Below are 210978 nucleotides of genomic sequence, written 5' to 3' on the forward strand. Positions count from 1 at the left end.
CCCTGCACATATGTACCCATTTGTTGTGGTTTGGGCAGGACTGGCCTCTGAGACAAGTGACAGATGCTCCACCCCACTCCTCCCCACAGCTGCGACCCTTCGACATTTTTGGCTTCTGACCCTCCAATGGGGCAAACAAGAAAGTGAGCTGACCTTGGTTGTTACAGCAATAAGTATAAGCAAGAGCCTCTCTGCATACCATTCCTTGGCATAGATTAGAAACAATCATTCTTGTCAGTCTCTGGAAACAGTATCCGGACAATATGCCTTTAATTTCAGAAAGTCCAGTAAGTCAGAAGAGGCTTAAAAGTAAAAAGAGCTGAAGAGTAAAACCACTGCCCCAATTCCCAGGCACATGTATACCCCATTGCACAGGTGTTATGGTTTAGGCACGGAAGGTCCCATGGAAGATCATCTTTGGAGATCACCTCCTCCAACAGCCCTGCCAGAGCAGCTTCACCTGGAACAGGTTGCACAGGAATCCATCCAGGCAGGTTTTCAGTATTTCCAGACAAGGAGAGTCCACCGCCTCTCTCTGGCCAGCCTGTCCCAGTGCTCTGTCACCCTCAAAGTAAAGAAGTTTTTCCTCACGTTGACAACGAATTTCCTGTGTTATAGCTTGTGCCTGTTGCTCCTTGTCCCGTCGCTGGACACCACGGAAAAGTCTGGCCCTATCCTCTTGACACCCGCTCCTTAGATACTGATAAGCATTGAAGAGATCGCCTCTCGGTCTCCTCCAGGCTAAACAGACCCAGGTCTCTCAGCCTTTCCTCCTAAGAGAGGTGCTCCAGAGCCCTCCTGTCTTGCCTTCCCTGGCTGCTTCCAGCTGCCAGCAGACACCACGCCACAGTTCCTGGGTCTGTGCCCTCACTCCCCTGAAGGCTGCTCCCAGCCCATCGCACACTGCAGAGGCCTTCACAGGCCTGTGCCCTTCCACAGGGCCCCCACGGCTGGGCTGGAGCCTCAGGGCTGCCATCTCCCTGTCAGGCCAGAGGGCTGGGCCTGGGGATGCCCCATGGCTGCGGGGTGTAGGGGGAAAGCTGAGCCAGGATCCCCCCGGGGTTCTGGCTGCTCCTCGGGACAGGGTCCAACGTGGGGCTGCCACACCAGCACCCACACCCCAGGTGCCTGGCGAACGCTGCCCTGGGCCGGTCACAGCCGGCTCCAGCTTCCCCGGCAGCGGGCACAGCCGGCCCACCACGCCAGGCAGAGCCAATCCCGCGCCGCTGAACCCAGCGGAGCAGCCTCTCCCGGGCTGTGCAGGGAATCCCTCCCGAGCCCTGGGCGGCACAACCCCGGGCCAGGTCTCCACACTCCACACTCTCACATCCACCCAGGTTCCCCGCTGCACCATGTGGCCTTTGAGAGGTCCTGTGAAACCACCTCGCTATGCTTCAGACTAACAGCCACATGCCTCTGCTCGGGGGGGTTTTTTTGGTTTGTCATTTTTTATTTGGACAGCAGAAGGTCTCCTTGTGCCTGGCCGATGGCAGCGGTCCTGTTATCCTCCCATGAACCTGCACTCGATAAATGCAGGCATAGCCAGACTGTCCCCAGTTGCTCTGCACGAGAAGACGGATAAACTGAAAGGCTCTGGGAAGCTTATTCTGCAGAGAAAACATGGCAAAACGACACGTGTGAGGAGCGGCAGCAGGCCCTGCACATCTTCCTCCGGGCTGGGCCACTGTGAAGCTCTGAGGCTTGCTGGCCAGGGAAATGGAGCCCGGGGAAAGTCCTGCTGCTGGGGCAGGGTGTCCTCCCTGCCACCGCCGCCTGCCTGTGGCTCGGTACCTGTCCCACCACTGCTTCCCTCTGCGGCAGCCCCGGTGCTGGCGGAGTGGCCAGGGAGTGCTCCTGGGCATGGGCTGTGGCAGCACCCAGCAGCTCCTCCTCCCGCCTCCCCAGCAGAGCCCAGGCCCGGGGAGGCCAGCCACCCTGCAACTGGGTGCAGGGCTGCCCCGTGGTGCTGCCTGCTGGCTGTCGCCACCCAACACTTGCGTGCGGTTCAGGGCAGCGCACAGCACACGTGGAGTGGCACGGCCATGGTGGGCTCTGCCAGAAGCAGCAGGCATAGGCAGGGAGCTCTGTGGCCCTGCATGATGATGGGGCCAACCTGGCTCTCACTCTACTTTTGCTGACCTTGCTGGGTGCTGGTCAGCTCTCCAAACCCTGCCCCATCTCCCTCAGCCAAGGTGGTGACCCTCCCCTGCAAAGGACCGTCCACACTCCTTCTCCCGCTGACTTGCTGCCAAACCTGCATTTTTGCCCTGGCCTCTTGCCCACACACACTCCCTGTACCTGCAGAGGGAAGGTCTGAGTTGGCTCCCTCTCGATGTCGAACCTGAACGTCCCAAGCAGAGTTTCCTCTTCTCCTTCCACATCCACTCCCTTGGAGATAAAGCAGAGGGGAGCAGCTCAGGCTTGACTCAGCCATGAGGAAACAGGTATGCCAGATTTGGATCTGGGCCTGCAACCCACACCCTCTCCCCCAGATCCAGCTCAGTCTGGCTCAGGATGCAGTGGAGCTGAGCTGTTAGGCCAAAAGGCACTGAGCAAGACTTAAGATGGGATGACACCACCTTCTGCATCCCCTGAAATGTCCCCTCAGGGCACAGCAGTCTTGGGAGAGACCAGCACGTATATCTCAGAAGATGCGCAGGGACTAGCAAGTTCCCCTTACAGCTTTTCCCCAGCATCAGGTCCCAGTCCCAAGTGCCTGGCAGAGACTTACAAAGACAGTGAAATCTTGGGGGGCGCTGCTGATGTCCCCGAGTGCAGAGGACTTTTTCAAGGGGTGCTGCACAGTGATTGCAGTTGGTCGGACTTGTGCGGGTAACTGAATGTCCACCTGGCTCCGAGATGCTTGGAAAGGCCAGCAGTATCCCGGGGAAATGTTCCGCTGAAAGCAGAGTGCAAGGGCAACAGTTGCTAAAGGCACAACGTGCTGCTACCAGTGCATCCAGAAGCAGTGGCAGCACTGTATTTGTGCCTGCAATTAGCAGCGTGTTGGGAAATCCCAGGGATGGTGACTCAGCCGCTTCCCTGGGCAGCCTGTTCCAATGCTCGACAACCGTTTTGGTGAAGAAATTATTCCTAATATCCATCCTAAACCTCCCATCGTGCAACTTGAGGCTGTTTCCTTTCGTCCTACCACCCACCTGGCTGCAGCCTCCTTTCAGGTAGCTGTAGAAAACAGTAAGATCTCCCTTCAGCCTTTTTTTCCTCTGGACTAAACAAGCCCAGTTCTCTCAACTGCTTCCAACAGGACTTGTTCTCTAGACCCTTCACCAGCATCATTGCTCCTCTTTGGATGCACTCCAGCACCTCAATGTCTATCTTGGAGTGAGGGGTCCAGAACTGAACACAGTATTTGAGGTGGGGTCTTACCAGTGCTGAATACAGGGGGATGATCACTTCCCTAGTCCTCTTGCTCACACTGTGTCTGATACAAGCCAGGATGCTATTGGAACCAAGTGCAGGACCCGGCACTTTGCCTTGTTAAACCTCATACCATTGGCCCGTTGATCCAGCCTGTCCAGATCCCTCTCTAAAGCCTTCCTACCCTCAAGCAGATCAACACTCCTGCCCAACTTGGTGTCATCTGCAAACTTACTGACAGTGCACTCACTCCCCTCATCCAGATTACCAGAGAAGATCCTTCACCCAGCAGTGACAAGGGACCACAGAATCATGGAATTGTCAGAGTTGGAAGGGACCTCTAGAGATCATCTAGTCCAACTCCCCTGCTAAAGCAGCATTGCCTACAGCACGTTACTCCAGACTGCATCCAGGCGGGTCTTGAAAATCTCCAGAGAAGGGGACTCCATGACCTCCCTGGGCAGCCTGTTCCAGTGCTCGGTCACCCTCCCTGTAAAGAAGTTCTTCCTCATATTTGAATGGAACTTCCTATGTTCCAGCTTGTGCCCGTTGCGCCTCATCCTGTCACTGGACACCACTGAACAGAGTCTGGCTCCCTCCTCCTTCAACCCACCCTTTAGGTACTTGTAAGCATTAATAAGGTCTTCCCTCAGCCTTCTCTTCTCCAGGCTAAAGAGTCCCAGCTCTTCTCAGCCTTTCCTCATAAGGGAGATGCTCCAATCCCTTCATCATCTTTGTTGCCCTACGCTGGACTCTCCCCAGTAGTTCCCCGTCTCTCTTGAACTGGGGAGCTCAGAACTGGACGCAGTATTCCAGTTGTGGCCTCACCAGTGCGGAGTAGAGGGGGAGAATGACCTCCCTCGACCTACTGGCCACACTCTTCCCTATGCAGCCCAGGATTCCATTGGCCCTCTTGGCAACAAGGGCACATTGCTGGCTCATGGATAATTTACTATCCACCAGGACCCCCAGATCCTTCTCCTCAGAAGTGCTTTCCAGCAGGTCCACCCCTAACCTATATTTGTGCCTGGCATTCTTCCTCCCCAGGTGCAGGACCTTGTTGAACAAGGTCCTTGTTGAACAACTTGCCCTTGTTGAACCTCATTAGGTTCTTCTCTGCCCAGCTCTCCAGCCTGTCCAGGTCACACTGGATGGCAGCACAGCCCTCTGGAGTGCCAGCCAGCCTTCCCCGTTTGGTATCATCAGCAAACTTGCTGAGGATACACTCTGTCCCCTCTTCCAGGTCATTGATGAATATGTTGAACAAGACTGACCAAGTATTGACCCTTGGGGGACACCACTGGTTACAGGCCTCTAACTCAACCCTGCTCCATTAATCACAACCCGCCGAGTTCTGTCACACAGCTGGTTCTCAATCCACCTCACTGCCCCCTCATCTAGCCCACACTTGCTCAGTTTCCTTATGAGGATGTTATGGGAGACAGTGTCAAAAACCTTGCTGAAGTCAAGGTAGATGACATCTGCTGCTCTCCCCTCATCCAGCCATCCAGTTATAACATCATAAAAGGCTATCAGATTGGTCAAGCATGATTTATCCTTGGTAAATCCATGTTGACCACTTCCAATAACTTTCTGTTCTTCAACGCATTTGGAGATGACATCCAGAACAAGTTGCTCCATTACCTTCCCAGTGACAGAGGTGAGACTAACTAGTCTGTAGTTCCCTGGGTCCTCCTTCTTGCCCTTTTTGAAGACTGGAGTGATATTGCCCTTCCTCCAGTCCTCAGGCACCTCTCCTGTTTTCCATGACCTTTCAAAGATGATAGAGAGTGGCCCAGCAATAACATCTGCCAGTTAAATCGTGGTGCAGGATGCAGCAGCTCAGCTCAGTTCCTTCCTGGGGGAAGCCACTGGTTTCTAGCAAGCCCAGCCCCGTGTGAGACCTCAGGTGTCTGGCACCTAACCAGCACGCGGGCTTCAGCAATACCACTGGCCTGAGGGTAGACGTCCCAGGGCTTGCCTTCAACCTTACCAGAGGAACAAAAACCAGCACTGGTGATTTCTGCTACCCTATGGGGTAGATGCACCCATCCCAAGATAACCCTGACAAAAAGCTGATGAAGACCTAACAAAGACCCAGCAAAAGCCTGTGAAAAAACTTCCTGACACAGCTCTTGTTACACCCACACGGGGATAGTCAGCACATCTGCATTTCAGGCCAAAGGTGAGGAAGTTGGGCTTTTCAGCCACTGGGGGGCTACATGACCATGTATGACCACGGATCAGATTCGAGTAGAATATAAACAGGGCCCCACAAAAAAGCCATTTTAAGATGGTCCTCCTCAGAGCAGCGGTCTGCAGTCCAGGACTCTCCCCATGGGCTGGTTCCATGGTTCATCTCCTGTACAGGGTGACAGCCCTTGTCTTATAGGTGAGTGATTATGTGCATTTTGGATCATCATTTCGAAAGCTTACAAATTCTGAAGTAGGGCAGTATTAATTTCCTTCTACCTTCTGAACCCGTGGTTTACTAATGCTGTCAGAGTGTTGAACAATTTTAATTTACCTCATTTCCATTTGGTTCTCTGATGAACAGGTTTTGGTTGGAAAGAAGTTTATTTTATCACCTGTCTAAATTTGATTTTGTGAGCCTCCATGACACCATACCTGCACAAAAGTGTCCAGACAGTTCAGATCATAAAGGAACCAGAACATGCTGCAGGGCCATGTGTAGTTCCTGGGTGATCTCTCCAGGTTGATGGTGACCCCTGAACGGAGAAGAGACAAGCTGACTGTCAGAGGCCCCAATGGCTGTAAAGTGTTTCTAAGGCTGCCTGCCAGTCCCGCGCCCAGCCCTGTGCCCTCGGAGGTGACGCTGGCAAGAAGGGGATCCCCATGCCCAGTGACAGCATCTCTCTCACAGTTGCACAAAGAGAAGCTCTGCAGGCACCGTGAGACTGCAAGCCCCCGTGGGAAGGGCAGGGGGTCCAAGCTGATGCCCTGCTGCATGGAGAGTGAAGGACGACCCAACCACTTTCAGGCTGCAGGAAAGCTCAGTGGAGAGGGAGAGTGTAGAAATGCTGGCAGAGGCATGCCAGGGGCACCTGGCCTGAGGGGCCCAAGGACAGGACTGGAGTGAGCCCAAGGGAGCCAGTGTGCCACAGCCCTGTGATTTCATCTCTCCCTGCCTCAGAGGGCAGAGGCTGCTGCGCTGCCTCCTTTTGGGAGTGCGAAGCAGGAGTCAAGCGCAACGAGACCTGGCTGCCCGCATCCATACCTGCACTTTTCAGAACCCAGGCAGACATCTGGATATTCTCTTCCACAGGAATCACAGACATTGCCATTCTCATGTCCTGAAGTTCCTGGGAAAGAGAGAAATGGACATAGGTATGCAAGACAACCTTTGTCCAAACAGCTGCCAGGCTCCAAGCCTTTAGATGAGGAGAGCGTGGGCTCAGCAAGAGCGTTTGTGTCTGGAGGCATGGGTCTGGGCCCTACAGCTTCATCTCCACCTCCATGCTGCCCAGCTGAGCCTGGAGATGGGCTCAGCACTGCCAGGGCCAGATGCTCCTGGGAAGGCACTTGCGTCTCACTGCTTTCTGGGGCCAAGCCAGAACTACCAGAGGCCCCAGCACACAGGGAGAAGCATTTTAGTACTCCTCCACTGCCAGACATAGCCCAGTTAAACTTGGCCAGAGGAAGGGGCTTTATAGCAGAGAAGCTCAACCACCTACCCCTGGTAAGGGATGGGTGGGTGAAGTGAGGAGGAAAACCCCACCAGCAGCCCGAGGAAAGCATCCTCTGCGGGGCCCTGCTTATCCCAGCCCCCTTTCCCAAAGCACAGGATCACCTTCTTCACACAGCTCCTCTTTGCAGCCAGGAGTGACACCACCTTCCTCAGGTGTTGGATGTCCCGGGCTTGTTCCCCCTGCAGAGCGACTGATTTCCTGCAGATGCTGGGAAAGCAGATCTTGTCAGGGAGCTGCTCGGCCTCTCCCAGAGCCTCCAAGCTCGTAGATGAGCAGAGACATAGGCGTTCAAGCCCCATTTTCTATCCCTGCTTCCTTTCAGCTTGAGCTTTAGCAAAAGGCAAAAAGACAGAGGGAAAGGCACTGGGCCCTAAACACGGGAGTGCAAACAGCATGGCACTGGCTCCCACTACCCCACCAAATGAGCTGTGGGGCAGGAGAGGGCTCTTACCGCACAGGCTGCAGCTCCCCCACAGGTTGATCCAGCTGCACCTGAAAGGGAAAGGCTCTGCACTTGAGTCCCAGAGCTGCCAGGGCTTTCCAGAGCCAGCAGCTCTAGGATGGCACTGCGGAAGCTGCTGCTGCTTTTTCTTTGGGTCATGGATACAGATGCTTTGGCAAATAACCCAACGACCGTCAGCCATGCTCCTCTGTGGGACTTTCCAGTCCCACAACAACAGTCACTGACCTGTAGCGCCTCCTTTGCCCACAGCTTCCATATGGGCCATGAGGTTCCGCAGTAGGCACCAGCTGTAATTCACATCACCGAAAGAGTTATTTTACTAGCATTTCTAATGATCCCCACAGTCACACTGTCATACCAGGGTGGCAAGAGGGTTGCTGAGAGGTTCGCCCCCTGCTGCAGCGAGCACCAACGCCTCACTCCATGCACAAACTGCGCAAGAGCCACCTCTCCATCCCTCCCTCTGCACGGCACTGCCGAGGAGTCCCACTTCAGCTGGGCTCCACTCCCCACGCGATGCCCAGCTCTGGCCCTGGCTTTTGCCATCTCTGCTTCCTCCAGCACACCTCTGAGCAGGGGCTACCAGAGCAGCAGCTGCACAGCAGCGCAGGAGTTGGGCCTGTCCCCAGGATGGGCTTGCAACATGGCACTTGTTTCTGTCAAGAAAGACCTTCTCCAACCTCCCCTTCACAGCTACACAGGCTGTTCCCTCCCGCTGCCTGTGCCTATTTGCCTTTCCCTCGCACACGCCCCGATCATGCCAGCCAGGCTGGAAGTACATACAGCCTCCCCTCACAGGCTTGCAGGCTAAGCAAGTGATTCCCTTGTGCTGTAGCAGCCTGTCCACAAAGGAAAGCTGGACAAGAACAGGGGCCTCTGTCTGCAAAGGACCTACTGGCTGCGCTTCCTAAAGCTGTGTGGGTCTGCAGCAGCCCTCTGGCACGCTGGGATCTGCGTGTGGGCAGCTCCCTGAGCTGCAGAAGCGGGAGGTCAGAAGGTCCCCACCAGTGTTCCAGCGCCTCTCCCTCACTGAAGTTTGCACCCTGCTGGTCCCTTCTACTGCAAGCAGTGGGTAAATACTCACCAAAAGCAGCTATCAAGATGAGGCACAGGATCATAAGGAGCCTGCTCCTTTTCTGGGTGGTGTCTTTCCTGAAAAAGAGGGAGTCCCAGCATTACCAGTACTCAGGGTCTGGGGCAGAGCCCTGTATGAGCACATGTTCACTTGCAGGCTGAGAAGCACCAATTCTGCAGGTCAGCTTATGACAGACAGCAGACAGACCAGCCCCTTTTAAAAGGACCATGGTTTCTGTCTGGACCCTTCAATACTGTAGGCAGAACTTGAAAAAAAAAAAGGGTTCTGAGATCACCTTCAGACAGAGAGTTAAAATGATCTGGGGAAGTAAGCAGAGCTAGCAAAGGAAAGCCACTCTTTGGCAGTCTCTGCTGTGTGCTTATTTTCCCTTTTGCTAAGGCAGCAGACCTGCTTGCAGTTGAGATGAACCACCTCTTCTATCAGGGTGTTTCCACAGCACTGGGCGGAGCAGCAGGTATTTACTGCTCCTCTCCCACCACCCCTACGGATCCACCCCCTCTCCCCGCAGCCCTGACCCTGAGCACTCCGATGGCAGGCAAGGTACATCCCTGTGTGGTGGTGTGCTCTCCCTGTTTTTCCTCCTCTTCCCCCCCGGCCCCGGCTCCTGCTCCTGCTTGGGCTGTGGCCGCCATGGCCATCACAACAGTTGCAGTTAGTTGCACCTGGACTTTGGGGGATGGCTGGCAACACAGCCAAAACACTGTCTGGAGTGGTGACCTAGATATTTTGTTCCCATAAGAAAATGACTATACGTCAATTATCTTACTCTATGAACAGTGGACAGGCCAAGAGCCCTTTGAGCTCTCCTGTATGGCAGTGGGCTGCACGCCAGGATCTCCCCTTTTGTGAGGACTCTTGCTTAAGGTTCTACTCCTTGACGTTGAGAGATTCCTTGCCACAACAGATTCTTGGTAAGTGACTAATAGCATGCTAAACTTTGAAATCTTACCTAAGTAATATAAAGGATTGATTGCATATATATATAATCCTTTAGACATAAACCGTTGACCAAGTCTGGGACTAGGACCGGATCCAGCTGCACCTAAACTCCCCTCTCAGGAGGAGTTTAGAAAGCAAGGGGGTCCTTTCTGAACGTCGTGACTCAACAGGAGGGTCTCCCTGACCGCCTGTCTGACCCTGTCCTCTATGCAGTAAATAATCAAGTGTACCTTGCCATTGAATCTCGTAAAACACTGTCGCATTCACTACTAATTTTGTTAAATCACTGTTTCACCTTAATAAATATTTCACTACTTCTCTCTTATGAGTGAAGTTAATCACTCCGCCTGCGATGCCCTGTTGACCAAGGTGTCTCTCCTGGTCTAGACCACCCCCAGACCCACTGGCACTCCATCCATGTCCACATTGGACACACACCGTACTCACACAGTGGATAAGCGGGTGACGACATTTTCCTCCAGGCATACCTCCAGGGCCAGGTCCTCACTGTCAGAAACAATCAAGACCAAGCCTGGCAAAAAGAACAGAGAAAACCCTTTATTAGAACACCTGTTGGGACACAGGACAGACCCTGCAGGGAGGTGGTTCCATGCACTCCCACCCCAGGGAAGTGGCAAGAGCAGGGCCAGGGTTTTTGCCCTGGGGAGGGTGCACTCTGGGAGAGAAGGACTGAGGAACAGGCAGGGTCCCCTTGTGGGCATGGCACTGAGGGCTCGTCCAGGGAAGGAGGGCGGCTTGAGGCTTTGGCCTCAGGTCTCCCACCATATGGATGCACCCCCTGGTTGCTAGAAGATCCCTACAAAGACATGGAAATGGTAGCTAGCTCTGTCACCATGGCGTAGCTGAGACGGCCCCAGGCTTTTCTCAGAGTGGGATGGTGCTGGCTCTGCAGGGCTGTTGGGCCTGGCCCCAAACGTGGGGTGACAGGCACCCTCTGCTCCTCACCCCTCACTGCGTCATTTGACAGCCCAGGGGAGGCAGAAGGGATCAGGAGGATCTCAAGCATCTTTCCTGAGCAAGCTGTCTGCCCTGTGGTCAGGTGCTAGCAGCCTGGGAGCGCTTGCCCTCCCCTTTTGACTCAAGCTCCTGGAAAACACTTGCTGGGCAGAGTCACGGCCAGAGCAGTGCAGCCTGCAGTCCCCTGCAGTACAGGCCAGCTGGCATCCTCTCCTCCAGCTGTGGTGCAAAGGAGCTCTCTGCATGCATCCCAGAGGACTTTGGATAGCAAAGACGCATTGAACCTACTCTCATTTTCTTCAGAGCTCTCCCTTTGCTGGGTTGCGCCCTGGGCCGCCTGAGCGTGGGTGAGCCTGAAGGAGGAAAAAGACAAGAGGCCTCTTGTGCACTGTCTCCATGCCATGCAATCCGAGGCAGGTGGGAGCTGCCATTGTAGAGGCCCCAGCCAGAGGATAGGCCTTGGGAAGGCTCCCAGGAGACGGCCCCGCTGCGGCGGGATCGGGAAGCAGCAGGAAGGCAGCACAGTCACTTCCACCCTACCCACCAGGCCCTGCTGCACCAGCCTGCCCTTGGGCAGCCATCCCAGCCGCCCTGTGTCGTTGGGGAGAGGGCACCGGCTGCCCGCCTCCAAAGCCTCCCACCTCCTCCCCAGGGCCCTGCAGCAAGAGGGACAGAGCGCTCCTCAAAACTCCCTGCAGCACTGCAGGGGTTGGTCCCCAGGGGTCAGAGGGGCTTTCGGTGACTTTCCCAAGCCCCACGGCTGCTGCTCTGCATATAGCCCTTGTCAGCTTCCCCGCTGTGTCCCTCACCAGCCCCACACGAGGCTCTGCCTATGCTACCCGCCAGCTGAGGCCCCCCCGAAGGGACAAACCCCACACATGCACACCCATTCTACCTGTTCCTGGCTGCTCTCCTTCTCAAGGGGCCTCTCCGTGCTCCTTGTGATCTTTGGGGAGCCCTTCTTTGAGACATGTTGGGGACTGGCAGTCTACGGCTCCTCTGTCAGCCCAGGGAGCTTCGAGTGCCCAGGGTACGGCCACTCAGCAAGGCCCTGAGCTCGCGGAGGCCTGTGTGGGGCCCGCACGGTGTGAGGTGACGCCTGTGACATCACAGATGGGGCCACGGGGGGGGGGTGGGGGTGGGGGATGGGCAGAGAGCCTGCACTTTTCCCGGCGCAGCCCATCCGCAGCCACCCCAGGCCCTGCCCGCGGAGTGCTGGGGAGCGGCTGAGGGGCACCACCGGCTCCCCTGGCAGCTCCCCCGGGAGCCAGTGCATCCCAGCCCCCGGGCCTCGTTGGGCCCTGTGCCAGGCACCGCACCTTGTGTCCCCTGGGCAGGGCTCAGCACTCCCGGGGAGCCCCGGGACACGGAACAGGGGGCGGTCGGACGTTTGTGCTCTCACCTGATCCGACAGCTGCTTCAGGCCGTGTTTCTGCTCTTTCAATCTATCTTCTCTTCTGCAGAGCAGAAGGGAGACTACGCGTTCCCTGGTGCTGTCAGAGGTGGAATGGTGGCTCTGTGGAAGGCAGAGGGTCTTTTCCCCAGCCTTGATGACCCTGCTGTAACATCCATCCCCTCTCTACTAGGTCTGGCTGCGTGGAGTTGACTTTCCTCCTAGCAGCCCGTACGGGTCCATGTTTTGCATTTGTGTCTTAAGAGAGCGTTGATGACACACCATTGCTTCAGCAGGATTACAGAGCATCAAGCTGTTTCTCCCTCTGGCCCCTCGCGAAGAGGCTGGGGCTGGGCAGGAGCTTGGGAGGGGAGATGGAGCCAGGACAGCCAACCCAAATTGACCAAAGGGCTGTTCCATGCCTTGTATCGTCACGCTCAGTCCCATAAAGACTGGGGCTCTGCCCTTTGCAAAGCCGCTGTTGCTCAGAGACTGGCTGGGCACCAGCCAGCCTGGGGAAGGTGGCGAGTGGCCTTGGGTTTTTCCCTCTTCCCTTCACTTACTAAAGTGTTTTTATCCCAACGCACAAGTTTTCTCCTCTGTTTCACTCACTATTTAGTTCCACGGAATAGGTTCTGTTCCTGTTGGAGCATATTACTGGCTATTGTAGACATATTATAAGGGGCCTTCGTTTTCAGTGAACACTATCTTAAGCAACGTAGGACAAGATAACTGCTCCCATAACCCTCTAAATTTAGCAAGCTCTCATGAAGAGTAGAGAATCATACAAAGAATAACTTACTCCTTACTAAGGCTTCTCCTTCCCTCTTTTGAACAGTTTTGTGGAGCTTGGGAATATGTTATCTACTGAGCCCCTGTACCTAAAAAATAAATCAGCACTACCTGCTGTGATGTCTCTTAACTTGGCATCTGAACCTTCTAAGGCAGCGTAAGCATACTGTTTGCATGACCAGCCCCTGATCATCAGAAGTTAAGTGTCTGTAGGTAACTGCGTGGTTGCCCCAGCTATTTTAGCTTTTTAATAACAAGTTACCCCAAACATATCAAATTGAACTAGGGCAAACAGTGCCCATGCGCCGGTCAGAATGGGTTAGTGCAGGTTTAATAGTACAGCTAGAACCACTCCACATGGATGGATAAGACTAAGAAATTTATATTGTTCTTTGACTACAAAATGTGCTATAAAGATGAATACCTTATTCAGCTGTAAATGATTAAAAGATTAATTTAGCTCATATACTACAATTTCATTCACAATCAGTATTACAGTCTGCATGGTGTTAAGATCTAAGTAGCCATGTGACCTCCCCAAATCAGCACACCGTTTCCTGGCATCCTGTTGACCTGTCCCAATCCAAGTAACTGTTTTATTTTACGCTAATTCACTGAAACCATCTGTTCAAACCCTGCACATATGTACCCATTTGTTGTGGTTTGGGCAGGACTGGCCTCTGAGACAAGTGACAGATGCTCCACCCCACTCCTCCCCACAGCTGCGACCCTTCGACATTTTTGGCTTCTGACCCTCCAATGGGGCAAACAAGAAAGTGAGCTGACCTTGGTTGTTACAGCAATAAGTATAAGCAAGAGCCTCTCTGCATACCATTCCTTGGCATAGATTAGAAACAATCATTCTTGTCAGTCTCTGGAAACAGTATCCGGACAATATGCCTTTAATTTCAGAAAGTCCAGTAAGTCAGAAGAGGCTTAAAAGTAAAAAGAGCTGAAGAGTAAAACCACTGCCCCAATTCCCAGGCACATGTATACCCCATTGCACAGGTGTTATGGTTTAGGCACGGAAGGGTCCCATGGAAGATCATCTTTGGAGATCACCTCCTCCAACAGCCCTGCCAGAGCAGCTTCACCTGGAACAGGTTGCACAGGAATCCATCCAGGCAGGTTTTCAGTATTTCCAGACAAGGAGAGTCCACCGCCTCTCTCTGGCCAGCCTGTCCCAGTGCTCTGTCACCCTCAAAGTAAAGAAGTTTTTCCTCACGTTGACAACGAATTTCCTGTGTTATAGCTTGTGCCTGTTGCTCCTTGTCCCGTCGCTGGACACCACGGAAAAGTCTGGCCCTATCCTCTTGACACCCGCTCCTTAGATACTGATAAGCATTGAAGAGATCGCCTCTCGGTCTCCTCCAGGCTAAACAGACCCAGGTCTCTCAGCCTTTCCTCCTAAGAGAGGTGCTCCAGAGCCCTCCTGTCTTGCCTTCCCTGGCTGCTTCCAGCTGCCAGCAGACACCACGCCACAGTTCCTGGGTCTGTGCCCTCACTCCCCTGAAGGCTGCTCCCAGCCCATCGCACACTGCAGAGGCCTTCACAGGCCTGTGCCCTTCCACAGGGCCCCCACGGCTGGGCTGGAGCCTCAGGGCTGCCATCTCCCTGTCAGGCCAGAGGGCTGGGCCTGGGGATGCCCCATGGCTGCGGGGTGTAGGGGGAAAGCTGAGCCAGGATCCCCCCGGGGTTCTGGCTGCTCCTCGGGACAGGGTCCAACGTGGGGCTGCCACACCAGCACCCACACCCCAGGTGCCTGGCGAACGCTGCCCTGGGCCGGTCACAGCCGGCTCCAGCTTCCCCGGCAGCGGGCACAGCCGGCCCACCACGCCAGGCAGAGCCAATCCCGCGCCGCTGAACCCAGCGGAGCAGCCTCTCCCGGGCTGTGCAGGGAATCCCTCCCGAGCCCTGGGCGGCACAACCCCGGGCCAGGTCTCCACACTCCACACTCTCACATCCACCCAGGTTCCCCGCTGCACCATGTGGCCTTTGAGAGGTCCTGTGAAACCACCTCGCTATGCTTCAGACTAACAGCCACATGCCTCTGCTCGGGGGGGTTTTTTTGGTTTGTCATTTTTTATTTGGACAGCAGAAGGTCTCCTTGTGCCTGGCCGATGGCAGCGGTCCTGTTATCCTCCCATGAACCTGCACTCGATAAATGCAGGCATAGCCAGACTGTCCCCAGTTGCTCTGCACGAGAAGACGGATAAACTGAAAGGCTCTGGGAAGCTTATTCTGCAGAGAAAACATGGCAAAACGACACGTGTGAGGAGCGGCAGCAGGCCCTGCACATCTTCCTCCGGGCTGGGCCACTGTGAAGCTCTGAGGCTTGCTGGCCAGGGAAATGGAGCCCGGGGAAAGTCCTGCTGCTGGGGCAGGGTGTCCTCCCTGCCACCGCCGCCTGCCTGTGGCTCGGTACCTGTCCCACCACTGCTTCCCTCTGCGGCAGCCCCGGTGCTGGCGGAGTGGCCAGGGAGTGCTCCTGGGCATGGGCTGTGGCAGCACCCAGCAGCTCCTCCTCCCGCCTCCCCAGCAGAGCCCAGGCCCGGGGAGGCCAGCCACCCTGCAACTGGGTGCAGGGCTGCCCCGTGGTGCTGCCTGCTGGCTGTCGCCACCCAACACTTGCGTGCGGTTCAGGGCAGCGCACAGCACACGTGGAGTGGCACGGCCATGGTGGGCTCTGCCAGAAGCAGCAGGCATAGGCAGGGAGCTCTGTGGCCCTGCATGATGACGGGGCCAACCTGGCTCTCACTCTACTTTTGCTGACCTTGCTGGGTGCTGGTCAGCTCTCCAAACCCTGCCCCATCTCCCTCAGCCAAGGTGGTGACCCTCCCCTGCAAAGGACCGTCCACACTCCTTCTCCCGCTGACTTGCTGCCAAACCTGCATTTTTGCCCTGGCCTCTTGCCCACACACACTCCCTGTACCTGCAGAGGGAAGGTCTGAGTTGGCTCCCTCTCGATGTCGAACCTGAACGTCCCAAGCAGAGTTTCCTCTTCTCCTTCCACATCCACTCCCTTGGAGATAAAGCAGAGGGGAGCAGCTCAGGCTTGACTCAGCCATGAGGAAACAGGTATGCCAGATTTGGATCTGGGCCTGCAACCCACACCCTCTCCCCCAGATCCAGCTCAGTCTGGCTCAGGATGCAGTGGAGCTGAGCTGTTAGGCCAAAAGGCACTGAGCAAGACTTAAGATGGGATGACACCACCTTCTGCATCCCCTGAAATGTCCCCTCAGGGCACAGCAGTCTTGGGAGAGACCAGCACGTATATCTCAGAAGATGCGCAGGGACTAGCAAGTTCCCCTTACAGCTTTTCCCCAGCATCAGGTCCCAGTCCCAAGTGCCTGGCAGAGACTTACAAAGACAGTGAAATCTTGGGGGGCGCTGCTGATGTCCCCGAGTGCAGAGGACTTTTTCAAGGGGTGCTGCACAGTGATTGCAGTTGGTCGGACTTGTGCGGGTAACTGAATGTCCACCTGGCTCCGAGATGCTTGGAAAGGCCAGCAGTATCCCGGGGAAATGTTCCGCTGAAAGCAGAGTGCAAGGGCAACAGTTGCTAAAGGCACAACGTGCTGCTACCAGTGCATCCAGAAGCAGTGGCAGCACTGTATTTGTGCCTGCAATTAGCAGCGTGTTGGGAAATCCCAGGGATGGTGACTCAGCCGCTTCCCTGGGCAGCCTGTTCCAATGCTCGACAACCGTTTTGGTGAAGAAATTATTCCTAATATCCATCCTAAACCTCCCATCGTGCAACTTGAGGCTGTTTCCTTTCGTCCTACCACCCACCTGGCTGCAGCCTCCTTTCAGGTAGCTGTAGAAAACAGTAAGATCTCCCTTCAGCCTTTTTTTCCTCTGGACTAAACAAGCCCAGTTCTCTCAACTGCTTCCAACAGGACTTGTTCTCTAGACCCTTCACCAGCATCATTGCTCCTCTTTGGATGCACTCCAGCACCTCAATGTCTATCTTGGAGTGAGGGGTCCAGAACTGAACACAGTATTTGAGGTGGGGTCTTACCAGTGCTGAATACAGGGGGATGATCACTTCCCTAGTCCTCTTGCTCACACTGTGTCTGATACAAGCCAGGATGCTATTGGAACCAAGTGCAGGACCCGGCACTTTGCCTTGTTAAACCTCATACCATTGGCCCGTTGATCCAGCCTGTCCAGATCCCTCTCTAAAGCCTTCCTACCCTCAAGCAGATCAACACTCCTGCCCAACTTGGTGTCATCTGCAAACTTACTGACAGTGCACTCACTCCCCTCATCCAGATTACCAGAGAAGATCCTTCACCCAGCAGTGACAAGGGACCACAGAATCATGGAATTGTCAGAGTTGGAAGGGACCTCTAGAGATCATCTAGTCCAACTCCCCTGCTAAAGCAGCATTGCCTACAGCACGTTACTCCAGACTGCATCCAGGCGGGTCTTGAAAATCTCCAGAGAAGGGGACTCCATGACCTCCCTGGGCAGCCTGTTCCAGTGCTCGGTCACCCTCCCTGTAAAGAAGTTCTTCCTCATATTTGAATGGAACTTCCTATGTTCCAGCTTGTGCCCGTTGCGCCTCATCCTGTCACTGGACACCACTGAACAGAGTCTGGCTCCCTCCTCCTTCAACCCACCCTTTAGGTACTTGTAAGCATTAATAAGGTCTTCCCTCAGCCTTCTCTTCTCCAGGCTAAAGAGTCCCAGCTCTTCTCAGCCTTTCCTCATAAGGGAGATGCTCCAATCCCTTAATCATCTTTGTTGCCCTACGCTGGACTCTCCCCAGTAGTTCCCCGTCTCTCTTGAACTGGGGAGCTCAGAACTGGACGCAGTATTCCAGTTGTGGCCTCACCAGTGCGGAGTAGAGGGGGAGAATGACCTCCCTCGACCTACTGGCCACACTCTTCCCTATGCAGCCCAGGATTCCATTGGCCCTCTTGGCAACAAGGGCACATTGCTGGCTCATGGATAATTTACTATCCACCAGGACCCCCAGATCCTTCTCCTCAGAAGTGCTTTCCAGCAGGTCCACCCCTAACCTATATTTGTGCCTGGCATTCTTCCTCCCCAGGTGCAGGACCTTGTTGAACAAGGTCCTTGTTGAACAACTTGCCCTTGTTGAACCTCATTAGGTTCTTCTCTGCCCAGCTCTCCAGCCTGTCCAGGTCACACTGGATGGCAGCACAGCCCTCTGGAGTGCCAGCCAGCCTTCCCCGTTTGGTATCATCAGCAAACTTGCTGAGGATACACTCTGTCCCCTCTTCCAGGTCATTGATGAATATGTTGAACAAGACTGACCAAGTATTGACCCTTGGGGGACACCACTGGTTACAGGCCTCTAACTCAACCCTGCTCCATTAATCACAACCCGCCGAGTTCTGTCACACAGCTGGTTCTCAATCCACCTCACTGCCCCCTCATCTAGCCCACACTTGCTCAGTTTCCTTATGAGGATGTTATGGGAGACAGTGTCAAAAACCTTGCTGAAGTCAAGGTAGATGACATCTGCTGCTCTCCCCTCATCCAGCCATCCAGTTATAACATCATAAAAGGCTATCAGATTGGTCAAGCATGATTTATCCTTGGTAAATCCATGTTGACCACTTCCAATAACTTTCTGTTCTTCAACGCATTTGGAGATGACATCCAGAACAAGTTGCTCCATTACCTTCCCAGTGACAGAGGTGAGACTAACTAGTCTGTAGTTCCCTGGGTCCTCCTTCTTGCCCTTTTTGAAGACTGGAGTGATATTGCCCTTCCTCCAGTCCTCAGGCACCTCTCCTGTTTTCCATGACCTTTCAAAGATGATAGAGAGTGGCCCAGCAATAACATCTGCCAGTTAAATCGTGGTGCAGGATGCAGCAGCTCAGCTCAGTTCCTTCCTGGGGGAAGCCACTGGTTTCTAGCAAGCCCAGCCCCGTGTGAGACCTCAGGTGTCTGGCACCTAACCAGCACGCGGGCTTCAGCAATACCACTGGCCTGAGGGTAGACGTCCCAGGGCTTGCCTTCAACCTTACCAGAGGAACAAAAACCAGCACTGGTGATTTCTGCTACCCTATGGGGTAGATGCACCCATCCCAAGATAACCCTAACAAAAAGCTGATGAAGACCTAACAAAGACCCAGCAAAAGCCTGTGAAAAAACTTCCTGACACAGCTCTTGTTACACCCACACGGGGATAGTCAGCACATCTGCATTTCAGGCCAAAGGTGAGGAAGTTGGGCTTTTCAGCCACTGGGGGGCTACATGACCATGTATGACCACGGATCAGATTCGAGTAGAATATAAACAGGGCCCCACAAAAAAGCCATTTTAAGATGGTCCTCCTCAGAGCAGCGGTCTGCAGTCCAGGACTCTCCCCATGGGCTGGTTCCATGGTTCATCTCCTGTACAGGGTGACAGCCCTTGTCTTATAGGTGAGTGATTATGTGCATTTTGGATCATCATTTCGAAAGCTTACAAATTCTGAAGTAGGGCAGTATTAATTTCCTTCTACCTTCTGAACCCGTGGTTTACTAATGCTGTCAGAGTGTTGAACAATTTTAATTTACCTCATTTCCATTTGGTTCTCTGATGAACAGGTTTTGGTTGGAAAGAAGTTTATTTTATCACCTGTCTAAATTTGATTTTGTGAGCCTCCATGACACCATACCTGCACAAAAGTGTCCAGACAGTTCAGATCATAAAGGAACCAGAACATGCTGCAGGGCCATGTGTAGTTCCTGGGTGATCTCTCCAGGTTGATGGTGACCCCTGAACGGAGAAGAGACAAGCTGACTGTCAGAGGCCCCAATGGCTGTAAAGTGTTTCTAAGGCTGCCTGCCAGTCCCGCGCCCAGCCCTGTGCCCTCGGAGGTGACGCTGGCAAGAAGGGGATCCCCATGCCCAGTGACAGCATCTCTCTCACAGTTGCACAAAGAGAAGCTCTGCAGGCACCGTGAGACTGCAAGCCCCCGTGGGAAGGGCAGGGGGTCCAAGCTGATGCCCTGCTGCATGGAGAGTGAAGGACGACCCAACCACTTTCAGGCTGCAGGAAAGCTCAGTGGAGAGGGAGAGTGTAGAAATGCTGGCAGAGGCATGCCAGGGGCACCTGGCCTGAGGGGCCCAAGGACAGGACTGGAGTGAGCCCAAGGGAGCCAGTGTGCCACAGCCCTGTGATTTCATCTCTCCCTGCCTCAGAGGGCAGAGGCTGCTGCGCTGCCTCCTTTTGGGAGTGCGAAGCAGGAGTCAAGCGCAACGAGACCTGGCTGCCCGCATCCATACCTGCACTTTTCAGAACCCAGGCAGACATCTGGATATTCTCTTCCACAGGAATCACAGACATTGCCATTCTCATGTCCTGAAGTTCCTGGGAAAGAGAGAAATGGACATAGGTATGCAAGACAACCTTTGTCCAAACAGCTGCCAGGCTCCAAGCCTTTAGATGAGGAGAGCGTGGGCTCAGCAAGAGCGTTTGTGTCTGGAGGCATGGGTCTGGGCCCTACAGCTTCATCTCCACCTCCATGCTGCCCAGCTGAGCCTGGAGATGGGCTCAGCACTGCCAGGGCCAGATGCTCCTGGGAAGGCACTTGCGTCTCACTGCTTTCTGGGGCCAAGCCAGAACTACCAGAGGCCCCAGCACACAGGGAGAAGCATTTTAGTACTCCTCCACTGCCAGACATAGCCCAGTTAAACTTGGCCAGAGGAAGGGGCTTTATAGCAGAGAAGCTCAACCACCTACCCCTGGTAAGGGATGGGTGGGTGAAGTGAGGAGGAAAACCCCACCAGCAGCCCGAGGAAAGCGTCCTCTGCGGGGCCCTGCTTATCCCAGCCCCCTTTCCCAAAGCACAGGATCACCTTCTTCACACAGCTCCTCTTTGCAGCCAGGAGTGACACCACCTTCCTCAGGTGTTGGATGTCCCGGGCTTGTTCCCCCTGCAGAGCGACTGATTTCCTGCAGATGCTGGGAAAGCAGATCTTGTCAGGGAGCTGCTCGGCCTCTCCCAGAGCCTCCAAGCTCGTAGATGAGCAGAGACATAGGCGTTCAAGCCCCATTTTCTATCCCTGCTTCCTTTCAGCTTGAGCTTTAGCAAAAGGCAAAAAGACAGAGGGAAAGGCACTGGGCCCTAAACACGGGAGTGCAAACAGCATGGCACTGGCTCCCACTACCCCACCAAATGAGCTGTGGGGCAGGAGAGGGCTCTTACCGCACAGGCTGCAGCTCCCCCACAGGTTGATCCAGCTGCACCTGAAAGGGAAAGGCTCTGCACTTGAGTCCCAGAGCTGCCAGGGCTTTCCAGAGCCAGCAGCTCTAGGATGGCACTGCGGAAGCTGCTGCTGCTTTTTCTTTGGGTCATGGATACAGATGCTTTGGCAAATAACCCAACTACCGTCAGCCATGCTCCTCTGTGGGACTTTCCAGTCCCACAACAACAGTCACTGACCTGTAGCGCCTCCTTTGCCCACAGCTTCCATATGGGCCATGAGGTTCCGCAGTAGGCACCAGCTGTAATTCACATCACCGAAAGAGTTATTTTACTAGCATTTCTAATGATCCCCACAGTCACACTGTCATACCAGGGTGGCAAGAGGGTTGCTGAGAGGTTCGCCCCCTGCTGCAGTGAGCACCAACGCCTCACTCCATGCACAAACTGCGCAAGAGCCACCTCTCCATCCCTCCCTCTGCACGGCACTGCCGAGGAGTCCCACTTCAGCTGGGCTCCACTCCCCATGCGATGCCCAGCTCTGGCCCTGGCTTTTGCCATCTCTGCTTCCTCCAGCACACCTCTGAGCAGGGGCTACCAGAGCAGCAGCTGCACAGCAGCGCAGGAGTTGGGCCTGTCCCCAGGATGGGCTTGCAACATGGCACTTGTTTCTGTCAAGAAAGACCTTCTCCAACCTCCCCTTCACAGCTACACAGGCTGTTCCCTCCCGCTGCCTGTGCCTATTTGCCTTTCCCTCGCACACGCCCCGATCATGCCAGCCAGGCTGGAAGTACATACAGCCTCCCCTCACAGGCTTGCAGGCTAAGCAAGTGATTCCCTTGTGCTGTAGCAGCCTGTCCACAAAGGAAAGCTGGACAAGAACAGGGGCCTCTGTCTGCAAAGGACCTACTGGCTGCGCTTCCTAAAGCTGTGTGGGTCTGCAGCAGCCCTCTGGCACGCTGGGATCTGCGTGTGGGCAGCTCCCTGAGCTGCAGAAGCGGGAGGTCAGAAGGTCCCCACCAGTGTTCCAGCGCCTCTCCCTCACTGAAGTTTGCACCCTGCTGGTCCCTTCTACTGCAAGCAGTGGGTAAATACTCACCAAAAGCAGCTATCAAGATGAGGCACAGGATCATAAGGAGCCTGCTCCTTTTCTGGGTGGTGTCTTTCCTGAAAAAGAGGGAGTCCCAGCATTACCAGTACTCAGGGTCTGGGGCAGAGCCCTGTATGAGCACATGTTCACTTGCAGGCTGAGAAGCACCAATTCTGCAGGTCAGCTTATGACAGACAGCAGACAGACCAGCCCCTTTTAAAAGGACCATGGTTTCTGTCTGGACCCTTCAATACTGTAGGCAGAACTTGAAAAAAAAAAAGGGTTCTGAGATCACCTTCAGACAGAGAGTTAAAATGATCTGGGGAAGTAAGCAGAGCTAGCAAAGGAAAGCCACTCTTTGGCAGTCTCTGCTGTGTGCTTATTTTCCCTTTTGCTAAGGCAGCAGACCTGCTTGCAGTTGAGATGAACCACCTCTTCTATCAGGGTGTTTCCACAGCACTGGGCGGAGCAGCAGGTATTTACTGCTCCTCTCCCACCACCCCTACGGATCCACCCCCTCTCCCCGCAGCCCTGACCCTGAGCACTCCGATGGCAGGCAAGGTACATCCCTGTGTGGTGGTGTGCTCTCCCTGTTTTTCCTCCTCTTCCCCCCCGGCCCCGGCTCCTGCTCCTGCTTGGGCTGTGGCCGCCATGGCCATCACAACAGTTGCAGTTACTTGCACCTGGACTTTGGGGGATGGCTGGCAACACAGCCAAAACACTGTCTGGAGTGGTGACCTAGATATTTTGTTCCCATAAGAAAATGACTATACGTCAATTATCTTACTCTATGAACAGTGGACAGGCCAAGAGCCCTTTGAGCTCTCCTGTATGGCAGTGGGCTGCACGCCAGGATCTCCCCTTTTGTGAGGACTCTTGCTTAAGGTTCTACTCCTTGACGTTGAGAGATTCCTTGCCACAACAGATTCTTGGTAAGTGACTAATAGCATGCTAAACTTTGAAATCTTACCTAAGTAATATAAAGGATTGATTGCATATATATATAATCCTTTAGACATAAACCGTTGACCAAGTCTGGGACTAGGACCGGATCCAGCTGCACCTAAACTCCCCTCTCAGGAGGAGTTTAGAAAGCAAGGGGGTCCTTTCTGAACGTCGTGACTCAACAGGAGGGTCTCCCTGACCGCCTGTCTGACCCTGTCCTCTATGCAGTAAATAATCAAGTGTACCTTGCCATTGAATCTCGTAAAACACTGTCGCATTCACTACTAATTTTGTTAAATCACTGTTTCACCTTAATAAATATTTCACTACTTCTCTCATATGAGTGAAGTTAATCACTCCGCCTGCGATGCCCTGTTGACCAAGGTGTCTCTCCTGGTCTAGACCACCCCCAGACCCACTGGCACTCCATCCATGTCCACATTGGACACACACCGTACTCACACAGTGGATAAGCGGGTGACGACATTTTCCTCCAGGCATACCTCCAGGGCCAGGTCCTCACTGTCAGAAACAATCAAGACCAAGCCTGGCAAAAAGAACAGAGAAAACCCTTTATTAGAACACCTGTTGGGACACAGGACAGACCCTGCAGGGAGGTGGTTCCATGCACTCCCACCCCAGGGAAGTGGCAAGAGCAGGGCCAGGGTTTTTGCCCTGGGGAGGGTGCACTCTGGGAGAGAAGGACTGAGGAACAGGCAGGGTCCCCTTGTGGGCATGGCACTGAGGGCTCGTCCAGGGAAGGAGGGCGGCTTGAGGCTTTGGCCTCAGGTCTCCCACCATATGGATGCACCCCCTGGTTGCTAGAAGATCCCTACAAAGACATGGAAATGGTAGCTAGCTCTGTCACCATGGCGTAGCTGAGACGGCCCCAGGCTTTTCTCAGAGTGGGATGGTGCTGGCTCTGCAGGGCTGTTGGGCCTGGCCCCAAACGTGGGGTGACAGGCACCCTCTGCTCCTCACCCCTCACTGCGTCATTTGACAGCCCAGGGGAGGCAGAAGGGATCAGGAGGATCTCAAGCATCTTTCCTGAGCAAGCTGTCTGCCCTGTGGTCAGGTGCTAGCAGCCTGGGAGCGCTTGCCCTCCCCTTTTGACTCAAGCTCCTGGAAAACACTTGCTGGGCAGAGTCACGGCCAGAGCAGTGCAGCCTGCAGTCCCCTGCAGTACAGGCCAGCTGGCATCCTCTCCTCCAGCTGTGGTGCAAAGGAGCTCTCTGCATGCATCCCAGAGGACTTTGGATAGCAAAGACGCATTGAACCTACTCTCATTTTCTTCAGAGCTCTCCCTTTGCTGGGTTGCGCCCTGGGCCGCCTGAGCGTGGGTGAGCCTGAAGGAGGAAAAAGACAAGAGGCCTCTTGTGCACTGTCTCCATGCCATGCAATCCGAGGCAGGTGGGAGCTGCCATTGTAGAGGCCCCAGCCAGAGGATAGGCCTTGGGAAGGCTCCCAGGAGACGGCCCCGCTGCGGCGGGATCGGGAAGCAGCAGGAAGGCAGCACAGTCACTTCCACCCTACCCACCAGGCCCTGCTGCACCAGCCTGCCCTTGGGCAGCCATCCCAGCCGCCCTGTGTCGTTGGGGAGAGGGCACCGGCTGCCCGCCTCCAAAGCCTCCCACCTCCTCCCCAGGGCCCTGCAGCAAGAGGGACAGAGCGCTCCTCAAAACTCCCTGCAGCACTGCAGGGGTTGGTCCCCAGGGGTCAGAGGGGCTTTCGGTGACTTTCCCAAGCCCCACGGCTGCTGCTCTGCATATAGCCCTTGTCAGCTTCCCCGCTGTGTCCCTCACCAGCCCCACACGAGGCTCTGCCTACGCTACCCGCCAGCTGAGGCCCCCCCGAAGGGACAAACCCCACACATGCACACCCATTCTACCTGTTCCTGGCTGCTCTCCTTCTCAAGGGGCCTCTCCGTGCTCCTTGTGATCTTTGGGGAGCCCTTCTTTGAGACATGTTGGGGACTGGCAGTCTACGGCTCCTCTGTCAGCCCAGGGAGCTTCGAGTGCCCAGGGTACGGCCACTCAGCAAGGCCCTGAGCTCGCGGAGGCCTGTGTGGGGCCCGCACGGTGTGAGGTGACGCCTGTGACATCACAGATGGGGCCACGGGGGGGGGGGGGTGGGGGTGGGGGATGGGCAGAGAGCCTGCACTTTTCCCGGCGCAGCCCATCCGCAGCCACCCCAGGCCCTGCCCGCGGAGTGCTGGGGAGCGGCTGAGGGGCACCACCGGCTCCCCTGGCAGCTCCCCCGGGAGCCAGTGCATCCCAGCCCCCAGGCCTCGTTGGGCCCTGTGCCAGGCACCGCACCTTGTGTCCCCTGGGCAGGGCTCAGCACTCCCGGGGAGCCCCGGGACACGGAACAGGGGGCGGTCGGACGTTTGTGCTCTCACCTGATCCGACAGCTGCTTCAGGCCGTGTTTCTGCTCTTTCAATCTATCTTCTCTTCTGCAGAGCAGAAGGGAGACTACGCGTTCCCTGGTGCTGTCAGAGGTGGAATGGTGGCTCTGTGGAAGGCAGAGGGTCTTTTCCCCAGCCTTGATGACCCTGCTGTAACATCCATCCCCTCTCTACTAGGTCTGGCTGCGTGGAGTTGACTTTCCTCCTAGCAGCCCGTACGGGTCCATGTTTTGCATTTGTGTCTTAAGAGAGCGTTGATGACACACCATTGCTTCAGCAGGATTACAGAGCATCAAGCTGTTTCTCCCTCTGGCCCCTCGCGAAGAGGCTGGGGCTGGGCAGGAGCTTGGGAGGGGAGATGGAGCCAGGACAGCCAACCCAAATTGACCAAAGGGCTGTTCCATGCCTTGTATCGTCACGCTCAGTCCCATAAAGACTGGGGCTCTGCCCTTTGCAAAGCCGCTGTTGCTCAGAGACTGGCTGGGCACCAGCCAGCCTGGGGAAGGTGGCGAGTGGCCTTGGGTTTTTCCCTCTTCCCTTCACTTACTAAAGTGTTTTTATCCCAACGCACAAGTTTTCTCCTCTGTTTCACTCACTATTTAGTTCCACGGAATAGGTTCTGTTCCTGTTGGAGCATATTACTGGCTATTGTAGACATATTATAAGGGGCCTTCGTTTTCAGTGAACACTATCTTAAGCAACGTAGGACAAGATAACTGCTCCCATAACCCTCTAAATTTAGCAAGCTCTCATGAAGAGTAGAGAATCATACAAAGAATAACTTACTCCTTACTAAGGCTTCTCCTTCCCTCTTTTGAACAGTTTTGTGGAGCTTGGGAATATGTTATCTACTGAGCCCCTGTACCTAAAAAATAAATCAGCACTACCTGCTGTGATGTCTCTTAACTTGGCATCTGAACCTTCTAAGGCAGCGTAAGCATACTGTTTGCATGACCAGCCCCTGATCATCAGAAGTTAAGTGTCTGTAGGTAACTGCGTGGTTGCCCCAGCTATTTTAGCTTTTTAATAACAAGTTACCCCAAACATATCAAATTGAACTAGGGCAAACAGTGCCCATGCGCCGGTCAGAATGGGTTAGTGCAGGTTTAATAGTACAGCTAGAACCACTCCACATGGATGGATAAGACTAAGAAATTTATATTGTTCTTTGACTACAAAATGTGCTATAAAGATGAATACCTTATTCAGCTGTAAATGATTAAAAGATTAATTTAGCTCATATACTACAATTTCATTCACAATCAGTATTACAGTCTGCATGGTGTTAAGATCTAAGTAGCCATGTGACCTCCCCAAATCAGCACACCGTTTCCTGGCATCCTGTTGACCTGTCCCAATCCAAGTAACTGTTTTATTTTACGCTAATTCACTGAAACCATCTGTTCAAACCCTGCACATATGTACCCATTTGTTGTGGTTTGGGCAGGACTGGCCTCTGAGACAAGTGACAGATGCTCCACCCCACTCCTCCCCACAGCTGCGACCCTTCGACATTTTTGGCTTCTGACCCTCCAATGGGGCAAACAAGAAAGTGAGCTGACCTTGGTTGTTACAGCAATAAGTATAAGCAAGAGCCTCTCTGCATACCATTCCTTGGCATAGATTAGAAACAATCATTCTTGTCAGTCTCTGGAAACAGTATCCGGACAATATGCCTTTAATTTCAGAAAGTCCAGTAAGTCAGAAGAGGCTTAAAAGTAAAAAGAGCTGAAGAGTAAAACCACTGCCCCAATTCCCAGGCACATGTATACCCCATTGCACAGGTGTTATGGTTTAGGCACGGAAGGGTCCCATGGAAGATCATCTTTGGAGATCACCTCCTCCAACAGCCCTGCCAGAGCAGCTTCACCTGGAACAGGTTGCACAGGAATCCATCCAGGCAGGTTTTCAGTATTTCCAGACAAGGAGAGTCCACCGCCTCTCTCTGGCCAGCCTGTCCCAGTGCTCTGTCACCCTCAAAGTAAAGAAGTTTTTCCTCACGTTGACAACGAATTTCCTGTGTTATAGCTTGTGCCTGTTGCTCCTTGTCCCGTCGCTGGACACCACGGAAAAGTCTGGCCCTATCCTCTTGACACCCGCTCCTTAGATACTGATAAGCATTGAAGAGATCGCCTCTCGGTCTCCTCCAGGCTAAACAGACCCAGGTCTCTCAGCCTTTCCTCCTAAGAGAGGTGCTCCAGAGCCCTCCTGTCTTGCCTTCCCTGGCTGCTTCCAGCTGCCAGCAGACACCACGCCACAGTTCCTGGGTCTGTGCCCTCACTCCCCTGAAGGCTGCTCCCAGCCCATCGCACACTGCAGAGGCCTTCACAGGCCTGTGCCCTTCCACAGGGCCCCCACGGCTGGGCTGGAGCCTCAGGGCTGCCATCTCCCTGTCAGGCCAGAGGGCTGGGCCTGGGGATGCCCCATGGCTGCGGGGTGTAGGGGGAAAGCTGAGCCAGGATCCCCCCGGGGTTCTGGCTGCTCCTCGGGACAGGGTCCAACGTGGGGCTGCCACACCAGCACCCACACCCCAGGTGCCTGGCGAACGCTGCCCTGGGCCGGTCACAGCCGGCTCCAGCTTCCCCGGCAGCGGGCACAGCCGGCCCACCACACCAGACAGAGCCAATCCCGCGCCGCTGAACCCAGCGGAGCAGCCTCTCCCGGGCTGTGCAGGGAATCCCTCCCGAGCCCTGGGCGGCACAACCCCGGGCCAGGTCTCCACACTCCACACTCTCACATCCACCCAGGTTCCCCGCTGCACCATGTGGCCTTTGAGAGGTCCTGTGAAACCACCTCGCTATGCTTCAGACTAACAGCCACATGCCTCTGCTCGGGGGGGTTTTTTTGGTTTGTCATTTTTTATTTGGACAGCAGAAGGTCTCCTTGTGCCTGGCCGATGGCAGCGGTCCTGTTATCCTCCCATGAACCTGCACTCGATAAATGCAGGCATAGCCAGACTGTCCCCAGTTGCTCTGCACGAGAAGACGGATAAACTGAAAGGCTCTGGGAAGCTTATTCTGCAGAGAAAACATGGCAAAACGACACGTGTGAGGAGCGGCAGCAGGCCCTGCACATCTTCCTCCGGGCTGGGCCACTGTGAAGCTCTGAGGCTTGCTGGCCAGGGAAATGGAGCCCGGGGAAAGTCCTGCTGCTGGGGCAGGGTGTCCTCCCTGCCACCGCCGCCTGCCTGTGGCTCGGTACCTGTCCCACCACTGCTTCCCTCTGCGGCAGCCCCGGTGCTGGCGGAGTGGCCAGGGAGTGCTCCTGGGCATGGGCTGTGGCAGCACCCAGCAGCTCCTCCTCCCGCCTCCCCAGCAGAGCCCAGGCCCGGGGAGGCCAGCCACCCTGCAACTGGGTGCAGGGCTGCCCCGTGGTGCTGCCTGCTGGCTGTCGCCACCCAACACTTGCGTGCGGTTCAGGGCAGCGCACAGCACACGTGGAGTGGCACGGCCATGGTGGGCTCTGCCAGAAGCAGCAGGCATAGGCAGGGAGCTCTGTGGCCCTGCATGATGACGGGGCCAACCTGGCTCTCACTCTACTTTTGCTGACCTTGCTGGGTGCTGGTCAGCTCTCCAAACCCTGCCCCATCTCCCTCAGCCAAGGTGGTGACCCTCCCCTGCAAAGGACCGTCCACACTCCTTCTCCCGCTGACTTGCTGCCAAACCTGCATTTTTGCCCTGGCCTCTTGCCCACACACACTCCCTGTACCTGCAGAGGGAAGGTCTGAGTTGGCTCCCTCTCGATGTCGAACCTGAACGTCCCAAGCAGAGTTTCCTCTTCTCCTTCCACATCCACTCCCTTGGAGATAAAGCAGAGGGGAGCAGCTCAGGCTTGACTCAGCCATGAGGAAACAGGTATGCCAGATTTGGATCTGGGCCTGCAACGCACACCCTCTCCCCCAGATCCAGCTCAGTCTGGCTCAGGATGCAGTGGAGCTGAGCTGTTAGGCCAAAAGGCACTGAGCAAGACTTAAGATGGGATGACACCACCTTCTGCATCCCCTGAAATGTCCCCTCAGGGCACAGCAGTCTTGGGAGAGACCAGCACGTATATCTCAGAAGATGCGCAGGGACTAGCAAGTTCCCCTTACAGCTTTTCCCCAGCATCAGGTCCCAGTCCCAAGTGCCTGGCAGAGACTTACAAAGACAGTGAAATCTTGGGGGGCGCTGCTGATGTCCCCGAGTGCAGAGGACTTTTTCAAGGGGTGCTGCACAGTGATTGCAGTTGGTCGGACTTGTGCGGGTAACTGAATGTCCACCTGGCTCCGAGATGCTTGGAAAGGCCAGCAGTATCCCGGGGAAATGTTCCGCTGAAAGCAGAGTGCAAGGGCAACAGTTGCTAAAGGCACAACGTGCTGCTACCAGTGCATCCAGAAGCAGTGGCAGCACTGTATTTGTGCCTGCAATTAGCAGCGTGTTGGGAAATCCCAGGGATGGTGACTCAGCCGCTTCCCTGGGCAGCCTGTTCCAATGCTCGACAACCGTTTTGGTGAAGAAATTATTCCTAATATCCATCCTAAACCTCCCATCGTGCAACTTGAGGCTGTTTCCTTTCGTCCTACCACCCACCTGGCTGCAGCCTCCTTTCAGGTAGCTGTAGAAAACAGTAAGATCTCCCTTCAGCCTTTTTTTCCTCTGGACTAAACAAGCCCGGTTCTCTCAACTGCTTCCAACAGGACTTGTTCTCTAGACCCTTCACCAGCATCATTGCTCCTCTTTGGATGCACTCCAGCACCTCAATGTCTATCTTGGAGTGAGGGGTCCAGAACTGAACACAGTATTTGAGGTGGGGTCTTACCAGTGCTGAATACAGGGGGATGATCACTTCCCTAGTCCTCTTGCTCACACTGTGTCTGATACAAGCCAGGATGCTATTGGAACCAAGTGCAGGACCCGGCACTTTGCCTTGTTAAACCTCATACCATTGGCCCGTTGATCCAGCCTGTCCAGATCCCTCTCTAAAGCCTTCCTACCCTCAAGCAGATCAACACTCCTGCCCAACTTGGTGTCATCTGCAAACTTACTGACAGTGCACTCACTCCCCTCATCCAGATTACCAGAGAAGATCCTTCACCCAGCAGTGACAAGGGACCACAGAATCATGGAATTGTCAGAGTTGGAAGGGACCTCTAGAGATCATCTAGTCCAACTCCCCTGCTAAAGCAGCATTGCCTACAGCACGTTACTCCAGACTGCATCCAGGCGGGTCTTGAAAATCTCCAGAGAAGGGGACTCCATGACCTCCCTGGGCAGCCTGTTCCAGTGCTCGGTCACCCTCCCTGTAAAGAAGTTCTTCCTCATATTTGAATGGAACTTCCTATGTTCCAGCTTGTGCCCGTTGCGCCTCATCCTGTCACTGGACACCACTGAACAGAGTCTGGCTCCCTCCTCCTTCAACCCACCCTTTAGGTACTTGTAAGCATTAATAAGGTCTTCCCTCAGCCTTCTCTTCTCCAGGCTAAAGAGTCCCAGCTCTTCTCAGCCTTTCCTCATAAGGGAGATGCTCCAATCCCTTCATCATCTTTGTTGCCCTACGCTGGACTCTCCCCAGTAGTTCCCCGTCTCTCTTGAACTGGGGAGCTCAGAACTGGACGCAGTATTCCAGTTGTGGCCTCACCAGTGCGGAGTAGAGGGGGAGAATGACCTCCCTCGACCTACTGGCCACACTCTTCCCTATGCAGCCCAGGATTCCATTGGCCCTCTTGGCAACAAGGGCACATTGCTGGCTCATGGATAATTTACTATCCACCAGGACCCCCAGATCCTTCTCCTCAGAAGTGCTTTCCAGCAGGTCCACCCCTAACCTATATTTGTGCCTGGCATTCTTCCTCCCCAGGTGCAGGACCTTGTTGAACAAGGTCCTTGTTGAACAACTTGCCCTTGTTGAACCTCATTAGGTTCTTCTCTGCCCAGCTCTCCAGCCTGTCCAGGTCACACTGGATGGCAGCACAGCCCTCTGGAGTGCCAGCCAGCCTTCCCCGTTTGGTATCATCAGCAAACTTGCTGAGGATACACTCTGTCCCCTCTTCCAGGTCATTGATGAATATGTTGAACAAGACTGACCAAGTATTGACCCTTGGGGGACACCACTGGTTACAGGCCTCTAACTCAACCCTGCTCCATTAATCACAACCCGCCGAGTTCTGTCACACAGCTGGTTCTCAATCCACCTCACTGCCCCCTCATCTAGCCCACACTTGCTCAGTTTCCTTATGAGGATGTTATGGGAGACAGTGTCAAAAACCTTGCTGAAGTCAAGGTAGATGACATCTGCTGCTCTCCCCTCATCCAGCCATCCAGTTATAACATCATAAAAGGCTATCAGATTGGTCAAGCATGATTTATCCTTGGTAAATCCATGTTGACCACTTCCAATAACTTTCTGTTCTTCAACGCATTTGGAGATGACATCCAGAACAAGTTGCTCCATTACCTTCCCAGTGACAGAGGTGAGACTAACTAGTCTGTAGTTCCCTGGGTCCTCCTTCTTGCCCTTTTTGAAGACTGGAGTGATATTGCCCTTCCTCCAGTCCTCAGGCACCTCTCCTGTTTTCCATGACCTTTCAAAGATGATAGAGAGTGGCCCAGCAATAACATCTGCCAGTTAAATCGTGGTGCAGGATGCAGCAGCTCAGCTCAGTTCCTTCCTGGGGGAAGCCACTGGTTTCTAGCAAGCCCAGCCCCGTGTGAGACCTCAGGTGTCTGGCACCTAACCAGCACGCGGGCTTCAGCAATACCACTGGCCTGAGGGTAGACGTCCCAGGGCTTGCCTTCAACCTTACCAGAGGAACAAAAACCAGCACTGGTGATTTCTGCTACCCTATGGGGTAGATGCACCCATCCCAAGATAACCCTGACAAAAAGCTGATGAAGACCTAACAAAGACCCAGCAAAAGCCTGTGAAAAAACTTCCTGACACAGCTCTTGTTACACCCACACGGGGATAGTCAGCACATCTGCATTTCAGGCCAAAGGTGAGGAAGTTGGGCTTTTCAGCCACTGGGGGGCTACATGACCATGTATGACCACGGATCAGATTCGAGTAGAATATAAACAGGGCCCCACAAAAAAGCCATTTTAAGATGGTCCTCCTCAGAGCAGCGGTCTGCAGTCCAGGACTCTCCCCATGGGCTGGTTCCATGGTTCATCTCCTGTACAGGGTGACAGCCCTTGTCTTATAGGTGAGTGATTATGTGCATTTTGGATCATCATTTCGAAAGCTTACAAATTCTGAAGTAGGGCAGTATTAATTTCCTTCTACCTTCTGAACCCGTGGTTTACTAATGCTGTCAGAGTGTTGAACAATTTTAATTTACCTCATTTCCATTTGGTTCTCTGATGAACAGGTTTTGGTTGGAAAGAAGTTTATTTTATCACCTGTCTAAATTTGATTTTGTGAGCCTCCATGACACCATACCTGCACAAAAGTGTCCAGACAGTTCAGATCATAAAGGAACCAGAACATGCTGCAGGGCCATGTGTAGTTCCTGGGTGATCTCTCCAGGTTGATGGTGACCCCTGAACGGAGAAGAGACAAGCTGACTGTCAGAGGCCCCAATGGCTGTAAAGTGTTTCTAAGGCTGCCTGCCAGTCCCGCGCCCAGCCCTGTGCCCTCGGAGGTGACGCTGGCAAGAAGGGGATCCCCATGCCCAGTGACAGCATCTCTCTCACAGTTGCACAAAGAGAAGCTCTGCAGGCACCGTGAGACTGCAAGCTCCCGTGGGAAGGGCAGGGGGTCCAAGCTGATGCCCTGCTGCATGGAGAGTGAAGGACGACCCAACCACTTTCAGGCTGCAGGAAAGCTCAGTGGAGAGGGAGAGTGTAGAAATGCTGGCAGAGGCATGCCAGGGGCACCTGGCCTGAGGGGCCCAAGGACAGGACTGGAGTGAGCCCAAGGGAGCCAGTGTGCCACAGCCCTGTGATTTCATCTCTCCCTGCCTCAGAGGGCAGAGGCTGCTGCGCTGCCTCCTTTTGGGAGTGCGAAGCAGGAGTCAAGCGCAACGAGACCTGGCTGCCCGCATCCATACCTGCACTTTTCAGAACCCAGGCAGACATCTGGATATTCTCTTCCACAGGAATCACAGACATTGCCATTCTCATGTCCTGAAGTTCCTGGGAAAGAGAGAAATGGACATAGGTATGCAAGACAACCTTTGTCCAAACAGCTGCCAGGCTCCAAGCCTTTAGATGAGGAGAGCGTGGGCTCAGCAAGAGCGTTTGTGTCTGGAGGCATGGGTCTGGGCCCTACAGCTTCATCTCCACCTCCATGCTGCCCAGCTGAGCCTGGAGATGGGCTCAGCACTGCCAGGGCCAGATGCTCCTGGGAAGGCACTTGCGTCTCACTGCTTTCTGGGGCCAAGCCAGAACTACCAGAGGCCCCAGCACACAGGGAGAAGCATTTTAGTACTCCTCCACTGCCAGACATAGCCCAGTTAAACTTGGCCAGAGGAAGGGGCTTTATAGCAGAGAAGCTCAACCACCTACCCCTGGTAAGGGATGGGTGGGTGAAGTGAGGAGGAAAACCCCACCAGCAGCCCGAGGAAAGCGTCCTCTGCGGGGCCCTGCTTATCCCAGCCCCCTTTCCCAAAGCACAGGATCACCTTCTTCACACAGCTCCTCTTTGCAGCCAGGAGTGACACCACCTTCCTCAGGTGTTGGATGTCCCGGGCTTGTTCCCCCTGCAGAGCGACTGATTTCCTGCAGATGCTGGGAAAGCAGATCTTGTCAGGGAGCTGCTCGGCCTCTCCCAGAGCCTCCAAGCTCGTAGATGAGCAGAGACATAGGCGTTCAAGCCCCATTTTCTATCCCTGCTTCCTTTCAGCTTGAGCTTTAGCAAAAGGCAAAAAGACAGAGGGAAAGGCACTGGGCCCTAAACACGGGAGTGCAAACAGCATGGCACTGGCTCCCACTACCCCACCAAATGAGCTGTGGGGCAGGAGAGGGCTCTTACCGCACAGGCTGCAGCTCCCCCACAGGTTGATCCAGCTGCACCTGAAAGGGAAAGGCTCTGCACTTGAGTCCCAGAGCTGCCAGGGCTTTCCAGAGCCAGCAGCTCTAGGATGGCACTGCGGAAGCTGCTGCTGCTTTTTCTTTGGGTCATGGATACAGATGCTTTGGCAAATAACCCAACTACCGTCAGCCATGCTCCTCTGTGGGACTTTCCAGTCCCACAACAACAGTCACTGACCTGTAGCGCCTCCTTTGCCCACAGCTTCCATATGGGCCATGAGGTTCCGCAGTAGGCACCAGCTGTAATTCACATCACCGAAAGAGTTATTTTACTAGCATTTCTAATGATCCCCACAGTCACACTGTCATACCAGGGTGGCAAGAGGGTTGCTGAGAGGTTCGCCCCCTGCTGCAGTGAGCACCAACGCCTCACTCCATGCACAAACTGCGCAAGAGCCACCTCTCCATCCCTCCCTCTGCATGGCACTGCCGAGGAGTCCCACTTCAGCTGGGCTCCACTCCCCACGCGATGCCCAGCTCTGGCCCTGGCTTTTGCCATCTCTGCTTCCTCCAGCACACCTCTGAGCAGGGGCTACCAGAGCAGCAGCTGCACAGCAGCGCAGGAGTTGGGCCTGTCCCCAGGATGGGCTTGCAACATGGCACTTGTTTCTGTCAAGAAAGACCTTCTCCAACCTCCCCTTCACAGCTACACAGGCTGTTCCCTCCCGCTGCCTGTGCCTATTTGCCTTTCCCTCGCACACGCCCCGATCATGCCAGCCAGGCTGGAAGTACATACAGCCTCCCCTCACAGGCTTGCAGGCTAAGCAAGTGATTCCCTTGTGCTGTAGCAGCCTGTCCACAAAGGAAAGCTGGACAAGAACAGGGGCCTCTGTCTGCAAAGGACCTACTGGCTGCGCTTCCTAAAGCTGTGTGGGTCTGCAGCAGCCCTCTGGCACGCTGGGATCTGCGTGTGGGCAGCTCCCTGAGCTGCAGAAGCGGGAGGTCAGAAGGTCCCCACCAGTGTTCCAGCGCCTCTCCCTCACTGAAGTTTGCACCCTGCTGGTCCCTTCTACTGCAAGCAGTGGGTAAATACTCACCAAAAGCAGCTATCAAGATGAGGCACAGGATCATAAGGAGCCTGCTCCTTTTCTGGGTGGTGTCTTTCCTGAAAAAGAGGGAGTCCCAGCATTACCAGTACTCAGGGTCTGGGGCAGAGCCCTGTATGAGCACATGTTCACTTGCAGGCTGAGAAGCACCAATTCTGCAGGTCAGCTTATGACAGACAGCAGACAGACCAGCCCCTTTTAAAAGGACCATGGTTTCTGTCTGGACCCTTCAATACTGTAGGCAGAACTTGAAAAAAAAAAAGGGTTCTGAGATCACCTTCAGACAGAGAGTTAAAATGATCTGGGGAAGTAAGCAGAGCTAGCAAAGGAAAGCCACTCTTTGGCAGTCTCTGCTGTGTGCTTATTTTCCCTTTTGCTAAGGCAGCAGACCTGCTTGCAGTTGAGATGAACCACCTCTTCTATCAGGGTGTTTCCACAGCACTGGGCGGAGCAGCAGGTATTTACTGCTCCTCTCCCACCACCCCTACGGATCCACCCCCTCTCCCCGCAGCCCTGACCCTGAGCACTCCGATGGCAGGCAAGGTACATCCCTGTGTGGTGGTGTGCTCTCCCTGTTTTTCCTCCTCTTCCCCCCCGGCCCCGGCTCCTGCTCCTGCTTGGGCTGTGGCCGCCATGGCCATCACAACAGTTGCAGTTAGTTGCACCTGGACTTTGGGGGATGGCTGGCAACACAGCCAAAACACTGTCTGGAGTGGTGACCTAGATATTTTGTTCCCATAAGAAAATGACTATACGTCAATTATCTTACTCTATGAACAGTGGACAGGCCAAGAGCCCTTTGAGCTCTCCTGTATGGCAGTGGGCTGCACGCCAGGATCTCCCCTTTTGTGAGGACTCTTGCTTAAGGTTCTACTCCTTGACGTTGAGAGATTCCTTGCCACAACAGATTCTTGGTAAGTGACTAATAGCATGCTAAACTTTGAAATCTTACCTAAGTAATATAAAGGATTGATTGCATATATATATAATCCTTTAGACATAAACCGTTGACCAAGTCTGGGACTAGGACCGGATCCAGCTGCACCTAAACTCCCCTCTCAGGAGGAGTTTAGAAAGCAAGGGGGTCCTTTCTGAACGTCGTGACTCAACAGGAGGGTCTCCCTGACCGCCTGTCTGACCCTGTCCTCTATGCAGTAAATAATCAAGTGTACCTTGCCATTGAATCTCGTAAAACACTGTCGCATTCACTACTAATTTTGTTAAATCACTGTTTCACCTTAATAAATATTTCACTACTTCTCTCTTATGAGTGAAGTTAATCACTCCGCCTGCGATGCCCTGTTGACCAAGGTGTCTCTCCTGGTCTAGACCACCCCCAGACCCACTGGCACTCCATCCATGTCCACATTGGACACACACCGTACTCACACAGTGGATAAGCGGGTGACGACATTTTCCTCCAGGCATACCTCCAGGGCCAGGTCCTCACTGTCAGAAACAATCAAGACCAAGCCTGGCAAAAAGAACAGAGAAAACCCTTTATTAGAACACCTGTTGGGACACAGGACAGACCCTGCAGGGAGGTGGTTCCATGCACTCCCACCCCAGGGAAGTGGCAAGAGCAGGGCCAGGGTTTTTGCCCTGGGGAGGGTGCACTCTGGGAGAGAAGGACTGAGGAACAGGCAGGGTCCCCTTGTGGGCATGGCACTGAGGGCTCGTCCAGGGAAGGAGGGCGGCTTGAGGCTTTGGCCTCAGGTCTCCCACCATATGGATGCACCCCCTGGTTGCTAGAAGATCCCTACAAAGACATGGAAATGGTAGCTAGCTCTGTCACCATGGCGTAGCTGAGACGGCCCCAGGCTTTTCTCAGAGTGGGATGGTGCTGGCTCTGCAGGGCTGTTGGGCCTGGCCCCAAACGTGGGGTGACAGGCACCCTCTGCTCCTCACCCCTCACTGCGTCATTTGACAGCCCAGGGGAGGCAGAAGGGATCAGGAGGATCTCAAGCATCTTTCCTGAGCAAGCTGTCTGCCCTGTGGTCAGGTGCTAGCAGCCTGGGAGCGCTTGCCCTCCCCTTTTGACTCAAGCTCCTGGAAAACACTTGCTGGGCAGAGTCATGGCCAGAGCAGTGCAGCCTGCAGTCCCCTGCAGTACAGGCCAGCTGGCATCCTCTCCTCCAGCTGTGGTGCAAAGGAGCTCTCTGCATGCATCCCAGAGGACTGTGGATAGCAAAGACGCATTGAACCTACTCTCATTTTCTTCAGAGCTCTCCCTTTGCTGGGTTGCGCCCTGGGCCGCCTGAGCGTGGGTGAGCCTGAAGGAGGAAAAAGACAAGAGGCCTCTTGTGCACTGTCTCCATGCCATGCAATCCGAGGCAGGTGGGAGCTGCCATTGTAGAGGCCCCAGCCAGAGGATAGGCCTTGGGAAGGCTCCCAGGAGACGGCCCCGCTGCGGCGGGATCGGGAAGCAGCAGGAAGGCAGCACAGTCACTTCCACCCTACCCACCAGGCCCTGCTGCACCAGCCTGCCCTTGGGCAGCCATCCCAGCCGCCCTGTGTCGTTGGGGAGAGGGCACCGGCTGCCCGCCTCCAAAGCCTCCCACCTCCTCCCCAGGGCCCTGCAGCAAGAGGGACAGAGCGCTCCTCAAAACTCCCTGCAGCACTGCAGGGGTTGGTCCCCAGGGGTCAGAGGGGCTTTCGGTGACTTTCCCAAGCCCCACGGCTGCTGCTCTGCATATAGCCCTTGTCAGCTTCCCCGCTGTGTCCCTCACCAGCCCCACACGAGGCTCTGCCTACGCTACCCGCCAGCTGAGGCCCCCCCGAAGGGACAAACCCCACACATGCACACCCATTCTACCTGTTCCTGGCTGCTCTCCTTCTCAAGGGGCCTCTCCGTGCTCCTTGTGATCTTTGGGGAGCCCTTCTTTGAGACATGTTGGGGACTGGCAGTCTACGGCTCCTCTGTCAGCCCAGGGAGCTTCGAGTGCCCAGGGTACGGCCACTCAGCAAGGCCCTGAGCTCGCGGAGGCCTGTGTGGGGCCCGCACGGTGTGAGGTGACGCCTGTGACATCACAGATGGGGCCACGGGGGGGGGGGGGTGGGGGTGGGGGATGGGCAGAGAGCCTGCACTTTTCCCGGCGCAGCCCATCCGCAGCCACCCCAGGCCCTGCCCGCGGAGTGCTGGGGAGCGGCTGAGGGGCACCACCGGCTCCCCTGGCAGCTCCCCCGGGAGCCAGTGCATCCCAGCCCCCGGGCCTCGTTGGGCCCTGTGCCAGGCACCGCACCTTGTGTCCCCTGGGCAGGGCTCAGCACTCCCGGGGAGCCCCGGGACACGGAACAGGGGGCGGTCGGACGTTTGTGCTCTCACCTGATCCGACAGCTGCTTCAGGCCGTGTTTCTGCTCTTTCAATCTATCTTCTCTTCTGCAGAGCAGAAGGGAGACTACGCGTTCCCTGGTGCTGTCAGAGGTGGAATGGTGGCTCTGTGGAAGGCAGAGGGTCTTTTCCCCAGCCTTGATGACCCTGCTGTAACATCCATCCCCTCTCTACTAGGTCTGGCTGCGTGGAGTTGACTTTCCTCCTAGCAGCCCGTACGGGTCCATGTTTTGCATTTGTGTCTTAAGAGAGCGTTGATGACACACCATTGCTTCAGCAGGATTACAGAGCATCAAGCTGTTTCTCCCTCTGGCCCCTCGCAAAGAGGCTGGGGCTGGGCAGGAGCTTGGGAGGGGAGATGGAGCCAGGACAGCCAACCCAAATTGACCAAAGGGCTGTTCCATGCCTTGTATCGTCACGCTCAGTCCCATAAAGACTGGGGCTCTGCCCTTTGCAAAGCCGCTGTTGCTCAGAGACTGGCTGGGCACCAGCCAGCCTGGGGAAGGTGGCGAGTGGCCTTGGGTTTTTCCCTCTTCCCTTCACTTACTAAAGTGTTTTTATCCCAACGCACAAGTTTTCTCCTCTGTTTCACTCACTATTTAGTTCCACGGAATAGGTTCTGTTCCTGTTGGAGCATATTACTGGCTATTGTAGACATATTATAAGGGGCCTTCGTTTTCAGTGAACACTATCTTAAGCAACGTAGGACAAGATAACTGCTCCCATAACCCTCTAAATTTAGCAAGCTCTCATGAAGAGTAGAGAATCATACAAAGAATAACTTACTCCTTACTAAGGCTTCTCCTTCCCTCTTTTGAACAGTTTTGTGGAGCTTGGGAATATGTTATCTACTGAGCCCCTGTACCTAAAAAATAAATCAGCACTACCTGCTGTGATGTCTCTTTAACTTGGCATCTGAACCTTCTAAGGCAGCGTAAGCATACTGTTTGCATGACCAGCCCCTGATCATCAGAAGTTAAGTGTCTGTAGGTAACTGCGTGGTTGCCCCAGCTATTTTAGCTTTTTAATAACAAGTTACCCCAAACATATCAAATTGAACTAGGGCAAACTTAGTTTTTGTTTTCCTGTAACAATGCCATATCAGATAAATATTATTTTGTTTTTAACACTAAAAGCCCACATCCCTCTTTTTAATTAATGAGAGAAGCCCAAGGAAATCTAGTGTCTTAATTTTTTCTGCAAAATGCTATGAACAGTTACTAAAATAAAATCCAATTTAAATAAACATTCCACTGTCTTGAAAAGTAGGTGGAGTTTTTGTTTTACCTACAAGTTTTAGTATCTTTGAGACAGCAGAGGCCTTTGGAAGTCAGCTCCTATAGTGACTTCAGATTATTTATGACTTCTTGATCTGTTTGGCTAGCCCAGGTAAATGAGTTGTATACTGAGGAGCTCCAGAAAGATCTGGAAAAAGATTTACTGGGGGAGATCACACAGCTAGAATACAGTCTTTTAGATGAGCAATCTAAAGAGCAAGATTGATTCATTTTTTGAAGCCACAAAAAGTATCAGTGCACGTATAAAATGCTGCTGACACATGCCTAGAACAAGTACGTGTGGTTAGACTCATGGCAAAAAACCCCAACCAAACAAAATCAATCCAAGAACTTGCTTGATGAAAAATCCCTGCATCCACACAGTTTCTATTTCTGCTTCTGACTACTCTTCATGATAGTTAGCTCAGGAGACAACACGATCTTCTACTGGCAGTAGCTGCGGGTAAGCAATGACAGAATACACAAATATGCAAGTGTTAAATTACATAGGAAGAAGGAACATTTAAGAATGCCAGCAATCAGATAACCTAACTAGTAGAGAGGTGGATAGAGTCAAGAGTTGTAACAAAACAAAATCAAGTCTCCCTAAAGTCACTGGCTTCATACCTTGAAGGATTTACCATGTTCTAGCTCATCACCTGACCTTCCTCATGCCTTTTATTTTGATGAATTTCTGATATTTTAGAGCAACTGATAAGATAAAAGTGTCCTTGAAAATAAGTATGTATACTCTGAAAGAGCTTAGATTTTCCAGGTTAGATTTTTAACACAGCAAAGTATAGTAAAGATAGACAGAATTTAAATACATGAGTACAAGACTCTTGTAGTCTGAGGCCCATAATAATATTCACCACAATATTTCACTTGTGAAAATGCTACTGCTTTTCCCAAACTGGGTGTACTTGGGCTGACGGACTTGGCAGCAGCTTATGCTTCTGCACTAAATTCTATACCCTAGAATTAAACAAGGTTGAAATCCCCTGGTAAAATTACTGCCTACAAACATGTTCAAGGGGACCTAAGCAAAGCAAATTCAGTGCTGGTTAAAGAACTGCAATTCCATTGTTTTTTGTGAACTACTTAAACATATCAAACAGCACTCGCACAGGGCAGGCTCATAAAAAGTGTCTGACTGTCAAACGTTAAGTCGCAAAGTGTTAACTGTTAACTAGTACAAAAGCCAATAAAATAGGACTCTAAAAAAGACCTATTTTGCCTTCAGCATTACGTGGGGGAGGAGAGAAAGCTGGTTGTTTCAAGACCAAAGCTGATGCTGTGCATGCTGAGATTGAAGCTTCTCTTGGGACTTCGAGGGAAAGGAGGATGTATTAGCACCATTGTGCAGACTTGCAGCACCCTACAGAACACTGAAACATTCTTGCAGAGTTCAGACACCGTGACAGCGTAATGAGAGTGAAAGATGAACTGTTCGTGTAATAAATGAGTCAAGGATCTTGGATTGTGGTGGGGAAAATCACACGGAAGAACTGATGATCGTGATGCTTATTTTAGCTTTGATATTACAGAATCAAACTATAAACTATGTTCTAGCCTGGGGAGAAGGAGGCTGAGGGGAGGCCTTACTGCTCTCTACAACTACCTCAAAGGAGGTTGTAGCCAGGTGGGTGGCAGTCTCTTCTCCCAATTAACAAATGACAGGAAATTAACAAGAGGAAATGGCATCAAGTTGCGCCAGGGGAGGTTTAGATTGGATATTAGGAAAAATTTCTTCACCAAAATGGTTGTCAAGTGTTGGAACAGGCTACCCAGGGAAGTGGCTGAGCGACCATCTCTGGAGGTATTTAAAAGACGGGTAGATGTGGCATGCAGGGACATGGTTTAGTGGTGGACTTAGCTGGACTTGATGATCCTACAGGTCTTTTCCAACCTCAATGATTCTATTCCACAATTCTAATCTATGGTGAGCAGCACAAATTTCCTCATCTGAGATGCATCTATTCCTTTGCTTCAACAAGAAAATTTTACCTTTTTTGTTTTAAGCGTGCATTAGAAAACCATGTTTTCTATCACATGAGCAAAAACAAACTTCTCTATGACCCTTTCAAGAATTTTTACTCTATATAGCAGAATTAAGGACATAGAGCAGGAACGGGGAGGCAGAAGATAATACTCTAATAGGTAAGCCTGTTGCAGCAAGTCCATATTTCTGCATCAGTTTCATTTTAAATCACAACGAATTTTAAAATTATCTTCAGAACACTGGGAAGCAACAGTGATGTGTCCCAGTTACTTTAACAGCAGAAGATGAGACCCTGACCTGAACAGTGTACTGCTGTTAAGTATACTCATGACAGTCAGAGACTCTAGAAGTCTAATACTGTTCAAAAGAAAAAAAAGATACACAAAGTTTGTCTAGAATATATCCTTTATTATTTTAAGTCTGTGTAAATTTTAATACATGATTGAATTTCTACATCATTTTCTCTGTTTAAGCACATCCTGGTATTTTCCAACAACCCAGTCAATTGCACCTTTATTATGTACAGTCAGTATTTATGAAATATTGCATTTTTATCTATGAACTTAGAAAAATAAGATGCGAGGGAAATTGTTACCATGATTACTGATAAAAAAAAAAAAAGATAGGTAAAACAGTCAATCCCCTTTTAGTGTGTTATGGCTTTGCACCAAGTATCAGATGTCAAAACAAACAGTTTAATATACTTCTTGTTAAAGGCACTTACTGTTCTTCAAATACACTTTCAAATTTAGTCCTATTGCATTAAGAAGTGTATCTCTAGGATCATACTTCTGTAACACAGAACAGTCCAAAAAGGCAGCATTAATGAAAAGGAAAAAAGGGTTTTTATGTTAAAATATGAAAATACCAAGAATTAACACAAACTTTCAGGATTTGGTCCTTATAAAACAGGCAACAGCATTCAGGCAATAGTGATTTCTTTTCTTAAATGCTAACAAAATAATATCCCCAAAAATGAACTCTTCCAGTTCCAGCGTACAGATATATCTAAGTTCAGTAGTGTATGTACCCTCTAACAGCGTCCCCAGTAAAAATACATCTTTTCAAGACTAACTACTGCTCCACTTTGGCTGGGAAGGAAGAAAACTCCAAAGAGCATTATGCACATACTAGCAAGCCTACAGTTCTGTGTCCCTGTATCTGGATGGCTGTCCATAATACCCCTTCTTAGAGTGGTCCGATAGCTGCCGACGGTAGTCCTCCTCTTCCTCTGCATCACTGCCGTAACTGCCACGGTTATCTAGGTAAGGTCTAATAGGAGGTTTCTGGGGTTCTGGAGGTCTGGAGCTAACACAGCAAGACAGGGAAAGAGAGATAATGTTTACTCCTATTCTGAAAAGCCGAAAAATAATTATACTTAGTATTGGCTTTATGGCCATATACAACCTAGAAAGGCACATGGAGCAAATGAAACCCCTTCTAGTCCATAAACAATTGCATTCCCACAGTACGCCTATGTGGAGAGGCACCTTATTTCCGTGTTCAGATTTGAATCTACTCAACCTACCTGGAAAAACGCCAAATTTAAAATTATTAAAGACCCTCCACCCCCACATCAAGAGCTTTATGGCACTTTACTCCCTGAGCACAGAGGTTTTCAGCCATTGCTGCTACCCCAACTGACATTTTCCTCGATTATTTTTGCACCAGATTCTTTCCATGTCTGCTTCTTCTTTTGCATCACCAGTTTCCTGTCTCAAAGTCTGAAGACGTCCTATGTGACACTTCTAAAATTGATAGCCTTCTCTCCTCACTCAAGGATCTTACTAGGGCTCTTATCCTTAAAAGTGGGCAGGAATATCCCAGTTTTTATATGTTGTGGTGCTACCCATCTAATGTGGCGTTAAGCAAATACACAGAAATAAATTCTGCCAAGGGCAGACATTTCCTCAGTTTCAAACGCCAGACATTATCCTCCTTCCAATTGCCCCAGTGCTTAAACATTAGCTCTAGGCAAATCATTAACATTCTTGTAAAAAGGCGACAGCACTGATTTCTCTATGTAAGCAAACATTCTGCATATGTCGTTAAAGATTACTTTTCACTACATCTAAAAAGCTTCCAAGGCTATATAAAAGAAGTATGCTTTTCTGAACCCACCAAGAAAACCTGGAAATAATCACTTATGTGATTATGATAAAATAATGTTTTCCATTCTTCCATTTTACATTATATGCTATGACATCAAAGAATTTGATTTACTGGGAAAAAAAGTCCCATTTCTATTGCTATTACTAAGAGTCAAGAAAACCTTCAAATCCTAAAGAGCAGAAAACAAACTCCATCACACAGTGTCTTAGCTCTTGCATAGGTGACTGATCAAGTCATAGAAATATGCAGTGTGTAGGGTAAGATGACACAATGGTCAACCAGTCCAGAAGTCGCTGAATTTTAACAAAAGACTGCTACTTTCATGAGACTTGACAGGTGACCTCAGGCAAGCTCATCCTCAGCTTCCCTACCCACACAATACATCTGTGACAGAATAAGCATGTAAGCAATTAAGTGTTATTAAATAATTAAAACAGCAGTTACTGTTAGGGTAGACTAACAGTCATCAAGTGTCTAGCACAGAAAAAATGGACATCAAAAGACATGAATGTAGAAGAGCTTCCAAGTAATACAGATTGGGGCAAAAACCTGGCTCTGCAAGTATTTCAGCGGAAGAATATAGCGATTCTTCCTGGGTGACTCAAATAATACGAATGAAGTAAAAGAAGAAAATATCCTGAAAAACAAGAAGAGTTCCTGGAATTTTGCCCCACCCTTACACTAATCTTTGAAGCACAACAAGAAGGAAGGATTACTTGTATGAATAAAATCCAGCAAGATCACTTTTCCTCCTGCTGGTGAAGTAAACAATGAATACAGGATGCTTTAACCTGGATACACCTTACCTCATAGGCTGGGGCCAGCTCTGTTCAGATTTCTGTGTTTTGACAGGGACAGCATAAATATCCGGGTGCTTCTGGGCTATTTCAAGCTTTAAAAGAAAGTAGGAGAAAATAATGGTTCTTTTTAAGTCTATCCATTAGAGATCCTATAGACTATAGATCTAGCAGGTCACAGCTACATCTGAAACAATTAAAGTACAAAAGGGTAACTATCTTATTCATATTCCTACAATTATATAATCTTTTGCTAGAGTAGTAATTCAAAGTGCACACGAAAACAAGGCATTGCCAAAAGCAACAGAAATCAGCTTTCTATAGTTACAATAGGAAGCCTTAAAATACATCCTCTTTTTACACCCAAATCCACACAATGGTATATCTGTACGTGTGGTTTCCCAAACTTCTCCCTCCAGAAGCAACACAATGCAAGGTCATGATTTTCATTGTCAGGATGCAGGCTGTTCTATACGCTGGAAAGCGCAGCAGTGGAAGAATGCATCTCTTCATACCCTGGCATTCTGGGCCTCTTGTAGCTCTTGCATTCTTTGCAACCTTGCCTTATGATCCATCTCCTCAAATATTTTGACTTTCCTCAATACAGATTTTGGAGTATTTTCTTGTTCGCTTCCTTCCTCTTCCAGCTTTGACTCTTCCTCCTCCTCTGCAGGTGGGACTGCTGGCTGAGAGTTTCTCAGGATGGGACGCCCAAAGGCAGGTTTCACAGAAACAGGTGGTGGTGCTGCTTTAGCTGACACAGTTGAAGTCTCACTGCTGACAGCAACATTACTTGATTTGGAGTCATAGTTCTTGGGGAAGTCATATAGATCCTCTTTGTTTTGTAACTTTCCCTGGAAGTATAAAACACACAAAGTTTAAATCGGCAACTTCATAACTTTCATTTCAAACAAAGGCCTTAATCTGTAATTAATCATTTTTCCTAGGTATTTAACCGTGTCAGTCTTCATCCAAGCAGCACTGGAAAGGTATTTGAACTGCTGCAACATTTTGGCCATACGCTCATACACTACACATTAACCTATAGAAGACTAGCTGGTTTCGTGCTTCATGATAATAGCCATCAGATACGCTTTTCCTGATGGTTATCCTGTGTTTGCTCTTGCTGAGCTAAAGAAGTGCCTTTCAATTTGTTAGCAGACACAAAAAGAAGTCTACTTTCTTGTTCCCCATAAAGATCACACATACTTGGAGAGAACTGAACTGTTATCCTTTGAGTTTTCCCTCTGCTTGATCCTGCAACACCTTCAGTCATTCCTTCTCTCTCCACACTTACAATGTTTTCTAGTCTCTGATCATTCCTATTACTCTTCCTTCCTGGAGAGTTCTCCAGAAAGAGGAACTCTGTATTCAGATTTGTTTCTACAAGTTTACCTTGGGTGGTTCAGGCTTGAATGCTGGAGGTGGACTCGGTTCTCTAAGGATCTCTCTGCTACCAGCTTTTCTCAACTGAGTCCTTGGTTCTGGACTAAATTTTTTTAAACTCTGTGAAAGAAAATAAGAGATAAAATCACTGCAGTATTCAGTAATTCAGTCATTTTTCTCTCTCTCTAGTTTATTATTCTGGGAACAGTAAGCAGGAGTCAAATGACTGCCAGCAACCTGACCACAATCACTGCAGATGTAATTGCGAAGTTCAAGATGAGACAGCATGAGGAGACCTATAGAGTCAGGCAGTAAAGCAGCGCTATTATTATTTTTGCTCTACACAATGTAGCTCTAAAACACTATCAGAGGTAAGATAAAGCTGCAGTTTAAAAAAATCTCATTTGTAAACCATGCATACAGGGCTTTCAGAAAGACCAAAGTACAGTCGTGTTGAAAATCCAGTCATCTCACCTCCTCATGATGCACAGGTTCAGAGGACCGGCTAACAGATGAAATCCTTGGCTCGTCCAAGGGCTCGTCAAGTTCATTGTCAGTGTATGCACCTCCTTCTCCATCTGTATCCTCTAGGTCACTGATCAGCCGACTGTCACAACTCAAATAATCAGCACCCATTGCAGTAAGGTAAGACATACGATCGTCTGCATCATCTTCCATGCCGTCCATCTAGAGAAAAGTCAGTAAGAATTAAGTGAAGAAAATTAAATATATAAGAATTAGTCTAGTTAGGTCTCAACAACAACTCCTTAAGAATGACTTAAGACTAATGCAGAATCATAAAGGAAAGAGTCCTGTAAGAGCTTATCCCTCCTCACCATTCTCCCTTAGCTATAGCATTAGTGATGAAAGCTCCAAAGTATGACAGAAAGAACAATAATAAGTAATTTTTTGTTACCGAGAAAGTAATCAACTGACTACCTGTCTAACCTATTCATCATTGGAAAAAAAAAATTTCAGTAATTTTTATTGGCAAGAGATACCTTGAGACATCCTTATACCTTAGTATGGTATGGACTGACGGCTTACCTTTCCTTCTGATACCCATACTGCTTCTCCTTGCTGTTGTTGAATTGTGTCTTTCAGACTACCGTACCAGCTGTCGTTGGCTGAATTCAAATTGATGGTGGCTACAAAAATTGAAGGAAAAAGTATATATACACAGCAAGTGCAGTGTGATCCTGTATCCAGTCTTCGCTGTTTAACACTTTTTGGTTTAGTTATGTGAGAATGTTAAACAGCCATTTCATTTAGATTATTGACAGAAGCATGGTATTTTTATATTATTGTTTGTCCACTCTTCAAGCTTATTAAATCACTTATCCTTTAATGACACGATGCCGATTCACCATTTCTTTTGTATTAGAACTTGGTGGAACAAGGAACTTTGAAAAAAAGTCAAGGAAGGGATCACTCATGACCATACTTTCACACTTTTCTTAGTTACAGCCTGCAGAAGTTAATATGCAGAGTGGTAAGTAGATATTTCAAGGCTCACACAATCACATTCACTACTCTCTTGTTAAGCAGGTTAGACACACATTCTTCCTTACCTGTAAAGAGGTGGGAACAAGTTTTCTTCAGCTTGTTTGCTTGCTCATAAAGTTTTCTTGAGCTCTTGTTTGATGTGGAACATAGCCTTTGCCTCATGGTTTTCACACCCTGCTTACTGTCTGGGTTAAAGAAGACCACAATTGGAAACCACTGGGTGTAATTTAGCAGGTCCACTGCTTTAGGAGTCACATCCAACAGAGCATGTTTATCCTGTTAACAAGAAAGCCCAGTCAGTGTGTTGCTTGTCAGGTACAAGAGGAGGTGGTTGGAACGTGGTATCCTAGGAAAACCAGGACATTTTTGTCCAAATAAGACCACAACTTATTGGATTTTTGCCCCCACAGTAGTATCACAAACACAAGCCACAACAGGTAACCTTTTTCTTTCACCTCCATTTTTCTGAACAGCTTTTGGCTGGATGTCCACATTCTTATGTTAACTAACTCTCTTGTTAAGTAAAATGCACTGATTCCACTTTTTTTTTTTTTAAAGAGGTAGTGAAAGTTAACCAGCTTTTCTCTCTACCTGCCACAGGTATTCTGGGTGCTATCTGTGAGCTTTTATTTACTTTTACTAGCTGAGGCAAATTTCACTTTTTTCATTTAATATTTTTTCTTAGCTGCTTCTAGTGCAAAGGTGAACGGGATTTTCAAATGCATGCTTCAGTGATGCCTGAGCTCTGAACAGGGTTCTGTGTGACACTAACTCTTTTGGCATTGATTTTATTGGGCTCAGGGCAATAGGCAAAAAGAACATACTCCACAGTTTAAGTTTTTTAAGCTTCTTGATTACCACCTATTTACTTGATCTCTAACCAGTATTATGAAAAGACTCAATGCAGTCTCAGTAGATGCTCCTTAGCTATCATAGTCACTTCTCTTCAGTTCAATAGTAGTAACTCTGAAGCTAAAACGTTAAGTTTCTGATGACAGTATGAGCAAGTAGAGCACTGCGTGACAGAAAAGCCTCCATGGCAATTTCAGAAAGCATACAGTAAAACACAGATGCCCCTCTGTTCAAATTTAGAAAGGACACAGGAAAGAGAATGTAGTTTCTAATATCAGGTTCACCCTCCCACGTGGAGGACAGCTATCAAAATTATAAAGATTGTTGTTGAACAAGCCCTATCATTAAGCCATGTCTGCTTACTGCAGAAATAGATGCCGTGAAGAGTTAAGGACTCTGCAAGTTTTAGAAGCAAACAAATCAAACAACATGCCTTTGAGTGTAAGCAATTTTCACAGAGAAATACTCTACCTGCTCAATGATTTGCCTCACAGTGTTCAAGCGCACTACCCCAGTTGACTTCTCTGAACCTGCATCTCTGGGTTCCGTCTCTGCAAAGACAACATTTTAGCTTTTAGTGGCTGGGCAGCTGTGATTATTAAGTTATCCATTCTCGCAGTTAAGGATAATAAGGAAACTAGGAGGACAACTTACTTGCTGTCTGGTACAGGTGAGGCAAATCATTTGACAACTTGTCCATAGCGACATCTGCAATAGGGCCAAATATCACCACGGGTCTCTTAAAGCCAGCTGAAATAAAAATATTTGGAGAAAAGATAAGTCTGAGAAAACTGATTTTATATGTAAGTGAAGTGGCACACACAAGATCCTCAATTACTATGCAAGGTTATGAGTAAGTTGAAGATATTAAAAAATATATTTTAAAATTTTTATTTCTCTAAAGTTTGTGCAACAGCATAACTCGTACAGAAAGCTATTTTTATCAGCCGAGACAGCAAAAGAGATTGTTTTAATTTAACAGCTTCCTTATTCTTTCTAATTAAGATGTACGGAGAGGATTCTATATTCTGAAAACATATAGCAGATCTTTAGTAATCTTTCCATCTAGCAAAATAGCATGAACCCTGACCCAGAGGGTTTTGTGTGAATAAAGGTAAGAATGTTAAATCAGCTGCAGGGCAGCTTGAAGAAGCAACAAAATGCAAAATTCTGTTATGCTTCTGTCAAAACAAGTGCAAACACAGACCTCGGAAGTTAATGGGGGAATGCCATCCTATTGCTACGTCTTCATCTTGACATCTGGGAGCTGCTTTAAAATACTTTTTACTATTTGTTTTGTTCCACAGTATTATCGTGTGTGAATACCTAGAAAATTATCTTGATTTGCTCCACATCACTAGTAACATAGCTAGTTTATAGTCATGGAGATGGACCACATCAACCTCAATTACATTTGGACAATCTGTTGGAGATACTTGGGTTTTATTTGCTGTCAAGGTAATGTTAAAATGGTATTTATGAGCAAGCTGAAGATTGTGATCGATCTCAGGCATATGGATTGTACTTTCAGAGCTAGCCAAGGGGAAGCTAAGGAAACAAGAAAACCCTGCTTGTTTCTTCCTTTTTTAATTTTAAACCTTGAAATTGGCACATGCAATTTGGAGGCAACAGAGAACAGCAGCAGTTTAAAACATAAAAACCTTTTTTCTTAGAGTAGTTAACAGCATCCAGAAATTTGCATTCTGAGAAAAATGTCATCATCCCTTTCTGTTGCTCAAATTTTACATTGAACTTACTTAGCTGACCAAACATTTGGATGCTAAACCAGCCGACAATAAATGGGCAGCTGGCTCACAGCAGTCTCACTTACCCTCACGCAACTGAACTCGCTCATACGCTGGGAATTTTGTGCTCACAGACACAATAGCTGTCAAGTCTTCACGACTCTTCCTCAGATTCTTCTTTGCTCCAGATCGCTGGCCACGTGTTCTCCAGAAGTCTGCCCTATCGCTTGAGCCATCTTTTTGGGCATTTTGAACACTGGCCATCTGCTCAGCTCTGACAGAGAAAGCACAGAATTCATTTGTACAGAGTCAAAGAGGGCAAAGGCACTTTCACTGAAGAACAATGGATTTTCAATTTACAACAGGTAATTTGCCAGACAGCCATGAGTGGAGGAAAGAATAGAGAAGTCCAGGTTCTTTTGCCTTGGAGTAAACAGCGTCAGAACGATGCTCTGACTCACCATTGCTGGGCAGGAAAGTGATAACTCACACAAACATAGAAAAAAACCAAAACACAACTGCGAAGAGGTGGTGAGGAGCACAACTCAGAAATGAAAGACTAAGAAATTGCTGTCACTATTCTCATTAGGCCTTGTAAGTTAAGTCACTATGGTGTAGAAACAAAGGCTGGTTTGGTCAGATCAATTAACAAGAGAGGAGAGGATGTGCTAAACAGGAAAGGGGCAAGGGAGTCAGCAAAGCAGCATATTTCAGGAACTTCTCTACAATGCAATTGTGAGCTTTTTTTCCTCAATCATAAAATTACAACAACACGCAAGAACTTAAAAGCTACAGCCTAAAAATACCCTGATTTTTTTGCTAATGAATTTTAATACTTTTAATCATTATGCACATTTAAACACTTATTATCTCACATGAATTTTGACTAGGAAAGCATACTTAAGCATAAAACATTGCTGTGGTTCACTTGGTATTTCACAAAAAAATAAGGACTATGGCTACCAAGAAATACTAGCCTTGGAATAAATTCTTGAAACATTTTCTGTAGGGATATACAAAATAAATTCAAGCACTGAAGTTCTTTTAAAAGACTCATCAGAGTACTCTTGCACACATGATTATAGAATAGTTGGTGTTGGGACATTTGAAGGTCATGTAGTCCAACTCCCTTGCAACGAGCAGGGACGTCTTCAAATACATCACGTTGCTCAGAGCCCCATCCAACCTGATGGTGAATGTTTCCAGGGATGGGGCATCTACCACCTCTCTGGGCAACCTGCTCCGGTGTTTCACCACCCTCAGCATAAAAAATTTCTTCCCGATATATCTAGTCTAAATCTACCCTCTTTTAGTTTAAAACCATTACCCCTTGTCCTATTGCAACAGGCCCTGCTAAAACATTTGTCTTCATCTTTCTTATAAGCCCCTTTAAGTACTAAAAGGCTGGTAATAAGATCTCCCTGGAGCCTGTTCTTCTCCAGGCTGAACAACCTCAAGTCTCTCAGCCTTTCTTCACAGGTGTTCCATACCCCCTCATTTTTGTGGCCCTCCTCCGAAACCACTCCAACAGGTCCCAGTATGGACCCCTGAGGGACACCACTTGTCACCGACCTCCATCTGGGCATTGAGTTGTTGACTGCTACCTTCTGGATGCAATTCTCCAACCACCTCCTCATCCACTGAACAGTCCACCCATCATACCCACATCTCTCCAATTTAGGGAGAAGGATGTTGTGGGGGACCCAAGTCAAAGGTCCTGCAAAAGTCCAGACAGATGACATCTGTAGCTCTTCCCTTGTCCGCTGATATAGTCACTCCATCATAGAAAGCTACTGGGTTGGTCAGGCAGGACTTGCCCTTGGTCATAAGCTTCCTAAGGTGTAGGGTTTTTTTTTTGATTGGGTTTGGTTTGATTTGGGATAGGTGGGAAGAGGGGAGAAGAAGGGGTGGAAAAGGTAAAAAAATAAATAATCAAAAACAGAACCTTCCACCCATTTTCTAGAAGAGGAACTGAAGCAGCTAGTGTCAAAGTTTGGTTGAATTCTGGAACAGGAATTCTGGGTCTGCGCTGCAAATACCTGATCTAGTATGTTGGTAACACCATCCTCTCTCATCCTCTTCTCACATAATCCCATGGTTCTAAAATCTACAGTTTTACAGGCACAATTGTTATGAAAGCGAAGACAAGACAAATTTATTAATTCTTCAAAGGTGGAGAAAAAAGAAGGAATAAAGATATGACATAGGAAGAACAAAAAGCATTTGGGAAAAAAAAAAATAATCTTACTTCTAACAATGGGTAGGAAGACAGGATGCCACCTTACCTGCTCTTATTTGGAATGAGGCCCTTTTCCAGTTCGTTTCCAATTCTCACAGCCAGCCAGCTTCCCAGTTTGCCATCATACAGTGTATCAACTACCCTAAAGATCTCGCCTCTGGTGAATGCTAAGCTCTGCGGTGACTCTTTTTCACACTCAAAGTGGCTCCTGATGAAGAATGAATCTCCTCTGCCACAGGCCATGATGTCTCTGTAAACTAAAACAGGAACTCCCCTTTAGTTTGTATTATTTTACACTTGAAAGGAAGATTAAGCTGTCATTCTAGAGAATAGTTTTGAAATTCTTCCCCTCCACTCAAAAAGATGCAAAAAACCAGAATTTACATCCGTTGTACACATACATTATCAAGAGTGTTCTATACTTGTACACATACAGCCTTTACAGCTCTGATGGAAGGAGGTACTTGTACCTTCCACCTTGTCGTGGTTTCAGCTGGGGTAGAGTTAACTTTTTTACTAGCAACTGGGATAGTGCTGGTTTGGATCTGGGATGAGAAATATTTTTGATAGTGTACTGGTGGTTTTTTTAGTTATTGCTAAGCTCTCAAAGCCTTTTCTGCTCCTTACACTACCCTGCCAGTGAGGGCTGGGAGGAGACACAGCCCAGAGCTGACCCCAACAGACTAAGGGGCTATTCCATGCTATGTGGCATCATGCTCAGTATGTAAAGCCGGGGGAAAGAAGGAGGAAGAGGAGGACATTTGGAGTTACGGTGTTTGTCTTCCCAAGTAACTGTTAACACACAATGGAGCCCTGCTTTCCAGGCTGAGCACCTGCCTGCCGTTGGGAAGCAGTGGATGAATTCCTTGTTCTGCTTTGTTTTGCTTTTTTTGATTTGCTTTGCTTGCATCTGTGGCTTTTGTTTTACCTATGAAACTATCTTTATCTCAACCCAGGAGTTTTTTCTCACTCTTCTAATTCTCTCCCCAATCCAAACTGGGGGAAGTGAGTGAGCGGCTGAGTGGTCCCACCTGCCGGCTGGGGTTAAACCATCACACACCTTCCCAAAGCAAAACGCAGCTGTGGTACGTCAATATTACACCAGGCTGTGTCTCCAAGAGGAAAGCAAGAGGCTTCGCTTGCTCCTGAACTGTTCATCAATAAAACTGTCCATTTGCTGCTATCTGACTGAATCCCTTATGACTGCCAAGGCACAGCAGAAGAGGAGTACTAACAGCAGATTTTGGGCCAGCTGCTACAGACAGAAAAGCCGAAGGAACAAGAAGTACGTTGCCACTCTTCAGGATTAAGAAGAGATGCTATTTGCTAATAATGAAAGAGATGGAGAAGTGCTCTGAAAAACACATCACACATGCACATCTGTATGACCCTTGTGGTATGGAATACAGCTACCTTCTAAGCTACTGAAAAGGAGGGTAACTAAAAAGCTATCAAGAATAAGCACAAGAGAGATTAACTGTGGTTTCACTGACAGAACAGAGCTTAAAAGCTTCAAGAATATACACAGATTGTGTTGAAAGCACCTACCTTCATATTTGCTTTGAGCCAAAATTGTCACTGTTTCACCTTTGGGAATTTCTAAGAGATACAAAACAGCATCTTCCCGAACAATGCCTCTGAAGTCTTGAGTGTTTACCTATGTACCAAAAAAAAAAAAGTCAACACCTGAAAAAACCACCAATAAAAGAAATAACCAAAAATTTTTGTTTCATCTAAAAAAATCTTAAATATTCTCTTTCCTTATTATACTTTTTTTTTTTATTTTAAAGTCAATATGGATGTCTGTTGCCATAAGGATTATTTTATTCCAGCCATTAGCATTAATCTTTCTGAAATAACAAGGTCTTGGACATGCACTGCTGGATTCTTTCTTCTACTTTAACCGACTTCAAGAGGCTTTGAAAATCAAGGTTATCACAAGAGAAAACAGGCAAAAGAGAAAATTACATTAGCCTCCTATTCAAATTTTCAGAAAAAAGGGAGAATGTAAGAAGACAAAATGGCATAGATTATATAATTCAGTAACTGGAAAAATAAATAACTGTTACACAAGGAAACTGGAAAAAGGAGGAGGAAGAAAAACATACTGGCCTCAACTTTTTTCCTCCTTCAAGACTAGTGTTGTACAGAAAGTTTATTCTCCCATCTTGGTTCATTTTTCTTGATTAACATTTCTCCTACCTAGCTCTTCCACGGAATCTTAAATAAAATGAAGCTTGATATACAATTCTCCTTCAAAAACTCATTTTGGTAAGATCCCCTCCACCACACACACACACACACTTCCAAAGCAATAACTTGACTTCCTACGATGATCATGTCTTCGATACTTCCACTAAGAAGTAAACCGAAAAATACAAAGGTGATTTGCATTTCAGGGGCATATACTTATACCTTAAGAATCTGATCTCCTTCCTGCAGTCCCTCCTGATCAGCTGAGGTGCCTTCTTGAATTCCAGCAATAAATATCCCTACATCATTTCCACCAGCCAGTCGTAGACCCACGCTGTCCCCCTTCTTGAATCTCACCATTTTTGTATTAGGACTACAAGATTTACAGGTAGAAAAAAGAAGGCCGGAGGTTAGGCATATGATAAAAACAGGTTGTCAAGAAAAAAAAATTGCAACCCTTTTAACAAAATCATATTAATAATATTCTTAGCCCCCTTCTTTCGAAATATAGGCTATATTTACCCAGGTAACTCTTCAGTGAGGAAGGAAGCAGAGAATTTACGTTTTTCAGAGTGGAAACTGAAATAGGAAGAGCAACTAAGCGGCATACACAGACTTGACAGAGCAGGAGAACAACTCCCTATGTTCTTGAAGTCCTAAAATAGTTGCCTACTATTGGATCCTCTCTCAGATGAGCAGCTAGGTTTTTTTTGTGAAAACAGCCTTAGTTATAAGTAATCATACCCATTGTTTTTTCCCCTGTATGCTTGAGAACTGTGATACGCATTGATTTTATACCTATTTTCTCTGCAGTTTAACATGTTTGTTAGACAGAAATCTCCAAGTTTTGTAATGAGAAATACTGGTATGTTAACAATCAGTCCTTTCATACTGCAGTGGGAGAGGCCACTGGACTAGGTTCAGCTTTTTTGCTGTCAGAAAAGCTGTATGCTTGAGTGACCTTCCAAACACAGAGGACAGTACTTATCTGTCAGCCTTTCTCAGTAATACCCTAAGCCTGTATTATAAATTCCCCTTCACCAAAACAATCAGTTGATTAATTTGCACATCAATGACAACATATGCAGGGTCCAACCCAGAAAAGAAATGAGAATCCATTTGAGAAAACATTCCAAGCTACAGAGTATCTTCAAAACCTTATCTTTAGGCTTCTCCTTACAATCTCATTGCTCCTCTCTGTTCAGTTTCTGTATTTGGAAACTCTCAAAAGAAAACATGTCAGTTGATTTCCTATTAATACAGTTTGCAATTTACAGTATCTTAATTGTTAAAGACTCAACAATACCAGATTCCATTTGACCACTTAGAAAAATCACCAAACACTCCCCCCCAAATAAACTTTGGAAGCAGTATTTTGTTCATTTCCAAGCAGAGACTGCAATATGGACTGCACAGGCTTGGATTCGAAAAAAAGACACCAATTTCTGTACAGAAGTTTCCAGCTTGTTCAGAAACACACGTATGTTTGGCCTTGTCTTGCAACTAGCTTGTTTACAAATGAAAGAGAGGACATTCTCTTTGCATCTTAATATTGCAGGGAAGAGGAGGGTTGTCTTTTGTGTGCATACAAAATGACAGAAGAGGTGTAAAATACATTTCCATAGAATTGCACAGGTTAGAACAGCCCTCTGCTCAAAGCAGGTTGTTCAAGGGCGCCTTGACCAGTTATGTTTTTGAGTATCTCTGGCGGTGGAGATACCACAGTCTACAAGGGAAAGCTGTTACAGTGGTTAACCATCTTCATAATAAAAAGTTTCCTTCTATATATCAAGTCAGAATTTGCTATGTTCCAGCTTATGCCCCTCACTCTTCGTCCTACTACTCTACCCCTCTGAGAGGAGTACAGCTCTGTTTTTGCTACGCCCACTACCCATCAGGTTGTTGCAGAGGGCAATAAAATGTCCCTTCAGTCCTCTCTTCTCCAGGCTTAACAAATGACATTTTCTCGGTTTTTTCTTGTATGTCATGTGCTGTAGCCACCAATTCCCTAGACTTGCTCTAGTGTGTTACTGCCTTTCTTGTCCTGGGGGGCCCCCAAATGGACACAGTAGTCCAAATACTGTATTAAAGTGCCAAACAGAGCAGAATAAAAATATAAAAACATACCATTGTGTACATTAGCATGTAAGCCCAGAAGCACAGGGTGTTCTACACCGTCCAGGTAGAAGGCAAGTCTGTATCTTACAGGCACATACTTCTAGAACTAAGTTTAACTCAAATATGGCCAGTTAGAAGCCACGTCATCTCTTCTTGGCACTAAGCTATAAAGGGAGTATCACTCCAAATGGACAAAAAAACCCAAACCCCATACAACCAAGAACCAGGTGCAGGTCACTGGAAGAACACTGAGTGCAAAAGAACATGGCAAGTGCCAACTTACCCATATATTGCTTCATCTTCTGGGCTGGGTTTAAGAATCGTTCTGGGAACTGCTTTTGGTTGAGACACTGTATGTAAAAAAGCCAATAGAAGTTACTGAGCTATTAAAATATAAATGGCAGCGATTTCTAGCTATCAATATAGAAATCAAACCCCTCCATGCCAAAGACTAGTACAGCTTTAAATGTCAAGCATCTTTGACTAGAATTGATTTACTTCCCTTTTTTTTTTTTTTTAATTTCTTGAAAAAGAGCCAAAAGATCAAGGGAGGGATATGCAACTCTTTCAGCCAAGTAAGATCAGGAATAGCTTCATTTGGCTGCTTAAGGCAACAGGCTACAGCAGATGCTCCAGGAGAGCACTTGCTTTTTGAGATGGTAATTCTAATAAGCAACTGCCTTCAAATAATCTCAGGTGTTTCTTCTCTTTGCACCACAAAGCAAAGACAGCCATCTTCTCTGTGTGTCAGGATGGGGTTGACACGAAGAATATACTAGATATGTCAACATGACTGGGGGAGTAGACATTCTGGGCCCAGGGAAAAAAAAGCAACCAAAAACTTCAAACTCTGACCTGCCGGGTCATCTTGATACTTCAGTTCTTTGTTTGTGTCTACAACTGTAACAGCAGGAGTAGCAATGTCACTAGTTGATTTGAATGGTGTAGGCATTGCTCCTATCCTGGACATCCTACTGGATGGATCATCTTTCACGCTAAAAGAAAGGAAAAAAGTATAGTGAAATCAGATAAGAATGCCATGGATTTTAAGAATTTCTTTGACAAGCATTAGAAAAATGGAGTAGAAAAGACCATTTCTTACTTTGGTTTCTCTTTCAGCTTTTCATTGGATGAATGCGAATCTAGGTCAGAATGATGTAATCTGTCATCTTGAGGGGACAGTGATCTGTTTGACTCTATTTCAGAAATGTCTGTGAAGAGAGCAGCAAATCAAGAAATGCAGGATTTTTTTAAATTATCTGCACATCCGATCACCATATTTACAAAGCTCTGACATAAAAGATATACTGAACCTTTAAGACTACTCCCAAGTTGGATTTCACTAGGGTTCAAAAAGTGCTGTATGCCTTTTAGGGCTTTCACCTCCCTATCCCTCCAAAAATATTTCAGAAAGGTTTCACACAATCATTAGGTAATACACTCACATCACACAACTACTTTGAGCATACCACAGACTCATTAACTAGTGTTAGCAGCATCTTATTTGAGGTCTCATGGAGGTTCCCAAACAAGACCACCTTCACATTAACAGTCCTCACATTGTTGCTTTTCAGTGACAAAAGAAACAGAGTAGCCCTCAGCCTTAAACCGTATCTCAGTCTCCACAGTAAAACCTACAAAAAGTTGCACCCAGTATTCTGACTTCAGAGAAGGAAATACCTGGCACTAAATAAGGTAACGTCTTACTTCCTTAAACATCCTGAGCCCTCCCCAAAGCAAGATCGTGTTGAGAAACACAGTTTATACACTGTAAGGGATGATTTGTATGGAACAGGCAGTGGAAATAGAAACCAGTTGTCCAGGGGGACTTAAATTCCTCGTCTTGACATTTTTTCCCTCCCGTTGAATGCTGTCGTGAATATTAATGCCCTCAGAAGGAGAGACCAATTCACTTGTTTTTAAAACTGAAGTCTTTTATTAAAGCAACTGACTTGTTTGTTCTGAGAAGTAAGGTTGATTTTGCCAGACCAACATTGCTTTTCTCTGTCCCTGCACGAAATAGATACGATTACTCCAAAATTCTTCTTTCACCTAAAGGAAGTGGGCTTGATGCTTACTTGGCTATTACTTTGGTTTGGTTTTTTTTTTGGTTTTTGTTTGGTTGGTTGGGGTTTTTTTATTTGTTTTTGTTGTTGTTGTTTGTTGTTGTTTTTTAAAGAACCTAGTTACCAAAGCAAAACACTACAAGCTCCTTTCTGCCCCTGCACAGGGTCCAGAACTTTTTATCCACATTAAGCCTCACCATCCATTTCTGAGTCACTGTCGTTCAATGAAGGAATGTTGAGCAGTGTCTGTTTTCTGTCCCTGAGGACAACCAGCTGGAGCTTCCCCCGTGACTTCTCAATCAATTTTCGGGCATCAGCTAAAGACATGTTCTCTGTCACTGTCCCATTGATCTGGACATAAAAAGCCAACAATAACACTCTAAGTAAACAAACAATTGTGCTCAAGTTTAATAGCGAACTTGACTATAACATGACTTACTCCAGAGTAACCACTATAACAAATGCACGCTAAACTGCTAGACACGCTAACACGCTAAACACACAGAACAGACCTTGAGAATGATATCCCCTTCATGAAGGTTGCCATCTTTGGTTGCTAGGCCAGTACACGTCATTTCTTTTATGAAGATCTGACTTCCAAGCCGAAGACCGTATTCTGGAATCAGGGAAATAATCCACTATATCTTAGAAGATGAGCAAGGATGCATTTTTTTTTTAAACTACACAGTGTACATGCAGCACACTCCATTACAACATGATAGAAAAAAAAAGCATACCTAGTAAACCCACTTAACCCTAGGCTAACTCTCCTATTTCTGTGCTGTCAGAACAGTAAGAACAAACAGCAGCCCAAAACCAAAGATGGATGATTACTCTGCCCCTTCAACAGTAAAACAATGCTTTCATTCTGGAGGTGTTTATTAACATGCTGGACTAGATTCTCTCTCTGTATCATATTTTGCATGGCGTAAAAAGGGAAGGAAAAGCGTCAAAAAGTGCTAATAGAAGAGGTGTTTTTTTTCACTAGTTGCTGCATGCTAACTCTGTCCTATCTGTACCCCAGTATATGTCTCGGTTGTTTCAGATTTTTTTTTCCTTCCCTCCACTGCCTTTTTCCCTTTGACCCAAGTTACTTGGATCAGTATATTTGCTACTTAAAGGCAAGGCTCTTAAAGCACGCACATCCTAGAACAGAATAGGAAAGAAACAGTTATCTGCTTTTAAAAATCACTACATTTGAGTGAGTATGCAGAGTATCCACATGAATGGCAAAAGTTACTACAAAATTACTAGCTACATATAAAACTTAACAAAGACACCTTAAATTTCTTCTTATTTATATATTATTTGTATACCTATCTGCATTATCTTGACAAATGGAAACATTATATGCAGGGGAAGAAGGAGAAGGAGGGAAAGGGATCCTTACCAGAGTCAATGAAAAAAGAGGTTAGCTCCTGCGTACAAAGCTTACACAAGCAGAAAATTCTTACAAATCACAACAGATTAGAAAAAAACAACCACCCACAAAACCCGCACAAGCCAATCAACACACCCCCCCCAAAAAACCCAAACAGAAAATAGTGCACAACTAATCTCGGATGTGCTTTATAACATAAGTCTTTACTTCACAGCACATGAAAGATCAGGCTTTTGGGTTTCATTTACACACGCCAATACTCAGCAAGGAAAGGCTGTTTCAGCTGTTGCTATTTCAGTATTCTTTAACTATATTATTAAGTATTCAGAACCAAACAATCCTTGGAACTAATTTAATTATACTGAAGGGAAGAAGTAAGTGCACTATAAAAGGCAGAGTCTACTCTTCACCTTTTGTAGCTGACCCTTTTGTAGATGTGCCAAGTGTAATCTGAATCATGATCAGATCCATGTTTCCTACCAGAACCAGAAGAATAGGGCAGCGAAAATGGAAAACTAAAATGACACAGCAGCTTGAAAACACTGAAGCAATGCAAGTTAACAGTTGTGTTCAAAGGTAAAGTTCAGAGTGCTGGGGGAAAAAGCACCCTAAACTAGCCAGGAAGAATGAAAGAACAATTTAAGCAATCAGTCAGAAAACTCAACATTTAACCTGTAAAAGCAGAGAATATTCAGTTCCTCTCACTCCCCCACTAAAATAACATGCTGTATTAAAAGTCGATTCTTCTCCTCTCCTACTATACCTACCTTCATTACGTCTGCCTTTTGTTAAGAGAACACTGATCGGTCCATTCTGATCCTGCGGTCCTAGGTACTCATGCTGATGGTGTACTTCAGGCGAAGGACTTCGGGAACGAAGCCTGTCCCGACTTCGACTCCTCACTTCCCTCCCGTATCTAGGATCAGCTTGAGATCCATGACTGTAACTGGGTGGGCTGTAATCTCCTCTGTAGTCCAGCTCATAGCCGCCATCCCTATCAATGCTCCTTCCCCTGCTGCGATCTCTTCTATAGTCTCGATCCAAGCTCCTGTCAATGCTCCTACCACGACTTCGATCACGGTTGTAGCTGTATTCCCCATCACGGTCTCTGCTTCGGTTACGCCCTCTGTCTTGTTCATCTCTATAGCTCTGATCCAGGCTGTTTCCCCAGCTTTGGCTGCGACCTCCATTACCACTATGCCAGCTTCTCTCGCTATAGCCACTTCGAGCACTTTTGCCATCAAATTCTGCATGGTCATCCATTACATCTAAAGCTCTGTCCTCATAGTCAAGGGAGGGGCTTCTCCTCAGCGCAGCAGCCTGCACTTTCCTTGGTCTTTTCACCACCTGTTCAGTACAATATGAAATAAACAAACAAAAAAACCCGCCAATGGTCAGAATGTGAAATTCAACAGATTAAATAGTCTTCGCACTTCAAATGGTGGTGGTGGGGAGAACAATGTTCTATTTATAGAACAATCAGTTAATTAGATTATTTAGATGTGCAGAAGAAATATTTATTAATTAGGAGGATAAAGAAGAGTAAGAGAATTTTAAAAAAAAATCAGATCAGAAACCACATTCTTTTACCTCTGCAACAGTGTGAGTAATTAATATTCTTTTTCTTTTTCTAGACGACTTATAAAAAATGTGACAAGCCCCCGGAAGAGAGTTCTAGGTGCCCCTCTCAACTAACACAAGCCGATCTGGACTGCAAATTCTTGGACAAGGTCTGTATAAGCAGGACATCATTTCCCTCGCATAACTTTTGCTTTTTCCAACTACCACTCACTATTCAATAAAATTAAAGGCTAAGGACACACATTTTATTCCCAGGCTTTCAACAGGATAACTTTGTGACACTGTTGTTTAATATCCATTTGTTTCACCTGTAGAAATTATCTCTTTGCTGCATTTACTTTGTACATTCTATTGGGCAAAGGCTTGCTTTACTTTACGTATTTATAGTACACTTCATAGAAGAAAAGATCCTGACTGGTTACACAGGTGCATACCACTGTAGAGTGAATACATTTTTAATGTACTTACAATGGTGGCCACTTTTCCACTTTTCCTAAGCTGTTGGACTGCAAAAGAATGTGGAACATTTTCCATTGGGGTCCCATTAACGATGACCACCCGGTCATTTTCTCTGGAAGAAAGCAGAGGGAAAAAACCAAAGAAAAAAGGATTGAAGAGGAGATCGAAGAGGAGTCTTCATGAAAACACTGGAACAAAATTTCCTTCTTTTTTTTCTCGGGGGCACCTACACAATTCATCCACTTTAACAGGGAGTTTTGCTTAAAAGCTGCATTTGTTATACAAACACTACAATATCCGAATACTAGAAGAAGCTTTCAGTATGTTTAAAAATTAGACTTTGGGTAGCAGTGCGTATCTTTGTACATGTATTATGCCCAACTTAAGACCTTACCATAATGTCAAAGAAGACTTTGTTTTTTAAGGAATATTTGTGATGACCAGTAAAACTTTTTTTTTTTTTAGTTCTTTCAGAACTTGTAGTCTTTCACACCTAGTGCTAGATTTTTTTTCCCACCAACATAAGAATTTCAAGACAGCTTCAAATTGCTGCAGCCATAGCAGTATTCAGACAAATCCTGACAAGTCACACTCTAATATACTTTTCTGAAAGACTAGTATTAAGGCCCCATCTACTCTGAAGAAAGATGATTGGGCGGAAAAAAACCCCAACCAAACTATAATATACAAGAAGTCCACCCTGCCCTAAAACACAGGCCAAAAGAAATTACGAAGTTGTCTATTCAGACCTCCTGCATGTCGAATAGACCATTAAGACTTAACTCAGTCTACCCCAGGAGACAGCACCATAACATATGATTAATTAAAAATATAATTTCCAGAGATGCATTTCAGTGAAGAAAGTGCAAGAGATGGAGAAAAAAAAAATAAAAAATCTACCACCCCTCACATTAGTTTATTCTGGTGACTACTCAGTTACTAACCTTACAGTCACAGCATTAGCTCAACCAATTACTGGCTACTGTGTTGTTTTTTGCTAGATAAAAAAAAATTTTAGTAACCATTATTTTCTCTTCGCTGTAATCAAGTCACACCACAATCTTCTTTTTAAATAAGAAGATTACATACTTTAAGCCCCTCTTTGTAAGGCACTTTAACTCCTGAATGATTTTTGTGCCTCTTCATACCCTTCCAATTCCTTTTGCTGAATGAGTATGCCAGAACAGCGTGCTATATTCCAGTATCAGATTCATCTGGGCTTTATGTGAGAGTTAAAATAGCTCTCTTCACAGTCCATACATTCAAAGTTGGTATCAAACTTAATGTTGTAGCACTACATCAACAGCTTCCATCTATTTATGCTAAGTCTACCCTAAAAAGGATTGCAGGAATGTAATTCCCCCACACTCTGAAGGTTAGGCCTATTTTCCTTGGTTTGTTGGAGGAATGACTTTGCATTCAGTTTTCTTCAGAACGTTTTTTGTCTGAATGTGCCCAAATTGCTTTGTATTGCCTTGTCATCATCAATTTACCTAGAATCTTACTTAATTTGTGGACACAATTTTATTCCCAAATCATAGGTGATTATGGAACACAATGGATGATAGTGGTGTTGTCCAGGGATCACTGCCATAAAACGAAGTTTTAGTATGTTTATGTTGAAAATGATTTGTTATCTGCTTCACAATAATCCTTTTATCCAGTCCTTCAATGGCTACTCCCGTATCAACCTTTTCATTACCTCACCAATAATTAATGTTTGGCAAAATGGCCAGAATCTACTCTTTGAACTACTATTACTGCACAACTTTGGCACTCTTCCAAATTGCCTACTCCTCATCAGGTATTCCAGCTCAAAGGATGAAACACTCAGCAGTGGGCCAGAAATCGTTTATCTCAGCCTTCAGATTTAAAATTACTTGTCCATGATAGATGTTGCCTCACCTGATTCACCTGATAAGGATGATGTTACCAGGAGGACTAGAGAAACACTTTATTTCCATATTTTTTTCCTTCAAATATGAAATAAATACTAGCAAACACTTCTGTTTCTCTTCCTTCCCCCATTATTGCTCCTAACACTTTAGGAGCGAAGACCCTTCTTTGGGCTAACTTAAGCCAATCTCTTGAAAACTAATGATTGATCACTAAATGTGTTTCCTGGAGGCAGAACAGGGAGAATGATTTAAGATACTAAGTATTTCTACTGTTCCTTTAAAAGGAATGCAATCTTAAGAGAAACATACTTAACTATAAAAACTTTCAACACCACTGAAGTTTAATTTCTTACAAAACAGCAAAGAAAACCAGCTCCAGGTGGAGTTTGTTTTGTTGTCTGTTTCTTTTTAAAATTTAAAAAAGACATCTGAGTTTTCAAGAGGGCATCAGATCTTGAGTGGATTAAATCTCCAGGACTTCAACCAAGTCTTTCTGAAGGTTTTATGCATTCTACAGCCATGCTCCCCAAAATATGCCAGACAGAAAAATAAGAAATTGCTTACTGAAGTAATCCATCTGCGGGACCACCAGGGAGAACATCTGAAATGACAATCGATGTTTCACCATTTTCGAAATGAGGGTTATCTCTGCCGCCAGAAACTGCAATCCCAAATCCTCGTTTGGAATCCTTTACAACAAAACCGAATACAAAAAAATTCAATTCCATCCATAGGAATTTTGATAGGGAGAAAGAAGAGTAATGTGAATGTTCCTGTGATGGCCTCTATCCTCTACCAAGATATTATTTAAAAAGGAATGGGTTTACAAATCCACGTAACAAGATCACATGTTCCCATGTTCCAAAACCTCAGTCTACAGCCTTGTGATGGTTAGTCAATCAAGCAAAGGACTCACTAACTCAGCCTGCATTTTGCTTCTGTCCCGGTTTGAAGTAAAACCAAACCAATTTTCTGTTCTGTAACTTTACATCCTAGCTAGGCCTCCTCTAACTCTCTGAAATTAACGGCATATTGTTGAGAAAACTGCTCGTTCTCAGAGTGATAAGACCAATGTTTGTGCTCCATGCCAAGGAACGGTATGCAGGGAGGCCCTTGCTTATACTTATTGCTATAACAACCAAGGTCAGCCAATTTCGTTATTTGCCCCCTTAGAGGGTCGGAAACGGAAAAAACGTAGAGGGGTCACATCGGTGGGGAGGAGCGGACAGGACAGGTGACCCAAACCTGACCAACTGGGGTATTCCATCCCATCTGCCCCATGCTCAGTATAAAGGCTGAGGGATCAAAGGGTCAGTCCCCTTCCTGCGATGGCCGACGTCCGGAGAGGACTCTGTCTGTTCATCTGCCTTTGATCCCGATCCGTGTGTTCCTGACTCCAGAGCTGGAGTCCAGTTCCCATTCGTCGCTGAGTCTAGCCTGGGACTTCCCCAGTGCCTGCCGGTGATGTAACTGACATCCTGGGAGCTTGATACGGTTTTGTATATATTGTATCTATTTCATTATTTTCCTCTTTATTTTTATTTTAATATTAATTTTTCATTAAAGTAGTTTAGTTCATTCTAAACTTCTGAATCTCCTTATCTCTTTCTCCTCCTCTCTCCTCTTTTGGGGGGGGGGAAGGGGGGGGGGGAAGGGCCATCTGCCGGTCCGGTTTTGGTAAATTCAGCCAAAACTGCGACAGATTTATTGGCGCCCAACGTGGGGCTCGACGACTGTGGTCTGTTAAGATTGCCTGAATAGTTTGAATTCCAGTTTGCTTTCACCATGTTGTACCTACAGGATATGGTATATGATATTTTTAGAGACTTTTTTATGAAGTTGATTGATTTAGTGGTGCTTAACTGGGTGGACATATTGACTTGTTGTATTGAGGTAGGTTTATATTTGTTCTGTGTTTGGATGCGGTGGTATAGGCGTGCTATGTTGGTGTGGGCTGGTGCTCAGGTGTATAATCTGAGATTTGCATTTGGTAGGGTATCTTCATGTTTCGGGCATCGCATAATAGATTCTGCCGCTAATTACACTTTTGATTTTGCCTGGGGAAAGTTTACTTTGCCTGTTCATGATTATTTAAAAATGTTACCAATTGAACTAAGGGGTGGAAAACCTACGGGCTGGACAGAGAAAGATTGTTATGATTGTCTCTGTCATGTGGGCCTGATTTTGATACTTATGACACTGAATGTGCTGCAGGCGTTAGATCTTATTAGACTTGAGGAGTATCAGAATGAGCATCGTGTGATAGGCAACCTCGCTACTCAAACAACAGAGACACAAACAGTTGCTCCCCCAGCCCCAGCGACAATCGTAGCAGGAACACAAACAGTTGCCCCTCCAGCCCCAGCGAGAGTCACAGCAGGGACGCAAACAGTTACTTCCCCAGCCCCAGCGACAGTCACAGCAGGGACGCAGACAGTTGCTGCCCCAGCGAGAGTCTCAGTGCAGACACAAACAGAACCAGCCCAAGCCCCGGCCCCGGCCCAAGCCAAGCCAGCGGCACCGGCCAAGGCCACGCCGACACCGGCGCCAACGGCATCGGCTGCTCCCCCACAGCCACCGGCACAAGCCAAAACCACGACAGCTTCATCATCCCATTGGTTATTTGTACCAAATTTGTTGTAAGATAAATCTATTTTGTTAGTGGTGTTTGGAAAATTAGACCAGCTTTCCCAGGATCTTATCTTTATTATGACTGCTATCTAGTTTGTAATAGCTACTTACTCCTTGATGAGACTAAACAAGATCATGCCCAATTACAAAAAGCAAGCAGTGAACTTATTCTCTCTCAGAATCAACTATTTTAAATGTGCGATTCATGTCAAACCTGTTGTCATAGAAATATCAGATCCATAAAAGCCCTACGATGGCATTCATAAAATCACAGAAATACTTAATAGGGTGTGAAGGAAGCATGTCTATAACACTACACCAGAGAGCTGTTAGTGTAACTAAACTGCAAACAAGAATGTGTACACAAAACCATACATTTTGTTAAACACACAGTTTTAATTTTATCAGCTGTTTAACATAGACCTTCTATTACTATGAAATACAAATGATGCCACATTTAAACAAAATGTTTTAATACATTGGCAAAGTAATATACCAAATTAAAGTGGTGCTTTTTCCCCAACTCACACTCAGCGTGTATAGTTCATCACATGCCAGCTTGTGTTCTATTAACATTAAGTGGTTATTTCGTTGAAGAAGAAAAAGGCAACTTGTGTCTTCAGTAGTACAAGCCTGTGTCTCTGAGGCGAAGAAGTAATGCTCATTTACAAGACATTCAAGATCTGAAAAGTTGGAAACTACAGGAACTAAGGTCTGCTTCTGCTATGTTTCTTCTGTCTACCTGTGTTATCTGAAAAACAATCCTTTCTCAAGAATTCTGCACATCAAACAGGCTCTGTAGGAAAGACCACTAATTTTCCTTGGTTCATCAAGTTGAGTTCATTGCAGAACATGTGAAAAAACGTAAGTAGCACAGTACAGGCTGCTCACTGAACCCAGATCATCAGAACAGCTGGGAAGATCACCACCACTGCCACCAAAGCGCACATTCTGTACAGTGATGTGGCAGCCTAGCCATGAGAGAACTCAGAAGGAAGTGGTCTACTTTCTTTAACTCAAAAGGACTCTATATAATGAGATACTTCCTCTTTTCTTAGAAGAATTATTAAAAAGTGACATCTATAGCCCATGTATTTTAGAAATTTTGATGTCAGTAATTTTCCACTAGATTCTACTAGATTAAAGTATTAAAAAAATAAAATCAGTAGAGTCATGTTCAGTGCTTATTATAAAGCTTGGACATTAACCATAACTCCTTGATAGAACCATCTGCTTTGTTTTTAAGGTTATTCAATGATGAATTTAGCTATGTGGCAGGCACGTGGTATACCATACTGTCATTACAAAGACCAAACAGTAGCAAATGCAGCACTTAAACTGTAAATTTAATTTACTCTTATCATTAAAGAGTCATGTTATTGTATAAGTAACTAGCAATTAAGCTTTAAAATGAAAACCATCTGATTTGGACAACAAATTAATCCTATTCTAGACTTAGACGTGCTAATAACATCTATCGTAAAACATATTTAGGCTAAACCAGTGCTTGAATATTTGAAAACTAAAAATATAACAGGCACTCACCTTTTGTAAGGTCACAGTGTACTGTTCCCATATCAGCTCTTCCATGCCTGGGGCCTGTTGCACACAGAAACCAATTAGTTGCATGCTTTGTGTTCTACTATCTAAATTAAAATGGGAAATACCCCATTACAACACAGGTATAAAAATTGTATGCATATTCTAACTATGTGGCAGAATTAGTATGAAATATATGTATTTCAATTAATGATGTTTTTTCTTTAAAAAGGCAAAAAATATCAATAGGTTCGGGGTGGTAGAATCCCTTCATATTTCACTGATTTTTCATTCTGATTTTCTGGATAAGTCTCATTCAGCAAAAGCATTTAATTCAGATCACACAAGCATTATATAGCCCCAATTCCAATAACACAAAATACTTAAGGAAGACCCCTCCATTCCAGTATGCAATAAGATTAGCACTTCAAACCGAGGTTTTCAAAATGAACTAGCCTTCAGATCTTTCACTCCTTGTTCATGTAGATTTAACAAAACATTTCATCCACTATGAATTATGTAACGGAGTATTTAGTTCCCCTCAAGAAATTAAATTTCACAGAAATTTACAGCAGAAAACACAGCATATCAGAACATACCACTGATATACCCATTTCTGTGACACTTCTCAGAAACATTTTTTTTCCACATTTCCAGTTAAAACGGATCCTGAACTGATCAGTTTCTCTTACATGATATAACCTGAAATCTTTCCAACTTCACAGCTTAAAACATAACACAGAATAATCACCCAACTGTGATGCAACATACAGTACACAGCCAGCCCCTTTAGTGCCTGACCTGCAGAACGAGGAGAAAAACGAGTCACAGTATTTGATGCACTGAAAACATTTCAAAAGGCAAAGCATCCATCGCAGAAGAAAAATCCATGCAGTGCATGAGTACATGAATGCACATACTCAAGCCAGAGGTTTATTTGTTTTTACTGCTAAAAGTGGTCGTCTTTCTTGGGAAGCTAAAATTTTGCTCGGAAACCTGAAGTTCAGGCAGAAGCTCAGTTTTGACTTAATGGTCTTTTTAAAGGCATTACTCACAACTGAAGTCCAAAACAATAAACAGAAAAGTGACACAAGAAGGCTATGCCTGTACTTTAAAGTCTCCCGCATACTTCCAGAGTAAAAGTCTTCTGGCAGTACGTAACTGTTTAGGAAGCTATGGATGCTGTTTCTCAAACACAAAGAACCCCATGATGTTTTCTTCTAGTGGATCCTAAGCACCTCAAAGAGGTCTTAGCTTTACATTTTCCATTGCACATTCAATGTAGTGAAAAACAAACTTAAAATTTAAGTCCTGCTCAGAGTTCCTCAGGGAACACGTAAAATATTCAGAGTTCTTACCAGGAATTTTACAACACTGAACAGTGTCAAATTTCCACTGTTCTCCCACAAAATGAAAAACGCTTTCCAGTTTCCGGGACCTTTTGGGTCTAATTTAAAAATCCATTTAAAATAGTTGGAGGAGAGGATGGCTTGTATTAAAAATAATACAAGTAAGTATTTCTAAATTTCTAATTGTCTAGATCAGACAAGAACTATTGCCATTTTTAACAGTGTTAAAACATACGTGTCTTGGGTCAATGAATTACTCTGCTGAAGCACATGGTGAAATTATCTGCTATTTCCATGTAACCAGCTGACATGTCTAACTCTTCAACTAGCTGACGCTGAACTTTCTCGCTACATATATTCCCTTACACAGAAAATCTTCCATAAGTAAAAAATTTCTCCTTAGCTAAGCGCTTTTTCTGAGCTGCTGTGATGCTGTGGTAAAATGGAAGTGACTAGGCTTGCTTGTCTGGCGTGTATGAAAATGTATAAACAGTTTACCTACCACTGACCCTTGGCTACGGTATGACTGTCCTGCTTTTCCAGATGATATTTTTAAGCTCTGCAGAAAACCAATCCATGCTAAAGAAGGGCCTCAGTGTCATTTAAATTCCAGCTGATTTCATTGAAGAAGGTCTTAGAAACGAAAGACAGTATCAAATGACTGGTAAAATTTGGAGGACAAGCAGGTGGGTAGAGATTTTGTAGAAGCAGGGGAGATGGAAAATCTTGCCCAACCTTCTCACTCTATTAAAGCCTCAACAACTTAGACGTGTAAGAAGAACACCACTTAAATTCAGTTAGCACTCCATGCAGTTCTTACCAACGCTACCTCCCAGCCCAGGCAAAACAGCAAGGCAGGCAGGATGCAATCAACGAGAGTTTACTATCCATGGAGACACAGAGCAGCACAGTTGCCTTACTCTTCCAGAAACTCTTAACACCATGTCTTTGAATACACTATCTACTAAAGGAAGGCCTGAGAAATGACTGCTTATTCAGCACCACACTGCAGAAAGAGGAAAGCACAGTGAAGATACTGGATTTATGGGTGTGAAACAGGTAAGCTTTCAGAAATTTCCTTCCAGAAAATTAGCCCTCCCACGAGCAGTGGCACAAATAAAACCTTGTGCACAATTGGTGAGACGCATTGTGTAGTAAATCAAAGCATCATAAGCTAACAGGTTCAAATTTACTTTGCTCTGACAAGTAAGTGTCATCGTATCTGATGACAAAATAAAAGTAGTAAGAATGGAAGAGAAACTACTGCCTACAGACACTACAATTAAGCTCTTGCAAGATTTTGAGCGCATAGTATCATCTCTCAACTAGAAAAAGTTCCTCATAGTATCAGTGACTGTCTCAGGTACTTTCTGTGTAAATTTTTGGGGTTTATTTTTAGCTTGAAACTGTTACTGAACATTAAACAAAAGCTAATAGTTCACTTTTAAATTCATAAGTATTTGTTGAAGTAATATATTTTTAGAAACTGCTTCTTGGGAAAGTGTCTCCCATTTTCTGTATGACATTTTAGCAAAGGAAAATACACGATGTACTTGCAAAGCTAATTTTGTGTAACCTAATTACCAAGACAACAGGACGAGTTCTGCCATACTGATAAAGCTGCGCAGGCCCTGTAATACAGTTCAGAGAACTGAATGGTCACCTTGGAAGCCCATAAGGCACAAAACACATCTGTACTCCCTCAAATCTGTAAGCAATAATCTCTTTATCATTATAAAACGTACTGCTGCTTGCCATCGCCACGATGATAACCCATACTGACAGATTACTGGAGAAGAGAAGATTGAGAGGGAGGAAGAGACTACAAATGTTATAAATCATCAGTGGACGACTTGATCAAAACTAAGATTGAAGTCTCCACCACAATCACACAAAATTCCTATATTTCAATCTAATAATATGACTCCCCTCTGAACACATCAAGTGATGGATTACAAAAAGCCTCCATCACCTTGCCAATTACTTCATACTTCATCTGTAAGGAAACACAAAGGGATCCTGAGCAGCCTGCACATCCTTTGCAGGATTGCAGTTTCACTGCAAGATCACATGCCAAAACACTGGAGAAAGGTAGGCAAAATGGTTAAGAACCCCACCTCCAGTTACTAATATTTACTATTTTTGCAAGTCTACCCACCTTTCACACAGCAGGCTACCTGCTACAGCAAATGCAAATTACTGTAATTAGCTAGTCTAAATTCATTAAGTGACTAGACTCAGTCCATTTTTAATTAGAAAACTGTAGTCAGGATTTGCTTAAATCTGCCTAATGCTCATATACCAAAATGACAGGTGCTTTCTACATACCCAAAATAGACTGCTTAACAGAATCTTTGGCAGGAAACTAGTCAAAGTGCTAAAATCATCTGTGTGCTACAAACGGGCAGCTGTTGCAACTCTCACTGACAGTCATCAGAGATTTATGCAATTACTTGCTCCTGAGAGATCACTGAAGACAACTTCACTCACGCTGAAAGAACAAAACCAGAAGACCTGCCACAACAGTTATCTGGCTATAAAAGTGAGTTGGAGAAGGGAGGAATACACGAGGGGGGGTGGGGGGAGAGGGAAGAAAAGACTCGGAGAAAGATGCAACAAAAAGCAACTCACGTGCCCTTTCAAAATCCCCAACTTTTTGACTGCATGTGACCACATTCTCTGCAGAGCTTGAGCTGTCTTCATTGTTGCAGGGTATAATCTGTGAGGGGACGCCGTACATCCCCGTCTTTTCATCTGTTTCCACCACTCAACGGGGTTATGTAATTCTAATACAATAGTGGCCTACATACCCACACAAATCCTGCCGCCAGTTTCACACAGAAATACATCAAAACCACAGCAGGGAAATCTACCAGGAGTTCAACTAACTCTCGCTTTAAGAGACCCCAGGAAAAAAGCAGTACTGTCATCTTAGGTTTGTTTTTTTTTTTTTTTTTAAACAAAAAATTAAGTGTCAGAAACAGATCAATATGTAGCAAGTTACTCTTCTTCCAAGCACATATGGGTTCATCCTACCAGGAACCTACTTGAAACTTTAAAGAAAAATTGCTTAAGAAGCACAGTGCAGATTATTTGAAAATTCATACTCTGACTGTAATACTTTGTAGTAAAAATTACCACTTGACCCATTACCTTAAGTAACGCTGTGGTTTAGCGGCCTCTATTGAGTCTTAACAATTTAATTGCTGAATCCAGGAAGTCCTTATGCAGAAATAACTGTATACATGTGAGTAATCCCTTCAAGTGCAAATACAACATTACATATAAACACTTGCAGCAGCGTGGACTTGGCTCCAACAAGCGAAAAGGGAAAGAGAAACAAAATTTTGATAGCTGCAAATAACAGACACTCCCTCTGCCCTCCAACACTTAGTAAGATATTTGTTGAGAATGATAAGCTAATCATGCAGCCAGACAGATGACTTTATTGGAAAATAGGTCAAGCTATCAGTTCCATCTATGCCGCATGAATGCTGTGAAATTTAAGCCTTAAGCGAACTTTCCCCCTAGACTTTACGTAAGTTTCACAGGCAGTGAACAGACAGGAACACATGTCAAGTTCAGTACACAATGCTAACCAAAACCTCCATCCACAGATTGCATTTTTCATTAGCGGTAGTGGAACAATTTTAACTGCTGAAAGAATTCAGACAACAGTGCAAAATGTGGAGGCTTCTTTGTGTTTGTTTTTAGGGTTTTTTTTTTTTTTTTTTTTAGGTTTTTCCATTTAAAAACCAAGACGGAATTAAACGTCCTGTGTTTCAATGATGACCCCATCCCTGAACTAGCCAGCAGAACCAGGATGAACACAGGCTTGCAGTGTCAGGGCTGAGCTGCCGAGGGTGAACATCATTCAGCCTGCACCCAGGGGGGCTGGGAGAGGCACACTGACACCAGCTTCTGACCGGGGCTTCCCACTTCCACATCACACATATGGATGGAAGTACTTTAAGACCATTGTTGAGACTTTTGCCAGAATAATTTAGAATCTCCGTCAACATTTCTAAAGACTAAATGCACTCCTCCGAAGAGACTCCCATTCGCAGCTTCCAGACCCACCTTTTAAATTTATTTATTTTTACAAAAAGAGCAGGAAGCAGAAACAAATGTAAGAATGTATGTGAGACCACTCTAGCCTTGTCTTAGCTCTCCTGCTCCCCTCCTCCTTGCCTTCACAAAGCTTCAATAGCACTCCAAATAGAGAAATATCAGCAAAAAAAGACACTGATGACATGGAGAACAAAAACAGCAAAACATTGTCCATGAGCTGTAGTGGTTATAACAGCAAAGACTCTTCTTCCTTGGTTTTGGACTGTCTTTAAGGAAAAATGAGAGACAGGTGCATTGACTCCACCAAATTTTAAAAGGAACCTGAAAAGAAATTTAAAAAAATAATCGGGAAGTCTGGGAACGTTACTGCAAGTTTTCTTGCATAATCAGAACAGAAGCTGTGACGAGACTGATGAGTTAACAGAAAGATGAAGGCTTTTGCATTTGGATATTTCATTTTGGAGGAAAAACGTTTCTCCAGGACAGGAATTCCTCTATTCAGTTGTTTAAATGAGATGGAAAGAAAATAAATATATATTTTTTTTAAACTAAGAACGAACCACTGTCCCAGATACTGCCTTTTGACCTTACCTGCATGCTGCTTCACAAAGAGTAAAGGCCTAACTCCCCCCCAGGCACAAGAGTAAAGATACAATTAAAAGCCTTTCACGTTTCACACCTATTTGACATCTATTATCCACAGACATTTAAAACTGAAACTCTTTTTGAAAGCAAGCTCAACTCCAATGACAGACATACACTTTGGTTCTTTGAGGGAGTCTATCCAGACAATAAAATGTTTGTGAATCATGTGGGGAAAAATAAATTGAGAACTAAGTGACCTCAGAATGTCACAACAAAGCCTTACAGCAGAAGGCTGCATCTCTCCGCTCACCCAGGTGAAGAGCGAGCTTCCTTACTTTGACGTGATCTGCCCAACAGAAAAGCTAACTGCAAGTACTGTCTGTTGATCTCTTCCTCTCTAGCCAGTGACAAAAAAGGGCGTTTCCTCATAATTAATCTAGACAAGGCTGTGTAAATAAGCAGAAGGGAAACCTGAAATGGTCTTGTTGGCTCTGTTATGGAAGGGGGACACAAAAAAAAGAGGTTCTTTCCCACCTCCACCCCCTTCACGGGCTACCATGGACTTTAGGGAAAACCTGGGCTCACCTTCCAGGGTTTTTATCCTTAAGACAGACTCCTATACTGAAGATGATGAAAAACTTCTCAAGTTTAACAGAAAGCCACCCACCTGTAAAGGATGGGGACAGAGGCTCCTCTAGGCACCGATATAAACAGCCAAGTGCAGGGACTCCAGAGCTGCATCAAGATGTTGGCAGCGTACCTGCTCTCAAAGATGGGATATATTACCAGAAGATTCAGAAACTGCCCTCACGTGTCACCTGCCTGCATGAAGGCAATTATGGCAGACTAAACTGGATGGCCCTAGATTCACAGGCATTCAAAGATGTCGATCCACTTAAGTTTCTGGAGAATCTCCAAGAGATTCCCTGAATAGAAAGTGGAGGCTGAGTGAAATGAGAAGCAATCTGTAAATCAGCATGTGGTGTGAAGGTCCACATCTCTTTTTCAGCTGTAGGCCATAGCCTAGTAGGCTACTATAGATGACTATTAAGAGACGATCACATAAAACAAGCTGCATACCCAGAGCCTGTCAAATATTCCTAATTAATGTAGTGAAAAATGAAAAGGAACAGGATCTTTACCAGGCTTTTCCTCTGCAGTAAGGAAGGACGCTCAAGCCACTTTGAAGATGGCTTTAACTAAAGTGTTTTCATGAAGTATCTGCACATGGTAAGGCAAATTTTTGATTAGGATCTACAAAGACAAGAAAAACTACTTATCCACGGATCTTCTACAATACAGCCAACATCTCACAAAAAAGGAGGTACTTCGTTTTCTATCAATAAATGCTCCAATTCAGAGAAGCATTTCCTACTTTTTGTGTAGGCTCCTGCACCAATCCAGAAACCCCCAGAGGAACAACAGATCATCCCAAAGAAAAAAGAGTCCCAGAATGATGAATGTCTCAGATTAAGGTAGAGAAGTGATACAAAATGGTTTGTAAAAGATATCCACTAGGAGTAACATGCAATTGCTCTTCAACAAGGCAGAAATTAATATTTTTTTTCCCCTCCAGGCGTCATGAAGGCAAAACACACATAAGGAACAACATGTTAAGAGATCATCAGTTTTGCTTTCACGTTTGAGTAAAATGAAGATCATTGTTAACATCAAGATGGTTATATTATCAGGATGCAGGAAGTTTGCCAAAAAAAAAAAAAAGGTCATATATTGTACAAGTAAGCATACTTCTGCACTGGAATGTCAAATTTTGAAGGAGAAAAAAAAAATTCATGTAGAAATGATCTGTGCAGACAATCCTTTCTTCCCCTTCCCTCCAGTGGAGAATTATCAGTTACATACAGCCTTTGCTTCCTCTCAGATTAACTGACAAGAACAAATACCTTGCTAACAGAGCAAAGGTTTTAGTTGTTTTTTTTTTTCTTTTTGTAACAAGCACATTCATCAAGTATTATCAGACTTTGTGTGAAAAATGAATCATTTTTTTCCAAAATGCATTTAGAAGGAGTAATCTCAAGACAAGGGTTGTCTAAAAAGACTTGTTAAAAGAAAACAAACTGAGCATAACGTTTCTAATAATTTGTTCTTCACAGATTTGATAAATTGAATGCTGTGACACGGAAGCACAAACAGAACTGTTTTTAATGCCAATGAAGTGACGATGTAAAAAACTTTTCTTAATCATATTTCACTTAAAAGTTACACTATTCACTTGCTATAATGTTTAAATTCTATCTACAACAGCATTAGCAAATGCTACAGAAGTACAATATGCCTACTCCAGGCATTCAAAGACCAAGTTTTACTTCTTAAATTGCATGAAAACTTTTTAAACCATCAAATGAGAACTGTTTACTAGACAATAATCTATGGGTTTTTTTGTTTTAGTTCTCTCAGGAACAGTTTGAATCCAGCATGACAACAATGCCCACAGTCATTACTTGACATTGTGCTCAGCACTATTTCACTACGAATTTTGCTTCCAGTTAGCAAAACTACTCCTTCTTAAAAAATATGCAGTGCCAAAGCTGTCAGCAGCAGAGCCAGGAGCATACTTCAAGTCAAGTAGCCTATCCATTGAAATGTGTTGTGCAAGGAAGCGAACACAGAGCTTTCCTCTACTTCTTTTAAACAGAAGTCTCATTCCAGAACAGCTTCTGTAATAGTAAAACAGGGGTCAACGTCTCCCATTGTGAGAGTTTTAGCCAGCTAGCAGATAAGGAAAAATTCCAGGGTGGCAGAACTTGCATTCATTTCTACCTCTCTTTGCACTACGACACTCCAAAGGCATTCCAGGCTGCAAACTGAACTAGAATCCAGTCCCATGCAGAACTGAGGAGATGAAGGACAACAGCACTGTTCACCAGACTACTGAGAATATTAGTTGACAAACGTATCTAGGTCTTATTTGCATTGTAGCCCTGTTACTAACATTCACACCATAATGCCCCAGATTTTCTACTGCACAAAAATTGTTTAAAAAATAAGATAAAGGAGATGGTAAAGAAGTTGCATACATACAGAAGACCTCCTCTGATCTGGAGCTTTGAGAAAGTGTGTGCTTTTTAATTCAAAATATATCACTTAATCCAGCTCACATCATGTCAATGACAAATGGTGCTTAAATGTAATGAAAGATATCACACAATCTGCCCACAACAGCAGTCTCTACATTAGCATCCTTCAAATGGTTCACAGCAATGAAATAGCATCCCTAGCTGAAAGAACTTTTGCAGAAATTGGCACAAGCACAGGGGAAAAAAATACATCAAAATAGGGGCACAGGATTTGACTTTTGCAAATATTTAATTATCCTGCAATTTCAAAAAATAAAGGGAATAACAAGTAACCTGGACACTGAAAAGAAGCCAGTAAAGAATGTGGCATTAGGCATCCTTTTGCTGGATTACTGGGTAAAGCACATAATCTCTGAATAGTTTTATTTGTTTCAACTCTGTATTAAAGAAACACTTAAGTAAAACTGGGGAGGCTGCATGTGTAAATATCTGAGTAATGCATAAATAGTCTCTTGGGGGGCAGGTATTGGAATCAACTGCTTTTCTGGGAATTTTTTATCTGTCCATACCGGTAAGGTATTACCTAGGAAAACTGTTTCCTATGTATTTAAAGCCAAATATTTACCAATTACATTGAAGACTTTCAGAAAGCAGAACAAGCAGTTTGAAAGGAAGAAAGGGGAGAATCAGGATTTTCATAAAAACAGTTTGAGTTTGTCACAATTCACCTTAGAAATAGCTAATAAAAATCCAAGGGGGTTTTTTGTGGGTTTGTTTTTTTTTTTTTTTGTCTGTTTGCTTGCTTTGTAGATGCTTTCCTCTTCTCAGGCTCCTTAAGGTTTCCTTGTCTCTATAAACAAGCATCTTTGGAAGGTTCACAGAAGACCAATACCCCTTTTCATCTTTGGCAACGGACACTTCTCTTCCCAAATACGTCTACCTCATAGGCTGGGTATGGTTTCATAAGATACGAAGTAAACAACAACTTCCTTTTGACCATAGCAATTTCCAGCCTCCTCCTGCTCATTTACATGCAGGCCCCTTGACTCACTCTGTGAATTCTGCTGTTTGGCTCTTCAAAGTAAGCAAAGCCAGCTTCCTAAAGCATCTAAAAGCTGCTCATCTTTTCCCAGTGGATTACTCTATTACCATTTCTGTAAGCTGAACTGGCTTTCCAAAGAACAGCTGAATATCAGGAATGAAGCAGAAGCAGTATCAGAACTCAGCACCTAAGATCAACTCAGCCATAAGATAAAACTTCACTTTCAAGAATGCACCAGGGTAGGAAAGCTAGAGTTTATTAAAGAGACAGATTAAGTATATAATAATAGAATCATTTAGGTTAGAAAAGACCCTTAAGATCATTGAGTTCAACCGTAAACCCAACACTCCCAAGGCCACCACCAAACCATGTCCCTCAGCACCACATCTACAGGCCTTTTAAATGTTTCCAGGGATGGTCGCTCAGCCACTTCCCTGGGCAGCCTGTTCCAACGCTTGACAACATGTTTGGTGAGTAAAGTTTTCCTACTGTCCTATATAAACCTTCCCTGGTGCAGCTTCAGGCAGTTTCCTCTTGTCCTATCACTTGTTACTTGGGAAAAGAGACAGGCACCCACCTGGCTACAACCTCCTTTCAGGTAGCTGTAGAGAGCCATAAGATCTCCCCTCCTTTACTCCAGGCCAAACAACACCAGTTCCCTCAGCTGCTCCTCAAAGGACCTGTTCTCTAGACCCTTCACCAGCTTCGTTGCTCTTCTCTGGACACGCTCCAGCACCTCAATGTCCTTCTTGGAGTGAGGGGCCCAAAACTGAACACAGTGCCCAGTACAGGGGGATGATCATTTCCCTAGTCCTGCTGGCCACACTGTTCCTGACTCAGGCCAGGATGGTGTTGGCCTTCTTGGCCACCTGGGCACACTGCTGGCTTATATTCAGCCGGCTGTCAACCAACACCCCCAGGTCCTTTTCTGCCAGGCAGCTCTCCAGCCACTCTTACCCAAGCCTGTAGCGCTGCATGGGGTTGTTGTGACCCAAGTGCAGGACCCGGCACTTGGCCTTGTTGAACCTCATACCATTGGCCTCAGCCCATCCATCCAGCCTGTCCAGATCCCTCTGCAGAGCCTTCCTACCCTCAAGCAGATCAACACTCCCCCCAACTTAGTGCCCTCTGCAAACTTAATGAGGGTGCACTTGGTCCCCTCATCCAGATCATTGGTAACGATATTAAATAGAACTAGGCCAAATATTGAGCCCTTGGGAACATCACCTGTCACCAGCCACCAACCGGATTTAACAATTCAATGCAACTGTTTGGGCCCTGTCATCTAGCCAGGAGCAAGGAAATAAAAGTAACACAGAAAAGAAACCCAAAACCTTTTAATGGAAAAGCTGGGAAAAAAGTTCCTGAGTGCCTTTAAGGGTACTTAAGACTATGAGAAAAATATATCATCTCTTGTTTTTTAATCCATCTTTGATAATACAACAGATTACTACCCTCTTGCATATACTTTACCCTAGCTTATCCTGATAGCCACTAACAGGTTGTGTATCTTGTCTGTTCGCCCATATTCTAGAAGAAACATTTATGAAGGCTTTGCAGGTATTAATGCAATAGGATGTAATCTGATATATGTAATATATTGAGATATATTAATAAAAATATATTTCTATATACATAAACACACTAAGTATATCTGCCCCTGTAGCACAGATTAATAGAAAGAAACCCTGCTTCTTTTTACTCCTCATGCTGCATGTTAAAAAGGCATACAAGCACCAGGAGCCGTATTTCCATCTCCTGAGTGAATGTGCAGGGCACTTAGTCTAGAGTCTAGACCAGCAAAACAAATAGGCAACCTCATATTTCAGAAGAAACCCAGCATATTTTTGACAAATTATTTTTGCACGATGCCAATGCAAGCCAGCAAAACTCAGAACCAACATTCAGGGTGTACAACTCACAACTAACCCAGAGAGACACTAGGTGGTGCAGTGATGCTGCAACTGAGACACACACAGCTTCCCAGCCCCATAAAAAGGTATTAAATACAGCATTTCTTTCAAGTTTTAGAAATACAACTTCAGGCTATTGCTTTGGCACACAGCATGGTATTCTTGCTCTGAAGAACTAGACTCAGTATTACACAATAACTTCATTTATTTATTTCTTAAAGCAGTTGGCATTTAACTAACTGATTTTCATACATATAATAATCTGAGACAGGCTTAATGTCTTTTTAGGCCAAAATCCTATTTCAAACCTTTCTTTTCACACTAAAAATTACAGGAAATGTGATATTAAAACAAGGTGTTAGGTGTTTTCTGTTCTGTTTCTTTTAATCTCAAGCACATAACCTACCATCAAACAGGCTGCTTTTTTTTTTTTTTTTTTAAAATTTTAATTTCAGCTTTATAAAGTTTAAGTGCCTTCCCACCACAATTATTTCAAGAATTAACTGCACTGTTTATACAAAGGAAATAAATATGTTCCCCAAGTAGTTTTAGGTTCTGAAAAAAGAGAAACATCTGGTATTGCAAAGATAAACCATGAAAACTACTCATCAATCCGATCAAGCCACCATGGAAATGGATAGCTGAAAAATTCTAAATGACATTTTGAACCAATACTACATGACAGTTGTATCTAAAGTTAGAAATGCTACATTTTAGCACTAACAATAAGAACAGTTATAGTTACATTTTTGGAGTGAAGCTTTTTCTTCCAGGCTACTTTTAACCTGAACATTAGAAGTTTACACTTGCAAGAAGGTCCTGATTCTGCTGACATGAAGGCATAATTTCCTCATTACACCAGAAAAGTTAAGCAACACACACACACACACTGGAATTTTCTAAAATTCATTCTCTTGTATTTCACAGTACTTGTGATCTCTGCCAGTAAGAAAAACAGTTAATAATTTCAATTCAGTACCCAGAATTTAGGATTGTGTGGTGCCCTTATCAAACTATGATGCTTACTGAACAACTATCTTTTTAACAACTGCCTGTTCCCTCTCTAACTATTGGGAGAGGGTAAATGCAAAAATCAGCCACTTGAACTACTCTGATGGCATGCTATGATAAGCAGGTCCTCATTTACCATTATCAGGGTGGGAGGAGAATGGTGAGAAGGGCAAAGCAGCAGTATTTTACCCAGCAGAGCATAACAAATTCTGAACATTAAACTGAACATCAATTTAAAACCTTCACATGCTACACAAATTAAAAGTATACATGCAAAGCTTCTAAACTTTTCTGGGATGGGGTGGAAGACACAAGAGAAGTCACTTCATGTTTGTTACAAATGAATTCTACTGAGCTTAGATGCATACATGCATACATATGCATCATCAAAAAACAGTACAATATCTCATTACAAACTAAACAAAAGCCTATTCAAGATGGGGAGAAAAAAAAAGAAACTGATTGTATCCAAAACACAGCTGCAAGATACACAGGTCTTACCTACTGAAAACCTAAGACTCATAAAAATATAGATTAATCTATTTCAGGAGCAAGTTCCCTCCACTACATTTTGCCCAACCACAGTTCTCTGTCATTACCCTAGTGAAATTACACTGCGATTGTTTCAGTGCTTCCCCCAACAGGAAGCAACCAATTGTTCAAAATTTCTGAGGGAACAGCTTCAACTGAAATACAAAATTGCCATTTTGGAGAAGCAAACACATCCCATTTCCCTCCCTCCAGAAAAAAAGGAAAAATGCTTTAAGTTATTTTATTTTTTACAAAACAATTTCTGCCTCTTGAGAAGTGACACTCTGGGAACTAACCTTTTTTTCATCAAAGTTTTCTTCCTTTTCACACATTGCTTCACAGAGTAAAGTCAGAAGCTGTTTTTCGCAAGTGCTCTGGCATGTGCAGCACCAGTTCAGCAGGGGAGCCTTGGAAACGCTAATTTACTCTCCCACAGGTGTTGAAAAGAACAAACCTCACCCCTTAGGGCACTGCATGTGCTTTATCTTGCAATAAAGTGGATTCCCCCCACCCCCCTTTTCAAAAATAGAGCAAGGCTTCAGGAGATAAAAACCTAGAAGCCAAGCAATTTTAGTGGAAGATCAAATTTAATCTCGGTAAAAGGCTGACAGGTCAATTACACTTCTGTATGCAGCATATGTATATACACACCGGAAAGTGACAGAGTTTATTTGCCATTTAGTTTTCTGAACCGTTTTCCTGGACTTTGACCTTGTCACGCAGTGTAGACTAAGGTGCTGATCAGTTTTTTTTGTATTCGCTACAAGAACATAACGTTACTGAAGGGACACTAAACTTTCAGTCCACCTAATCAACATCAGCTTAAAAGGCTGTCTCTGACTTAACCACCCCTATTCACTTTAGTTGTAAAACTGAATGCATTTCTTTCCAGTCACACTATTTCTGTACCTTCTGCTCCTTAAGATGCCCACGCAAATGAAGTCCGAGAATCAAAGTGCTTGATTAGTTTGCACATAAGCTAAGTTCAAGAGGACCACTTTTTGCTTGGCATCATGAAAAGAATGTATGTTCTAAGGTACTTGGAGTATCAGGATTTGATAGGGAGGTAAATCAAACTCACTAGGTATGCATAATCAATTTCATGATGCTAGATAAACTTAAGTTAACAGTGAAAAAGATAAGTGCAGCTGCCATTCCTTAAACTTCTCATTTCAGTTATTCTCTGCAGCCAAAGCATAGCTTTTACTCCTGCAGCACCTTAAAATAAAAAATTGAAAGAAAAAAACAAAGCACCATATGCATTGCTTGGTCCAAAGCACTGATTACAATTTTATTCAACTTCAGCAATACACCCTCTGCTACTGTTTTTGAATACTTCGGCTTCCTGCCCCCATATTCAAATAGCGAACCAAGCAGCAGAAGTGATCGACTCGAGCATCAAGTGACTACTGGTGAGAAAGTGCATTTCTGCCATTCCATGGTCCTTACAGACTCTGTGATTGCATAAACTTTGTTACTCAACAACTACAGCTTCCAAATCTGAGAAAAACAAGCTCGGTACCTGTCTACTGCTTCCTGTAACTGGTTTTTAAAAGGCCAGTTCATTGCTGGGATACAATCCAATCAGGTCAGCATTTATATTTAATCATCCAGTTGTAATGCAGGACAATTCAAACAATGGTACGATTGTTAGTTTCTAAGCTTAGTTACAAACCAAACTAGATTTTCATTCCCTGTTAAGGTTTCTAGTATCTTTTGTTCTAACTCTGTAATAGAAGAATGATATGCCGTATTCTTAGAAGTATTTTACTTCTGTGTGAGCATTCCTGTGGCAGCAAGATTACATACTGTCACATTAGCTTTCTTTCCTTGGCCGATGGAAATAAACCTGAATACAGTTCTCTATAATGTATAAATTTTAATGGTACACTTCACCACATATAAGACTAAAACCCCTCAAACTTCACACAATACATTGCACACAACTATCAATCACAGAATTTTAGGGGTTGGAAGGGACCAGATCAATGCCTATCACAAACCTCACAAACCATAAACGTCAAACAGAAGGTCACTGATACACACTGTAGACAAATAAAAGCTTCAAATGCATTTAAATGTCTGTAACAGTAAGAAACTAATTCAAATTTATGTTAAAAAATGTTAAAAATTGACAATTCAAAAGATATTAAAACTCTACAAAATTAAGCTTTTCTGAGCCTAGAGTCATATATTCAGCATCATTCACATACCTGCCACAACAAACAGCTTGATTTATTAAGCCAACTCTTAGCTGTTTTCTATTCACACTAGTCATACCTCTCTGCATTCCTTTCCTTCTACCTCCATACTCCTGCTTTCAAGGCCTTAAGCAACTCACCTCTCCCTCTCGAGATGTCTCAACAGCCTACTCAGTCATGCCAGAAAGCATTGCTGAAGTTCACCCCTAAACTTTAACCCGTCTTGCTCCTACCCAAAATGAAAGCAAAATCTGTTGCAAAAGCGAGTTCAATATTTTTTCTGTCATCCATACAGTGGGATGCATGGATGCAAGCGCAAATCTGGGATTGCATTTGAAGGGTTTAAGTCAGTAAATCTTACACTGATGCTCATCCCAGTACATTTGGAAGAGGAGGAAACAAGCAAACAAAACCACCAAACAACAACAACAACAACAACAACAAAATCACCAAGGCCTTCCCAACATCTCACTTACCGTGAGACAGTGGATTAAGCCAGCTGCACCTGCCTCAGTAAAACACACTCCAAATCCCTTTGCTTACAGCAAAGTTTCCTCCTCAGGGCCTCCAAAGGAGCGTAATTGCTTTTTCAAGCAATAAAACTAAGCGCGAATGCTCCCCACAGCCCTGAATTTTTCTGGGACAGCATCACCAGCAACCTATCATCCAATATAAAGTTGTGTTACACTGAAACTCACCACATACCTGATGACATTGATAAGACACTTTGAGGTAAGAAAGCAACAGAACAGCAGGTGAGTGCAGTAAAATTCAAGTATTTTTCATTCCTTCTCCTCAATGCTTCTCAAAGGTTGCATGTGAAGCTGAAGGATACTATGCAGTTAGGTACTAGTGTATGACTTCGCTAACATCCGAACATGTTGTTATAAAAACCATTTCAAATAGCCCCCAACTTACATAAAAAATATTCCTGTCAGTAGTGTTAATGACAGCAATCTACCAATAACCAATGAATCAACACAAGGGGTTAGAGGGTGAAGTAAGCTGCCCCTGCTCTTCAGTATCAGGATAATAACTTTCACTCAGCTGATTCATTCCCAAAGCGCTAATCCGAGTTTATCTGCAGCCATTCTTGCTTCACTTGAAAGGATGCCAGCAGAATAATTTCAAACTGGCACCCTCTATGCAATCTTTCTACCAAGCCAACACTTCACATGCATGTAACGTCAATGTAAGGAACTTCAGGGTTTGCTCCAACCATTAAGTGAAACTAAACTGACACATGCCTACAAAATAGTGCCATTTCCACTGAACTGCAAACTGAAGTACACAAAGGATAAACTGACTGGAACAAGATCAGTGAGTGACAGAACAGATTCAATTTCTCCTTTTGTGACTACTAGTCACTTCCATAAACCACATGAGGCTTTGAAAAGAACTGGGTAAGAAAAACAAGGGAATCCTTTTGCATATGTGGCTAAAAAGAAACTAAATGTCTCAGAATTATTAAGGCTGAGAAACGCTTCCATTAAGTTACCACCCAGAGCAAAGCTTACTTTGGTAGCAACTGAAAGTTCATTCTCAACTGAGGTTTCAGAACAGAAACTTTTCTTCTTGTGGTCTGAGCCACATAAAAGAGCATTACACACTTCAAGGACCTTCTAACCCACAAAGCAGAAGCAAACCATGATGAAGTGTTCTGCTTTTTTCCCCATCTGAGAGAAAAGAAAGTTATGTACCTGCCTATAGCCAAACAAGCCTTACAAAAAGGTAAGAAAAATGTAATCCCCTTTCAAATCATTGCGATCTATGAGATTTAGTCCATCCTTACTGCTGCAGAAGACATTAGGAACACATCTACTAGCTTCTACAAGGTAAAGCAGGAAAAAGAAGCTTGGAAAAGAACAGAAAGTTTAGTCAAATTATTACAACAGGCAGAGAAGTTAATGGATGAAATATAATGAATAAAATTCTAGTTTAACACCATAGCAACATTAAAATTCAGAAGGTATCATAATAACCTGTCAAACAAAAAGCCATACAGAAAATGACTAAACATACCCAAGGTATCCCCACGTCAGATTAGATTGTAAGCATTTCACAAACACCAAAGGGACAGCAAAGACCGGTGTACCAACAGTATCAGGGCTTTTCACATTCCACCAATAGCTTGACAAGTGTGTCTCAGGCCCACGACTGCAGATCTCCCCACCTTCTTCCTCCATCTTAACCTATCCTTAAACCTTGTAGGTGCCCCCGGCACTGTACACAAATAGCTAGGGAAGCACGATTGCCGAAGGGGAACCAAGTGCATAGCAGCTACTGGAAATGCCAGTAGGCAGCCATCTGCAATCAACACTATGTCTTTAAAAGTCTGACCCCAGGGTTTTTGCAACCTGACCTACTGTAACACATGATATGGAGGTAAAGCACACACAAGTATTTGTCAACTGTCAGCAACCGAAAAGGAGTTCCTGCCAAATTACTGGGTCAGGAACAACACCCCTACTTCGGCATTAAACTGCAAGACTTTCAGGAAACTTTAAGTACTAGAAAGTAAAAATTTATAGCCAAACTGAAAACATTATGTAGTCCACAGACAAAACAACACAAGTACGGTTCTACACAGAAACAGGAGTTCTAAGGGCATCATCTAAGGAGCATGCACACACATCCTACCAACCAGCTATGCTACTGTCACTTCAATTGCTTTAGAAATGTATCGACTCAACCCTGTGAGCTAAAGAACCAAACCCACTTTTTATTTCTGGAATAAAAATTACTTAGGAAAACAAACTAGTCAAAAATGTAAATTGTTCTTCATCCTGTTCTGCAACTCCTCAAAAAGCTTCTGACACTGTTCTGACTGGAGAGAAGAATCCTCAGCCCTGGCCACTAGAAGAAACCCACATTTATCCAGCAGATCTTTGCAGTGCTGGAACATAGAAAGAAGAGCAATCAGTGCCAAGCGCTGACCCTGGCAGCAAGCTGCTCAGTTCAGTCAAAGGCCAACAATTTGCCTCTCACAGCTTTGTTTGCGGAGCCTGGAATGACAGTCTAGCTGGACATCCCGCATTCTCTGCGAAAAGCTCATACTGACTAAGAATGATAAGGAGTGAGGGCCCAAAATGCTTTCCCATCACAGAATAGACATGCACGTAGAAGGGAAAGACATGCCATACATTAAGCAATAAATAGATAAATAAATAATGGATAGGTAGACTGTTTCTTGTAGCTGTACAAGGAAGCTGTTAAATCACAGCTGTTTTATTGCAGGGTTTTTTGGTTTTTTTGTTTTTTCTTTTTTTTATTTCTGATAGTTTTTGGATAGTTTCTTTTTAACAAGAATCAAAATTCAGTTGTGAAACACTAATGCAGTATTGTTAATCAGATGTAGAAAATCCAGCAGCAGAATATGTAAAAAAATACTGCTCTCTGATCATGTAATAGGGCACGACACAATGCACAAACACCTGGAAAGCTGCTGACAATCATCTGCCTGCTTAGCTAACTGCTACCACTGTGTGCCTTGAAGAGCATTTTCATCTTTATTGTATTTTTGAGTTGCCTGGAGGGTTCATGAAGGCATGTCTCCTGCTGTTTAGTAAGTTAGATTATGTTTTATTCTTACATAGCATCAAGAATAATAATTGCATGTATATATTAGTTTCCACTGTACGTTCCAGCTAAGATGCATTCGGGAACATAATTCTGCCTTAAGGCTGGTATTTGCAGTGCATGTCTGTCTTATCAGCGTGGATCATACAAAATTCTTGGCAAGTTCTTCATTTTGATGGTAAGAAAAACATTCCAAATACGGTTTTAAAATACAAAGTGATTTTAAGTTCATTTGCAATTTTAACACAGTCATGAATTACGCTATACTATTTGGCTCATAAACTGTATACAGTTCGGGTCACTCAAAAGAAGAGATTCCTGCAGCGTTAATGATTCCAGCTCCCTAAGAAAATAATGCAACTTACCACTTTCTGTTACACAAAAGACTCAAAAAATGTTTCCAATGTCAGTTGGATCCTCATTTGTCTTATAACTCTAATAATCACAAGCTGTGAAAAATGGAATTCCTAGTATAGTCATAAATTTTATATTGTTTACATAGCTTCACTAAGAAAAATAAAGGGGAAACTAGAAATCATAGCTGTAGTATCTCTCCAGATTAATTTTCTGTCTTTTTCTACAAAATAATGAAGAAATTGTTGTCTTTATAAAAGAAACAGAACTGCGGTCTTATTAATAAACTGTAGTATAAAGAATATAACCAATGCAGGCGCCATGCTGGCAATTTCTCCCTACTTAAGTTCGGTACGCATAAGAAACACGAGCTTTCTCACAGTTTCAAACATTAGGCAAGAGGAAAGATCAGCTCGTTCTGCCAACAGAGAAGATGCCACTGAATTCATAGACACTACAGCCTACTTCAATACTGCATGGACTCACACCTGCGCAACAAAAAGAAGCTGCATCCAAACATTTTAATTTCTATTTCTGTATATAAAAGGCAGACCGTAAAAAGTTTGAAGAGACCCCGTACGCTCAGTAGAGACCTGACAACCCACACTTTTTATCAGGCCAACAGAAGTGTAGTCATTAACTTCAAAAGGGCAATGATTCCACCAATATTGATAAAAGCAGGTCCAAAAAACATTCCAAACTCATTATCATTTTGTTTAAATTAAGTATTTAAGCAATAGCCATATAAAGTGTACATCTAAAGAGTACATCTATAAATACAGGCTCTGTAACTGCTATAGCTTACACGTGCAGAGGCAGGCTTTCCATCCATCTCAGGTCAACACATTTAAACCTCATTCCCAAGAGACCCCTGCAAGGCAAGTCACCAACACATTGTCATGGGTATTTATGTTTCTCTCACCAGAACCACCAGTAAAAGCTACCACCTACTTACTAAATGTACTTAAGCAACAGAAGTGTGTCAAAGAGCTTACAAGACGGATTCAGAAGACAAGAAACAGACAAGTACAGGAGATGAAGAAGATAACAGAAGAAGAAGGGTGCAGTAAGAGCAGAACAATTACGCAGATCAACTGCACAACCTTTGCGACTTATTGAAAACAAAAAAAACCCCCAAACAAACAAAAAACCCCAAACCACCAAACAAAAGGAAAACCAATCCAAAACACATGCTCTGGAAATAATCACATAAAAAAACGTATCACCTGGTAGTTCACTGACGACCAATAAATACCTGCAAACCACAGGCAATATGGGATACTGCCTAAAACGTGTACACAGACTCCATACACGAAAAGGATACTTACAGTACCAATTACTCCACAAGCCACAAAACACACTACGAGGCATAAATACCTTCTGTTGATGGCTTCCGCCCACGTTTTAGCGGGGTTGGGGGGGATGACTATGGATAAATTCAGTTCCCTGCGCACCTGCCAGGCGCACCACACTGCCTCTCCAGCCCCGACGGGCGCTGCTTGCTACTCCGAGGTGCTCCATAGCTATACTGACTGCTGCAATCCAGCAACAGGTGCAGGAAAACACGTTTCCCCATAAAATTTGAACAGTCTTTAAAAAACAAACCAACCAACCAACCCACCCAAAACCAAAACCCCCAAAGCAGGGACCAGAGAGAAGGAGGATTTCCCGCCCCCCCCCCAAACTTGGGAGTTTGTTTCTCCACAGAAACACGGGTATTCTCGGTTAAAACGCTGACCTGCATCCTGAGCACCACCAGTATTTAAAATACAAAATTATGTCTCGTCTCCTGGCGTTCAAGGCAGGGGGCCGGCATTACCGAGCGGCGAGTCCGGGCACCCCAACGACCTCCTCCTGCCCCTGCCCGCCGGCCGGCAGCTCCCCGCTCCGCCGTAACCGCAGGAACACGGGCTGACCACCGCCCTCCGGCTCCAGCAGTGTCACCGGCCAGCCCAGGGAGGGGAGGCGGCGGGGACGAACGGCGCAAACCTGCCGCAGCCCCGCACCAAGCGGGCCCTCCCCCCTCACAGGGGCGGCCTCCCCCGCTTGAAAGGGCGGGTGGTCCCGGCCTGGCTGGGAGGCGGCGGACACAGGTAAAGTTTAAAACACACGCTCGCTCCTGTTAAGTACGCGTTACAGACAGCCGCAGCCTCCTCTCACGGTGCCAGAGACCCCCGCCTAGCCCCCAGCCCACCTCACAGCCCCGGTGCGGCCCCCGCCCGCCCTGGGGGTCCCGGGCCAGGGGGACACTACCACGGCCCGGGGCGCGGGGGAGAGGGGAGGGGTGCCGGGGTTAGCGCGGTGGGCGAGAGGGAGGCTACCGACCTGCTCCGCCCCCGCCACGGGCTCCCGTGGTTCGCTCCCGGCGGAGCCCTGCGTCGCTCCCATGGTAACATCGCCGGCCCCGCCGCCCGCCGGCACGGGCGCTAGCGGTCAGGTCCGCCCGCCCGGGCATGCGGCTCCCCCGCCTCGGCACCGCTGCCCGGCAAGGGCCGGAGGAATCCGGTCCGGCCGCTGGCCGGCGGGGGCGGCAGGAGCCCGCCGGAGACAAAGGCGGCAGTGAGAAGCCCGCCACAGAGCGACTTTGTACCGCCGGGGCCTGGCCGGCCTCCGCTGCCAGCCAATCAAGCCTGCAAACGCCTCGGGGAGGCGAAGAAACGTTTTCATTCTCCCCGGGAAGAAAAGAATTGTTATTCTCCGTTTACAAAAATATTTCTTGTATTCTCGCCCTTGGCAGCAGCCAGGAGCTGACGCCTGTCACAGGGCAACGGGGAGAGATGGGCCCCACGGTCCAAGCCCAGGCAGCACTTCTGAGGCCAGGCTTTCATACGGTACCCACAGCCCTGCTGTGTCAGGCAAACTCACCACCCATTTCTGCCTTTTCTGTTGGTAGGTTTTTGTAGGAGGACACGGATTTGAAAGCCTTGATCCACTTGATGGCATCCCCAAGTCCGCAGCCTCGGTTGGATTTCCTTCCCACCAGTCCCACCTTCCACATCAGTCTCAAAGTCAACACTGCTGCTATTCATTCAGAGTCTGAATTGCTTGGTTTTGAGGCGGTAATTGCATGTTTTTAAAAAGCATGTTCTTGAGGTAACAGTATTCTCGAGAGCTTGCAGAAATGACTCGTCACTAACGGCACTAAGGAGGAAAAGACGGGCAGAAGTTCAACCACACTTGCCTACAGAAATAAAGATTTCTTTCCCAGTGCTACTGTCTTCCTGGAGTTACATTATTTTGGGTGGATGAGTCAATACTTGAATCAAGCCTTGGAAGGAAGAAATTAAGAATGAGGACAAACTGTAAGAGAAAAGCTTTCTTAAGCCAATGCTTTAAAAAAAGAATGCAAACAGCATGTTACTGTGTATGGCTTACCCTCAAATTTGGAAAAAAAAAAGGCAGAAAATTGACAAAGCATGAACTTTGCTCTTCTTTCATCTGGTCCCTCCTCTCAGTTTTACAAGTCAGCAATACCATCCAACTTTTGTTGCAACACCAGCAGTCTGGTATACGACCAAAGTCAAGACCACTTGGAAAAATGAAGCGCTGGGGGACAGGCTTCTCACGCACATGGGGTTCTGTGGTAGCATCTGGCATCAAGAATTTCTCCATGCAGCACACAGCAGGGCAAGGCAGAACAGCTGCCACTCTCTACTGCTGAGCGCATCTGCACATCTCTGCAATCTGGAGGCAACTTTCCAAAGAGCTAGCACTGGCTGTCAGCATCAACGTAAGATATTACGCCACAGCGTCAGCAGAGAAAGCCACGGTACAATACTTACCTCCTTGAAAGGACAAGACAAAATGAAAACAACATGAGCTGGTTTTTGCTTATGATAGGATACGGTAAGATTTTGCTGCCGGTGACTATAAGTAGTTTTAGATGCAAGATCAATTTTTGGTTTTAGCCAGATGGCAATATACTTTTTCAGAAGAGAGCAGTTGTCAGACTTAAGGTGGGACAGGAAAAGGAGAAGCCACTTAGAACCCTGTGACTGCAGTCTCTTAACACACATACCAAGTTCGTGGCAGCAGAAAGCAGAGCACCAACCTCCCACAGCCACGTCCCTCCACCCAGGCTCTGGCAGAAGATGAAGAGCTAGCACTCCCGATTTCCCCACCAGACACAAGCTGCTGGCAAGTGCTGGCAGTGCCAGTCAGAGCAATGTTAAGGGTCCGCCTATCCTTGTCCAAGGCCAAGGAGGATTACTTGTTCTAGCCAAAAAGCTGCGGCTTGGCCTAAAGGCTCTTTTTGGCACGTTCTGTGACTTTATCAAAGCCACACGGTGTTATCAGGCTATACTTCCAGGAGCTGTAGGGCAGCAACCGCAGTTAACAAGCTTAGTTAGCCTAAGGTAAGCACAACACAGATTGCAGGAACCAGCCACAGTTATGCAAGCAAAATAGGCTAGTTTTCAATCCCTTACCACAAATCATCACCCGGGAAGGGCCTATCAGTTTGTCTCCATTCAGTTTCCTGCAATAACAGATGGGAAACAAACCATTTGGGCTTATCAAAGTATTTCCCATGTTTTTTCCATAAAATTTCTCACTTGTACAAGTACAGAGGGCACGTATCTTTCCCTGCTTTCTTGTTTCTTTTCTCAAACCAAACAGCTACTCTGCCACAACAGGCAGATAAATCACCCCATACCAGCCTGCAAATGTGAACAGTAAGTGACCTCTAGTGCTCATGCTCACGCTAGAGCTTGGTCAAGTGGCCAGATGCCTACACTGATGGCATGGACTGATGTAACTATTGACAGGAATCACAATTTACACGTTACTTATCCTGCAATTCAGCCACAAAGAACAGACTTTCAGGCCTTCCTGGGTACTTCCTGCCCTTTGACCAAGCTATCCTCCCAAGGTGGATACATATGCAGGTCTTATAAGGGGTGAACGATGCCACCTAAACCAAAAATGCACAGGTAACAAGATAGCAGTGTAACCAGTGACAAGAGCTGCAGGAGCTCCTCCGGCACCACAAGTTCCTGCCTGCTGTGACAGGAAAAGGGAGAAGAGGTACTCAAAGCACCCAATTCACCTAACAGGTGATTTGACCTCCACTGGAGAACAGCATCCCCGTTCTCTTCCCTTGTAAACCGAAGCAAAATAAATCCAAATCCCTGAACTGCAGCTCAAAGCAGCATGTCTTTAAATGATACTACTTTGTGACTTTGATACTACTTCTCCTCCTGAGTAAGCTTCTCTTAAACGCTACAAGACCCTGCATTGTGGATCATGAGCGACTACACAGAAGACCTACAAACTAGCCAAAACTAACCTGGGACAGCAGGAGACAGAATAGTTGGTTCTGTCTATGCAGGTTTCTGCGCACTTTGGAGTGGAGGCATGGCTGCATGCACTTTTCACTCCTTGTCTCCCTTTGAAACAGGAGGTGCGGGTACAGCTGTAGTCAGTCCTGGAAAGGATACCACATCATGAAAAGCAAAGGTGGGTACCAGCACCATGTCAAAATTACATGAATTGGGCTATAAATGTGTGGCTCCTCTGCAGTGTTTAGGACCAGCTGTTCTACACGTGCCGTAACTGTTCAAAACAGAATCATGAGCTGGGGATTTCATGAAACGTTACATAGGTGTGTAGAGATTTTAAAATTAACTTCCATGGAAAGATTAATAGGTATTAACTCTACCAGAAACATACAAGTAACTTCTAGTGATCACATTGAGATTTTCAGTTTAAGTAATCAAGGCAGGCATTGTTTGCCTACAATCAGATTAAATCTATGGTCTGTGTAGCACTAATTTAGACAGATCACTTGCTGTAGCTTGAGTCATGCAAAACCTAGGACGTATTCCATAAATTATCTAATACTACTGTGAATTAAGCAGTTGTGCTGCTTCCAGCATCAGCAAAGGGAACACCCATTTAACACTACACTATAGGATGCAAATTTACAACAAGCAGCTGCCTCTCAGTTACTCCTACCAATCAAGTAAGGCTATTCAGCAACTTGCCTGCAGCAACCAAGATTGGTTACCATGTTGTGATTCAGGTTTTCTCCACCACCTCCCCACCATCAAGCCTTTTAACTGGCCCCTCTGACAAACAGTTATTTTTCTTTTTCTTTTTTTTCCCTCAAATAATTAAAATTCAACACTTGGTAGTGCTACTAGACAGCATGGCAAACAGGCAACCCTCCTGAAGAAATGGGAACCGATTTCAGCAAGAGAGACGGGAAATGTAGGCTGCTAGCCCAGTTGTTGAACTATCTGAACAGAGATGTCAGTTTTGCTTTTGTTTTTAAGCAAGTGTTCATGATCTTCTGATGAAAGGCACTGTAGAAGTTTCTAAAAATACCATGTTGTCAAACAGCCTTTCCCTCTTCCCTTCCAGGCAATCTCTTTAGACTGCTGTTTGTCATCAGCCTGCAAAATCACACAAATCAGTCAGCCCAGTCCTACTTAAATGATTCATAAATCCAATTACGCCCTATTCTTTATATAGTAAGCTGGGACCTAACAGATTCAACCTTCAGGATTAAAGGATGCGTAGGTAGCTGACCTCTGACTCTCAAACTGTTCAGGAGCTACATATGGTTCAAACATGCAGCTCTACACTGGGGTTACGTCACAGGTATGGCACAGTAATCTTAATCTCTACCTTGAGGGGTCTGGAGAAGAGAAGCCATGAATGCTATCTTAGCATGTTACCATGTGTAGAAGTCAATCCAATGGAGGGCCACCAACCAAGACAGTGGGGGCTGAAGCACTGGCCCTGCAAGAAGAGGCTGTGGCAGCTGGGCTTGTTCAGCCTGGAGGAAGGATGGCTTTGGGACGCCTAACAGCAGCCCACTGGTGCTAACTGGGGGAGACTGAGGAGATGCAGCCAGCTTCTTAACAGTGGTGCATGTTGGGAGGACAGGAGACAACGGGCAAAAGTTCAAATGAGAGGTTCAGATGAATATAAGGTGAAAAAATTTGCCCCGTGAGGGCAGCCAAGCCATGGACCCAGCGCACAGACAGGTTCTACCATTTCTGTCCTTGGAGGTTTTCAAACCCCAGTTGGGTAAAGCCCCAAGCAGCCTGTTCTGACCTCACAGCTGACCCTGTTTTGGGCAAGAGGTTGGGCTAGAAACCACCTGAGGTCCCCTTGCACTGGAATTAGCCTATCATTCCTGGGTCACTGCATGACTCAAGTGCCCACTTAAAGTGGCATGACCTGTTCATTATCCTGCCCCTTGTCTCCACTTCCCAAGTACAGCTTGTAATTACGTAGCATAAAGATTTTGGCATGCAGCTTTCAAGGTCCAGTACACTGGCCATCTCTGGTCTAGCATAAGGACGCACAGCTATACACACTTCCCAGGTTTCAAAGCAGCAATTCTAAGGCTGTTATTTTAGAAAGCACGGATGTCCCTGGAATAAACACAAAGCCCAACATAAACAGCATCCCACATTTCATACGTACTTTTCCTGGGGTAATCAACAGTATGAAATCCTCTGTGGCTCACCTGGCTGCCTATTTTGACCTTCTCATAGTAAGGATTTTTTTAACTTTTTCTTTTTTTTTTTTTTTAACCTAGATATGCAGATTTTCCTAGATGTTTCAAATCCATGGAATTCAAAACAGAGAGAAAGATTTAGAGCAACAAGCAGCACTATTCTACGACAATTATAAACTTAATTTCGAGTGCACAAAAAATGGAAAGAAAAATGTGCTGTCACAAACACTGTTATACGCTGAACAACTAGTACCAGCACTAGAGATATTAACAGTATGAAATACAGTAATATAGTATATTTTTCTCAACAGTTTTGAAATATTAGTCATCAGTTCTACTAGATCTCACATATCACAGGTTTTTTCTGCTAAAACCAGCCCAAGTCTGCTTGTTTGATTTGTTGCTACATCTTTGCAAAGAATATGTGAATTAGAAAATATAGGTGTATAGCACGTTTCACAGGATACATAAAAAAGCAGCATGAGAATACAGTTTTTTGACTATTATCAAATACCTCTGTATAGTGGGAAGAATGAAGAAATACAGTCTATTTATTCTAAATATATTTGCACCTGTGCAATGTTTTGAACTACACTGGAAATTACAGTGCTAAGTAAGGCAAGCAAATGAAACAGTGTGACCTATTGCTAGAGAGTGAAACAGAGACTTAACAGTGACTCTACCCGAACAACATCCCCCCTCCTTCCTCTATGGACTACGCAAATTGCAGCGACTTTCTTTGGCATAAGCACTCTATTAATTTAAGAAGCTACAAAAGCTAGTACTGTTATCCCAAAGAACGAAACAACAAAGTAGTTTAAACAGATCCAAACCACACAAGTGTGTACTGTTTTTCTCCTCAAACACCATACAAAAGTGCATATCAATGCTTGAAAGGAAATCTTTTCCCCGCCCCCAACTTGTTCATCTTAAACAGAAGGCACCACATTGAGCACATTCTGTTTGAACATTCATTTTGTTTACATCTTATTTCCTTCCTCTCTTCTCCATGCTTCTTGACTACTCCTTGCAAGGCTGTGAAACAATCCTCTGCTTTTAGCAATTTATTTGCCTTCCCTCAGTAGAAGTCAAGCCCTACAACATCAAAACCTTTACCATGGTAATAAACTGTTAAACGTCAAATTAATTAAGACAACGCAGTAAAGAAAACAAAGATCCCATTCTCATGGAGATCATTATACTTATTAAGAACAAGCAAAAGAATATGCAGAATGCATAAGAAGTAACATACACAAAACTTTGTTAATTATTTTTTGCTGATACAGAGGTTAATTTAAGAAACAAAGCTCCAGACAGCAGTTCTTCAGCCAAGATAGTCCTTTAGAGCGCTAAAACTATGCTTCAAAGCTCCGCCTCTCCCCATCCTATTTATACTGGCAAACCTCCTGCTGACGAGCTCATTAAGAAACAAAGCAGTTCTGCAGCCCAATTCACTAACAGCTAGGTCCCAGCTAGGGTACTGTGCTCACTTTTGGGTGCTGTTTTTCAGGAAGGAATGAAATGAGCTTGTGACAGTTCAAGGGAGAATAGTGACAACAATCATCAGGGAGAAAGCAGATGGACACAGCTATCTGTCATTCACTTGCCAGTTCCACAGCTCCTGGCAGCTACAGGCAAGGTGGCTGGATGCAGCTGCTGAGGCATCTTTCTGTAGTGGATCCACCGTTGTAGAGTTTTTTTTCAGCTAGAAGTTGGGCTTGCAAGTATCCACATTCCCCAGTGTAAGGTTTGCATACCATACCATATCCGTGGAAGTTTTTTATTTTGAGGAAAATGCTACAGTCTGCTGGAGATCTCAACTGGGACATTCCCACCTAGCTACACTTCACTGATTCTATCTTATTTTCCTCCACACAGTGCCCTAAGTGAACAGAGTGAACAGGGCTTGCTTGTTTCTTGTTTTATATAATTCCAACTTTTCTTTTTTCTTTTTTTTTCTATCATATCTTTAGAGTCTTATTAACTAGCATCCTCTCCCCTCACTTCCAAAACACTAAACTAACAGATGAGTGGCTTTGGTCAAGTATGCCACAAATTAGAAATTAGTATACCACAGAACAACTGATACCCACATTTCCAACTAAATTACTAAAGCAGCAACAGCTATTCATCTCTCAAGAATAAAAGATAAGTGAATTACAGTTTTGTGACACAGCATATAAACCTTCTGCTCTCTTAAAATTGTCATGTTAACGACTTACAAAAATAAGCCAAGCGCGTTTGATCAACACATAAAACTAAGGACACATTTTATAGTCTCTCTGGAAGCACTTGAGAAAAGGTTTCAAAAGCAAGGTTAAGATGCCAAAAGGATTATATTTACCTTAATGATGTACTATAAGAAAATATGCAGCAAAACAACTTTCCCTGTGTGCAGCTATTCTGTTTCCCAGGACTCTACTGAGTCACTAAGCAATTCCCATTACCCTCTGTCCTTAAAGTAATTTATTTATCCCCGAACCCATGCTAAATATTTATATTTGCTGAAGACATCACCATAGATTAAATCCATTCTTTACCAATGTTTAGCTAAGAGATGAACTAGCACAGGCCTGTGCATTATTATTTGCGTAACTTCAGCAGAATATTGAGTTCATTGCAGAAGTCTCTCCTCTTCAGAGGCCTGTTGTACATTATCAACCTTTCAGCAAATGTGCGTGTGTTCATTCTAAGTTGCTTTGAAGTTTGCTAAGAACTAGTTCTGATTTTAACATGCTCTGTTAAATACAGTTTCTCAAAACCATTTAAAAACATAGCTAAAAGAATGAACATTATAGGTAGCACATGGCAAGAATCTGTCATTTTGAACTAACTACTTGACAAATACCTTGTGAGCAGTGATGGTTTTTGAGTGTCTCTGTCTACTTGCTGTGAGATGCTTTGGGCTTGATGTGTAGCTGTGCTCCCAGTCCCACTCACAAGGAGATGGCAGTGCAGTAGTTTGCTCCCTGAAAAACAAAGCTTCATTTAAGTCACGTATAATCATAGAAGAGCAACTGTGAAGACTGGGACACTGAAGTCCTAGATATAAAGAGGATATAAAAAATATTTTCCTGATTAGTTTGGCATGCTTTAGCTTCCCTGGCAATCAAGTGGAAACAGTGCTTGAATAAAGGAGATACTCAGCCATATTTACACTTGCAGCAACACTGCAAACTTCAATTCAAGCGCTGTCCCTCATCAGGCATCCACACCAGCCTGCACATAAGGCAACAAAGCATTTTTGCCAACTAAACAGGGTACAGACAGGAAACATGCTTATATTCCCTTTGTTGCACTGGTCCTCTCCACAAGGCATTTGAGCTTTTGGTTTGATTTAGTCTTAGTCTGATAGCTTAGTTTGCACAAGACTGTACAAATTTAAGCTAGTAAGAGCATTCTATCTTGAGCATAACCTCAGTAAGAACAATCAGATACATGCACTCCAGTGATTCCAATTGGTAACTTAATAACTCCAGTTGCCAAATTATAAGAAACAATTCCCAATGTCATTTTCCGTTCCTTCCCCTGCTCAACAGGCCTCAGCTACTGCTCTTCTTCACTAGCAGTATGTTAGCTTTCATTCAGCAGCCCTGTCAAAAGGGCTTCTCCTCTCTCCCACTCCTTGTCCTAGCCCTTGATTACCCTGTGTAGGAAAACAGAAAATGAATGGTTTAACTAAAACAAAGGAGGAACTTTTGACAGAAATAGAAACAGAAGCCAGTGGTTAGGGTTTGTTGGTTGAGTTGTTTTTAGAAGAAAACCAATCCATATCTTGATCATCTTAATTTGTCTCAAAGAGCATCTTTCCAAAGTGTTCCATCTTAAATGAAGGATAGAACCAGACTTCCATAGAAGAGTATTGTATCCTTACTTGTAACAGGTTTGGGTTTGTTTGGGGTTTTTTTCTCCAATGTATATTTTTTTTTATTAATTGTGGTTAATATTCCATTAGCCATTTCTAGATAGCAGCAGAGCCATATGAAAGAGATACTGAAAGAATCAGGCTGAGAGAGTTGGGGTTGTTCTGCTGGAAGAGAACGCTCCAGGGAGACTTCAATACTTAAAGGGGGCCTACAGGAGAGATGGGGAGGGACTCTTTACCAGGGAGTGGAGTGATAGGACAAGGGGTAACAGTTTTAAAGTGCAAGAGGCGAGATTTAGATTAGCTACTAGGAAGAAATTTTTCACTATGAGGGTGGTGAGGCACTGGAACAGGTTGCCCAAAGAAGCTGTGAATGCTCCATCCATAGAGGTGTTCAAGGCCAGGCTGGACGGAGCTTTGAGCACCCTGGTCTAGTGGAAGGTGTCACTCCCCATGGCAGGGGTCTGAAACTAGATGACCTTTAAGGTCCCTTCCAACTCTAACCGTGCTATGATTCTCTGAATTCAGTAGAACTTTCCCAGTTATCTACAAGTCTACCCCACATTTTATGGATATAGTGTGGTACACACTTCTTCCTGGGTACAATCATAATGAGGTCTGGGGTTCTAAAAAAGCAAACTTTAAACTTCTAAGATATTTTAAAAAATACATTTGGTCTCAGATAAACTTCTTAGAAACTTAAAAAATGCATGCACCTGCCAGACATCACATTGTGAAACTACAAGGTCCTTTTCCTCTCTGCTGTTTCTTCCAGCACAAAACCATCTTTCTAGAAGTGAAGAACTGTTTTAAATCAAGACATGATTCCAGAAATCACAGAACATACGGATGCTTAATATGAGTTTCTGCGATCACCAAAGAGCAGCAAGAGCTATGCTGTGCATTATGAACAAAAATCAGCTTTATTGTTCCAGGCTGTGCACAGAATACTATTCTGGAGGATGCAGGGAAGTTACACAAGCAAGCTAAACCCAAATTAGCACTGCTGTAATCATTTTGCCCCTGTGTGAAGATGCCAAAGTTATACAAATCGATCTGCCAGAAAAATCACACAACTATTCCAAAAATGGAGGTAGAACAACATATTCTGCAATGCCTTTGATATGGAAATATAAAAATGCCTTAGCAAAATAAAGGATCTGCCTTCCCTGCCTTTTTTTTTTTTTGCCTCCACACGTTAATCTGGGTTTTTAATCAGGATTTTCACAACTTCCAAGTGATGGCACTGGAGCTGGCATCACACCCTAATGCTATGTTTTTATTTTAGGAGATGATTAAGAGAAATAAAGGAAATATTTGAGATGAGCATGCACCTGAATTTGTGCAGTGAGGAGATGACCTCTGTATCTTACATTCGGTATTAGGTTTTGGAAACTGTCTCATTATGTATTTTTTTTTCTCCTGTGAACACATACTCTTATATGAAAGTGACAGGGTACGTCTAGAAGTTGAGTGAGAAGCTGATGTTAGAAAAGAGAGTTATTAATTTGCTTATTCCTGTTTTATAGAATAAGCAGTCTGCAGCTACAAAAAGAACAGCGCTTTTTTTCTTCAACTCACAGTTCACTTTGCTGCAATTGCTTGTTATCAAACTCTAGTTCCCTGGAAGTTTTAATGAAAACATAAAAGGGATCCCTATTACAGGCCAATGACAACAGCTTTTCTGCTTTTGTGAAACTGTAGGAATGGCAAATCCAAACATAATTCAAACACATCTTAGCCAGTTTGGAATTTCAAGTGTGTAGAACAATCGCATCAACTAAACCTCTCCCTGAAAGGAGGGAGATGCCCGATTAAGAACGCTGGAAATCAAAACAAGTATTAACACTCAGGAGTAGATGAAAGCCAAGCAGTCCCAGTTACAAAACAAAAAATAATGGATACTAAAGTTAGCAACTTTCATTTTTAGATAGCTTGTCTCAAGCTGTAACTCTGGCCAAACAAACCTACTTGAAAACAAAGAGGAATTTTTGCAAGAATGCAGCATTACTTTCCAACCCAGCTCCCCAAAGTATCAAGGGCAATCATGTCTGTTTTACAGACATGTAAAGAGTGGTTGCAAAATTCAAAAAGACTGGCACGTAGATAACTTACGTGAAACAATCAAGGGAAGTCACAGTCTAGGACACTCTGCTGTCCTGTGTAAAAATACATTGTACTAAGAACCCCTTTTAATGGGCAGATTTTTAACAAAAAGCCCTACAAGCACTCATTAACATGATACCAGAAACTTAAGACCAACTTGAAGAATACTTTTGTTGATAAGAGGCTGGAAACTCTTGGCATTAGTGTGTTTTCTAGACTAGTTTTCATGGGTTTGGTGATGCAACCAAAAAAAAAAAAAAAAATCATACGGTGCACTGTATTTTAATTGCTTTTTCTGTTGCTACCACCATTAGAGGAAGTGCTCTTGTGGAAAAATTACAGGACAAGCCTGAGTTCAGCAATAGCCAAAGTCACAGTTTTACGCCAAGCTTTTCTTTGAAGTCTTGCTTACAAGAAACTGTTCCAACCCAGCAGAAACATATTAATTGCTCTTGAAGAAAAGCCTCTCACGTTGTACTCCTCTGCAATGTCTGAAAGAAGGTGACAGCGTTCTAATGTACAACAACAATAGGAGAGACCAGAAGGGCCGTGAAGACACCCATCCATTGATGCTACTCATATAGGGGAAGGTGGGAGAGAACGACGACACCATCCTCTGTAATTTTTTGAGGGAAAGAGGTATGAACAGAAAGAATTTTCTGAAGCCTAATTCACCAGTGGTGTGGTACAAGAAAGCACTCGGGATTGTTTTTAACAAAACCAGAATGCTCAGTATTTCACATTTTGAACATTAATAGCCTTAATTGACTTCTCTTTTAATAACTAAAACTTTCCCTCAGGGGAACAGTATTCCTAAGTATAATGAACTCTTGCCTCCTAGCAGGGAAGGAAAGTTGCACACACAGAGAAAAGTGTTTTTCTTTTCCACCATTAGAAGCTGCTGGTTCTCTCATGGATAAAATTAAAATATGTATGTTTTTAGATATGAGGGAGGGGGAACGCAAACATACACATATCAGGTTAGTAGTAAGCAATAAACACAAAACAATCATTTCATTTTCATTCTGGTGAGTAGACACCTGTTTACGTTTTCTGATGTTTTCCGTTATTCAGAAATAACACCACCTCCTACTTACTCTACTAGCCAAGGACAAGAAGTACACAGAAATCTCTAATGACACCACAAAGTTTAACTACAACTGCATAAGATAGATCATTTGGAAAGTACAAAAGAAAGATCACCTGTTTTACGGATTACTCTCCTCTTTTCTGGTAACAAATTTTAATATTGCATGATTCAAGGTGAGCACAGCTTTTCCCATAGTTACTCACAGATTGCTTTTTAACACTTACCCTGGATGTTGCCACAGATTTGCATGTCTACCCTCAGGAAGCAGCTCCCTCTTGTTAAGGGGAGTAATACCTATCGCTGCTTCTAAAATAGTTATATATTTCTTGTACCGCATCCTCAAGAGTTCCACCACGCTAAGTGATCATCCAAACGCAGATGCTGCAACTGAAGTCATGCCTCTTTGCTTATCTGAACTGCCGCTTTTCAAAACACGCTGCAAGTTTGAAGCATAAAAATAATGCTTTTTCCCTTCTCCCAGGCTTGGAGAGTTAGCAGGAGAGAGAAACCAAAGAAAAACTCCTACCAGATTCCCCTGAAACGTCAATGTTACATAATTCGATCTTTGAATAAGACACTAATGAAAATGATTGAAGAGACAATCACGGTTCTAAGCCTGGCCGGATAATGCACACTCTCCAATTGACTAATCCTTTGCTAAATCTCTGCTGTCTATAATCTTTCAAGTACTAATGGAGCACTAGGTAACTTCTCTGTCAAATCCATCCAGGGAATAAGAGAGATCTGCACAGAAAACTTGAGAATGCTTTAAACACTGTGACAGACAAAACACCCTTTGCTTCAACTTTTCTTCTCAGGACCAGGAAGCTCCTTACATTGGAAGTGTTATAAGGGATTTATCTGATCTGTTCAGAAAAGGCATGGAGAAACAATTCCTTACGTGACTTGTATGGAATTAAGCAAGCTAAAGTCTCCCATTATGATACCTTCTAGTCATTCAAATGTGCCTCACACGATGCCAGGAGCCACCTTCCATGTCAAAATTGTTCTAGCCATGAGGTAAGTAACCGTGCGTGCCAAAGACCTCAGGTGCTAACTACAAAGGTGGAGACAGATGTACCTGTTGAAGTAACAATGACATTTTGGAAATGCTGCAGCACTATCAAATTGCAGTATTAAGAGAGATGTACTTGATTGCAAAACAACTAAGGAAATGTTGTTGTAATGCGACTTAGATATTAAGATAGTAAGATACGAATGCTTTATATATAATTATATGTATTATATCAATATTATGTATTTATGCAGTAATATAGGTAAAAATGTAAAAAAGAACAGATGGGAGGAAAAGACTGAAGATTTCAGCCACAACTCCTTTTGTAAACTGTGCATTTTAGTTATTCCCTGGCATTAGTAGACACGGCTATATTTCTGTTGGGGTGACGTCATACTGCACGCTACTTATTTAGAAACTGCTAAGATGAAAACCACAGGTTTTCATTACTTAGGGTGTAAGATACTCAGCTTTTAACAACAAGATTTGTATAATCATTGCCAGGCCCTATATTACTTACAGTCCTGTGTTACCTGTATTTGGTGTTTAATATTCAGCCAAATTTGTAGGTTATGTTAACACATGCACACACTGAACTCTCTCAAGTCATTATTGAATAGTAATCTGTGGGACTGATCTTAGAAAAGGAGAATAAAATTAAGCATTTTTTAGATTCGAGGACTCCGACTGCAAACAATGTCAGAGGGAAAAATTTAGTTTTCACCTTCCTAGTTGCATGCTGATATGTGAGGAACACGCAGTCTGAAAATTCATGATGTATTAAGAAAGTTAATTAACATATTAAAAACACAGAAATTAAATTAAGCAAAGAATTACTTCTCCAGGTCTTAACTACAACTTCAAACATCTGTATATAAAGTATTAAAAATCTTAGGAAAGTGTAGTACTACTAGAAGTCTGCAAGCACTTCTAACTCATTACGCCTGCATACAGCTTGACTTCTGCTTTGCTTGAGCTGCTTTGGTAGCTCTATTGCAAAGGCAGCATAGACTAGAAAAAGACAAGATAAGAACTCGGCAGTTTTTTGACCATTCCAGTTTTTAAGAACCTTTCAACTGTAGCAGTCAATAACAATATTCAATTTTTATTTAAACACAGAAACATTTTGATAACCAGTCTTTCTTCAAAGTCGGTTTTGTTAGCAACATCAGTATTACCACAATTTCTTCTAAGAAGTTTTGATACTTCTTTCTGGGTCCCCCTTAACAATTTTTTTTAAACCCTAAATTTTCCCCTTATAGATCTAAGAAACAGCTCTTACAAAAACTTCCCAAAAGTGCTTCTTAAAGCCAGACTCCTATGCAAAGTCCAAAATAAAAAATTTAGCATAGCTCTAGTCCATCTTTTGTCTCTTTGGGCAAAGCCAATTAATTCTGACTAGAACAGATGCTCCACACTAGCCTTGTGCACAGAGAAGCCAGCTCACAAAATAAACACAAGTTACTCCCAAGTACTGCTTTTGGCCAAATGGTTCATGAAATCTCTGTGTATCTAGAGGTAGTAAGACTGAGTCATAGTTTATCAACTTCCTTTATTTGAAAACAGAAACTCAAAGCTGCTAGCACATCCATTGTTAGTGAAGGATGGCTTTTGTAGAGCAAACAAAAGGTCTAAAACATACCTTCATCCATTGTTTCCTGTTGGGGAGTTATCACCCACTCCCCTTCTTCTGTCTTTGTATTTTTTCAGGAAGAATGAGCACCAAGTTTTATTGGAAAGAACACAGCACATTTTTCCTAACCGGGAATGCACAAGTGAACAAGCATAACTAAGAATTAAGATGTTAAGAAAAATATTTGTGTCATCTGCAGGAATTGGTGTTCCTCAGCCATATCCAAAAAGATAACAGCAAAAAACCACCTCACAGCTCAGCTAAAAAGATTCTTTGCTTATTCACTGTATTTGCATTCTCTGCTAACCTTCTCCCTGTGGATCTCTCACATTAATTACTAATCAGTTTACAAAACAAAGAAAATCCAGTAACACACATTTCCATCAAACCGATATGCTGCATTGTGGCCATGTACCAAAAGGCTTGGAGCACTTGTCATAGCATTACCAACCTACGCTGGCTTTAAGGAAAGAGCACTCCATGAAAACTGCTAGCTTTTCTTCATCTGTTTGAAGTCCTCTACTCTTTTCTGTGCTTTCTTAGCTGAAACTTTAGGGGGAAGTTTCAGTCTTGGGGCAGCGATTTCCACCCGGCTGAAATTCTACAGATGACTTGTACAAAAGCAGTTCTTAAATTTGCTTATTTTCATTCACACTGTAAAAATTGTAGACTCAATTGCAGTGGATGGTTTGGAAAGTAAGACATATTTCAGGGAACGGGGAAAGAATGACAGAAGTTCTTTTCTGCATTAAAGAAACATTTATGACATCAAAGCAAAAGCTTCCTTTTGCTTTAATCCTTGACAGATGAAGAGTCATACTCCCTTAATTAGATGTAGAGCATACTTCACGTAAAAACTGATGACAGAAGCATGATCACAACTTCGGTCACTTCAGATCCAACTACAAAGGAGGAAGCCATTGCCCAATGTAGCCACAAATTACTTTCCATCTTTGGAAAGAGACAAAATTATTTTTTCTCATCTCTCAACAAAAGTCACTGTAACACCTACAGACCAAAGAATTCTCTCATGCAGAGAGCAAAGAAACAAAGGTCTTTTCCTACATGCTTTTTCTCTGATGACAAGAATAACTACGACATACAATTGTTAACTTCCACAACATACATCTATTTTGTTTGGGCCATATACCTAATAAACGGCTTGAAAAAACAATCAATGTATCTGTAAAGCTTGACCCGTTGAAACAATCTTGAGGCAAAGGAGCATCAAGGATCAGACTGGGGGTGGGAATGGTTTCACGGGGAGGAAGAGGAGGACCTGGAAACTTCTTTCACACAGCTTCACTGATTGCAGTCGCTTTTGGCTCCTCCTTAGAGATCGTCCCTTGCCTGAACAGTCCATATGTTCCTGGAGATTCTCAGAATCAGCTTATACAAAGTTGTGCTAAGGAGGCTAGAGACACCAGCAGTCAAATCTGCTGGCTATTAAGCAGAGCTAGATGATGAAGCAGATGTTAGAAGAGAGAGAGCAAACCAGACTGCAGACAGCCTTGCTGTTAACAGTGCATGCAGGAAAGATTCATGGGTTTTCTCTGATGTCTCAATCTTCCCCCCCCCAAAAAACCCCAAAACCCACAACAAAAACCAAAACCCCAAACCCAAAACTAACAGGGGCAAAGCAAATAATAAATAGCTTGAACAAATAGGTGAAACCTTGGTGTAGGACCAAGCCAAACATTGTTGAGTTCAGGCTCAGTTTATCAATACAATGCGGGCTGATGTTAAAGAATTAGTTTGTCGTGGTAGAGTAAGTGCAAAATGCGTTTGGAAGGGGTATTATTGAGCCAATCTGAAGAAAAATCCAAACTGGTCCAAAACATCTGAACTCATGCCTAGCTTAAAGAAAACATATCCACACCTAACCCACCATCCTAAATCTGACATTTCACATGCATATAGACCGCAGCCAAGATAACCAGCATACCTTTAAGAAATAAAAAGAAGTTTCTCAAAAGCAGTTCTGGGTTGCTGGTGCAAAACAGAAGCAAAGACAACAGCACAGAAAGGGAGCAGGCATTGGGAAAAATCAGAACAAAAGGGGGCGTACAGTTTTCCTTGCACGCTTCTTGTTGGCCCTACTATTACACCACACAGTATTTTTATCTTGTCATTTTCCCTCTTAATGTGAAAATACAGCTCTAATGACTTTCATTTTTTCCCTAGATTAGGAACCATGGTTTTCTGAGGTTCCAACACTCAGATACACAATGATGGTGCTGACCTAAATTCAGGAAGGCTTGGGTAGCTCATGTTTCCTAAAAACAAAGCCTGCAGCTGATGAATACACACCAAGGTAGATGCTGTACAAGATACCAGAGAGAGCTCCCACAGTTCATTCTGTCATTACTAGGCTTGGGCCACAAACAGCCTAAATACATTCACAACTGCAAGGGGCATCTAATGCAGGGCAGAAAGGAGTTGCCCCAGTCTGCACTCTCATTTGAAACAGAAATCTACAATATTCCCTAGCAACATACACTTTCAAAAAGCAATTACCTGTTTTAAAAGAAAACAAAAACCAACAATAACAAAACAACTGAAAAAGAACCCAAACGTTAATGATTTTAAGTCGTGAAATGACCTGGAGTGGTCTTTACTGCTGCAGGAAGCTGTTTAATTCCCATACTGCAGTCAGTACCTGCGTTAGTTACGTAATACTTAAGTAAAAAAACCTCTCAGCCCTCTATTGTTAAATGCAGGCCTAGCACTGGTAAAGAGACCATTAAAGGGCAACAGAAGGCACCAAAGACTCTGGGGACAAGAAGTAAGCACACTCTACAAGGGAGCAGACATAAGGATCTAAACCAGTGCTGCTCTTCCTGAGGAAGAGTACAAAAATAATTGAGAAAAAGCACCCTGTGGTTGAACAGCTCTATTTTGACAAAAGCATCTGGGAGAGAAATCTGTGCAGAAATTAAGCCCGAATAATTCTCTGGGGATTCCCAAACAATGTGGAGCACTTGGTCACAGGGACTGAAACTAAACCTTTAACTGTGAAAGACGGTGTGCACTGGTGTGCGTATGTCAGCATGGCCACGCAAAACCAGTTGTACTTCGGTGCTGCAATCTTTGTTTGTAACTCACCGTTTGCAAACACTCTTCACTACAGCAAGGTCCATATATAAGAAGACAGGCCTAAAAATTACACCCTATATCCTTATTGCCATAAATGTTTGTTTTGCGAATAGATTAGAAGAACTCCTAAAAAATGAGACAAAGTTCACAGAAATTCACTGCAATTTGGGATTAAGATTCACAGGCCTTATGCATCTGATGTCAAGGATCAACTGTCAGATTTAATAAATTCATTTTTTTGTGAGCAATGAGCATTTTCATACCCGTTTGAAAATAAACCAGACTTGAAAAACCTGTAACCTCACCAAACCATAGCTATGTACCATGCCAGCGCTTTCCTTCCCCTGTTAATAGAATGGCTGGTTCCAGGATTACTAAAATAGGACGAAACTGGTGCAGCCAAGCCACGAAAAAAGTTACACCGTCCTTGAGAAGGTAAATACTGTTATGTCAGCAATTAAGAGAGAACAGTCTTGTAACAAGAGATTTCCTTTACCCTACATGGAAGTTCTGGCGACAGACAATGTTGGTAACTGTTAAAACATATACACACACACACACAAATGCTATCATCTAAATTTGCCCTAAGTTAAAAGCAGCTTTGAAGTAGTTCTGGGATATTAGGCCAGTCCCCAGTTGAGGATTACTATGATCCAGGAACTTTCTGAAGCTTTTAAGCATCTAGGTTTTATAAAGGTACAACACATCCCATTTTGTGAACCATGTCAGTGCTTAAACATTATTTTAATCACTAAGAAAGATTTCCTGGTTGTCCTTAGAAGACACTGAACCAGGAAAGGGAGGATTAAGCAATCAAAAAAGTATCAGACACTTAATTACTTTGATGCTTCATTCTGAAGAGCTCTGTTGAGATTATAGTTCATGCAAAGTATTGGGATCATCCTAACCCCACACTGCATAATTCGCAATACTCATCTTTAGTTTCACAAAACCCCAACGGAGGGGCACTAAGCACAGTTGCGGTGACTGATACTGTGATACAGGGCAAGGCAGAAAGCAGCGGAAGTTTGACGCCGCTTACCCAATCCACAGTCCCTTCCCTGGGCAGAAGGAAGGGCAGTCGCTGCCGCTACTTGAATGCCATGTTCAGTGCATAAGAAGCTGTTTGCATATAACAGTCTGGAAGCAATTATAACAGTAAACTCGCCTAAAAGTCAAATACATGCAGAAAGGTTCCTCAGAAGCCTGATGAAAGCCCTCATAAGCAGTAGGTTATACTAAATATAAATCTTACTGACCACGTCTGAATGGCACACACGTGCTTACTACACGCAAAGCATTTCAAAGTCTCTTCAAGCGGCCTGATGAGCTATCAGTGAATATTAATTGCCGCAAGCAAACTTCCCATGCTTTCCAGCACCTCTCAGGGATCCTGACAAAGGTCATTGCTTACAGATGGATCCTTAGTCTAGGAATGCTCCAGAAACAAAAGAAGTGATTTTATCAGTCATAGCACACGTTTGTTTTCATTTTCTTTTCTCTGAACCACAGCTGAATTACAGTCCTAAACCTTTACAATAAAATCTTGCGGAGCAAAAGAAAAGCTAAGTCATTTTAATTTGTTTCAAACCACATTGCTTTGATAATTATGACATCCAAAGGTTAAAGCAGCACAGATTTCTGGTGGCCTCTGCTGGAACGCAGCTGTGGGGGCCGAGAGCTCTCAGATACGACCCTAGCTGTTGGACTCGACACCAGTTCAGCAATCGAAGCCAAGGAGCAGATTATTCAGAGATTCCAGCTGTTCTAAGTGAGTAGCCATTAGAAAGCAACAGTGGAGCTACGAAAAGTTTTCAGATAACCAACGTGAAAGAAGAGTGCAGGACTTTCACCCAAGTGTGTTCAGACAGCGCGTACTTTTTTCATCTTGGAAAAACACACAGAGGAAACAGGTTTCAAGCAGGGGGAAGGTACGGGCAGAGCTGCCTGATAAAGCAAGGCCAGCATGCCACTGGTAGCTCAACCCTGACGCCCCACGGTGCGGACCCACCGTACCTGGGCTCCAGCGCCACAAACAAGGCCGATGCCAAGGCGCTTTAAGAGGGCAATCGAGCCTCCGGCTCCTGGAGCCGCCTGTTCCTTTGTTTTACGGTTCCCTGCTAACTTGAAACTTCCCCTGACCCAGTTAGCCAAAGCCCGAGGCACGGCTGGAATCCACTCGGGATGTGCCAACATAAAGATGTCAGGAATTCTGCCCTGTAACAAAGGCAGCCCGAAACCCCCCGCCGCCGGGAGAGCCGCCTCTCCCACCGGGAAAAAAAGCGGGTAAACAAGCCCCTCGTTCACCGGTGACATCTCCCCCGCTTCCCACGCAGTATCGCGCTCTCCCGCAAAGTGCTTAGCGCGGAAAAAGTCACCGAGAGCCGCCTAATCCCGTTAGGGAAAAGCCGATCCCCGACCCGAGGCAGGCTCGCCCCAGGTGCGCGGCGGCGGCGGGAGCGGAGCCGCAGGGCTCCCCGCGGGGGGGGGGGCGCGCAGCTCCCGCCGGCAGAGGCGGCAAAGTGCGCCCGAGGAACGAAGCGGGGAGGGGGGTGGAAAAGCCCCAAGCACACAAAGGAGGGAGAGGGAGAAGTCGCGCAGCTCTTCCCCGCGGCGCGGCCCCGGGGAGCGGAGCCAGCGGCAGCGCCGGGCGGGGGGCGGCGAGGGCCGCACCTGCCCGAGGAGTGTGTGTGGGGGGAGCCGGGGCCAGCCCAGCCCGCCCCCCGCGGGGATACTCGCCTGCTCAGGGAGGTAGCGCCGGTGCGGCGGCGTCCGGCGGTGTGCGCGGAGGTGCCGGGAGGCGGCCCGGCGCTGGGGCTGCGCGCCCTGCCCTACCCTCAGCCCTGCCCTGCCACGGCGAGTCCCGAGCGCGGGGCCGGGTCCGCTCCACGCCGAGTCGGGCGATTTCCTGCGGGCGGGGGCGGCTCCCGCCGCAGGTGCCGGCCTCGCCCCCAGGTGGGGCGGCGGAGGGGAGGGCCGGCAGGAGGACGGAGCGGGGAGCGGGCAGAGCCCCCCCCTCCCCCTCACAGCAGCGGCTCCCCCAGCGGCTGCTGCTCGCCCCCCCCCAAGTTCAGGGGTGACTTCGCCCCGCTCCCCCCGGCCCCCCCCCCCCCGCGCGGCGGCGGGCGGGGGAACAGGAAATACCGGTTGCAGCCCGGTTACTCTGCGCCGCTGAGTCACCGCGGCGGGGCCGCCCCGGCCCCCGGCTTTTCTCAGCCCGTCCCGTCTCCCGGGAGGGGGGGGGGGGGGAACCGGCTCTGCCCCCCCCCGGCCCTGCCTTCCCCGCCTGGCGATGCCCGAAGGGGGGAGCCGATGTGCCGCCGCCTGAGCCCTCGGTGTGCGCTGCCACCCCGGCCCCCATTTGCGCGGTTTTTTTCCCCTTTACTTCAACGGAATTTGGGATTATTGCCCGTCCAAGGTTTTCTAGCTGGAAGACCTCTGGAACAGCTTTGAAAAACCGCGGTGCGGCTTTCCACCTACGCCTCGGAATCTGCTTCCCCCCCCCCGCCTTTTATCACGGAAAAGCTACGCCCGAGCTCACTGGGCTTTACTGGTGTGCTCCGGGGGCGCTGGGCAGCCGGGACCCACGGCTGAAACACCCAAGATTAGCAGGAGGCAGATCCGCCCCACGTCCAGGCCAGAAGACGCAGCCTCGCTCTGCAAGCCCTACCGATGCTGTCCCCAAAACCTCAACTTGCCCAAAGGGGAAGGAACTGCGCTTCAGGCTGGTGGCATTCCACAGGTATCAGCTTTCCAGCATCACTGGTGTCCTGCAGCCCAGATGAGACAGGCAAGGCCAAACAGCCCCGGCAGGATTCTTTGGAGTCATGTTTCTTCTGCATTGTGAAGTGCCCTATGTCACCAGCAATTCCTTATCCGCTCTCTCGGGCGGGCGGGCGGTTAAACCCCATCCAAGCCCCTCCACAATTAAGCGGTACGCTCCCCCCACGTCAGGCCTGTGAAACAAAATCTACTTACAAGTTTGCTGTTGGTTGCCGGTTGAGAAAGGGCAGATGATTCTTCTCAACAGATGCTAAGTGTTCTGCATTCCCACAGCGCGCCCCAGTCAGGTTGGCTTCTTCCTTCGTTAGGCGCAGATGATGTTTGTGCAGTGTGCCTCATACAGAAATTAAGATAAAGAAGGCAAACAGTGTTCCTCATGAAGGCGCTGGACTTTGGAAGGAGGCACCGAAAGAGCCTATTTTATTGACGGCAAATACGAAACTGCATGCACACGTTGTACTGAAAAAAACCTGCTCGCAGCTGCAGTTAATAATTAACACTCGTGTGCATACAGTAGTTTTCGAGTGACCGTTGCAGCCTAAGAGCCCCAAACAGCAGAACCGACCAAAAAAAACCCAAAAAAATGACTGATTCAGTAACTTGATGTTTTCTGTCAGCTATAGGCAGGCTCAGCGACCAGAACATGAAACACTATTGCGTTTAGGCAGAATCAAGGCACTGAAGAGGAGTGGAAATTTAGTCTTACTTCCAGGTATGCGTCAGATTATTTGGTTTACACCGTGCTGGGTGCCTGTTTCCTTAATGGATGTTTAAAAACCTCATCTGTTAGCTGTCTGAATATTTTCCTTTCTTTCTGAAGCTACTTGTGTAATAGTGGCCTTATGATGCTTGGTTAATGGTTCTAACATGCTGTGAAGAGGAGTAATACTATTGACGTGTTTAATGTATTCCTGTTTTGTTTTGGTTTTTTCTTTTTTTTTTTTTTTTTTTTTTCAGTAGCACAGTAGAGAACATCGATGGCTAGCAGAAGACCATACAACTGGAAACTAACAATCCTTATAAAATTACTCAATTGTAATACGGATCACTTAGCGTAATTACCATGACACAAACAATTTTAAAAACAATTCAGCAAATTGGAGAGGGCAATAGCACTATATGGCTTCTTTTAAGCATCTATTGTTTCCTTATCTAAACTGGACTGTTTTTCCTTAATTTGAACTCCAAAAAAAGTTTGTAATTAATAGGAGTTTAAATAAACCAAACACTTTCTTACTTGTTCATAGCTCTGTTTATTCTGCCCTCAGCGGAACAGCCTCTGCTGGCCATCTCCTTTGAGAGAGGTCATGAATCTTGTCTCTGTTCTAGGACTGCCAACAGTACAATTTACACAAAAGACAATTTGGGACAGAGGGGGACACAACTCCAAACAACTTTTTCTTATCTTTAAACAGCAGTTAAATAAAATGAAAATAATCTCAATAGCAAAATGGACTGGAACATGTTTGATTGGTTACAGTTACAAGTAGTGGTGTGCAGTAAATTTAAAATACCATCCCCTAAGGGGCCACACCACGATGCGGCTTGCCCCTAGTCTTTCCTTGCCCTTCCAACGACATCAGCCGTTGGGCAAAGTTAATCTCTTCCTGATAGCCTTTGCTTCTGCCCCTCCCGTGCTTCCTTTTCTATTTTGAATGTTCTTCCAGGTATTCTGGAAAGCCTCCGCCTTCCTTCTCGGGACTCCCACACATTCCAGAGCTGGTGAGCACAATCAGAGAGTTCAACCATTAACCAGAAGCTGAAAGTAATCAAACACAAACATCCCTGCTAATCCCCCCTCCCTTATTTGGCTACCACCTCTTCAGGACAGGTCTTTACCCCACTTACTGAAGCTGCTAAAAGACTTTGGGGATTTTAAGGAAACAAGATGGGACAATTTTATCACATGGAACAGTCTTTCAGGGAAGAGGAAAATTATCACAAGGAAAAGGAAAACAAGCCAACAGACACCTGACAAGCATTTAGGCGCACAACCCCTGTCAAACAAAGGTAGTGTTTTGTGACCAACGCAGACTGCTGTAAGCTTAGCTTGACGGCGTGAATCAATCGAGACTTCCACAGAACTCGCTGGCACACAGGGAACAATGAATTTTAGCAAGGTTAGACATGCTAGGCCAGAAGCAGAAACATACAATCATCAGAAAGAGTGATTAGCTGGTGAAGACTCTGGCATGCCTAAAAAAACCCAACACACACCGCTCTCTCTGCCAAGTCTGACCATCCAGCACAGCTACAAATGCTAATAATCCTCTTTCAGGAGTAGTCTGTGTGTTTTCCTTCACTGAAGATGGAGCAACTGTCTCGTGAGATAAATGCTGCCAGTAACGTGACGGTTCTTATCGATACCAACTGTCCGTGGTGTTTACCAAAGGATTTTCCTTCGGCCATTTCTTTTGGGAGAGGTGAAGCAAGAAACTATTGACACGACGCCAGGTGTGTAACCACAGAACACTCTGCTTATTCAAGTAAGTTACGGAAGTGAAAAAAAGCCAGCATGGAGGAGTTATTTGTTTGGGGGCAATATGCAAAGTCTGACATTAGGATCAGAGCTTGTCCTGTGCCTCCGCTGTACGAGCACGACGGCTGATGGAGTCCTTGCCCTTACTTAGAATTCGATGTGTGTATTAGGGCAAGAAAATGAGTCACGTCCTATGATTCATTTTGTACACTCAGATAAAAGTCATTCCAACTTGCTGACATGCTTTATCTTCGCGAGTAAGACTGAATCCATTTGTTACTCAAGATACCTAAAACCAGGAAACTGTTTGCATAAATAGCAGTAGCATTATGGATAAAGGGCAAGGCACGTCAAGTGTGAAAACTGAAGTGCTCTTACAAAATCCACCCCGATTGGCCAAATTTTGAACAGAGTCTTTCTGGTAAGTGTTTTAAGGAACACAACTCAAAACAACACGCATGTCTGCAGTCTTTAGCTTTATCATCATGGCCTGAAATCACACCTTTACATAATGAATGAAGAATCCCACAGGCAACTCGGTATAAACATTTGCACCAGATGCAAGAGAATGGAGAGTGAGCCTTCGAACATGAACCAGATGCATGTTAGCGAATATGCTGCATGCAAACTACTTAAGAAAATAATTTTTGGAAAAGTCAAGTCAGAAAAATAATTACACAAGCTGTATGTGATCAGGCAAAGGAAGAACCAGGAGTAAGTATCCTTGATTTAAATATTAAGTCATTTAACATCTATACAAATATGTTTAAGTAGCTATTTGAACTACTAGGAGATTGAGCTAAATACTATCATTTTCCATATGCTGTAAATTATTTTCAGTGTTCTAAATTCAAAACAGTAAAAAGATGTTCTACTTTTAGCTTTCCTTTGTTAAAGAAAAAAAGCATCTTTTACTCTTGTACTCATGAGAGTTGGCAGTCATTGTATTTACCTCATCCAGTAGAGTTGAAATTTCAGTAATATTTTTTGATTGAAAAACATGCAAAAAGCCTGCACAATTAACCAAGAGCAGCTTCCAGTGTAATGTTACTCTCTAAGGGTGGGAAACAGCAGGTAACAATGCTGATACTTTAAATGCAAATACTGGGCAACAATACTATATAGCTATTGTTTTTCAGTCACAAAATTAATCACATCTGTAATAATTCTAGCTAGCCAGAGAATCATGCCAAACTAACCACAAATGTCAGAGGAACCAAGAAGAAAAATAGTTTGCACTGTGTATATTTTCATATACTGATAAACTATTTAAAAGAGCTGTTTCCTTAAGAATTAGTCAACAACTTTGTGCTCCCATTCTATAGCCAATTAAGAAACACCACTGGTAGTAATACAACAGTGCAAGGGTTGAAGTGTTCTTCTTGCAGATCATGATTTCTTTTAAAGCTTTTTGGTTTAAAATCTCTGGATTTTTTATATAATTTATTTCATTCTCTTTTTTTAATAGCGTAAAAAACACAGCTGCACCAGCCTAAGTACCATACCCAATTCAAAGAAGCAAAAAGGCAAAAGTTTCTGCATCAGCACAGTACTAAGGCCAGCCTTATTGTATCATGGTGAAAAAAAGATAATCTAAGCCCACTCAAGAAATGCAGCGGAATAAAACTAGTGCAAATTTTTGCTACCATGAGAGGATATTAATTTTGCTCAACTAAAAAAAAAAAAAGGTCAATAAAGTCAATAAATTATGTATTTTTACCCTTTGAAGAACAAAAGGGAACAGAAAGAGAAATCCACAATAATAGAATGAAGTGTTTGCAAAGACACTGCTGCACAGCTTAAACATTGCATACAAGCCTTTCCAGTTCCATATGATGCTTACAGCCACACAGGCCTCTAAGTAATTTAAAGTTTAGCTCAAAAAAAAAAAAATCCTAATGTGAAAGAAAACAGATTTTAGAATTTAGAATTTGGAGGAAAGAGCAAGTTCTGCAATACTGAGAGAAAGACTCTTATTACATGCATTGCACAAAATGAAAAGTTTCTACCTGCCACAGTCATTTCATTTATGATGTATTGTATTTGACTGCGATACATTATTCACTTGCAATATCCACAAATTTCAATGCAATGCACTCGCAGTACCACAACTTAGGTCCATGCGATTCACAGGCATTTCCTGGTTTGCATGAATGTCTCATCAAAAGAAGTTTAGTGTTTGTGCACTGGTCAGAAGTCACCAGGTGGGTCAATCGTTACATCCAAACAAGACTACAGACAGCAAGAATCCATGACTGACTTCTGCAGTAAGAAAGTAAGAAATGCAGGAACAGGAAGGGCAAACGCGACTACCTGTACTACATGGACACAGATTCAAGCAGTGATACAGAAACCCAAAGACTGAGCACTAGAGAAAAATATATTATTTTCATTTTTGTTGCAGAACGTACTGAAGTCTAGAAAAAACAACAAGAGAATTAAGCTCAGGTACTTCAGAAAGCAAGGAAGGGCTTGGCTTGTGGTTAGAGTCTTTAAACTTCCATGAGGTAGCACATCATCAAGTATCTTCTTTCCCAGAATATATTAAGCAGGACAAATCCAATTTAGTTTTTAACGCTGTTGAAAATTCTTTTGATAGTAGTTCATGAAGGGATACTCTGTCATGAGAATACACCCAGTTCCGTCCAGTCCAGTCATAGCGCTTGGGCCCACTAGAAAACAAAACACACACCGTGTAAGTACAGATTATTCATGGGGAGCTGCTGGAAGCTTGTATTTTTAATGTACCCCAGAGAGCGCCCAGGAAAAGGAACAGACAGCGTGGAGGAGGACTGGTGGGCAGTCTGGGGAAGTGGAGCAGAAAAGGCCAGATCTGCCAGGAACTGCCAAGCCATCCAATAGATATATCTGAAAGGTGACAAGATGTATCAGTCACTCCCAGCGGACACGAGCTCCTTCCCCATCTTGCTTTTGGCACTGATTTCCCCAGTTTGTTCCGTTACTCCCTTTCTTCCCTCCCCCGTGTTATTTTCTTTGACACAAATATTACATGGGATATTTTTATAATGCTGAATTAATGGTATTGATTAGTTCTTGCAGCAGTCACGTGCAGATATTCTAAGCACAGCAGAACACAGATCATCATTCTCACTTGCTTTTTAGATGCAACAAAAGAATTTACCAGCTGAAAGCAAATTATACTGGCATGTGGGAGATTTCTATTTAAAATGCTCTTTTCCTCTGTGCTATTGTATAGTCGTTGGCTTGATTTTTCAGGCCTCCATTAAGAATGAAGAAAGAAACCTGAACACCCAGGTTCTATTCCAGACCTTTCTATCCACCCAATTCTCATCGGAAACAGGAGAATGATTGAAAGGCACTCACTGCTGTTAATGTCAGCTAGAGAAACTAAGCAAAGAGAAAGGAATGAAACGGTCGTCTGGGATAAACAGACAAACCATCAGTCTTATGCTTGAACTCGGAGGACAAAATGCTTGGAAGTCAGACAATCCATGCGCAAGGTCTGCTAGAAAACAGACTATCCTATATATACACAAGAGCAATCTGCAGGTTCTCTACAAACATAAACACTAATCTGAACCTTGAATATCCTGTATTACTCGCAACATTCAAACGAAGAACTTTCCAACCACTAAAACTATGAGAAGCCACAAATGCAAACACAAATCAAAGTCACTTCCACTGAACCCTCACTTGCTGTACGTGAACTGGTAACTATTTGGAATCGACATTACGTGCTCCAGTTACTTTACTATGCATTTCTCACTCCTTTGTCTTTGCACCACAAGCATATGTTTATCCTGTCCTGCACCTAGAGAATGACAGAATGGGATGCAGCCATTCACCGAAATCAGGCTAAGACAGGCCATTTAATCACCAATGACAAAGAAACACGCAAGTTACTTGAACTGTTTTTAAATGCTACACAGTAAATATCAGCGATATGTTTAGCATATGAATCACGTCCACAGTTCTCCGAATCTCCAAAATACTGTACAAATGTGATCTTTTTTCATTTAAATTAATAATTTAAACAAGGATCTTGTGAATTCTATAAAATACCCACAAAGTAAAATACAAACTAAATATATTTCTCATGGAAAGTGTGCATAAATTTTCAAGCAGCAAAAGGGAAGAATTAAAATATCACATTAAGCTATTATTAAGAGATGCTATGTAAGGTTGAAAAGTCTTTTCAAAGAAACTACATTTTGCAATGTAGCTACAAATTATTGCAATCATACTGCTGCCACGTTGCACCCACCCCTTTTTTTAAATTGTCAACTAAGTAAAGCTTTACAAACACAAGCTTAAGTTCACTTTGGTGTGTAGATACACAGTAGCAAACAGAAGGTCAAAAAAATTCAAGTAAATGTCTCTCACATCTTAAGAATTTGTCTCCCTCCGGATGTGTTCTTAAAGACTGAAAATTCTACATTTTCTGTACAAATTTCCCAAATATAATATTCAATGCAAGCAGCATTTGCTTCTTTCACTTCCTAGCATACTGCCCTTAAGAAGGACATCACTCCAGATTGTATAGCATTCAGTGGAGTTGCTTTTCAGAAGTTAGGAAGTAAGTGAACATGCAACATGGTATTTCAGGAAATACCACTGTTTACCATAATAGCAGTTCAGGAAGCACAAAACCTACTGTTTGTCGGAGAACCACTTTTCATCACAGATGATGAAAAATACCGTCAGAGAATTTTCAAGTTTATCTCTTTCCTTGTGTATTCTGGAGCATGTATGTCTTAGATCAACTAGAGTTGGTTCCAAATAGATACAAATTCTCTGAATTTTGGTTTTTAAACAGATGAAACCTTTGTGTCAGTGACACAAAAATATTATCGTCATCCTAAGCAGAATCAAGGTTCAGAAATTATGCTTGTTGCAAAATACATGGAATGAATGAATTCTGACACACAGCCAGCATCTGTCTAAACAAAAAGGTTTGTTAGCTTGCTAGGCCTGTGTTTTAGCAAGTCATGTACCTGTTAAGTAAATTACTTTATTAATAAAAGGATTCTAGGGTAGGAGAGCAGTTAGTAGAAAAAAAAATTACTAGCCTAGTATGCTGTTCACCAGGCGATACATAAGAACACTGAAGCAGTTAGAATTTTCTTGAGGTAAATTTTACGTCTTTTAAAATTGCTTCTCTTAAAATCTTAAATTCCACTGTGCTTTTTTTTTTTTTTCTTTTCCCCAACACAAACCCTGCTACAGAATTCTACTACTGCAAAACCATTCCCTGGTTTGCAATCGACACATTCTTTCTGAACAGTGCTCAAGAGATAGGCCTGCACAGTCACTGGGAGTGTGCTTGGACTTTCCAGCTAGCTGGCTCCCTCACCAGGAACACTCCAACACTGACCGGCTCCCTCAATTCTTTCCCCAGGACAGTGGCACAGAATACAAGGTTTGGTGGGGAAACAGCTACAGCATTTTCCCACATATCTGGCTGCCCTCCCTGCTGAAACCAACCAGAAAACCTGGAATGGATCAAACCACAGCATTAGAGAAGGCAGAGGGAACAGCTAGCCAAGGCTCCCATAAAGTGCAGATGCTTGACAAAAACAACCAGTGGGAGAGCACATAAACATTAAGGCAGGAAATCCCACAAGCTTAAAGGGGAAGGAGCCACCCTGTTTAAATACAAAGAGAGGTTTAGATCATAACATCATCATCACTCTTTTTCCAACAGAAGCTTTGTTTGGTTTGGTTTTTTTTTTAATCACGGCTATTTATTTTTTCTGATTAGGCTATATTCCCGTAGATGGTGGTTTTGGACCAGAACAGGGTATGAAAATTCTGTATTACACATTTCCTGGATTAATTTAGTGTACGTAGTGCCAGCGTACTGCACCATGCCTCAAACCTCTGTAACAAATTACTACCAAACATTTAGATTATATCATGTTTTGAGGATATACTGAGTAAAAGAACTACTTCTGAAAAGGATATTACATAGTCCGTGCCGTGCTACAAAACAGGTGAAATACATTTCCACCCAGTCTGCAGACATCATATAACTAACTTACACTTAACTTACCTAGTGGGTGAGGACAGCCAAATCTGCCGGTTTGGTGTTTGCTTATTGATTACATACGTTCCCATGTCTCCACCTAATTTAACTGTTAGAACTCCACTCTTAAAACACAAAGAAAACAAGTGAGAAGTTAAAAATTTGCATCCTGTTACTTGACAAGAATTATATCATTTGCAGTGGATAAACAGAAACTTACATACCAGTATCATATCCCCAGCTACTTCCCCAAAAAACAGGAGCTTGGAAGAATGATCATTAGGTATCAAAAACTTGTATTAATACCTAGGACAAGCTACATATCTTTGAATCTGACTTAGACTTTAAACCTCCTGGTCAGATTTAGTGTATTTGCACCATTCACAGTGGCGCTACTTAAATAACAATCTTGAGCTTTGACCTGTTATCCTGAAAGGAATGCTAATTCATTTTGCAACAATTAAAACATCATCCAATAACAACATTTTCTATTCATTAATAATGCAGAACTGGTGTGCTTCAGAGTCAAGAAGCCTTATCTGTCATTGCTAGGTTCCTGAGCCATACGATTTTACCTAACTTTTCTTAAGAAACTGTAATAGTTTCCTAGTGAATAAACAGGATTCTTTCTCCAGTAATTCTGATGAAGTGCCTACATCCTGAATCATACCTCAAAAATGTTCCACTTCTAAACTCCATGAGGTCTGGTTTAATTATGCCAGCTTTAGACCACTATCCTACTGAGCATTATTTTCTTTCTTACTCACGTTTCTTCCTGACAACATGATTCACAATTCTCTGACATTTTCACAAGTGCATCTGAAAAGCATACGTCAGTCTGACAAAAATATTTCTGTCCTAACTTTAAAAGAACACCACTGCTTGGACTAGAGTTAACCTACAGTCAATCTGAATTATGCTAATTAAAAGGGTATCTCTACAGAATGCTCTTTGATGACTCAGGTAATAGGCTAATCACATTTAAGCTGCAGTTTCTCAAATACTTCATGCCCCATAGCACAACAAGGTTTCTTTAAGGGAATCACACTTTTCATGCTTTAGTCAGAAGATATCACTAGAGCTACTACCATTGCTAGGGCTATTTGCTATGTATATACAGTTACCGTGGGGAAAACAATTCTTTTGAGTACCCACTACCTGCAAACTTACTCTGCAGCACTCTGAGCAGCTTAGAGCTTCCCTCCCCCTACAAAATAACTCAGTGTTAACGGTTTCTGACATATCTCAAGGATACTCTTCTATGAAATAATACTCTCAAGGTCTGATTTTTTAACCTTAGTTTCCATGCTGTTTCTGTGCTTGATAAGTGACTTATATCTATGATCAATAAAATAAAAATAAAAGGCTGCCCTCATTAATATTACCATCAGGTTCTCCTGCCAGTTACGCTAATTGAATATTAGCTTAGTGCAAAGGACAAGAACAAGCTACTCCTCTGATTGTCAGAACTCAAACTTCCCTGTATCTCAGCAGTCTCAGATCTGTAGAGATACAGCAGAATAAGAGCAGGTTGGGGGATTAGGTCTGAACAGCGATACAAAGGTTCCACTACCCTTCTATGTGCTCTTTAGTGCCATTTTAAGTATTCACCATGATGTTATGCTGTATGCTACAGAAACACTGTAAGCAAATAGGTTTCCAAAGAGTTAACAAAAAATTTATACTATTGCTTACATTGTGTGTCAGCTGTTGGAGAATGCTGTTGCTCTGCCACTGCAAATTAAATAAAGGTTAACTTCTAATGCTGTGTTTAAAATGTTTTCCCATACATTTTGCAATACTTTTGAAACACTAGAAAATACAACTTGAGTTTTTAAGAATTTAAATTGCAAGGTATTTTTACCATATTTTAAGGAATACTACTGCATGACTTTTGTACTTCTGGATGAATGTTTGTTAGCTCTTGGTAACAAGAACATTCTTCGAAAGAGATTTTTTCTTTTTTCCACGAAGATAAAAATTGGGTGAAGAAATCAAGTGCAGAAGTCATAGGCATAACAGACCTTTATCACGTTCGCCACCTTGTGGCTTGCTGTAGCACTAGCCTTGTTTGTTTGGAATTAGCATTGGTAAACTTGGGACTATTTAACCTATAGCTCTTAACAGAAAGATGTCATCATACAGTCTATGCAACAAAGGAGCACTGGTAAAAATTAATATGGAAATAAAAATAATGACTTTCAAGCCTCACAGTGAGTCAATGTCAAACACAATCCACTGGAGATAAAATTCTGACATAAGGTGTCTCATCAACTTCATGTAATGAAGTATCTAAGAATATTAAAGAGGTAAATTATAATATTTTTACTAACTTTTGTCCTAAAATCTTTAAATCCAGTTAATAGGCATTGATATGCTAAAACATACTGAATAGCAATGGTTAAACAATGCTTTTTTGGTGAAAAGCAATTATCTATAACATTAACTACATACTTAATTAAAGCAACAAATAGTATTTGCTAAGGGCAACTGCAGACTCCTACTAACAGTAAGTTATTTTCTATGCCAGCTATAAGAAATAAAGAATGAACATTATGATGACAAAGTCACACAGAAGCAAGTCTGAAAACTACAGGGTTTTGATTTTTACTTCCTTTTTTTGGCACAGTGCAACCCAAACCATCTGCCTCATTGTCCCTGAGCATAAAACCTTAACTGACCGGGCTAGTAAAAACCAACCTCCTTGTGGTAACACATGAAGAGGGAGCAGCAGTTATGTAACCTCAAAAAACATGCAGTAGTGAAAGACCCATGTTGCAGACGGCAGTGTAGGGAGACACCACACTCTCCTCCAAGCCACGTAGAGGGCTGTAACATATGAACCACTTCAGTAATTGTATACAAAAATAAGAAATTCCCTATAGAAATAGAATGGATATTTTTAATCTGAGTCTGTCACTCCTGTTAAAGAATCTGAGTGGCTGACCTACTATTGTAGGCTCCAATTATCAGGCTAGCAGCCACTTAACGTTTCCTGTGACAGTAGCCTTCTCTGCAAAAATGGTCTGGTCCCACTTTTCCAAACACCACATCCTCTTGTTGCTTTTCTCCACTACAGCCTGTCATCAGTAAAGCCAGGACAAACATTCTCTACCTGGTCAAGACAAATGCTGCTTCTCAGTATTCAGGGCAATCAAAGAAACTGCTCTACCAGTTACATGTGATGTACATACATGTACTATGCCATGTAGGCCTCTCATAGTATTCACCACGAGGGAACTGACTGCTGATGCCAGAGGTCTACGAGTGTTTAGAAAAATTTATAGACCACTGTGAAATTAGAAACCAGTTTCTGTGTCCTCTTGTGCTCATTTATTAGTCTATATTATGTCTTTCTCTATACACTAAACATTTTAAATCCTCAAATTATACAACAGCATGAACAAGTGTTGCTTTTTACCAGAATAGCTGCTCCAGTCAGTAAAAATAGGCATATTTTCACAATAAAGCTGTAAAAACTCTTTGTATTTTAAGTGTTGAACCAAAGGTGACTAACTTAAAATTCTCCTTCAAAGGAAAAAAAAAAAAATCTATGAGAATTACAGTGGCAGTAGAATATTTAAAACATACCCCTAAAGAGACATCATAATCTTCTGGGGTAAAAGGCTTATCAGTCAGGTCCTCAAAGAAATCTGCTAGGGAGTCCAGTGTTTCTTCAGCCAGTTTTTCATAAGTGGTCTCATCTAAAGAGCTACAAATTACAAACAAGCCCATAATAAAGAGAAAAACATGGAAGACAGTATTCTTCCTATAATAAAAACAGAGCAAGACCATGACCTTGGAGGAAACAGTAACCATGAAACAATCATATAAAACAAGTAGTCATTCTTCTTAAGGCAATGTAGGTAACAATCCAACTCACAAATGGAGGTGGAATTTTGAAATTTTGGTAGTAGAGATCTCTTAACTGAGGAACATGTACTTCTTTCCTTAGATACAGTGACCCCTGTGTACTAAGCCGACAGAGTTAGATATCATATTTCAGAATAATTTTCATAAAAGGACTTTGTGCATGAATTAATTAGTTTTGAACTCTACAAAGACAGACAAGCATCTGCTGCTTAGAAGCCCACGTCAACTGACTCTTAAGTTACCTCACTATAGCTCTGAGACGTTTAGAAATCAATATCACATGCCATGTCTATGTACAGCATTTGACTTGTCAACTGGAATTATCAACACAGCTCGGTAATTAGATGTTATTTAAAGTGTGCTTATGAACTAACACATAGAAATACCTTCTTCAGAGAGTCTTAAAGCACCCTTGTAGCCTTTATGTAAGGCTTACAGCACTTGTAAGACTGCTTCTGTTACTGTCTTTAAATAAATAGAAAAAGTTATTATAGGGAACAAAGTCTACATCAGTTTAATTAACCAAATAAAATTAAATCACATAAGTTTTTGCATCCGTGTCAATGTCATCTTCTAACTGAGTGTGTAAGTGGGTATCTCTCACAACAGACAGTTCAGTGAAATCATTTCAGTTTTTGCTAATGGGTATGGCAATACAACAGTTACTGTGAACTACGATGACTCAGTATCTGTCAACTGATGACACAGAACATAATTTTTTAAAAAAGTTTCTTGCTCGCGAGTTACTGAAATACACTCTATGGCAGTTATGTCAGGGATGCCACAGAAATGCCTAGGGGTGTGGAGAACGGAAAGCCTTAGGATTAGGCAGGATTCATGTACTGGTTCAGGGTGCAGTTCGAGTACTTAATGGTAAGAGCCATTTCAGACATCTGCACAATCCTTCACTGGGCCTCCAACTGCTGCATCAGAAGGGGAGAAGTCTCTGGCAGTCTCTTGTGTCAACTCCTCTCTGTGTGAGCAGAAATTTCTTGTACCCTGATATATGTGAAACGGTGCTAGACACCTACATTTAGGTACATGAATCATTTGATAAGTGACTTCCCAAATTCACCCCAAACGCTTTTTGCTAAAACTGTACTTTTCCTTTACATCATCACATCATTACTTTAGTTTGACAGTCTTACCATATCTAGAAAGTATTCTAAAATGCAGACATGATATTTTCATATGAATATCCCAAATAAAATTTACCTTGTGTCATTCAGAGTTCCTACATTTCTTAAATTAATGAACTGAACAGTCTTGCTCTTCAACTCTGAAGCATATTGTAATTGCTGTTGAAAATAAGCATAAGTAAAATGGAATTACAAGTTAAAACACAAAGAATTATAGATTACATATTTACCACATAAATTAATTAGATCCTTTAGGACCTTTCCATCCCCCATGTAAAATATTCATAATCTATACCACAGAGCTAATATGGAAATAATTATGCAGCTTTAATCCTTGCATGATTGAGGCAATCTAGCATATCCTTGTCTTCTGATAAAAATTAATGAAAAAAATTTATTCATAGAATAGTGAACTAGAAAAGAAAAGAACTATTTTCTTTTCTATTGCTCTACCACAGAATTACTGAGCAACTTCAGAAAACTAGCTTAGGCCAAGATTTTCACAAGTATCCACTACTCTGATGCTTGTCCGTATCAACAACTTGAGTCCCTCTGTCAGAAGCCATAAATATATTCAACTGAAATAAACAGAAGCCCTGAATCCTCCTTACTTACAACACAGCTAACATCACACTTCACATTCCAGATCTCTTCTGTAAAACAAACTGTTTCATTTCTAATTTCTTTTCTGTTTTAGGAAAAAAAAAGCAGCTTTAAAAAGCCAAATCAAAATTACAGAAAAGCTGTATCCACACACTGGCAATAGAAGACACGAGAGCAAAATAGGCAACCCCTTTGGGGGCAGCAATACATCAGCATGGATAAAGCTGATCTCCTACTCTAACAGAGAAGCACTTTTGCTTTCCACCAAGACAGAAAGATAGCATTTTCTTCTTAACGTGGGCTGTGAAGGTGTATGGTTTTGGATGAATAGTAAGATAGCATTCTTGATTGCTTTTTGTATACTTGCACAAGGTCTTGAGAACGGAGTGAGCTGAAAAGCAAGTGGCATTAAAAAGGAACTATGATAGGCCTTCTTCAAGCACACACGGAAGCCAAACACAAACCCATCTCTCTGCATATGCTTTGACACCTACCTCAGGCATTACACATGAACTGGTCTGTCAGTCCAAAGCAATGACACAGACAAAAAGGACAGAGAACAGCAAAGTCCTTGTCGATACAGGCTGACAAAATACACACCGATGCCTCTACGTTTTTGATCGCACCCTTTAGCACTTCTCCAATACACACTTAGGATCAAAAGCTATGAGGCCGTAATTACGTCCAGGTTCTGGCCAGACTGAGAAGCTGCATCCCCATCAGTGTGCTCACACTCCATTTGTGACGGGAGGCTGCCCACCCGGGGCCCGCACACAGCCCTGCCGCCCCTCCACACGCCAAACCCCGCGCCAAGGCCGCCGCCGCCCCTCTCTCCCGCCTCTGGAGACGTTCGTGGAGTAGCTCCGGGGGGCGTTGCGGGGGGGACAGAGCCTGGGGCCAGCCCTCGCTCCTGCCGTTCCTACCGCGCAGCACGGCGCTACCTGCGAGGGCTGCCAACCACCCAGGCCGCTGGCCCCACGCTTTGGCGCTCATGAAGGCCGCGGCAGCTGCCGCCGGGCCCCCGCGCTCCGTCCCCACACCGCCCGCCCGCCCGCCCGGGGGCGACGCGGCGCGAGAGAGGCCTTCCCCGGGCCAGAGCGGGCTGACGCGCCCCGCTGTTGGCCGTCCCGCCGGGAGGCCCGGCTGCCCCGCCGCCGGCTGAGGACACGCCGCCAGCCGTCCCCAGGAGCCCGGCCCGCGGCCGCGCCGCCCGCCCCCGAGCAGCGGCAGCGCTGCCGGCTCGCCTCCTCCTCCCCTCCCTGCGGCGCAGGCCGCGCCTCCGCGGAACGCCCGCCCGCCTCAGTCTCACCGTAAGGCCGCGGCCGGCGGCAGCTGTCCCCGCCAGCGGGGAGCCCACAGGGCCTCCGCTCCGCCGCCGCCCCGCCGCCGCCGCCGCCCGCCGCGCGGCCCGCACCGCCCCGGCCGACCCCGGCCTCCACATGCCGCCGCTCCTCGGACGGAAGCGGGCGGGGAGGAGCCAGCCCCCTGCCGGGGAACCAGAGGCGGCCGCTACTGCCCTCCGCCGGCGCCACAGGGAGCAGCGCAAGGTCGGGCCGGGCCGCCCCGGGTCGGGTCTCAGCCAGCCCGCGGTGAGGGCTGGGCGGGGCGGCGGCAGAGGGCCGGTGCTGAAGGGGCGGAGCAGCCCCCCGCCGGGCCCGAGCAGGGGGACGCTTTTCCCTGAGCGGGCGGAGGAGAGAGGCCCAGGCGGGCCGGGTTTTTCCCGGGCCTCGGCGGGTCAGGGGTGGCGAGGTGTCTGTGAGGGGCCGTGCGGGCCCTTTGCTCGTCTCCCACAAGGCGCCCCGAGGGCCGGCGCGTTTGCTGCTGAGGGAACAAGGCCCTGTCGGAGTCGAGCGCGGCCTCTCCCCAGGACGGGCCTTTTGCGGGAGGCGGCACTTCCCCCATCAGTCCAGCAGAGGGGGAGGGTGTCCTTCTGGGCTCCCCAGTTCAAGAAGGACAGGGAACTGCTGGAGAGGGTACAGCAGAGGGCTACAAAGATGATTAGGGGCCTGGAACATCTCTCTTACGAGGAGAGGCTGAGGGACTTGGGTCTTTTTAGTCTGGAGAAGACTGAGAGGGGACGTCATGAATGCTGATCAATATCTAAAGGGTGGGTGTCAAGAGGATGGAGCCAAAGTGTTTTCAGTGGTACCCAGTGACAGGACAAGAGGAAATGGGCACAAACTTGAGCATAAGAAGTTCCATCTAAACATGAGGAAGAACTTCTTTACTTTGAGGGTGGCAGAGCACTGGAACAGGCTGCCCAGGGAGGTGGTGGAGTCTCCGTCTCTGGAGACATTCAAAACCCACTCGGACACATTCCTGTGCAACCTGCTCTAGGTGGACCTGCTTTGGCAGGGGGGTTGGACTAGATGATCTCCAGAGGTCCCTTCCAACCCTGTATCATTCTGTGATTTTGTCCTTCCCCTGCGGCTCAACACAAACGTTGCTGGTCCTGTGTCCTGGTGTGCTGTTCAGACTTTTTTTTTTTTTTTTTTTTTTTTTGGATATTTAAGAGAAGTTGTGGATCTCGAATCTGGCTGGTACCATAAAGACAACTCACTGTGATGGTCACTTGGTAACATGGGCTGCTCCTGCAGTGCACCTTCACCTTGGCTGCTGTTCTCAGAGCAGGGAGTAGCTGCTCGTGGGTGTGTCTCTGCAGGTGCCTGTTCAGGCAAAGTGGTCTTGCCGGGCAGATTGACAAGGAGCTGGAGCCTGGAAAAAACAGAAATTAAAGCAACATTACCCACCCACCTTCATCGCTTTAAAAAAAAAAAATAATGTCCAGGCAGGGCAAAGAAAAACTGCTATTTTTTTACTACGTTGCAAGGACTACCAATTTTACCATACGGGCAGTTCTTACATGCCACAGGTGCTGACAGTAGTCGAACTTCAGCCGCTCAACTTCAGCAGCCTGAGCTACAAAGCAAAATACTTTGAAGGTGTGTTGTAATCGCAGTTATTTCCTAAACTGCTTAGTCAGAATCCACTTCGTGTAGTTGTGCTGTTCTACATTTCCCGCCCTCTGGCAAATTTTCAAAGTACAGCATCTACAGCTTGTCCAGACCTAAGCAGTAATGGAGAGGGATCCCTCCTTCCTTGACAATTTAGGACAAGAACTGCAGGACGCACGGGCAGTACAGAGAGGGAGCAATAGGACGAGGATCAGGGCTAATATATTGGGTTCAAACTTTGCAACAGGGCACCTGGACAATGGATTCACACTCCAAAACTGGAGTAGCTGCTCACTCCAAAAAACCTGTTGAGATTCCAGTTCCCATTAACCGCAGTTGTTTAATTCCAGGTAACTGCGCTGATGGGAGCAGCTAATATAGACCACTTCAGATGTCACTGTTTTGTGCAGGAGCTGTTTTGGCTGTGTGAATATCAGAGTCCATGGAAAGGTGCGTTATCACAGAACATCGCATCCACTCAGGGACCCATTCTAGGGCAGTATTTTCTGTGGCAGCAAGTATTCTGATCCATTACCTCTTGTAGGCAAAATGTTACCCTGAGCCAGTATGGGGCAAATAAAGCACATCGTTTACCACACCTGACATATGTTTGATAGAACTTCTGACGATGCACTTCAAAAAGTAGTGAAGAAAGAGAAGGCAATTTCTGTAGGTGACAGGTCAAGTTCCTGCTGAGTTATAAATAACTGGTGATATGCTGGTGATATATTCCTATTAATGATATGTGAAGATGTCAAGACTCTCAGCTTGACATCTTTTATTGTTACTTAAACTGAAAAAATAAAATAGGCTTACTAGAGAGATGAGAGATAAGAAATAATTCTGATGGAAAAAGTTTCTTAAAATAAACATTTTTTCTGTGGGAACACACACCCATTTCACTTTAGATCCTTCCATAGGACAGGACTGAAAGATGCAACACTTGCAAATAAAATCATAAATCTGTAAAGCATAGAAGTATTAAGAAGCTCACCACTGGTTATTGTGTGATGCAATTTTACATTTGTTGTCCTCAACACAGGAAGGACATGGACCTGTTGGAACGAGTCCAGAGGAGGGCCACAGAGATGCTCAGAGGGCTGAAGCACCTCTCCTATGAAGACAGGCTGAGAGAGCTGGAGTTGTTCAGCCTGGAGAAGAGAAGGCTCCGGGGAGACCTTATTGCAGCCTTCCAGTACCTAAAGGGGGCCTACAGGAGAGATGGGGAGGAACTCTTTACCAGGGAGTGGAGCGACAGGACAAGGGGTAATGGTTTTAAACTGAAAGAGGGGAGATTTAGATGAGAAACTAGGAAGAAATTCTTTACTGTGAGGGTGGTGAGGCACTGGAACAGGTTGCCCAGGGAAGCTGTGGATGCCCCATCCCTGGACGTGTTCAAGACCAGGTTGGATGGAGCTTTGAGCAACCTCCTCTAGTGGGAGGTGTCCCTGCCTGTGGCAGGGGGGTTGGAACTCGATGATCTTGAAGGTCCCTTCCAACCCAAACAATTCTATGATTTCTAAAACTCTCACTCAGGTAAGCAGCTGGTATCTTGCGATGCTTGTCAAGTTTCTCACCAAGATTTATATTATTATTTTTCTTTAAGAGGATACTGTTTTCTACCACAAGGGGCAAAAGTCCACACAATTCAAGCTGGTTGTGCAAATTTCAACTGCGACTTTGTAGTTAAGAGTTCTCTGTACCAGACCATATTATCTAGCTCATTCAGCCTCATGTCTCTTTCCAGCCGTCTTGTGTGTTTGTTACCGGTATCTTCCCTCAGACTTTGTAGGGGTCTGTGTTCTTGTTGCATTTTGTGGGGGAAGTTTTTACACATCAAGCAGATACAAAATACTGTCCAGCTCCTTGAAGGCCAACCCACATTCTCATCACTTCTGGAAGAAACCAGTTATGTTTTTGCAGCTATGATGGTCTACACACTGAGATAAGGCCTTATAGGGAGAAATCACTTCTGTCAGACTGCAGAATACATTAGTAAAGCAAACAATTCCTTTTTCATGCTTCGGTGGAGAGAGGGAAAAGCAGCTGGAAGAATGGAGGAATGCTGGCTCTTTTATGTAGCATTTGATCTAGTAAAAGATGGTGCTGGTTCACATACCTTGCCATTCCTATAAACAGAGTGTCAGAAGATATTTTCTGGTATTATCCAGGTACTTCCACAGTAATTTTTTTCTCTAATCATGCAGGATCATGTGCAACCCTCAACAGGAAACATTCATCTCTTGTTTCTATGTTAATGACAAATCAATGAATTAGTGTAGATTAAGTATTTTCTCTGGTATGACAAATCTCACTTACCAAATCCTTTAAAAAAATTGTCAACAATGTTCAAGTTAACAAACTTTACAGGATGCTACTACCAGTGAGGATCATTCATACAGCTTCAAAAGGGCCCAAGGTAGGGGTTAGCAATTTTAACAATGATCTCTTAATGACCATCTCGATGCTTGTCCCTTAGGTTAATATTGTTCACACCACAGCACTTTGGTATCAATATCTTTCTAGGCTGTGTAAAACAGTTGCGAAGCAGTTCCAGATGCAAAATCACTACAGGGGCAGGCCCCACACCTTCGGTCTGGCAGGAGCTGGTATTTTTCCTGTTGGAAGCAAACACATGCACCACTGGAAATGGGTCAGCAAATGGCTTCCACGAAGAATAGGTGGACTGGACTACCGATTACTCTTTTGTCACTGTTTAGTGTTAAGGGTTTGGGAAAATATCAGTGAGTTATATGAAATTAAATTGCCTGAAGTATAAGCAAAATCAACAAGAAAACAGATCTTGGGGTCGGCGTTAGCATTTTCAAACCACTGAATTCTAGTACAAGGACATGAAGTTTTGGTGTTTTTTTTTAAACGGAGAACAACTATTACACACTATCACAAAAGGCAAAACTCGCCTTCTGAATGCCATATGATTTAGTTACAGGGTCAGATATACAAATTTGGAGTTATTCCCTCTCTGTCTCTAAGCAGGCATCAACCTGTGCTTTTTCCTTCTGGGCAGCTTGCAGGACCAGAGTATTCAGATACCACTGCACACAGATAGCCCACGCCTGTGACCTAATTCTTCAAACTTTGCTCCCTGTGGTGAGTTCCATCTGTTTAGACCTGGAGAAATAGACCAATACATTACTTTAATACCCCAGAGAGCTGATTATGCCTTCTGTATATATTTTGTTTTCACTTGACATGCACTGCCTTATCATCTTTATAGATAGGTTTAATAATCTACATTTTCAGCAAAGTGCTACCAATGCAAAATATCAAGGCAAGATGCACAGAAACTAAATACTTAGGCATGAAACATACAAATCCTTACAAGCCCTTGTGCTCTTCAGTGTTTGAAGCTTTATACTGTTTCACTTGTCAGAGAAAGAAATGGGTTCCAAGTTGTAGATCATTAACATTACTTAGCTGTAATCCCTCTTCCCTCTCAGTGGAACAAAACAAAACAAAATCAAACCAAAACCAAACCAAACCAAAGCACTTGTAAGCGCACATACTTTGGAGAAAGTTTCATAGTCTATACAGGATTTCCTTTTAGAAGTGCTAAATGATTGTTTTAATTTGTAAATTAACTGTGTTAAAGGGATTGTACACAAAGGATGGCTCAGTCTCTGAATCATTTAGTACAGGCATCCTGGTTTTGGACAGAATTGTTGCAGTTGTGTGCCCTCTGGGGTCTTCCTAAGTACAAATGATTCAGACACTACAGTTTGCTAAGTAATTGGGGAAAAAGGTCACATGAAGGTTAATCTCATCCTTAAACCAAGAAACTTTGTGTTCTTCCCTAAAGACGACTGATCAGAAATATCTACTTTGCATAGAGACACATTCTAAATATGCTATACACTGTGCACAAAGGACCAGACACTTCACATAGAGGTACAGTGTTTTTGCTTACAGGGCATGCAGATCGGTCTCTTGCATTTCTAAGAGGAAAGCTGAACAATTGTCTTGCTGAGATTAAGCAATCTAATTTTAAAGCCTCAAAAAGAGGTGATCATGAGAGACAGACTCTAAATTAAGCTAAAGACTCTACATACTTAGAGAAAAAAAACCCCAACCTTTCAATTTTTCTATTCTGTACATAATTAAGGAATAATACCCTCTTCCTTGTCAGGGTTATAGATTACATCAAAGTAGAAAAAAAACCCCAAAAAACCAAACCACCCTACAACAAAACCTTTCATGAAAAACTCTTCAGAGGTACAAAGCATTTAGTTCTAGGAACTGCAGTGCCAAGTTCTGGTATTGCCAATCCAGCAGGTTTGCTACACTTACTCCTAGAAGAAATGTTATTACCAATAGCTTTCATAAACTTTCAGAGTGACACCTGTGTAGTTTATAAACACACTACTGCATCAGAGCATGAAATCTTGGTTTGATGTTCACTGGTGTTTGGGATTATTTCTCTGCTCCTAGTGAAATTAAGGAAATCAGAACAGTTCAATAGTTATGTTAAAATTATTGCCCACACTGAAAAACCTGAAATCCTTTTATGAAGCAATGCATGTTGAGTATGTTCCTTTGCCTTTTCTACTCTAATTTCAAGATTCGTAGAGCTGGTAGAAGATAAGGACAGATTCCATGTTATGGAGTAGTTGTCATATCTCTTGGGATGCCTCTCAAGACCATGTAATGAAGGAACAGAAATGCTGGAACAGTAAGCCCTGTACAGACCAAGAGCAGGTTGACAGCTGTGATAGCCTTGAGAACAAAATATTTTATTTATCAATGAAACTATAGTTTACAGTAGTATTTACTAAATAAATTATATAATTTCTCTTTTACAAGAAATAAACTAAAATCAAAAATATTTCAAAGACATTATATATACACAAATAAGGCCTTGTTATAAATAACATTTTGTCTTCTCCTTTTCACCAGCAGTGAAAATATCTTTAGAGGCTCATTTTCATATAGTATGTGCAGAGGTTTACCCTAACCCTTGTAGGACATCAATTCCAATTTCCACTGATGTGAACCTAAGTGATTAGAACTGAAGGGTCAAAACAAGTGAAATTAATTATATTCACCACTGTGGTCATTTTTAAATAGGTAAAGCAGATAACATATTTTGCTTGTGCATAGTTACAGAATGCATGCTAATGAAATCACTAGAGAGATGATAAGAAAATAATCACTTTCAAGTCCAAAAAAGGTGATTGGCAATATAGTAGAAAGCAGCCTGAATACATAGTTCTTCACAGTTCAGCAAGCAACAGCAGATGATAGCAGAGTGTGGAATGTTTCATGTCGTTTTTGGAAAGTCCATCAATCCTTTCTATGGTTCAAAGATCCTGACGCTTCTCAGAATCTAAGTTCAGTTGATTACTACTCTTTGTCTATCAGGCTCAGCAAATTCCTCCTTCTTAAACCAGGAGTGCAGAAAGTGCTCTTCATTAACCACGACCACTTCTCTTAGTTTTACTCTTCATGTTACTGGAAATACAGAAATGACAAGTAAAGTCAAGAGCTGTGTTAATTTTCTTACAGAATTATAAGCAGGTAACATCTTTTTTCCCCTTAACAGGCTGCAACACAGTTTGGCAGTGGCTCTTTTCTTACCTTGCCCCCTCATCAAAAGGACCGTGACTCCTTTTTTTGTACAACAGGTAACCTCGATGGGTTTTGCAGACATTGCAGTACATGTATCGCATGAAACAGAACCACTTGCTGCTGCAAAATGCTGAATGTTCCAGACATCAGAGAAGACAGTCCAGACTGAGAGCACTCAGCAGTTCACAGCAGCTTTTATTACCTTGCAGAATTGACTGGGGCCTTTTTTGCTTAAAAGTGTTAGGGGAAAAACGGCAGTCTTCGTATGGCATGTATAAAAGTCCTATTAGCTTCCACGTGTTGAAAAACCACACCTATCCAAAAACTTTCAGATACAACTAATGTTCTAGTCAACGTCACAGCAATCACTCCATTTCACACAAGAAAAATAAATTCTTAATAATGTTAATGAATTAGATTTTTCTACAGTATCTTCTACAGTAGCAGCAGTTACATAATGCCAATACTTGATGACTTCTGAGCATCTCTGTGGAGTCACAGATGAATTGAAGAGAAACTGTTCTTTGCTGAACAGCTTATAAGTACAACTCAAACTAAGAATAAACCGAGCTGAACAAAATACTGTAGTAAATTGAATGCATCTCAGCTAATGTATGCAACACAGAGCAGGGCACGAAACCAAAACAAAGACATCTGTAGTGTCTTACTTTAAAAGCTTATGAAAAATATAATGAAGGCGTTAAGTTCCCATTTATTAAACAGATTTTTAAGGTCACCTTTAAATCGTACTTTTCGATACAAGTATTTAACTAACCTTTAAATAGTTCAACAACAATCTAATCTTGACTAAAAAATCTCCAAAGGCATTTTTAAAGCTTATCTAAGAAAAAGGTAACCAGTAGACTTAAGTCAGTATACCGCTAGACCTTCAACCTTGAAGAATGGTATTTCAATATCGTTCTGTGGCAACTTTTAAACCTATTACTGTATTGTGCACCGGTGTTAGGGTGTTCATAATCACTGATAATAGAGAGCACAGTCCTAATTTCTGAGAGGCTGTTCTCTCTCTCTAGATAGCTGTGGCCTAGCAATGAAAGTCTACCTACTGCATTATTAGCACTTGAACGTCCTAAGGGATTAACGTAGTATGTACTTACAGGATGCAGAACAATTTAGAGTGAAATTGTTGGACAAATGAGTAAAACTAAAGTGATATTTTAACAATAAGAAGACATAAGGCTAACAAAGATTTAAGAAAAAATAATTTTTATGTATCAGTTTGGCAGAAAAAGTTGAAAAATTATAGTACCAATAAACAGAATAATGTTTTATGAAGCCAAGACAAATTAGTCAAAATTTTCACTAGCACCATCTAGTTTCTGGCCGAAAGCTCAGATCTGAATGACTGCAGGTCCATTTTTGTCAGATATAAAAGTCACTCAACATGACTTCAGACCCTCTAGCCTTATCACTACTTTTCACTCTCTAAGGAGACTAGCAGTATTGCTGATACTAGCTTTATGCTATTACACTAATTACGTAACGCAATTATGACTAGCTTACTCTTGTTCCCTTTCCAGTGATCCTTCCAAAGCATTTCAGAGGGATCGGTGATGGAAAAAATATCAGCAAAATTTGCGTAACGGAGTTGGAGAAAACAACCGAAAAGACCCAACAGAAACTTGCAGCAACTGCTGAGTGAGCCAGTCCCAGAAATACTGTTCATGGTATAGATGCCATTTTAAGAAGGTGGGATTTTCAGATGTTCATCTTTGTGTCAGGTACAGTCATGATCCTCTAAGGAACTCTGTGACCACTGCACAACTTCCGGGGTTACTTTGATTGGAGGTATAAGAAACATTATTTTGTGTTAGGGACTGAGTTTGGCCACAGCAATAGGGTCCAAAATGATAAATAATGGACATATGACACTACAGGATTAATTCCTGTAATCACTGTCTGAGATGTCTCACGCCGGGTACATAATGGATTTACAGGGCTTGAGCCTATTTGAGGCTTTTTGTATTGGAGCATTTTTGTGCTCCAGTTCTCTTTTAATGGATTTGTTTTTGAGCTGACTGATTTCATCATATGGTGCATAAAAGCCCCAAGCATGAGAGCACGTAGTTCAGTGACAACACGTGCTGGCATTTTAGCACTTGGCTTACTCACCTAATGTAGTACTTGTAATCTGAAATGGTACCTTTTTAATCTAATCAAGCACATAATTCCCCTGTCTGATTTTCGTGCGAGGGTGACTGAAATATTGCTGTTGTGTTGCTTCCTACATAAAGTTGCTTCTGCAGGAACACCTCAGCCAAACTATGTTTGAACGCTTGGTTGTTGTTTCACCTCTCACCAGGTTTGAGTTTTATGAGAGACACAGGCCTCTTTTTCCTCTCCTTTTTAAGATCACGCACAGATGGATACAGGGATAAGGCAGGTAGCAGAGGAAAGGAGCAGTTACCTCACTGCATCGAACAAGTAGGTTTGCCCTGTTCAGCTTTAATTAAACAGGATTCTGCCTTGAGGAAAGAGTGCTTGATTGGTTCCAGTACGTGCATGTAACATTTTAAAGATTATTCTGTTCTCAGGGAAAAGAAAGGGTGTCTGTAAGTGAGGAGGCCTGAATTCCCTTCTCATTGTCCCAGAATTAATGTTCAATCAACCATATTTTTCCATCAGTATCTCAGAGGAAACGGTGAGGCAGAGAAACTGAAGCCTCCAGAAAGACAGCAACATAAAAAGTTTGAGGTATGCAGCACAGTGTGACTGTACGCCTTTTAGCTTGTTTTTACATGTATCCTGCCTGGGGGTGACTTTAATTTCAGCCACACGTGTTATTATTCCACAAGAGCACCCTGAAGAAAACTACAAGATGATTAGAATTGAATCAAATGTTATGGAAGACTGAGAAGCAAAATATTTCTGAATGAAAACTGAACACCTGATCGAGGAAATGTGGTGGAAGTACAATCCCCTACACAAAGCTGTATTTGACGAGGATGCTTCATTCAATCACAGCCAGAAGGGAATTTTCTCCTCTGAAAGAAAAGTTTATAATGGAAGAGAGAGCTTAGGGTGTTAAACTGAAAACAGCTGAAGGGGTGAAAATATTTGTAAGAGAGAGTAACTGCAAACATGAGAAGTTAGACAGTACCTGGCAGTTGGAAGGGTTTGAATATGACCCAGGAAATGCTCAAAGAGACAGGCTTTAATAGAGAACTAGGAGAGTGAGAACAGAAGAGGAAGAGCACTGAAGAGTAAAAAGACCCAGACAGTTTTTCAACAGGCATTTTATAGACCAATATTTGTAAATCTGCTTATCTATGCATCTACAGCAGCTTTGAAATACAAAATTAATCTCCAGCAATGTTTTAAGACTTCAAAATCCTATAATAAAATTGGCGTTTGGACATAAGCCACAACATAAGCAATATAATGATATTATCAACGCAATTCATCTGACATAAATCACAGCAACACTAACCAGAGTCTAAATACGCTGGGCTTGCTCATCACTACAGTTATTCCATTATTTTATTGAGTCCCTTATCAATCCTTTGCAATCATACCTTCCGTGGTAGTGACTTCTAAATTATATACAAATTTTGTAAGCCCTTCCTTCAACAACAGAAGGCAACTGTAATTAAGTAATTCATAAACCTTACTATTTCATTGATACTGTAGTTTGTAAAAAAAGTATGTCAGCTACCTTTATATAAGTCATTTCAGGGGCAGGCTAAGGAAGTACTTCATAATTGTACCTGTTGCTCTTTCAGGGACAGACAACCCAATCAAAAAATTTGGGACTTCACTGTGGAATGGAAGGAATAAGGTGACTTTAAGTTACTCCTTACTTTCTAACTGAAATTATCACTTTTAAGGTCCTTCATTTTAGGTACCAGACCTTAGTAACACCGGACTAAGGTCTTCAGGATCGGCTGCACTTGCTGATCTCTCTCTTAAGAAACTTTTGCAGGATTGGACTTATATTTCCTACTAATCAAATTCCATAGAACACAGTAGACTTTTGTGTTCAACAGCATTTGCTGACATTAAATGCTTTTCTGCTTATATATCAGCTGATGGTGCCTGAACTGACACCAATAAATAGGACTTCAGGGAAATTTTAAAAAGACTAAGTTTATTTCCAGAGAAGAAGGAAATGCTGTCTTTGAGGTTTTTTTGGGGGGTTTTCTACAGCACAGTGCTAAGTAGAAGAGTGTTACGTCCTCTGTTACTGGCTTATGCACAGGACACCTTCTGTTTATTTCAGACAGCATCTTTTGCTTCTAAGTATCTGATCTATCATTGTATTATATATTCATAAAAGCAAGAACACTTTAATGTTTTAATTCTCTGTAGGGAAACATTTCAAATTTCCAACCATTTTATGGATCTGCTTCTATCTTTTTGCAATCTTTAATTAAAAATTAAAATTATTTTTGTAGAACATTCAGTATTTGTTTTCCACTGTATGGTACTAGAATATTTGGAAGTTTATTATTTGGGTTAAAAGATTTAAGAGAAAATAAGCCCATGGAATTTTAAAGTAAACTTGGATTTGAGGATGTTCCTAACAGTTCTGCTTAGAGTGGCTGGTGCACAAAATGCTGGTTTGCTGAACCTGATCTTTACTCAGAACTGAGGAACTCTGGGCCTAGACCAGGCCCTTCAGTTGCAAACTCTGTACCTTTTTGTGTTCCAAAACAAAAATTCTTGATGTTACCAGGTAAATTCTCAATTTTGACATCAGCTGCACAGTGTGAGTCTGCATGGTGTTCCCTTAATGTAACACCCCAATACCAGTGCTCTTACGTGTAAAAGGAATTTATTATTATTATTTTTTACAATCCCTGCTCCACCACACCTTACTTGACTGTCTGAATTTGTACACACCACCGTTCAGCCAAATGCCATTTTTAAGCTGTTTCAGTTAACACAATGTCATTTTACTACAATGTCTTTTTTTTTTTTTTTTTCATTCATGGGATAAAAAATTCATATCTCTTAATTTACTAGAGGACTAAAATTTGTCCAAGAAGTTTAGCATTTCAAAGCAGGATGCAAAGACATTCAAAGGATTAGTGGAGCGAGTGAAATTAAGCAAGTAAGAGGGTAAGACTACAGCAGCTTGCCTTGCAGTAGAAACACAGACAAGGATTATTAACTACGAGATTAAAGGAAAATCTGGATATCCCATTTAAAGCTACATTTTCTCCTCATGCTTTTAAAAGGTCAGAATGTATCTTGTAACCTTTTCAACTGAGGCTTAAATCAGCTAATGCAAACATCATTGATTTGCTTTATTTTTGAGACGTACATTAGAAATGACTGACCTGTTCCTAGTGTTCTCGTAAACATGCATCTTTCCCTTCTAGCCTGTGTTTAATCATCCTCCCAGTAAAATAAAACTGCCTGCTGCTCAAATCAAACTGATACCATGCATCGCTGATCCTTTAGTACCAGACTTTCCCAACCAAAGGCTAACTGTTGTTTCAGGGTCCTCTGAAGGGTATTGGGGGGCATTAGGAAGTAAAAGATTAGTGCACAAAATAGTGTCTTATTCCTCTTTCTTCCACAAACACCTCAGCATACATACAGGTGTACATATAATTAAGTTACAGCTCACTTCCACAGCAATCTCAAAATAGTTAAGGAGGCATCAATACAGTGTGCGGGACATGACCAAGAAGGCAGGGGTAACTAATTTCCTAGGATGAGTTTGCCAATTAAGTAGCAGCATGTGTTCAGCCACAGTAGGCAATTTCCTTGAAGCTGTCAGCCGTTGCATACCTAGACACTTGAGGTATGTGTTACCACCTTGTCTTGATTACTGAATTTGAGTTCGGATTTTTCAGAGTGCAGTAAAAAGGTGCTGCTAGGTCAAAATAAAACCATCTCTGATTCTCTCCACCTAAGACCTGTTTATTCTTCCAGACCTTCACTTAGTGGAATAAACACTGAGTTTTTGTATAATGTCCAGAGTTGGGTTTTATTTATTTTTCTACGAAATCGATCAGTGGAATTCACGTATACTTATTGCAGTCTCCCAGACATAATAGTAATGAATGTTTTACAAGCTGAAAACTAACTAAAGAGATCATCATCACACCTGAAACTCACAGGGGCAGCTTTACAGCAGGTATTACCTATGCCTGTCACGAGATTTTGAGACTTCAAACTTTAAAAAAAGAACATCACAGGACTGAGCAGTGTTAGTGGTAAACAAGATTGTTATATTATAAACCAAATTCAAAAGTTATAAACAAGAAATGGTTTCTCTGTTAAGTGGGGCCAAGAGAACCACAGAACAGTCCAGCTTGGAAGGGACCTTGAAATCATCTCATCCAACCTTTCATGGGAAAGGGAGCCTGGATGAGATTATCGAGCACCCTGTCCCATCGCATCTTGAAAACCTCCAGGAATAGGGACTCTATGATGTCCCTGGGGAGGTTGTTCCAGTGATTCATTGTTTGTCCTGAAATTTTTTTTGTGTTGAGATGAAACATGTTTGTCACGTTTTGTTTGATCCTCATGTTGTTTCTCTGTAGACTGTACCACTGATTTTTGTTTTCTTCTTTTAAGCCAGCAACACTTAAGTATATACACTACCCACTTAATAGCTACTAATTTAATAGTCCAACACACTTAGGGGAATTGTGGTCTATCCTGAAACGAGACAGTAGCAAGTACCAGTGACCAATTAAATGTAAAATTGACTTAGTTAACTATGATTCTTTAATGATTTGCTTTGGTGAAATACTTAAGCATATGTCTCATATAAGAAATACCTCAATGAACCTCTGGATCTTGAAATTAAGAGTGTATTTTAGCCACTTACTGTGCCCGAGTCAAAGGAATTACAGGGGAAAAAGCCCATCAGAACCAGTTTGACAACTTACTAAGTAGACATCCAAAACTGAAGCATTATCATTTTCCATTTCCAGTGTGCTCTGTTCTGAAGTCAAATAGATGGCACTGTCTTCTAAAGTGAATGTTGAACTCGAAGGCAGCCCTTTACTGCAACGAGAAAGGAGACTACAGTCAACCACAAATACAAATCACAGAGCTCAGTCATAGCTGAAAATTTTAAAATATGTTTCTCTCTTAAACGTAAAAGCTTCAAATACTTGAAAAGATGGAATCTAAATGGACAAATATAGATGTGTTGACAATGGCTAGATAACTGGCAGCTTATATTTGACTAAGACACACAAAACACAGCTTCTACTTTTGCATTAATTAAAATTTTATCAGGATGTAATACTGTTCCTGAACTCCAATAATTATTTAAAGAATGAAACTGTGTCACACTAAATGTGGGGTAATTTCATTAATTTCAAAAGAAGTTAATTCCACATTACACATGGTGTAAATTTTGGCAGCATTTCTTAATTCAAAAAATTCCAAATAGGAAAAGAAGATGTAGTAATTAGACACGGTAGCACTGGCCCTTCTCATGCAGCCAACAGTTGAGAAGGGAAAGTGGGAGAACAACACTGGGGAACAACAGTGGAAGGGAAAGTGGGAGAACAACACTTTTTTTTGTTTTGTTTTGTTTTGTTTTTTTTAAGGTCTCACCCTTAGTGTTAATGTGGATCCTATTTTAAGAAGCACTAAATATTTTGTCCTTGTGCTGAAGTGAGGAGAACAGCCATACTTTGACCTTCTAAATCAGCACACTTCAACACATTTAACCAAAAAAATCAGGCTCAAGTTCTCTTACTCTTGAGTAGAAAATAATATAAATCCTTCATTTTCCAAATTCCTTCTAAAATGCTCTCTTGGACATGAGATGCAAAAAATTCCTCCCTCAAATCAGCTCAAAAAGTTAAAGATAGTTAGGGATTATTACTTGCAAATATGAAAAATGGGGTGTCAGGCACAAGATCTACAGTAGGAACAGTTAAATTAGACTGATTTTCTGCAGATTTGTGGAACAACATAACTTTGTCACATTTTAATCTAAGGATGATATATATATGAGATCCTGTTAAGTTTCTTAGGAATAAAAGAGAAAAAAAAAAATCACACTTTGTCAAGGAATTAGCATAACCAGGCAGGATTATCTAAAATAATAAATGAAAGAGTAATAATAATTAAAAAAAATAAAAATCAGAAGACTAGTGTACTTCAAACCTTCCCAGATTTTAATTACTGTTTCTGTCCTTCATATTTTATTTATACTAAACCAAAGTGACAGTTTTAGAAATAAAAGACTTCTGTTTTCTTCATGGAAAACCAAATATGCCTCATCATAATGTGTCTACTTGCAAGGCAGCCCGCAAGACTGTGGTAGAACTCTTCAGTCTCCTTTCCAGTCAGCCTGGAGACAGCCTTTGGATAATGGCAGAAACAGTGCCAGGTAGTAATAACTGACCGAAGCACAAATTTGAGCTGTATTTTGGTTTTGGTTGTTTGTTGATTTTTTTGTTTTTGTTTTGTTTGTTTTTCTCCTGCAGTGTGAAGAACAGCTTTTGTAGGACTATAATTATCAGCTTCTTTCAGATAGCGCCAAAATACAACAGCCATGAATTACAATGAGGCACTGTGTCTCCCCTGTTGTTAAGAGATAATAAAAATAGGCTTTGATGTCTATCTTTGGATGTCAGATATGCTTTCCTGCAGCATATCCCACAGAATATTTATCCACTAAATAGCAGTGCATTTGCAATGTCCAATGTGTTTGAAAACTCTTATATAAGCTTTTGAAAAAATTATCAGCTCATTGCATCATGAATTTTGATCTTTTAAGTCTCTGTGTAAGAAGTTAGTCATAAAAACATCTGGTAGGACAAGAAAGCAGTAAAACTACTGTTCTAAAACTATTGTTTAATACCAACCGTTGCAGAAAATCTGTCCTGCATACATGTAAATGTGAGCAGGGACAACAGGCATTTATGGACCTGCTGAACTAAATGCATTAATTAGTCTAATGTTTGTAATGTACAAATATTATGACATGTAAAACCCAACCTTGCCTTTCATATTTATAAATTCCACGTGTGTCTGGGGCTGCGGAGGGGGTGTGGGGGCGGAGCGGGGAAAAGTAGGTCAAACAAAGTAAAACTCCCGTATAATATTAGGGAGTGTTTTGATTGTATGGAAATTGATTGCAGCAATGATAGAGTTGAGTGTTTATGGGTAAAGATGAAGGGCAAGGCTAGCAAGGGAGATCTGGTGCTGGGAGTCTGCTATAGACCACCCAACCAGGATGAGGAGGTAGACGAGGCATTCTATAAGCAGCTGGCTGAAGTGTCTCGATCGCCAGCCCTTGTTCTGGTTGGGGACTTCAACCTACCGGACATCTGCTGGGAATACAACACAGCAGAGAGCAGGCAGGCTAGGAGGTTCCTTGAGTGTATGGAAGATAACTTCCTGACACAACTGGTAGGTGAGCCAACCAGGGGAGGTGCCTCTCTAGACCTGCTGCTCACAAATAGAGAGGGACTAGTGGGAGATGTGGTGGTCGGAGGCCGTCTTGGGCTTAGTGACCATGAAATGGTCAAGTTTTCAATTATTAGAGAGGTAAGAAAGGGGGCTAGCAAAACCTCAACCTTGGACTTCCGGCGGGCGGACTTCAGCCTTTTCAGATCACTGGTTGGAAAAGTCCCATGGGGGGAATCCCTGAAGGGCAAAGGTGTTTAGGAAGGCTGGGTGTTTTTCAAGGAGGAAGTCTTAAAAGCCCAGGCGCGGGCCATCCCTACGCGCTGTAAAGCGAGCCGTCGGGGGAAAAGGCCGGCCTGGCTGAGCAAAGAGATAGGGTCACAGCTTAGAGAAAAAAGGAGAATTTATGACCTTTGGAAAAAGGGGCAGGCCACGCAGGAAGATTACAAAGGTATAGCAAAGTTATGTAGGGAAAAGATTAGGAAGGCCAAAGCCCAACTAGAACTCAACCTGGCTCTGGATGTTAAAAACAATAAAAAGAATTTCTATAAATATATCAATAGCAAGAAGAGATCTCGGGAGAACCTCCATCCTCTACTGGATAAGGGAGGTAACATAGTAACCAAAGATGAGGAGAAGGCTGAAGTCCTAAATGCCTTCTTTGCCTCTGTCTTTAGTAGTAGGATAGGGGGTTCCCTAAATATCCAGACCCCTGAACTAGCAGGCAGGGGCGGGGAGCAGAGTGAAGCCCCTGCAATTCAAAGGGAGGTGGTGAGGGACCTGCTCCAACACCTAGATGCAAACAAGTCTATGGGACCAGATGAGATCCACCCGAGGGTACTGAGGGAACTGGCAGAAGTGCTTGCGGAGCCACTCTCCATCATTTACCAGCAGTCCTGGCAAACTGGGGAGGTCCCGGCCGACTGGCGTCTGGCAAATGTGATGCCCATCCACAAGAAGGGCCGGAAGGATGATCCAGAGAACTACAGGCCTGTCAGTCTGACCTCGGTGCCTGGGAAGATCATGGAGCAGATCATCCTGGGTGCCATCATGCAACGCATGAGGGACACCCATGCGATCTGGCCCAGCCAGCACGGGTTCACGAGGGGCAGGTCCTGCTTGACAAACCTGATCTCCTTCTATGACAAAGTGACCCGCTTGCTGGATGAAGGAAAGGCAGTGGACGTTGTTTATCTGGACTTCAGCAAAGCCTTTGATACAGTCTCCCACAGTATCCTCCTGGAGAAACTGGCTGCCCATGGCTTGGATGGGAATACCCTCTGCTGGGTTAAAAACTGGCTGGAGGGCCGGACCCAGAGAGTGGTGGTGAATGGAGTTAAATCCAGCTGGCGTCCAGTCACGAGTGGTGTCCCGCAGGGCTCAGTACTGGGGCCAATTCTCTTCAACATCTTTATCGATGATCTGGACGAGGGGATCGAGTGCACCCTCAGTAAGTTCGCAGACGACACCAAGCTGGGTGGCAGTGTTGATCTGCTGGAGGGTAGAGAGGCTCTGCAGAGAGATCTCGACAGGCTGGATCGATGGGCCGAGACCAACGGGATGAGGTTTAACAAGGCCAAGTGCCAGGTCCTGCACTTCGGTCACAACAACCCCAGGCAGCGCTATAGGCTGGGGGCAGAGTGGCTGGAGAGCTGCCTGGCAGAAAAGGACCTGGGGGTGTTGGTCGACTGTCGGCTGAACATGAGCCGGCAGTGTGCCCAGGTGGCTAAGAAGGCCAACAGCATCCTGGCCTGTATCAAGAACAGTGTGGCAAGTAGGGACCGAGAGGTGATCGTCCCCCTGTACTCGGCACTGGTGAGACCCCACCTCGAGTACTGTGTCCAGTTTTGGGCCCCCTACCACAAGAGGGACATTGAGGTGCTGGAGCGGGTCCAGAGAAGGGCAACGAAGCTGGTGAGGGGTCTGGAGCACAAGTCTTATGAGGAGAGGCTGAGGGAGCTGGGGTTGTTCAGTCTGGGGAAGAGGAGACTGAGGGGAGACCTTATTGTTCTGTACAAATACCTGAAAGGAGGCTGTAGAGAGACGGGGGTCGGTCTCTTCTCCCAAGTCACAGATGATAGGACAAGGGGTAATGGCTTCAAGTTGCGCCAGGGGAAGTTCAGGTTGGATATTAGGAAACATTTCTTTACTGAAAGGGTTATCAGGCATTGGAATGGGCTGCCCAGGGAGGTGGTGGAGTCACCATCCCTGGAGGTATTTAAGAAACGTGTAGACATGGTTCTTCAGGGCATGCTCTAGTGTCCAAGATTACTGGTTTGTGGTGGGGTGCTGTGTGGGTGGGTGATGGTTTTTGGTTTGGTTGTTGTGTTGTGTGTTCAGGTGGTGGGTGGTGGTTTTGTTTGTGGTGTTTTGTGTGTTTTTTTTTTTTTTTTTTTTTTTTTTTTTACTGTTGGTTGGACTCGATGATCTCTGAGGTCCCTTCCAACCACTACGATTCTGATTCTGATTCTAATATTTCACTAGCACTGCTGACAAACATCAAAACTCCAGACCTAAGAAAACAATAGGTATGACTCATTTTCTACATGCTGCTCCAAGTGAAGGAGTCTGACAGTGAGTGTGTGCTACCACACTCACACTAATGGCAACCCATGACCTGTGAATCAGTAAACATCACAAGGGGGCGCATTAATTTCACACAGTCAACAAACCTACACACCTTTCCAGGTGCCAGCTGAAATCATGAGACCCGTCATTTTTGTACCTGACATACATATGTAGTTGAAAAGAGAAGGCGTAAGCAATCAGAACTTAGGACCTCTGTCTAAATTACAATCCAGTGAGTAACAGCAGCCAAATCCACTGATGTACACATCAACGTGTATCAGCCCTTGGAGGGATCTACACTTGAAGTCTGTTCTGAGAAGCTGCTCTGGATCCTCCTCACCAGAAAAAGTTAAGGTAATGAAATCACGCTTGCAAGGATGAGCATGGAATATGAAAAGCAGCGTGAAAAAGAACAAATTCAGTCAAGAAAACATTTGCTATGTATTAAAGAATTACTATTACCATTGGAGTTTCACATGCACATCTGTGTATTTAACTGAACAATAACTTTAAATTTTAAGTTAAAAAGAAGTATAGGTTTTCTTTCTGCTTATCAACAAGCAAGTTGTTTCCAGAAACATTGGCTAAATAATTTATAAAACTTTTTTTTTTTCTGTGAAGGAAAAACATGATCTTTTTATGGCTCTATTAAAACAAATTATAACAAGAAGTGCTGCAAACGGCAGCAGCAACTGAATGGGATTAGATCCAATTAATTTAGTAAGCACAGAGGCATTCCTACTTCAGTACATATCCAGAGATCTTCACAAGAAAGCTCACAGCAACATAATGGGCTGCTTTTAAAATGTACCAAAAAAAGGTCAAACCCAAACAACTGTAATGCCAAATTATGTCACTCTGTTCATCCACCAGAAGGAGGCAAAGGATCCCCCATCAAAGTAGGAAACACGAAAATGATAACTCACTCTTTAAAGTGATGTTGATGAAGCTTAGGATAACTGCAGACTGTCTTATGATATGGTGGTAAGTCTCAAGGAAAGACAGTACAAAGCATGAAGTTAACATCGTGTATTTCATGGTACTGCAATTTGGTGCAAACTATGGGAAGGCTAGGCTTTCAGATATATAGTGCTGTTTTTACACTTACAACAGTGAGATTAAAAAAAAAAAACCTGCTAAAAAAGTCATATATATATATATATATTTGTTGGTGAAGGACACATACTTGAGCTAATATTCCTTCCATAGGGCTACCAATGTTTTTTCCCTAACAATTGCTCATCACAATTACCTGATGGTAAGGTCAGGTGACATCACAAGTACCAGCAGAACCTCAGATCTACATTTGGTCTGCTGCAAACAGAACATCAGTTTTTCAGGAGGTTTTTATTTTCCGCTGAATGGGTGGAGCTATCTTGTAAACATTGTACCAAAAGAAGGGTCCCTCAGTCATAAAAGTGAAATAAACCCTGAAACGGAGCAAAGTCTTCTCACTGTGCCTCGAGGCCGCCTACCTATATAGCACTAGAATTGAGGAAAGACACAAAAGTAGGGGGTGATACCTCTTGTTATTCACCAGAGCTTTTTTCAGCAACTTCTAGATAGTACCTTTGAGCAAAAACATAAATTAAACGTGTATGATGTAAACAGGGTACTATATTTATTTGCTGCTCTCTCTTCTATGAATTGCTACGTTTGCTGAATACCCTGTTGAGTTACATAGCGGTGGTACTATTTCTAGAGATGTTTTGAGAGGATGAACTTTTGTAACAGGAAATATAGTCATCTATGAAATCACACAGGCTACTTTTCTGAAAAATATATGTACCTTTTACATATCAATATATATCTACAGGCTTGGAGAAGGAACAAGTGAAATTAAAGGGTCACTCAAGGCTAATTACAAAACACCACCTTGGATCACTTGCTCACCGACATCTCATCCTTAATTTTTAGATTGAAAAAGAAAGAAAAGCCAAGCAAACCCCCCCATTTTTAAAGTTACTTTCTCCCATTTGGTAATGATCAGCCACAATGAGTGTGCTCAACTGTGCTGCTGCCCTCCTAATGCTAAAGCAGTCTGTTTTATCTTGGTTCTTAATTAAAAAAGAAAAAAAAGAAGCAAAAGGAATCCCATCACAGGAGAACTGGGAAAGCCCTGTTTTTCTTTAAGCCACAATTACATGTTGCTTCAATCATAGTTAAATTTTCTTTCTTTCCCATGGGGATTCCCCCAGTGTGTCAGTGCATCTGTTCCTAGCATTAGAGCATTTGTCTTTCTCCTTCCTCTAGCTGCTTATTTTCATGAAGCTTGCATGAATTTAATCCTCTTCGAGTCAGATTCAGACAAATTTGTCTAAGCTTCAGAAGGTAAGGGTGGTGGGTAGACAGGCAGAACATTTAAACAACATAAAAAAGTTTCTTTACATAGAAAACCAGAGTGGCAAAAGGTGTGATTAAATATTCCTTGCAACAGGAAAACGAATACAAATCACTTCCACTGAAAGAACAGCAGAAGCTTTTACTTTTATTTTCTAAGCTGTCTTTGAAAAGGTGGTTTGATAGAATGTCAAGTCATGGGACATTTCAGTTCAAATTTTTGTCATTTAAGAAAGTTTTGGCTGCATAAAAGAAAACAGCTCACAACCTTTCAAAGCCCTCCAAAATTTCAAGTGGTCTGGACCAAAAAACAGCAACGCAAAAGTAAGGCAAACAATTGAAAAACATACAGAAAAGCAGAAAGAAGAGGAAAGAGAAGGCAGAGGTCCATACCACACACACATATCTTACAGAAAGGAGGTGTAGAATACATGAAGAGAAACAAGAACTAGATTCCATATAGGTTATTTTCCTAGGCTCAAAGATATCAGAATAATTCAGCAATCCTCCTTATATAACCTGCCGTATCTTGGCATTGCTCTAAAGACAGAGAGGTGAAGTTTCCCTTTATGCATCACAGAATTTGGTTTGGGTTTGTGACTGCAAGCCATGAGATCTGCTGAAAGATACAATGGAAAGAGACCTTCTGTTTTGTCTCACAAGTCCAGTTTAAAACATTCCAGAAGTACCTGTAAAGGCACTAACCTCCTTCAGCTCTTTGAATTGCAAAAACAATGTCAACTGAGACAACTGTTGTACTGCTCAGGACATTGAGATTTGTCATCTTTAATTTAATTCTATTCATCAGTACTTATTAGGAAAACTTCACCTGAGGGGGGGAGGGGGGAATCTGTTATCACTTCTGCTATAAAAATAATCCCTGATATAATATGTATTAAATTTCCAAAAATAAGGCAAAAAAAAACCTTTCAAAGGAGTGTATTTGGACTCAAAATTGAACATATATTCTAGTGGAAAACAGACCTTTGAGGTACTAAAGTATCTCTGCACCAAATATAAACCTACTTGAGGAGAAGCGGAAAATCTTTGAAAATTGTAATAGAAGCAATAAATTGTCAATCTGTTCTCGTAGTAAATGAATACTTGACATTGCTTATGACAGAACCACTCAACTGATAAACAGCTTCAAAGGAAAGAAACCAGCTGTCTTCTGACAAACAAGAAAGCCTACATTTGCTGAATAACGTTACGTTTGTCCATTTTTAATTTTTTTAGTTCGTTCTTTCAGATAAAGTTCCTTTTGTGCTGAAAAATACAGCCATTTCCCCCTCCTCACTACTACTTCATTCACTACTTTTACCAGCTCCTCTTCACCTTGCCTGAGTAACACCTTGAGTTTCCTCTAACTCTTCAAGGACTGAGGAACAACTTAGTGAAAAATAATCAGCTAGCAGACTAGAAAAACCCTTCCCATAAGCTGTACGTTTATGACTGCTGCCCAGTCTCTATTCTTTGCTTTCATCACAAGTCCCTAAATGCTGCACTGCATTATCTACCAATTAGTTACACCAGTTCTAATCTGTACCAAGCCAGGTCTACATAAACCCTCCTCACATCACACAGCCTCAGGAGCCAGTTCTGGCTCAGCAAGTCACCTCTGTCTGGTTAACCACGCTAGCAGCACTTCCTTGCTTCCTACCAGGAGTGCTGAGCACCCTCAAGCAGAGGTGGTGCTGAGCTCCTTTCTCATATAAAATGCCATTTCCCTCTCCTTGGATAATGATTACATTCATGGTTGATAGAAAGAGAGGGTAATTCTGAAAAAAAACCAAAGTTAAAAATACAGCATGTGCTTCAAGGTATTGAAAAGTATTACAGTCTCTCCTTTTAATGAGGCAAATAACAGCATCTGTCTTCTCACTGCTACAGGCACATGCTACTCGTTAGCATTAAGAGGAGTCAAGGAGCTGTACAGATACCATTTGATTACTATGCATACAGTATGATCTACCTGTATTACCCTGAACCAGAGATTTCTTACTGGTTACAAGGAAATTCGTGGACTCTCTCCTATGTGCCAGGACACTTTGAAGGAGGAGGAAAAAGCCTGACAAAGAAGATGCCAAACTGTAATTCTATTAAATAACTTGAAGCAGAATGTCATAGTCAATTACATATTTAAAGACTCAGAGCAGGCTCGCATCTGTAAACAAATAATTCATTTTGGCTTTGTTTCAAGGACTGCTCCAGGCTTTCTGTTTATCAGAGACAAATGGCAAAGTGATGAGTCCTGCATCGTAAAATTTTGTAATACTCAGAAGCAGAACTCCAGTGAGAAAAATCTATAACATCTTCAACTCAATGCATTATTGTAGCATGGGGGTTTTGGTGTTTTTATTTGCCTGCAGCTTTTCTCATGGGAGGACTGAAGTTCCTCCAATGTACCATAAAAACATAAATAAAACTTCAGATGGATGTATCATTTAGTGCCGTGAAGAAGGATGGACCTCCCCGTACTGATGCAGAAAATAGAGGTGGCTGCAAAACCACTCAGAATCATCCTGGGAAAATTAGTTTAATACTTAGCAGCTTTCTTAAATCCTAAAAGAATGCCGCTAGCTATGACAGGGAAGCTAATCCTCATGAATCATACATACTGATGTTGTGACATGAACCAGTACTTGGCCAGGAGAAAAAACTGCCACCAAGTCCTAGCCGAAGAGGATACACCTAGATCAGCAAGGTGTTAGTTGGTCAGCCCCCGTGGCAGATCTCCTGGCTATGGGCCAAGGCCTTTTGTTTTGACACAAGACACGGAGAGCCACACATCTATGAATGCTGGTGCACAGTCAGCTGTGTTAGAGAATGTGTCCTGTTGTACTGATGAATGCAAAGTATGCAAAACTGGACTGCAGACACTGCAGTTCCAATCTGACTTTGTAGGATAAGGATGTGCAGGGTAATTGCATAACTCACAAGATGTGTTACATTTTAGGTTACTTCATTGATTAAATCAGAACTGAAGAGTAAACAAGTCTAAGTGCACAATCAAAGTGCAGACCTGCTGAAAACCTTCTTTATTTTAGAATTATTTCAGAATATCTTTACAGGAAAATATCATGGACTTACTCATAGTTTTTCTCTACTATTAATTTATGGAGAGTAAAGAGTACCTGAAATGTTTTACTTGCAGTAAACCTGAACTCTTTATACAGACAACTCCACAGTTCTCCTTTGCTGACTGATGCTAATACAAAGTAGTTCTGCAGTTGTATTTGATGCTTAAAGCAAATAAAAAATGTAGTACTCTATAACCTTATATCTAGCAAAGCTAAAACTTGGCAAAAGATCATGGAATATTGAAGTCCTACAGCTAACTTTGTCACAAACTGGACAACACTGACAGAAGTTGACTTGAAGGAGCTCTATTTCTACTAATGTGTATTCATTAGTAATTTTATTTCCTAGAGCTTGTGTAGATGCATTTTGGGACAACTTGTGAGGGTTCTGTAGTTACACCCCTAACCATACCTCATTCCAAATGTTTATGGCAAAACATCAGACCTATGCCACATCAGTGAGATTTATTTCATCTTAATGAAAATGGAAGCTGCAAACACTACATTGACCATGTAACTCTGCAAGTCAGTTTACCTCTTATGAAAATGCAGTTGGTCAAATTTTAGTAGGAAGTAAAATTGTACTTCTTCAAGGCGGCTTTTAAAATAACTTCATCTTTTTGGACAACATGCAGTTCGAAGTAAAGAACAACATCTTGGCACATGAGCAAGCTTATCAAATTTATAGAGACACTGTGTAGTCCAGGATTCCAAATTATTTCAAATGAAATTCAAGATACTTGAGTTCACAGTGGTTACCCTTCTTGACAAAAACAGACAAAGAAATGTCTATTCTGCGGTACTGCACATGGTGAAGAGATCTGCAAGCGGGCAAGATGACACAACACCAGAGTACAGGCACACACCCCAGTAATCTCTCCACAAGACTTACTGGCATAAGCATGGTACTGTACAGTCACAGCTGAAGTACATTCAAAGACAGCTCAAGCCACACTCAATCTAGCTCACAAGCATCTGCACAACTTTTCTTGACCCTTGCCTGTTTTTATCCTTCCTGGCTTAAAATCAGACAGGCTCTAATCACACCCATGGGTGAAGTTTCATAGAAATTCACTTCAGAAAATGGTAATTTTGAAAGAACCTAAAGCAGATCATTCAGCACTTCAGCAATTCAGTACATTCAGAATAAAGATCAACTTGAAAGTAGTCCCTTTTCTGAGAACATCACAGTTTTCGGCAGCTGTTCTAGGCTACAGCCAAGTTACAAGCGTTTCCTACCCTGATGTTAATGTAGTTTGGTTTATGGCACAGACTAAGGCCTAAGCAAGTTTTTAATGCCTGGTTTAGTTTTGGAACACGACAAAAAACTCAAAGCATACTATAACATTTTTGCTGTGTTTACGCTTTCTATTTTGTGAGTCCCATCACAATACATATAATAACAAACACACACATAACAAATCCGATGGGCTTATGGCACCTCTCCTTCACTGGAGAGATTGAAGGCTGAGCTACAGAGACACTTGCCCCTTCTGCTTGTTCCTTCACAGAGCCCCATTCCATCATGCACATTGTCAGACTTTTAGCAAAATGGTGGGGAATCCTTTACCACATGTATAGCCTTTACCTGCTAGAATAGAGCATAGGTTGATCACGTTGGTAATGCTCATCTACATTCAAGGAAGAAGAAGAAATTGTGGTTGCCAAGGAAGCTGCTTCAAACAGAGATGGAGTGCTTGGCACTAAATCCGGCCGGTGTCGCGAAACTAGTACTGCATACACAAAAGTAAAGCACAACGTTAACAAATTTCATTTCAAATTGAATCCAAGAGTCTTTATGCAAGTGTACGGAGTCACATACTGCTCTCAACAGCTTCTTGAATCTTCTTAATATGTTTGAATTGATGAGATTGTGCTATTCATGTGCCCACAGACACACTCTTCAGTGTTACAGGGTGAATTTCAGCTGCTAGCTGCAGTACATTCAGCAGAATACAGAGCAACCCCCAAGGTCAAATATTAAACAGTGGTATGAATACGTGATGAATTCTTCTAAGTTCTGGGACTGGTCTCACATTACCAGGGCCCCGTTTTCAGATGGGATTAGGTGGCTGGTTCTCCTTTGAGCCTGTCGGCAGATGAAAGGGGCAAAGTCTGTGTCTCTTCAAAAAGACTCTGGGAACAAAGAACTGAGCTTCAAAATGCTTCCTGTGACATGTTTGTTTAAAAGTCAGTGAAAAGAATAGCACTGGCTCTGGCCTTAATCTGCTACCTGGGCTAGATAAATTTTTGTAGGATCCCCTGAAATCCAAGAGATTAACATCATACTATAACCTTAATTCTGGCTTCCTCTTGCTCCAGAAGGTCCATTCTGCCAAATATGGCTAAAAACTCTCTCCATGAGAATAACCTGACTCTGACGTTTTGAAAGATCAGCCAGATTGGCAGCTTTCCAGTTATAGGGCTTCTAAAGCTTGTACTAAGTTATTTTAAAACATTGTTTAGGCTGTTGATTTGAAAGACATTACCTTCTTCATCAAGGCTGGCGTAGCTTTGTCCTTCAGCAAGAATGCCATGCTTTCCATCCTTCCACTCCTGGCTAACTGCACACACTATTTCTTGTGATGCTGCCTTTAAAGCTGTGATGGAATTGCACCATTTCTTTGAAGGTGAAGACTTTAAAGCTGCATTACCAAATGAACATAGGTGTTGAATGATGCCATCTTATCTCCCTACACATCTTTAACAGCACATAAAAAAGCAAGCAATCTATAGTTTCTGAACACAGCCAAAGAACACATCCAGATTCAACCTGTTTATCAAATATTATATTAAAACTAGAGCCAAAAGTATTGTTATTTCATCTATGCATGGAGTATTTTTGTCTTTTTCTGAGGTTTCTTCCTGCTCATAGAACAAAAAAATCAAGTCGATCACCTTTGACATCGCTAAGTTACAAATCTCCTATGGAGTATCAACCCATGTAATCAGAGACAGAATGATACAGAAAAAAATGGAATACAGGGAAACTAAAAAGCCATTTGGAGCATTCTGAGATGTTATGATCGTTTCCTTGAACTGTGAACTACTGCTACTGTAGATGTATGTGCTACTACAAAATTTCCACTTCAGTGACATGTGTCAAATGTCACCTTTGGGTAAAATAAACAATTTCAAAATGTTGCTGGCTTGTACACTCAGGTATGAGCATCCCCTTTTTAGTTCTTAATAGGGCCTGCCTGCTTACCATGGTATTTTGCATGAAACTCTAGGATCTGACCATTGCCACTACTACTGAACCATGATCCCCAATTTGTGGTTCTTCTCCAGAAGGATGTCAGCCCATTCATTTAGTGTTTTTCAGTTACCAGCTGCTGACATGCATGCATTGGCTGCAAGGTTACTTCAGATGCACTGCAATAGTTCATATTGAGCCCTAATATAAAATTCAAGTTAAAAGTATCAAAGCCACTTGGCTAAAGACTGTAGAAGAGAATCAGATACATAGCTCCAGGATATTTTTAAAAAAATGACATTGTAGATAGCTGCTGAGCTAGCCTCTGCCTGAGGCTGAATCTGCTTATTATGTTTTTATTGTTATTTATGGAGGCTTGTTCTGTGCACTAGAGGAAAAACCAGACATTCGAAACAGGGTTTAAGAGTTTAAACTGAAATGTCTAAATTAAAGTTCAGAAACAATGTTCCTGAAGGTAGAATGCTCGCAATTCTTTGTTTTATGAAAGAATGATAATGCATTTTAACCATTAAACCACATAAAAGTAGGTTAATAGCCTTGTATACAGATCAGTAAGAGTGGGATATTAGGACAGGTTAATAGTCTGCAAAAATGAGACAGACAAATTAAGTTTAAAGAGAAAATTAAGCATGATGTCCTTAATTGTACATTGTAGTTTTGAAATACAGAATGGGTTGTGTCTTGTGCTGACATAAATCTAGCAGCCAGAATTAGAAAGAACTGAAAAAAGCCTCAAAAGTTCAGCAAACATATGGCTGCGTGAGACTTTACTTTGTCCAACACACGGAAGTACCAAGTTGAGTACTCCTTACTCTCTATCAGTACGGAGGAGTTTGAGTATTGTCTCAGACAACAAAGCTCCCACCACTTCTTTGGCGAAGTTATTCCAGGGTTTAAGAGATCTGAGCCTCAGGAGGCTCCTTCCTCCTTTCAGCTGAATTTTGCTTCACGTTTTTTCATATTACATCAGATTCTTTTATTTTGATATTAATCACCCTTTTCTGAAGGGTTTAACTTTTAAGACCTCTTAAGGTGTTAAATTAAGGTGTTGTTAATTTGTGCTAATATTTGTCGTCATCCAAGTTTCACTTAAATCTCATTTAGCTCTGTCCTTCATCTCTCTATCTGCCTAGACTTGTTTCTCACTCCAGATAACTAATGACAATGTTAAGAGGCTGGCATAACACTGGTCAAAAAGGTATTTACAAAACACCTTCTCTCAGTTTGATACAATGCCATATGCTCAATACTCTTTCTGTAGTATTTGAGCCAAGTGTCCATTCCACATTTTGACATTCAACTCCAAACCAAACACAGTTCCGTGAGCAGGATCATCAAACTGCTAACTAGGACCCACTTTAGGGTACAAGTTTCTCTATAACCTACATAGTTCTAGCCAGTCAATTTATATTTATTTGTCAAGAATTCTGCTTTATAAAAAAGACCCATGAAACTCACAAAAGTTTCCTAGAGCCTAAGCAGAAACATCCCTTCTCTAACTGAAAAAAAAAAAAAAAAAAAAAGTGTAATTTCAGTACCTCCACAGATTTAAAAAATAATTTGGCAGTAAAGCAGTAAATTAGTATGGATACATACAGTTTAAACCAATTGATCTGTAGGTCTTATAATAAAGCTTTATACCACTCGCCTCAATTGTTGAAAAAACCTCATTGCTCAAATAATCAGAAGAGCTTTTCCCCAAAGAGCAGCCTGGGCCACAGTGAACCCCAAGCACTCATCTTTGCCTTGCTGGAATATTCATCAGGTCTTCCCTGCAGCCTTCCTCACTGAACACACACTGAATGCATCTCAGCGGTCATCACCATCCTCCTCTGTACTTGTGACGCTTCAGACTGAATTTTCTTTCACTGACTAACTTATAGAGGAATTATCTATCAATTCATTAATATTTATAAGACTCTCCAAAAGTCTTATTTTCCTGAATAGCTGTCACAACATATCAGGCATATAAGGAATCACTAGTTAGGGTTAATTCAAATTCTCTCTTTTTCTTCTAAAGACTACTTCACTCTGCTTAAAATATCTCATTTCTTTCTTTTTTTTTTTTTTTTTAGTTCAGCTACTCAGCTTTCTTCTTTCATCACTCTATCCTATCCTTTTCTTCTTATTTAGCAATTTCACACAGTACCCATGACCTACACTTCTGATTTCTTGTTGCTCTTTTTTACCAGTTTTTCCTCTTCTTTCTTGCTCTTTTAGACCTAATGCCACTTGTTGTTCTAATCTGCCATGTCTCTAACTTTTCTTTTCATGGACGGGGTCAGAGTTTCACAAGCTCACTCCAAGTAATTTGATTCTTTCCAAAAACAGTTGGATACTGTCTTCAGACAAAAGCAGAGTAACAAAGGCCAGCACGGTCTGAAAAATACTGACTTTCAGTGGTAGAAATTTTGGTGAAAATAAAACCTGATCTGAACTTTTGATGGACAAAGCCTGTAAGATGATGCCTCTTAACTTTGCTTTTTTTTTTTTTTTGATTGTGCAATGAGAATATACTTATCACATCTGGAGGAACTATAATTCAAGGTAGATATGAACATATGCTCAAGATGTATATTCTTGAATGATAACTAATTTTCCCTTGTTAATTTTCAAAGTCAGGCTAAATGTAGCAATTCTGAAAATAATTCTGTTTCTTAATAGCTGCAGATTCTGTTGTTTTGCTTCATAGCTGTATCCAGATCACAGATTATGACAAAATATCTATACTGCTCACTAAGGCAACATTAATTTGTTCTTTTCAGTTTGGAATCAGGAAACAAAATGTGATAGCTATTTCTCCAATATTTTTGCTGAAATCTAACTTCATATGCCTACACTGCAGTGTTTGGACTCTTTGGAAGGTACAGTGCACTGGTTTGACTGGGACACAGTTTTCTTTACAGTAGCTCTATGCCTTGGATTTGTGATGAAAACTGTTAGCACACCAAGGCTTGAGTTATTGCTGAGCAGTGCTTATACAGCATCAAGGTCTTACACTGCTCTGCCAGCACGTAGGCTGGGGATGCACAAGAAGCTGGGAGGGGGCACAGCTGGGAGGACAGCTGACACCAACTAGCCAGAGGGATATCCCAGATCATACGATGTCGCACTGAGCAATAAGAGATGGGATAAACAGGAGCAAGGGGGGAACATTCATGGTTATGGCATTTGTCTTCCCAAGTAACCATTACGCATGATGAATCCCTGCTTTCCTGGAGATGGCTAAGCATCTGCCAGCTGATGGGTAGCAGATGAATTCTTTACTTTGTACATGCAACTTTTGCTTTCCCTATTAAACTGTCTTTATCTCAACCCAAGAGTTTTCCCATTTTTACCCTTCTGATTCTCTCTCCCATTCCACCACGGGGGGAGTGATTGTCTGTGTGGGGCTCAGCTGCCCACCAGGATGAAGCCACAACATACAGGAAGAACTCACTTATGTAGGATCAATTTACTCTCCCACCCCCAATGCCTTAATAGGATCTACAGTTTCAGGGTCTACTTTAAGTTACAGAAATCAATTCATTTTATTTGAGAGAAGTGACAATCAATAGTTAAATTGTTGCTGCAAGACTTAAACTTAAGCCTTTGGACAACTCTCAGCAGCAATGTCCCTCTGTAGTGATGGAGGGTTTCTCTTGGCTTTTTTTCTTTCCCCTGTGTACTGGGCTTGCATGGCAAGGTTTTGGTCACCTTGAGGAGGAAGGAGCAGCAGATGACGAACTGACCACAACCCCCACTCCTCCCCCCATGCTGCCTAGGAGGAGGAGGTAGAGAATTTGCCAGTGAAGCTGAGCCCAGGAAGAAAGAAGGGGTGGGGGGAAGGTGTTTTAAGATTTGGTTTAATTTCTCATTATCTACTCTGATTTGAATCATAATAAATGAATTTTCCCCAGGTCAAGTCTGTATTGCCCATGACTGGTAATTGCAGAGTGATCAATCTGTCCTTATCTCAACCCACAAGACTTTTGTTATATTTTTCTCCCCCTGTCCATTGAGGAGGGGAGTGATAGAACAGCTTTGGTGGGCACCTGGCCTCCAGACAGGATCAACACACCACACCATTTAAGTTGCTAATAGTAATGTGTATCTTACCCTTGAGAATTAATTAAAAGATTAAGGAAGCAGAAATGAAGGGGAAAACTAGAAACAAGTGATAGTGACAAAGAGAAAAGACCGTATTAATATCCATCTTCTGATTGTTTTCCTTGATAAAGCACAGAAGAAATCCACATCAAAGGGATGAATGCCTATCTTTTCAAACATGCTGGAGGTGGTATTTAAACAATCTTTAATTTGCAAACTACATAAATTAAAGTCAAAGGGGCTATTCCTATGAGTAACAGGTGTAGGACTGGACACATCATTAGATCATGAAATTTATTTTTATATCAACGTCAATATAAGGGAACTGTTTTACCATCAGATGCCCCTAATGTGACAAAAAATACATAGCAAATAATCCTTTGTAATTTACTATTAGAGTACAATCTCATTAGCTCCAGTGAAGAAACTCAACTCTGGCAATGTAAGTGCTACATGAAGTTGAATAAAGGATCCTTTTATTGCCAAGACAGGAGTGTTATAAAGTAACATTTACAAAAATATCTCAAAGTGAAAGTGACAACTTTCTTACCTTGAAATTTCTTAAAAACTCGTGTACTCATGAACTTTAAAAATCTGTCTGCATAAAAACTTGGTCGGTGAACTGAAACAGTGTCCTACAAGGTTGAAAAAGCTCTCAGTCACATTTGCCATAAGTAAATCACAACTAAATTGTCAAGAAAGAAGCTGGACACCTTAGGTAAACTATATCACACATTTCAGGCATACTCAGAACAAGCCAACCCTAACAAGTTCCCTTTTAAAGGTTAATTCTTCAAGAACTGTTCTTTAAGTATTTTATATATGAAATTATGAGTTACGAATTACACAGCCATATTCTGCAAAATCTTCCTAGCATTTGAAATGGTTTTTTTCACATTATGTACATCTTTCAGTTACAGATTCATCGATGTCCTGCTAAGTGGCTGTTTTCTTGTATAAGTTATAAGGACAAGCTGACCATTTTATTTGCTTTTTGAAAGATGAGCAAATAGAATCAGAGCATGTATTGGGAACTGATCTAAAAGATTTCAGCAGCAGCTCAAACCACGTGGTGACTACAAATATACCGAAGCTAGATCTTTCCTGGTTAACGTAAGTCAAAGTTCCCATTAGCTAAAATATCAGCAGTTAAAAAAATAAATAAGTAAAATCTACTTACTCCATCATAAACAAGAGCTTTCCAAGAATGTTCCAGCTTCTTCATTAATCTAAGCATATAAAAACAAAATAAGAACTGCTTTATAAAAATTCCACATTTGTAAGTAATTTCAGAATCGTTTGTTCAATAAAACGTGAAATTCAACTTACCTGTAAGACTGGAGAATATCAATAATACCCATAAATAAAAGTAGCTTTTCTCCTTTATGGCTTTTAGCTGGAATACCTCCCATTCTGAGAGAAAAAATGAAAACGCAGTTAGATTATCTTTTAAGACATCTGTAATCATCAGTTAGCAGGTGAACTGCAACCCAAAGAAATGCACACATTAAAGCTAGATGCTACAGTGCAAAGTTAGCCAAATGTGGGTCACTTAACATACAACTGATTTTAAATGGCAAACCTAAAGTATCTGGGATCCAGTGGTAAACATCCATTAAAAACAAAGACTATTTTAGGATAACTTTTAGATAGAATTGGAAATATTTAGATGATTTGAAAATTGGAAAGAAGTATACAACAGTTTAGTACTAAGGAAAATAAATTATTTTGCCTAGCTAAAGGAGAATTTTGTCACTTTATTGATCACATGTGAAAAAACTGTAAAGAGCCTGCACATTATTCCAAATCTGAAAAGGTTGTTTTGTGTATTTTTCACTAAAAATTACTTATGTGCCTTTCCAAAATTTCTCTACAGACAATTAGCAATAGAAAAAGTAGCAGTATCAAGCTCAGAAGCCTGGCTGCCTGTATGTCTACTTGGTTCAGAGTATTTACTTAGCCATGACATTAAAGAAGAAGGTGCTCATCCTAAAACCCCCTCTTCCTATTCCATCACCTAGAAAAAAGGGTCCACTGTTTTTAGAACCAGAAACTGAAACCCAATTTTCAGTCTGTGAGCTTCTGTTGAAATTGATGGACCCAATACAGAACCAGAAGAAAAACAGACTGAAAATGCAATACATGCAATACCTCCAAATCTTTTTTACCAGTTTGAGAAACAAGTAATACACACCTGAATCAGCTACCAAAGACATAGTTGAGAGTCTATTCCCCATTCTGCCATGAAAGCACAGTAGTCCCTTCCCCCAACAAAACAGGGCTACTATCACCTCAACCTTTTTTTTTGGGGGGTGGGGAGGAGGAGAGAAAGTTTTTTTTTTTTCATTATTCTAGGCACAAAGGAAACCATGTAAGAACAAGAGGAGTTTACATTACTGTAAAACCCCGTTACCATAAACTCCAGCTCAATTAACTGGTCAGACATTCACAAGTGTGAAGTGGGTTACAAAACTATATTCTGTCAGCTTTTCCTGGAAGCTACGACTGTAAATTCAATCCCATACAAGCAGCAGTTATTGCTACTGGGTATCCATTCTCATCCTCATACTGGTATGGCCTTATAACGAACCACAGCAGAAGACTGACCTAGGGGTTTTTTTGATAAGACCTAGGCTTATTTTCATCCACCTCAGTGAGGTCTGCCACTCTATCTGTTATGTCAATACGAGAGAGGCGTTAGTGCAAGGGGCCAAGGAAGAACTCAACTGCAGCAGCAGGATTTCAGCAGCTGTGCTACACTCAGGATCCACTGATCCAGGCAACACTCCATTAGCTCAAGTGCTGTGGGAGCCCAGGGTGGGTTTCCGGACATAATAACCACAGCGACTTTCTTGGATGACCTATATGAATTTTGGCTTTTAGTTAAAAAACCAAACCAAACCCCAACACCCTCTAAATTGCCACTGCAACACCTCTATCACCATTCAAGAGCATTCACCATCTCCTCTGTGAATGTGAGTAATGCTGTAAAAACTGAGTGAAATTCAGCTCCAATTTATATTCTAGAGCTCTGAATATCTGTAAACTCTCTCTAAATGCTAAGTATCACCATTCTCTCATTTGTTTGCTGCAGGTTTAAGCACATGTTCTTGCATCATCAGTTGTATTTACCTAGACAGCTCCCTTGAGAACCAGAAGAGTAAATCCTTAATTTGAAATGAAACCCTCATTATAATGAAAGACTGATTATATAAAATGAGAATGGTGAACATAATGCTCTCAGTAACACTAAAAATACTTGAAACAACAGAATAACTATTGTCTACAAACTCAAATTTCTGATGCAGTTTCTGCTAGATAGAAAAATAAGAGGAAAGCAGCAGTTCTTAATCTCAGAAAATATCATACATGGATATGACTGCATTTCAGTCGTTGATGATATAGTACTACATATTGAGTATACTATTTTGAGATGAAAATGACCACTGTAGGGATATCCATTTCAATGTTAGTTAACAGTTTTTGCTTGTGGCTCATCAAGCTGCTTCCAGTTAAAATTAGATAATACCTGGGGCTCTTGTAATAGCTATCTCATAATGTCTCTTTTATAAACAAATGCACTTGTGCATACATAAGTCACTCTGAACTAAGAAAATTTGCTATCATGTATTTAATGATGATCAATTTACTAATAAACATTTAATTTCCTGCTCTGCAGCAAATCTTGGTGGTCCAGCTTTTCAGGGAAAAAAAAAAAGGCTTAATCTTTCAATTCCTGAAATGCTGTGTGCTCTTGAATGATTTGTCTCTTAATATCAAGTGGCGAAGAGTGAAGAAACAGAATGTGCAAGCCTTAATAGCAGCCTTAAGAGCAAGTCATGGCACTTACGTGTTTGTTGTTTCTCTGGTGATGGAGTCCCCTGACTTCCCAGGGCCCTGTATGGACTCCATGGCTGTAGAATAGAGAACCTTCTGCCCCCCAGGACGTTTTGTGTCCGATGCGCTCCGGGAACACTCTCCCTCTTTTTCCTTCATGTTACTGCTCAGTATGTGGATTCCCAGTAGCAGACTGTAATCCATGATCTTAAAACTTTCTAGAACCTATGAACAAAGAAGAAATGGCTGTACTGAGACAAAAAAAAAGGCTACATACAATATGAATTATGCAGAAGCGCTTTGAAAACTTAAGTAAAAATAGGCCTTCAAAGCACAAGTTTCTCTTATTAGGGAGATGTGTGAAATTATAATTAAAGAAAAATCTTTTACTATCCCACACAGCCAAGGTGCTAGTTATCTAATAAGCTCAATGCTCTTACTGCGAGTGGGAAAGAAAGATGCATAGCTGAAAAGTAACCTGATGTTATTTTGTAGTCAAGGAAGATATGTCTAATCAGCACCTTTTTTTTTTATTTATAGCAAATAATCAATTAATAGTTCCATCACATGCTTATAAACTACAGACATTTTTGAAGTCACCTCTAATGCATGTTCCAGACTTTATGGAGCATTTTTGCCTAGACTACTCTCTACCTCCCCTTCACCTCCTGTTTATAACTGAAAAAGCATTCTTGGAGAACTTTCAAATGTCAAAAAAGCACATTTGCTACCGCCCTCTCATTAACAGCTGATGGGATTTGGGTACAAAACTCATGCATCTCTCTTTATTAAGCTAAATGGAGTCTATCTAAACTGCAAAGGCAGTTTTATCTCTGAAGCATGACTTAACCAACCAGCCCTCTCTTCTAGCTCTACCAACTATTTTTGTCTCTGTCAGTAGGTGAGTTCTCTTTTTCCTTTCATGTACATGTACTGCCACAAGTTTCGAGCCAGTTACATCATTACGAAGTCTGGCATACTGCCATTAAAAGGAAATATAGTTCAAGTCAATATGTAAACATGAACTAAAATAAACTGTGACCACATCTAGTAATACGACCAAACTGTTAGCAGACAGCAGCTGCGTTCAATATCTCATATAACAGCAGTGCTAAATTGAGGGAGAAAACCAGGTAGCAACCAGGAAGGATATGCTGTGCCACTCACCTATCCTTTACCTCATGCACCTCAGGAGTGACTCATGATACATTTTGGCACACAATGCCCTAAGATAACGGTGTCATTTTTGGCATGAAATCAAGAGGCAACAGTACATCTTTTTACATGAACAAGAACAAAATATGATTTTGCAGAGATGACAAATAAAGAGCAGTACTCCAGGTATGTCATTTTGATGAAGACTATCAAAGTATAGTTTTACACAAAACACTTAGACATTTTGTGAACTTTAAGACACATTTTGCAAATCCAAAATGAGATCACCAGGAAAAGTCTAGTGGTGGTGTGCAAAGCTGTACGAAGAAGAAAAGGGAGTCTACTACTTAGCACAGTCCTAGAGATATGACTCGAATGTCCAAGTATATAGGCAAAGAGGTAGAAAAGCTCTGTTCCACTCCATCTGTATTCCTTATGTACTCAATATACTAAGTAGAAGCCAAATGTACAATACAGCTGAATTCTTTTCAATCTCTGGCATTTATCTTCCATGAGGAACATGGCGTTTTAATCTTAGCACTGTTGTAAGCATTTAAAGTGAAGAAACAAAGCATAAAATGCTGTAGTCTAAGTGCAGAAAGGCATATCCTCATTCTGATTTCCAGACATAAAGGAGGAGTTTAGAAGACGTGGTAGGTTTGATCTTGCTCAGAGTAATCCTGCATAGGGGTGGATTAGTTCAAATGGAACAACAAAAAGGCTGCGAACGTATGGCCCTCAGTACTCCACAGCAACCTCCGATGACAGAACTCACACAGAGTTTCAGGGTACAACAAAAAAGCATATTCTAAATCGCCATAGAACATGGTAACGAAATTTTATTGCGCATTGTGTGCCAATGGTGGTGACTAATAACTTCCTGTTTTATGATCACGAATTGCAAAAACAGCACAGCTAGCAGGTACAAAGGCACAGACACCTGGTGCTAAATAAGTTCTAGAATTTTCTTTACTACCTACTTATTGCTACCCTTTACTCAGACTTTCTCAAAAAAGAAACTTCTATACAATTAATTCATTAAAAATGTGTAATCAGTGGATGACAAAGAAAGACCTAAAAAACAACTTAGGCTCTATAAAAATACTTCCCTTAGGAGTACAATCAGCAACACTGTTTATGTAAAGCCAGATTAGAACAACTATTCAGGCTTGAAAAAGGCATTGCCACTTTAAATTTACAGTTATAAACAGAACTGCTGACAGTTCTGCCTTCAACCTATTCTTTACTGCCTTTAGAATTAGATTACATTAGACGTATCATGATTTAACTGCACTAATTACAGAACCTACATCTAGGATTGGACGTAGCCTCATGGAAGGGTGTGGTAGGATGTGCTGCTGCTTCTTCCACAGGGACCTCTTTTGTCTTCATAAGTCAATTCATCCGACTGCATCAATTCACCACTGTCGTTTAAACCAATGCTACTTACACTATGCAATGGACTAAAAATCTCTTTGACTACTTATGACTTTGTTCTAGGACTACTGAAAAAACACCATGAAAACAAGTAGCTATTTTGTTATGCCAGCTCATTATGAAATTGAAACACCTGCACATCCAATGGATTAACTGGAGCACATATTCTGACAAACAGCACATAGCATATGAACTCTAGCCCTTTTTCCCCGCGCACCCTATTCATGGTCCTGCTCAGAGGCAGGACTGTCCAGTCCACAAAGCGTATCACAAATCCTGAAGACAATCTGCCCCTCTGCTTTGAAATACCGTTCCGGTTACCCCCCGCTTCGAAATTTGATAACCAAACCAGCCACTCCTTACGCAAATGCACGTCTTTTGACCAGGTCTAAGCTTGTTTTACTACCCTGTCTGTTTCTAAGGAAAACTCTGGCAAGAAATAATTAACCAGAACAACAAACATTAGCATTCAAGAAAAAATTACTTCACGTCAAACTCTTCAGTCTGTATTAAGACAGAAATTTTACTTCAGTCAGTGGGATTTCCAGCCGAATATATCTGAAGGGTTCTCACATATGTATCATCATTAATATTTAAAATAGCAAATCATGATTATTTTTAAATCTGTAAGTAACATTTTGTGCACACAGTTGTACAAATTAATCTTGCTTGCCAAGGAAAAGTTACAGAATGCAGCATATGAAGCTATTTCTGAACATGCAGCAATGAAAAAATACTCAAACAAATTACAGTATTAAAGGGCTATATTCACAGCAAAATGAGAAAGCCCTGCAAAACACCTGATATCATCCACGTGAGATCCACTAGAAATTGACATTAACTGCCAGAAATACTTCTTGTGTAGTTAAAGTGAGGGAAATTGAATCTTTACTCATGCAACCACTCCGAAATGCACCTTGCTAACAAAATGGCACTGGGAAATTTCAGCAAGAATATTTTTATTTGCTAGTACACAGCACGTGATCAAGTCTTGCATTTGTTAATGACAGGTAAACATTCAGTTCATTAACTTGACATTAATTTGTTCATCCTATTGGTATTTATATACGTGTTATTTCACTAGCTACACAGATTCTGTCAACACGATGTTGTCACTCGGTCACCACGTACTGCTTGCAAGGCTGGCTTCAGCTGCTCTGACAACTTGCAGATGGCAAGTGTCACTCATCTCCTTCCAGCCTTAAGCACTATTTTGCTTTCATACCACTTAAAACCTCCAGTGAAATGGCATCACAAAATATGTTGTTTCGGAACACAGAAAAATAACTCCCTGAATCAGATTTTCTTTTCTCTGAGCGAATCAGATGTTAGAGCATCCTGTGAATCATCTTAGGCATGGTTACACTCAGTAACTCAGTCTCAGTATCTCAGCCAGTGACTAATAGAGCAAAGCAAGTATTTCTGCCTGCTTTAGAAACAATCTATCCCAAGAAAATAAAAACAAAGCATATGTGGATTCATTTCCCATTTCAACAGAATTTTGGAAACATATTGTTAACTAACACTCCTAAAAATTACAATCTGGCTTCTGATTTCCACAGTAGAAGTAAAGAGAAATCTGGAATTTCAATTGATACTACAGGAGAGAGAAAAGACACAAGAGATCTGCATTACCATTCCATGTCCACTATCCCCAAACCACCATTTCTGACAAAGAGACCCTTCATCTCAGATTAGCACATTCTCCACTTCGATGCCATGCCATCTATTATTTCTGCCCTATGCTGCAGTTCAGTACTCCTTCAAGTTGTGCCAATGCTACTGTTTGTAAGGACATGCTGTAGAATGAATCACTGAAATTATATGGGTTAAAGAATAAATAAAGACCCTTTGAGGAAGAAAAAAGACAAGAAAACAAACAATGCCACCGCCACCACCACCACTATGAAAGGTTTTGAAAAATTCAGTGAATAAATTTGATCATCCAAGGTTACTGTCACAGTTGCTTCAGCACAGAACAGATAGTGTTCAGGCCATAAAGCTTGAGACTTTTGCAGCAACTGGCTAAAACAGCAGTGATGAAAACAATACCCAGACCTGAAACTTACAAGATATGATCTCCTTTATCTTCAGCTTTGAATTTCTTTGTTTTTATGGACTTCTTTGTTAGTCAGGCCATTAATGCCACTTTAAAAATGTGATTTCGTTAGAAAAGTCCATACTGGCCTTTGCTAATACAATAAAGGAAAAATGTAGCCTGTAAAAAGCCATTCAATTCTCCCTAGTAAAAACATCTTGAAATTATTTTGTTGTTCTTAAAAACCGCATGACTACAACTGGATTAATTGTCATTGCTTCTGTAACAGATATTTTGCAAAACAGGTTTCAATATATTTATTGTTCTAATGTTAACTTACAATTGAAAAAATGGGTAAACACATACTTCTGTTTAGAACATTCCTCAACACTTGCATGAAATTATTAAAAATTTATGCAGAGCACGCCCCTAACAAACTAGGCCTTTTGCCTTCTCAGCAACAGGATCATTTCCAACCCTTGCTACCAAATGCCTGAAAAAGGAAAAACCAAAACAGAAAGTGTAACAGTATTACATCAAACTAAATAAAAATAATTCTGGTAAAGTGCAACCTTGGAATAAATAGGCTCAGTTTCCATTTAAAATTAATCCGAAGAGAAATCCCATAATACAAAAAGCTGAATTCTGTTGTTTGGTTTCTAATTCTACTTAGAAGTCTTAGCAACAATGCATTTTGTCCTTCATGTCTTGAAAAATTTTAAGCAATAAGAAAGCAAAAAAACCCCCAAGACTTAAACCCTACTCTGACCACCAGACAAAATATGGTGTTCACAAACTTTAATCCTCCAGATAGTGTGGAGATATTAGTTAAATAATCCTGACAATACTCCTATGACACATCCAATCATTCTCCTAAATTTCTAATGTAAAAATACACTATAAGAATTAAGCATTCTGCTACAGGGGGAACAACACTGAGTCAATCTTCAACCTTCTGGAAAGGTTTTGGTTTCCTCATTTGCAGTAAGACACACCTTAAGGAAAGAGGTGAAGAAGGAACCAGTAATCTCACTTCTTGGTAATAGCTGCATTTACAGAGAGAAGAAGAAAAATATTTTTCCACCTTCATGAATTTGGAAGAGATATCTGCATCAAGAAATCATAAAACGTGCATACTTCAGCTACTTGTAGGTTATTAGCACTTCAACTGATAGCTTGAAAAATACTCTTCCTATTGAGACAGAAAATCTAATTACTTACTGCAAGGCAAAATTCCCTAGTTTTACAGTGACTTGCCTTGTCTGTCTGTCTAAAACAACATCCATTAATGTAGTCTTAAATGTGACAGTTGTCACAGGATCCCTGACGTCACCAAGTTAACTGAGAAGAACTAGTTTTGAGTTTATAGGCTAGCTCTTAAATATACTTCAATGAGAAAAAAGTCATCCTTAAGTAACAAATGAAGATCACTAGTGCTCTTAAAAAATCTGGCTCACTTTTCCCCCACTTTTTCAAATAGTTGGTGAATAAATCTTTACTTCAGTTTTTAGAATGTCACATCTTTGCAATTTCACTAGGGAATTTTATTCCAAATTTCAGGATAAATAAATACTTCTTGATTTGCATAGATAGTTTTTTCATCTCCTATATTTATATCCATGAAACAGTGTAATGCAAGAGGAGGGAGAAATACTGGGAATTGACCTCTGATTGACAAAAAGACATTATCTGAGTGCATACAGGTAAACATCTTACCAAGCAGACATTACTATCAAAATAAAGAGCAGAGGAACAATACTCAGTATTTTTTTTTCCATTTGCCCAGTTAATAACTGCATTTACATGCACTCCTCCTCTTAGCCCTTTTCAACTTTCCTTTCTCTTGGATTCAGCAGCAGATGCAAAGGGAAAAACACAACCAAGCTATTTTTAATAGAATACCCCAAATTCCAGCATAGGACTAGTTGACATTCAAGAACATACTGTATCTGTGTGAGTGTGTGAAGCAAAAATTTACAAATACAGAATGCTGTGATTATCGTTTAAAGTTATATTAACATGCTTTGTTAGGTAACTAGATAAGAAACAGTTTGTAGAATAGTATCTCTGTATAACCATGACACTGCCTGTTTTAAAAGACACTTCCCCTTTTTTTTTTCTTTTAATAAAGGGTTACCAGTTCTTCTGTACTCTAAGGGATTACAGGGAAGATATTAACAGTGTTTTCATAATTAAAACAGTGGACCATATTCTGATGAGATGTGCTGATGTACCTTTCTACAGTAGTCTTTGACATGTACCTCTATAAAACTCTTATCTTAATTTTTAACATGGAATGATCAAAAGGTGAACTTTATTTCTTACGTGTTTGGACTGTGAATTCCTTGTGCTAGAGAACAGGTGTCTTCCTCATACTTTCTGACCAGAACAGAGGTAATTTGTATTTATTAAACTGCTTATGAGTTCCAGTAAAGATCAAATAATAATGGATGCCTAGCTTTACTTCGATACTGTAACAACTATGAAAAACAGAATACTACAATAATTAACTTTTCTCATACATAGTTGTGCCAATGCTATTTGTACCTAACACACCACTTAGTGCCATAGCTTATCCTTTGCCCCACATAAATATTCCTCAACACAGAAACAAGTTCTGCAGAAGCAGGTGTTTATAACAAAACACAACAGCAGCTAAGTTTGATGTGGAACTTAATTTTCTGCACCTTTAAGGAAAAAAAAAAGAAATCCCCAAATGCTCTTTAAACTTTCTTTAATGTCTTTACTGACTTTGTTTTATTTAGTACTTACTTATGTGCCATAAATCTTTTAAGTCGTGATTTCATTCATGAGCAGAACAGCTTCTGTTAATATTTATAAGACTAATTTTATTTGGAAATTGGAGAATCTGCTCTATTCTTCAATAATTCATGATTTTATATAATGATCAGAGTAGCTAACAGCATGATTACTAGAAAAAAAAGTATCACAGCTATTGAAACTACCTTTCAATACTCTCAATATTTACCATTATACAAGACACAGGCACATTGGCTTTACAAATTAAAGCACTCTGAAGTGCAAAAGGCTTCAAAACAAAGATTTTTAGGAAAGCTATTCAGGCAAGTGAAATTATTTATTTTTAGGACTGTTTGCGTGTACTGTGTCCCCTGTCTCCCCCCTGCCCCACCACCCACCCCAGTAACTATGATAGTGCCTGCTGGCAAGGATAGGATAGCTATAATAAGTCTCAGCAACAGTCTGAAATTTGAAAGCTAGTTCAAAGTTTCAATTGTGTGCACTGTATATATGATAAACTCGGGAATATTACAGGTTTAGAAACACTGTAATGTTACACTTCTTGGTTTAGCTAAGGTGCAAGAACTGTGAAATGGTTTGTGAGCAGAGATTTCAGATGCTGTCACCTTGAGTGTGAATGTAACAAGAAGGGGCCGTAGGAGCTGGAGAACACTATCAATCTGTAGCATTCCTGTACCTGTCCCAAAACAGAAAATACGGAGTGGCTACTGAGATCATCACTCAGCTCCATCCTCTAACCGGGTAGATCATGCATTTCCTCATCAGAGCTGCAGAAAGGTGTGACAGACAAGAACTGATACTCCAGCAGTGGTCTACCACCTGCCATACCTGCTAACATCTCCCTTTTCACAGACGTCCCAGTTGACTGGAGATTAGCAAATGTGACGCCCATCTACAAGACGGGCCAGAAGGAGGATCCAGGGAACTGGAGCCCTATCTGTCAGTGTGACTTCAGTGCTGGGAAGGTTACGGAGCAGATCATCTTGAGTGCCATCACACGGCACGCACAGGACAACCAGGTGATCAGGCCTGGACTTACCTGGACCATGGTAAGTCTTACACCATGGACTTACAAAAGGCAGGCCCTGCTTGACTTACCTGATCTCTTTCTATGACAAGGCGACCCACCTAGTGGATGAGGGAAAGGCCATGGATTTTGTCTACCTGGACTTTAGTAAAGCCTTTGACACCATTTCCTGCAGCACTCTCCTGAAGAAATTGGCTGCTCATGGCTTGGACACACATACCCTTTGCTGGGTGAAAAACTGACTGGATGGTCAGACCCAAAGAGTGGTGGTCAATGGAGTTAAATCCAGTTGGCGGCCGGTCACAAGCAGTGTTTCCCAGGGCTCAGTACTGGGTGCAGTTCTGTTTAATATCCTTATCAATGATCTGGATGAGGGGATCTAGTGCACCCTCAGTAAGTTTGCATGTGACACCAAAGTGGGCAGGTGTGTTGATCCACTTGAGGGTAGGAAGGCTCTACAGAGGGATCCGGACAGGCTGGATCAATGGGCTGACGCCAATGGTATGAGGTTCAACTGGGCCAAGTGCATTTGGGTCACAGCAATGCTACAGGTTTGGGGAAGAGTGGCTGGAAAGCTGCTTGATGGAAAAGAACCTGGGAGTGTTGATCAACTGCTGCCTGAATATGAGCCAGCAGTGCACCCAGGTGGCCAAAGGCGGCCAATAGCATCCTGGCTTGCATCAGAAATAATGTGGCCAGCAGGACTAGGGAAGTGAGTATCCCCCTGTACTCAGCACTGGTGAGGTCCCACCTCGAGTACTGTGCCTAGTTTTGGGCCCCTCCCTCCAAGAAAAACATTGAGGTGCTGGAGCGTGTCCGAAGATGAGCAATGAAGCTGGTGAAGGGTCTAGAGCACAGGTCGTTATGAGGAGCAGCTGAGAGAACTGGGGCTGTTTAGCCAGGAGAAAAGGAGGCCAAAGGGAGACCTTACTGCTCTGTACAACTGCCCAAAAGGAGGTTTTAGCCAGGTAGGTATCCCTTCTCCCAAGTAACAAGTGACAGAACAAGACGAAATGGACTCAAGTTGCACCAGGAGAGGTTTACATTGGATACTGGGAAAAAATTCTTCAGTGAAAGGGTTGTCAAGCATTGGAACAGGCTGCCTAGGGAAGTGGTTGAGTGACCATCCCTGGAGGTATTCAAAAGACGAGTAGATGTGACGGTTTAGTGGTGGACTAAATCGGTTGGACTCAATCTTAAAGGTCTTTTGCAACGTAAATGATTCCATGCTAATCTACCTTTCCCTGGGGAAGGAACTCTGTGTCAGCTGACAAGATGTTCTATGTCAGCTGAGAGACATATCAGGAGGCAAGCTCAGCTAACCAAGGAAGCCACAGCACAGCTTGAATGTGAAAAGGCAGCATATAGCATGACGGAGGACAGACAAGCTGCAAAGGAGGAATTGAGAAACATTGTCTGGGCATGTAGGGATGGTAATTATTGTCATGTAAACCAAACCTCAAATAGAAGCGAGACTTGAAAGGGACGTAAAGGGCACAAAGGACAACTTCTAGTGGTAGAAGACTGACCCAGGAAAATGTGGGTGCATTGCTGAATGGGACAGGTGACACCATGACAGCAGACACAGATGACAGCAGGTCCCCACCATCTTCTTTGTTGTCACCAGCACATTCTGCCAGGTCTCTGCACTTAGTGATGGTGCTTAAGGATGAGAGGGTCTATGAGCTGGGGATGTTTATATTACAGAAGCAGGAAAAAAAAAAAAATCACTTACTGATTCTGACTGCAAATATGAACAATGAAAATATAATCCAAATTTAAGCAATACAGAAGGGAATTTCTTAGCCCTGAAATATTGGCAAGATCAAAAATTTCCTTTCTTTAATAAATTTTTAATTCCAGTGCCTACATTAAATTTTCCCACTTTGGAGTTAAAGGAAAAAGAGATTACAAGTTTTAAAGCTCTAAAAATCTAGGTCAGTTCTCATCCATACTAAGTAGCCATCCAATGACCATATGGGCAGAAAAAAACAGTGGCAAAACTAATGTCCTTTTCCTGAAATGGATGAAGTATTTATTTTCTTTTTAAAGGCAGTACAAGGCAGGTAGTCAGATCCAACCTCATTTGTTGAGCAAATTCAGCTATGTGAAAGGTAACAGTGTCTGCTCCCTTTGTTTTACAACAGAAAGACTTATTTGAATAGAAAAAAAAGGGCAGTCTATTTTTTAATACACATATAACATTTTGCATGTGTGTATATATATATACAGACACACCGACATGTACTGTAGTGTATATATATGTATCTATGCATACACACTGATAATTTAAAGATAAAATCTTCTTTTCTTTTGATATTATCAAGATCTAGCTGGGCCTTTAAGAACTCCAGACTAATTTTAGAGTTTCAAATCTAAGATTACACACTGAAGAAGCTGATATTTAGTTCAGCAATCAGTAACATAGAAAGAATTTACCAGTACTTTTGAAGAACCTGTAAGAGTCTCCATTATATGTAACAATTAAATGATTTATTCTTGTTTTTACTTTTTAATCCAGTTCCCTTTTTTAGATTCTGTTTATTATTTTCTATACAGTAGATCTGCCCCCCCCCCCCAGCTTTGACTGGGTAACTAACCTTCAACAAGTGGGAGGATGCACAAAAGGGCATCCAGATCCCCAGATGTGTCATACTGATGCATTCTGCATTATCACCCATGGCAGGAGCTCAGGGAATGCTCACTGCAAGGGGCTACAGAAAGAACAATGTGTGGTGTTAGATAAATGTCTCACACTGAATACGCAGCTGAACATTAGGTCACCCAGCTTTACAAACCAAGCACAAGGCATTGCAGACTTCTGTAATTAAACAAAAAGTACTATTCATGTGCAAAAACAACGCTTTCCATCTCGCACCACAGGTGGCAGCGAACAACAAATTCTGATGTTCATGATGCGTCTTCTGTGTGATGAGTTCAGCCTACCCATTCTGCTGTTTCATTATGCAACTCTTAGGATTCCCCTCAGACAAAGCTAATCTTTTCTCTCCACAATCCCTTTGAATCTTATGAAACTCTGAGAGACCCAGATAACTCCACCTTTTCCAACTTTATATTTTCTTACCTTTGCTACAGAAAAAATGGCTTTTTACAATAATTCTCCCTGTCCACAAGAGGCAGTGATTCCACTCACCAGGGTCCTCTCAAAGGACAATGGCAGATATACTTCCCTTGCCTTGAAAATGTTATGCGGACATTAAGTGCTACCTTTCAGCTAAGGAAGAAATTGCTTTGCTCCAGAACTAAGATTGCTGCTGCTAGACATGCCTCCTATATTCAATTTCCTAGTTCTTGTTAACTTACAAGGAGGCAGAATTACCAAAGCAGTACTAAGCTTGCGGCTCTACACAAAGTTTATCGTATGTAACAAAGGTACCACAGGGCTATTTACTGCGCCTCAAAAAAACCAAAATCATTAAAATTTCCAAATTAATGGAAAGCAAGAACAACATTAAAAAAAAAACCCTACTGGACTGTTTGTCTATATTAATCTGTATTTCCACAGATGAATCAGTGTAATCCTGGATGTACAGACAAACAGGGGGACAGCCCTGCAGAAAGGGATCTGGGGGTTGTGCTGGATGGTAAGCTCAACGAGTCAGCAATGTGGCCTAGTGGCCAAAATGGCCAACAGTATCTGTATCCTGGGGTGCGTATAGCCAACTGGTTTAAAGAAGTGATTGTCTCACACAGCATTGGTGCAGCCTCACCTTGAGTACTGTGTGCAGTTTTGGGCTCCACAATATAAGAAGGATATAAATATATTAGAATATCTCCAAAGGAGGGCAACAAAGATGGCACTAGGACTAGAGGGCATGACTTTGTGAGATTGAATGAGGATATTAGGTTTGTTCCGCTTAGAGAAGAGGAGGTTGGGGAGTGACCTCATTGCTGTCTACAACTTCCTCATGAGGGGGGGCAGAAAGGGTGGTGCTGATCTCTGTAGCCTGGTGATAGGATGTGAGGGAAGGACTTAAAGCTGCATTGGGGAAGTTCAGATCGGATATTAGGAAAAAGCTCTTCAGTGAGAGGGTGGTCAAGCACTGGAACAAGTTCCCCAGGGAAGTGGTCATGGTCCCAAGCCTGTTGGTGTTCAAGAAGTATCTGGACAACACTCTCAGATATATGGCTTAACTTTTAGATTGCCCTGTGTGGAGTCAGGAGTTGGGCTTGATGACCCTTATGGATCCCTTCCAACTCAGGATACTCCATTCTCTGATCTCAGATCCCAACAGCTTAACTAAAATGAAGGCTTCATCAGTGCTTTGACATCCATAGTTTTTCATTATTAAATTGCACGGAAAAGGAACGGAGGTAAAACAACATACATAGCCATGTCTCTGATTTGCTGAGGTAAATCTAGAACAGATGTGAACACAGAAGTTTAAGGAGTCAATAATTTTTACTCACTCGACAATCCCGCTGTAGTGTTTTCATTAGTGCGCTGTGTGTTTCAGAGTCAAAATACAACCCTTCATGCATGTCTTGCAAGAAATCCAAGTCTTTGAATGTAGGGTTGGACTTCTCCCTCTCTTTTCTCGATGCTCTCCGTTTGTATGTGGAGCCTTTCAAGTCATATGTGAAATGCATTTTCAAGGCTCGTGGCAAAACATTGTTCATTACAATAATTCTAATATTAATGCCTCCTGACTGAACGCAGTATAGCCCATAAAATTTGGGTAGAAGCGTCCTTGGATTCTGGTTCAGATTCTAAAACAAAAGAGATATTGTTCAATAAACTTCTATGCTTAAGAAAGTTTTTTTTAATACCAAAGGACATTAACAAACATGAAAAAAACTGTGCTTGTTTTCCTATTCAGTATAGTTTCTTTGACTGGTTGATTTACTCTGTGGGTCTGTATTTCAGAAAGCTAGCATAAACACTGCCTTTTTGCCAGGAACTTACACAGGCCAAGAGCAGAGCAGTAACTCTGCCAGGTTTCTCTTTCTCACATCCCATGAGAGAGCAGACTAGGCCAAACCTAAAAGCATCCTGAAGATTTAATTTATTTATTCTGACCTGAACAACCTCCGCATTCCACCTGCTGGAAGGAGTTTAGGTCTAATGTAGTTCTCATTACCTTGACTTGGATTCTGAAAGACAGAACCTGTCTGCATGAGGCTTTTCACACTGAGATTTAGTGCCAAATTACAAGGTTGTGTCCACAGGAGTGTGAGGTCATAACAGAACCATGACTGACCATCACAGCAGAAAGTGTGAAACAATCCAAATTCCACAAAAAAACCCAAGAATAACTAATACAAGAGGATAAGAGAGGTGAGAGAGAAAATCCTCTGAGTACAACTACTCTCACATTTTGGCATGAAAAAGCAGGAAGGGGAAAAAACACTTCAAGTCTCACATGATTACTAAGTCACAACATACAACTATGAGAAGAAGGTACTTTCATAGGGAATAATTACAGTGATTGAAGTTTTATACTTTGGAAACCCTTGTATATGGCAGCAGTGAGAATACAGTTCCCAGAAACAAAGCAAAGTGGCTTTATGTTTACTGTAATAACTCAAACTTACGCTGAGCTAATTATCATGATTAGAAACAACAAAAAAGTACCTGCCACCATTGCTCTTTTTGATGCTGTCACTGTATTTACATTTTTTTTAAACAAACAGCGCTTCCATGTTACTTTAATGTAATAATGACAATATTCCTCATTTTTAGTACAAGCGAGAGGGTAACTTTTCAAGTGCTTACTTAAGAAAGTAAAGAAAGAAAAGAAAGTCAGTCACAGGTCTAATACTCCAAAGTCCTGCATACCACCCACAAGAATCTCTGTTCATATGTATGAGTGGCTTTTGTTTAAAAAAATGAATTAAGTTCTACTTACGTTTTATCAATGGTTTCCCTTTCTGATGACTGACACATGAAACAAAACTGACTGATCATTAGCCCTCAAAAAGCTCCATCTAAAAATTTAAGTTTTGAACAAAATATATGGATAAAAATGATTTTTACATCATTGTTTCAATACATGAGAAATGGAAATCAGAAGTAGTCCAGAAACAGAAGTGAAACTGACCAGTCTAGTTTCTTTGTCCACCCTGAGTGAAATGCAGAGGGTAGACAAACACAAAATAGAAAAAAAGTTGAATTAGAAATTTAGAAACCTTTTTTTTTTTGTTACTAGTTTACTAGAAGCAAAGTTTCATATCAAATCAGAAGGTGACATTCAGCTTCACCTTGAATGCTAAAAGAACAGCAATTATCTTAAATACATTCTTGATTTACATCTATTCTTTTTGATGGGTGTCTAGGGTGCAAAGTTGAAATACAGGTAAAAAATGTCAAAAACATTATGAAAAATAGTGATAAAGCCCTAATTGAAGATTAAAAGACAACAAATGAAACTGTATCTTCGGAAGTGTGACACTAAACAGGAAAAATACAGGTAAAATACAATCTTCAATCACTTACCATATAATAGCCTGGCAAGAGCTTCTGAAGAAACTCAGCCTCTTTGTGTTGAACTGTTTTGATGATGAACTCGTCATCACTAGTTACAAAAAATAAGGACCCACTGGCACCTGGGTTGGATAATTCAATTAAAGGCTCACTGCAGATTGAGTACTGGAAGAGACAAAAATTGTTTTTCACTGCCAATGCATGCGTTACCGAAAACACAAGCTTAATACAAAGAACTGCAGGTTCAAACAGGCACAGAAGAATCACGGAGCTAATTCTTTGGGCTTCAACTACAGCAACTCTACTACTGTACAGGCAGCTGGGTTACAGTACTTTGGCTGGGATGTGGCAGGACGGTTGTTACACTCCATTCTGCCCAGAACACGCTGCACAACTGTGGAAGGGCAATTGGCAGCCGAGCATATGGTACCTCTTCACATCCCATTGCACCAGATGAACTTTCCTGGAGTGGAGCGAGTGGTTGAGGTACATCAAGAGTACAAGAGTGGGGAGAGAGTACATCCCCACATCGTTGGCATTGCAAATTCTCAAGTCAGAAGCCTTAAGATGACATTTTCATTGCAACTGTTTGCTTTTCATAGCCATTTATGAAACAAGTACAGGAAGATGTTAGACAAACACACTGGGAGTAAGAGGTTTCTCACCATAGACAAACAGGCCAGTCCTCTTCTGTAAAATTGGGATTGAACCATTAGAATACTAATCTCAATATAGCTGCTAATGTAGTTTTCTGATTGAAAACTGCTTGAAACAGAAAGACTAAATACCGGTAAAGTAGGAGAAACTCGGTTTTAGATGACCATTATTTAGGATGCTTAGACAGGCTTTCTCTTCCACAGGGAGACAGTAGTAATTATGATCACGTTAAGGAGGAAAAAGACACCAAGGAGTATTCCTTACTAGTAGAACCAGATCTCACACAGAGGCTAATGTACATGTATTAAATCTGCATTAATTCACACTTCATGCTTCATTCAAACTAAACGGAGGGGAGACATTAAACTCAAAAACATAAAAAAAATCCATTTGTATGGATATGGATTTATATGGATATAACTCGAGAGCTTGTTTAAAATACAGTATCATTAAACTTCCATTCACACACTCCTTTCCTTTGTTATATATCATCAGTTTTACACACTTGGAGATCTACTGTACAGTACAATATTTTAAGGCTTCGGTTCTTGAAAGAACCAAAATTACACAACACATGAACTGTAAGTAGTGTAAGCACCAGGGAATTATTCTTATCAGTGCAGTATGTATTTTGGTTTTCTCAAAACAAATACTTGTTTCAGTAACAAATATCTGATTTATTGGGTCATTGCCTGGGATGAGTTGAGCAATTACACGAGAAAAAAACAGTTTTATTTGTTGAAAACAGCTTTCATTAAAGTTAACTGGAGTCTTGCCATTGATTTCAGCGGGTGGTGATAGCAAAGAAAAGCGATACAAGAAAATCTAATAAATATGTTGTTTTGTGAGCACTCAAACTAAAGAACCATGCTTTCTATGGACTCAAACCACTGCCTTAATGCATTTTCTTATCCTGGCACCAGCTGAGGCTTTTCCCATGCTTGCAATTTTTAAAAGACTTCTGTATGCTATAAAAATATTTCCTGTTTCTCTCCTCGCTTCTTCACTTATTTCCAATTAATATGAGAGACCTTTCTTATTAATCCCATAGTTGCAACTGTCTACAGATAGAACAGAAATACTGGTCTGTAACACTACAGACCTTCAGAGCAAATCAGCAGTTGAGATGCAAACCCTGCATTTTTCTTGACAAAATACATAAAGCTTTATGAGTAACTGTCATCGTTCTAAGCATTTGAAGCCAATTATCCTAAACATTAAAGCTCAATAAAACAGTATAGCATAAACACAAATTATTAACCTACACTGTGTGCTGGTCATTTTACAGTTGACTTAATCCCTGTAAAATAAAAATCTACCCACCAAGTGCTGCTGTACAAAAAACCCAGCTAATTTTGACTGGACACTTATGAAAGCCAAATTAAAACTGAAAAGTAAGAAAACCCCCAACCCCCTGACAATTAAGTACTTTATGATCAAGAAGTTCCCCTGCAAAATGCTAGTACTCCATGAGGTTTCCAGTGACAATTTAATTCTACCAGCTGTTCAAACGTATTTAGCCTTACTATCCAGTCTGATTCCTACAGCACATTACCACCCAATCTCCTTAGAAAAGGTGAAACTGCAAGTCTTTGGGCTTTGTCATTGCAAATTAACTGCATAAACTCACATATGCCCGCGGTAATTTCTCCTCTTTTTACTTTGCTTCCCTTCCCTTTCAGCCACAGGTAAATAAAGAGTCGGCACATTGTTACCATAGTGTTTTAGATACTGAATTGGAACTACGGACATTACATGACAGATCCAGATTTCACAGAAACAAGAGGGACTCTTCAGCCAGAACCCTGACACATGGAGCAAACTCCTAGCCCGATGCTTTGCTCATAACCAGTTGGGAAAAGGGTCCCAAACAAAAAATAGTTTTGTTTTATGATCATAGTACCACTCTGATCACATCTGCCTCTGGACTGCAAAGGACTGCAACCTGCTCTGATGCCCATTTAGAATCCGAAACAACAGAAATGGATTCTGACATGCTCGCAGAGCAAGAATAACCTTAACAGAGGCATGCATCAGTTACAACAACGCACGCTGAAGTTCCAACGATACTTCACAAAAATACCTGTTTGTTGAAGGAACTCTACTCTTGAATTTTCAAGAAAAGAAGGTGCACTTAATCTTGAAACTAGCTTTTCGAGTTGCCGCTTTTCCTTGGAAATGTATCAATAGTGTCTTTTGCTGTGCCAAGAGAAAAACGAATCTGCAACAGGTTGCCTTTCCTGGGAACTTCCCTCAGGGATTTGTCATTTTGTAGCTAAACCGAGTGTCACAAACCTCTTACCAACCACAAGCAGTTTTTCTATAATCTGAAATTTACTTCCCTAGATGGAACAGAAATTGCAGGTGCCAATAGCTTTACTCTGGGAAGTATGGCCTTTTTAGCATCTGGCAACACAGCCCAAATACTTAGTCTTTCACCAGGTCCATAAAAGGAGATAGATCAGCAGTATACTACATAATGACACCTTTATAAAACTCCAACCCAACTGCACTTCCCTGCCACTACAACCTGTACAAAGAATGATCTGGTTTTATATATAATTATTGTCATGAGGGCTAGTAAGTAATACAAAATCCATACATAGTACTAAAGACTTCAAATCAGACACCCACATTCAACCTAAATAAAAGCAAAACTAGCTAAGTTTTGCTATTAGGCTCATGTCCAAGAAGACAAAAACCCCTTATAATATATTTGAACACAACAGAAGTCAGTGTTCTGTGAAGTAATGTTTCAGCACCATTTAATCATTTTTTTCTTTTTTGTTCATTCAAGCTCTTTCAAATTCTTTTGGTTTTAAAGAAAGTTATCAATAACAGAACAAAAAGATCTAAAAACTCACTCAAAAGAAGTTAACAATAAAACTCTGATGAACAAAGTTGCTAATTTGTACTGGGACCCTGATTCATTGGGTGGACCAGCATGAGGCAAACACACAAAAACAATCCAGCTCTTTGCTTTCACACTACCTTTCCACAAGCAGAACTACAGGAGAAGTAAAATAGTGGATCGTCATCCCTGGCAGGGCACAAAGTGGTTGTACAAAGTAAAGCCTGCTTTTATGATGATGCAGCAAATGCATCACTTTTTTCCTCACGTAAACAGCTGAATACTGAGAAGGATTAAGTTTTCAAACTATAAAATACAGAGAACAAAGGAGATACTCTAAAAGCTTCTTTTTTAGCCCGCCACCCACTCTCAAGGCTAGATGGGAACATTTGCAGAGAAACACTTCTTTAATGAAGTGAATAATGCAAATAACACAAGAGCACTTTATCAGAACTGGATCAATAGAAGTCACACAAGTACACAAGTACTCTCTAGAAACAATGACCTGAATGAGCACTAATACTCAAGCTACTCTAGTCAATTAACAAGAAAGGTTTTTATAGGAATCTTCTCAAAGATGAAGAATTAAAATTTTCATAAAACACTATAAATATTCACTAGTTATAAAGCACTCCAGACATAAAATTTACTACCCATTTGGGCACCATTAAAACATCCTCTTCTGTTACCATGAAACTAGTACACATCATAATCATTTTTAACTCAAAGGAAAACTGCAAGTTCTTACCAAGTAATCATCAGGCTTGATACCAAAAAGTTCTCTGAAATAGCGGAAGGCAAGAGGTGCATACGTCTTAAATCTGAAGTCAGGGTAATGATGAGCAGGTGTGAGATTGCTCCCTTCACTGAAAACAAGAACAAAAATAAACCAAACCCAATTATTAATGAGCAATTTTTTGTGACTTTCTTCTTGCAGCCAGTTTTACTGTAAAGCTGCCTAATTCAACCATTTACCTTCTGAGACCGAAGTCATGAATGCAGATTAACCTCCCTATCACCATTAATCAGTGTAATACAAATGTTTGTGAGAGAGAGAATACTGCCAGCAAATTCCTTTCTCCCGCCTTAAAGGAAATGACTAGTTTCAGCACCCATATCCCCTTGCATAACAATTTTTAGTTTAAACTAACACTACAGCTTCCGATAACCCTCCAAGGTAAGCCAGTCTAATACCTTACTGACACAGGAAGGGTCACCCCCACCTCATATAAGCTCTTGCAAAAAGTTTGGAAGTCAACGCAGCAAAACAACTTCGCACAAGCTTGGTGACCTGAATTGGTTTGCAGGGGAGTCAGACAGATATTAAGGACAGCACAACACAGAAGGCAGAAACGTGTGGGCAGAGCAGTGGGAAGGAAGCAGGACTACATATGTTTTTTGCTGCCAGCAGACATTGGCTGGCTCAGCCTTACTTATGAAACAGCATCCTCAGCACTAGTCTCTTCTGCAGGCTAACTGCAGCTACGGTATCCCATTCTTTCTTGCTAGTTGATTAAATAGGAACAGAGGGTACAGACCCTTTGGGGAATTCCGGAAAATGGTATGCAGTTACACACAAGATACAGATTCAAACTAGATGCGGCACAGACAAAGACTACCAGGGTGACCAGCCTAGAAGACAGCTTTTCTTCAAGGAAAAAAATAAAATAAAATACAATAAATCATTCTAGCCTCCTTAACTCATTTCCTTGTTTTATATTTACCATCTCACTGTATTTTTAGGCTGCAGTTTGTATGAGTCTTGATGTGAAGACTACATGTTTAAGTTAAAGGAAAAAGTCAGCAGCAAAATGTTGCCAGAAGAAAAAAATACATAAAAACTGCCAGTGGCTTCATTTACGATGGAAACTAACAGAAGGCTTTTAAGCAGATGAGTAAAGTCCTACACTATGATTTCAACACAACAAGAACAGCTGTAAGACAAAGTTTGGTCAGTCTCTGAATGGTATGATAAATAGATGAGTACCAAATCCAAGACTTGACACAGTGGCCAAAATCAGCCCTTCCAGCACTTCTTTATTCGTTTACCCTAAGTTTTTCAGAAACGCAGCATGTACATCTACATCTGGCAATAAGAATATCCAAAGTATACTCAAAAAAAAAAAAAAGAAAAAAAGAAAAAAGCTAGGAATTCAGATATGAAAAGGAATAAATGCTAAGCAACATTCCTGTAAAGACTAAATTAAATATCATGAAAATATTAAAGTGCTTTGATCCCTGTACAATTAATGCTTGTCATATGAACTTGTCACCATCCATTAATAACCATTCGATGACAGAAGTCAACCCATCTAGCTGCCCGTGCATGCACACCAGCAAAACTCAACAGAACTGAACTGCTGCTAATTAAAAAGTGTGAACTGGAGAACAAGCTTTCTCAGAAACTCATACTTTAGACACTTGAGGAGACCAAAGGAGGGAAAAACAACCTGATTTCTGTGTGGAAATCACAAATAAAAAGATGGTGGTGGATGACGAAGGATACATACAAAGACAGAATACTGCTGCTTCTTGGAGTGCTAAACAATACAGTCAGCAGCTAGTGAAGCCTGCCTAGTCCTAATTAAGTTGTCTGATCACTTTGTAGTCTACTGTATCACAAATCCACATGTATTTTATTGTTCCATTATATAGTAAAAAATGGAAAGCAATAGGTTACTAAGCTTAAGATGGTAGTTTTTCTTTACAGTTATTATTGGCTAATGCTTTTTCTTATAAAGTCTTTCAGCTGCTCAGAACACTGCAAGTCTTGTCTGACGTTAAGCTTTATACAGTTGGATGCATCTCATTGAATTTTTGTGTAGTATGTGGATGCCACAGGGGTAAAATATAGCTACATTGGGAACCTAGAGGAATATTTGTAAACACATTTGATTGTTTTAAGATGCAAACAAGACCAGAACAGAGTGTCCTCTGCTAAAGCATCACATCATTGTCAGGGAAGATTAGTCATCTAAACTTTATAAAAAAGCCTTATGTTCAGTACATAAATACCTTCACAAATCTGCATCCTGCAGTTGTAACATACAAACTTATTTCATGAAAGCACGGCAATAAATAGATTACACATCCTTACTATATCAGAACATGTACTGTTGTTGGAACTTCAGCAGGCTGAAATGAGGATAGGAGGTTTGCTATGATAATACCATGACACCAAGCCATTTCATAACTGCACATGGAGTAAAATTACTCATACTGGGTCTGCAGGTGGACAGTAATGCATAACAAGTGGAGATTTATTCCAGAATAATTATAAAACAGCAATTATTTTGGAATAGAATCTATATAAAGGGCAATTCCATGTATTTAGAGCACGTGAGCTTACTTTATTACAGATATGACAGTCAATTTCATTATGTGGACAAGTTTCATTATTCTTTGTAAAATCATCTTTTACTAAAGGTCTGCAGAGCTGTTTATCATATTTCTGTTAAATGTATTAATTAGTTTCAGCTTCATTGCCTAATTGAATAGTTTACAGGATCCCAGCAGTAAGCTCTTTTGCAATGCAAGAAGCAAGCCTGACAAAAATTTAAGATTTCTTAGTTACCCCTCTGCAAGAAAGTTTGTAAGGTTTTCTTGTTGCTACTTTTAACAAAGAAAGCACCCTCTCTTCCAGTAATTTCCTACAGACATGGAAAACTTTGAAATTCCTTGTGGCTGAGTATGTCCTTGCTCTTACTCAAAAAGGACAGTTTCCACTCTATAGAATATTTGATGTAAATACAACTCTACCTTATTTATATATGAAATTATTCACCTTTCGCTCTATTAGCTCTTGAGAGAACATATTTTGTGGTTCTTCCCACGTTTCCTTAGTGCATTTTACAAGTGTGTTCCACTATGGCTGGATTAAAGTGTATGTGCAAAGCATTACATATAACAACTTTTAATCAGGCTAGAGAGTTTCATTGGGATGATTATGTCTTTGAAATTGAACAAGAAAAATACTCATGATTTGTTGAAAAATAACTTAATCTGCAAAATGGAGCTTTGGACATAATAGAAATGTACTCTATATAAAAAAGTACTCAGTCATATCATTTTCCTCTTAGACAGTTTAGGGCATAGGTCTACCAGGAAAAAAAAAAAAAAAAAAAAGGAAAATAAAGGCCTTTAATACCAGCTTTGATTCTGTCAATCTTGAGGAATTCAAGCCTCTGTATATGAGCTATGACAAACAATATAGGCTTTAGAAAGATTAGAAAGCAATTGTAACTTATGAGGCATTTTAATAACCTTAGCTGTAAAACCACACAAAAGCAAAAGATTGGTAGGTAGAATTAAAAGAAAATAAAGACAGACATTAAGCTTACTATGCGAGTTTACTTCAATACTTAAATTTCTTATTTTTTTTTTTTAATCAAGCACACCTAGAAATGACAGTATGTGCATCTTAGTAAATGATGAGCGTTGATTTAAAGTGTAGATCATGCACTATCAAACTAAAAATGAACTGATTATATTTTTAACAGCTAACTGTGGCTTGCAAAAATTTTGCTAAACAAGACACCCAGATATGTTTCTTGGCAGCTTTTCTTTACTATGGCCTCACCCTGGTAGAATGCAGTCAGGAGATAGCACACCTATCTGAAGGGGCAGAGAAGGCTAGCTGCATCTCTCAGTAGCAAGCCTTCATTGCTGACCAACATTAATAGGCTCTACTGTAGCTGCTAACAAAAGAAATAGTCACCCTGAAGTCGTGGGCCCATGTATACTCTTCTTGTATGTATTTTTAAAAGAGTGAAGAGGAGGAACAGTTTAGTTCTCTCGTGTGTGAAAGTAATTCTTTTTTATATCTTAAAATCAAAATAAAACATCTAAAATTAAACGCTCCGAATATTAAAAGCTAGGAGTATCCAATCTCAGTTTCACTGTTCTTGGATAAAGCTGCTCTTTTACAATGCATAAATATTTTTTTAAACTCTACAAACAGTATCCAATAAACACATACTGACAGATTAGGTAGTGCTTTGGTGTATTAATTTCCTATATATCGTTTCAAGAAAGCAATTGCTTCCCACATGATGGAACTAGGGATTACGGCTAGCTGTACAAACAGGTGTGTGTTCAGTTTTTTCATACTGTGAGATAAAGTCCAGTGGTAGTAATACTGTTTCTCACTGTATGTTCTCCTATATTCTCAATACCATATGCTCTCCTAAACAGTCCCCTGCAAGGCAGCTTTAAAATACAAGTGTGAATAGTAATTATCTTCAAAACAAGTCAAGCCAATTATATCTATGTAACAGCTGAATACACAGACATTTTCTTATGATGTTGATATGACTATTTCACAACCAACTGGAGATGCCATTAAAGCAAGCGATCTCAGAGTACTTAAAATAGTTTAAGTATGTCTACATAACCATACAAGTATCCAGGTTATCACAGGTTTACCAATAATCTGACACTAACAGAAGTAACTAAGACCAGTAATTCATAATAACATATTTTTGGTTTTGTTGCCACAGTATCCCCATTTGGAATACTAGCTATTTTGCAAACAGAAACAACTTCCTCCTGTCTCTGCTATCACTCTACTCACAAACCATAAAAAGGGTGTCAGAACTTGGGTCACCCTGTGCATCTTTGCAACCGAAGCACCCAAGAAGAACAGCTGCGCTTTATCAAAGGCTTCAGGCCACTTTCTTATCTGTCTTGTGAAACTGCCCAACTGGAAACTAATACAGTGGCATAAATTACACAACAACTAAGCGTTAGTGTGAACATTCAAGTACTATTCACACCAGGCCTGCAGAGGATTCTATACTTCTTTAATTACAAAGACACTACTTAGTCCATCAGGTGAACTATGATACAGGTTTGGTACGAAGACATTTCCAAGGGCAAGTGTCAGTTTTCCTCATTTTTCTAAATCATTACTCAAAAACATACCAGAATACAGTACACTTCAGTTTAAAATGCACGGTAAAATCGACACTAGTTAAAATATGTCCAAGGTTTTACTTTACTCAGTAATTGTGACTACATATTTGGGCTGTCATCCAAATACTATCATAATACAATATTAAGCTTTTGATGTTAAACAGCAGAAAGCACTGAATGATCTTTCATTAGCATCACAAGAAAGCAATTTGCAATTGAACCAGTTTGCTGTACAGATGAGCGTAGCTGCAGGGTACATACAGGTCAACAGCATCTAACAGACTTACTAGTTAAATTAGAAACCATAGCAAGTGTTCTCAATATGCAGGGTCCAGACCCTGAAAATAATGCATATTAGCAAAAGAAGTGCACCACACTGATCAACAGCTTGCAGCAAAAAGGTAAAACTCACAGCTGTGCCTAGCAGCAGCCTCCATCTAAGAAAACAAAAAGACAGAGCCTGAAACCTACTGCCTTGCTCCAAAGGCTCTGCATTTCTGAAGCTGCATACCACTGAGTAGCCAAAGTTAGCTGACAGAACGGAGCAGCTTCTGTTCAGCTTGTCAAACATCACGTAGAAAATGTGCTTACTTAGTGTGGGTCTGCTGGAAGAGGTTAGCAAGATGCCCACATTGCCAGCTGACAGGCAGCTGCATGGCCCCACGGCCCAGCGACCAGCTTGAGGCTTATTTAGCTCAGCCATGAGCCTTTCTAACCATGGCCACATCACTTGGAGCCAGCTCCCCACTTGAATCAAACAGCTGCCCAAACATTGCTGCAGCCACATTGCACAAATGACTGGAGACAAAACGTGCCATCAAGAAATGAACTGGTTCCAACCAAGGAAGTGGGGGGCACAGAGCATAATGCAGGAAGGCGAGAACGTGTCTCACACAGTCACAGGACAGAGGGTAGAGCACAGGCAGGATGCACAACCTTCCCACTGAACCATCCTGCCACTGCTGCAGCAGTACCAGCACCAGGCAAGCTGCTTCGTTGCTGGATTTCAAAAACAGTGTTTAAAAGCCAGAAGAGAGGTCACTTGTAGTAGTTCCCCCTGTGGTTTCACCTTAACTCAGGAAGCTGGGCAGAGACTTCAGACATTGTTAACTTCAGAATCAACTGGGTCACTGCAGACTGCATTGTTTCTCAGCCAAAGGAGCACAATTGCATAGTGCCATCTAAACTCAATCCGGACAGTGGTTATCAATGAACTCCTACAAAGCTGCCCCTAGTAATACCTCACTTAGTTCCCAAAAGCAACATGTTATAAAGGCCTGAGCAGCCCGAAGAGAAAGCGACAAGGGGATGTCACAATGTGAAGCAGAAAGCGACAAAGGCACTTTTCCACCCTCTCCACCACTAGCATGTACAAATGAAAGCAAGCACCTTTGCAATTCAAATCCATCCACTCTGCAGAGGTACCTGTACTTCACTCAAAGTCACTTCCTGAAATAAACACTAAAGTGAATCTGGGCTAAGCTCTAACCAAATTAACCCAGTTAGAAAGTAACTTTGGACCGGCATAACCTGCAATCCACGGAGTTACTTCATAGCTCCCACAATAAGCAGGGCAGTTATGTTCAGGTTTGAACTGACCACTTTTTTCCCCTGGTGTTTTTCTCACTCCTTGATGAATCCTGAAGACCGCTGGAAGTGTTTTGCTATGGTTACCAAAGATGAGGTACGGTCAGTGCTGAGGTTTACTTCAGGGGCTGAGAGACACAGAGGGACTATTTATCTTCTGCAAACGGTAAAATTTATTATAAGCAACTGGTGACTACTTTCCCCCTAACAGCAAAAGGAGGCAGATAATATTGTTTTGCTCGCTGGTGTGCAGGCTGCTGTTTCACTGCATTTCTACTAGCTCAGGTTTATTTTATGACTGCCACCGTTCACAGCGCTCCTGTTGCTGTGAAAGCAGCAGGTGAGCCCGTGACCCTGCAGAACAGCCGTCCCCTCACCTCGCTGCCGGACCCGGGTGGGGGAGAGGTGAACACAGGGAAAACACAGGAGGAAGGTGGAACAGGACAGCTTGCGAAGAGGCAGGCTGCTGTCAACTGGCCACGATGGAGGGGAAGTTCAGCTGATGGCCTGCTTGGAGTTGCGGCTGAATTACGTGTACCCAAAGCAAGGGAAAAAAGTGCTACTCCTGCTTCCAGCAGCACACCTGCTGCACTGTCGGGTTCTCCAGCTGCAGACATCTGGCAAAAAGCTTACTTAACCTTGGCTTGCTCTAGGTTGCTTCCAGGTAGAGGTCAGCCCACTGGACTTGCTGGTGTAACTAATTTCAACTAATTGCTTTCAGCCCAGACCAATCCAAAGGGGGCCTGGAGCAAGTCATTTAAGTATTGACTTTTAGCAATACTGCCTTCACGTGTAGGTACTGTCCTCGGAAAACGTGAAGAGCACCTGAAGTGCACCTCAGGAGTGCAGGCCTGTCCAGAAAGAACACGCAACCTTAGCTTTTTACCTCCGTCTAGGGTAACAAAGCTACCTACAGAGACAACTCAGAAGCCATCCACATAATGCTATCATGAAAGCAGAGGTCTCAACGCCCTCAATCAGAAAGAAAGAAGCCCGTATCATTATGTGCAGTCCTAAATTATTACAATTCATGCCAACTAATACCACTTTGGATTGAAAACACTTTAGATAAATGAATGTACACATTACATTGAGACATAGGAAGGACTTGAAATTTGACATTTCTGTGCATTAGCATGAAAAATCAAGTGTCATGGTTTTAAGAGATTGCTATGGATCGTCCGTTTTTAGTTTCACAGAGAATGTTATCAGCAGGCGCTCTTTATAGAGACACTCTTTGTTACAGTCAAGATGACTCACTGTGTTATATACTCCTGCTTACTACATAGTTATGGGAAAAAAAAAAAAAGAAAGCTATGCTGCTCTGGCCATTACTTTCATTTCTCTAATTTTCCTCATATGATTTAATTACTTATTTATAGTAAACCATCCAGAAAGGTGCTACTAAAGCTTTTATAATAAATTTTATGTTAGTGCAAACAGGCTATTCCTTCTGCCTTTGTTTTCTGTTTAAGCCAGAAGAGACCACTCCAGCTCTCCCTCAAAACCAACACAAAACAGAGAAATCTCATTTCTGAGTGTACATGCATGTAAGTTTCACAGGAGAGGAGACATATGGAATGCTAGGGACTACAAACCATTTTATTTTACTTGTTCCTTTAAAACTATGTTAAAAAAAGAGAGAGATTAGATTTTTTCCCAAAACAGTGCTATGTAATACAACAGTTTTAGCATGTATGTTTCATTTAATTTCCATGAACAATAAAGCTGATATCACAGCCAAACAATCTACAGAAACCTGCGTCACTGTCACAGTCACACATTTCACAAATATGATGGCTCAGTCCCTTTCACGCTTATTTCAGACCAATAAAAACTTTGTTACATGATACACAAATTTCTCAGCTGTAATTTGGATTTTTTAAAGCAAACAAAATTTTGTAATTACAGTGTATGAAAACACATGCATATAGTTAACTTCTCTATATTTACCTACTCCACAAGAAAAAAAGACTACAAAACTGTGCACAAACCTTATAGTTAACACCAGAACAAGGATATGAATACCCTTAATTACCAGGAATTAAAAAAGGTAATGTAAAAGCTTCACTTCACATAAGAAATACATTTTCTTCTCCTTAAAGAATATCTCAGTTCAGAGGAAAACAGGAGTTGAATCAAGCAAATTTACACGAGACCAACTTTAATGTGCCTGCAATTATTTTGTACGTTGTCAGTTTAATTTCATTCTAGTGACATCAGTAATTTTTAAGGATTGTAAATTATTAGAAACAGTTTCTGAAGTAGCACTCAAACTGCACATCAACAAAACTTTGAAAAACTCACAGAAAACATTCCCAAATTCAGGGAATACTGCATACATAGCACGTCCTTAAGGAAACAATAGGCATTACTGGTACTTAGCACTTCTAAGAACCCAAACAACACTGAACAGAGCAAGTCATCCTGGTTTTGAAATATATTTTTCCTAAACCTTCTTCGTCCATTCCTACCATATGTAACTTGGAAAAGTTACATGGCACTGCCCTTCAGCTTCTGAACCCCCCCAAGTGAGTATGACCTTGATTTCTCTCATCAGCATAACTGTATTATTACAAATTCTATACCATCAACTTGGCAGCGATACAAGCAGAGATGGTCAAATGCAAAGCAGTAATGGTGCACAACCTTTAGTCAGCTAGTAAGACTTGAGACTCATTACAGGCTAAAGTCTTGGCTAGAATTTTATAGTGTAGTGTAAAATCTTGTATTACACCTAATACTGCAGGTCTTGAATTTTCATAAATTTTGACAACACCTCAACGAAATGGCAAGTATCATTCTCAGTTTTTAGAAACTAAACTGAAACTAAAAAAACGTGAATGTTGGACATAATACTTAATTGCATGCAGATTCACAAATCACTTCCAATTGTAATTAACAGCTCCTTCAATTGAAAGTATCACAATTACTTTTGTTCTCTAGAAGTGACATTTCTCAACTCTTCAGCTGAAGTGTGATCCTCCCAGTTTTCTCCCTACCTTCATTTTCCATGACAACACGAAGACAGGATAATTTTCAAGTTCTCGTACATTAAACTTACTCTAACCTCATTTTGTAAGAGCTGGAAAACAACCATTGTTTGAAATATCCAGTTAGTGTTTCATTATGAAATTCTATTGAAAATAAATGAACAGGCTTGTCCTTACCTCGGTAGAAAGACACTTTCCACTACGTAGAAGTCTTGCATAAGAACATCTCTGTCCGGTTTTGATGTAAGGTTTCCTACTGTGTATCCTATTCCCAGCTGGATAGCACCTTTAATAGCTGAGGATGCAGTCTGCGTAGAAATAAAATTCAAACATGAGTGTGCTAAAAATGAGATTTTTTTTCTTCATCAGTAATATTACACACTAAACTCCTAATATTTTTTGTAATAACCACACCATGCCATCTTTACATCCCAGACCTGAGAGAGGTGACTGCTTTTCAATTAAAATATTTAAGAAAAACACTACAATTTTCTGGTTGTACAGACTGAGACTTTTCAAATTTAAACACTGGGTGCTAACATCATAGAATCATAGAATACCAGGATGGAAGGGACCTCAAGGATCATCTGGTCCAACCTTTCTTGGCAAAAGCAAAGTCTAGACAAGGTGCCCAGCATCCTGCCCAGCTGAATCTTAAAGGTGTCCAATATTGAGGAATCCACCACTTCCCTGGGGAGATAATTCCAATCGCTGATTGTTCTTATTGTGAAAAATTTTCCTCTTGTGTCCAATCGGAATCTTACCAGGATTAACTTGTACCCATTGCCCCTCACTCTTTCCATGTGACTCTTTGTAAAAAGGGAATCCCCATTTTTTTGTAGCCACCCTTTAAATACTAGAGTATGATGATAAGGTCTCCCCTAAGCCTTTTTTTCTCAAGGTTGTATAAACCCTCTTCTCTCAGCCTTTCCTCATATGGAAGCCTTCCTGATCCTTTGATCATCTTTGTGGCCAATCTTTTTTGTACAGCAGGGACCAAAACTGAACACAGTATTCCAGGTGTGGCCTGACAAGCACTGAGTGGGATAATAACTTCCTTATCTCTGCTGGTGACACCCTTGTTGATGCAACCCAGCATCCTGTTGGTTTTCTTTGCCACTGCAGCACACTGTTCACTCATCTTGAGCTTGCTGTCCACCAGGACCCCCAGGTCCCTTTCCACAGAGCTGCTCCCCAGCCAGGTAGATCCCAGCCTGTGCTGCACTCCTGGATTACGTTTTCCCAGGTCCAAGACCTTACACTCGTCCTTGTTGAACTTCATAAGGTTCTTGTTAGACCTCTCTTCCAGCCTGTTCAGGTCTTCCTGCAGGGTGGCTGTCCCTTCCAATGTGCCATTCAGTTTGGTGTCATCAGCAAACTTCATCAGGGTACACTTGATCCCATCAACCCAGATCACTTATGAAGATACTGAACAGCATTGGGTCCAGTATTGGACACTGGGAGACCCCACTTGTTACAGGTTGCCAGTTTGAAAAGGAGTTATTTACCACCACCCTCTGGTTGTGGCCTGTCAGCCAGTTCCTCACCCTCACACAAACCACTGGTCTATAACGTAACTCTGTGGGTAACCAGGTTGAAAGCCTTGGAGAAATTCAGGTAGATAATGTCCATTGCTCGCCCTTCAATAACTAAGCAGGTTATTTTGTCATAGAAGGCAACCAGGTTTGTCAAGCATGATTTGCCCTTGGTGAATCTGTGCTGGCTTTTCCTAATCACGTGCTTCATTTGACTTGTGATAGCCCCCAGGAGGATTTGTTCTATAATTTTCCCAGGGACTGAAGTAAGACTCATTGGCTCATAACTTCCTGGATCCTCCTTTAAGCCCTTCTTGCAGATGGAGGTGACATTAGCCTTCTTCCAGTCTTCTGGGATGTCTCCCGACCTCCACGACTTCTCAAAGACTATGGAGAGCGGCATCACAACAACATGAGCCAGCTCTCTTAACACCTTTGGGTGGATATTGTCAGGGCCCATCAATCTGTAGGGGTCGAGGTCCTGTAATAGTTCACATACCAAGTTGTCCTTCACTAGCAGTGGACCTGTGTTTGCATCAACCTGGATTTTTGTTCCCAAGACCTGGCGCCCAACAGTTCTCATAAAGACAGAGATGAAGAAAGTGTTCAGAACCTCTGCCTTGTCAGTGTTGTCAGTGACTAATTCACTTCTCCTGTTTAACAGCAGGCCAATATTTCCCTTCTGATTCTGCTTGTTGTTTATGTACTTGAAGTACTCTTTCTTGTAGTTTTGGACATCTCTGGCCAATTTCAATTCAAGCTGAGCTTTTTATTTTCTAACTGTATCTCTGCATGCCCTGGAAATGCCCTTGTAGTTCTCAACAGGTATTTGTCTGCTTTTCCTTCCCTGGTACACTTCTCTCAGTTTTGAGCAGACTCTGGAGCTTGCAGTAAAGCCAAGGGGGTCTCTTGGTCCGCTTACTTCCCTTACCTTTGAAGGGGATGAACTGTTTTTGTGCTTCCAGCAGAGTGTTCTTGAAAAACTCCTGGAACTCGCTAGCTCTTTTATCATCCATGGAAGCTTCTCGTGGAATCTCTCCCAGCTGAGCTCCGAGCAAGCTGAAGTCTGCTCTTCTAAAATCTAAAACCTTTGACTTTGTACTAACCTTTAGCATTTTCAGGAGGATTCCAAACTCCACAATCACTGCAGCCAAGGCTATCACTAACCAAGATGTTACAAAGCAGGTTCTCTTGGTGTGTGAGTAGCAAGTCCAGCAGTGCCTCATTCCTGGTTGGCACATCTCACATTTGTATGAGGAAGTAGTCCTCTACACATTCCAGGAACTTGATGGGTGACATGGGAACAAATGTCTTGGTAGTTAACTTACCCATAAGAATCTGGTTCTGTTGACCTGAAGCTTGCTTAAATGACCCAAATATTGCTTTGTTGGCCTTATCATCTTGGTTTGGATGCCTACTGTAAAATCACCCTTGGAGATGATCTGACTGCTCTCGACATAGTTGCATTTGACAGGGGCTTCCACAATTGGTGTGGTTGACTTCTATACATTCAAGGTTCTTCTTAACATAGAGTGCAACTCCTCCTCTTCTTCTTCCCTGCCTGTCTTTACGAAACAGCCTACAGACATTCGTCACAGTCCTCTTAAGACATTTCCAACCCAAATTTAAACTGCTTCAGGAGTTTGAAACAGCATGCATTATCTTCTGGAAAAAACAGTCACAAATTCCAGGTGACTGTACGTGCATGCCAAGGCATCATAATGCAGGCTAATGGTTTAAATACAAGTTCTGGATATAAACAAATTTATTAAGTTCTGCTTAACAATCAATGCAAGAGATGCATTAACTGGGGGGAATCCAGAGAAAAATTAAAGTGATGAGGAAAGAAAAATCTCTCTATAAAAATCTCTACACATAGAGTGAAATGACTTAAATTCAATGAGCAGGGCTTGCAAGGGAGAGAAGGGTTCAAAAGGACACCAAATTTTGATAGATAATGTATACATTTTAATTGAGACCATCTCTGAAACTTACTCACACTGACTAGACAATCCTGCTGGATGAATTAAAAAATTACAGAACTGAGTCAAAACAAGAAATTAGTCAAGAAAGGAATTCTTAAGAAAAGATGGAAGGAGTGAATAAAGAAAACCATTGGCAAGGGAAAGGCGGCTATCACGAAGGGAGTATCTTCCATTAGCATTGCGTATTTTCACCAGATTGAAGATATCATTTTGGTGCCTGTCTTAAGGTTTTACTTTCCACCCACCAAACAAGCAAGAGCGTCAGTAGAAGCCAAGACACCAAAAGTTTCATGGTCAGAACTACTTCAGCACTTGAGAAACATTTCAGGAGTGGGAATTACATAAGAAAGGGCTCAAATACACAAAACTACTCTTGTTATAGTTCTCGGAACAGCATATGCTAGAGTGACTGCTTATTTTTAGAAGAGAAAAGACAGAGAAGTGTAGCTCCTAAATAATTAAGACTGCACAACAAGCAGAACTTGCACTTGCATAACAGGCAATTTGGTGGGAACAAACAACACTACCATTCTTAGACCACTACTTCGACTATTAAAAAGATTTGGCTTTGTGTCATAAGAAGATTCACATTTTTCTTTCCTTGAAAGACCTCTATTCATGAATGATTAATGCCCAACAAAAGCAGTAATTATGTAACTTTGATCAAACCAATACACATACAAATACAGTTTCTGCTTCATAGCTGGATGCGCACCTTGTTCACTGCTACATCAAGGGTCTATGTCTGAAAGAGCAGCAGATAGCACAGTACTGTATTTTATTTATGAGAGAAGATAAGCCATTCCAAAAAAAAAAAAGGGGCAAGTAATCTGGCAATGTGATTTCAAGAGAAGAACTCTGGATCAAAGATAAGAACTCTGGATCACCTTTCAAGCTTATAAACAATTTCTCTAGGAATTCTGCAAATTCAAAAGATGACCTACAGTCTCTGGAGGCCTTCTACTAGTATGGTGTAGACTTTACCTACAAGATCTGCACCATAACGTTCTTGTTAATTTCAACTCCTATTCAAGAGTGCCATTATTTTTGCAGCAATCACAGCAATGGGTTTAACAGAAAAGCAATGTTATGAAATAATTAAGGATACTTTAATTTTAATAACTGCTTTAAAATAAATTGATAGCAGTTACAGCATACTGAAGACAATTGCTGGCCCGAAGACAATTGTTTGTGAACCACTGTTATAAGTTAACCCCAACAAAGGCTGGTCACACAACAGCCCCTTAGCAAATGACAAGTTTTTGTTTTCACAAGCCTTAAAATGAAAACAAAACAAACCTTGGAATTTGTCTCAATACAAATACTTGTCTTGGTCTAACTTCTTTTTTATTATTATTTTGTGATTAAGAATGGAATCCAAGGAAGAGATAAAAAAAGCTGTTCCTCAAGCCTTAGGGAAAAATGTTCTTGATTCGTCCATTTTATTACTACAAAAATATATTTATTGGAATTGACAAATGTAAATGGAAAAATTAAACTCTCTCATGCATTTTTCCTTACTCAGGCACTTCTTCTAATGCCCATGAAGGCAGCAAAATCTAGTTTCAAACCTAAGCCCCTTATTTATTTCAATTATTCTTGAATAATCTCCCACTGTAGAGCAAGCAATAAAATTCAGCAACCACCTGTGCCACAAGTTCTCTCTTTTAGAGACTGAAATAATTTTTTCTTCCTATTAGCCTCATGCAGAGGTTCAGAAAGTGGCGCTGAGTTCATGCCTCAGCTGTAACCGTACAGCTGACAGTGTACAGCAACTGTACAGTGATTCTTGGATCATGTAATTTATTATCAACACCTTCTGAAACTCTAAGAAATGAAAGGATGAGAATGATCAACAGGATAAAAAACTTAAGCTGATGAATTTTATTGTAGCAAGTGGTGCACACTGTGACAACAACTATCTTTGCTACCTAAAGGTGCACAACACAGTAAAAGTTTTACCACCCTCCTTTTGCTGATTAGGGTACTACTATCTACTGCACAGGTGCTTTGGTGGTTTTTGTACACAATGAAGACAGAAACCCATAAAAACGTTGCCAGTTTCAGACTGAACTACTTTTTATTGGCTCTGATACTGTGGACGCTGATGTGCCAGGCCAGGATCTGTTCTCCTTGGCAACATGTAAGAGCATAAACTTGAATGGGTGTAGGCACATAACCTCATCTCTCACACCAGCCAAAGTCTTATTGACTTACACTAATCTTTACTTCTGGTGATACTGTAGAAAAGGACACACCTGCTCTTTCCTCTCCAGCCTCCCGAAATCTATGCATTGGTACTCTTCCCAGTGCGCCAGCAACAGTTTTTCTGTGTCCAGCCAACCAGTTACAAAAGAGCCAATGAAAGTTTTCAGCAGGATCATTTCCCCAATTCACATAAGCACTAATGTCAACCACCCAGCTGAATAAAAAAAAAAAAAAAAAAAAAAATCACACCCTCACAGCACAAACCAAATTGGATACGGCTTATGTTTGTCTTTGTATTGGCTGCAGGAGGGCAAGTGAACTAGCAAAAAGCCTACCTTCTCAAAATTAATCACCTCCTGAACACATTTCAATGGACACTGAATCTGTGCTAGCTCAGTGCTTTGTGCCATACAGCCAGCACACTCTTGTCTTGCTAGTTGGACCCCTGGTTTTCTCTCCAGTCCACAACCAGAAACAGGTACAGTTTCTTCCCACTCTAGATTTTCAACAAAAGTTAGTTCAGGAGAGAAAAGCAAGACTTTCACACAAATTCAGGTTAAACTGTACCTCATTTAGATACTGAGAAGGAAAGAATGAAACTATATGATTAGGTATAATGTAAATTACAATTCCTGCAGCCATGCAAACTGAGAAATTGCACATTCCCTGTGCCAGTGCCAGTATTTCAAAGCAGGCAGGGACGTTTCTTTTCTCCCTACCACCAATTGCCTTGAAATGGGAACAGATCAGCAAAGGGGAAAGAGACGCATTTCAGGAAGACATGTACTCGGGATAAAGTGCTCCACGAGAAGTCTCACAATTTCTAAACTGTTGAGACAAAAAGCCTCCCAGACTCTGCTAGATCCAGCTTCACATTCAATGAATGGGATCATCCTACCTCTTTAGGTTGCTCTGTATCCAAGTAATAGATTAGCAAATATTAGAGGGATTTCTTGCAATGACATTGTTATTTTCACCTCTGGCTACAAAATTACTTCACTGTATCTCATAATGCTTAGTGTTCCTACATTTTTAATTTTAGTCAGTCTGCCTTGATGTCCACAATATGAACATATTCAAAATGAAACTTAATTATTCCTCCCGTCTACTGCTCCTCCACAATTTTATCCCTGTATATAAAAGCTTAAATTGGCTTCATTCTGATGAAACATACCTTTGCCCCTTTTTGTCATTAGTAACTATATATTTTCTCTATATTTGTCATACGGCATCGCTAAAAGGCCTATAGAGATGAAAAATTATATGCAGAGTCATAAAGCATAACAATAAGTTACAGGATGAAAGCAGAACAGAACACAGAACTCAGGTATGTGGAGTATCTGCATCACAAATAAATATTCAAGCACTAGATGTGCTGTCTCATGAATTAGTGTTCTCTACAATGTGTCTTCCACTTGCTCTACATAACTCCAAGCTGAAATCCTTTTTCAGAGCAGTAAAATAAATGAGAACTTAAATCCTTTCAAATCAGGTATTAAGTTTGCACATGATCCCACAAACGTACTAAGTAGGATTTTAACATTGCTTTTCCTACAGATAATTACTTTCAGGCTAGTTCTGTAAAATTTAAATTTGTTATTTTCATAAAAGAAAGGTGTTAATCACACACGCTTAATGTATGTAAAGGCAGTTTACATTCAGATAAAAAAAAAAAAATCAACCGAACTGAAGCTATTTAACAACTGAGCATGTTAGGGACAAGGCTACTGAAAGGATTGGAAAAGTCTGTCCTTTAAAAAAGATGAAAAAAGAAATTCAGGGATGAAAAAAAATATAGCTACTATGGTTCTAGAAAGTATACTACACATTGCTTAATAATTATTTCCATTAGAGTGTGAAGGCTGTAAACGGCTGGCAAACCTAATTAACCACTGATGTGACAGTAAAGGATTGGTTCTGAGTACATAGTGCACAAAGACTTCAGATATGTTAAATAGGTTTATTCTTTTAAAAAAGTTTTATTTTCTCCATATTTGTATGGGACTATTAATGACAGAAAACAAATCATTTAACAAATCATGAGCAGAGACGAACTGAGCAGGATGCAAGCTTAATTTAATTTTATAGAAGTTCCCCTTTACTCTCACAGTTATTTTCCCATTCTTCTTTTAACTCTCAATTGTTCTTTGCTAAGTCTTGATGCGTTCCCGGCAAGCAGCTCGTGAAAAATACATTCTTGCCTTCTTTAAAAGCAGACATTCTAGGGATGTCCTTTAGGACTGCGTGGATGTAAACTTTGTCCTTGTTTATCTGTTCTCCCTTTTTATAACTCATTTTATCGCAACTGAAGTTTGGCCTATGAACTTTCTGGGCCAAAGCTGGGGATTCTTCCAGATGACATCTGCTTTATTGCAGGTGCTATAAAGCAATGAAAAAAGAAAAGGAACTCTGCCTCAGCAACTCCACCTCATTATCACTTTGGAAGGCAAGACAATGTTTGCTTTCTTTCACCCTCTGTACTACTGTCATTCAAACAGATTTTAAAATCTGCCTAATGAAACAGCCCACTCTGCTGCTTGGTTGGACTTAATGAACTGGACTGGTGTAGAACAGCTGCCTTTCTGCAGGCAGCATTCTCAGCGAAGTTAAAGAAAAAGTAAATTAAATCCACAACGTCTCACTTGGTCAAAAGGATTCGAGCCATGTGGATTAGGCCAGATGTGAATTTTCTACTACAAGTAAGCATTTGTTCTTTAGTTATACTGTTTACCATACATAACAGGAATCCACACACACTATCACTCCCATGCAAACACAGTTTATCTTTTCCAGACTCCTGAAAAGATATTAAGACTCCATAAACTGTGTAAACCCTTAATCCAAACCACCTGAAAAAAGTGCCTGTTGAAAAACAGTTCTTCAAGTGACATTTAAAAAGAGCTCTCTTTGAACATTAGGAAGTTCCAACTAGATTCAAGATGTATATGTGGCAATAACCATTGCCCATTGCTTCCGCGCTAGAGTTCTCTCATCCTTGAGTGCCTGCTGTGCTTACAGTCCCTTGAAACAACACTTCTTGCAGCTGCTTCTGCTGAAGCTTCTGGAGGTGGCTTCACCCCACCTCAGCATGCTCTCTGTAGCTGCCACATTTGAGCTATCAATTTCATTTTACATTCAATCACAAACAGAGACATATAAAGAGTTACTAGAAAATCCCACTGACAACTAGTTTTACTCTTTCTCCACAACTTGCAACCATGGGTCACTACAGCCACAGTACTCCTTCACTCTTCCTTCAGTTCACAATGTTTTTCTCTCTATCAACTGTTTGCCCAACTGCTGCAGGTCACACTTCATGAAGCTGGACTTCTGCCGATCACCCTCACCTCTGGATCTTGCTGCTGGGGAAGGTGGGCGAATGGCTATTACTAAGTTGTTCTTTCTGCTTACAGAACAAAATTACCTTAGTGTCACTAGTCTGCTTTGCAAGAAGCAGCTGTGACCTCCAGAGGAAAACTTTACCCGAAGTTTCTCTTATAATAAGGCAATCTATAGCTTAAAATAACGAGAAGGACAGGTAGGTATTTATTGGTACAATGCAGATGTAATTAGAAACGGTACCACAGACTTAGAAAAATAAAGGTCTGCAGCAAAGAGCAGAAATATCCAGGGTGTATCTCCACTTTCAGAGAGCTGAAATTATACTAGTCTATGCCATGTTCTCTTGTCATCTTTTTCTTGGCACCATAGAGTGATGCCTCAGTACAAACTAATGCAGTGCTACATGCTGCTCTATGTAGTGTTGGCTGTGCTTTCTAAATTATATGTATCAATAGCTGTGCTATTGAAATATAAACAGTAGAACTTACTTTTTTTCTGGCATACTGTGCTGAATATTAGCATAAATGCTAGATCATTAAAAAAGTGCAACTGATAATATTGTATCTTTTTTTTCCTCTTTATATAATTACTGTTCAAAGCTTGTGGAAGCAGCTTTCTTGTATTTCTTTGAATAATTTTAACAACTTTGTTGGGATGCTCTCCCAGGAAGCAGTTAAGACACCCACACATTAGATTCTTCCAGCTCAACTGCTATCAGAATGATTTTCTGACCCAAGCTGAATCTGATCTCCCTTCATTTTCCAGAATTGGATTCAAGTGACTCCATGGCTTTCAATTTATTTCTCCTCCATTTCAAAACATTTATGCCAAAGTTTCAGGAGTAGCCATGAATCCAAGTGCTTTGGTTCTTCTCTTTATCTCTCTGAGACAAAGAATTTGAGACCAGTAAGTCTGGTAGTAGCTTTGAGACCTGTAAGTTTGGTAGCAACCATTGCTCCAGGCAAAGCCACTAAAAATAGTAGTTTCAGAATCTTTGCAGATGTACAAGGTACTCAAAAGTCTGCCATTGAAAACACAGGTCCCAGTGCAGCAAAAACTCCAGTAGTGAAGTTTCAGTGTCTGCAACAGTAAATACCCTATGTGCAGACATTAGACGCAGGACTTCAGCCAATGCCAGAAGTGATGCAGCAATGCTGCTTGTACATGTTTGCAAGCTCTAACAATAGGTAGTTGTTTCCTTTATTCAGGCAAATTCGCTTTGCTTCTGGGCAAAATGACTCGCACTTCTACACAGCTTTGAACAGGTTATGTAAAGTGCTTGTAATACACTAAGCAAAAGAGTCACAAGATATGTAATAATGAGAAACAAAGTCTAATTGTATGCATGTGTGACATCCTTCAGATTACCAAAATCTCTACTTGTAATCTAGTAGCAGGTTTCCACAACAAGTGCACTATAAATATCTGCTTTGTTTTCTGGTGTGATTTTCTTCTACGCTCCTAATGTGTTTTGACAGACCTGTCTGTGCCCCATTCTTGCCACCATCCTAGTATTAAGCATCAGGATGCTACTGAAATCTGTCTTGTCTGGAAGCAGACTTAGGGACTACTGTGTGACTGATGACATCGCAGTGCAAAAGCTGCATGTGTGCAGATTTAATTAATTCAGATAAAGATGTTACCAACCTCTATTTTAGCTGAGCTGAACAAAATCATAAAGAAAATATTGGAAGAATATAAAGTCACAGAAATGCAACTGATAGGCCTACAGATTACTTATTGGTCTGGAAAGCTTTATCATGGATTAAGTCAGAGATGCTCTCCTGGAGAAAGTTTGTTTTTAACCAACTGGGATAAACTTTAAAACAAAGAAAGACAGTCATTACTATAGATATCCATATAAATGGATAGCTCTCATAACTAATCTACATAGATTCAGGACATGTTTGGAACATACCGCTACTGCACAGCAAAGATACTAGACGTCAGAAAAACTTTTCCATTATAAACAAGATTCCTTTTTCCTCCAGGATGAACAGGCAAGTAACCCCTTTGGAAACTCTCCTAAGGCCAAACTATGCTAAAGAGTTACAGCAGGCCAAAATACACCGATGCATATGCACAGAGAAAGGACAAGCACATTTTGAGGACTTCCCGCTCTCATCAGTGAATGATTCAGATGCTTTTTCTTAGCATAGACCTACAAACTAATTGATCACAGCTACCAGTCCTCAGAGGTGAGGTGCACTAGATGAGAACATGACCCTCAGCAGTGCACACCCTGACAGTGTGAACAGCATGCAAAAGGCAGAACGACAGAATGAAGAGAGAAGAGAAGAGGGAGTGGATTAAGGAGTCTTGAGTCCCCGCTCACCCTCCATCTGCTGCAGCAATTCAGTCCCACATCACTAGGTGCAACTGCAGCTATATGTCCTCTCTACAGTAGTCAGTCCAGTCCAGCTGCTACTCAAAGCAGTATCTACATCATCCACCCTAGAGCCTTCAGAAGTAAGGGGGAGTGAACCACAAGGAAAAGAATGTGCAGGTTTTCTACATGCCTCAGCAGAAAATTGTTTTTCTGCAAACAGCTGTTAGAAATAATTTGTTTTCTGATGGAAATGGGTTTTAGCAACCCATCATTCATCTCTGTATCAATGGGACTGATCATATTGGCTAAGGTAAGCAGTTTCGTTTACACTAGATAAAAAACACCTTTATCTCCAAGACGAAAATACTTTTTTTTTTTTTTACACTTACATAAACCAGATTGATTAAAAAAAATAATCAAGTATTTGATTATTATTTTCTCTAGTTTTCCCCCCAAGTTTCTCTTCTGAGACAATTCACAGTTCTTAATACGGGATGTTTACATTTCCAGATCAAGGAGCTATAACATTGCTTAATATATATTGATTAGTTAGGTTTATTCCTCATTGGATTTGGGACAAGGAAAATGCTTCTAAAGCCAAGACATTTATTTAATTTTCTCCTATGGGTCATTGAATTTTACGTCACAAAGCAGACATTTTCCATGCATCACTTTTCCCATTTTAATGTAATTTTTATATATATATATATGACTAAAGCTATGCAGACATAATCTTTACATGCTATTATGAAAGATGAATGGACATATAATACAGTTAAGCAGAATGCAAAGTTTTTTAAAACAAAAGGCTGTTTTGCTTTTTAGGATTGACGATTGCTTCTGCTCACCCCCCAGCCCAGGAAGGAAAATGTAACCTTCCAGCAGGGCAGTACCAGTAAATCCCTTATCCCCAGAGATTTCATTTTATTTTTGGGCATTATAGACATTCCAGCATGCATCACAGCATCACATACTTTTTGCCACAAGATGATTGCAGATCCTGAATCAGCAAGCCCATTTGCAATTGCTGGGAGAGGACAGAGAGGCACACTGGCATTTTGCTGTGTCAGAAGATAAAAAGCCCCCAAAAGATTTTAAAGTTAAGCCCAAACCACACAGCTCGTGAGAGTGCAACTGCTATTGAGTCCTTATGTGGAACCCACATAGATGGGTCCCACAACGGATGATGACATTAACTCTTCCTTCACTAATCTCTCTGCTTTTCAAGGGTGACTGTTTACCTGGGGTGGGGTTGAGACTGAAACTGCGATCACATTTCAGGATGATTATCCCCCAGAATTATCACTAGAAATCCCTCAAATTACCTACATAAAACTTGACATTACAAAACCTTTCTAGTGTCTGTGTTTCTGAACTGTTAATTACTCATTCTCCTTTCAGCTATATTATCGCTCGATGGAAATCCTCCATGCTCACCTCTCATGACATAACCTCTTTGGCTATCAGACCTCTTCAGGGGAGCACATCACTGGTAAAAATACTCTAGCTCAAAGACACACACCAGCATCACAGGTCCCATGCCACGCAGTCCTTCATAAACTTATCTCAATCCCATCTTAACAGCAGTTATACAGCTGTCCTTGTGCTATGACATTAAAGGTCAAAGCAGAGCAGAGTACAAACCAGAATTACCACAATCCAAGACAAAGTACTGTCTTTGCTCTTCTAAGCTGAAAAGGACCAGCTTCTTCACCTTTATTATGTTGTGTTTTTTTAATATTTTTTTTTTTAATTTATTTTTTTTTTAAAGTGGAAGCAAAGCCTCTGAGCAATGAGAATGGGTTAGCAAGCTCAGCCCAACCTCAGAACGACATGAGTATCCCCCCTAAGTGTCTCCACTGAGATCAAGGGCAGTGGTAGGTGGGAACAGGAAGTGCCCAAGTAGCTGAAAAAGCACAAGCTGAGGAAACAAGCTCTTCCTTGGCCCAGATTTCTGGAGGAAGTGGCACAGGAAGTCACAGGACAGAACTGCAAGTATTTTCCAGCCAAACAAACCTAGTGCAACAACGTGTTACTGGAGAACTGTAAATGCCATACCTGTATAAAAGAGTGAAGAAAAGCGATGTGGGCAGTAGAAGATAGGCGGGTCTTAACTGTAAACAAGACTTCAACAGAGCAAGATCTCCTTGTGAAAGCTAGCTAAAAATATGGAATTAAATGGGAAACGGCACAAAATGCCTGTCACACAGGTCCTGCCAGGCTCACGTTGTAACCAACTTTCTTGACGTACACACTTATTTCTCTTAAAAGAGAAAGCATCAGGCAAAGACATGCTACCAGTAAGCCTTGCATGGATAAATTGTGGGGTCAAAATTTATTAAATTTTTTATTAACAGCATCAAAAAAAGCAGGAGCATAATGGTCATATTTGCTGATAACATTAAACTATGGGGCATATGCAACACAGGATCCTGAACAAAGAACAACTGAGCGTGCAAGTATAAGAAAAGGAATTAGACTGGCATAAGATGCAAGTACAGACAACTGGTGGTTCGGGGAAAAGGGCAGAATTTGGAGATGACAGTCACTGTGATCTCCCAACATGATGTAGTTGTGAATTCTAGGCTTTGTTAGAGACGTATTTCCAGTAAATACACAGAAGAATTTGTCCCATGGCAGAAGTCTTTCCAAGGCTTCCTCTGGAATATTGTGAATTTAGACTTGAATGGGAACAGAGAAGAGCATGTAGGATGACTGGGGGAATGGAAACTCACCTGTGGTAGGACTATCAGGATTTTTCTTATCTAGACTAGCAATATAAAATGGCTAAAGTGCCCACCTCAGGCACTGAATTTTCTTTCCTTCTCATACCAAATGTCAAGAAAAATTTAGACTTCAATATTTTGAAGTCATAAACTGGGAGACTGAACACAACCTGTATCTAAATAGGAAAAAAAAACATTTTCTCAAATATTATTTCCTTTAATTTCTGAGAAAATTATCTGGAGTATTAAAGCCACCCAGACACTGAAAATGTAACTGCCAACAAAAGGGGTGGGAAAAGAAAGAGCAGCTTATTATTCTCATTGACTTTGCCAGCAGTGCTGTAAGCAACACTCAGAAATGAAAACCCCTAACCCATGATATGTACTGTAGGAGCACGTGGATCTCTGTGCTAGATTACAGAAATTAAGAAAAAAAAAAACTAATCACCACTTCTTTGAGGTGATCTGTGAAGAAAATGATCAAATCCGGCAGCTAACAATTTGGTTGTATAAATATATATATAAAAAAGTGCATTTATAGCTCCCCTTAGTTATCAACAGTGCTAGGTGGACCTAAATAATGGTGGTCTCAGACAACTAGTGACAGAAAACCTAAACCAAAACCAGTATCAGCTACTGTTACAACATCTAAATAGCCCTTTGCTGCTAGCGTTGATGCATGCTCCAATATTAAATATATCATCTCTTAAAACCTAGTGCAACAATGTGTTCCTGGAGAACTGTAAATGCCATACCTGTATAAAAGAGTGAAGAAAAGCGATGTGGGCAGTAGAAGAGTACTGTTTTGCAAAAGCACTGAGGAGGTAGTAGAGTAGGTCTGTAGTCCAGGCACATCACATTAACACTCAAAGCATTTGGGAACTTACCGTACTAAATTTCTGACCACAGTGTTTATGCCCAGAGGTGTATCTGTTGCTAAGAGCAAAGAATTTCCATCAATCTAGCAAGAGTGTATACTTTGAAGCTGTACTGAAAAAGCTTTCAAATAGTCAGCTCTGCAGTGGGTAGAAACGTCTTATGATTTCACAGAAGAAATAAAGTACTTTCAAAAAAAATTGATAGAACATATTTTGTTTGTTCTTGTACTTAGCCAGTTCTGAAATACATTTCACTTACAGTGGGTTTGAATTACCAATATGAAGGGAAAAACATGCATTGAAAATGTTGCAAGTCTTACTTACCTTTTTATATGTTTTCTCTTCATTTGGCTTTCCAGCAGTAACATCTCCATTTTCAGTTACAGACGACATCTAACAACAGAAGCTTAACTTATAATAAAAGTAATTGCTTTAGAAAAGAAAGTGTTCAGAAAACATTATACAGTTTGTTATCCATTTTTTGCTAAATTCAAACTTTTTAGAGGACAGCAAGTCACCAAGATCAGTGACATACCTAGGATACTCCTAGAAGGATTTTCCAGGCAGACTAAAAGAACAGCACGGCCACAGGAATATGTCAAGCATACGACCAATTCTACACAACCCTTTATTTCTTTTTGCCCGACACCAGTACGCAGGGTCTGCAGCAAGACATTGCAGTGAAATCTTGCTCCTCAGCAGACTGCACGAGATCATCTTGAAAGGTATGATGATGGGAAAAACTATGAAACTTGTCAGCCAGATACTGGGTGACATGAGTCAGAGATACAAGGCCTTTGGCTGTGTTGACACACTGTACCTTCTCAAAGGAGTAAGCACATATTTGACATTGTTTCTTACCATGGCTGTAAAGCAACACTAAAATCACTCAGAGATCACTTGGTCCGGACACTCTTAAGTGTGGCTGCCAAAGTGAATAAAACAAAAAGCTACAAGTACACATTTTAAAATCTTCCTAGATTTTGCCAACACCTCCGCAATGGAAGTATACATACCCTTATGAGCAACAGGACAAGTCATCTGGATCTGAGAGCGAAGGTCAAGGCACTCATTGGTGGTGTTAATGTTTTCCAGAACCTATTAAAGGAAAAATCTGTTATCACTATGCCATCATAAATTTACATCTCACCGAATAGCTTTAGATTTCCCGTTTCTATTGGTTTTTAGCCCAAGCAAGAATCCAGCTACAAGTGATGCTTTTCAAGAATCACTTCAAATAACTTGGTTACTAACTAACGAGTCAGTCATTTAATGTTCTCAGAAACTATCAGTATTACATAGGACAGAATCAGTGTAGCCTAATTTCCCTTTGCCCTAGATATTTCACTACTGTGGCACAAGCAACACTACAATGAGATATTTATGTAGACATAAATCCTGGGGAGTGTTGTGTATCCCTTTCCATGAGGAACTTCAAAGATTAAATACTAAACCTTATAATCTCCACTTGTGATAGTCCATATTTTATTCCATGAAAGCCCAACAGATAAGCAATAGGAGCGATGGTTTGGAGGATGGCACACTGAATAGTGGTAGATAACAAATAAACTCATTTTGGAAGTTTTCCATAATAGTAGTTACTATTAGCATAATTTCTGTGAGTAGTCCTGTTGAGGCGAGCTATTTCACAGTTAAAAATGGTTTGAGTAAACGTTTGAGAAAATATTACACAATCAGATATTATTTGATACCTCTTTCGAATCAGCTCTCCCTCCCATCTTCTACATCTATTTTTAGCCACATCAATAAAGCTATTCTTTAATTTCTAAACCACATCAGAAGAAAAAATCTCATTTGTCTTTAATCAGTACAAGTAGCACCTCGTACATAACCAAAAATTGATAAAAAAAAAAGTAATAAAAATTCCTAGGCCTCATTCACTGAATTTAATTTTCCAGTAATCTGGGAAGTGTACATAACACCAGTAAGAAACCTTTTCATGAAAGGCTTCAAAGGGTATTTGCTTCCTCTTCAGAGAGCCAGACTATTAATTGCACCTGAGACCCCCAAAAAAGGGACAAATAGAAACCTGCATTTTCTGAGAACAAAACAATGCCTCCTTCGAAAAAATTCTTCTAATGTTACTTATCAGTATTTTCCTACTGCAGCTAGCTACATTTTTCATTGTAGTCTTCATGCAATTAATGCATCTTAATAATTGCTAACGCACATCCAAGTAAAGGATCACCCTACACATCAAACTCCTATTTAAAGGCAACAACTCAGTCTTGATAGCTTTTAAAACTGAGTGTAGTTTATCTAGCTTACCTATCTTCACACATTTAATTAATAATGATCCATGCTTGTAACTCTATCAATACATGAACACAGACATAAAAAAAAGACAGCTTTTGTAGGAAAAGAAATGTCATTTTTATCACTAATAGAAGGAGACTGTTTAATCAACTGATCCCTAGATAAAACCACCAGAACTCCTCAAACTGTTGTTCTCTACACACCCCCATGACTATTGATATAATAAAATGTTCTCCTACTCCCAAAACTTCCTAAAATATGATCATACATACTCAGCAAAAGCCAACTATGAATGCGACATGGGAACGTACTTTCAGTAAGAAGTTAGCTGAAGAAACCACTCATGCCAGACACTGAAGAAAATCCTGTTTGTTCCCAGCATAGTCAGACAAATTACTCAAGAACACTTCATTCATTTGAAAATACACCCCTGCAATACTGCCAAGGATAGGAAATCAGACAATGAGATCCCAAGTTCTGTAAATACCAAGTACAAAAGCTCACACACCATGAAGAAGGTAATTTTTTCCTACCTATGCCAGTTTATTTTACTCCTAGAGGCACCTAGAATAGAATTATTCGGGTTCCTTATCTTTTGAGAAACAGAGCACACAGCTGTAACTTAACTGGAGTTGTGTTAAACATATTGAAAGATCTTTGCTGCAGTAACTGTCTCCTATTCCATGCTAATAACTTTTTGCACAGCAAGTATTACTTCATGTATTTTCTCCCTGCTCTGCAGCTACAAAAATGGTACAGGGCTCCTTCTCAAGTGCTTTGCATCATGCATAGCACAAGCTACTGTCTCAGTTCTGCTAAAGCTTAACAGTGTGAAGACAGGTCACAACTTAGTCTTGGACCCACATCCAGGCTAAGCTACAACTACTTATTTATTTATTACAATAGCAGGAAACTACTATAACCGAAGCATTGGATCTCTGCATGTACCTAACAAAGGGCAGACTGACAATGATGTAAGGCATGGGGAGTGGGAGGTGGTAGAGGAGGAAAACATTTAGTCTCAAAAATACTGTGGGTATTCAGTGAAAGCCTTGGCTATAAAGATCTCCTGTTTAACTTCTTAGATGCCAGACAACCTACCTGATGACAAAACAAAGAAACATTAAAGTCCAGTTTAAAGAGTATTTTTCCCAGACACTCTCGATGAGTCAACATTTTGGTCGTGAGTCTTAACTGCAGCAAAAACTAGTGTGGCCTGTTCAGTTCCCGAGACACAAGTTTACAGCCTTCGATTCCAACATTCTGCTCAGAACACCTCCTTGTCCTAAATGCAGACTTAAAAGAATCACGCCTACTCAATATATGCTTCAACCTTTAAACGAAAAATCTAGGTTCTACAGTTTAGTTTCTCACACTGGAATTGTTGAATCATGTGCTTCTTAACTAATACAAAGTGCAATTTCCATG

The 210978-nt window shown here is 42.8% G+C and overlaps 3 protein-coding genes across 7 annotated transcripts; all 3 read right to left on the reverse strand.

Annotated features, from left to right (window-relative positions):
- Positions 1-42414: 42414 nt before the first annotated feature.
- TJP2 (tight junction protein 2) lies at positions 42415-103070 on the reverse strand. Of its 5 annotated transcripts, XM_074165645.1 has the most exons (24): positions 102958-103070; positions 98521-98641; positions 68534-68587; positions 64922-65046; positions 62469-62571; positions 61187-61766; positions 59551-59654; positions 59236-59389; positions 58075-58183; positions 57828-57967; positions 57256-57322; positions 55077-55227; positions 54210-54318; positions 52708-52918; positions 50509-50696; positions 49332-49427; positions 49149-49228; positions 47891-48101; positions 47367-47467; positions 46794-47006; positions 46329-46439; positions 45449-45787; positions 44943-45028; positions 42415-43332 (listed from the first exon to the last, which is right to left on the reverse strand). In XM_074165645.1, exons 1-24 carry the CDS (start codon positions 103068-103070, stop codon positions 43164-43166), a joined length of 3735 nt encoding a protein of 1244 aa, XP_074021746.1. In that variant the 3' UTR covers positions 42415-43163. The 5 variants fall into 5 exon arrangements, with proteins under 5 accessions (XP_074021746.1, XP_074021747.1, XP_074021748.1 ...); XM_074165646.1 differs by lacking the exons at positions 98521-98641; positions 102958-103070 and adding an exon at positions 72508-72579; XM_074165647.1 differs by lacking the exons at positions 46329-46439; positions 98521-98641; positions 102958-103070 and adding an exon at positions 72508-72579.
- Positions 103071-113501: 10431 nt separating this feature from the next.
- Positions 113502-127802, reverse strand: FXN (frataxin). Its single transcript, XM_074166512.1, has 5 exons — positions 127671-127802; positions 125835-125917; positions 124338-124458; positions 120774-120871; positions 113502-117411 (listed from the first exon to the last, which is right to left on the reverse strand). The coding sequence occupies exons 1-5, from the start codon at positions 127800-127802 to the stop codon at positions 117258-117260; spliced, it is 588 nt and encodes a 195-aa protein (XP_074022613.1). The 3' UTR covers positions 113502-117257.
- Positions 127803-134046: 6244 nt separating this feature from the next.
- PIP5K1B (phosphatidylinositol-4-phosphate 5-kinase type 1 beta) lies at positions 134047-208346 on the reverse strand. The gene is given in 14 exon segments (XM_074165941.1): positions 134047-134784; positions 141771-141888; positions 153832-153976; positions 154733-154888; positions 160100-160184; positions 160730-160778; positions 160879-160962; positions 163400-163611; positions 176256-176555; positions 178282-178434; positions 182526-182643; positions 192448-192578; positions 207598-207666; positions 208290-208346. Coding segments are annotated over 14 exon segments (1680 nt in total). The 3' UTR covers positions 134047-134781.
- Positions 208347-210978: the final 2632 nt, after the last annotated feature.

Source organism: Numenius arquata, chromosome Z (assembly GCF_964106895.1).
Source record: "Numenius arquata chromosome Z, bNumArq3.hap1.1, whole genome shotgun sequence".
Taxonomy (NCBI): domain Eukaryota; kingdom Metazoa; phylum Chordata; class Aves; order Charadriiformes; family Scolopacidae; genus Numenius; species Numenius arquata.

Bases quoted from the DNA above. Each gene is read 5' to 3' on its own strand.
- TJP2 (XM_074165645.1), bottom strand. From the start codon at position 103,070: ATGCGGTACAAGAAATATATAACTATTTTAGAAGCAGCGATAGGTATT. The intron at 65,047-68,533 runs GTGAGTGCCTGT...TTTGTTGTAAAG, and splicing joins ACACTGTGACCTTACAAAAG to GATTCCAAACGAGGATTTGG. The intron at 58,184-59,235 runs GTGAGGCTTAAT...CTCTCTTCACAG, and splicing joins CAGTGACTCAGAAATGGATG to ACATTTCTGAAATAGAGTCA.
- FXN (XM_074166512.1), bottom strand. From the start codon at position 127,802: ATGTGGAGGCCGGGGTCGGCCGGGGCGGTGCGGGCCGCGCGGCGGGCG. The intron at 125,918-127,670 runs GTGAGACTGAGG...TATTTTCAACAG, and splicing joins CCGCCGGCCGCGGCCTTACG to CAATTACAATATGCTTCAGA. The intron at 124,459-125,834 runs GTAAATTTTATT...TGTAATTTGTAG, and splicing joins GGAACTCTGAATGACACAAG to CTCTTTAGATGAGACCACTT.